A 287720-nucleotide genomic window follows, 5' to 3' on the forward strand; every position below is an offset into this window, starting at 1 on the left:
GCAAGCAGGGGAGGGACAGAGAGAGAGGGAGACACAGAATCCAAAACAGGCTCAGAGGTGTCAGCACAGAGCCCAACAGGGGGCTCAAACCCACGACTGGTCATGATTTCATACCTGAGCCGAAGTCGGATGCTTAACCGACTGAGCAACCCAGGCAGCCCAGAAATAAGGTTGTTTTCAACTGGAAAAACAAAGGCAAACTCATTCTGATTTATGAAATTCAATTTATACACACAAATAGAAAAAGACTACAGAGGCAGAATAAGAGTTGTGATGATCTTTTCTGCACGCTGGGTGGCGGCTGCTGGCTTTCAGCTCCACACTGCCCCCGCAGGCCAACCTCTGTACTGCTGGCGCTGACAGCCTACAGCCGGCTTTCCCAGACACCTGGCCAGATGGGTTCCGGTTTGGTTCTGTCATTCTTGGCACTGGCAGGAGAATTAGAGGGTTGGACAGAGAAAAAGGAGTTGTTTCTTTTCTCTTTCGGTGGTGGCCTGGAAGCGGCAGCAATCGCTGAGGGTGACCGAGGGCCACTGGAGGCCGCGGCGGTGAAGTGGGAGGCGCAGCAGCCACCTCCTTGCGTCAGCTAACAGCCCTTTCCCCTTCCGCCTCTCCAGCGGCCCCTCGCTCTCCCCTTTGCTTTTCAGTCCTTCTAACACCTTTGTAACCAATTCCTGCCGTCCAATCCTTCTCTGCCTGAAATACCTAGAGTGGTTTCTGTTTTTCTGGCTGGCCTGATACGCTCTGCGGCAAAACTTAGATACATGTTTAACTAGAATTCATTAGAAAGAGTGACGTTATTCTTATTCTTATTTGTATATGAAGAAATAGGATATAAGTAGTTGTTTTTCTTGTGGCCGGAGCAAGATACTTGTGCATTTAGTTTCCTTCCTGTGGGGTGCAAAAGACTGATGGTCTCTATAACTTATACAAGTAACTGGTAAAGAAGATTGATTAACTCAAGACATGAGTTCTTTACAAGATAATAATCAAACTACTACGAAGCGCCTCAGTTGTTACTTGTTGGTCAACATTTGACAAGTTATAACACATTGACGGCACAACTTTAAAACCCTAATAAATATGATTAGTTAATAGTAGACTCCAAAGTCCCCTTTGTTCTTCTTAAAAGAGGTTGATCGGCTATGATCCACCAAGAAACATCTAAATGGGAAGAAACACAGAAGCATTTTTATTAATGCCATTTAGTTTTTTCAATAGAAAACAGATAAACTATAAAATTTATGACTTAACTGTATTGCTACATGTGTAAAGGTTACAATTTTACACATAAAGTTATTTGGCATTTAGACAGTTGGACTAGAAAAAAACAGATATATTTTAAGGGCCAAAGATTTGCCTCCTAAATCAATAATCTCCCTTTTAAAAAAAGGTAACCTAGGGGCACCCGGGTGACTGAGTTGGTTAAGCGTCTGACTTTGGCTCGGGTCACGATCTTACAATTTATGAGTTTAAGCCCTGCGTTGGACTCTGGGCTGAGAGCTCACAGTCTGGAGCCTGCTTCAGATTCTGTGTCTCCCTCTCTCTCTCTGCCCCTCCCCCCCCCCAAAATAAATAAACATTAAAAAACTTTTTTTGAAAAAAAGAAAAATTAAAAAGGTAACTTATGCCATTGATCACAACAGACTGGAAGTGACCAAAGGAAGTTATTAATGAAAGTTAACAAAACGCAGGCTTATTTTAACATGCCTGATCTGGACCAAAGGAGGGGAAAAAACCCAGTTACTTAAACATGATTAAAAAATTTTAGGGGCACCTGGCTGGTTCAGTCGGTGGAGCATGTGACTCTTGGTCTCAGGGTTGTGAGTTCAAGCCCTACTCTGGGTATAGAGATTACTCAAAAATAAAATCTTTAGGGGCACCTGGGTGGCTCAGTCAGTTGAGCGTCCAACTCAGGTCATGATTCCAGGGTTGTAGGATCAAGCCCCACATCTGGCTCTGTGCTGAGCATGGAGTCTGCTTGGGATTCTCTCTCTCTCCTTTGCCCCCACTCGTGCTCTCTCTCTCTCTCAAAAAAAAAAAAAAAAAAGTAAAAAATTGTATCATATATATATATAATTATTTTTTTTTAATGTTTATTTATTTTTGAAAGAGAGACAGAGCTCGAGCAGGGGAGGGGCAGAGAGAGAGAAGGAGGGAGACACAGAATCCAAACCAGGCTCCAGGCTCTGAGCTGTCAGCACAGAGCCCAATGCAGGGCTCTAACCCATGAACCGTGAGATCATGACCTGAGCCAAAGTCAGACGCTCAACCGACTGAGCCACCCAGGAGCCCCCCCTTTTTTTTTTTAAAAATTTTTTTTAACTTTTATTTATTTTTGAGACACAGAGAGACAGAGCATGAAGGGGGGAGGGTCAGAGAGAGGGAGACACAGAATCGGAAGCAGGCTCCAGGCTCCGAGCTGTCAGCACAGAGGCCGACACGGGGCTCGAACTCACGGACCGTGAGATCGTGACCTGAGCCAAAGTCGGCCGCTTAACCAACTGAGCCACCCAGGCACCCCAAGGAGCCCCTTATCTTATATTTAAGTTCAGAATAGGAGTAAGAGTGATTTACATGCATATTTTATATATGAAAACATTTGGAAGGACGTATACTAAAATGTTAAACAGTAAACCTATTTCTATGTAGTGAGATTTCAAGAGATTAAGGTTTTTTGTTTTTGTTTTTTGGCTCTTGCAAATTTGTTTTTTCTATGGTGAAAATACATATGTCTTTGGTAATTAAAAAGGAGAATTAAAAGAAATTAATGCCCAAGGATAAAATTAATCAGTACTTTTTGAAATTTAGTTTTTCACTTGCTTTGATATGAAAAATAAGACTTTATGAGGAATCATAATGCTGGAAAGCACCCAGGAGACCACGCAGTCCAGATGTGAAAACTAAAGCCTGCAGAGGGTCAGTGAATGGCTGGAGACCACACTGCTGCAGAGAGTAGAACCAGGGCCTCTTGATTTCTGGGCTAAGAGCCCCTCAAACAAAAAGCAAAATATAAAAATATACATAGTTAACGCATAAAAATACATTTATCTCCAGGACACAAGAACAAGTTGGGTCAATGTCAAGACCCTAGTGATATAAATGGTGTCACGTCAGAACCTGAGTAACGGTGGGCCAGCTTTACCTTCAGAATTTCACAGGGAGCGGCGTCTGGTGGTACAGGCTTCCCACAATGTTTTGAATATTCAGTTATAAACACTGAAGCTTCATCTAAACTATGGAATCAGAAAGAAAAAGAGCATCAGGAGGAAATCCTCGGGCATGATAAATATGTTTGCTATCTTGACTGTGGCGATGGCTTCACGGGTACATGTATGTCCAAATTTATCATATTGCATACTTGAATTACGTGTAGCCTATATATGTGTGTGTAGCTATGGTTGGATCACAAGTGGTAAGCAAACAGAAAGAAATCCAAGGCTTGGTAATGAGAGAGAGATATGTCCCAAGTGGCCAGCACGGTTAGACTAAATGTAGGGACCAGGAAAGACTTCTATCCTGACAGGGTTTCCCTTCCTTAGTGTCAGCCATTTCTCTCTTCTCCTTTTCGCGTTCCAAATCCATTCCCAATCCTATCCCAGAAAGCTTATTTCCAAACTTGTGGCTGCCAGAAAATTAGACAATCAAGCTTAGCAAAAATTAGGTCACATAAAAGCCAGTAATTCTCTGAGCAAATGTCTAAGGAATAAAGTTGTAACTCAAGTTTTAGAGCAGGACTGTGAGATACCTATTTTGGGGGTTTGGAAAGTTTCTTGACTGTCTGATTCCAAGTTCATGTTCTAAGGGACTCAGTTACAAGACAACTAACCTCTGGGCATATGTGGTAATGCTATAGCTTAATATTCAGAGCCTTTCATTACAACCAAATAGTTGTACAATTATTTGATATTTTCCTCCAAAATAAAGATAAATTTTAAGGAAACTCTACAGTAAGTTGTTTTTGTTTGTTTGTTAATTAACTTACCTTAACTCATTTGCCAAATAGTTTACCAGCTCAGTGATGTTGTTGGAATTCATCATATGCAACTTCAACACTTGAAAGTATTTTGTCTTTGCCAAAATCCCAAACTCCTTCTTACTTATGATATTATTCAGAATCAGGTTTCTAATCTATAGAATGATAGGTATCATTAAATTAAAAATGTGTGCAATTGCAAGTTCTTACTCAATACGCCCAAATTCCTTACTATCAGAAGTTAAATTAGCACTGTGTTGTGACTAAGTCTCTTTTTTTAAGGGGGTGGGGAAGGGGATCTGTTTTGGCCCATTTCAGTAACAGATTAAATCAATAAGAAGTAATTGCTCTGGAGCACTTTGGGTGCTTACAACACCCATGAAGTCTGCTTACAACAACAAGCATTTAAGGCTACAGATTTTTCACTGAGCACAGCAGCAAATAAGACAGATGAGGTCTCTACCTTTTAAAAATTTATTAAGGTTTTAATAAAGGTAAAATAATTTTATATATTACCAAATAGGCAGAGATAGTAGTATTCAGCCTACTTTTGATTTAGGGAAAATTATTACCTTCTAATATAAAAGTTTTCATGGCAAAAGGAGATGAAATTGCCTCTTACTTGATGTGAAAATCCTGCCAATTGGCCAGTATTCATATGCTCTTCTAATTGCTGTAAAATGATCTGAGGATTGCACGAGCCCAGAAAATTCTACAGGAAAAAAAATCAAACACAGTGGAAAAGTATTATTACTACTAATTTCTGTCAAATCTAAAAGGTTTTCATTTTTAAATTTGGAATATCTTTAACCATTTCTATTATAGGAAAAAAACAACTCTATCATATAACAAAAAATTAAAGAAATAAGGAAAAAGACATTTTACAAATACCTATTGTGACAACAAGGGCTGTTTAACAAGCATTTTTGTCATTCTAAGTGCTGAAAGGACTCTATTTAAATACTAAAATTTTGAAAAGCATTAATGGATGAGTTTATGAATAGTCAAAAAACCCCCGAAGTCCAAGGCAAGCACAGATGGCTGTGAGAAAATGGAGTGAACAGACCAAATGACAGATAAAAAATATGCATGTTCATTTATATAGATCTTTATCTACTGGCTAAACTAACTTTGGGGAAATACTGCAAAACATTCCCAAGTGCTTTGTTCTATTTGTTCTGTATTGTAAAGGGAATGAGTTCGTTTTAAAAGTTCTGTCCTCACAATGTTCATGGGTCCGTCCCTTTGTCAGACACCCACACACAAACCTGACAATTCCCTCTCTTATCTCCCACATCCAATCACTAAGTGCAGCTGCTCTATTTGGCTCATTCTCACTGCCACCACCCCACTTACAGCACATATCCCCTCGAGCCTTCCCTGCCCATTCACAGGCTGGTCCAGGCAAGTGCAACAGCTTCCCACACTTCCGCTCCTGCCTCCTCTCTCCCCCACCAAGCCCAAGGATTGTTCCCTCCAAAACGGTGCCTGAACATTTACTTTACTTTTCCAGGAAACCTGACAGTTCCTCACTGATAAAGAACAAGGTCCAAACCCCTCTTAAGGCATCCCTTGGATGGACCTTGATCTATCTTTTAGGCTCACCTCCTGCTAAACCTGCATACAAACCTCCCACACCCCTCAGGCTGATGAACTCCTGCTTTGCAAGTCTGGTAAAAAGAAAACACCACCCCTTTTGTGGGGGCACAAGCAGTGGGAGATTTTCTGTCCCTCTGGCAGGCCCAGAGGAATAATTTGCGAGATACCTTAATTTGCTGATGTCTTTTTTCCGAGTGAGGCATGAGCATCAGACAGGCTAGTGCAAAAGCCGGAAGCTCTAACTGGACATACTGCCTGGCAACCGCAATCATGTCGAGATCATCTGAAACTGGGCATCTTCAAGAGAGCACATGAATTTATTAGTAATTTGTCAGATTCACGATATTATGTTGAGTCTTCCAGCTTTCCACAACTGTTACCTGATTGTGCTTTCAATGATTTTAAACATTACAGTGCCGGTGCATCACATACACTTAGTAATGAGTAACTTGAGTCTTCTTCGTGGAACAAAATATCCCACCCACTGGAACACAGAGCACTGACTGCCGCTATGATCATGTCTGGGGCCCACACATGCTTAAAGACACATTCTCAGAAGACTCAAAATCTGTGAGACAACACTTCATGATTTCAGGTAGTGATAAAAATACTCCTGATGTACATTAAAACTAATTTTAGGAAATGCTTATCGAGTATCAGTTTACAAGTTGCACTGCATGTGGAAAGCAGACGTTGTGAAAATAAGAGAGATATTTTATTTTAAAAACAAGTGGTACGTTTAACTTCTCAAGAAAAATGAGTTACTCATTTAAAGAGGTTTATTAAAAAGAAATTTCATAAACAACACATATGATTTTGAGGGGGTAGGAAAACAATTATTTTACTTACTCTAGAACAGCGATGAGACTCTCTCGACAATCTGATAACTGACTGGGGCTCAGAGGACAAGATGCTGAAAAGAAACAATAATGTGTACACACACACACACACACACACACACACACACACACACACAGAGCTATAAAACGCTACTGTCAATGTTTCAGGGGACAGAAAAATACCTGAAAGTAGGGGTATCTGAACCACACGCTGCCAAGCTTTGCTGAAGTAGGGAACCTGGGGAAACAAGCATGTTATAGGATTTGCGCCACAGTCTCTCGGTTTTGCGGTCACAGAATTATATACTTAGAGCATATGTTCTGGATCCTAAGACCAAAAACGTAAATTGGTATCTCCTTATTCAAGATGGTTAGATTTTAGGATAATATTCTTTCCTTCTCTCTCTTTTTTTTTTTAATTTTTTTTTTCAACGTTTATTTATTTTTGGGACAGAGAGAGAGACAGAGCATGAACGGGGGAGGGGCAGATAGAGAGGGAGACACAGAATCAGAAACAGGCTCCAGGCTCTGAGCCATCAGCCCAGAGCCTGACGCGGGGCTCGAACTCATGGACCGCGAGATCGTGACCTGGCTGAAGTCGGACGCTTAACCGACTGCGCCACCCAGGCGCCCCTCTCTCTCTTTTTTAAAGTAAACTCTGTACCCAATGTGGGGCTCAAACTTGATCTCATGATTCTGAGATCAAGAGTCACATGCTCTACTGATTAAGCCAGCCAGGGGTCCTTAGATAATTCTCTTCATAAGTGTATAGTTCAGGATCTTATTACACAATCTTGGCTGATTTGTTATGGTTTTGTGTGGGGAAAAAAGTGTCAGAAAACAAAACTCACACTGTTGTGTGCCACAAGCTGTGGGAGAGTCACAGGAAAGGGGCAACCAGACAAGAGAAAGGATTTCAAAAAGGAATAAGGCAACAACATACGTTTCCACTCATAGGAGAGGGGTTAAATGACTCAGGATATATTTTGCTCCATATTATGGAGAATAATTAAGAGTTCAAAGTCATGGGGCACCTGAGTGGCTCAGCTGGTTAAGCGTCCAACTTTGGCTCAGGTCATGATCTTGAAGTTCATGGGCCCTGTCTCAGGCTCTGTGTTGACAGCTCAGAGCCTGGAGCCTACTTTGGATTCTGTGTCTCCCTCCCTCTCTGCCACTCCTCTGCTCGCACTCTGTCTCTCTCTCTCTCTCTCTCTCAAAAATAAACAAACATACAAAAAAAGAGTTTAAAGTCATGAGATACCAAAAAGACTAAATGTACAGGTTTCATAAGATCCAACAATTCCACTCCTAAGCATATGTTCGAGAGAAAAACACACATCCACATAAAAACTTGTACACAAATGTTCACGGGGCACCATTATTCATAATAACCCAAATACCCTTCAACTGATGAATAGACAAATAAAATGCAGGTGTGTCCACACAGTACACATGAGTCAGCAGTAAAAAGGAATGAGGCCCTGACACCCACTCCCATGCACATGAACCAAAAACATGACACCGAATAAAAGGAGAACAGAAGGCCACGTGGTGCAGGATTCTGTTGATATGACATGTCCAGCAAAGACACTTCCAGGGGCAGGAGAGGGAGGAATAGTGAGTGACTGTTAATGGGTATGGGGCATACTTCCGGGGTGAAGAAAATGTTCTAGAATTAGATAGTGGTGATGGTTGCATAACATTGTGAATATACTAAAAACCACTTAATTATACACTTTATTTACTTTTTTGGGAAAGGTTTTTTTTTTTTTAAGTAATCTCTACCCCCAACGTGGGGCTTGAACTCACAACCCTGAGATCAAGAGTCACATGGTCTTCTGACTGAGCCAGCCAGGGTCCCCTTAGCTGTACACTTTAAAAGGGTACATTTTAGGGGCCCCTGGGTGGCTCAGTTGATTAAGCATTTGACTCTTGATTTCTATTCAGGTCATGACCTCAGTTCGTGGGATCGAGCCCCGTATCAGGCTCTGTGCTGACAGCATGGAGACTCTTGAGATTCTCTCTTTCCCCCTCTCTCTGCCCTTACCCTGCTTATGCTCACACACTTGTTCTCTCTCAAAATAAATAAATATTAAAAAACAAATAAAAGGGTAAGTTTTACATGGGAATTACATCTCAATTGAGAAAATAAAGGTAGGGGGGCACCTGGGTGGCTCAGTTGGTTGAGCTTCTGACTTCAGCTCAGGTCATGATCTCACGGTTCATGAGTTCGATCCCCCATCGGGCTCACTGCTCTCAGCCTGTCAGTGCACAGGCTGCTTCAGATCCTCTCTCCCTTTCTCTCTGCCCCTCCCCACCTTGTGCTCTCCCCAAAATAAATAATAATTTTAAAAAATTAAAAAAAAAAAAAAAAAAAGGTGGGTCTCTGAGCTCTATGGAACTATCTCCAAAACACCAATGTTATGTGGAAAAAACACTTTATCTAGCATGTGATTGCATGTACATGTACAAAAATGTATATATCCCTCCCCCCACACTTATATGCTACTAGGAAAGTTCTAGAAGAAAACATAAGAACTATAAACAGTAGTTACTTCTGGGGAGATAATTTTGAAGGGAAATGGTAAAAGAGAATTTTCAAGTTTTACTCAGCATGTTTCAATGTTGTTCTAATTTATTAAGCTACGAATAGATGATATATTTCTATATTACATATTATAACAATTATGTGGTATACAACTTGTGAAATTTAGAAAAGATGAGTAAGTCATTGTGTCTGATTTAAAGATCTTCTAAGTTCAAGAAGGGCAGGAATATATGCTTAAAACAAATTATACCATGGCAGGTGTTACAGCAGAACCAGTGTTTTGAGAGCATAAATGAAGATGCAGCTCAGGAGGCCTGGAGAACACGGGCAAGTGATGTCCTCAAGTGACCTCTGAACTAAATATTCTGGGTCCCAGCACCATTTTATTTTTTAAATGTCTATGTATTTGTGGGGGGGGGGGGGCAGCAGAGGGGTAGAGAGAGAGAGAGAGAGAGAGAGAGAGAGAGAGAGAGAGAGAGAATCCCAAGCAGGCTCTGTCAGTGCAGAGCCTGATGAGGGGCTCGAACTCACGAACCACATGATCATGACCTGAGCTGAAATCAAGAGTCAGATGTTTAAGTAACTGAGCCACACAGCGCCCCCTGGCACCATTTTAACAGGACATCAGGTCTGTTCTTTTTTTAAATTTTTTTAACGTTTATTTATTTTTGAGAGAGAGAGGGAGAAAGAAAGAGAGAGAGAAAGAGCAAGAGAGAGAGAGAGAGCATGAGAGGCGGAGGGGCAGAGAGAGAAGGAGACACAGAATCTGAAGCAGGCTCCAGGCTCTGAGCTGTCAGCACAGAGCCCGACGTGGGGCTCGAACTCACAGAGTACAGATCATGAGCTGAAGTGAGAGGCTTAACTGATTGAGCCACCCAGGCGCCCCAGGTCCATTCTTTTAAACATTTTTTTTTTAAGTTTATTTATTTTGAGAGAGAGACACATGCAGAGAGAGCATGTGAGCAGGGGAGGGAGGGAAGGAGGGAGGGAGTGAGAATGAGAGAGAGTGAGAGTGAGAGAGAGAGAGAGAGAGAGAGAGAGAGAGAGAGAGAATATCCCAAGCAGGCTCTGCACTGTGACTGCACAGCCCAGACATCAGGTCCATTCTTCACTTGAGCCGGTGACTTCACCCAGTGCACCCAGCAGCCACAGGCCGTCAAGTATAAAGATTAAGTTCTATAAAATTTATTTTAGAAAACTACATACCTGCCATAACGAATGGATACTAGAAATGGCGGTTAAAACTTTCCTTAGATAAGGGATCTGTGAAAACAATAAAATACAGTTCTGAGTATCACTAAAATGGAAAGCTTCAACATGAAATATCAGATTCTTAAATTTTCAAAAGAGGTATCAGTAAAATGTATCCACCATGAGAACCAAAGAAATTCACTTCCTAAATCACAAATATCAAAAAAGGGCAGGGAAGCTTCCATTTCTTTCCAGCGAAATTTATGTCAGTTTTGAGTTAGCACTTCCTCTGGCCTAACACCAAGTTAAGTTTGGCACCAACCCAACAAGTCCATGTTTGCAGCGTATATCTGTTCAATACAAGCATCAGTGCAGAATGCTTAAGAGATGCTATGAGAAAGCTTTAACACACTGCAGTCTAGGGCACTGAGTCTCACCATATTGAAGCCAAGAAGCTTCTGCAAGAGTCCATTCCAAAGCTGCAGGTCATAGATTTTGTACTCCAAACAAAGTTCAGTCACCAACCTTACTGCCTAAAGCAGAAGAGACATTAAAAAAAAAAATACTGCTTCAAAAACAAACAAACAACAAAAACCCATACTGCTTCAAGATACTAAGAAATCAAAGCACCTTTGGAAAAGGTAGGGTGGCCACACACAAAATGTTTATAATCTAGATGTGTCTATTGCCTAATTTCAGGCAAGCCCTCCTATCTCTCTAATGAAAGTAAAAAAGATTAAGATTATTCTCTTTCTTTCTTGCTGTCATGGATTCAAAGAGCATCTTGGGGCTTCCCTGTCTTTTTTCTATCCAAGATCAGTTTGCCTGTTGGCCTCATAACCCTCACGCCCTAGGCTCCAACTGCCTCGGAGACTAAATTCCCACAGGCAATGAGGAAGAAGAGAAGTGACATCCCTCCTGACATAGGGACACTCTCTGTCCCTACCCATCTGGATGAGGACACACAGGCCTTGGGAAGGGATTACAAAAGTATCCCTTTGTGGGTGGAGATTAGGCCCTAGGCTTTAAGGGGCAGAGGTAAGGGGATCCTACAAGTTGCCTGTCACCCGTCAGGATAGGAAAGTAGAAACAGTCTCAGAGCAGCAAATTTGTTCAAGAATGAAGAATTTCTCTGGTTTTAGGCATTTGAGTGAAAACAAGGGTATCTGAGAAGATGGGGACCCCACCCTCAGACAACTCCATGTACATACCATGGATTCATGGCTGTGGTTTTTCCATAGACCCTTAATCATTCCTTCTTTAGGACTGTTGCAAAATAATTCATATGTGATGGGGATATTCAAAGTCTCAAACGATGCCAGAAAAGTTATACATTTCAAATAAGATCTGGAAAACAGAGGCATTTATGGGAATCATTCTTACAGGCCACATTTACATTTAAGATAAAAGCCACCAGAGGGCAATTATTAAGCCTGTTTGTTTTTAAATGTCTATTTTTTAGGCTTCTAAATATATTCACTGAATATAATATTAGAAATAAATCAATATGAGCAAGATCAAGAAAACATTCAGTTCCTAAATGCCTCAAAAAACTAGGGAAACAAGATGTTCTCAGAGGCCTACATCCCCTTTGCCAAAAGGTCAAGGGCACTCAAGGCATAGCATTCTAATGAACTCTCACAAACTAAGGGGTTTAAATGTTACATTTCCAAAGAACCCATTTGTTTCCTATTAATACAATTTAAAAATTTCTACTTACTTCACTTCTTGCATGGGTTTTTTGAAGAGAGATTCTATAGTTTCTTTGTCAGCCAAATATAGGAGACACTGAAGAGCTCGAGCTCTGTGGGCAAAAGTTAACTGGCGCACACCCAGCGTCTGTAAAACCAATGCAAGTTTGCAGAGACACATGCATGTTGCAGCTGCGTACATGAGTTTCAACTTAGGTAGCATAAGCATCGTGAAAAACAAAAATTAAAGTCAATCTGTGCCCTTAGGGAGCCAGTGGTTCTCAAAGCATGGGCCACAGACCCTTGGCGGACATTCCTCAAACTCTTATAGGTGGGAAAGGGTCAAAGTTACTTTCACAGCATCACAAAGATATTATTTGCCTTTAGGCTGTGTTCATATTTGCACTGGTGGGTGAAAATGTTGGCACTAATCACAGGAACACACGGTTGCTGAGGCAGCTGTGGTGTGCATCACAGCCATGCATGCACAGTATTGAAAACCAAAGGTGACTTCCACTTAACAAGGTTCTCGACAGAGCGGTAAAAATTAGTTTTACGAAACCTCACCTCTTGAATACGTTGAGTTCACACTTGAATACATATTAATTAATTAAAATGTATTCATCAATGTGTGACCGAATGGGAAGTACACGTAAAGCACACTGCAGTCTTACGATTTATGAATAGTTGTGAGCTGAAGCAGCCACTTTAAATGGAACGTCATTTTTACTTGAAACAATGACTATCAGATAAACTAATATGAGAAAGGAAGGAAGGAAGGAAGGAAGGAAGGAAGGAAGGAAGGAAGGAAGGAAGGAAGGAAGGAAGGAAGGAAGGGAAAGAAAGAGAGAGAGAGAGAGAGAGAGAGAGAGAGAGAGAAAGAAAGAAAGAAAGAAAGAAAGAAAGAAAGAAAGAAAGAAAGAAAGAAAGAAAGAAAGAAAGAAAGAAACCCTCCCCTTGCTGTTGAGGGCATATAATCAAGCATCTTAGATTTCCCTCTTTTCTTCCTTCTATCCAAGACCTATTTGCCTCCTGGCTCTTTCTCTCCGTTTCTGCCTCAGAACATTTCCACGGGCAAAAGCCTGAAGGCCAAAGAAGTAGTGTTGCCTTTAGGGAAAAGGGAAAGTTTAGTGCAGCTAACATTTAGTGGGGAGGGAGGGAGGGAGGCACAAGCAAAGGGTGAAGTAGGTCCTGCAGGGCGTTGAGACCAGTTGGTTTGGCCCCTGGTATTAGGAATGTTGTCCAACCAAGGAGTTAATAACTTTAAATGCAGATAACTGTGGGAACTGTCAATTGGTTCAGTTTGCCAAACAGGATGTTACGGAAGCTAGCACCTAATAGAGCCTGCAGATACTATAGTCCTGATTACCAAGTAAAATACGCAGTACTTTGAGTACTTAATGTGTAAGTGAGCATTATTGTAACCATCCCCTAATGGTATCAAGCACAGTAAATACGCAGGAAGAAAAGGGTAAGCTGAGACTCTGTGTCCAGGGCTTACAGTTGTCGCTGATGTTGCAAACACGAACAGCATTCTTGAACTGTAATCAATCGGGCGAGACAGAAGGAGATACAGGACTCTGGGGAAAAAATATTTTAAATTACATTTGGATTTTAATTTAGTGATCGGTTACCCAAATAACAGACCTTTTGCTGTCCATGGAAAAAGTTACCAGACATCCCAAACATGGGCCTGAAGGATTATGGGTCAAGAACATTTTTGCTTTTCCCCTGAATGGATGGTGTGCTTTTCTTGAGTTGCAGGCATAGCTAAAGAAAATAAATACGATAAATGCCAGGCCCCAGTCTTCTCATCTATAAAACAGCCAATCTCTGATAATTTAAATTCTATTTAAGAAATTAATACAAACTATAGCTGCAAAGTACATTGGATCCTACACATGGAAAATTCTATTTTAGTTCACAGGACCTTGTTAAGTGGCACAATTCAACCTCTAGACTCAGGCCTGACTGGCCCCCCTCCAGAGAAGGGCAAGATGGATGGGGTGGGCAGGGTACCAGGCAAAGGAGAGGGTGGAGCTTTCAGTGGGAAATGGCAGGAAGCTACAAAATTAGTATGAAGTATCCCTTTGGGATCTCCTAGGGATTTTTTTTCTCTCTTTGAATCGTTTCTCTGTAAGGCTTTCCATCGTGGCTGGTTCAGTTAGACACGGCAGGATGAATCTACCTGTTGCTTAGACAAAGGTACCCCTGTGTTTCAAAGACTAAGCAAGGACAAGGTGGGGTCCACAGGAAAAGAGGACATAGAAGGGGTGGTAAGCCACCTCTGCCCAAACCAGGAGAAATTCTTCTCCTGGGTTTGCCTTTTCACATCCTCTCTATCAGATCCAGGGCGGACGCAGGGTGTAAGGCTTCACAAGTGACTTGACCTACTTTTGGTCTAGACCAGGAATGGCAAAAAGCTGGCACGCATGTCACCACTCCCTCTCCTGTGCCTGTGCCAAGCATCATTAATGGATTACCATATCCTTTTAGATTTGGGCCCAGATATGGTCAGCAAGCCATGACCAATCAGATTTAGCATGTTAGATGAAACCAATGTGCCTTCCTTGGTCTCAGTCTTAGGTTAGAAGGGGAAAGGAATGCTGGTGGCCCATACCTGAACCAGCCCAGCTCACGAGGGGGACAGAATACATAGGGGTCTGGGGCCAGAGTCCTAGCCTAGCAAATAAGAATACTCCTTTGTTTGAGGTGCATTCTCTGCTAAAGAACCCTCAACGTCAGTAGGGACTCACTGAAGGTTCAGAAATTCTGGATCTTGGTTGTTTATTCCACTGGAGATAGTTGTACATATTCATGGCCATATATCAATGAAGTGATTCTTCTCAGAGACTGACCCAAATTATAGGAAGAAAAGTCTTTTCAAAACCAAACCTCTGACAGATTTGTTTTAAGACTCCTACTGGGCAACAAGATACAGACACATCTAAGTAAAGAAAGAGTACCTTCGGAGTGCTTCATCTTCTTGAAGTTCAAATAATTCTGACAGTTTCTTGAAAAAGTGAAAAACAAAGTCAAAAAACTAAAAGTTTGTGGACTATAGAAGCTAACACAACCTATTAGGTGAAAAACCCAATATACAGAATTGTTTACATAGAAGACATTAGAGTGTAACCCATTACTTTATGAAAAAACTTTTCCTTTCAAAATTAGTTTCCTCACATTATTCAGTCAACAAATATTTACTGAGCACTTACTATGTGCCAGGCACAATCCCAGGCTCATGGGTTGCCTGAGTGAATGAAACAGATGTTCCTGTCCTCCTGGCATTTACAGTCACCGGATAATTTTTAAAAGGAAAGGACTCCATGGATTTTAAATGAGTCCTTGAGTAATTCAGTACAGATTTACTGGGACTTACAAAGCAATGTGCAAGGTGCTATGGACAGTCCCAGTTCCTAGCTTCAGGGTGCTTTTGTTCAGTTCCTCGAATTTATGTATAAGTTAAAACACATCGGTTTCTGAGTCAACCACAGATTCTATGAGGCCTAGATATGCTTCCATTTCCATTGAAGCACAGTCCTTGTTCTTTGCAAACATTTAATAAATACTTGCTAAATTGGATGCTAAGGGATATAAAAAATAATTAAAAACCTAATGTCATTTCAGTTATAGTATTTGTTGACACATACATTTTTTTTCAAGCATATCTGCCTACGTGGATAGAGGAAGGCTCCCTAATTGAGTTCTGCCTGAAAACGCAGAAGTACTGCAGAAAATTCTGTGTTGGGATTGCTGAATCCCAGCATAAATGTCAGTGATACTACTTCTAACACTATATGCCTCCTGATATGATACACTGAAAAAAAAAACACATTACCTATATGGTATCCTTGCCCAAAACACATAACCTGAATCTAATCATGAGAAACATCACAAGGAGACATTTTGCAAACCAACTGGCTGGCCCCCTTTAAAAACATCAATATCCCATCACAGTAAAATAGACTAGAGTAAGAATCATCAATAGATGCTAAATTGGATTATGTGTCGTAGGGAAAGGAGTTTGAGGAGGAACAAGTTATTAAACTGTCTCAAAACACCTCCCCTAATAGTTACAAAAGGAAATACAGTAACTATGTAATATGGACACTGACAACATCTTAACCAGGTTATTTAAACTCACATCACCTATTCTGGCAAACGGACATCAGACATCACGTGCCTCCAAATGTCATACCCTGAGAAGCACACGATATCACTTAAGTAGGATTCTGGCCCAAAATGCATCATTAGAATCTTATCATGAGGAAATATCAGACAAACACAAATTGAAGGATAGCTTCTAAAACAAATGGTCTGTATGCTCCAAGAATATCAGGGGTGCCTGGGTGGCTCACTGGGTTAACCATCTGACTTCAGCTCAGGTCATGATCTCAGTTTGTGGGTTTGAGTCCTGCATCGGGCTCTGTGCTGACAGCTCAGAGCCTGGAGCCTGCTTCAGATTCTGTGCCTCCCCTCCTCTCTGCCTCTCCCCAGCTCTCTGTGTCTCTCAAAAGTAAATAAACATTAAAAAAAAATTTTTTTTTTAAAGTCAGGTGTCATGAAAGACAAGGAAAAGCTATGCAACTATTCTAGATTAAAAGAGATTAAAGATGGGGCATCTGAGTGGCTCAGTTGTTTGAGCGTCTGACTTTGGCTCAGGTCATGATCTCATGGTTTGTGAGTTCCAGCCCTGTGTCGGGCTCTGTGCTGACAGCTCAGAGCCTGGAGCCTGCTTCAGATTCTGTGTCTGCCTCTCTCTGCCCCTCCCCCACTCATGCTCTGTCTCACTCTGTCAAAAATACATAAACATCAAAAAAATTTTTTAAATAAATAAATAAAAGAGATTAAAGATATGACAAATACATGCAATGTATAGTCTTAGACTAGACCCTGGTCCAGGGGGAGAAAGTTCCTTAAAAGAGCACTATTGGGCCAATTCATTAAATTATAATGTGGACCACAGATTCAAGCCTATGTTTGTACTGTATCAATAGTGTACCAATTTAAAATTATCTAATTTTGATAATTATACTGTGGTGAAGTAAGAGAAAAGCCTTGTTCTTAGGATATACAGACTTGTTAAGAGGTGAAAGGGGATGCCACATACCATTAATTCTCAGACGGTCCAGAAAAATACCATAAATATATATATTATAGGGCAAAGCAAATATGGCAAAATGTTAAACATCAACAGAGTTGGGTGAAGGGTGTACAGGAATTCATTCACACTACTGCAACTTTTCTGTATGTTTAAAATTAGTTCAAAAGAAAACTATCACATGAATCTAAGAAAAATAAAAAGTTAATCACATGAATCTAAGCACAGACGACTTCTTTTATACAAGAGTTCATCTGAAATCACCAATTAAAAGGTAAAATAGTGGCAAAACAATATTTAAATAGAAAGAAAAAGGAAATAACCTCATGAAGACTCATCTGATAACAGAAGGTATTAAAAGCAGCAAACATTCCTTGTGTTAAGTCTGAGCTCCTAATCCGAAGGTTCTATCAATGCAGAGCCAGCAGAAAGGACAAGAGAACCTTTCAGAGGACGGACTGACCTCACCAGGCTTTGTGGACGGGCACAGCCACTTCTCCAACAACATGTCCCAGACTTTCTCCAAATTAATTTCGTTAACTTCGGCAATTTCTTTGGCAGCTGCGTGAATATCTAAGATATTCAAAATAAAGAGTTTAAAAATCAAAATGACAGTTCTCCCTGAGCAGAAAGATAAATGGTGCTTTGTCCTTACCGGGATATTCTTTGCTGGAGGAATTCTGAATTCTCTGACTTATGCTAGGATGCTCGTACAGACTGACGATGAGATGTGCAGGCTTTCCTATCACTCTTAGATATTCCGCGGTGTTGAGCTTGTGGGCTATGAGCACGGCTTCAGTGCCTGATCGCCGGTACTGAATATGAAGCTTCTTCAACAAAGCCTCTGCTTTTTCACGCGTTTCATCCTTAAAAAAAAAAAAAAAAAAAAAAAAAATCCCAAGCAGGGATTCCAAGGAAAGGTCACATTCTAAAACCTCAGGTGAGGCGAAGAATCATCTTTATCAATCAAGGTCCCTCCCTGCCTTAGTTACATCCTTACATAGCTACACAAATTCTCATCTTCTTTATCCATTTTAGGCATCCAACCCTTAAAGACGCCATCAGCAGGGCAGGATGAGAAGGTGGGCCAGGGAGCACACTATGTAAATGAAAAGAGAGGAGCCTTCCATTGTACAGTTCAGACTCACCTGACATGGGATATTCTGTAGCCACCTCTCAGCTAAATACAGGCAGAATTTCAAGCTGGACATCTTGAAGGAACCTGAACAGATAAAAAAGAGATTTATAAACAAATCATAATCCTTTTAAGATAAATGTATTTTAATCAAATTATCAAGGTTTTTTTTTTAATACAAGAATGCATACTCAGAGAAAAAACATAATTTAAACAGAAGGATACAAAGTAAAAAGTAAAAGTCCAAAGGCTCCTCTTCAGCTTCTATTCCTTCAGAAGTTTCCCCTGTGTGTGTCTGTGTGTACACGCACACATTTTAACCCCAACAGGCTAAGATCATACATGTGGTATTGTCCACTGTTCTGACTTAATATACACCTTGGGTATCTTTCCAAATCAACTATATAGTATTCTATTCTACGCATATGCTCTATTTTTAAAAACAAATTCCTGACAAATGAGCATTTAAAAAAAACAGTTATTTTTTAGGGGTGACTGCGTGGCTCAGTTGGTTAAGCATCCAACCTCAGCTCAGGTCATGATCTCAGGGTTCGTGGTTTCAAGCCCTACGTTGGGTTTTGTGTTGACAGCTCAGAGCCTAGAGCCTGGAGCCTGCTTCAGATTCTGCGTCTCCCTCTCTCTCTCTCTGCCCCTCCCCTGCTTGTGCTCTGTGTCAAAAATAAATAAATATTAAAAAAATAACTAAAAAGTAGTTATTTTCAACTTCTGTTACAACTAAAAACATGGCAGTAAGTGCCTATGTTTGTGTGCTTATTTGGTTATGCAAGAACATGTAAGGATTCATTACTAGAAGCAGGAGTACCTGTTAGGAAGCAATTTCTATTCCTACAGACAAGGTAGAGAACACCCACATCCCTGCACCCTGATAAGCTGCAAGGAGCCTTGCTGACTTCACTGGAGCCTTTCAACATTCAGTGAATTTTAATCATTTCAGCAATGCACCAAGTGAAGAGAAAGGGCACATAACATTTTTAACTACCATCAATAGTTTTAAATGCCTCTTCTCAAAGATAGGTAAGGAGTAAATTTTTTTATTGCAAGTTCAAAATAAGCCGACAATTTCGAGCCCACTTAGAGGAAGAATCCATACCTTCTGGGATATCCTGGGCAAGACTGATGCCAATAGCTACAGCCCACTCTGGGTTAACTATAGACAATAAGTAGGACTCGATGGTTTGAGTGATCTTAGTTATTTCCTTGTTAATCAGTGTTGAGGATTTAGCTTGTGTTAACTTCAGAAGCTTTGGCTTCAGTTTTTTTTCAAAAACATGTTTGGCTGTAGACACATACAGAGTGTCCAAAGAGAACTTCAAAGAGAGGAAAAGAAAAGTTAAGGCTGGGGGCACCTGGGTGGCTCAGTCAGTTAAACATCGGACTGATTTTGGTTCAGATCATGATCTCATGGTCGTGAGATCAAGCCCTGCAAAGGGCTCTTTGCTAGGAGTGCAGAGCCTGCTTGGGATTCTCTCCCTCTCTGCCCCTCCCCTGTCCCCAAATAAATAAACATTAAAAAATATATACTTAAAAGAAAAAACCTGAGGTTGATTTACATGCTCGCCTTTAAGGGTTTTACATGAAAGTAGTACAAAATCCTTCTACAAAGGGTTTGAGTTAACTAGAGGGTATAAAGGTATGTTTGACCAAGTTTCAACCCATTACCTTCATTAATTTACAAATTAGGAGCAGTGTTGGGAAAGATTCTTCACTGAGTTCTGTAGCTAAAAAAGAAACAAGAAGATTATGATTTGCTTAAGAAAACAAATTTGGGCTATTCAGTAAAATTCGTAAGAAGTTAAGGAACATACAGAGAATTTTCCAGAAGTTCTGTGCTGTGCCAAAGAATATTAGGTGAAAAGGCAGTCTAGTTTGGGCAGCTGATGGCAAACTTATCACATGCTCCAACATATACTGATATTCTAGGTCCACCGGAGGAGATATTCTTCTGTATGATTTCAAATGTTTCAGAAGACTCAATGCCTATATTAAAATATAAATGTATTTTCTTGTGAGCTTAAACCAATCCTGTTTCTTAACTCTCTAACTTGATCGTGTCATAGAATTCCATTCCTGAGATGGTCTTGTTTTCATTAAGAGAACCAAAACCTTTTGTAGTTTTACCTCTAAGATTATCCTTCTAAACCACAATTTATATGATGATTAAAGAAATTATACTCAGAGAAACTAATGGAACCTGTTATTGGTGGGATTTTTGTAAGTGAGTCTGAAAGTTCCTCATAACTTCTTCAAACAGTCTGAGGGAGACCTCAAAAATACTGGATTTCATTTTAAAAAGGTAGGAAGTAGGTCTAAAATTAATCCTCTATACCCTTACATCTCTTTAGGCTTATATCTGATATTTTGGGTGCTTGTATAATTTTTTGAATCAACCCATTTTCTTTTAATGTTTAAATCCATTTTAAAAAGATACAAAAGCTACTATGACCAAAATTCATAAAAGACTAAGAAGTTACTGAAAGTAATAGAATTGAGTCAGTCCTACCTACTAATATAGAAAGTGGAATCTAACTCTGGGTCCCACATACTACTTCTTCTTCTTCTTTTTTTTTTTTTTTTTTGTTGTTGAATCACAAAAATTTTGCTTTAATTCTTCTAAATTAGTCCTTTAGTGACTTCATGATCTTAGACAAATTTAAACTGCCTCAGTAAAGCCAAATAGGATTAAGATAAACAATAAAATATGAAGAGCATGAGAAGTATTTATTTACAGAAAGCATGAGTGGCAGAGGGGCAGAGAGAGAGGGAGACAGAGAATCCAAAGCAGGCTCTAGTCAGTGCCAAACCCCATGCTGGGCCTCGAACCCACAAACTGTGAGATCATAACCTGGGCCAAAGTCAAACACTTAACTGGCTGAGCCACCCAGGCACCCTGAGCGTGACAAGTCTTTTTACTTCTGTATCCCTTTTAAAGAACCAGGGGCACCTGAGTGGCTCAGTCAGTTAAGTGTCCGACTCTTGATTCTGGCTTAGGTCATGATCTCACAGTTTGTGAGATGACGCCCCGAGGAGGGCTCTCTGCTGACAGTGCAGAGCCTGCTTGGAATTGTCTCTCCCTCTGCCCCTTCCCCACTCACACGCGCGTGCGCACACATACTCTCTCTCAAAACAAAATATTTTTTAAAATCTTAAAAAAAAAAAAGAATAAAAAAAATAAAGAGGAACCAAACGAAAAATGAAGCTCAAAGGACAGTCCAGAAAGGTCCTATAGGACCACAATTTTGTTAAATGATCCAAAAAGAAGCAAAAATATAATTCTAAAATCTACGATACATTAGTTATACCTGATTGATATTAATGTTGGTTATCTTTTCATCAGCTCTTTCTATAACCTTCAGGACCACTTCAATCATTTCATAGCTGTAGGGATCCAACTGTATAAAAGTAAAAATATGTCAAAACTTAAGAGGGCCAGGTTTTATTATGGTCATCAGTACAGATCAAAAATGTAAAATGTCAGTGTGCCATAGTGTTAGATAATTCTTCTACAAATGAACTGAAATGCTCTTATCTCTAAAATTAGTTGTATCAGGATAAATAAACCTTAAAATGTCTCAGAAGTGATTTTAAAAAGAAAGCTGTTCCTAGGATACTAAAAATCTAGAAAGAATAAATATATCAAGACTTCATAATTTTGTAAGATCTTTAAATGAAAATTCTATGTCTTCCATTTAAGATGGGAAAAGTACAATAGGAGGAAATGGACGTTTTCTTGAAAATTATGTAACTAAAAGTGTGGGCCTCCAAGCAAAAGTTTCTCCAAGTATTCCATTCTGGCTCTAACCACATACTAAAATGCAAAAATTAATTGGGTGGCATCTATATATGTTCATGAAAAGAAAGGAAGTATTCTCTTTGTTCTTTGTTTCTGCCCACACACCATTACTTTTTTTTCATTTCTTAAATGCCAACTCAAGTCACATGAATAACAACACTGAACTAAGTGGGAAGATGATTTCCGTAGTTCCTAGAACTTTTGTGAAAGTCTTTATTAATTTTGGCTGAATTTCAGGAAATACTGAAGTATTTCTTGTAGTCTTACAATCTTCCTTGCCCTTCAATCCACCTTTACTCCCCCAACAAACTACTCCTTGACTTAAAAGTTTCAATTCTCAGGAAGATGTCCTAAGAAAATAATCAGACTAGAGGCCAAATAGGTATATGTATGTACAGAGATATTCATTGTAGCAATATTTAATAGTAAAATATACAAGTAATTTAAGTGTCCATCCCTAAAGGCTTGGTTACAGTATGTTTATCCACATAGTGGAGTAATATGTACCTGTCAAAAATGAGACAGATGTATGTTATTGACACATAATGACAATATGTTCAGTGAAAAAAAGGAGAATAACAGAATAGAATATTTAGTCTAAATCAGTCACCAAACTACTAACTTTTTTATCTATGGGAATGGGGTTATAGAGATTTTACTTTTTGATTAATACTTCTCTCTAGTTTGATCTTTTTCAAAGAATGTGTGCTATTTTCAAAAATCTGAAAAAAATGCTATTTCTATTTTCAGGGAAAAAGGGAGGAAAACTACTACATTAAGCTATATTAAAAAGGTAGAAATCTAAAATTACCAAAATTATAAGTTTATAAAAAATACAGGACTTACTTTTCCAGCTTGTTACTCTATGTACCTAAATTAACTAAGGGTAGGAGGGATGTTTGAAGTGACCCGATACATTCAGTTCCCCATTCATCTACCTTATGCAGTATTCCACTAAGACTGATGACCAGATCTTTTGTGCTCGTCAGTAGAGGAACCATTTCCAGGGCTTTGGCCAGGAGTTTGGGGTGCTGCTGCTTTGCAGACTGTGTGCTCATGTCTCCCTGGCCTTGGCTGGCATTGGTGTTGTGTAGCAGTGTTTCGATGAATAGCTGAAGAGCTGCATCACAGTCCAACTGAAATGTGCTAAAAGAAGTATTCAAATACAGGCTAACTTCTCTCCATGCATGTGTTTCCATACAATTTCTCACTGACACACTCCCATCGAACCCTCTCATTGTCCAGCCTCATTATCAGATCACATACACATCATCAAGAGTTAACTGCTGTCTTTAAAAAATCAGATCTTGGGGGGCACCTGGGTGGCTTAGCCGGTTAAAGCGTAGGACTCCTGGTTTCAGTTCAGGTCATGATCTTGCAGTTCATGGGTTCCAGCCCTGCATCAGGCTCCATGCTGGCAGTGTGGACTGCTTGGGATTCTCACTCTCTCCCTCTCTCAAAAACTAAATACACTTAAAAAAACCCAGATCTTGGGGCCCTTTGGGTAGCTCAGTTGGTTAAGCACCTGACTTTAGCTCAGGTCATGATCTCATTGTTGGTGGGTTCAAGTCCCATGTTGGGTTCTGTGCTGTTAGTGCAGAGCCTGCTTCAGTTCCTCTGTCTCCCTCTCTGTCTGCCCCTCCCCCACTCACACACGCTCTCAAAAATAAACACTAAAAAATTTAAATAAATAAATAAATAAATCATCAGATCTTGGGGTGCTTGGGTGGCTCAGTCAGTTAAGTATCTGACTCTTGATCTCAGCTCAGGTCATGATCTCACAGCTCACCAGATAGAGCCCCACGTTGGACTCTGCACTGACACCATGGGGCCTGCCTGGAATTCTCTCTCCTCTCTCTCTCTGTCCCTCTCTGCTTGCACTCTGTCTCTCAAAATAAAAATAAAATAAAATAAAATAAAAAATCATGGCCATATAATGGCATAATACTGGGGATAAATTTGTAATAAAATTGAAAATATTTAATAGGGCAATTCCACTTTCACACCCTTCACAAAAAATAGCCAAGATACACATACAAGGATGTCTGCTGCAACAACTGTTTGTAATATTTAAAAACTGAGAGCAATTCAATTATCCATTGAAAAGGGGCTAAATAAGTTATTCATACAAAGGAATACCAGAGTTCAAGAGATACAAAGAAAAGCTATATGTACCAATCTTATAAATATACTGTTAAGTGAATGATGCATGCTATAAAATAGTTTGTAAAATATGATTCTGTTTGTGATAAACTTAAAGAATGCATGTTTTTATATGCATAGGGGAAATAAAGGAACAATATAGGCGAAATTCTTTAAACGGTGATTATTCCTGAATGGTAAGATTATATGGAACTTTGATTTTAATGTGTTCTATCTTATTAGAAAAATAATAAAGATTTAAAAAATAAGAATGAAATGGAGCTATTATGTGTATTGTGCTAAGTGAAATAATTCAGAGAAAGACAAATACCATATGATTTAACTCATGTGGAATTTAAGAAACAAAACAGATGAACATATGGGAGGAGGAGAAAAGAGAGAGGGAAACAAACCATGAGAGACTCTTAAAGATAGAGAACAAACGGCTGATGGAGAGATGTGAGTGGGAGATGGGCTAGATGGGTGATGGATATTAAGGAGGGCACTTGCTGGGGTACCTGGGTGGGTCAGTTGGTTAAGCGTCTGACTTTGGCTCAGGTCACGATCTCATAGTTAGAGTTTGAGCCCCGCGTCGGGCTCTGTGCTGACAGCTCAAAGCCTGGAGCCTGCTTCGGATTCTGTCTCCCTCTCTCTGCCCCTCCCCACTTGCACTCTGTCTGTCTCAAATAAATGTTAAAAAATATTAAAACAGAGGCATCTGGGTGGCTCAGTCAGTTAAGCGTCCAACTTCGGCTCAGGACATGATCTCAAGGTTCTTGAGTTCGAGCCCCGCATCGGGCTCTGTGCTGACAGCTCAGAGCCTGGAGTCTGCTTCAGATTCTGTGATTCCCTCTCTCTCTGCCCCTCACCTGTTCATGCTCTGTCTCTGTCTCTCTCTCTCTCAAAAATAAATAAACATTAAAAAAAAAATTAAAATAAATATAAAGGAGGGCACTTGTTATGATGAGCACTGTGCGTTGTATGTAAGTGATGAATCACTGAATTCTACTTCTGAAACCAATATTGCACTGTATGTTAACTAGAATTTAAATAAAAATTTGAAAAAAATGAAGAATGAAATTATAGACAATTGAAATGCCTTAAGCCCTATTAAGATGATAGCTTAATTTGCTACACAGGATAACAAATATCAAGAAAAGCTTTAAGTAGGACCATTAAAAAATTTTTTTTGTTTATTTGTTTTTGAGAGAGAGCATGAGTGGGGTAGAGACAGTATTTTAAAACCAGTCACTTATTATTTGACCTTAAGTGGGTCACTGAATATGGGTTTGTTTTCTCATATATAAATTGGTGCTAATATGCAATAAAAATGTAAAAATTAAATGATGGTGCATGAAAGCACTTTGAAACTAATAAAGTGACAACAAACTGGTCATCCTATTTATTAGATAAACGTCTGAAATATTATTTACTCCTACTTATCACAATAACTTATCTATAAACATTTAGTTTTAGTTTTATTTTATTTACTTGTTATTTTAAAAAATTCTCCCTAAATCATATTAAAAAAAATTTTTTTTTAATGTTTATTTATTTTTGAGAGAGACAGAGCATAAGCAGGGGAGGAGCAGAGAGAGAGAGAGAGAGAGAGAGAGAGAGAGAGACAGACAGACAGACAGACAGACAGAGACACAGAATCCAAAGCAGGCTCCAAGCTCTAGCTGTCAGCCAGAGCCCAATGCAGGGCTGAAACCCATGAACCGTGAGATCATGACCTGAGCAGAAGTCAGATGCTTAACTGACTGAGCCACCCAGGTGCGCCCCCCCACACTTTTCTTTCAATAAGAAACATCATTATCCTTTTTTTTTTTTTTTTTTAATTTAAGAGTTTATTTATAAGGGCGCCTGGGTGGCTCAGTTGGTTAAGCATCTGACTCTTGATTTCGGCTCAGGTCATGATCTCACAGTTTGTGAGTTCAAGCCCCACATTGGGCTCTGCACTGACAGTGTTAAGCCTGCTTGATTCTCTCTCTCCTTCTCTCTCTGCCCCCACCTTACTCACTCTGTCTCAAAATAAATAAACTGTTTTTAAGTTTATTTATTTTCAGAGAAGAAGAGAGAAAAGTGGAGAAGGGACAGAGAGAGAGAGAGAGAGAGAGAGAGAGAGAGAGAGAGAGAGAGACAGAGAATCCCAAGCAGGCTCTGCACCACTAGTGTGAGGCTTGAACTCAAGAATCCCAAGATCATGACCTGAGCTGAACTTGGATGCTTAACTGACTGAGCCACCCAGGTGCCTCTAAATCATACTTTTCATTACATCTTTTTTTTTTCTCTCCATTATATCTTCATTTAAGATTACTTTGCCCCTATGTTGATCTGATTTAGAAGTTCAATTGCTCGTAACAATACTCCCAAACTTTCCTATCATGGGAATCATCTGGAACTCCTATTACGGATCAGAGTTTGGGGCTTGGCCCAGATCTGCTGAGTCAGAACCACCAGGAAGGTGCCCAAGAATCTTTATTTTTAATCAGGAGCCCCAGGTGATGTTCAACATGAGGCAAGTCTGGGAAACACTTAACCATGAATTTAAAAGGTGATAACCTAAGAGAATTTAATCTGGTTTTGGATTCACTTAGTTTGGAGATAAAAAAAAAACATCCACAGTCCATAGACTGCATGGAATAATCATCTTTATTACTGTGTTCTTGCAGTAAGGAGTACCAGTTTGTTAACCTAATAGTAAAAATACCACTAAAGTTTAAAGAGTTACCAGCAATATTCCAGAATGAGGCTTGTGTCCATATCTATATTCTCCACAAGAGCTTTAATGAGGTCTTTCTTGGTGAGAAAATGTTGCCTGAAAACCGGCTGGAAAGAAATCTAGAAATAAAAAGAGCAAAACAAAAACCCCAATAAAGTGAAAGGTATTAGAATAAGGACACCATGGTGATTTGCCTTTTTATTGTCCTTTTTTATAGAGAAACATTTTTCTAGACTCCTCTAACCCTTTTTTATCCCCCTACCCAACTTGACCATCATTCTGAGATTTCAGGTATATTTGGCTATGGGCCCCAAATCTCTTAATCAAGTTACCCTTCGGTTCTTCATCAATTAGTTGTTAGCAATAACCAGTCCCATTTCTACATTTGAACTAGGCTTCAAAACACATTTCCTTTCTGTAGTGATCACATTCCTGATAAGCCTATTTGCGAGTAACATAAAATGTTTTTTTTTTTTTAATTTTTATTTATTATTTTTGAGACAGAGAGAGACAGAGCATGAACGGGGGAGGGTCAGAGCGAGGGAGACACAGAATCTGAAATAGGCTCCAGGCTCTGAGCTGTCAGCACAGAGCCCGACGCTGGGCTCGAACTCACGGACCGCGAGATCACGACCTGAGCCGAAGTCGGCCGCTTAACCGACTGAGCCACCCAGGCGCTCCAAAATGTTTTAAAGACATAGCGTCAAGAACACAGTTCTGTTTGTATTTACAAAGTGAAAAATGACTTTTCCCTAGGAGTTCATAAACTTCAGTATACCTGTGTACACACTGATGTTATCTTTTTAATTTTTAAATTTAAGTTTACTTATTTTGAGAGAGAGTGAGCGAGAGAGAGAGCACACAAGCAGGGAGGGAGCAGAGACGGAGGGAGAGAATCTCAAGCATGCTCTGCACTGTCAGTGCAAAGCCTGATGAAGGGCTCGAACTAACAAACCATGAGATCATGACCTGAGCCAAAGTCAGATGCTTAACCGACTGAGCCACCCAGGCACCTTCACGTTGACTTATCTTCCACCAAACAGCAACAGAAAAGTATGAGGCTAAAGGCTAGGTCTGAAACAGCTTATATGTTAATTAATCCTAGATATAGTTCTATCAGTGGGAAAGCTAAGTAGAAAAAAAATGTCAAGCCTCAGGGGTGCATCTGGGTAGCTCAGTCAGTTAAGTGTCCAACTCTTGATTTCGGCTCCGGTCATGATCTCACGGTTCATGGTTCAAGTCCCACACCTTTCAGTGCAGAACCTGCTTGGCATTCTCTCTCCCTCTCTCTGTTTGGGATTCTCTCTCCTCTCTCTGTCCCTGCTCTGCTCTCTCGAGTGCGTTCTCTCTCAAAAATAAACATTAAAAAAAAGTCAAGGGCACCTGGGTGGCTCAGTCGGTTAAGTGTCCGACTTTGGCTCAGATCATAATTTCACAGTTCGTGAGTCTGAGCCCTGCATCGGGCTCTGTGCTGACAGCTCAGATCCTGGAGCCTGCTTTGGATTCTGTCTCCCTCTCTCTCATCCCCTCCACCACTCACATTCTGTCTCTCTCTCTCAAAAATAAACAGACGTTAAAAAAAAGTCAAGCCTCTTCTAAATTTTCTTAAAAATACAGAAAAGAGGAAATGAAGCAAATGGTCTTTATTTGTTTGAAAACACTAATGTGTATATTTAATATAACTAAAATTTATGAGTCTACAACATATATCCTCTCCCCAAAGAAGAAGACTTTAAGATTTCCTGGGGAAATCATCAGAATGGATCAAATTTGATGGTACTCACACCAAGAATACTCACACCAAGTTTGCCAAGACGAATACCCCACTGAGCATCAGTACTGAGTTCACGGAACTTAAGCTCTGTTTCTATTTCCTGATAGAGGCTGGCCAGCTGAGAGCCCACCAGAGATATTGCCTAAAAAATTAAAATAGAATTAAAATTCAATCACAATAGAATATGTTCTAACACCTTTTGGATGAAACCCAACAATAAAAATCATAACCTTTCTTTGTGATAACAGTGTGGAATATTACATATTGCTTCATACACACAGTCATTATTGATATAATAGGTCATTCAGCTTTTATTATGATGCCATAAATGTAGTCTGGCTTTCCTTCAAAGAAAAGGCCAAATTTTGGTTATCCTGAAAATAAAATCCCCACAAAAGGCAAATTTTAAAACAAACATCAAAGAGAAATTCTGCATCTGCTAACCTTGTCCAACAAAAAAGACCTGGCTCGTGGGTCTAAGGTTTCAAATACACTTCAGATAGAGTAAATGTAAGAAGTGAAGGTCTATGGCGACATACAGATTTAAGAAATAAAAAATACCCTAATTCTTTGGGTTGAGCAGTGCTTATGACCTGCATATACACTCACTGGTGTGTCAGTAGTCAAGGAAAAGCTGTTAGAAAACAAGAGAGTTGGCTCCACATTTCTTCTGCTAAATCATTAAGTGGCAAAGCCAACTTCATTTTTCCCCTTAAGTCTCTTCATACTTTAAGAAATGAAGCTGTGCTTGCTCAGGCCATACCAAAATTTTGTCGTAGTTCTGCCACGCTTTATCTATGAGCTTCCAGAGATTTTCAAACACTTCTTTTTGGGGTAACAGAGTGCAGTAACCCAATGCCAAGTCAAGATCCACCAGGCGACAATTAAATACCTATTGGAAGAAAGCATCAAGAGAACATTCTTTACAATCAAAATAGAATTTGGTCTCTGAATGCTTATTTGTTACCAAATTTAATTATAACCCCTAAGAAAGAATAAGTGTTTCGTGAAAAGTGATGTAGAGTAACTTGGTTCCAACTTGTCTGCTTAGTTTTAACATCCTTTATCATTACCATAAACTTAAGGAAACAACTTGGACAGGTTGTATATAGCACAGAACCCTTACCTTCTTCTCCCTGACAATCTCATCACTTCTCTTTAAGCCCCAATATGCCCTCCCCATCCTCATTCTTATCCTGAGATATCAGAAGCAACTAGAAGAGAGAAAAGGAAAAAAAAGAGAGAGAGAGAGAGAGAGAGAGAGGGAGAGAAAGCAGCTTACCAAGAACGGATACTCACTTTGTGCAACAGTGTTGTAGCGTTTCCCCTGATAAATTTAACAGCTTTCTCTTTCAGTTCCATAACAACATGCCTTGATTTAACTAATGTGGCCTCTCCAAACAACTTTTAGAAAAGAACAAAAGAATTGTTAGGTCTACTTCTATCTATGTGTCATTTTGAAAACTCTTCTTAAATATTAAGGAACTTGGAAAATTCATCATTATACGCAAAATGTGCTGGCATTTAATCTATGATGACAGAATGCTGCAGCTAAGGGGGGAACTGACTGGGAAGGCACAAAAAGGAACCTTTTCAAATATTCTATACCTTGATTGTGCTGTTGGTGACATGGTGAATACACTGTTGACAGACTTAAAATGTGCAATTTTGAAAGCAATACTTTACTTAAAGTTAATTTTGGGGCACCTGGGTGGCTTAGTTGGTTAAGCATCTAACTCTTAAATTCGGCTCAGATCAGGGTCATGGGATTGAGCTCCACATCAGGTTCCGTGCTGAATGCGGAGCCTGCTTAAGATTCTTTCTCTCTCTCTCTCTCTGTCCCTCCGTCCACACTTGCACACTCCCTCTCTTTCAAAAAAAAATGTATATATATATATAAAAAGATAAAGTTAATTTCGTAAAAAATTGTTATTTAACAAATATAAACAGAATAGTAGAAGTGATGCAATTCTCTCTGTGATTAGTTTCATAAGCAAGTTATCAACAGGTACTTTGTCTTCTAGAATCTTTTCAATGATGCTGTCAGGTAATAATTATAATAATTTAGGCTACAGTAATACAAACAACAGATAGAGTTTTGACCTAATGTGTTCACTGGGTTGGGAGTAAAAAGACATATCACTGCAACTTAAAACCTCAACTGAATGATTTCACCTCCCTCAGTCTGCTTCCTCATTTGCAAAATGGAGACTCTCAGGGCTGTTGTCAAGACTGAATATGAAAAGTATGCAAGTACCTTGAACCACACCCGAATCTCAGATGCTCAACACATGTTTCCTAAATCTGACAAATTATCAATTTCCTTGTTCCAGAGCCAAATGAGAAAATGTGGACTCCAAATCCGTTTGTTTGGTGGTGTATTTGTGTCTATATTCCTCCAAAGTGAAAGCATTTGTTCTCAGAACTATACCTTTCCACTCAGACTGGCATCCATGAAGCTTGATACAGAGTGCTGAAGACAGGTACCAAATGAACCAATGACAAATCTTAGGGCCAGTTCCCACTGGCTAGATTCTTGCAGGTTCTGGAGCAATGCCGAGATGGAATTTATAATAGGTAAAATGAGGTTGTCTCCTGTGAAATGATAAAAGTACTTCATTTCAGTAAAAGTATTTTAATATTTAGATTTTTCAAAGAAATAAAGATCATAATTATTGAAAAACTGTTTTCAGGGACAGCCAATGTTTTCAATGTAGATAACTATCATAAAATTGGTTCTTAAAGCTAGTAAATGAGAGAATTAACACGGACTTTATTTAAACCAGAAAATAACTAAGTTTGATGATAACTGATCTATTTTGAGATGCTTAAGTCATTAGCTGGAAAAAAAACAAAAAACAAAAAACCACTTCTCCATGGGGAAAACCAAAATTTATGAACAGATTCGTAAGTTAATGTTACAAGCCAATGACAGTCTCTTGACCTTCTGGAAGAGTAACACTGTAATAGTCATAATTAAGTACATCAAGAACATTAAGTCAGACTTATATTCAAGATTTCAAGGAATTTCCGTTTTTCTGTTATTTATAAAATTGTAATACAATAATGTATATTTCTGATGTCAAGTACCTTCATTAATAGAACGGTATGGTAAACTTGTAGAATCCAAGGGATGTCTCTTGCTTTCTACAAAAAAGAGTGAAATATGTTAACAGTAAATAAAACAACTTGCTTGTAGACCACATATTCCAAGAAATATTTAAATATTATGCTATTAACAAATAATGTTCTAAAATAATCTGCTACTTAAAAAAAAAAAAAAAGCACTTAAGTATATACAGAAAAATACATACGTTAAATGTACAACTTGATGAAGTGAATACATTCACATCCCAGAACCCAAACCAAGAAATAGAACCTTACCAGTACCCAAAACTCTCTCTTCCCCCTTTCCAGTCATTATCCACCCTCAAGAGTAACCATTCCCCTGACTTCGGACAGCACGGCTTCTTTATAGCCTGTCCTTGCACTTTACGTGAATGAAATCATACAGTATGACGTGTTCTTTTGTATTTGGCTTCTTTTGGTCAGCATTGTGCCTGCGAGATTCACCATATTCCCATGTGCAGTCCTAGTTCCAAACCTCCACCCTTTAAAACTTGCATAAAGCAGAAATACATAGAAAATAACAACACAAGTGACATTTACCAGCCAGAGGCAGAAGTGACGCAATCAATTCATAAATAACAGGCAGCACCATCTGTGACTCCAGAACTATCCCATCTTCACTGAAGAAGTCACTGTAAGACCACTCTTCATATGGATCTTTTTGAGTTCCAAAGGAAGTCTAAATACCAAATCACAGAAAAGACCCAAGTAAATACACTCCAAAACACAAATACCATCTTCACTAAGCAGAACCCAGAATCAGATGTACTAGAGCCAAATGCAGTTTGGATGGTCAAATACAACTGTGTAGTCTGCTTCCTCTGGGTAGTCTGTGGCTTATGATAATGCCATTTTAAATTAAACCGTTACTCTAAGATAAGGACAATGTCCAGAGATGCCTTTTTTGAGGCCCAACATTTCAAAAGATAGGGCAACTTAAAGCCAATAAATGTCACTGAAAAAGAGGTTTTATGCCCTTGAGTTTTCCGGTCTAGAATAAGACAACACAAGAGGTAGGGGCACCTGGGTGGCTCAGACAGTTAAGTGTCTAACTTCAGCTCAGGTCACGATCTCATGGTCCATGAGTTTGAGCCTTGCGTCTTGCTCTATGCTGACAGCTCAGAGCCTGGAGCCTGCTTCGGATTCTGTGTCTCCCCCCTCTCTCTGCCCCTACCCTGCTCTCTCTCTCTCAAAAATAAACATTAAAAAAATAAAAAAAATAAATTTAAAAAACCCACAAGAGGTAGATTTGATATTTTTATAAACTATACAAGTGATTTAAAAGTGGTTCATAATGGGCGGGCAGGGATTTGGTTTAAGAAAAAGAAATTTAAAGGCAATTTACTTTCATTAGAATTCCACAGTCATCCATTTGGCACTGTCTGGAAAGCTCTACTGCTGTTAATGTATATTTACATAGTTCTAAAGCATCTAGCAAAAAATCTGAAAGAAAATGGAGAAAAATCATTACACTAATATTCCATGTGTTTGGAATAATGAAAACAATCTTTTAATAATTACCATTCAAATTCTAAAGAAGGCCACAAGATAGAACGGTTTCCACACAGCTTTGACTACCCTAAATAATGCAGTTTAAATTTTTACATAAGCTTGGCTGAGATGTAACCTCGTATGTGCAGAGGCAAGGAACTTCACAATCCCATCAAAGTGATTATTATCAACAGTTGGAAATGACATTGTTAATATCTGTAAATATTTTGAAACAATATTCCCCATGGAGAATCAATTATGACTGGCTCTTTGTAAAATGGAGAGAACGATCTTTTGTCTTTATGGCAATTGTGAAGAGATAGCACACGTGGGAGATCCGTGTGAAATGAGACACAGAACACAAAACTATATTATACACCCTGTCACCTGGGCTGCAGATGGTGGCAGCTTGGCAAGCTAGAGCATGTATTTCAGAAGGAAGATTGAGGCCCACGGGTGTTGCCATTGGAATGTCATTAGCCAACATGTGACAAAGCTTCTGACACGTCAAAAACAGCAACTTCCCAGTGTCGGCATTGCGGTGATACTTAAACAAGTCTCTGGAAAAAAGGAAGTGTCAAAAGTGAGAATACTCGGAGCAAAAGCAAATGCATTTGCCTTTCTTGGATTAATATATGAACACTACCTCTTTAAAAAGGGGCGCCTAGCTGGCTCAGTTACATGTCTGACTGTGGCTCAAGTCATGATCTCGTGGCTCATGAGTTCGAGCCCCGCATTGGGCTGTGTGATAACAGCTCAGAGCCTTGAGCCTGCTTCAGATTGTGTGTGTCTCTCTCTCTGCCCCCGACTCACGCTCTGTGTCTCTTTCTCAAAAATAAACATACATTGGGGTGGCTGGATGGCTCAGTCGGTTAAGGGTCTGACTCTTGGTTTCAGCTTAGGTCATGATCTCACGGTTGGTGGGTTCGAGCCCTGCATCGGACTCTGTGTTGACAGTGTGGAGCCTGCTTAGGATTCTCTCCTTCCCTCTCTTTCTCTGCCCCTCCGCTGTTAGTGCTCTCTCTTGCTCTCAAAGTAAATAAACTTAAAAAATAATGAAAATAAACACTAAAAAATAAAATCTCTTTAAAAATGTTTTTATGCCATCTAATGTGCTTTGTCTTTTAACTTATTTGAGGTATTATTAACTGTCAGAGGGCAAGGCAACCTAAATTCCATGGTTAGGTTACCTAACGACTCACATCATGTGAGTTACCTGCCTGCTATGCTACCATTTTGTGACCTAAACTAGGCTCTGAGGGCGAGAAACCAAGAATGATATCCATGCAAATGAAAAGGTCACTGGCCTAACCCTATTACCAAAGAAGTCAAGGAAGCATGTGTTCCTTTCAGACAAGCTATGTGTGCACGGGGCCGGGGCTCACCTGCATCTTCTCAGCGCTGCTTCCAGGTTCCCATGGTTTAGGGCTCTCAAGGTCAGCTCGGCCTCCCGCTCTTGTGTGGACACGTGCAGGGCCAGCGCCTGTCTGTGCAGCTTGGACTTGGTGCTCGGGCTCTTGTCCTCAGCAGCTGGAGGCTCTGCAGAGCTCTGGGATTTGTGTTTGGTCTCTGTGACTTCGTGAGCTCTGATGTACTGTTCACGGAGCTCTGAGACCAGGGCACTGTTGCTGTAATCTCCAAAGGACAGGAAGACCTCGAAGTTCTCCTAGGAAGGCAAACAGGACAGCGTGCCACATCTGCTCACTTCATCTGTTGTTAAAAACCACTGGCGAGTCTCAAATCTCTCCTTATTCTCCCTCAAAGACAACTCCCGTGTTAATTAAGAATTTAAGACTTCATATTTCAAGTTATGAAAATAATACTATAATAAGTTTGAAAAATAGGAAAAACCATTTTAACCCAAGGATTTTTTCTTTTCCTTTTTTTTTCAATGTTTATTTTTAAGAGAGAGAGAGAGAGAGCGAGAGAGAGTGAGCGAGAGCAAGGGAGGGGCAGAGAGGGAGACAGATAATCCAAAGCGGGCTGCACATTGACAGCAGACAGCCTGATGCGGGGCTTGAACTCATAAACTGCAAGATCACGACCTGAGCCGAAGTCAGACGCTTTAACCAACTGAGTCACCAAGGTGCCCCTTAACCCAGGATTTTCTAAATGTCAGCACTATTGACACCATTTCTTGGTGTCAGATCATTCTTTATTGTGGGGGAATCCTTGAATAGCAAAAGTGACAGAATTAAGTATTAGGTTTGGGTGACTGAAGAAACCAGCTTTGCTCTTTTTTGTAATAATTCCTTTTGCCTGCTAACTCCAGACTTAGAATTTATTTTTCTTACTCGATTAAAAAAAAATCCCACTGAGGCCCAGGGAAGGATACCAAGAGGCAGTGAGATCACCTTCTTCTCCCCCTCTTCTTCTGGCTCTCCTCCCTCCCCTCCTCCTCTTCTCCTTTTCTTTCCCCTTCTTCTATTTTTTTTTAAGTAATCTCTACACTTAACATAGGGCTCAAACTCACGATCCCAAGATCAAGTCACGTGCTCTTCTAACTGAACCAGTCAGGTGCCCCCTAGACCTTCTGTTTTGATGCGGTACTCTACAGCAAGGTTTCTCAATCTTGCCAGATCCTTTGTTGTGAGGGCTGTCCTGTGCACTGTGGCAGCATCCCTGGCCTCTACCTGCTAGATGCCACTAGCACCCTCCTTCTACCACTTGTGACAATCAAAAACTATCAAAATTCCCTTCTCAGTGCCAAGTACTCCCTGGGAGCAAACACACCTGAGCTGAGAACTGGTTATCCTAATAAGCAGTAACCATTTTCTTGGTATTTCTTTTCAGTTTTCTTCACCAGCATTTTGTGGCTACATGGGTAATTTCATATGTTACCTTCTCCAGTTAACACTATGGCATTTCTCCTTTCTCCTGTCATTACACAGACTTCACAAATACTATTTTGGATGCCTGCATAACTTAATCTATGGTACAGTTATTTATAAAATGTAAAATTTTGAAACGGAGGCCTTTCCCCCCAAAATATTAGTTATCTTTCCCAAAGGGGATGCATCATGTAGAAATACTTATTTATAAAAATAAACAGAATGTTTACTACAGATACGTTGTGGAAGACTTTATTCATTATATGTCACAATTCCCTCTTTATTAGGAACCACAGAAATGTTTATGCTTATATAACCACAGACTATCTCTAGAAAAATACGCAAGAAACTGGCAACAGCAGTTGCATCTAATGTGGGAAACTGGATAGCTGGAATATCAGGATAGGAGGAAGACTTGGTTTTCACTATATATTCTTTCAAACTTTTTTTTTTTTGTCAAAGAGTTAATTCCTTATTGTTTACAACATGCAGTACAGAATTTTAGTAAGTTTATTTTTTATTGTGGTAAAATATACATAAAATTCACCATTTTAACCATTTTTAAAGCCTTTTGAATCATGTAGCATCCATGTAGAATCTAGTCAAAGATAAATATACAAGTGATTAAACCACGAAGTTTCTCTTTTCAATGTGCATCTTTTTCCTAAGGAATGTAGCTTCTGTGTGTAGTCAATATAGCTCATGATTTTTCAAGAAGATATATATATGTTTTTAATGTTTTATTTTTGAAAAAACACAAGCTGGGGAGGGGCAGAGAACCCAAGGTGGGGCTTGAACTCACAAACTGTGACATCATGACCTGAGCAAAAATCGAACGTTTAATCGACTGAGTCACCCAGGTGCCCCCAAGGATATATATTTTTTATTTTCAGTAATCTTATTTTAACTATTTATTGCTGCTGAGGCAGTGCTAAGTAGAATAAGCAAGGGTACTGAGGTCAGACAGATAGGGTCCGAGTAGTGGGTTCAGGTGATGAGCTCACCATGTTCACTGCAGCATTACTCACAATAGCCAAAAAGAAAAAACAACTTAAGTGTCTATCAACAGAGGAATAAACAAAATGTGGTCCACTCCTACAATGGAACATGAGTCAGGTGTTAAAGGAATGAAGCACTGACACCTGATACATGGAGGAACTTTGAAAACATGCTGAGAGAAGCCAGACACAATGAGATAAATATTGTAGGATTCCACTTATAAGAAATCTATAGAAAGGCAAATTCAGAGAAAGTAGATCAAAGGTTTCCAGGGGTTGGAGGGAGAGGGGAATGGGGGGTTACTGCTTAATGGGTAAAAATGGGTAAAATGGATAAAAAGTTTCTGCTTGAGGTGACGAAAAGTAGATGGTGGTGAAGGTCACAACATTGTAAGTGTAATTAATGCCAATGAACTATATATTGAAAAATGGGTAAAATGGCAAATTTTACATTGTTACCACAATTATGAAAAATTATTAATATACCAAAAGCACTGAATTATACACTTTAAATACATGAACAGTATGGTATGTGAATTACATCTCCATAAAATTGTTTTTTCCTTTTATTTTTAAATTTTTATTTATTTATTTTTGACAGAGAAAACGCATATGTTTGTGAGGGTAGAGTAGAGAGGGAGGGAGAGAGTCCTAAGCAGGCTCCCTGCTGTCAGTGAAGAGCCTGGGGCTCAATCTCACGAGATCTCAAACTGTGTGACCAATGTCACAAGCTGTGACGGTGAGACCATGACCTGAGCCAAAATCAAGAGTCCGATGCTTAACCGACTGAGCCACCCAGGCACCCCAGGTTGTTTTACAAATGAGAGAAAAAAAGGAAAACCAGTACGCTGTAATTAAAATTCCAGAAGGCTTGGGGCACCTGGGTGGCTCAGTTGGTTGAGCATCCAACTTGGGATCAGGTCATAATCTCATGGTTTGTGGGTTTGAGCCCCACATCGGGCTCCCTGCTATCAGTGCAGAGCCAGCTTCAGATCCCCGTCCCCTTCTCTTTCTGCCTCTCCCTCACTTGCACTTTCTCTCTCAAAAATAAATGAACATTAAAAAAAAATAACAAAATAAAATTATTGAAGACCAGTACAGAAAGTTTGAAGGATGGACTGATCATCCATGTCAAATGCAGCGATAAGTAACATAATCAGTAAAGTAATAATGTTCAACATAACTTAACATCTTTACCTGTAAGCTAGCAACAGCTTTAAATAGTTTCAGGATTTCTTCACATTCATCCTTCTTCTGCAGATTGTCTGTAATTAAATTTTTTTAAGTTACAGTAGACATCCAAATTCCCCTATTATTAGATTTTTTTTTTTTTAAGTAGGCTCCATGCCCAATGTGGGGCTTGAACTCAAGACCCTGAGATCAAAAGTCACATGCTCCACCGACTGAGATAGCCAGGTGCTCCTTATCAGGGTTTTTTTAAAGCTAATATTTTAATTGGCTATGGGTCTTTTATCTCAAGTCTTCAGTAGTTCTTTTCAGAAGCTGAAGTAAGAAAATTTAAGTACAAAAAATCTATTCTTTCTGAAGATAGAAAAGAGAAGCTTATGGGTTACAAGAGAAATGGCAGTTATTCCGAAATAAATTTTAGCTTTTTCCCCCCAAGAGTTACTTTGTTAATGTTTTACTTAAGTTCAAGTTTAAACAGGTTTTTGCCTGACCATGACCAAACGATAAGTGAGAAATCTGAGCAGTAAGTGCAAGGCACCAAAGAAATCCAATCTAGCCTCAAAGAGCTTACTGAAGCATATAAACAAATGGTCAGGTGATTTTAGAGGTTTCTGTCTTTACACTACTAATCAAAAGAATAAAGGAAGGAAGACTTTTCATGAGGAAAAATGGGTGGGGTCAATGAAGACAAAGCAAGAAAAAACAAGGATAAGGACGAGGGCTGTCACTGATGCTCCTTTCTGGAAAGGGCAAGCTTAGGAACAAAACCAAGATGAAGGCACAAAGGTAGAATGTACCTTTCTGGATGTCACATAGTATTTTAAGAATGTCTACGGATGTCTTCGCTACAGACATTCTCCAGGCCTTGTCCTTAAAAGGAAAATAGAAAATAAAACATATTTCTTTTATTTGTACTTTTTATTCACTCTTTTATTCAATACTAGTGAAGTACACATACAAACAAATACTCAAAAGCCATGAAATCAGAAAAAAAAAACCAGTAAAATGGCTGAAAAAAAATGAGAGGTCAGTCATCACAGGGAGTCAAGCCACTGAGAAATGGATAATTGAATCGCATAGAATGTAAACATGAAAAAAACACTGGTATGAACGCTTGGATATATGATTTAGAAATACCATAGAGCAGGCAAATCCCCAAATCACACCTTTCAGCTACACTATTTTTTTTACATATGTAATGTTTTTTTTTTTTATTTTTGAGAGAGAGAGAGAGACAGCCACTCAGGCACCCCTCAGCTACACTGTAATTAATCGTCACTCGGGTTTTATTTTTTTAAATAGTTTTTATTTGACAAAACATTCGGAAAAGCTCTCTGGAAAAGTTAAAAGAACTTAAGTTGTTTAACCCCAGAGAATGGAAGTCTAAGGAATAATCATTATCTTCAAGACTGAAAAAGATTTGAGGTACCTGGGTGGCTCAGTTGGTTGAACGTCTGACTTCGGCTCAGGCTATGATCTCACAGTTTGTGAGTTCAAGCCCCACGTTGGTCGGGCTCTGTGCTGACAGCTCGGAGCCTGGAGCCAGCTTCAGATTGTGTCTCCCTCTCTCTCTGCCCCTCCCCAACTAGCACTCTCTCTCTCAAGAAAATAAACATTAAAAAAAAGGACTGAAAAAGATGAAAACAAACAAAAAGACAAGAAAAATCAAAGGAGGAAAAGCTTTAATTGAAGACATGATGTATGTGAAATGCTTAGCAAGTGCAAGGTCCACACAAAGTACTCAAGTATTTCCACTCTGGGGTGCAGTCCGAGCTGGTGGTTAAGAACACAGACTGTGGTATCAGACGGTTTGAGGTGAGGTTCTGCCACTTTCTAATAACGCCAGGAAAGTCACTCATCTTAAAATGTTAGTTTCTGAACTTAATCTATAAGGAGCTGACAACAGAACCCATCTCAGAATGTTGTTGTGAAGAGGAAAGTGGACAATTCATTTAACCTATTTAACCTAAGCCCCCAGCATTATAACAGTATAACAAATATTAGATACCAAAATAACCAAACTTACTTCCCTAAAGGTAAAAAATTACTAAAGTGGACTGCTGACACAGGATGGGGGATAAACGGTAAAAAAACCCTCAACTGTCCTGAAAATATTAGGTATTTGGTTCCTCATCTCTCTCAAGAAGTGAAGTGGCTCTTTTAAAATTGTTCCTAAGTTCAACATTCTAAGATTATTGAGATTTACATGGGTTCTGTGGCTGACATTATTTGATAGTAATGACTACGTCCTATACAACACAAAATACTTTATATTGCATGGCTTTATGGAAAACCCTTTTGTGTACAACAACTGGTTCAATTAATCCTGGTTTGTAGATCCTTGATTATTCAGTGTGGGCTCAAGCCACTGCTCCAAGGCAGCCATATGTGGTTCTTTTCTATGTAGTGAATTTACACAGGGATTTTTACATTAGAACATTGTAGCAATGAGAAGAGCAGATATTCATATTTTGCTTATCCATCTTTTCTATCCTGTTGATTAATATCCATAAATACTGGATTTATCTATATTTTATTTAGTGAAAATCTCACCTCTTTAGAATCATCTGGTTCTTCTTGTAATGCCAGTCGTGCCCATACGATTACCCGTTCTGCAGTTTTCTCTGCTTGAGCAGGAGGCAAAGACCTCAACAGAAGCACACAGTCTTCACCCTTTAACAGTGTTTGAAAGGAAGAAAAGTGTAAAGGACAGTTTGGAAAGTTTGGACTTACCTCTTCCTTTTCTACTTAAAGGTGAAAAGACGTCATTTAAAAAAATAGAATATAGTCTGATGTTTTAAAAAATTTGCTAATTCTGGTTTTGACAACAGCAAACAAAAAGATAAAATTAAAATACAAACCTTTGTATGTTGTGACTCTTAAGTAGGCTCATGGTTATCGAATTATATCAAAATAAAGACACTTAAAATAAAAAAAAAAAAAAGAACATCCTACTCTGGAATCAAAGGGTCCTACAGCGTATATAAAACATGAGTCTATGTTTCATAACAACCAAATAGTATGAAAGCCCAAGAGCCAGTCACTAAACACTTTTTAAAGAACCTACAGTTATGAAAAATGCGGCCAATCTAACATCCAATATTTTCATCTTGGTGTAACTTTCGTTTGTGCTAATCTAGTCAGATAATTTGATTGATATGAGCTTTTACAGATTGAGTTGACAAAGAAATCTAAGAAAGGATAATATAAAACTCATACCTGTTCTCTATCCATCAGGTCAATAATCTTTAGACTATAAATTTCATCATCAGGTAACATATATGCTTGGGCCACCTTCAAAGCATCTTCTAAAGAAGATGGAACATCTTGTTTGAGAATATATCTGACCACCCTCTGAAACAGAGACAATATACAATATATACTTTCTTCGTCATGAAATCTCAGAGAACCCAGAAATCCTTTGTTCATAAGGGCAAAGTACTCATCAAATTAAAATCAAGCAGCAAAAAACAAAGCTGTGTGAAAAATTAAAACATGATTTATATTCTGAATTTTATGACAGTCCCGTCTACCTTCTTCCCCATCGCCCAGCTTTATTGGGGTATATGTGACAAATAAACGTTGCGTATACTTCAGGTGTACAACTTGATGATCTAATACACTCCTTTTGAAAAGGTCTTCTTTTATTTTTTTTAAGTAATTTCTACACATAACATGAGGTTCAAACTTACAACCCTTAGGTCAAGAGTCACATGCTCCACTGACTCAGCCAGCCAGATACCCCTGAAGATCCTACTCACATTCTGTCTAACGAAAGGAAAGTAGTGAGGAACCTAGCCCTATGAGCTTTTAAGAATATAAAGTCCTCGTTACATTTTCCAAGTTGCTTTCAACATGGAACAGAGGAGTTAAAAGACTCTTCAACTATTGTACTTACCATGATTTCCTTGTTTAAGAGATTCACCTCCCTTATTCCATAACCTCGTAAAAGTTTTTTCATCTCCATTAGTTTATAACTTTCCTGCAATAACTTGACCCTAAAAGGAAATTGTTGATATTAACATGGATTGTATTTTTTTAATGAAATAATAAGGGACACAGTAAAGGAAAGAAAACCATAAATAGATGTCAAGTGAAAACATGAGGTTTATCCAACACCAAAACAACTATTTGGGAGACTGTCATCTTACTTGGGATGGTCCATCTCTAAATGCTGTCTCACCAGCTGCTCCACAGCCACGCTCCAGGGAACCACCGCAGCGTACATGATCTTAAGCACAGCATCAAATATGAGCTACAAAGATACACACACACCAATCATGAAGAGGCCTCAGATTTATGTCTCATGCAAATTAATGACACTGTCTAATCTACAGTAGATGTCTTATATCCACTGTGCGGTACTCTGAGAATATGCCCTCTGATTGCAAAAATACATATTTCTTCCAGTTTTCGCACATAAAGTACAATTTTATTATTTAGAAAAACTCAGAAAAATATTTTCTCTGCTGAAAGTTAAATCATATACCTCTATTCCTACAGACTCTAGTTTCTGTTTAAAAATATTTTTCAGGATTTTATTCATATTTTTATGATGGTGTCCAGTAACAGTGAGAAGTCAAAATAAAAAATGTTTCAAAAAAAAAAGTTTCCATGTTTGTATTATCATAGAAAAGCCTAGAAATATATGCATCCCATCATCCACGATAGTTCTTCTAAGAATGGGATGAGAAAGTTTTTACTTTTTATAATTAAAGAAAATGGAATTTGGGGGGGTTTTTTTCTTTTTTTTTTAAATTCTTTTTCCAAACCTCACAAATTCTCCTTAGCAAATATTGTGTTGCAGGGCACCTGGGTGGCTCAGTTGGTTAAGTGTCCAACTTCGGCTCAGGTCATGATCTCATGGTTTGTGAGTTTGAGCCCTGCATTGGGCTCTATGCTGACAGCTCAGAGCCTGGAACCTGCTTCGGATTCTGTCTTCCTCTCTCTACCCCTCCCCCACTCATGCTCTGTCTTTGTCTCTCAAAAATAAATACACATTAAAGAAAAAAATTTTTTATTTTTATTTATTTATTTATTTTTTAATTTTTTTTTTTTTAACATTGATTTATTTTTGAGACAGAGAGAGACAGAGCATGAACGGGGGAGGGTCAGAGAGAGGGAGACACAGAATCTGAAACAGGCTCCAGGCTCTGAGCTGTCAGCACAGAGCCCGACGCGGGCCTCGAACTCACGGACCGCGAGATCATGACCTGAGCCGAAGTCGGATGCTTAACCGACCGTGCCACCCAGGCGCCCCTAGAGAATAAGTTTTAAGACAAGATGCAACGCTCAAAAGGAAAATCTGCACGGTCATGACGTACTTACATCTGTGTCAGATAAACATCCTATTACTGCCATGGCTTTTGCTTCCCATGCAGTTTCAAAGAGTGAGGTGGACTTTGAGCTACATCTCTTCAATAAATCCTAAAAGGGGATAAACATATATATTTTTTTATTTAAAACTCTCACATACACAAAAAGTAAAACACAGATAGAGATAAATAGCTTTTATGGACATGAAAAAAAAAACAAAAACAAAAACTACTTAGCCATGAATGTTAAATAATACTCGAGAAAGACAAAATTGCCAAAGCCTTGGCCTTTAGTTTTATATGGTACAGAAAACTTAAGAAGGAAACATTCTTGAAGAATTTACAAATAAGATTATTGCAGCTTATTAATGTGTGAAAATAATTGCTAACATTTGTTGAGCTTATGCTCCTATTATTTCACAGTAACAATTTGGAGGAATAATTAATTATATTATCCCATTTTGCCCAAGGTTACCATCAATCAGTGGCAGTTATCCCACATAACCTTGCCAATACAACATGCTGCATAAATCCTAATGGTAAAGTATGACATTTCTTAAAGGTTAAATGTTTAATATGATGACACATTGCACAGAGGCAAGGAAAAAAGACTAGATCTAAAGAAGTTACCTCTATGTAGAGCAGGAGAAGTTCCTCCTCTTGCAAGCCATGTTCCCTCATGTAAACTCTTATAAACTTCTCTAAGATGGAAGGAATCAGCTCTGGGGCTAACACTTTATCAAACATCCGGAACACAATGGTGGTTGCATTCTCCTGAATGCCAAAAGAAAGATGGTATAGATGCAAGCTCTAGCCATAGTGGCTGTGATTAAAAACTAATAATACTTCTGATAAGTCTAGACTTTTACCTTCTCAAAATCAGAGAGGGCCAGTTTGCAGTTGTATTTCCTATGCAATGTGATCAACTCCTGCAAGTTATTTACCAAAGTCCTTAACTGACATACTTCCTCTGTGTTTTGATAATCCTTCTAAAACAGAAGTGTGAGAAGGAAATATACAAAAAGTCAGAATTATTTCAGATAAGGAGTGCCTGGGTACCTCAGTCGGTTAAGTGTCTGACCCTTGGTTTTGGCTCAGGTCATAATCTTATGGCTTCGTGGTTTGAGCCCCACACTGGGCTCTGCACTGGCCATGGGGAGCCTGCTTGGGATTCTCTCTCCCTCTCTCTCTTTCTCTGCCCCTCCCCACTTGTGGTGTCTCTGTCTCTCTCAAAATAAATAAACTTAAAAAAAAAAGAATTATTTCATATAAAATAAGAATTGGCCATGATTATGGTCTTAAGAGGAAATCTGCACCTAATACCTTTAAATTTTGTAGAATTTTAACTCATAAACTAGTACAAATTGACAGATCAGAATCCAACAGAAATCTAAAAGCAATTTTCCCTCTCAAAAAAAATACACAGGGGCGCCTGGGTGGCGCAGTCGGTTAAGCGTCTGACTTCAGCCAGGTCACGATCTCGCGGTCCGGGAGTTCGAGCCCTGCGTCAGGCTCTGGGCTGATGGCTCAGAGCCTGGAGCCTGTTTCCGATTCTGTGTCTCCCTCTCTCTCTGCCCCTCCCCCGTTCATGCTCTGTCTCTCTCCGTCCCAAAAATAAATAAACGTTGAAAGAAAAATTAAAAAAAAAAAAAATACACAGAAAAACTTCAATGTTAGTGTAATTTTTTAAAATGTTTTATTTTTATTTTAAGATTTTAGTTTTTTAGCAATCTCTACACTCAACATGGGGTTGAACCTACAACCCAGAGATCAAGAGCACACGCTCCACCGACTGAGCCACCCCTGAATGTCAGTGTTATATTTTTATACTTAAGTATAAAAACATCATTTAGATGGCCCTCAATATCCCCTCTATACAGATCAAGATCAGATATAAAATTGTAACATTTCCTAAACTTATATACAAGAACACAATTTTCACTATTGATAAAAGACAACAGAGAAAAGACAAAAGTAGTATTTTATAAGCAAGAGAAAAATCTCTTCTATGGAAAAATCTGTTATAATGATCAATATACATCATATATTAAATGTACATATATCAATATACTTGAAATGCATAGAAAAAATTCCCATTTAATTTTTAACAGTATATAATCAGTAAGTACAATTACTGGCAAGAATCTGCTGTGTCAGAAAGGAGGAAGTTCAGTATGTATTTTGATAAATTTAGAAATTTAAGGAATCAATGCAATTTCATAATGCATATTATGACCTTATATAAAGTCATACCTTCTGGTACTTAAGCCCTTAATACTTCCAAGTTGAAATTGTAAGGGGATGTCTCACATATTAGTTTATAAATGAATTTATGGTACCCCAACAAACTTATGAATGCTTTCTCATTTTTAGAAACTTAAGGGGAAAAAGAAATTAAAAATTCAGAAGCCAAATTATTAATTCAGTTCATGAACCTCAAATTAACATCAAACATAACATCAGCATTTCTGAGCTTAGTTCCCTTTCTAGCACTGCTATTTTTTTCAGTCAAAAAAGACCCAGAATTTTTTTCAGTTTCATCTTTAAAAAAATTCACTGGTACTTAAGCCATAATGGCTATTAGAAATCTAAGAAATGCAATCAGAACAGGGAGTGGTTTGTTGGTTTAAGTAAGTCTTTGAAAACTAATCCTAATGCATTAATAAATTTCATTCTTTTAAAGGACTATGAAATGCTGCCAATGCAGAAAATCCCAATTATACTACTTAGGAGTATGTTTATCTACTGTTTCCCATTTGGTTTGATCAATAGAGAAACACAGAGCATTAAAATAGGCTGAAGCTGTGACAGGAGAATCAGAAAGAAAAAAAAGAAAAATTTTCTTTTTTTATTTTAAAACTACATGAAAGAAAAACTCATAAACAGAAAATTTAAGAAATGGATGTATTTCTAAGTACACGTAGACAAACTCTTTAATATAAATTGAGTGCTTTACTACTAAAAATTCATTATCCAGATCATACCAAGGAAATCCATTGCCAACAGGACACCAACACCAACTCATTTGGTTTTTCTGCTGTAAAAAAGACTTCTGCCAGTTGAAGTCCATTTTCTGGCCAGTTTGCCTGTGAAGAGTAACAGAAGCCATGCAACGTGATGTTGTAAGCCACTGGGAGTGTTTGAAATGTCTGTTCAGTGTAAATTATACTGGTATTACCTTATCAGTTAATTCAAGGTTTCTGGCTGCTTGTTCCAACCATTTTGCCAGAATTTTCTGAAACAGACATATTACTTAAAAATAAAATACTTGGCAGACAATCACTGGAATAATTTAAAACTCCCCTTGGTAATCCTTCAACAGAGACAGTAAAGAACTAACTGGTGTTAGTGTAATTTACTATGACATAAGGCAAAGACTGGACTTGGACGATCCAGAATGGAAATACTAAAGGTAACTCACCTGCCCTTCAGGTACAGCCCTTCTCACAAATGGGATCACATCATTTTTAAGCCATGGACAAAGCTTTTGCAAAGAGACTGGTGTAGAAATTGAGTTGAGCAAGTTCTCAAGCATTTTCACATCAAATCTGTTTTCAAAGTTTGCCTAAATTATACAGGGTGAGAAATTAAGACCTCTCAGACAGATTTAAAGTGACAGCCTCCCAAAATGGAAAAGACTTGTTATGAAATAATGTACTGATTTAATTATAACCACTAAGGGTGATTTGCTCTATACCAGTGAGTCACCGGCAGCCACAAACTCCACGAGCTTTCATGGCAACAGGTACCAACTAACAAATTAAGTGGAGAGAAACTGGCAGGGAAAGGAAAATTTAGCAGCAGGTCAAAGTACAAATCCTAACAAGCAACGTGTCCATTATTGACGTCACACCAAGATACCACTTTTGGCACCTAAGTATATCTGTCAACATTGAAGGGATTCAGAGCAGCAGTGTTAATGGGCAATCCTTTCCCACAATCTGAGCTGCAACAGGAACACCCTCTCCACCAACACTACTTAAGAAAGCCCATCAATAAATCATGTAATAAAACGTTACCTTTTTTTTTTTAAAGATCTTGTTAAGTAACCTCTATACTCAACATGGGGCTCGAACTCACAAACCCAAGGATCAAGAGTCACATGCTCTACCCACACAACCAGCCAGATGCCCCAAAATGTTGCCTTTTGAATTAAGTTTAGGAGTTAATTAGATTTGAATGATGAGATAAAATATGTTTCTAAGGTATCTTTACCTCTAATTTAATATCATCCGGATACTTTCATCAAACATTCCATTACCCACTCACACCTGTGACCCTTCTCATCCATGTGAAGACAACGGATTCAATCACCTATCCCACCCAGGAGCCATAAAGCCACTAAGGACAAAACGCAAAACATATTACCCGATGTCGAAGCCAAAGGTACTGTGCACAAACAAGGTTTCCTTCTCTTAGCTGTAAAAAGATATCCTTAAGGTCATCTTCATTATTCAGAAATTCAATCCAAGAACTACCACTGCAAAGTCAGAGAGGAAAAAAATTAGTGGTTTAAAAAAAAAATTAAAGTTATATATTACAAGGAGAAACCATTAGACATTTTAGTTTTTTCCTCAAAGTTAAAAAAAGTTCCAAAGATTATACAGTGAAAAGCATGTTTTCTTCTTATCTCAGACCTGCAGAGCTCCTGTCATCTTCTCCAAAAGCCATATCTCTTCTTCTAGGTCCTTCCTGAGATAATCACTACATAACAAGCAATTATTTTAAGTATTAAAAAAATTTTTTTTAAATGTTTATCTGTTTTTGAGAGAGAAGGACAGAGAGTGAGCAGGGGAGGGGCAGAGAGAGAGGGAAACACAGAATCCTAAGCAGGCTCCAGGCTCCAAGCTGTCAGCACAGAGCCCGATGCAGGGCTCTAATCTACAAGCCATGAGATCATGACCTGAGCCAAAGTTGGATGGTTAACCGACTGAGCCACCCAGGTGCCCCATTTTACGTTTTAAAATAAATCAGAATTTTCCATATATTATCTGTTCTTTGAAAAATTCATTTTACATTAGGTTGGTGCTTATACCAAATTAGCACACATAAATGTTATTCTTTTTAAGGACTACGTATTATTCCATGACATGGATTTACTATTCTTTATTTAACTAGTCCCCCATAGTTGAACATTTAGGTTATTTCTAGTCTTTGGCTGTAACCAGTAATGTATGACCAACTCAGTCCTGATTAAAGCTCAGAAATAGGGTGCCTGGGTGGCTCAGTTGGTTGAGTATCCGACTCTTGATTTCGGCTCAGGTCATGATTTCACGGTTCATGAGTTCAAGCCCCACATCAGGCTCTGTGCTGACAACATGGAGCCTGCTTGGGATTCTGGGTCTCCCTCTGTCTCTGCCCCTCCCTGCTCATGTGCATTCTATCTCTCAAAAGGCTCAGAAATAGATGATGAATGTTTCCTTAAAATTCTTTTTTTTTTTTTTTAACGTTTATTTATTTTTGAGACAGAGAGACACAGAGCATGAATGGGGGAGGGTCAGAGAGAGAGGGAGACACAGAATCCGAAATAGGCTCCAGGCTCTGAGCCACCAGCACAGAGCATGATGCGGGGTTTGAACACACAAACCGCGAGATCATGACCTGAGCCGAAGTCGGACGCTTAACCAACTGAGCCACCCATGCGCCCCTCCTTAAAATTCTTAAAATGATAAAAAGAGAAACACACTAAAAGCCTATATCATGCTTAATTGTAAAGCAAAATAAGGATTCCCATAAATGCCAGTTACAAGAGAAGGATACCTATTACCACTATATTTAATACTGCTCTATATGCACTGATGAGATTAGGTAAAGAGAAAAAGTGAGGCAAAATTATCATTATTTGAATATATAATTATATACTTGGAAAAAATTAGATCAACTGAAACATTATGAATAATAAAGGAATTTGATAAAGTATCTGGTTAAAAAGCAATTTAAAAAAATCAACAGCTTTTCATGTCTTTCAAAAATATGATGAAACATCCCATTTATAACAGTAGAAAACAATTTAAAATAAAATTAACAAAAAGTGTACAAAATCTGTATGAAAGCAACTGAATAGATACTGCTGTGAACATAAAAAAAGAACAGAATGAGTAGGAAGACACATACTGTCCTTAAATAGGAAGATTCAATACTGTAAAGATGCTGGTTCTCCCCAAATTGATCTTAGATTCAGCACATTCCCAATAAAAGATAGAAATAAATAAACACTTAAAATCCCAATAAAAATAAGATTTCTTTAAACTGGGTAAGCTGATTCTCATTCCAAACATCATACAGAAAAACAAACATGAGAAAATGGCCCCCCCAAATTCTGAAAAGGAAAGTACAGTAGGGTTAGTCTACCAGATAATAGGACATTCTAAAGTTACATTAATCAAGACTATTTCATACTGGTGAATAAAGAATATAAAATCAACCAAATACAAAGTCCAGAGACAGACAAATACATGCCAGATTGTTAGCATAATATTGCAATTAGCAGGGAAAGGGAGATTGACTAGCCATAAGGAAAACAATAAAACTTTGTTGTTGTCTTATTTTTTTTTTAAAATTTTTTAAAGTTTATTTATTTTAAGAGAGAGCTCAAGCTTGAGCTGGGGAGGGTTGAGAGAGGGGGAGAGAAAGAATCCCAAGCAGGCTCTGCATTGTTAGAAGGGAGCCCAATGCAGGGCTTGAACTCACGAACTGTGAGATCATGACCTGAGCCGAAACTGAGTTACATTTAACCAACTGAGCCACCCAGGCGCCCCGTAACTTGTTTTATCTTTAAGGTACACCTCATACATGTAAATAATGCTACTCTTGGTGTACGTGTTAGTATATCTAACAGAATCAATTGCCAGAAGTGAAATTGCTAGGGCAAAGGTATATGCATTTAAATTTGCCTTCCAAATTTTAAAAAAATTTTTAACGTTTATTCATTTTTGAGAGACAGAGTGCAAGTAGGAGTGGGGCAGAGAGAGAGGGAGGCACAGAATCTGAAGCAGGCTCCAGGCTCTGAGCTGTCAGCACAGAGCCCAATGCAGGTCTTGAACTCATGAACTGTGAGATCATGACCTGAGCCGAAGTCGGATGCGTAGCCAACTGAGCCACCCAGGTGCCCCACCTTTCAAATTTATCAGTTTTCCAAAGATGGTGCAGAAGAGTATCTAAAACTCATCAGGAAAATAGTACTTTCCATCACTCAATTCCCAGAAACACATTCAGTCAAAGCAATACTGTATCTTTTATGACACTCTAAACTAAAACCTAATTCATAATCTAAAAATGAAAAATGAGGAATTTTTCACCTGAATTTTTCTGGTCCAAATGCTCCATAAAAAGTAGTCAATTTTGCATGAGCCCTTAGTACCTAAATAGAAATAATCTGGTAATCTGAAAGTTGCAAGCAATAACAATTAAAAACACCAAAAATTAGGCATTCTGTTTCAGAAGTCTTACACACATGCCCATTTCATCCCATATTATTGGTCAATTCCCATAAATAGGACTGCATTTATGTAACACAAAACAAAAACAATGTGGACTAATGGAAACACTTCCAATCACATTAAATGCAATAAAACTGCAAAAGAGAAGGCATTTGCACACTGACTATAGGTACCCTTCAAAATTAATTAGTTTTCCCAGTGGTTTATAAATGCCTTATGGTAAAATCCAGCTGGATTATACTTTTGTACGCTGATAATCACCATCACAGTTTACATTTATTTGTGTGCTTAACAGGTGCCAGGCACTACACAAAATGATTTATATAAATTAATTCATCTGATTCCAAAGTAACCCTGTAAGTACTATTATTCCCATTTTTCAGTAAGAAAACAAGAGTTAAAATAACACTCTTGAAAAAATATAGGTCTATCTTGAACTGAAAAACATATTGTAAAGGTACATGTTTGCCCTCAAATTAAGTCCAATGTAATTACCTCTTTTAAGCCATCAGAATAGACAGGAACAGTTTTATCTTCTTTTTTCAAAAGCTAAGATGAACAATAAGAAACACAGTTAGAGTATCTGCTATATTAGTTTTTTCATGAAAGATGGATTTTCTGTGAAAGGAAACAAATTATCAAATTGCACTGAACTCTGAGATGAACCGTGAACAATAAAGAAATGACATACTTTAAAAAATAATGCATTTTATGAAAATAACTCATAACATTTTGCCCATGTGTTACACCTTAATTTTAAGGAATAAAACTAGCAATGGTGATCAAAGTTCAGAGGGGAAACTACAGCGTAAAAATGCACTTTAAAAACAGGTCAATGATGGGGCGCCTGGGTGGCTCAGTTGGTTGAGTGTCTGACTTCGACTCAGGTCATGATCTCAAGGTCTGTGAGTTCGAGCCCCACATAGGGCTCTGTGCTGACAACATGGAGCCTCCTTGGGATTCTGTGTCTCCCTCTCTCTCTGCCCCTGCTCAGGCTCTCTCTCTCAAAAATAAATAAACATTAAATAAACAAACAAACAAAAAAAAACAAAAAAAACAGGTCTATGATAGAGACACAATTCTTTTTTTTTGAGACGGTTTATCTTGCATGAGACAAACTATCAGGTACAAATGTTATAAAAACTTACCCTTGTTTTTGCATAATTTAGCATTTCCTGGGTGGTTTCATAGGTTATCCACTGAGCCTCCAAGCAGTAATTCACCACAAATTCATCGTCCTGGTTCAGAAATACCAGACATAATGAGGCAACCAAATGTTATTCAATCCATCAATCCGAATACTCTCATACATGACAGGGAAAACACACCTGGATTTTATGTAGATTTTCCTTAGCTTCATCTACGAGTTTTTGCCATTTAGTCTGCTCGCTGGTGTCTGCCGAACTCAAGGCTAGTCTCTCTAATATATCATTGGATTTCACCTTGTAAACAAGCTGTAATTTAGAAATGCTACATTAAACAACTTGAAGCAAAATAATGCCTGTGGATGACTTTCTAGACTGCAGGCAATAGACTGTTATTGAAAAGGGTTAAGTCTCATTTGGCCCAGGAGTAAACAGTAAAGAAGCTAACACTTAGATGACCAAAAGGTAATCCAGATTACTAAGAGTTATGGAGACCACTGAGTCCTTAACTAAGGGTACTAGTAGCCTTATGTGAATTATCTCATTTAATTCTCATAAAAACCTGAGCAACCATTTATACCTCACCCTAACTCTATAGGGTGAATATTAATATTCCCATTATACAGTCAAGAAAACTGACACTCCAGGAAGGGTAAGGAATGCACCTGAAGTTACGCAGTTTCAAAGGGATGGAGCTGGTTTTTAAAAGAGGACGATACAGGGGCGTCTGGGTGGCTCAGTCAGTTGAGCAACTGACTCTAGACTTCCATTCAGGTCATGATCCCAGGGCTGTGGGATCAAGCCCTGAGTATCAGCCTCTGCACTGAGCATGGAGCCTGCCTGGGATTCTCTCTCCCTCTATCCCTCTCCTCTCTCTCTCTCCCAAAAACAAAACAAAACAAAACAAAACAAACAAAAAAACAAGAAAAACTAGAAGATGTCTGTTGGATATGTTGATTAGGTAGGTCATTGACATGTCTTGAAAAGTCTCGGGGAGTAATGTAGGAAAAACCTGATTGTAGTAAAGACTTAATATTTCCTAAGAGGGTGGAGGGCACCCCTCTGTTTTAAAAATGTAACATTTTAAAGCATGCAAAACAATTTTGTGAGTTGTTTAGAAAGTTATATGACCAAAGAGATAGAGAAATTAATGGAGTATTAAGCACCAAAATCAGAATAATGGATACTTCTGGTTGGGGTAAGGAGAATGATGTATTTGGGAAGAAAAGAAAGAGGTCTTAAGCTATATTGGTAATATCTTTTTTTTTTTTTTTTTTTTAAGTAGGGTGATGAGTATGTGAGTGTTATATTACCTTTCTGAACATCTGAAAATTTTGCAGTAACTATTTTTTTTAATTTTTTTTTTTTAACGTTTATTTATTTTTGAGACAGAGAGAGACAGAGCATGAACAGGGGAGGAGCAGAGAGAGAGGGAGACACAGAATCTGAAACAGGCTCCAGGCTCTGAGCTGTCAGCACAGAGCCCGACATGGGGCTTGAACTCACGGACCGTGAGATCATGACTGGAGCCGAAGTCAGACGCTTAACCGACCAAGCCACCCAGGCGCCCCGCAATAACTATTTTTTAAAAAAGCGAATGGGGGTGCCTGGCTGGCTCAGTCAGTAGAGCCTGTGACTCAGTCTTGGGGTCGTGAGTTCGAGACCCACATTGGACATAGAGATTACTTTAAAAATAATAAAAAAATGCGGGGCGTCTGGGTGGCTCAGTCAGTTGAGTGTCCAACTTCAGTTCAGGTCATGATCTCGCGGTTCACGAGTTCGAGCCACACATCGGGCTCTGTGCTGACAGCTCAGAGCCTGGAGCCTTCTTCAGATTCTGTGTCTCCCTCTCTCTCTGTCCCACCCCTGCTCATATTCTGCCTCTCTCTCTCTGTCTCTCTCTCTCTCTCTCTCTCAAAAATAAATAAAACATTAAAAAAATAAAATAAATAACAGTAAAATTAAAAAGTGAACAGAATAAAAAATCAGTGAAATTTTTTCAGGGAGTGGAGAAACAGAAGTAGAGAAACTGTGCTTTCTTATCATTTTTAGCTTTTGGAATTAGAGAATCAAAGTTGGTATTTGGTTTATAAAAAAGGAACCTGAAGTTTTGGGTATTTCTAACTCATGCTATTTCTAGCTGCTAAAGAACCTTTAACAAACTTAGAAAACTAGACATGCAACATAATTGTGTGGTCATCTTTTATTTTTATATTTACTTATTTTTTATTTTTTGAGAGAGAGAGAGTGCAAGCAGGGGAGAGGAGTAGAGGGGGAAAGACAGAGACAGAGAGAGAAAGAGAGAATTGTAAGCATGGAGCCCAACACAGGTTTGATCCCACGACCCTAAGATCATGACCTGACCTGAAATCAAGAGTCAGTAGTAGTTCAACAACCTGAGCCGAAGTTGGACACTTAATCGACTGAACCACCCAGGAGCCCGCCCCTTAATACTTGATCTTATCTGCAGTATTTGAAACTGTTGATCACTTTGCACTAGACTCTAAAGTTTCTCTTTCCTTGACTTCTATCTATAATCATACATTCTTGTGGTTTTCCTCCTTTATTTCTTCCCAAATATGTATACAGCCCTTCTTCCTCAACTTCCCACATGCTGGTACCCCTGGATCTCATCCTGACATGAGATCTCTCTACCCTACACATTCTTCCCAAGTGGTCTGACGCATCCCCTGTTGTTACCTACCTCTAAATTCAGCTAAGATCACTCTCCAACCTCCTACCTGAAAGGCTCGTTTCCAGTTTTTATAAAGCAGATCCCTCATCTTTTACCACTACCTGCTCTTCCACACATATTTCTCATTTTAGGGAGTGCCGTCCCCATCCCACAAGTGTGCTGAGCCAGAGTCCCACCAGTCCAATCCCTACATCTGTCCCTCCCTATGTTTGATCACTAGTCCCACTGATTCCACCTTCCCTGTGCCTCTCATGTCAGACCTCCCTCTTGTACATCTCCACCTCACTGCACTAGTTCGGTCTCCCACAGAAAGCTGTTCAGTCTCCCAACTGGTCTTCACACCTCTAGTCTGCCCCTTTCCAAACAATTCTCCAGCTTTACAAAGTGACAATCTAATCAGGACACTTGTATTAGCTCCCTATCACCTGCAGAACACAACCTAAATCCTCTGCAACACACACAAGGCTCCCCATGCTCTGATCACCTAGTTCTCCATTATCAGTTCCTTTTACTGCATGGTGTGTATAACCTACATTCTACTCTTACCTAATTACTGGGAGTTCCTGGAAGCCCTGTACGCCTCCCTCACTTTACTTATGCTGTCCTTACACCTAGAATTCCCTACCTTCCCCTGGACTATCAGGAACATCATCAAGATCTGACATAAAATGATCTCTGTGAAGTCTTTCTGCCCCAGTATATCTCCATCTCTCCTTTGAATTCCTAGTCTACTTCGGTCATATCTTAATCATAGGACTGATCATACTAAATTGCAATTACGCCTTACATGTCTGTCTCTCCAGTCTCTACTACATGAAGAAATGCTCGTTTGAAGAACAAATGAATTCATGATTACCTCAACATCTAGTCCAAACTGAATAGCAAAGCTCTCGGCTTCAGCAAATCTGTGTTTGTGAAGTAACCGACTCAATCTGATGAAGTGAAAAACAAATTTCAGTGAAATCTTTATTAATCAGGGAATTTAAGGTTATCATTAAGGGGTAAGGCTTAAAAGAATATGAGAAGTTACCTGTTTTCTGGTAAAGCTTCTGTAAGACACCTGAGTACTACAACAGAGACTGAATCTTCAGATAGTCTGAAAAAAGTTTTCAGGGTGAATGAATTAATAGTATTAATAAGTAAATTGTAACTTAGCTGCTATTTAACGACTTATTTAATAAAACAAAATACGACGTACTTTGAATCATTTTTGCAAATTCCTTCCAAAAGGTATATGGTATCCTACAACAATAAAAAAAAAAAAGTTTAAAACTGAAACATAGAAATAATTCATTTTAGGGGCACCTGGGTGGCTCAGTCAGTTAAGCGTCTGACTCTTGGTATCAGCTCAGGTTATGATCTCAGGGTTTCATGGGTTCAGGCCCCACAGGGGGCTCTGTGATGACAGCGCAGGTCCTGATTGGGATTCTCTCTCTCTCCCTCTCTCTCTACCCCTCTCCCACTCACGCTGTCCCTGTATCTCTCTAAATAAATAAACTTTGAAAAAAAATTTTTTTAAATAATTCATTTTAGTTACTAAGGTAACAACTGGTTTAGGTGAGAATTATTCATCAATGGATTCTAAACTCACTGTGAAAAACTGTTGGGAAAAAAGGATATTCCATAGTTTCAAAAAAATACCAGAGAATTTACTTAGCAATTACGAAGGAGAAAAAGCACCTCTACAGTGGAGAAATCTGGCAAAACTGCCTTAACCAAGTAATCACATTTATCATCATCAGTAATAGGACAAATGGACATAAGCCCCTTAACATGACACAGCTGAATACAGTATAACCTATGTGGTATCCTTGTCAAGAAAGCTCAGCATGTGTCTAATTATGATGCAATAACCAGACAAATCCAAATAGAGGGACACTGTACAACACAACAGGCTAGGATTTGGAAATGTCAATGTCTTGAAAAAAAAGACTAAGGAACTATTGCACATTATAGTAGACCATGTGACCATGACAACAAAATTCCATATATGATGCTTGATTAGATCCTGGATTAAGGAAAAAACAAAAATAAAACAAAACAAAAAAACAGCTTTAAAGTAATTGGCACAATTGGTAAAATTTGGATCTGGATGGTGTATTTCGGAACAGTATTGTATTAATGTTAAATTTAATACCGGTATTATAGAAAAATGCCCTTATTCTCAGGAGAGACCTGCTGACGCATTTAGGGGTAACAGGCCATGATGTCTGCAAGTAAATTCCAAATAGTTTGGAAAAATATAGTGTGTCTGTGTGTGTGCATATGTGTGCATCTGTGTGTGAAGACACGAAACAAATGTAGTAAAATGTTTTTTGAAAGATTAAAATTAAAAGATAAATCAGTAAAAGCAATGACCCTCCGCCCAAATTGCTTATCATTCATATTTCCTGTGGAGACACAAGAAAACTGAATAAGCAGATGGTTCAGGTTTCATTTGATTAATATGCTTTTCTTTTTCTTACATGAAGACTTGGTTTGGGCAAGTATATTTGAGAACCTCTGGTAACAACAAATATAGTTATAAACCTGAGCTCTATTCAGGTATTACACCAGTTCCACTCATGCTTAGTTTGTTTTAAGTTTTTATTTATTTAAGTATCTCTACATCCAGTGTGGAGTTCAAACTTACGACCCGAAGATCAAGGGTCGAATGCTCTTCTCAGTCAGCCAGGCACCCCTTAGCTTATTCTTAATTTTTTTTATTATAAAGTACAAAATACACATCAACTTACTGTGCTAATTCCTGACTGGACCAGAGATGAAACGCTAGATACTTCCAAAGAATACAGTATTTCCATCATAGGTAATGAATAAACCACGAGATTTTTCATCTAAGAAAAAGAGAAGAGCAATTCATTTAGTAGGTCATATAAACCTACAAGGATAAGATAGCACTTTATATCAAGTGGCTAGATTAAAACACTTAGTACAAAACTAAATGCAAAAACAATTTTATAACGAAGACCACTGCTGTATTATTTAAATGTTACATATAAAATTATGCTCTATTCCACCTTTCAAATCTGTTGAATAAAAAACTGTACATCTGGTGTTCATTCTACAATTTGTATTTAGGATGCATGTAATTCCTCAGTACCAGAACTGTATGAATCACCCTAATGAACATTTTCTTGTGGATATATATTTTTAAAGTTTATTTATTTTTGAGGAAGAGTGAGCAGGGGAGTGGGAGAGAGAGGGAGAGAGAGAATCCCAAGCAGGCTCCACACCATCAGTGCAGAGCCCGACATGGGGCTCAAACTCACGAACTGTGAGATCATGCCCTGAGCCGAAATCAAGAGTTGGACACTTGACTGAGCCACCAAAGCACTCTCTTGTAGATATTTTTAATCCTGCAATGCTCCATTTAAAATAGGGAGCTGAGGCGTGCCTGGATGGCTCAGTCAGTTCAGCACCCAACTTCAGCTCAGGTCATGATCTCAGGGTTCCTGAGTTCGAGCCCCATGTTGGGCTTTGTGCTCACGCTCAGAGCCCAGAGCCTGGAGCCTGCTTCGGATTCTGTGTGTGTGTCTCTCTCTGTTCCTCCCCTGCTCACACTGTCTCTCTCTCTCTCTCTCAAAAATAAATAAAGATTAAAAAATATTTTTTTTTATTGGGGAGCTGAGACATATCCATTTTTTTATGAGGAAAAAGAACTCTGCAGGATTATTTCTGATTTGTCAAGTGGGCACTACTTAACTACTTTCATATTAGTTAATGCTATTTCTAACACATAATATGGACAAATGTGAAATAAAATCTTCCAATACCTTATCAGCAGTAATTGTCAGAGCCACTAATTTGAGATTTGTAATCCCTTGCCTAAAAGAGAAAAGAAGGTTTAAGTGAATAAAATAAGCTTTGCCAATCACTACATAGAAGCTAAGTCAAAGGGGTATTCTTAAAGGTTAAAATTGATTCCCACAAAGACACTGAACCTGGTTTCTTCACGTTTATAGCCCAGATTAACACTCTTTCTAACACAACCACTGGGAGGTTTGAACTACCTATTTGTTCTCAATGAATCTGGCCAGCAATGGAATGATCCTTACCCTGTCAGTCTGTCCAGAGTTAGTTAGAATGTAATACATAATCAACAATCAAGAAGCCTGATTCTAAAAGAAAGGAAACACTACTAGCGTCATAATGTACCACGTGACTGATGAAGGAGACTCTGCTTCTGTGGTAAGAAGAAACTCTTCAATGTGAAGAGAGGGCCAGTTCCATAAGGGAGTCAGAGTGTAAATATCCCACAAGCTCAGCACATTCTGCAAAAGGAGACATTTCACAGATACATCTTCTTAATATTTCAGGATCTTACATTGTAGGATCTTTTTGATTTATGTACTGAAATAAAGCATAGCACACCAGATAGTAATCCACCCCACTTAAAGTCCTCATCTTTGTTAAGTATGACAAATACCACATAATACCAAGTGAAAACATTGAAGGAGAAATATCAGAAACATACATCAGTATCAAGAACAAAAAGTAGATTGTCTATCAACTGGAACTTCTTTGCACCTACAAAAGAGAAAGCAAGGTGTGTAAGAACTACATTTCTGTATTACAGATAGCCACATTTAAATAATAAACTATCATGTTTATGGAAAGGCAGATCTACTACAACTAAAGTTTGCATTCTCACATTCGCTTCTTCATATATATATATATATACCTATGTGTCTACATGTATACGTATATATATTTTAACTTTATTTTGAGAGAGATGGAAATAGCATGAGTCGGGGAGGGGCAGAGAAAGAGGGAGAGTAAGAATCCCAAGCAGGGTCTGGGCTTCCAGCCCAGAACCTGACGCCAGGCTTGAAGTCATGAAACCACGGGATCGTGACCTGAGCTGAAACCAGGAGTGAGATGCTTAACTGACTGAGCCACCCAGGTGCTCCTGCCTCTATGTATTTTTAGATGACCACTAAAATGTAAAATCTCCTAAAATGAAGAGTAAAAACTGCAACATGTCAAGCATACATGGACAATTATCTAACTAACCTGGCGTGTTTCAAAGAGCAGTAAGGTAAAATGGCCTGTTTGCCAGACTCAGGATGATACTGACCTGAAAATTAAAACTTGCTACTGTTGACCCCAAGTACTTTCATGAACTTATTTTACCTTTAATAATCTCTGCATCAAGAACATTCTTAACTGTCATTCCTTTCTTGGAAGAGTCTGGTTCCCATTTTGAGAATGCACAATTACCAGTTCCCTACAGAGGTAAAATAGCACATCAATTGCAAATTTCGTTCTTAGATCTGAATTCTCCTCAAAGCAGAAACACCCAAGTGGTACACATTACATATTTCAGAATATACTTATGTACTCAAGCCCAACTAGCGTTTTATCTTCCAGTTCCCCTCTTAGATTGCCTTCAACAGAACAGGATGGCAAGAACAGCAAAGTTTGCTGTTCACTGTTATCACGTGAATATTTAATAAGGAGTGGGCATATTCAGGCAACTCACTCCAAAGACATGGGGTAAACTTTAAGACCTCCTCCAGTAGTATGAGATATAGTTTCTGATTAAGTATTTTCATTAAAGTAACCACAACTTTTTAAAAAAAATTTATAAATATTAAATCATTTGAAACCCTAATGAAATATTGAACCAGATACACAGAATAGACAAATGTGCCTGCTTCTTAATATGAAATACAAATTTGGTAGGTAAAAACGTTGTAAATGCTATAATTATGTTGAATTTTTGCCTACTTCTTGAATATAATTAGATTTTTGTTGTTGTTTTTATCTAGACTCATAATTGAAAGAAATGCTAAATTTCAGGAAGAAACTAGTAAAAATAAAGATGCAATATTTTCCAACAGAGAAACTTAGGTATACTTACTGAGTTAATTTTATGACCTTAATTTTATAATTTCCCTGCTTCTGTTAATATATTACAAATTAATTTGTAATTTAACCAAAACTATGTTAATGAAGAAACACTTCTGAAGGAAAAAACTAAAATTTTATAGAAAGAATTACCCCAATTATCACAGGAATTTCACCGGCTAAATCTCCAGCCACAAGATTGAGACAACCAAGAGTATGGTAATTTTCAGTAGAAATAAAACTGGACTTGATTTGTCCTTGTAACTGCAAAATTAAAAAAAAATAAGAATGTTATATATATGCTCCACCGTCGAAATTCCTTGGAAAGATAAAAATGAATTAAATCCATCTGTTATAAATGCATTTTTACTTTTTTTGTTTGTTTTATTTTCTAAGTTTATTTATTTTGAAAGATGGAATGAGAGACAGTGCAAGCAGGGAAGGGGCAGAGAGAGACAAAGAGAATCTCAATCAAGCTCTGCACTGTCAGAGCAGAGCATGACACAGGGCTCGAACCCAGCTGAAATCAAGAGCCAGATATCCAACCAACTGAGCCACCCAGGAGCTCCTGTTTTTTTTAAATAGATATCTTTTTTTTTGAAAGGCTTTATTTTTATTTTTTTATTTTGAGAGAGAGAGAGAGAGCACAGAAGTTGGGGGTGCATAGAGAGAGGGAGAGGGAGATTCTTAAGCAGGCTCCATGCTTAGCATGGAGCCCAACACAGGGATCTTATGACCTTGGGAATACCTGAGCCGAAATCAAGAGCTGGATGCTCAACTGACTGAGCTACCCAGTGGGCCCAAGATACTTTTTTTAAGATTTTATTAAAAAAATTTTTTTTAAACGTTTATATTTTTGAGAGGCAGAGAGCAAGTGGAAGAGGAGCAGAAAGAGAAGGACACACAGAATCCAAAGCAGACTCCAGGCTCTGAGCTGTCAGCACAGAGCCTGATATGGGGCTTGAACCCACAAACTGCAAGATCATGACCTGAGCTGAAGTCGGACACTTAACCAACTGAGCCACTCTGGCACCCCTAAGATTTTATTAAGTAATCTCTATACCCAACATGGGGCTTGAACTCACAACCCCGAGACCAAGAGTTGCATATTCCATCAAAGGAGCCAGCCAGGTGCTCCTGTAAATGCATTTTAAAATGGAAATGTTATTAAAATGTTATATCACACTAATTCCTAAAACATTAGCCACTAGACAATATCCAGAAACACTCTCCCCAAACTTATATTAAATATAAGAATCAACAAGACAATGTGGTTTTGTTTTCTTACCTTTTTTGCTGTGTTGAAGTCTACATTCTCAATTGCTGTATGAAAGGAGAAAGAAATTTATAGTATTAACCTATGAAATACACACAAGTCACCCTTGTGTGTTAAGTCAAAATTACATACAATCTAGTGAGAAGAACACAGGTCAGAAACTAATAAAGAAATGTTGACTTTTCAGTTTTGCCCTTGACCACTGATATAAACTGCGACAATATGTCATAGTCAGGACACCAGCCAGGCTGCCTTTTTGTCCCTGGGATGCTTCTCCATACCTTCCCTTATCATGTTTCTCCCTCCTAAGAGGGTCTTCTTCCTGCTCCAACTCTTCTATCCAAGCTCTGAAGTCCTACCTGTAAAGTCTTCATCACTTTGCACACCATTTTGGTAGAGCTCTTTTACTTGTCTGGCTTCTTCATTACACTATGAAGAACCATGTCTTGTAGTATCCCCAGGACCTTGTATGTTCTTGGAACACAGATTATTTAAGGAACTTGCTGAACACATGCTCTGAACTAATTCCTTAACCTTTCCCAGCTCACAGGAATGTATGGTCCATCCATTCACTTAGCACATACTATGAATTATTGTCTGTTATTGTTAACGTGTTTATATAGTCACTTCAGTTTCCAGGTTCATTCTTTCCATCAAAGAGCATTTATTATTATGCTAGTGTGTGTCTTGTCTCCCCAGCTAAGCTATAAACCCCTTAAAGGCTATAAACAAAGTACATTTCCTCAGATTCTGTTGCAGCCCTCATAATGGAGAAACATAATATGAATACTTAAAAAAAAGTATATGCAGTATCATAGAATCTAATGAAACTAAAATAATATTCTCTCTTTTTTTTAATGTTTATTTATTTTTGAGAGAGAAAGCAGGGGAGGGGCAGAGAGAGGGAGACAGAAGATCCAAAGCAGGCTCCACACTGACAGCAGAGAGCCCAATCTGGGGCTCAAACTCACAAACTGTGAGATCAGGACCTGTGCTGAAGTCAGACACTTAACCAACTGAGCCACCCAGGCACCCTCTCTCTTTTTTAAAAAAATATTTATTTATTTTGTGAGAGAGAGACAGGGGAGAGAGGCAGAGAGAGAATCCTTAGCACAGAGCCTGATACAGGCCTTGAATTCATGAACTGTAAGATCATGACCTGAACTGAAATCAAGAGTTGGACGCTTAACCGATGGAGCCATCCAGGTGCCCCCTAAAATAATATTCTTAAAGAAAATATTTAAAATTTTACCCCAAGGGGCGCCTGGGTGGCTCAGTCGGTTGGGCGTCCGACTTCAGCTCAGGTCACGATCTTGCGGTCCGTGAGTTCGAGCCCCGCGTCGGGCTCTGGGCTGATGGCTCAGAGCCTGGAGCCTGCTTCCAATTCTGTGTCTCCCTCTCTCTCTGCCCCTCCCCCGTTCATGCTCTGTCTCTCTCTGTCTCAAAAATAAATAAACGTTAAAAAAAAATTTTTTTTTTTAAATAATAAAAAAAATAAAATAAAAAAATAAAATTTTACTCCAAAACTAATAAGAAATATTGCTGCAAATCAATAATAAGAAAAATCCATTACTTACCTTGTTGAATTTTTGCAAGCTGAAGGTTTGTAATACAAAAAAATCCATTGTTTGTAAGCAGCAGCATATAATAGGTACCTATTGAAGGAAAATCAAACCAGTTTCTCTAAAAGGTGTGTGGATATGAAATTTAAGCCAGTGTTTGGACCTAGCTTAAAAATATGTCAATTTGCTCATTTAAATTCTAATCATCAAATAGTATACTAATGATACAGATAAAGCTTATTTACAAAGAACTGTTATTTGCAAAAACAATGTTAACTTCCTTGAAACTTTATAAATCAAAGTTCATTTGCCAAAAAAAAAGAAAAAAGAATCTTAGATATATTGAAATAAATTAAGTATAGTTAACATTTGTTGAAATAAAAATATGATAAATATGCTAAAACCTACAAAAACATTTTAAAAGAATATAATTCTCCTTGGTAATCTATAGAATTCTCAAAATGGTAAAAATGAGTTTAGAATATTATATTTAGGAGAAGAACATTTAAACCTCTAAAAGGACTAAAATAAAAAACTTATTTCTTACAATAATATTACTTGAATCACTAGAAAATTTAACATTGTATAAAAAGCATAAAAATAGAGTCATGTAATTTATTAACTATAAAGTTGATTTTTTGATTGGATATTAGAGAGCATTAAAAAATATTCAAAAAACTTACCTTCACTTGAACCGTCTTTCTCAATAACAAGATTCCGGTAAGTACGCTGATTTTCATCATTAGCTTTCTGAATAAAAGCCTAATTGCAAATTCATTTCAAATGATAAGATTAAACTCAGAAAACACAATTATAGGGTTATAAGGGTTATATTCTCTAAAGCCCAGGGTTATCAATTATTATTAGCAATAATTCTGCCTATGTTCCAAACATTTTAATTTTGAAGTGGAAAACTATTTTGGACAAGCATACTATCTTCAAATCTTAATTTTTAAATTTTGCATTTACTTCATGTTTCTGAGGTATGATTCTTAAAATTTCATGTAAAGAACATTATTTTTTCCATTTAAAGCACAAATTAAGCAACGGTTTATTAGTTTTCATTGTCTAAGAGATAATTTCAATTTAGGTAACAAAAAAACATTAACAGGGTCTTACATTAGTGAGTAATGTCTGCTTCGATGTTACGTGAATAAGATGTAAGTTGCCGCTTCTCTCCCCAACGAAAAGAAACTTTCCTTCTTGACATAGGCCAACTACATCCACTTCGGTATCTGAAAATTTCAAATCAAAGTTACAAGCTTCCCACAACTCTTTCTGCCCACAGGTCCTGTCCTCTTGCTTTAATAAAACCATCTTTTTGCACTAAAAAACAAAAAGTTATAAGCTTCCTTCAAAAACATTTATTTTCAATCAATGCAAGAAATTTGCAAATTTTGTCATTAAAAGCCAACTATTCAAGTTTCTCTTAAATACTTCCAAAAGGTGGTGATTAAAAAAGAATGTGGAGGGGAGGGGTTGAGGGTGAGGAGGCAGTGAAAATGGGGCATGGGCATTGAGGAGGGCATTTGCTGGGATGAGCACTGGGTATTCCATGTAAGAGATGAATCACAGGAATCTATTACTGAAGACAAGACTACACTGTATACACTGTATCTGTATGTAAGCTAACTTGACAATAAATTATTTAAAAAATAAAATAAAATAAAATAAAATAAAATAAAATAAAATAAAATAAAATAAAATAAATGTGGGGCACCTGGGTGGCTCAGTTGGTTAAGTGTTTGACTTCGGCTCAGGTCATGATCTCACAATTTGTGAGTCTGAGCCCTGCATTGGGCTCCGCACTGGCAGTGCAGAGCTTGCTTGGGATTCTCTCTGTCTCCTCTCTCTTTCTCTGCCCCTCCCCTGCTTGTACATTCTCACTTTCTCAGATAAAGAAACTAAAAAAAATTTTTTTAAAAATGTTACTCTTGTATTCAGTGAACAAAGATTTACTGAGCACTTACTGCATGCTAAGCAACGGCCTAGGTCTTTTGCATATATCTAAGAATAGTAACAAAAGAGTCCCACCTTCATGGAGCTCAGATCCCAAGGCAGAAATACATGGTAAACAATTAGAGCACAATAAATTACATGATATGTAAGAAGGTGGTAAATTTTCTGGCAAAAAGAAAAAGTAGAGCAGGAAAAGACAGTTTGGAAGAGCCATGCATGTTGCAACACTGACTGGAGCCCTCAGGATAGCCCTTGTGGATAAGATGAGACATAAACACTTTCTACAAACACTTTCTACAAGTGTATTACATGTTAACACAGCCCACTACTCCATGATGAAACTGTCAATGTTGTGGATCATTCAGGGTAGATACATTAAGATTCCACAAAATAGGAGTTCCTTGCCTCCATACTGCGATCAGGATTGGCTTCTCACATGCATACCTCCTGACTTTTTCTGTTGTCTAAGTTCTTAAACAAACACTTCAACAACCACCACTCAAAATTTCAGAAAAAGCATTCACAATGTTTTCACCTATATTTCAGCACACTCACTGACTTGTCCCTTATTCTTACGTCCACATTTGCATATACTTTAAGTCCTTCAACTCAAGGAAGAATTTATAAGTAATTTAAAAACTTTTTACACAGCTATATATATTCTAAAACTATTCAAATACCTGTTTTGATATTGAAATTATGTACAAGATTCAGGAATGTGAACACAAATGAGCTCAACTGGTTTCTACAGTAATTCTAATTTTAAAAACCAGGCAAGTAAAGTCAATTTTGTTTCACATGTACCCTTTAGATTTACTGAGGAAGGGGCTAATCTCAGGATCCCTTGCATCTAGTACTCTTTGTACAAAAAGGCATTCAAGATTAATTTCTTGAAATAGTCCAATTTCAAGTCTTAGAAATAATGAAGTAAAGAAAAGGCAATGCAGTAGAAATTGGCAGAAAGCTATATCTGACTTCCAATTTATTTTATTTCATTACATTAGACTTACCAAATATAAGATGCAGTTGAAGCAATCTACAAACACTGTCAAGCAGGATCACTGATTGATCCACTACAATAATAAATCCGTTACTTAGGCTACATGCTTGTATCTTTGGATTTAACGAGGCCTGTGGGAGGGAAAAGCATGACTAAAATAAAATGTTTTTATACAGTTTAACAATGCTTACCAAGAGTATCATCATAGTCCCAAGCACCTACATTTAAAATTTGAAAAGACTTTTTTTCTTTTTTTTAGTCCATATATCTAATTAGTCAAACTTTTCTTTCTATGGTATATCAATCCATTCAGAGTCCAAAATAGGGAAACAGTCCAAGACTGCTAAGAAAGGGCAAGGGATTCTCATGAGCAAGTCTTTGTTTCCTAAGGATGGATCTTATGCCTGAAGGAGTCAGCAGGCATGAAAATAAACAAACAAGCCATGACTGGCGCAAGGTCTCAGTGTCTGGGATATGACGGCTCGAAGGATGCAAACAGGAGGGCTCACACCCCCACAGACAACAATAAAGAGAGCAGAACCAGTCAGATTAAAGCCCCGAGGAAATGCAACTCTGGTATGGCCACACCAGAAAACTGGATCCTTGTGCAAAATGTTCTGAGTTTTAAATATTGACAGCCAAGTCAACATTTTAAAAATTACTATGCAAGCCAAATAGGAGTCTCCGGTCTTCAGCTTCTGGTACTTGGAGCTCTGCACACAAACGTTTCTGGAAGCAGTTGGACAGCTCAGTGGTTGACAGTGCTCAATCACTTGCTGAGTAATCTTGGGCAAATGCCTCAACTGACCCCTCTGTACTCTCCTGTACCTACAACACTGGCCTGTATGAGCATTAAATGACTGAATTTGCGTAAAGGCTCAGAAGATAGCCCTGCATATATAATATCCGCTCAATCAGTGTTAACTGTTCTTAATCTTCCTTGGCTGGGTTTTAATCTAATCAGTTCATTTTGGGCCTGTTTCAACAGTCACCTTTTCCAGGTGAAATTCTTGAAAATGCCACCACATTCTGATGCTTAATACTTTTAATTTGCTTCTTCTGATAGCAAGAAGTTACCCCAAAGCACTGCAAAGAAGGAACTGTGCAATACCTTCCTGGGACGTACCCATACAATTCTCTCTGCTTGGATAGCTCTTCTTCCTCCTCCTCTTTTTTTTTAGGACTTTATTTTTTAAGAGTAGTTTTAGGTTCACAGGACAATTGAGGAAAGGTACAGAGAATTCCCAAAAATCCCCAGCCTCCACATATGCACAGCTTCCTCCATTATCAGCATCTCCCACCATTTGGTACATTAGTTACAACTGAAAAACCTATATTGACACATCATCACCCAGAGTCCATAGTTTATATTATAATCCACTCTTCCTATTGTACATTCTGTGGGTCAAAACAAACGTGTAATGACATATATCCACCATTATTATACTATACATTTTCAGTGCCCTAAATATCCTGTGCTGTGCCTGTTCATCCCTCCTCCCCTCAACCTCTAACCCCTGATAACTACTGATCTTATCACTGTGTCCATACTTTTACCTTTTCCAAAATGTCGTATCACTGGAATCACACAGTATGTCACTTTGGTTGACTTCTTTCACTTAGTAATAGATACTTAAGTTTCCTCCTTTCTGTGGCTTTATAGCTCATTTCTTTTAGTGCTGAATAAGAATTCATTGTCTGGATGTACCAGTTTATCTATTCACCTACTGAAGGGTATCTTGGTTGACTCCAAGTTTTGCCAATTTTAAATAATGCTGCTATAAACATCCATGTGCAGGTTTTGTATAGATACTAGTTTCAACTCCTTTGGGTAAATACCATGGGGTCCAACTGCTGGATTGTATGGTATGAGAATAATTTCGTTTTGTAAGAAACTGCCCCAAAGTTTTCCAAAGTGGGCTGTACCATTTTGCATTTCCACCAGCATGGAATGAGAGTTCCTGGTGTTCCACATCCTTGTCAGCATTGGGTGTTGTCAGTGTTGTTGATACTGGCCATTCTGGTAGGTGTGCAGTGATATCCCGTGATTGCTTTGTTTTTTTAAGGTTTATGTATTTTTTGAGAGAGTGAAAGAGAGAGAGCCTGTGCCATGAGTGGGGAAGGGGCACAGTGAGAGGGAAACACAGAATCTGAAGCAGGCTCCAGGCTCTGAGCTGTTAGCGCAGAGCCTGACATGGGGCCGGAACTCACAAACTGTGAAATCATGACCTGAGCTGAAGTCGGATGTTCAACCAACTGAGCCACCCAGGCACCCTATGACATCATATCTAACAAAGCTTTGCCTGATCCAAGGTCACAAAGATTATTTTGGATTGTTTTTAATTTCAAATTCTTCTTGTTTATTGCTGGTATATAGGAAAGCAGCTGACTTTTGCATATTAACCTTATATCCTGCGAGCTTGCTATAACTGATTTTTATTTTGTTCATTTATTTTTTAATGTTTATTTTTGAGAGAGAGAGAGAGAGAGAGAGAGAGAGTGTGCATGCACAGGGAAGGGGCAGAGAGAGAGGGAGACACAGAATCTGAAGCAGGCTCCAGGCTCTGAGCTGCCAGCACAGAGCCTGACACAGGGCTGGAACCCACAAACCGACAAACCGTGATATCATCACCTGAGCTGAAGTTGGATGCTTAACTAACCGACTGAGCCACCCAGGCACCCCTATAATTGCTTTTTAGTTTCAGGAGTTTTTTCAGATTTTCTACATAGACAATCAAGTCATGTGTAAACCAAGAGAGCTTGCTTTCTTTCTTCCTGTATGCCTCTTCTTTCTCTTTCTTGTCTTATTGAATTAGCTGACATTTCTAGTATGATGTTGGAAAGTAGTGAGAGGAATACCTTGCCTTGGTCTGATCTTACTGGGTAAGTTTCTAGTTTCTTACCACTAAGTATGATGTTAGCTGTAAGTTTTTTATAGATATTCTTTATCAAAGAATAGTTTGTTGATGTGAAGCATTACACCGATTTTTCCAGCTTTACTGAGATACAATTTATATCTAACATTGTGTCAGGTTAAGGTGTACAACGTGATGATTTAATATAGATACGTATTACGAAATGATTACCAAAATAAGGTGGTAATTACTACAACCATCACCTAAACATTAATTGATTTTTGAATGTCTAAGCAACCTTGCATACCTGGGATAAATCCTATTTGGTCACAGTATGTAACTTTTTTTATATATTGTTGAATTCAATTTGGTAATATTTTGTTGAGGATTTTTGCATTTCTATTCAAGAGAAATATTGCAGTTTTCTTTTCTTATAATATCTTTGCCTAGTTTGGATATTAGGGTAATACTGGACTTACAGAATGAGTTAGGAAGTATTTCCTCTGTTTATGAGTAAGGTCCCCAGAAAGAGGTCCTGCCTTTCAAGCCCTAAAAAATGCAACTCTTCTTTCTAATAATTTGTCTCTTCTTCATTTCATTTAAACCTTCTTTCTTAGAGAACGAAATATTACATTGACTAAGAAAAGTGGAGGGAACTTGGGCTATAATACTCTGAGAAAAAAATCAGATGTACTTTCTCTACAAAAAAAGAACCTTTGTTTATAAAAAAATACTTTATCAGAAGCAAATTACTGAAAAGGAGAATCTAAGTTTTTCTATAGGATTCAAACAATAAGGTTTCAAGCCTGGGCTGAGAATGGTAGCATTATTATTAAAAGAGGAAAGGGGTGCCTGGTTGGTTCAGTGGGTTATGTGTCTGACTTCGGCTAAGGTCATGATCTCGTGGTTCATGGGTTTGAACCCTGCCATCAAGTTATACAGTGTCAGTGCGCAGCCTGGTTGTGATTCTCTCCCTCTCTCTTTCCCCCTCCCTCACTTGCATGCGCACACTCGTTCTCTCTGTCTCAAAAATAAAAATAAACTTAAAAAATTTTAAATAAATGAAGAAAATGAAATGTAGAAAGAAATGCATGAAAAGGATAAATGTAACCTCAGCAGTGTGCTTAACTCATGGGTGGAGTATGGGAGAGCATGGGAAAAGGAAGAGACCTCAGGGGCTTCAACTCTACTGGTAATGTTTTATTTCCTGAGCTGGTGGTGGGTACTTTTTATATCACTTTATATACATTCTGTATGTCCAAACGTCAAGAAGAGCTATGAAATGTTCAGTTTTGGAAATAGTGAACTTAAGACAATAGTGGGAGAATTCAGATGGAAATTTCCAGTAACGTGAGACTGAAACTTGATTCCTCGAGAAAGTGCTGTCAGCATTTACAGAACATTTACCATGTGGCTACTAGGCTAAGTATTTAGCAAAAACGTTTTGAGTGAAAATAGCATCATAATCATTACCTTTTCAGAGGAGATCTTCGCTAGCAAATCAACCTGATATAAAGCGGTTCCATGTTCTTTTCTTGAGCCAACACTTAGGTACCCGCTTCCTGTATCATCACTTGTCAGCAACTCAATATCATTCCACATGTTTCTGAGATTGTCTTCCTGAGTCAGGAACCACTACTTTCCCTGTGACAATATGCAAAATAAGAGAACAAATTATATTGTTGCATAGAACACAGTTCCTTGGGAAACAAAAAGTTTTAACAAAAAGGACATATAGATATATATGTCCCTATACATATAGATGCATACGTATATATACATATATATATAAATCCAATGAAATCTCCTCTTTGTGTTATTTCTGCAGTCACTAGCTACTTTGGACCAATAAGATAAATGGAACTACACCTATGATTATCATTAGAGAACAATGTATTGGTTTAGGAACATAAATCTGATCTCAGCAATGTATCCTAGAGCTTCTAGTATTTTGTGTGCCTAGCTCGAAATTATAACAAGTTTTCATTTGAAATAAACCTTTAAGCAGGATAGCAATGAATAGTGGAAGCTCTGAAGTCAGACTATCTGGGATATCCAAGGATGGTTAAGGTTCCAGCTGAACTTTAAAAAAAAGTCTGTTATAATGTTTCCAGTAACGTACAGTAAATGAAAATAAGAAGGGAAAAATTGGATTGGGTTTCTGACTGCACCAAAGAGTATACATATAACCCCAGGACAGTCGCTTGAACATCTCATCAGCAAAGACTATATAACTCGTTGTATGTATGGCGTGTGGGATCAAATACAAAGATGGAAAAGAATCCCTGGATCGATCGCTGGTGGGGAACAACCTCCAAATAATTACAACTGTTTGGATAAGTGCTAGCAGAAATATGTTTTAAAATTTACAGAATGTACAGCACAGGGAAGGAATGATTTTTGACTTGGTGCTCCTTCATGTTTACGACACTCGTCCTGGATTTTGTTCCTCAATTCTCTGTAACAGAGACATAGTTGTACCTACCCACAAAGGTTGTTAGAGGAGTTTTAAATATTCACAGAATAAGGCTTGGTTCGCGGCAAGCACTCAGTCTTATGTGTTAGGTGACTTATTATTTTCATTGGTGGAAACAGGGAAGATTTAGGCTACGGTCACAGGACGTTTCTAAACACGGGAAAGAGTTCTTACCGAGAGTGTAAGGCCAAGAGCAAGAAGCCAATTATGCAAAGCTCGGAGGGAAAAGTGACGCAGGCCGAATGCACAGGCTCAGAGCCTGGAACGAGTCTGGGGCAGGTGCCAGGCCACAGCAAAAACGAAACAGTGCAGGAGCTAACGAATCCTCGACTTCAAGATTGGATTTTTATGCTCGGTGCCGCAGGGTAAAAGATACTAAGCAGACGAGTGACTTGATTCGAGTAACGATTTGAGGTCACTCCGGGTGGAGAACCGATTAGCAAATTAAACGAAATGAAAGTGTCATTTAGGCCCCCATGCATAAGTGCTCCCAGCTGGGCAACAGACCAGCAAGAACCGGCTTCAAATTCTCTCCCGCCAGCGTCTTGAGGGAAAAACGCCCCGAGGTGAGATGAGGCCGCTATTCCTTTGACGTGAACCCACCCCCAGGTCTTTACAGCAGCGCGTTTCCCCCTCCTCACCTGCAACTGCAGAAACTAAAGAAGAACACTCAAATTTACCGCCCCGCTTCCTTCCCCCGACAACTGTCCCTAATCTCTTCAGGTTCTAGCCCACAGGTTTAAATTGGCGGGAGAACACAAACCCAACCCCTTTTACGGCGGCCGGAGGAGGCCAAGACTGCTTTAGAATCGAAATAGGAAGTCGCCCCACCCTAAATTCCACCCGTTTCGATTTCCAGGCTGCGCATGCTAAGGGTACCTTCTTGGAGCCGCCCTCCTCCTGGCCTTACACGCCCCCTTCAAAAGAACAACCAATCACCTCTTCCAAACACGTTGCTATAGAGACTCTTATCACCACCCATTTTTTTTTTTTTTTTTCCCAGCAAGCTGTGCGACGCACCGGGCCTCATCCCCCTTTGTGCCATCCGGGTCTCTCGCGCGAGCGATTTAGTCTGTGGCGAAGCGTCGGGTCGGCCGCTACTGTTGAGAGCGGCAAGTGGAGGCGCCGCACTAGCGGCAAGGACTCTGGACTATGGCGGTAGGTGCCAACTCTGGGTTTAAAGCCGGGGATGTTTTTCTGCTACTCTCCAAAGAGTGGGTGAACGGCTCCCAGAGCTGTTGTCCGCGCGTGTGTGTGGACAAAATGGCGCCGCGGCCTTTTTCTGCGCCCGCCATCATGGCTGCCTGCTGTAGGGAGGGGGAAATGAGGCGGTGTCGATGGGGGTGGGGAGCCTCAGGGAGTGTCTTTTTTTTTTCCAGAACTTTCCTCATCTTTTTTCCAGCCCTGTATTCTTTCTGACCCACGGACCGGCGTCCAGTTTAGCTTACTCATTGTTAGTGGTTTATATTGAGTTCCATTAGGGCTTGGGAATTTATGTCCGTGTTGGGGAAGGGCTGGGGAAGAGAGAAAAAGCATATGGGGGGGGGGGCGAGGGTCTTGGAAAAGTATTGGGTCAAAAAGGCGTTGTCTGTAGTGGATAGAATGGGAAAAGAGTCATAGCAGGTTTTTTTGGTTTTGGGGTTTTATTTTGGTTTGGTTTGGGTTTTTTTGATTACGCTCAGTAAGATTCTAGTTGCATAATTTCAATTAGTGTTTCTTCTGTTAAAACCTTAATTTGTTTTTAGTAAGGACCTGAGGAAGATGCTGCTCAAAAGGAGTAAAAAAAATTCGGCTTAATTACGGGAAGGCTTTGGAGCTACGATTTCTGATTGTTCTGTTTCCGAAGAGGCTCGTGATGTAATCATTTTGAAGTCTTTGAAAAGCATTATAATAAAGCCTTATCATTGCTGTTGTTTCTTTAAATTTAGGAACCCTGCGTTGACCCGTTTAATTTTAAATAAGAACAATGGTGCTTAAAAAAAAAAAGTCTGCTTTTGAGTATAAGATGCCCAATTCTGGTGTATCACGTATTGTGATTACCTCATTTTTACTGAAACTTTAAAAAAAATGCAAGCATTTTGTATTCCTTTCCACTGGAAAGAAAAGTTCTGTGTACTCCTTTTCGAAAACAAGTAGGGCTATAATCATAACGAAAAATTTATTATTTGCTCTTTTATAAAAATTACGGTTTCTGGAATTAGGATGGTTTCTGCACTCCCCTCCTCCAATATTAACCGATTTTTGATAAGGTTTCAAACAATTGGAAGCCTTTTTTTATATTTGTGCAACTAATCGATGTAATGTTTTCCTTTGTTTAGTGTTTTGGGCCTGTTAAGGTACTTTAAATAAAGAATAGCATTGTTTTACTTGGGCTCAAATTTAAAAACGAAGCCATTTCAAACATTTGGACCTGCAGTGCCTCGTTCAATAAAAAGACACAGTCCCCTGGAGAAGTGGCCTAGTATTAGATTCACTGTACCTTCTTTGCACTGGAAAAAGATTTGTGTACTTGGTCTTGAGCGTTATTAGGGTTTAAAAAAAGATAAAAATGTTAGGATAACTGGTGGCCTTCTGAAAAAGCAAATGCTAGAGTAGAAGACGGCTTTGCAATTAGCATTTAAGATTCTTACGTACCTCTCTGCTAAATCGAAATAAAGTTAAGAACTTATCAGAGAAATTTTATTCAGTTGGGTTTTGTTTTTGTTTTTTGGGGTTTTTTTGGATACTTTTTATTAGGCTATTACTATAAAATAGCTTCATGGAAATAAGGGCCAACTGGCTACCTATCATTCATACCTGTTTAGTGTTAGGACGGTTTTTGTTCTATATATTTTACAGATGAAAATGGCTTTTTGGTATAAGTTATTAGCTTCTATTACTGGATGTCTTCCCTTATGCCATGGGCATTTGACTTCCCTATTGCCAGGCTTCTGTGATGCACGTAAATAAACTTGACTGAAAACTTGTACTACCTGGGCTAGATGCTGATTTTTCCGTGGAAAGGTCGTTTATAGTTCTAGCCATGATCTCTGAAAAAGTGAATGACATGTGCCAGTGGTTCTGCAGCATGCCCCCAAGAGGAGTGATAGCAGTGCTTAAGTTTTTGCAGTTTTACCAAGTGTAAGCTTTACTAGCACTTAACATCACAGACATCTCTGAAGTAGCCCATAAGGATAATGATGAGAAGGAGAATTAAAAGAAAATGGGAAATGTGAAAATCATGATTAACTGATACAGCTTGATTTATTAGAAAGTAGAGCACAAAGAGCATCTTAGGGGAGCTTTGCTGTAAGATAAAGTTGAACTCGAATCTATGCAATGAAAGCTTTCACCACAAAAATTTTATGATTCCAGAAATCACCCATACATAGAAAACTGATGAGACCCTTGAATGATTCTAAGAACCTCTCCAGTAGTTAGTTGTTTCCTTTGTTTGCTTTTTTTTTTTTTAAACCATTGTCAGAGGCTTAACACATTTATGTCTTTCATCCCAACTAAGCTTGTAAATCTTTCAGCATTTTATTCTTTGAGTCTAGCATTGAGTTTGGCACATTTGTGACTCTTCAGTAAATAGTTGTTGAAATAGTGCAATTTCTCCCCCTTCATTTGTTAAATTACTCCCCTTTTAGTTTACTTGGCATTTGTTTTCTGGACTAATCTTCCTAAAGGAAGGAGAAATTCATTGTCATGTGATTTTTTTTTCTTCCTGCTGAAAATTTATAGTGATTCCCTTTTTATCCAATTCAGATTTTTCTGTAAAGACCATGGTAGTAAGTATTCTAGACATTGTGGACAACATACATTTTCTGTCTGATTTCTTAATCTTTTTAAAAATGTAAAAACCATTCTTAGGTCAAGAGCCAAATGGTCCACCTTCTGAATACTACTGAAACGGTTTCCCCTGCCTTTTATCAAAATCTGATTTGGGAACAGTTCAGGTTTTAGCTTCTTGAAGCTTTTTTCTAGGACTCATTTAAATCAGTGTCTTTTTTGTATGATGCTGCTGTTTGTAATTTGGACTGCACAGTTAAACAGCCACAGAAATACTTTTTTTTTTTTTAACTGGAAATTAGTAACAAGAATTCATTTGTTTGATTGCTGTACTGAGTAGTTTGTTATGATGAGCAAGGCAGGTGAAATTGCCTTCTATAAACTGGAAAACAAAACTGATATTTAGATGAAAAAATCTAAGGACTCTTTGGAAAGTATACGTACAATTTAATTTTTTTTTTTAATTGCATTGTGAAAATTTATAAAATGCTTTAAAGCAGAAACAACTTAATGTTTCCATAGCCCAGAGCATATGTGAGGAGAGGCAGACCATATTTTGCAGTAGCACTGTGCCAGGGGGCTGTTTTCATTAAAGAGGGTTAATGAAATTAAGATTGGGTTCTCAGATAGGTAAGTTAATTTTCTGTTTATTCTTTTATAATCTAGAAGCATTCTCTCTGCTGTTTTCTTAGATTTTACAGACTTGAGTCTCTAAATTTTACCAACCTATTTTAAATGCTTTTTTAGTGTATGCTGTTTTAAAATAAGCATATTGGTAAAGTCAGGTAAATGACTTCACAAATCTGAAATGGTCTGTATTTTTTCTGTTTGAATGTATGTTCTTTGAAAATACTTGGAGCCCTCTTCTTCCCCCGTTTTTAAAGTTATGAAAATAAGGATTTTTTAAAGTTAAAGACATCAGTCTAATATATATTTTTGTTACTGGGTTATTCATTTCAATTTATTTAGGTTTATCAGGTACAACGAATAGGTACTTAGAAATTAGCCTTCTGATTTATTGATTTTTTTTTTTAACTCAAGGATCATTCTCTTCCCTCCCTTTCTTTTAAGAAATTGGAACATTTTAAATGTAATTAAGAACTTATAATCATTTTTCTTTAAACTTCTAGGCTAGTGACACAGAGCGAGATGGACTAGCCCCAGAAAAGACATCCCCAGATAGAGATAAGAAAAAAGAGCAGTCAGATGTATCTATTTCTCCTAGAGCCTCAAAACATCATTACTCAAGATCACGATCAAGGTCAAGAGAAAGAAAACGAAAGTCAGGTATGAGTTGTTGGAACTGTAACTACCACTATCAGCATTTGTTATAATCCATTTAGATGTGTGTGTAAAACATACATTTAGTTTTTGATACAATTAATGTTTTTTTCCCCCAGTTGAGAAATGAATAAAAGTACATTGGTGATTTTCTGGAGAATTTTTTAATTATGAAAAACATAAATGTCTTCATGGAGAAATTTATAACTTCTTCAAAGGCAAATATATGTGTATGTATATGTATATATACATATTTTTCAAAAATGTGTTTTTATGTCACAAAAATTATTTGTGTCACAATAATTATTTGTCAACCCTGAGATGTTTAAATTTCATTTTTTCAACATTGGGAAAATGTTTTTGAAAGCTGTGGTCTGGGCAGTGGTATGTTTTTCTGGAGTTCTTTAACATGCTTTGATATACAATACAAGAACGTGTTTAACCTTGTGTTTTGATTAATTTAATGTTAGAATATTTCTGAAGCAAGAGATTTTGGCGTTTTGAGACGTTCCTTACTCGTTAACCTGAAAAAGAATAGATTGATACGATATAGGAAGCGTGACGTTTTGCTGTATTTTTTTTTCCAACTTTTTTTTTTTTTTTTTTTTTAATTTATTTTTGGGACAGAGAGACAGAGCATGAACGGGGGAGGGGCAGAGAGAGAGGGAGACACAGAATCGGAAACAGGTTCCAGGCTCTGAGCCATCAGCCCAGAGCCTGACGCGGGGCTCGAACTCCCGGACCGCGAGATCGTGACCTGGCTGAAGTCGGACGCTTAACCGACTGCGCCACCCAGGCGCCCCTGTATTTTTTTTAACTAGTATTGCTATATAATGAAGAGGTTAAGTGAAAAGTAGAATGGTAATGAGTTAAGAGAATTTTAAGACCTGAGCTCTAGTTATTTATCCTTTGTGCCCACAGATAATTACCTATAAGATAGTTCAGATATATATTTTTACATATATATTTGAAACTGTACAGTATTAAAATCAGTTTTGAATGGAAATTATTCTAAACTATAGCATCCTTCTCACCACTTAAGCCAAATATAGTTCAACCTGTTTCTTTTTTTGCATTCTTGTTTTGTTTTTCTTGTGTACCTCTGTTAAGCCCTTTTATAAATTTTCTGTGGACTGGAAAACAAGATGGGGTAGTCAGAATGTTTTGTAAATTAAGAGTCTGTGACAAACTGAAAGACAATATCTGTTTTTGACTTGTCATGGAGGGTTTTTTTTATGTGGGTTTTTTTTTGTTTTTTTGGGGTTTTTTTGCTGCTTACTCTCAGTTATATCTGGTTTGTACAGATGGCTTGATTTGTTTCAAATACATACAGTTTTAACTAGAATAATCCCACCTTGCCATAAAAAAATAGTCTTTGAAAGTTAGTAAGTAGAATTTTAATTAAGCAAAATGGGCTAGAGTCTGTTAAGGGTCTGACTCTTGGTCTCAGGTTGGTGAGTTTAAGCCCCACGTTGGGCTCCACGCAAGGCATGAAGCCTGCTTTAAAAAGGCTGGGGAAGTGAAGCCTACTTTAAAAAGGCTGGGGAAGAAGGACTGGAAATTGTCTTTTACCTAACTATTAGAATTTGCTTTTGAGATATTTCTGGATCTTTATTTATGGTGAACTTTTGTATGTGTTTACAGATAACGAAGGAAGAAAACACAGGAGCCGGAGCAGAAGCAAAGAGGTAATTAATACTTTGTAGTGAATAGGCACTTTAAAATTCTTGTAAAATATCTGGTAGAAATGTTTGTGTGAATATATGATTTCATCAAGGTAAGTACCAAAACTTGAAATTTAAAAGGTTAATTGGGTTATAAAATAAGCATGATATGGATTCATCATTGTTCAAGAAGATAGTTGTTTATATGAAAAGTTCATTCAAAAATTATTAATTTTATTATGTTGTGAAAATATTCACAATAAAAATTTCATATGAAGATTATAATTGGTTTTTTTAGGCCTGTCACACAGAGCTTCCATTAATCTGAGGTCCCGAGTCTCCTTATGCCTGACAACTGCTCAGGATTTTTAAATAGCAATCATCTTTAAGTAGCAATATCCTAGAGATCCGTGGGCTACTTTTTCTTTATGGAAGGTAACGAGAGTCCTCTTTTCATTAGCAAACCAGTTCAATTTCCCTAAAAGTAGTATTGAATTTTGAAGTAAAAGGGTCTGTGAGGGACAGCTGGAAAGGTGGCGGTGACAGCAAAACTTGAGGAAAAAAGACAGCAGCTGTATTGCAGAGGAGTTAACTTGCTCGCCCACCTGAGAAGACAAGGGATGAGCCAACAAGGAAGAACAGAAGTAGGAGCCAAAAAGGGAGGAGAAGAATCTTATGGGGGCTGGGCAAGGGACTCCTAAAAAAAAAGAAAGAAAAAAACGTGGGCAGGGACTTCACCTCTTCCCCTAATGGAAGCTCTGTTAAATTTTTAATTTAGGAGAGTTTTTGTGAAAATGACTATTTTGTTTAGCTCACATGATAACATTTCTATAATAAATCATACTCAGCGTGCTAATGCGCGAAGAGACTGAACTGAAGACGCTGCAGACTCAGATAGCAAAATAATAAGCCTACTTCATGATAAGGTAACTATTAGTCATTCAAACTCCTATTTCCCTTAAGTATATCTTAAATCAGTTAAGGGTTTTAATGTTTTTTTTTTTAATAGTAATGTTATGTTTGGAAACCTGGATTGAAATAAACTCTAAAACCTTTGGAAGTTGAACCATTTAAAGCTTTTCCAGTTTGCCACTATATGGCAAAATCAAGGAAATAACTTTTATAAGTTCATATTATAGAGAACTGGCAATGAAAGTAAAATTTAGGTGTGTCTCCAGGTCTCTTGTTTTTCTGCAAAATATTAACTTACTATGATTCTTTTCAGATATATCATGCATGTTCCAAAATGTTTGGCCAAGTTTTTTGTTTTTAAGAAAAGTTAATCTTGAGTGGAAAGAAACATGCTATGGCCTGTTTGGGAAACATGAGATAAGTGTCCTGTTGTGGTAGAAAAGCAGTGTCCTGGGCATCAGAAGAACATGGGGTCTGGGTTCAGCTGCTACCATGTAGCTTTGTGACATTAGATCTTAGTATAGTCATACTTACAGTAAGGGGAATTTAGACCATCTGAATTTCCTTCCAGCTTTAAAATTGTGATTCTGAGATGTCTGGGATTTTAAGCCTTACCTAAAAGATGGGTTTCACAACTTAATGTGAGGAGATCTAATGTTTATCACTTGCTAATTTGGTGTGTGAGTGTAGGATGGAGACTTGATCATGCAATTAATTTTAGCTCAGTCTCTGAATGCATATTTTGTGAAAGCAAAAGTCTTGGTTTTAAATCTTTCAGAGTATGGGGAAAGTAGGTATTGTATAATGGTGTAGGGATTAATTATATTATGCCTAGTTTGATTTTGTAAAAATTAAAACAGATACGGTTGCCATTTTCTACCCTAGGTACATGAAATGTAATAGAACTCCAAGCCCGTTGGGATATTGCAAGATGAAAAGTGATTGCATCACAGTTTAGACATTGGGAGAAAAATCAAGAGCCGTCTTTTAGAGAGAATGTGGCAGTATAGCTTTAAAAAGGACACTTCAACTCTGCGTAAAGTAACTTAAATTGCAGAAAATACTAATAATTAGTAAGATTAATCTTATTTAGCTACCTAATTGAAATGCGTTTTCTGGTGCATTTCTTTGTGTCCTGATCATCTTTGTTACTGTTTTTAAACGTAAATGATATGTACTCTGGTTTTAGAAGTTGATGTATATATGTGTATGTGGTTTGTTTCTCTAAAAGGTTTATTGGAAAATTTTGAAAGCTTTGATGTGTATCTCCCTTACTCTTTTAGATTAAAAAAAAAGAAACATCAGGGAATCCTTTTTTCTGATAATGATGGTTTTTCAATATTATTTCAACATTGAAAATCATTGTTTTAATTGTGTTAATTTGGGGAGGAAACTGCATTTGGGGCATTTATAAAGACAAAGATTAGTAGTATTCATCTGCAACATTGGGTGATGTGAAACTAGATCATTTTTTTTATGTGCCACACACTCCTAAGGTTACTAATGTTGCATCTCAACATTTTTGTCTACTGATACCCATACTAACTCTCTTTGTTGCACTATTTTCCTGAAAGAACCAACTTCTTCTTAAAACAGGCAAGAAGACATGAATCCAAAGATAAATCATCTAAGAAACACAAGTCTGAGGAACATAATGACAAAGAACATTCTTCTGATAAAGGAAGAGAACGACTAAATTCATCTGAAAATGGCGAGGACAGACACAAACGCAAAGAAAGAAAGTCATCAAGAGGCAGAAGTCACTCAAGATCTAGGTCTCGTGAAAGGTAAGTACTTTGGGCATTTATAAGTGACTGCCATCCGTAGAGCTATGTTATGGAAAGCTTCTCATTAATCCAGCAATACCCAAACAGTCTTATTTAGAAAATACATATATTTGGTGGGGCATCTGGGTGACTTGGTCAGTTGAGCAACTCTTGATTTTAGCTCACATCATGATCTCGTGGTTAGTGAGTTTGAACCCCACGTCAGGCTCTGCACTGACAGGGAGGAGCCTGCTTGGGGATTCTCACACGTATGTGTGCTCTCTCTCAAAATATGAAAGGAGAAGAAAATACATGTGTTTGCTAACTTGACCTATTCTCTTGCCTACTGATGTCCATTAGTTGCCGAAATCTTTGGGACATTGTTACCAGATAAAGGCAAAAATGGTGTCCAAGACTGGGGGGTAAAGGATGATGATTCACACATTCAGTTAGTGAAGTGCTTTTTTGTTTGTTTGTTTTTAACTTTGTAATTTATCTGTTTCTTGTAGTTAAAAAGTTACATAGCTGAACTGTGTTTAAGCCAATAAAATCCTTTTACATTGTTGGTGTAGAATTTGCTGACTATACTGTGTGGTATAGGTGAAAAGGTTTTTTTTAGAGACTGGGTCATGGCTGAAATTTTGTGGGAATTTTGCTTTAAGAAGCAGTGTTTAACATCATGTTTGGAGTTTGTGGAAATAGGTGGTATCAAACTGGGTCACAATTTTTCAGTAATAGATTAACTTGTCATCTTTAAGTTGCATAAATACTCCGATGAGGCAATAGTAGACTTTAAACTATTAAACAGAATCTTAAGTTGGGGTAGGATGCATTGCATTTTTGGCATGTTACAGCTTTACTGTGTTTCCTCTGAGGCATCATCAAATAAGAATAAAGGCCCATTTGTTATAACTTCCTTCATTAAAAGCTTCAATTATCCTTTCTATATACAATACAGAGTAGTTTATAGCCTGATTTGACAGCACACACGGTAGATAATTCATAATGTCTGTAGTTTGAAAAGATACATCTCTAAGTAACTACAAATTTGTGGGCTTTATTTTTAGGCGTCATCGTAGTAGAAGCAGAGAGCGGAAGAAGTCTCGATCCAGGAGTAGGGAGCGGAAGAAGTCAAGATCCAGAAGCAGAGAGAGGAAGAAATCAAGATCCAGAAGCCGGGAAAGAAAACGTCGGATCCGATCTCGATCCCGTTCAAGATCAAGACACAGGCATAGAAGCAGAAGCAGGAGTAGGACAAGGAGTAGAAGTCGGTAAGTAGTCATGATCATGAATAAAATTAGATAGGTCCCTCACAGGGTCTGTTTATCTTCTCTCACTATGAAAACATCAAAATTGTGGATCAGAATTTTATTTAGAGTTATAAAATATATTGATCATGGGGCGCCTGCATGGCTCACTTGGTTAAGCATCTGAGTCTTGGTTTCAGCTCAGGTCATGATCTCGTGGTTCATGGGTTCAAGCCCCATGTTGGGCTCCCCACCATTACTGCGGGAGATTGTCTCCATCTCTCTTTATGAAAATAAATAAACTTAAAAAAAAATTTTTTTTATCACATTTTGACCAATAAAGAACAAACCTGAACATTTGCATAGCATTCTTACATATACTTATTTAATCAGATACTCTGTGAAGTGTAGGTAGGAATAGTCCCATTAAAATCATAGTAGCAAAACAATTGTTTTGTGAATTCAGACCATTGGACTTAACCTTAAGTAACTTGTCTAGGAAGCCTCAAATGATACAGTTATTAAATAGTACTGTCAGGACCAAGTCCCAAGTGTGTCTGAATACGAGTGCTTAACCACCCACCACACTCTATATGCTATCTCAGACATTCAGAAAGATGAGCTTATTCAAACCTGACTTGTTTGAGGGGAGGCTTTAATTTGTTGAGACAGGAAGTGAAATAAGAGAAGGGCCACCTGGGTGGCTCAGTCACGTGAGCATCCTGACTCTTGATATTGGCTCAGGTCATGATCCCAGCATCAGCTCCATGCTGAGCATGGAACCTGCTTGGGATTCTCTCCCTCTGCCCCTCCCCCCATTTTCTCTAAAATAAAATAGAAAAAAATTTTTTAAAGCACAAGAGAAAAAATGTAAATATTCAGAGGATGTATTTATAATTGTATTTACATAAGGCGGTTATTAATAGCGTATGTATATGCAGAGGTCCTGATGTTAAAGTAATAGAAAAGCTTTTTTGTTAGCCTACTGCTCAAGTTAGTCTGTAAAGACTGAAATACAGGTAAAAGTAGACTGTGCTTATTACAGTAACTTGGTTTATCACTTTTGATCACTATATCAGTTTTTTTTTTTTTTTTTAATGTTTATTTATTTTTGAGAGAGAGAGAAAGAGAACACAAGCAAGGGAGGGGCGGAGAGAGAGGGAGACGCAGAACCCTAAGCAGGATCCAGGCTCCTAGCTGTCAGCACAGAGCCAGATACGGGGCTGAAATTCCCAAGCTGTGAAACCTGAGCTGAAGTTGGATGCTTAACCAACTGAGCTACCCAGGCATTCCAGTATATCAGTAGTTTTAGTTTGTAATAGGTTACTAATTTGAACTTTACCAGTTATGAGGTTTAGTGAATTTAGGGTAAATGGATTTCACCATTAACTACCATAATTTTTATTCTCCATTTGGACAATACAGGCCATTATTTATGGCATTTCTAGCTTTTTTTTTTTTTTTTTTAAATGGCAATTCTAGTTTTGGCCACTGTTAATCCACTCTGATTGCTGCCTGTTTTTTGTTTTATTTTTAATCTTTAATTTTCCTAATTCTTTTGTTCTGATAACGTGCTTTGGATTTTTAACATTTATGAACTAATTCATTGTAGATTAAAATACTAGGAACATTTAAACTATGGATCTTGCTACTAGGGATTTATTCTATATATTCACCTATGTAAGCATAAAATAACAGTATAAAGTCTATCTTTGTAACACTGTAAGAGCAAAAGACTGGAAACATTCTAAATGTCTGTAACTGGGATGGTTAGATGAACTTGCAGAAAACTAGCAGCACGTTCAAGGAACCTTGATACCTTGTGGAAGCTGTAGGGCAGAGGTGGAGAGGAAAGGGTTTGAAGTATATTACCTACTGTTTGGTACCCATGTAAATATAATTGGTTTTGATTAAGTGAGGTAATTATTATTACTTGGCTGTATTGCAACATGTGAAATATGATTTATCACAGAGATAGAAAGAAGAGAATTGAAAAACCAAGAAGATTTAGCAGAAGTTTAAGCCGAACTCCCAGTCCACCTCCCTTCAGAGGCAGAAACACAGCAATGGATGCACAAGAAGCTTTAGCTAGGAGGTTCGTATGTTTTCTATTGATGTGTTTTTCATTTTTTTCAACTGGAAGTAGATACTCAATTGTGTGGACAAAGTGAATGGTTTCAGAGTATAAGTTAAATGATTAAATCTAGCTATGCTATTGTGCCAGCTGTGATGTAGAACTAATAAGTAAGTAATTTGTTAATTCTCATTTTAAACATTTACCAGTTTGTCCAACTGGAGAGATTACAATGTCTGCAACAGTTTGTTTTTTTCCCTTCGTGATTAACTTTCATTTTTCTCAAATTTAGGCTTATAAATACTTTTGGTTTGCAATTGAAACTCTTAAAAACTCTTAAATTTCGCCTCTGAAATTGCTTAACATTGCAAGGTGGTTTATTTGATCTTGTAAATTTTACTGCTGATAGCATGAGATTGTTGTATGGTTTAATTCTGAAATAATGTCAAAGATGTTCTGATAATTGTGGGATGACACACAGTAGGGCTGTCTGGCCAAAGCGTGCAAAATCATTGAAAGAACTGCCTTATAGAGAGAGGGAAGAAGTAAAGTAAAATCCAAGTGCTTGTTTGCAGGTTTTCCCATATTCTGAAAACTATACTTTTGATTTGGGTTTTTTTTCCTTATGAAATTGAGTTTGTATTTTTTTTTTCATTACAAAAATACAGTTATCACAATGTAACCTGATGGGCTGCTGCCCTGTGAACCCAGCCTGGCAGAAACTCCAGCTGAACAGCAGCAGCAGCAAAGGTGTGAGCTCGCCCCTTCTTCATTCCATTCACCTTAGTGAATGGTGTTAATTCCAACCTGCAATGGCCATTTTAAATATGCAACCAATAATAGTCAATTATATTTTCTTCCTGAAACTAAAATCAACAAAATTAAGAAGTAATTTAGAATAGTATTGAACTAATCTATAAAGAATAGCTGATTAAGCCTGGCCAGTATTTTTTTAAGCCCTGTATTCTTATTAAGTTGGGTGTGTTCTAATTTGGGGCTTTTATTACTTTTGAAGCTGTTTCTAGCATCTAAAACTATTTTGACTTAAATAATCTGCTTAGTGATTTTCAGATAAATTTATATGAAATAACTTTTTTCAGAATACCAGATTGCTCTTTGGCTAATTTGAAGTTTGAAGGGAAATCTTTGGTTAATAAGAAACTGTAGTATGTAGACCGTTGTTGTTCCTTTTTTAAAAAAATAAGGACGAAATTTTTAGACTCATTTGAAAATATTTTTCACATATGTGGACCAACATTTTAATGTTATCCCTAATCAGAAACTTTTATCCCCAAGGACAAAATCAAGTCTGTACTGTTTCTTTGTTGCATATGTGATCAATAAATGGGAATAAAATTATAGATTGTTATATTCATGTAATGTAAATTTTAGCAATTGTTAAAGTGAATGCCCATTTGCTATCACTGTATTTTACTACTTGTAGTACCCCAAAACAAAATCTTTTCCCTAATTTTTGTCCTTTTATACCAAATTGAAGGAGGAGGGGGTGGCTTTTAACTTATGATTGGGAAATCAGTAATCCTTTGAAGAAAAGAGGCTTCTCTTTCAGGAACTCATGAAGATGGTATTACTTACAACTTGCTATATAAGAAATAGATATTGGCTTGACAGTATGTTTAGTATATGTATGTATTAGTGAATTTAGAGTGAACCAGAACCTGTTTTTCTTTCATTTGGAGATGAATTTATTTATGTTTCATGTTTCCAGTTCAAGACTGAATAATTTTTATTTTTTCAAAATACTCTCCGTGAGAACTGTGTGTAAAAACTATTCCAGTTTTTGGTTATTCCGTGAATTTAAAAATGTTTAAAACAAGTACTGAAATAGTTCTTTTAACTGGCTGATATGTTAAGAACGAATGCTTTTTTTTTTCCCATATTCAGATACCACTGTGTTAAATTTAATTTAAAATTCTATATTGTCTCGTGTCTGTACATGTGGAGAAGTACAAAGATAAATAATGGTTTTATATTGAGCGTTATTTTAAATTCAATGCAATTGTTATTGACAGGTTGGAAAGGGCAAAGAAATTACAAGAACAGCGAGAAAAAGAAATGGTTGAAAAACAAAAGCAACAAGAAATAGCTGCAGGTAATTTATTTTCTTTATTATGGAAGTGTATGGCATTTCCTTATAGAAAATTTGAAAAATTCAGAAAAATAATGGAAGCAAATCACCCGTGATCTTTGCTAGCCAGCAGTGCACAGTAAACCTTTCTTTGTTTTGGTTAATGTTACTGAAATGTGGACAACTTACTTTTTGATGTTAACTTTCATACCTCATAATTTCTTCGTGCGTATATGTTTCTTAATTAGTTGATGGACGTAATTTTGGCAAGTGAATAGTCACTGTTCTTGTTTAAACTTTAGCCGTACTGCACGTCTTTTAGTCATGATTTTTGAGAAAATGCAGTTTAATAAAATGGCTAAACCTGGATAAGAAATCAAGACTTTCGACATAACACAAACATTGCCTGATTGAAGATGATCAGAGAGTGCTTGTTGAATTGTATGGAATGTAATCTGGAAGGTGTTTTTTTGTTGACATTTCTAGTTAATTGGTGGTGCTTGAAATTATCTAAAATTGTACAAATTGTTATTTTCCTCAAAACTTTCATAACTGGATTGCCACAATATTAGTAATGGAGAGAACTTTTTAAGCTTATATCCTGGACTGACAGAAAAATACTTAGAACAGTCTGTTCACAGAAAATTGATGCAGTTCCTGACTCAACCATTTAAAATGGAAACACCAGGCATGGCATTTAACCTTTATAGGACTTGGGCTTAGTATTTGTTTTACGTGTGTCTACCTTAATATCTTAAATACTCGTTTAAGAACAAATAAATGTCTTAAATCCTTTTGTAAGCTTAAAGACTGTAAAAATGAAGGTTTTTAGGGGTGCCTGGGTGGCTTAGTTCAGCATCTGACTTCAGCTCAGGTCATCTCACGGTTCCTGAGTTCGAGCCCCATGTTGGGCTGTTTTTATTGTGTTACAAGTTAGCTACAAGCACCATAGTTCATTTTCATTGAAATCATGAATCTTTTTACTGTTTGTAGAATCCTTACTATTTTCAGATACGTAAAGTATGTATAAAGGATCACATCCAGGAAGTCTTATAAGTACGTCCAATAAATTTTTACTAAACTGTTAACTGCTTTATAAACTAACATGCATTTCCTTATTTTGGTGAAAATATTCTGCCTTTTTGTAGATTAGTTCTTACATGTAAACGCACTGCTGTAAATTAGGAGGTTTGCTTTGCTTAGTCTAGAAATCTGTACTTCCCTTCTCTTCAGCAGCTGCAGCCACCGGAGGTTCTGTTCTCAATGTTGCTGCCTTGTTGGCATCAGGAACGCAAGTTACCCCTCAGATAGCTATGGCAGCTCAGATGGCTGCCCTGCAGGCTAAAGCTTTGGCAGAGACCGGAATAGCTGTACCTAGCTATTACAACCCAGCAGCTGTGAATCCAATGAAATTTGCTGAACAAGAGAAAAAAAGGAAAATGCTTTGGCAGGGCAAGAAAGAAGGGGTAAGTTCTTTAATTCCTCTTTATTGTCATTTATACCTATTAAGTAGTTGTTCAGAGCAACAGTGGATTGGAAAGGATTGGTTTGGGTTTATTATTCTGCAAACCTGATTGGAATAGTTTAATTTACCACAGTTACTTAATTTTGGAAAAAGCATGATCTAAGTCCAGTTTTAGGAAAAAACAAAAACAAAAAAACAGTATTCCTGTAAATTTATAACGGGTGAAGAAGCTGCTTCTTAGCTTAAGTTTTTTCCATGAAGGATATAATGTGAAGTACTTCTATTTCTTTGTTTCATTACATTGTAATAGGAATCTTAAAATAATGATAATGATAAATTCCATTGGTGGAATGCCATAAATGCTGTTGTTTCTTTTACAGAGAGATTTAGTAACCTGATAAAAGAGAACCTAAATTTTATGTATTCTAAAAGTTGAGTGTTTCTTAACAGGACAAATCCCAGTCTGCTGAAATATGGGAAAAATTGAATTTTGGAAACAAGGACCAAAATGTCAAGTTCAGGAAACTAATGGGTATTAAGGTGAGTTACATGGTTGGAATTAAAATTCGTATTAACATTTTCAGGTTAACATTGTTCCTCCATCTAAAAGTTATTTCAGTAATGTGTCAACTTTGGGTTCTTTCTGATGCTTTCTTGTTAATGTTCTTCAGATTAATTTCACAGAATTATGTTATCACTAGTTAGTTGACAATACAAATTATTCAATTTAAATTAACATGTTGATTATAACTTGCTTATACCTTAGATGAACCATTTTTAAGATTGTAAGTTTTACTTAGTAAATAAAGTTTCCAGGGAGTTTTTTTAAATTAAGACATAGATTTTTTTGTTTCAAGTTTTTATTTAGATTTTTTTTTCCCTGAGTAAAGTGTAAATGTACAGGTCCAGTATTAGATTTAATATAACAATTGGGAAAAATTCACAAATGCTCAGGTATTATTACTTAAGGGAATGTGTTTTTTCATCGAAAGGGTATTTGGCTTAAAGCAAGCTGCACTGAACTGGCTGTTTTGGAACAATGCCAGAGGACCTTTGCATCTGCTGCTAGCTTCCCTGTCCTTTTCTTCCCTCAGGTCCCTGCATCATTCTTGGTTTCTGCTCACATGTCAACTTCTTTATAGTCCTGTCTCACCTGCTTTTTTTTTCTTTTTTTTTTTTTTAATTTTTCAATGTTTATTTTGAGACAGAGCATGAGCGGGGGAGGGGCAGAGAGCAAGAGGGAGACACAGAATCCGAAGCAGTTTGCAGACTGAGCTGTCAGCACAGAGCCCAGCGTAGGGTTCCTATTGACAAGCCATGAGATCATGACCTGAACCGAAGTCGGATGCTTAACTGACTGAGCCACCCAGGCACTCTTCACCTGCCTTTTTAAAATAGCGTATCTCCTGGTCCTTCCCAATACTTAGAACATTGCCTTGTACTTCATACGTGCTAAATGGATGAATGGGAGCTAAATAAGGTCAAATCCATATCCTAAAAAATGTGATTTATCATAAGTACTGTCAAGTGAGAAAAATCTTTTTTCTCATCTGTGTTAATTTTAACAATATATTTTTTATCTGATGTTTAGAGCGAAGATGAAGCTGGATGTAGCTCAGTTGATGAAGAAAGTTACAAGACTTTGAAGCAACAGGAAGAAGTATTTAGAAATCTAGATGCTCAGTATGAAATGGCAAGATCACAGACCCACACACAAAGAGGAATGGGATTGGGTTTCACATCATCAATGCGAGGAATGGATGCAGTTTGAAAAAGATCAGACCTACTGTTTGGGACTTTATAGACTTCTGGTTCTGATGTCAGGTCCTTGTTCACCAAACAGCTAGCATTCTAGCTTGCATGGGTGTTGCATTGACTTTAATTTATTGAAAAATACGATTTTTTGTAAATATCAGATCAGTGATACTGGTGTTAGTGTTGTAATCAGGTTAAACACACTTCCATTAAACTTGACAGGACTATAGAAGGACAATATTTTTTAGTTCATGAATTCTACTTTTCAAATATATAAAAGCTGCAGGTGGGATAAAATCTCATACATGGATATTTCGTGTCCGCTGTCTTGTGTACTTTTGTACTTAACCTTGTACAGTTATTTTCATCTCTTGAAACATGAAAGAAATGTTATGTAGATGTTCTTTAGAAGATCTGGCCATTTGGTACATAATCCAGCACAAATAAGCTGGGTGGTGATGATAATAAAAATGGTTTTCTCAAAACTGGTGTTACTTTAAGTTACCTGGAATTCTTATTTGAATTTGTTTGATGGGTTTTGTAGCATTTTGCAATTGCTATTAGAGAACACTAGGTAGAAATTCCTTTTTTTTTTTTTTAACAGTTAAATATGCTCTAGGCAATACCACGGTGAGCAAAAATGTAAAAAGTTGGGAGGAGTAACAAACATTAAATTAATACTGTTTTCCTACTTCTCTAAGGAACAGAATCGGTGTTCAATATTTGTTCAATATTCCATGTTATTCAGGAAATAGATTAATACACTAAAGGGATGTAAGCACTTTTATTTTAATAAAGTGCCTTGTAACAAGTTCTTGGTATGCCCTTTGCTCATTATCCCTTTGAAGTCTTCACTAGTACTAAAATGTTAGAAAACTACTTTGTCACTAAATTAAATAGGGCATAAACAGGGTGGAGGGGGAGAACGGCAGAACTTGTAATTCATTTGCTTTTATTACTACAAAGTCATAATTTTCACCTTTCCCTAGAAAAATTCGTTGGAAAACAACTTTCTAATGTAGTAGCACAATACAACAAGGGAAGCATGCTTAATGGTAAAAACTTAACACCTTTTTTTTTTTTTTAATTTTTTTTGAATGTTTATTTTTGAGACAGAGACAAGAGGATGAGCGGGGGAGGGGCATAGAGGGAGACACAGAATCCAAAGCAGGCTCCAGACCGAGCTGTCAGCACAGAGCCTGATGCGGAGCTCGAACTCACCAGCCTCACCAGCCGTGAGATCATGACCTGAGCCGAAGTCAGACGCTCAACCGGCTGAGCCGCCCAGGCGCCCTTTAACGCTTTTATTTTTAAAATGAGTTCATAACTCTGGTCGACTTGCTTATTGGGCATGTTTTTGTGATGAATGTGTAGTTGTACTGTAAAACTTTTAATATACCTTGGTCAAGGGCTTAGCTTTTCCAGAGCACAATTATTTTATGAAGAAATGGCTCTTCATGCTTGAGTGACAGGTTTATGGGGGAATGGTACCATGGTTTTTGTTTTTTCATTCTGGAGTCCCCACAAATTCAGATTTTTCAAGTTAGCTATATCTTCTCAAATCAATGTCATTAGAAATTTTCATGGGCTTACAGAAGGCAGTGTGGTTACTAAAGCATACACTGTGTCCTGTGTTTTTCTATATTATTTTAGGAGCTGGCCATACATTATGAGTGATAGGATCCATCCTGCCCTCATCTAGAGCAGTAATTTAAAAATTGTAACCAAATTTAAACAAATAGAACTAGTCTATCCCAACAGGTAATATGTAACTTTAGTTGAGATTTTACATATTTTTCAAAACCAGTGTATATTTTAACGCATCACAATTTTGACTTAGACACACTTAGTTATCAATAGCCAGTCCCATGTAGCCAGAGACAACCATATTGGACAATGCAGATCTAGAGGGAGGCATGTAGATAATTTTTAAGTCGCATAATTAAACTTGAATAATTGATGGGAGTCCTGGAAGGGGAGTGGGAACATCCAACTTCATTCATTGTGAATGAAGTTCTAGGGGAGACTTAATGGTTTTGTTATGTGTTAATCTTCTGTCCCCCCCCCCCCCCCTTTCAGTGGCTGTTCCTCTGCTTAGAGTTTCATATCCTCAAAGATGGATATGTTGGGGTTTATCCTTGTAAGCAACAGGAACATAGGTTTCTGTCCAGGAGATACTTTAAAGAAGTGGTAGCTAGGCAGGGCGGTAAGAGTAAAAGACTACACTAATGTTTGGGGCTAGATACGATGAACAGTGTGAGAGCAATTGGCTTTGAGGGTAACTTGGAAGTTAGAATAGGACTTTGTAATTGTGTGTGGGTGTTGAAAAGGCAAATTCAGAGATGAGGTTTCCAACTTGGGTAGTGCTGGATTTTTATTACGTTAAGCTTAGAAGGCTTAAGTACTGGGGTTCCTGGGTGGCTCAGTCGGTGAAGCATCTGATTTGATTTCCACTCAGATCATGATTTCACAGTTGGGGGGATGTAACCCCTTATCGCTGAGGGCTCCATGCTGGGCCTGGAGCCTGCTGAAGATTCTCTCTCGCCCTCTGCCCTTCCCCTGTGCATGTGTGGTCCTTCACACTCTCAAAATAACATACCTTTAAAAAAGCATGGGGAGGGGTACCTGCCTGGGTGGCTCAGTCAGTTGTGTCCAACTTAAGCTCAGGTCGTGATCTCACAGTTTGCGTTGAAGCCGGGCATCAAGCTCTGTGCTGGCAGTGCAAAGCCTGCTAGGGATTCTCTCTTCCTCTCTCTCTGCCCCTTTCCTGTGTACACTATCTCTCCCTCTCAAAATAAGCTTTTTAAAAAAAAAAAAAAAGTACCATTGAAGAAGTAAATCGGTTCAAGGAGATGGAAACAAGTTTTATAGATCATTCCAAGCTAAAGTTTCAAAAGTCAAATGATGATTGAAGTGTATACTTAAATATAATTTCTAGGGATACCTGTCTGGCTCAGTCCGTAGAGCATGCAACTTGATTCCATGCTGGGTGTTGAGATTACTTTAAATCTTTAAGGGGCACCTGGGTGGTTCAGTTAAGCGTCTGACTTCAGCTCAGGTCATGATCCCGCAGTTCGTGGGTTCAAGTCGCATGTTGGGCGCTCTGTGCTGACAGCTCAGAGCCTGGAGCCTGCTTTGGATTCTGTGTGTGTCTCTCTCTGCCCCTCCCCTGCTCGAGCTGTCTCTAAATAAACATTTAAAAAACATATTTCTTAAAAATCTTTAGGATCTATATAATTTCCATTGGACCCACTCCTAGATCTCTCACTCTAGCCATTCAGCAATTTCTGTAGTCTCATCCTCAGTCCCAGTCCTTCGAGTCTCCCAAGACTCGTAGACTCTTCTCACTGTATTCTTCCTTAAGCAATCTCATCCTTTACCACAGTTATATTTACTGTCCTTGAAAATGTGGGCCAGCCAAGTGGTAACCTCTAGTTCGGACTTTTTTCTTGGAGCTTTACTCAAAAATTCAGCTGCTCTTCCACTGGGGCTCAAATTTTACCTTCAATATAAGAATGTGTAACCAAAATGCTTGAAAAATTTCCTTCACCAATCCAGTTGCTTCTCTATGGCCTCTGAGAATAAAATTGCCTCAAGGTACCACATACCTTCCTTTATTGCTATTAAACCTGGTCCGCATCCATTGCTATCTCAAATGATCACTTACTTACTCAACCAGTTTCTTGAGTCAATCCTGAGAACTATTCATGACCCCTTTTCTCTCATGTCCTGTATCCAACCTTTCAATTACTTCTGATGCTTTAATTTTATCTTCTAAATATTTTCTACTTCTGGGGCACCTGGGTAGCTCAATTGGTTAAGCATCTGACTTGATTTCTTGGTTCAGGTCATGATCTCACAATTTGTGAGTTCAAGCCCCACATCCTGCTCTGTGCTGACTGTGTGAAGCCTGCTTGGGATTCTCTCTTCCTCTCTCTGCCCCTCCCCCACTGACACACACACACACACACACACACACACACACACACACACTCTCTCTCTCTCTCTCTCTCTCCCCTCCACTCCCTCCCTCCCCCCCCAAATAAATTTTAACATTTTCTACTTCTAAACATTAATTTTCCACCACTATCGACACTACCCCACCACAAAAATCTATCAATCTATCTGCTAGACTCAGTATTTTACTTTTGCTGGATCTTTGATCCTTTTTCTACCATGCAGTCAAGACCATCTTATCAAAATGAGAATTTTCAGTGTGACTGGGTGGCTCAGTAAGTTAAGCCTCCAACTTTGGCTCAGGTCATGATCTTATGCTTCATGCGTTTGACTTCCGCATCAGGCTCTCTGCTATTAGCGCGGAGCCCGCTTTGGATCCTGTCTCTCTGCCCCTTCTCCGTTCACTCTCTGTCAAGAATAAACATTAAAAAAACCCAATTTTTAATGAAAATTTGCAGGTCACAAACACACTACCTGTTTAAAATGTTGAAATGACTTCCCAATTTTGGGAGTGGAAAGAGAGGAACCTTAAATTGGTGGAACCTTAAATTGGTCTGTGAATCCGGACCTAGTGTACTTGTCTCCTCTTGCTCCATTCTTTGCATTTCACATGTGATTTCTTCCAAGGAGGATGATCTTAAATCCATCCGCCATAATCTCGCCATCAATTCTGCCTTTCTAACAATGGTTCAGTTCAAACGTAAATTGCTCCATTCACTGATTGTCACAGATTCTGTCAAAGTAAATCGTTACATATCTATAACTTTTTTATTTCACATATTTTTAAAAAACGAGGAATACTCATCAACATCTACCTCCAAGGGCGGGGCCATTTAGGGTTATTTTTTTGTTTCTTTTGTTAGCCCATAGGGGCTCCACTAGAGCAGGAACTTCTCTATTTTACTCACTCTTCATCCTCAAGTTCTGGACCTGTACCAGGCACATTGAACATGGTAAATGTTATTGAATGAATGAGTCATTGAACTAGAGAAACCACCGAAAGCCGCAACAGTGTAATCTAAATCAGTCTAATGATTAGCTCGTTTTTCATGAAAAAGTGCAACAAGCCCAATAAACTGAAGCAGTTTGTCCAAGATCACAAAGGTAATCTGTGGCACAACTAGAGAGTCCCTTCTTCTTTTGTTGCAATTTAGCACGCACACCAGAACCCGTGCTAAGACATGCGTCGCGCTCTGATTTTTCAGCCTCAGATGCATCACACGGACAACATACATTGTTTTAACACATTCTGATCTAGCCAGGCTTTCGGCACGCTTAAAAAGGACCAATCCCAGTATGCAATGCAAACAATGAGTTAACAGTCGCTTAGAAACCACATGTCCCAGCATGCCACGCTCCCGAGCAACCTCGGAAGTGACTCTGAGAGACGCCACTGTACTCTGGGAGTTGTAGTCTCTCGGGACTGGCCCGCCCTTTGTGCAGCTTCGCGGCCTGTGTTTGGAGAAAACCCTACCGGGTGGCTAAGCGAGGCCCGGAGCCCTAGCGAGCGGTGCCGCCCTACAACCTTCGCCCCCGGCCCGGCGGCCGGCTCCGCCTCTTCTCGAATCTTTCCCACAGCCCAAGATGGCGGCGGAGGTGGATTTTGGCGACCTAGAGCTGTTCGAGGCGTTTGACCACCCAGAGGAATCCATTCCGAAGCCCGTTCACACCCGCTTCAAAGATGACGACGGCGACGAGGAGGACGAGAATGGGGTCGGCGACGCGGAGCTGCGGGAGCGGCTTCGGCAGTGCGAGGAAACCATCGAGCAGCTCCGCGCCGAGAATATCCTTCCCGCTCGCTGGGCCCGGTCACCGGCGTGCGGTGGGCGGCGAGCCCTGGAAGGCGCGGGCGGAAATTCCAGGGGGGCCAGAATTCCGAATAATCTCGCTGAGGGCTGAGAGTCGAGGGTTCGCTTGCGTAAGCAGCACCGGGGGCCTCGGCGCCAGCCTCTCCTCTTCTGGGTTCGGCGTCCTGGACTACACTCGCTCTTCCCGTCCCCCAAGCTGGAGCTGGTTTTTAGGGCGTTTTTTTCAGACTGCTACATTACAGACTGGTTACCGCTTCTCTCCTCTTCTCTAAAGTCGTTATCCGATTTTATTTTTTGCGGCCAAGCTTAAGTTCATGCAGTCATGCTGTAGTTGTGTATTAGGAGGTAACCGGATACTCAGCCCCTTAGCGTAGGTCTGTTTTTTAGGGCGGGGCAGAAGCTAGTGGCCCTAGGAGGTAGAGTTGGGGGTTCAAGGATTTGAGGCATGCACAGAGACATGGTTAATTGCCTGATTAAGTTTGGGGATTCATTTTAAAGTTCTTCGACTTTTCCGTGGTAAAGGTGCCGTCGCAAAGGTTTGGGAAAAACGCGCCAAGTTTCCGTTTGGCTTCGTTACATGATTACAGCTTTTCTGGCAAGATTTGCCAGTATGTTTGTTTATATTCTTACAGGTGGGTTTTTTTTTTTTAATTATATGCCGATGATTTCAGTTCAAATGAAACCCTGAAAGCGGTTGGTAAATCATTTTTGAAGTTTTTTTTTTTTTTTAATGTTTGTTTATTTTTGACAGAGTGTGAGCGGATGAGGGGCAGAGAGGGAGGGAGACACAAAATCCAAAACAGGCTCCAGGCTCGGAGCTGTCAGCACAGAGCCCCCTGCGGGGCTGGAACTCAGGAACTGTGAGATCACGACCTGAGCTAAGTCGGTCACTTAAACAACTGAGCCACCCAGGCGCCCCCTTCTTTTGAAGGGTTTTGAAGTCTGATTTTTTTGTTTCGTGATGCTTTTCCCCTCTACGTTTTTATATGTAAAACTTCGAAATACAGAGAAGTTGAAAGGACTGTACTGTGAACATCCATAGTTTCCATCCTAGAGTTTTCCTTCCTTAGCAGTTTGTTTTACTGTACTTACTTTGTCGCTTATCATGCTGCTCTTTCTTAAGTGAATTGCTGTTTAACTTCTGATGGGGTACGGTTGTTTGAATAACATTTTTGGTTCGGTCTGTTAGGTCTGTCAGTCGCTTTTGAACTATATGACCTTGTCTTAAATATCCATGTTGGAAGAGATGAAAAAACTATTTTAATGTTTAGGTTTAAATGCCTATCCCTGCAACTGAACAGGAGCTGGGTTAAGTGTGTCATTCTCGAGATATTTGCAGGTCTTTTGATATTAACATTCTGACGCCAAAAGTGAGAGGGAGTAGTTAAATTTTATGTTATTTATGATGTTGTTTGATGAGGGCTTGTATTCCTTAACGAGTAATAACATCAAGAACTTAAAAGAAAATTGAACATTCTGACTCGACCGAGGTATGAGATATTGCAATTACACTATTGTTGTCTTTTATTTTTTAACCTGTTGTTAATATTTAGCTATAATTTTTTTGTAAAAGGAGTATTTAGGATTTTTGTATTATTTTTCAGTATACTCCGAAGAAATCAGTAATGATGCTTTATTTTTAATTTCTGGGGATAAAATTTGAAATCTCAACAACTGCATTGAATTTTTAACTAATTTGTTATTTTGGGGGGATGTTAACTGGATTTATTGCGGTGGTCATTTCACAACATATACAAATACTGAGTCATGTTATGTACCTGAATAACTTTTTTTTTTTTTTTTAAGATTTGGATTTTTCTTTTTTTTTGGAGAGAGAGAGAGAGAGAGAGAAAGAAAGACAGTAGGCGCAAGTGATCGAGGGGCAGAGAGAGAGAAGTGGGACTCATGTTTTACCCACAGTGGGGCTCGAGCTCACCCCAAGCTGGTGCTCACGTTCAACCGAAGCGGGCCTCGAGCTCACCCAGTATGGAACTCAAACTCATGAACTGTGAGATCATGCTCTGAGCCAAAGTCAGATGCTTAACGACTGAGCCACCCAGGCGCTCACCTGAATAACTTTTAGGCTGATTTAATGGGTAAAAATATTTGTGAAGCACATCCAAAAAATTTTGACTTAATGTTTCGAACAAGCCGGTTTGCCGAGCTAGCCGTTCTTACTCCACAAACGTTTCTGGGACGTCAGTTAAGATTACAGTATTGCTCCAGCTGAAGATTTACTTATGCAGTTAAAGTATGTTCATAAATAGGAATGATGCACGATTTCATTTTAGAAAGAGAAATAAATGTGCTGTTGAAGAAAGTACAGTGAGTAGGTTTGCATTCAGACCTCTGACTTTAACAGAAGATTAAATGCTGGTGTCTCTTTAAAAAATTTAACAGGTCAGTAAATCTAAAATATTTGTCTAAGTACATATTTATCATGGGGAATCGTGTTGTCAAGCTTCACAATTTGGGGTGCCTTGATGCAATGGTACATGCACTTTTTTGTTTCTGGTACCAGCTGAAGTAACTGGCTACATTGGTGACTAAAAGGTTTAAAATTTCAGAATTCAGGGGTGCCTGGGTGGCTCAGTCGGTTGAGCATCCGACTTCAGCCTGGTCACGATCTCGCGGTCCGTGAGTTCGAGCCCCGCGTCAGGCTCTGGGCTGATGGCTCAGAGCCTGGAGCCTGCTTCCAATTCTGTGTCTCCCTCTCTCTCTGCCCCTCCCCCGTTCATGCTCTGTCTCTCTCTGTCTCAAAAATAAATAAATGTTAAAAAAAAATTTTTTTTTAATAAAAAAATTAAAAAATAAAATTTCAGAATTCAGACGTATTTTGGAAAGCTCCCCATGTCCTACCTTCCTTCCTCTATGTGAGCACACTTTGTGGATCTAAACTCGCTGTTGTTTTGATATTAAATGTGTTGAATATCACTGGGATTCCTCGAAAATCATAATTTAAAAAAAAATTTTTAAGTTTTTTTTGAGAGAGAGCACATGTGGGGTAGGGACAGAGAGAGGAGAGAGAGAATTCCAAGCAGGCTCCATGCTGTCAGCGCAGAGCCCGATGAAGGGCTCGAACTCACAAACTGTGAGATCATGACAGTTGGCATCAAGAGTCAGATGTTTGAGCCACCCAGGTGCCTGAAAATCATAATTTTTTAAATATTTTTTAATGTTTATTTAAAATATTTTTTTTTAATATTCATTTTTGATTGTGAGAGACAGAGTGTGAGCAGGGGAGGGGCAGAGAACGAGGGAGACACAGAATCTGAAGCAGGCTCCAGGCTTTGAGCTGTCAGCACAGAGCCCCATGTGGGGCTCGAACTCACGGACCAGGAGATCATGACCTGAGCTGAAGTTGGGCATTTGATAGACTAAACCACTCAGGCGCCCCTAATGTTTATTCATTTTTGAGAGAGGGTGTGAGTGAGCGAGGGAGGGGCAGAGAGAGAAAGAGACAGAGGATCTGAAGCGGGCTGGCTCTCTGCTGGCTGCAGAAAACCCAGCCCCAGTGTGGGGCTTGAACTCAGGAACTGTGAGATCATGACCTGAGCTGAAGTCAGACACAACCAACTGAACCACCCAGGTGCCCCATTTGTTTTTAATATTCAAAGGTAGGTAAGCACACTTTAGAGTTGATAATTTAAACAAATATTTATTTACAAAAGGGTTATAATCACCTGAGTTTAAGTGATTATAGCATCATAGGCTTTGCCAATACACGAGGCAAGCATTAGTATCCTAAAAAAGGAATAAATTAAAATTTTTCTTTTAGAATTTGTGGTCTTCGTGATGTCATACTGATAAAGCATGCTACAGAAAACTTAGAAACCAAAAGAAATAAAATTATTTAGATAAATTTTATACCCCAAGTCTCTTGGTTTAATCCTTATTTTTGGAACTGTCATGATCAGAAGTTTCCTTTTTGTCCGGTAAATATTTTTTGCTTTATATTATGAAAAATTTCAAATGTATGGAAAAGGAACAGTGCAATTAACACTCATGTTTTCATCACTTAAACAGTTAATATTTTGCCATATTTCCTTCTCATCACATATATACATTGTTCTCTAAATATTTCAACATGTAACTTTTTAGAAACAAGACTTTTTCATGCATAATCACAACACAACTATCACAGCAACTGGTATGATTTTCTTAATAACATTCCCAGCTCAGTCCATATTCATATTTCCCCAACTGAATGTCTTTATAGCTGATTGTGCTTGGACTCCAGTCAAGGAGTTATGCAATTGTGTGTGGTTTTTAAAAACCATCATGTATTCTTAAAAAGAGAAATTCATGCAAATTCAAGCAAACTTCTGAACTTCTTCATATTTTACTTTTGTTTCTTGATCTGAGCAATTCCAAATATAGACTGATTTATTTCACATGCTGCGCAGGTAAAGGAATACGAGGCAGGTGGGCAGAGGAGGAATCTGAGAGTCAGCTGGTGCAGATTACCACCGGGACATTGGATATTGTGCATTGTGCAGATTTTACAGCCAGAGCCACATCCTCCCTCCCTCCCTCTCTCTCTCTCTCTCTCTCTCTCTCTCTCTCTTTTTTTTTTTTGCAGTAATTGAAAATCAAATCCAGGAACAAGAACAATATACTTTTTACATTTCTGCTTTAGAATCTGGGATTTGGAATAATGGAATGTGCTCTGCCCTTGAAGAAGCTGCAGTGTTTCCTTGTATATTACTAAGCTAAATTCACTCTGATTTTTTAGAAATATATTCTTGTAACCTGCTGGTTTATTCCGACCCTCCCTTCCCCCGGCTTGTAAAGAAATGATCCATTAGATAAAGAAATGTTTTGGTTGAAAACTGGAAGATTAAGCGTAGTTTTAAATTTTTTGTGAAATATTTAAAAAACTTTTTTTAAAGATTTATTTATTTTTTTTTTTTGGAGAGAGAGAGAGAGCAGGAGCAAGGGAGGGGCAAAGAGAAAATCTCAAGCAGGCTCCACGCTCGGCACAGAGCCCCATGTGGGGCTCAATCCCACTATCCTGGGATCATGACCTGAGCTGAAATCAAGAGTCGGATGCTCAACTGACTGAGCCACCCATGCACTCCATTTTTGTGAAATATTTTTAAAAATATGTAAGGGATATCTCTGTAAAACCATTAAACTAGGTAAAATTTGATGAACACTTGGATTTTTCTTGAGAAAACAAGAGTTCTTGGTGGTTCTTGATCTTATTTGTAAAATATTCTATAATCTTTGGTACTTAAGAATTACAAAAGTTATGTGTTCATATATACATGTACGCGTTTTACTCTAATACCTTCTAAGACTGTTTTAATTTCTGTTTTAGTGGAATATTGGTGAACGATACTAAGTTAGATGGACCTTTATTACAGATTCTCTTTATGAACAATGTTATTTCAAAGTAAGTAATTTTCCCCTTTCTACATATAATAAGTTAATGTGTTAATGAAACAACATCTTCTGTTACTATGCTGTATTTATTTGCACTTATTCCATTTTTATTCTTTTACTTAAAATTTAGGGAATCGTGGGGCTTTTTTGTTTTCTGGTTTTGTTTTTTTGAGAGAGAGAGAGAGAGGGCACAAATGAATGAGGGGCAGAGAGAAAGAATCCCACTCAGGTTCTTCACCATCAGCGTGGAGCCTGAAGCAGGGCTCGAGCTCACCCCATGTGAGGTTCCAGGAGACCATGACCTCAACCAACTGAACCACCCAGGCACTCTAAGAGCAAGGACATTAGAGTCTATAAACATGAATTTGAATCTGGGCCCTAACTTTGTACATATGTGAACTTGGGCAGGTCACAACCTGTCTGCATATCAGTTTCCTCACTGGAAAACAGATGCTAATAGTAACCACTTCTTAGGTAGTTAAGTGAGTACCTATAAGAGCCCAATAGCCTCTAATAAAAATAACAACTGGTACCACAGCAATAAGTAATGTTAGTCGTTTCTCCCCCAGAATCAGATAACTGGGTTTACCCTGTTGGTTGTCTTCAAAGCTTACCCACATAATTTTGTGTTTGTGTGAATGTGTGAAAGAGAATTAGACCTTTGCAAACCTTCCAGCATGCTTGGGTCTAGGGTGACTCTGTATTCCTCCAGTGCTTGCTAGAACGTTCTGAACTGTTTTGAGACTTTGCCCTGTCCCTTCCGCAGAGCGTGGTCATAGACATTTCAGACAGTTGCTTGCCCCTCTCCTGAGTCACTGAAGCATAATCGTTATCGTGCATACTAGGCAAGGTAAAGAAGGTAACAGCATATGTTAGTTAGAGTGTTAGCTGTGTGGCAGGCCCATCACCTACCTATCTCTGCCTAGGTGGAACCTGCTGCTCTCAGGGGTGGGGACGCTGGATGGTGAGGGTGGCAGTAGCAAGGTGCTGGGCACAGCTGGGCGTGAGCACCGTCATCATCATTGGATTTGAATCCGCGTCCACTCTAGCTCATGGCAATCTCATTTCTGCACCATGTATCTGCCATTTTGCCTGCAGAGATCTTGGGAGTGTCAGAGCTAAAGAGACCTGAAAGATCAAGTCTGGTGAAGAGCAAGATGGCTGCCCCACTGCGGCCAAGCTGGGTTCCGCGGGCCCCTCCTGAACCGAGCGTTAACAAATAGTTGATGAAAGCGGTTCTTGACCTGGGAAGCTGGAGAAAGTAGACCTCAGTAGTTTCTCTGCTTCATTTTGTGTTTCCATTGCATTTTGGTGTTTTGGTTTTTTTTGTTTTTTTCCCAGTTTAACATTTATATAGTATTTCCTTCTGTGTGGATAGGGAGTCTCTGGGAGGAAGATAGGAAGAATGTACTGGCTGTCTTTTCATTGCAGAGAAGGTGGCTGGGGCACAGACCAGGAAGGAAGCTTTTCATTATGTAACCCCTTTACTTCTTTTGGATTTTGAACCATGCTTTATATAGATTATGTATTCAAATTTTAAATATGTAACATTTATAAATCCATTTATTCTCAGCACCAATATTTGCCACTGTTACATGCCTAACACTACCTTAGGTTCCCATAATCATTATGTTAACTCGGCAACAATGTATATTTCTTTTTCTGAGGAATAGGTTCGTGACTGTTACAGAATCAGTGATTTGATAAACCTGTGAAAATCACGTTAACGGCATTTACTCCTGACATCTTCTAATAATGCATAAGATTTCAGTCTATTCAGTGTTTTACTCTGCATTCTGACTGTTGTGTCCTCTCATGCAGGCAATACCATCAAGAAATAGAGGAATTTGTGTCAAATTTAGTAAAAAGATTTGAGGAACAGCAGAAAAATGATGTGGAAAAGACTTCCTTTAATCTTTTGCCCCAGGTATTTCAAACTTAAGAGACTTTAAGATTAACAGGTTATGCTTTTCACTGCCGTCTATTAGGCCACAGGGATCCTCTTGTATCCTCATGAAAATGACTAAGTGCAACTACTGTGTCCTACACCTGAAACTAATGTAACATTGTATGTCAAGTACAACTAAAAAAAGAAAAAACAGGATTGTTAAAACTGTTCACCTCCCATCCTTCAACTGGGCTTCCTTCATTGGTCTGACCAGTACAGCCACAGGCGATTCCTTTGTATTGTGGCTCCTTTTCTCGGGGGAGTCCTAGACCTGGCTACACTCAAAATTAGTCTTTTACCCCCCCCCCCCCATTTCCTCACTTGGACATGTGGTTTGAGGCAGAAAATTAATTTTAAGGCAGGAAAAAAAAATCTGTATTTCTGGAGTTTATAAAAGATGAATTATTTTTCTTTAAAACCAACAGGTTTACCTGCTATTCTATTTTCCCCTCTGCTTATTGGAAAAAATCAATAGCATGCCCAAAGAAATCTGAGAAATTTCACTACGTGAATATCAGAGCGTGAATTTATATTTTAAAAAATCAGAATTATGATTTCTGGGCTTTTTTTTTTTAATTAAAAGTTATGGTAAGTAGACTCTGTCAAATAAGGGTTGTTAGCTGTGTATCCTGAGAATTGGGAGAACAGAGAATTCTGAGTAATTAAATTTTTATCACCTTGAGTTTTTACATCTCTTATACAATTTTTAAAGATTTAAGAAACAAAATACATTTAACAATAAAAACCATACAAGGAGTTTTGATTCAAGGAGCACTTCGGAATTTTGTAGTGGAGGGAGGTCTATGAGAGTTCTATCAGTATTGACCACTAATGTAAAATCATAAATGTTTTAGTCTTTCTGGTTATCTGGTTTTAAGATCGTCTACTTTGCCATTTTCAGCGTTGAGAGTTTATTTCTTTATTTTTTTTTTTATATATGAAATTTTTTTTTTATATATGAAATTTATTGTCAAATTGGTTTCCCTACAACACCCAGTGCTCATCCCAAAAGGTGCCCTCCTCAATACCCATCACCCACCCTCTCCTCCCTCCCACCCCCCATCAACCCTCAGTTTGTTCTCAGTTTTTAACAGTCTCTTATGCTTTGGCTCTCTCCCACTCTAACCTCTTTTTTTTTTTTTTTTTTTCCTTCCCCTCCCCCATGGGTTCCTGTTAAGTTTCTCAGGATCCACATAAGAGTGAAACCATATGGTATCTGTCTTTCTCTGTATGGCTTATTTCACTTAACATCACACTCTCCAGTTCCATCCACGTTGCTACAAAAGGCCATATTTCATTTTTTCTCATTGCCACGTAGTATTCCATAGCGTTGAGAGTTTAAATATTTAATTCATTCAATTTAATACATGAATTAATATTCAGTAACACAAAAGTCATAGTCTACACTAATGCTTCAGAAGGCGCTGTCTTTTGTATCTTTTGTAATTTTTAAATTCTCCCTCTTGTGAAATTTATTTCACAAACCTCCCTAGCTTTCAAACTTACCGTAATTGTGACAATGTTGAATTCAGAACTTTATATACCTTAGTGGTATGTATTAGAAAATAAAGGGGTGTGTTTAAATTTCTAATATTTGAAATTTGAACTAGTTAAAAATTGGTTACTTTCTATAACAGTTTTTCTTTGTGTTAGCCATCTAGTGTTATGCTAGAAGAGGACCATAAAGTGGAAGAATCGTGTGCCATTAAAAACAACAAGGAAGCTTTTAGTGTAAGTTTGGACATTTTAGTTTTGAATCCTGCAAAAACATGTTTTCTATCCTGTGTCATTTGGGTGGCATTGAAATGATAAGGTGGCATAGCCATGTGTCATCAGATGATCACCACCCTTTCATGAAATTTGTTACAAGCAACAGTTTAGGCTTCAGCCTCTAGATAATATGGTTCACTTTCTAATAATTACTGGATACATGATAGACAGACGTTGGAGGACTTTGTTTTTGTCCTGACGAACTTTTTTTGCACATGCGTTTCATGAACGCGGATGATGATCTGGAGCGCGTGCTTGTTGCACGTACAGATGGGGAAGGATAAGTAAGCAATGTAACAGATGGCAGATAGGAGATTAAAAATGTTGACAAACTCAAATGGCGGTGAAAAATCGAAGAGGCATAACAGGGATAAGCCTACCCTTAGGCCTTTTGGTACCTGTGCGGAATTCCACTGTGTCAGTGCAATGTAGCGGTGTGATTTTGCAACTTCGGTTTTTTTAAGATGATGATGAAATCCTGGATTCTGTTCGAGGCAGACTAGTTTTCATGTGTAGGGAGTGACGTGCCCCATTGACCTACCACAATCTTAAGGACATGGGGCCGCTGGGACTGTGAAAGGCCCACAGCCTTACTGCAGAGATTGACAGGGGATAGCGTGTCTCTGCAGATGTGATCGAGGCGTCATGTTAGATCACTCTGTGTGGTGCCGGGTGGGAGGACCGGGACCAGCGACTGCGTGGACCACAAGCAGGCACAGTGCAACTCAGCCTTCAGTGCAAACTTCTGTCAGAGATGTGAATATGAAGTGGTCGGACTCGTTTAAGAAAAGCAAATTCCACATTACCCGAAGAAGTCAAAGACTGAGATGCTATCAAGGCGCTTTAAAGAAAGAATTTGAACTATGTAACTCTTCCTGTCCCTTCTAACTCGGGTTCTGGGCTAGAGAGTGGTACCTGCCTGGAAAGTGGGACTATTGTGTATTATTAATTTACTTCTTTAATAAATACTAATAAATATAGAATGTTCCCTTGTCAGGGACCCTTCTGGGTTCCAGAGACAGCAACGAGAAAAAAGGGCAAAGTCTCTGCTCTCATTGAATTACATTCTAGTGGGGCAAGAAAATAGGTGAGGCTAAGGATTTAGAGGGTAACTGTGGGGCATTTGGTTTGTATGGTGAGTAGATAGCGACAGCCTCTCTGAGCTAATAACAGAATAAATTGAGGGAGTGAGCCATCATGCAGTGAAGAGTATTCCAGACTCCAGGCAGTAGGAACAGTGAGTGGAAAGCCCTGGGTCAGAAGGGCACACTGACATGTTGCTCACTATTTACCAGGTACTGTTCGAAGCTCATTACAGATATGCTCGTGAAGGTACTACTAGTATTCTCTTTTTACAGATGAGGAAACAGATTTGGAGAGCTAAGTAACTTGCCCTGAGTCCCTTAGCTAGTAAGTGACAAAGCCAGGGCGTGAATCCAGGCCTTCTGATTCTGGAGCAGATCGAAATCTTTATATTGCCTCATAAGCAATAGTAAGGGCTTTGGGTGTTACTCTGAGATGAGAAGTCCCTGGAGGATTTTAAGTAGAAATGTGACATGATACGACTTGAATTTTTGAAAGAGCTGGCTTCTCTGTGGAGAACAGTGTGTAGCTGGTTACATGTGGAAGCTGGAAACTGGCTAAGTGACTCTGTTGATCTCATGTGAGAGAAGATGGCAGGTCAGTCTAGAAGACCAGGGCTGGACGTGAGCAGGGGTTAGAAGCTGGATCTACCTTGAAGGTAGAACTGACCAAATGTGTTGACGAATTGGATGCATAGAACACAAAAGCGAGGGAGTCGTCAAAACGATGCAGGTTTTTGGTCTGAGCAGCTAGAATGAGGTCCTTCCCTTTCCTGTGATGGGAAAAACTGGTGGGAGGCGCAGCTTTGGAGTGGAGTGGGAATCTGGTTCAGTTTTAAATAGGTGAGTTTGCATGTCCTGGAAACCTGTCAGTTGGCACTTGAATCTACAAGATTGGAGTTGAGGCAGAACCGGATATTTGGGGTGTCCCATATACTCGTACTTCATACCATGGGCCTGGACGAATCACCTCAAGAGTGCAGGTAGAGAGGGGGACCGGACTGAGTCTCACAGAAGATGGAGAGATGAGAAGGATTGGTCAGCAAGGTAGGAAGAACACTGAGAGAATGGTGTCCCGGAAGCCAGAAGAAGTGACTGACCTGTGTCCGTCGTTGCTGACAGGTTAAGGTGAAGACTGAGCCGTCCACTGAATTTGGCTGCATGGGGCCCATGGGGGAGCTTAGCACCATGAAGGAGGCAGAAGCCTTTCTGGAGATGTTCAAGAGAGAATGGCAAGGCCATCTGAGGAAAAAAGTGGGGGGCTGGTTTAGAGGAAAAGAGATTAAATCAACACCATCTAAATGCAACATGTGAACCTTAAGTTCTTGCTTGGAAAAAAAATAAAGCCTTGAAAAGGCATTTTGGGACCAGTTGGGAAAACTGAGTACAGAATGGATATAGATGATACTAAGAGTTTATTAACTTTCTTCGGTGTGACAGTGGTATTGTGGCTTGTAGGAGAATGTTCTTGTGCTCAGAAGACCCATCCTGAAGTGTTTAGGGATGAAGTGTCACGAAAGTAGTCTGTCGCTGGTTATGTGTAGAAGCTGGAAGCCCGTTAGGAAGTTACCATATTAATCTCAGGCAAGAGACAATAATGGCTTAGACAAAGATGATGGTGGTGGCTTGCTTTCTCCCGGTGGCTCAGTAAAAAGTAAGTGTGTGCGTGTACCTGTGTGTGTGTGTACGTGTGTGTGCACGTCAGGTATCCACAATTGTTGGATCTAAGAGAGTAAGTACGTACCTGGGTGTTTACTGTAGCGTTTTCTCGAGTTTTCTGTATGAATTCCTCCCTGCCCCCCGAATTGGAGAGGAAGGAAAAGAGTGAGCGGGAGGGGAAGGAAATAGTAAATACTTTTCTGCATTGTCTTGCTACCAAGGGAAGCGAGGAGACGGGTGATTGAAGTCTGAGGAGAGTGCAGCTGATGGTCACCATCTCCTGGAGAGGGAAACTGTGACCTCGGCGACACAGGGGCATTTAAAGATGGAGCTTTTTACCTGCACCTCCAAATCTGGCTCCTTTAGGGAGTTGAGTATGACTTCTAATCATTTCCTCCAAAATTAAAGCGTTAAAACAATTAATCATAGTCTTACATTATTTAATGTCTTTTTTTCCTGCTTAAATAGCAATATTTTTTGACTTGTTTTCTGCAGGTTGTAGGAAGTGTCCTGTATTTTACTAATTTTTGCCTTGATAAATTGGGGCAACCGCTTCTAAATGAAAACCCTCAGCTTACCGAAGGATGGGAAATACCTAAGTATCCTACATAGTGAATGAAGATCTTTTATGCATCTTGCCATTAAGTTCACCTTTTAAAAAAATTGACCAAATTTTGCAGACTATGATAACTGTTCCTTAATAAAATTCACTAAAGGTACCAGCAAGTCTTCAGCCACATTGTTTCTCTAGAAGGGCAAGAAATACAAGTAAAGGCAAAAAGGTTTGTGTGGGGAGTTGTTTTTGTTTCCTTCTTCTTTTTAAAACTTTTTTAACCAAAACCATAAACTCTTTTAGCTTGAAAAATTAATATTCTTTATTGCTGGCTTACTATAAAGAAGTTATAGATTGAGCTAGAATTTTAATATGTAGACATATTAAATGTTTAAATTAGTCATCTGTTTATTGGAATTCATTGGTTCACGCCTGATATGCTTGGGTGGGTGGAAAGTGTCATTGTTGCTGTCAGTTTGGTTGCTGTCTTATAACCATCTGCCCCTTCCTGAGTCACCTAAAGGAAATACAATCTGTTTGCCTCGGTTCTTCTGTTATTAACCACTGACAAAACCCAGAGGTGACAGATTAGTTGGGAACATAAGGGTTCTTGGTTAAAAGACTCGGATAAAAGTCCTGTTTGTTTAAACCACTGAGTACAGGAGGTGAAAGCGTCCTCACTATTGCAGATGTTTGTAATCTGTGATCTGCGTGCTTTCTTTCTCTCTGATACACTTTGCTGTCATAATTGTATTGATTTGCTTTTATGTCTAATTTACATTATGCAAATCTTTGTTTTTTGACCAAATAGGCCAAAGCCTCACTGTTTCAATTGTGGTTCTGAAGAACATCAAATGAAAGATTGCCCAATGGTAAATTTTTCTCCTATAAAAAAAAAAAAATCTTTGAATTAGAGCTTTCTAATGTTTTCAGCACATTTCTGGCATTGTGTGAGATGAAGAAGCTAGCTGCGATAACTTTCTTTCGGTCCTTGAATTTGAAAGCTTTTCAAGTTTGTACTTAAATTTTAAGACATTGGATTTTTAAAACTAATAACTTGTTACAGTATTCTGTATTTGAGATGAATGAAATATGAGAGTTAATTTTTAGAGTTGATTCTAAAAACTTGATTTTAGGTTAAGATAATTGTGAGGTGATAAATTAAAATGACTGCTTCTCTTCCTTGCTGTATTTTTCTAATATTTACACTGTCTTTTATACTTGTTACACATTAAAACTGGAATAGTTTGTTTGCTTGACCTGAAACAGTGTTTAGTTTTATTTAATTTCTGAAGTACTTCTAAACTGCCCGTTACCATTTTTCTCAACTGCGTTATGCTCCAGCCTCGGAATGCTGCTCGGATAAGTGAAAAAAGAAAAGCGTATCTGGACGCCTGCAGTGAGACAAACAGTCAGAATTTTCAGCAGCGATACCACGCAGAGGAGGTGGAGGAGAGATTTGGAAGATTCAAGCCGGGAGTCATTAGGTACCTCTGTCATTTTAGTGGAGAATGTCATTTCGACTTCATCAGTATTTGGAATGTTCTGTGTATCCAAAGGGTGATGGTGTGATCTGGAGGGCGGTGGTCGTGTAGGTCTGCTCTAGCAGCGCCTAGATAATGTGCATCTGTTCGTTCAGAAACTTTCACTGCAATCTCAACCGTGTATCTGTTAAGCACCGGGTCACTGTGTGGAACCTATGACACGGAGTTGTTTTAACACATCGGGGACGGTATGTGTTTTAATCCAAACAAGAATACGGTATTTTTTTATACCTCTTTTGTTTTTACATAGCGAGGAACTTCAGGATGCATTGGGCGTGACAGACAAGAGCCTTCCGCCTTTTATATATCGAATGCGCCAGCTGGGGTACCCGCCGGGGTGGCTCAAGGAGGCCGAGCTGGAGGGCTCCGGGCTTGCGCTCTATGATGGGAAAGGTATAGTATGTGAAATTAGATAAGTCGGCCCAAATGTTATTGTGAGAGAGAGAGAGAGAGAGTGTGTGTGTGTGTGTGTGTGTGCGCGTGTGCACACGTGCACGTGTGTGTAACGAGAGAGCTACAGTAATATCTGATAGGAATGGCTGGCTTGATCAGTGTGTGCTGAGGGAACTAAAAACTATCACAATGGTGTTTCCTTCGTTTTACAAGGAAGGAACTAAAACCTCAAGAATTACCAGATGGTTGGTTATCTGGACCTGCTCCCGATATTTGACTATGCAGGCCAAAGAATCAGCTCTCCAGCTGGTCCTCATAAGCTCTTGCCTTGCTCAGAAGTGGTAACAGAAATCTATTCATCAGTGAATGCCAGGAGACCTAAAATACAGGATACATAAATCCTCTCGTAATCCAGAACCCCTCCCTTAGGTATCTGCTATAGAGGAATAATCACACATGTGCACAGGGGAAATATGTGTATGTGTTTTTGTAGCATTGAATATGATAGTGAGAAATTGAAAGCAACATTAAGGCTCTAAAGAAGAATGGCTGACTAAACCGTGGTAGATCTGGGCTGTGGGATCCCTGTGGTAATTAAGGAGGAGAGTGCATCTGTGAGCTGACATGGCAAACTCTCTGTGCAATGCTGAGTTTCTGCCCGACATACCTATCGAGTCATTCAGAGAATCCCACGTGGATGAAACAGTGCTCTGTGTTTTTTCTGAGGACTGATTTATAAGTATTTTGGTTTTTTTTAATGTTTCTTTATTTTTGAGAGAGAGAGAAAGAGGGAGTCAGAGTGTGAGTGGGGAGGGGCAGAGAGAGAGGGAAACACGGAATCCGAAGCGGGCTCCAGGCTCTGAGCTGTCAGCACAGACCTTGATGCAGGGCTCAAACCCACGAACCGTGAGATCATGACCTGAGCCGAAGTCAGACGCTTAACCGAGTCATCCAGGCACCCCAAAAGTATTTTTTTAAACGTTTATTTTGAGAGAGAGAGAGAGAGAGAGAGCATTAGCAGGTAGCAGAGAGAGGGGGGACAGAGGATCCATAGCAGGCTCCTGGCTGACAGCAGAGAACCTGATGTGAGGCTTGAACTCACAAACTGGAAGATCATGACCTGAGCCGAAGTTGGACATTTAACTGACTGAGACACCCTCCAGTTAGATTTTAGATTCAGACTCATTGAAGCCTTTCCTGACCACCTTATTTAAGTATATCTCTCATTGGCCTGCTAGTCTTTTATCACTGGACCCTGTCTGTTTCTTTCATGCCCTATATATTTATTTCTCTGTTCTATTTCTCTACTTCTATTTTCCTAGCTAGACAGTCAGGTTTGTAATTGCTAAAACCATTCATATTTTATTCACCAGTATATCCCCTGGCATATAGCACGGTACCCGCAATGTGGTAGATGTTAAATAAATACTTTTTAAAAAAGTCTTCACCCATACAGCAGACTCAACAGTGGTTCCCCCCGGGGAAAGAAAGAGGATTGGCCTTGAGATTATAGTTTATCTCTAATCCCCTAAATCTTTTAAAAATGAAAATGTTTCTCTATATTACCTAGATATTTAAAAATATTTTTATTTTTTAGTTTATTTTTTTAACATTTTTTTAACTTTTTTTTTTTTAATGTTTATTTATTTTTGAGAGAGAGAGAGTCAGAGCACGAGCAGGGGAGGGGCAAAGAGAGAGGGAGACACAGAATCCAAAGTAGGTCCAGGCTCTGAGCTGTCAGCACAGAGCCTGATGCGGGGCTCAAACTCACGAATGGTGAGATCGACCTGAGCCGAAATCGGGTGCTCAACCGACTGAGCCACCCAGGCGCCCCTAAAAATATTTTTAAAAATTCACCAAGCTGCTCCTTTTCAGTTAGTGCCAAAGAGGTATTTAGGACAGCCCTTTTAATATATCCCCAAGTCATGCAGGCATTCAAGTTTTCTGTAGGTGCTTGAATTCCTGTTGTTTTCTCAAGTTCTCTCTCTTTTTTAGTTTGTTTGATTAGAGATTCTTTGGATAAATGTTGTGGATGGTTGAAGTCTTTTGGATGTATTTCAATTGGCTGAGCCATCCTAAGCCTAAGGGTATCTATAGATACCCTTCCTTGTTTTTAACAAAGCCACATTTTGTCCTTTCGGGTTTCCGAGATTTTGCTGATGCATCTCCATGGTGTGTTATTTTAGCACGTTCCTCTGTTCCTGTCTTTATTGTGATGGAGTCAGTCACTGGTGGTCGTTGCCTGTCTATACTTGCTAATGATGGGTTGCAAAATGGTTATATACTCATTCTTTTAATACTTCTTAGCTTATTAGCTAGAATACTTCTATAAAGAGAAACTTCTCATAAACCATTTAATTACCTTACGTATATAGACACCATAGGACTGGCAAAATAAACGTATGATTTACTTAGTAGTTTTCAAGGTAATAAAGTGTTTCCCGAGTATACTTTTCTCATCTGTAAAGTGGTTTTGTAAAGTAGTACATACCTCTTAAGGTTGTGGTGAAGATTACCAGAGTTAATACTTACAGGCCATTTAAAACATAATCTGGTACATGATAAGACTTAGATAAATGTTTGTTAAATGAAGACATCGGAATAGAGCATCAGGCAGGTCATTGGGTCAGCTCAAACTAGACTTCTAAGAAACCCATGGAAGAACCCAGGTTTCCAAGATTTTCAGTATTCATTTACTATCAAAGTATTCTGTCCACATTGTTTAAAAGTTTCTAATCTAATGATCCAGAACATTGTGATTGAAGCCATTCTCAGAATAATTATTCTCAATAATTCTGTTGCCTTGAATATAAGTACTTTCCTAGTGTACTTTTGGTCCGGGGAGGGATTTATATTGGCATCTAGCAATGTTATCCTTCTGATGGTCTCTGACAGATGGTGCTGATGGGGAAACAGAAGCTGGAGAAGCACAACAGAATAAAAGTGTCACTTACGATCTCTCGAAATTGGTAAACTATCCAGGTTTTAATATATCTACTCCCAGAGGAATTCCAGATGTAAGTATACCGTGTTTTTATTCTTATGGGACATGACATTATTGTAAGGATTGTTAAGAATTGTTAGCTTATAAAAAAAAAAAAAAGAATCGTTAGCTTATGTAGCAGTTACTGTGACATGAAGAAGTAAATGTGTTACTTGTTCAGCTTTGTAACTTCCTATATGTTGTCTAGAATCTTAAGTGATACCTTGTGTTCATTCAAAAAAATTTTTTTCTGATTTATGCCCTATGAAAAGGAGTTAAAATGATTAAATTCTGTAAATCTAAAACTGTTCTAAAATTATGCTTTAAAAACATGGGTAAGTTCTTTGGAATTACTTGGTAAAAACATGGTAAAAACATAGGTAAGTTCTTTGGAATTACTTGGAAAGTAAATTTATGCCTTTAATAAATCTAAGTTAATATAACTCCTTTTCCTATCCAATAATTCCTTTTCTGCTTTTTTCATTCCAAAGTAAAATTTCTCATTCCATATGAGAATGGTTTCTGCATTTATTTAATCTTTTCCAACTTTCATCTTCTATTTCAAGACTCAACAATGACCTGTTGTGGTGATGGTGTGGTTGTATTTTAAGTTTATTTATTTATATCGTGAGAGAGAGAGCGAGAGCGCGCCTGTGTGTGTGCCCAAGCCTGGGAGGGACAGAGGAAGGAGAGCAAGAATCCCAAGCAGGCTTTGCACTGTCAGCGAAGAGCCTGACACAGGGCTCGAACTCATGAACCATGAGGTCATGACCTGAGCCAAAGTCAGATGCATAAACGGACTGAGCCACCTAGGCACGTGATGTGGTGGTTGCATAAAAAAATGCATTTTTAGGTGTTCGTAGGAACTGGGAAGCAAAGAAACCAAAGGTCCGACCTTAGAGTCTAGTGAACAGATATGAAGACAAGTGTGTAATTAATTAAGAGCTAAACTGCATGGCACAAACCATCAGTGCCTCTGGAAATGGTCCTAGTACCAGCCGACCTCAGAGTCCTCTGGGGAGTGCTCGGTAGAAGTATGCCTTTTTTTTTTTTAATTTTTCTATTATTGTTATTATTATTATTATTATATTTTTAAAGTTTATTTTGAGAGAGAGAGCAAGAGAGAGAGAAAATCCCAAGCAGCACTGTACCAGCATCACTGAGCCTGACATGGGGCTCAAACTCACAAGCTGCAAGATCATGACCTGAACCAAGATCAAGAGTCAGACATTTAACCAACTGAGCTACCAAGGCATCCCTTTTTAAGTTTGTTTATTTTTGAGGGGGGAAGAGGGGCAGAGAGAGAGAGGGAATCTGACGTGGACTTGAACCCGTGAACTATGAGATGACCTCAGCCAAAGTTGGACGCTCAACTGACTGAGCCACCCAGGCTTGCCCTTTTTTTTTTTTTTTTTTAATTTTAGAGAGAGTGGGTGTGACTAGGGAAAGGGATAGAGAGAGGGCGAGGGAATCTTAAGCAGGCTCCACACCCAGTGCAGAGCCCAACATGGGGCTCGATCCTACAACCCTGGGATCATGGCCTGAGCTGAAATCAAGAGCCGATCGTTCAACCAACTGAGCCACCCAGGCACCCCAGAAATGCACATTCTTGAGTCCCACCCTTAGACTTAACTGACTTGACCCTGGAATCTGGAGGTTTGACCGGAGCCCCAAGTGATTCTTCTTGAGAACCCTTGTTGCACGTGCTCATAGAGATGAGAGAGAAGGAAGGGATGTTGAACCTTGAAGATGAGTGCCGGGTTCGGAAAGGGAAAGAACAGAAGCTGGAAAGTGGTAGGAGAGGTGAGCCTTGAGGGACCCTGTAAGCCGGGCCAGCGCGTGCAAGGACGGGGAGAGGGAGGCCGGAAGAGAGTCCGCTCGTCACTGAGTACAGCTTCTGCTTGTAGTAGGGGGAACCTTTTGGGGCCAAGTGATTTTGTCAAGTAAGCTTTTAGTGTTCACTTCCGATCATGTTGCTGGCAGGGTTGGGTGGCTGGGTGTTTTGTTTTGTTTTGTTCTTCCTTCAATGCACCATCCTTTTCATTAATTCCCCGGAAAACGAAATGTAATTTGAGACCTCCATTTTACAGAATGTCAAAGTATGATGTTTTCCAAATACAGGCTTGTTTTTTTTCCTTGTCTTCTCACCATTAGGAATGGAGGATGTTTGGCTCCATACCGATGCAGGCGTGTCAGCAGAAGGACGTGTTTGCCAATTTCCTGACTTCTAACTTCCAAGCGGTAAATAGCTTCTCAGGGTGAGGTTGATAAAAATTGATTGCCTTTTGTTGGTGGACTTTTGTAACTCATCAGCGTCTTCTTGCTCTTTGGCTTTGCTTCGAAAGCACTCTGTGCCTTCTGATGCATCCAAAGGAAAAGGGCGGCTACATTCACCATTTACCTACGCTTTGCTCCACCTTGGTTTTCTGCGGGGTGGAAGGGAAGGACTGGAGTCTCCTTCCTCTGCCCCATTAACTTGTGCTTGGCTTGGCCCCTCCATCAGCCGAGCATGAGGTCTGGCAGCAAGAGGTCTTCATCCCAGTCCAGCCCAAGCAGTCCAAAGAAGCAGAGGAAGGAGAGCAGCTCAGCAGCCTCCCCCGCGGACATGGAGCTCGACTCAGGTGGGTCTCCTCCTGTGGTCTCAATCTCACTGAGAAGGTAGAGGGATTGTGCACGCTCCTGAGTTCCAGGAGGAAGGCTGGGCCGGTTTGAGCACTAATGAAATGCTTTGATTCTGTCCTTGGAGATGAGAGTGACACCCCCTTGTACTGATAAAAGGTAAGGTGGGAGACAGCTTGGTGTGAGGGCCATGCCGGCCGGTTAACGGAGTTCCTGAGTCAGGCGATCCTTGCCGCCCAGTCCCAGTGGTCCTGATCCGGACCAGGCCCTCGGATGGGGGCAGGGCCCTGGGACAGGCAGTGGAGAGTGTCCCGCTTCGGCAGCTCTATCCCAAGAGGAGGAAGGGCAGAGCTGAGCCAGGCTTTCCCAGGGAAGAAGGACCATGAGGAAAATCTGCCCTCCTGGAAATGCACAGTGGAACAAAGGACTTGCCCTCTGATACTCCTCTGGCTTTTTATTCTCTTAATCCTCTGGGCTTAACCATGGAAGTGGTGGCCATGCAGGACTGTGACAGCCCTTCTCAGCATGTCAGCCAGCAGTGGGTCAGGACAGTCATGCACGCACCTTTCCGAGTCCCCCCCCCCGCTCTAGAACTGTCCACGCTTCCTTTGGGCTTCCCCTTGGGACTGCTGGGGTGTAGTTTAGATGTTGCCCCCAGAAAGCTCTGGAATGAATCAGAACTTTATGTTAACTTGATAAATTCCAAAGCTGCTCTGAGTCCCAGACTGAAAACTCATTCCTTGTTCTACCTCCCATCCTAAAATATGCCCAGCCACTTTGGTCCTTATAGCTGGCACATGTTTTGAAGTGAGATTAAATGGCAACATTAAGATACAATGAATGTTGGGGCACCTGGGTAGCTCAGTCTGTTAAGTGTCCGACTCCTGGTTTTGGCTCAGGGCATGACCTCACAGTTCATGTGCAGGAGACCCGCATTGGGCTCTGCGCTGAATTTTCTCTCTCTCTCTCTCTCTCTCTGCCCCTCCTGCACACGTGCTCGCTCGCTCTCTCCCTCTCTCAGAATAAATAAATAAACCTTAAAAAAAAGGAAAAAGAAGATAAAATGAATGTAGATACCTTAATAATAAGATGCTATCTATTAATGTAAATTGCCCTGATTTGATTGTGAGGGATTCACCTGTCTTATTTTCAAATTCCCAGAGAAAATTTAAAGGTCACAGATTAAATCCCCTTAAAATCCAAAATCAAAGCCCCCCAAACCATTTTCCCCAATTTTTTACTTTGCTTAGTCTCAGCCATAGGAGTTCTTTTTTTTTTTAATTTTTTTTTTTTTTAACGTTTTATTTATTTTTGAGACAGGGAGAGACAGAGCATGAACAGGGAGGGTCAGAGAGAGGGAGACACAGAACCGAAACAGGCTCCAGGCTCTGAGCTGTCAGCACAGAGCCTGACGCGGGGCTTGAACTCACGGACCACGAGATCATGACCTGAGCCGAAGTTGGCCGCTTAACCGACTGAGCCACCCAGGCGCCCCTCAGCCATAGGAGTTCTTGATGCCAGAGTTCACACGCCAGGCTTTTAGTACCTACAGCCTGACATCAGTGTCCATTCTCACTTTTTTATTTTGCCCGAAGCAGTGCTCAAATACGAATCACACGATCATGACCTGAGCTGAAATCTAAGAGTCGGATGCTTAACTGATTGAGCCACCCAGGCTCCCCCCACCCTTTTTTTAAGTATATTTTTTGAATTTGCCTAATTTTTAAAACCTGTGCTGTTTTGGATACCTCTACTAGACCCTGAGGATAGGAAGATTCATGAGACACAGCTGCCGCCCTTAGTTTCCACTCTGCGTGGAAACTGCGCCACCTAGGGCGTGCAGAGGTATAAACCCCATTTTGATATAAATGTGGTGACCTGTGGTGATCCATACAGAGCCCCAGAGCTGGTTACACGTATTTTAGTGTCAGAGGGGACAAACCAGGCAGCTGTGCTGGATGAGGTCGTAGACCCCGATCAAGAAGGACTTTGAGCTGCATCCGGAGGGATAAATTCAGGGATTTACCATGGAGATGAGCAGGGTTAGGACATTTGAGTCCGTGGGACATCACGGCGCACTGGTCCAAAAGCAGAGTGACACCTGGGGTTTCAGCCTGGCAGAAGAAATAACGTGGTGCAAGGAGGCAAATTCGTGGTCATAGAGGGCCTTGTGAGGCACAAGAGGAGATCAGATCAGCCTTTGTCCTGATGGAAAGCACTGAAGGTTTCTAATGAGGTGGGAAGGTTAATGGGCCCAGACTCATGCTTCACAAAGATAGTAGTTTGGAGAATGGATATAAGGAAGAGGAGTCCAAAGCACAGACGATGCCAGGCTTCCTGAAATAATGTCTTGGCTGCGACGGTCTGCCAGAGAGAGTAGGCCCCAGGGAGCCGAGGACTGGGGGCGGGGTGCAGAGGGAGACGAGGGCCTCTCTGGCGATTAGCAGGTTCCGTGTGGGAGAGTTCAGCCAGATACCACTGGTGGCACCATAGTGGGAACAGCATGAAGGAGCGGAGTCCGGATTCGAGGAAAAGGTCGGATCTGTTACGTCTGGGACATATAGGTGGTGATGACCATTGACCCGTGAGCTACACGAACCCGCAGTTGAGGCAGGCAGGCAGGACCAGAGGTGCAGAACTGGGGAATAAGCCAGAGTGTACCCCACCCCGTCTCCTCAGTTTTGTCTCCTTCAGCAGCCCCGCCAGCAGCGTTTCCAGCCGTTGTCCCACCACACTTTCCCAGGAACCCCGTTCTGCAGCTCCCGCAGACAGCCTGGGGACCCTAACCCTCCGGCCGGCCTCCGGCCTCGTGCCCACTCTCTGTTCCCTCACTCTGAAACGCTGCATGGGGCCAACGGGTGGATTTCCCGTTTCCTTCAAGCTCCTGGTGCCGGAAGAGCCTGTGGCGCTCCCTGCGGGCGTTCTTTCCAGGTGCTGGTGGTTATGGAGCCTCCAGGGCGTCCCCTCTCCAGCCGGTGATCGGTGATCTCTGGCCATTGACTCTCCGGGCACACCTGAGTTCAGACACCAACTGCTGTGACAGCTGGAAGTATCACAACTTTTTTCTTTCAGATGCGGAGGTCCCTCACGGCCCTCCCAGCGGGGAAGCTTTCCAGTTTCAGCCACCGCTGCCCCCTGGCACTCCCCCTCCTCTGCCCCAGGGGACTCCGCCGCCCATCTTCACCCCTCCGCTCCCCAAGGGCACCCCGCCGCTGACTCCCAGCGACTCACCCCAGACCAGGACAGCGTCGGCAGCTATGGATGAGGACTCACTGACTCTGGAAGAACTTGAAGAGCAGCAGAGGCGGATATGGGCGGCCCTCGAGCAGGCCGAGAGTGTGAACAGTGATTCCGATATTCCCGTGGACACACCTTTAACTGGGAATTCGGTTGCCTCTTCGCCTTGTCCAAATGAGCTAGACCTCCCTGTCCCAGAGGGAAAACCCTCTGAAAAGCAGATGCCTGATGAGCCCGAGGTACCAGACACTTGTACAAAAAAGTTGGAAGTTGAACATTCTCTGAGCCCAGACTCTGAGCCGACATTGCTTTGCCAGAAGGAAAAGGAAGAGTCTACTCAGATGGACTCTAAAGATGATGCCCTTCTTGATAATGGCAACGTTGTGTCGAACTGTGACATTAGTAATGGAGGCAGTCAGAAGCTCCTTCCTGTGGACTCCAGTCCTTCAGCAGCCACTAAAGTTCATAGTCCTGTACCTGACATGAGCAAGTTTGCAACTGGAATAACGCCATTTGAATTTGAGAACATGGCAGAATCCACTGGAATGTACCTCAGGATAAGAAACTTGTTAAAGAACTCGCCCCGAAACCAGCAGAAAAACAAAAAGGCTTCTGAATAACTCCTTGACATAGCGCCGCGAGCTATTTAATTATCTATAACTTTGTGTTCTGTTCATTAGTACCAAATGGAGATGAGATTGTTGTCCTATTTGTCCCTCCCATGTTTAAAAATCTATCCAAGGCTTAATTGTGGCCTTAAGTCAGGCCTATTTTAAAGAACAGAAAGACCGGGCTTGCTGGTTTACTATATTTTATTCTTAATGCTAAAAACTTGCGGGGACGGGATGTAAGTCCGAGCTGGTTTAGAGATAGTTCGTTAAGGTTTATACTACTTTTGGGTCGTGAGTGTGTGTCAGGAGTGATGGTTTTTATCTGTCTTTTGTACATTGATTTCCCTTTCTACATTTTGCTAATTATCCTGTATATAAGTTTAATATATCACTTTTTAAAAAGAAAAAAATTCTAACCATTTTAAATGCATATTTCAACTCTGACAACCAAATGAGAAAAATCAGGGATGAGCAGCTTTATCCCATTTGGGGTATTTTTGTAAGTGATTTACACACATCAATTTTAATAACACTTTTACTTTTTTTGTAACTTCATTCTTCATATAAGTTTGCTATACAGGTGCGTTCATCTTTGTGTACAAAGGTTTAATAAATTAGCTTTCATATACATAATCTAAGACTTTGAATACAAAAAAAGTGATTCACAGTTAGTGTACCCAACGTTGTAAGTTTGGAAGTAAATTATGTGGTTGCAAAAATTAGTGGTAGCAAAGAAAATCTAGGAAAATGCAAGTTTGAGTGTTTTCAGTGTTATTTCAGCCTTAACTATAGAGACAGCAAAATCTTTTAAAGTACTTATTTTGAAAAAAAAAAAAAAATGAGGGCAGCTAGCCTTTGTACAAAAATAACTTTCTAAATTTGAACCTTAAGATAATTAATGCTTAAAAATAAAAAATAGACATAAACAAATTGCTTTTAATTGTCAGATATATAACATGGAGATGAATTATGGTTTTTTTTGTATTTAAATGGAATGCCATCACATTGTTACAGTCGCATCCCTGAAAATAAACATACAGCTGATCTTGAACTTTTAGTCTCAGGTAGTGTGATCTTGCTCTGAGGCCAGCAGAGGGAGCCAACTACAGCCATTCTGGACCATTCCAGATTTCCTTTTCATTTTGAGGACCTGAATAACCAAATTTACTCTTCTATAAAGAATAAAGGGAAAGACAATCGTATGAAAAGGACAGTTTATTTTCAAGACCCTCACAGAACATGCTAGAAATTAAAACGTTAAGTCCTTTTTGGCTTCTTTCTCTGTGTTGAAATACGTAAGAAAGTTTACATAGTGCTTTTATATACGTTATCTTACTCTCTTTCTGTCAAGTAAATGTATTATCACCACTTAAGTATGTAAGAGGAAACCGGTGGCCTTGAGGGTTACAGGGACTTGTCAGCATAGAAGTGGTCTTCAGCCAAGGACCCGAGTCTTCCCTGAATCCTAGAAGTAGCTAAGTGCCCCCGTAAGTACCACACCGGAACACCAGAGATACCTAGCCGTTCTCTCCTTAGCAGGAGCCACAGATCTCATGTTACGGTGTTTTGGTGGTGGTACCCCATTTTCCCAATCCCCATGTTAGGTAGGTGTGATTAACTTGACATTTTAGAGGAAATGCCTATGACCCACAGCTGTAGGTCACCTAGGTGCTCTGACCCTCGAGTCCACGCTTTAAGCATGTGCTGCCTCCTTATCAAAAGCTCTGTAAAAGCCCTGGTTTCTCCACAATTGGCTTCTACCTTTTCTACTCGTTCAGTTACTTATTGAGGACACAACTTACGTTGCTCTATGTACTTTGGGGCATTCAAATGAGAAAATGATAGAATCTGCCTCAGGTAGCCTGCACACGCAGAAGGTGGAGGCTCTTAGACCCGAGACTCACTACGTGGCCGCCTGAAGAGGACAAGGCACTAGGACCATTTGGGGAAGCAGGAGAAGCACCGAGGGAGGACTGGCTTCCATACACGGGGCTGCGGGTTTAAGTGTCCATTTGAAAGGTACTGACAGCCTTCTGGAAAGAGAAGAAACTTTGAGCTAAGCCTTAAAGGGGAGGTAGAAGGATTTCCATAGACCAAATGAGCATTGAATGTACAGGAAACAGCACGAGTAACGTAAGTAGGAACACTCAAGAAATGTAGGATGGTAGAAAAGACTTTCGAAAGGGTTGTTGACTCACTGATGCAGAGAACTGATTGCTTTGCCATGGACTCTGAGTTTTACAAGGGAGAAGGATCTGCGTGAAGATCTTTTGGTGAGGAGTGACCTCATCCAAGTGTATTTTAGGAAGATGAATCCTAAGGCAGAATTGAGAATGAATCGGAGAGAAGAGACATTTGACGGGAGGAAGCCTCCCCAGAACGAGAAGTAGTCGCCTTAGGAAGGTGCCCTATTTTTCAAGTGTGTGTTTGAGTATTATGGAGAGCGATGGGTGGAACAGTAAGTTGTGCGGACTTGTCTGCACAGTGACAGATCACCAGGTGTGGGGAGGTGAGGTCATAAGCAAACACTTGTACTTCAGGATGGACTTGGAACAGGGCTGGGGACCGGTTTCTAATCTTTGCCTTGGGTTAAAAGGAATGTGGATTGTAACACAGGTTGCTAAGACAAGACCAGCTGTCATCTCCTTGGGCAGGTAAGTGGGAAAAGGGCACTGCCCTTAGTAAAACACCAAATAACCAATTTCTTCTTTTGAAAGGTTGCATTTCCTTAAGTGGTCAAAAATAGCCTGCTTTCCACTAACAGCGGGATCCTCCTAATTGGTTCTATTCTTCAAGTTCTCTGCTGGAACCATTTGGCCTTTCTGTCTCATACTTTGTAGGTTGTCATTATCAGGCAAAGCCAACAAGGGTGTTGTGACAATTTTGAATACCCAAATGGCTTCTTGTAAGGCATGACTCAGTTTCCCAGAAGCCAATGTGTCTACATAACTTGTGTCTTTCTTCAGTAGTTAGGAAAGTCCTTTTTTTCTTCAGCCTAATGTATCCATTGATTTAATGGTCTAAATTCACTTTAGAATGCTCCGGATGAAATTGTTTTGTTGATGTGTTTATAAGTGTTCCCACTGACAGAGCCATTTCTATAGTCTTAATAAATGGGAAGTCTCTGAACAGACATGTTTTGTAAATTACCAGCAATCTGGGTACAATGTTTATATTGGAGTATTAGAGTGGAAAGAAAATGTGACAGCTGTTTAAAAAAGGGGGGAGCTATTTATATTTATTTAGGCTCCTAAAGAAATAACTACATTTTGGGGAGAGGGTAGAAGTGGAGGCAGAGTGTAAACTTAAGACTAAGCCGAAAGACCTGTTTATATAGTTGCAGAGTGTTTGTCATTCATATTTAGGTTTTGAATTCGTGAATTTTATAATTTAGAAAACAGTCCCTCTGTAAAATTCACATCCCATAGCCGCCTACTAGCCGATGTTAAATGTCTATGCATTAGATTTGCCTTCTAGCACATTTTTAAAAGGTTTTTTTTTGATGTTTATTTATTTTTGAGAGAGACAGAGGGTGAGCAGGGGAGGGGCAGAGACAGACGGAGACACAGAATCCAAAACAGGCTCCAGGCTCCGAGCTGTCAGCACAGAGCCCGACGCGGGGCTCGAACTCACGGACCGTGAGATCATGACCTGAGCTGAAGTCAGACGCTTAACCGACCGAGCCACCCAGGTGCCCCATAACTTGTAGTACATTTTCATTTGCAACTATACCCCTTCATAATTACTTAAAGAGTAAAATGAGAGACTTTTCTTTAAAATCTTTACTTTTTGAATTGTAAGCAGAAGTAACAAAGCCATCAATTTGAAGGGGAACCTCCCGTAAAGAATGCCCACACCATTTTTCCTCATACAGTATAGAATTTTTTTAACCCAATTTTCTAAACCCCAAACTGTTTTTCTTTACCAAAATGGAAATTCTTGATTTTTTCTGATTATAATACATATTTGTTTTAGAAATCCAAACAAAACAATATAAAGTCCTTCATGATCACAACACTGAGAGAAAAAAATCATTGTTCAGGATTTGGTATACCTTTTCCTGAGCAAATATATGTTAACTAAGAATTTTTAAAAATGTGTTATAGGTGTGTCTTGAGTGGCTCAGTTGGTTGAGCGTCTGCTCTTGGTTTTGGCTCAGGTCATGATCCTAGAGTCGTGGGATGGAGGCTGGTGTCGGGCTCTGTGCTGTGCGTGGAGCCTGCTTGGGATTCCTTCTCTCTCACCCTCTGCCCCTCTACCCTGCTCACACTTTCTCTGTCTCTCTCTGAAAAAAAAAAAAAAAAAATTAATTAAAAAAATAATAAAATGTTTTATAAGTGTGTTTCAGTAAAAGTGAGATTATACTATACCTGTCAGTGTTTGAAATCTAGTTATCGGGAGTTTTAAGTTTTTGTGTGTGTGTGTGTGTTTTTTAAATAATCTCCACACCCAATGTGGGGCTCAGACTTTAAGATCAAGAGGTCCATACTCCACTGACTGAGCCAGCCAATCTCCCCTCTAATTCTTCTTCTTCTTCTTTTTTTTTTAATGTATTTATTTATGGGGCGCCTGAGTTGCTCAGTCAGTTAAGCATCTGACTCTTGGTTTGGCTCAGGTCATGATCTCATGGTTTGTGAGTTCAAGCCCTGCACAGGGCTGTGCACTGCTGGTGCAGAGCCGGCTCGGGATTCTCCCTCTCTCTTTCCCTCTCTGCCTCTCCCCCACTCTCTCAAAATAAATAATAAAATGTTTTTAAAAATGTATTTATTTTTTAAATGTTTATTTTTGAGAGAGAGAGAGAGAGACGCATGCGCACCATGAGCAGGGGAGGGGCAGAGAGAGAGAGAGAGAGAGAGAGAGAATCCCAAGCAGGCTCCGTGTTGGCACGGAGCCCGATGTGGGGCTCGACCTCACAAACTGTGAGATCATGACCTGAGCCCAAATGAAGATTTGGACACTTAACCAACTGAGCCACCCAGGCGCCCCCACCCCCCTCTAGTTTATTCTTAATGGCTACAAGGTAGCATACCACATTTATTCAATATTGTTTATGATATTTTGTTGTTAACAGTGCTGCAGTGAACATTTTGAAAGGTAAATCCTTCACTTGATCTTAGCCAAAAGGCCGAGAAGCGATGAAAGGTAAATCCTTCAATATTTGTGGAAGTATGTTTCTAGGACGCATTCCTATATTATCAGATTGGATATCTTATGGGGTTTCTTGTAATTTTCATTTCTTCTATAAATTGTCTTCATATCCCTTGTTTTTCTATTTGTTTACTTAATGATACATAGTAACATCATTAAAACATATATATCTTTTGGGGCACCTGCGTGGCTCAGCTGGTTAAGTGTCCAACTCCTGGGTTTCGACTCAGGTCATGATCTCACAGTTCACAAGTTCGAGCCCTGTATCAGACTTTGAGCTGGGCGTGCAAAGCCTGCTTAGGATTCTATCTTTCCCTCTCTCTGCCCCTCCCCTGCTCACGCTTTCTATCTGTGTCTTTCAAAATAAATAAATAAACATTAAAAGAAAGATAAAAAATATCTTTTGTTAGGCACGCTGCAAAGTTGTGTTTTTAATCTGTCGTGTATATTTTTACCTGTTTATGGCACTTTTTGTAGAAGTTTCAAATTGTTATGAGTCAGATCTTGACATCTTTTCATTTGTGAATGAATAATTTTGGTGTGATCTGTTTTCCAAAAGACTTTTTGTTTTGCAAGTTTGCCATCCAATATCCAATAATGTGGTTATTGATTGAAACTGATACTGGAACATTATTTCTGCCCCAGTATTTCAATTGTGTGACCAGTAAGACTGTCTCCCCTTGTAATTCTGCCAAGTTGATTTTCACATAGATGAGTTTATTAATTATTATCTATATTTGGTTCATACTATGCCCTAATAAGTCACTATCTTTTGGATTTTCTTTCTGAATAAACTGAAAAGACAATTGTCTTTCCTTTTATTGGATTGTTTTTTCACATATGGATTAAATGGAAAAAAAAAAAAACCTAGAATGACTAGCAGAATGCCAAAAATATTTTACAACCAAACCTAACCTAAAGAAAGATCATTCAAAAAAAAAAAGCTTAGGATCCTAATCCTTTTCTTATATCTGTGGTAATGGGAAATTCTATATAATCACAAATTCTAGATATCAGAAATGCATTTTTCAGCAATTAACTATGGCTGATCTGGCTCTATTTGGAATTTTTATAATACAAGGAATTACAGCAAATGACTCGACTTTCTATCATGCTAGACAGCTGAGATCGCTCGTCTGTAGGGCTGACATCATACCAGAGTGAGTACTTATTGTTTTCAGTGGCAGAGACTAGTCCATTAGCCAGAAGCGAGAATGACAAATGAAACTGGATTGGGACAGGTTGTGGGATTAGACCCAGGGCAAATTTCTCACGGGCTCCTAACAAGTTTCTTTCTGTCCCTACCACGTGCCTTCAGTGCCTGTCCAGACCTGTGGTTCTGTAAACCAGGTACAGTTCTGCTTGCTGCATTGTTTCAGTTTCAATTTTTCATATGTGGGGACGCCTGGGTGGCTCAGTTGGTTAAGCATCCAACTCTCGATTTTGGCTCAGGTCACGATCCCAGGGTTGTGGGATCGAGCCCTGCATTGGACTCTGTGCTGAGCATGAAGCCTGCTTGAGAGTCTCTCTTTCCCTCTGCCCCTCTCCCCTGCTTATGCTCTCTCTCTCTCTCTCAATTTTGAACAATTAAAGTTTTCGCATAGGAACATACAGAGAACTACTGTATGAGAGAGGTGGAAACCTAATACAGGGTCATGACTTTGAGAATCAAAGATGAGGACAGGGCACAGGCATGTGGGAGGAACAGAATGTGTTGCCTACATTCCTAACAAAGAAATGAGAAGTTCTCCCAAGTTCTCTCCAAAAGGTCTAAGGACTCACCACGAAGAACCCGCATTAGAGCGTCCAGAGGAAAGGCTTCTCAGGCCTGCGTAAGGCATTTGTTCTGGCTGTTTCCTCTGCCTGACTGTTTTCCTCCTGAAATGCAAATGGCTGAGTCCCTCAGTGCTTTTTTTTTTTTTTTTTTAAGTTTATTTATTTATTTTGAGAGAGGGAGAGAGAGAGCAGGGGAGGAGCAGAGAGAGACAGAATCCCAAGCGGGATCCACGCTGTCAATGCAGAGCCCCACTTGGGGCTCAGGCTCACGAACTGTGAGATCATGACCTGAGCTGAAATCAAAAGTCAGACGCTTAACCCACTGAGCACCCCAGGTGCGCCAATCCCTCACCGCCTTCAAGTGGGTGCTGACATCTCACCTTCTCAGTGAGACTACCCTGACCGCCTGGTGGAAAACTCCACACACGCAGGCACGCCACCAAATCGCTCCCAACGTCCCTTGACCTACTCTCTCTTTTCCATAGCACTTTTCACTCTCTAACATATGACACGATTACTTGTGGTTTATCATCTGCCTTCCCCAGCTAGAACTTCAGTTCCACGAGGTAGGGATCTTTGTCCACGGATATGTTCCAAGCGCCTAGAGACGTGTTTGGCACATTAGTAAATGCTCAATGACGTTTTGTTGATTAAGTGACTAGATTTGGAAGTTGAAATATCCCACCTGCTTACGGTAATGGAGACGGGCTAACACCCTGGCGGAGAAGTGGCTTCACGCGCAGGTAAGATTCTGACCTCTAAGTTCCCTGCCAACACAGAAGTTGCTCTGTTTCGTCCTCATTTAACCTTCCTTCACCATGAACTGCATTTCATTTTTGGCAAACCAAAGCAATTTCCTAACCTCATTCTTTATTCCGAGTGAAATTATCATCATGTTTAATGTGCTTTGTGTGAATGATTCACTCCTGGGTATATTTAGGATGTACAGGCAGACATAAACCTTTACTGCACTCTTAAGAAGAAGTTGTAACCAAGTGTATTTTACAAAGGATACATAAGTAACTGCAGGCACAGAACATAAATGATCTACTGAATATTCATCAGTTGTGAGGGGAATGAATTATGTTGATTTCCTAGTTGGTTTCTCATGAAGCAGTGTTGAATTGTGTCAAATACCTCTTCTGTATTGACATGGTCAGTAGTTTTTCTCATTTATTCTCTTGATACAGTGTATTCCATTAATTGAATTTTCATTCGCTAAACTGACTTTGCATTCTTGGGATAAATCCCATTTGATCATAATGTATAATCCTTTTTCTATATTGGTGGATTCAATTTGCTAGTATTTTGTGGAAGATTTTACATCTATATCCATAAAGGTATTGGTGGGTAGTTTTGTTGTTGTTGTATTGATTTTTTTTTTCTTTTTTAGTTTATTTAAGTAAACTACACCAAATGTGGGGCTCGAATTCACAACTTGAGATCAAGAGTCCTGTGCTCCGCCGACTGAGCCAGCCAGGCACCTCTGTTGTATTGTTGTTGTTTTTTTTTCATTTTTTTTTTCCATTTATTTATTTTTGAGAAACAGAGCACAAGTGGGGAGGGGCAGAGAGAGAAGGAGACAGAATCCGAAGCAGGCTCCAGGCTCTGAGCTGTCAGCACAGAGCCGGATGCGGGGCTCGAATCCACGAACTGTGAGATCATGACCTGAACCGAAGTTGGACCCTTAACCAACTGAGCCACCCAGGCCCCAAGATTTTATTTTTAAGTAAACTCTACACCCAACATGGAGCTCGAAGTCACAACCCCGAGATCAAGAGTCACATGCTCTTCCAAATGAGCCAAGCAGGCACCTCAGGGCATTTTATTTCTAATAATGTATTTTCTTGATATGAATCATTGATATTTGGCTAATAATTTAGTAATGTTTGATGATCTGTTAAAGACTGTGTCCGTGTGAGTTGTCTGTTGCTGTGTGACAGATGATCCCAAGATTTACCGTCTTGGAACATCAATGATTCATTATATCTTGCGATTCTGTAGGTTGGCTGGGCAGTTCTGTTCATCCTACTTAGATTCACTCGTGAGGCTACATTCATTTGGTGGCTTGACTGGGGACAGAGGGGCCAAGATACTGCCCTCCCATGTCTGGGGCCTTGGTACTAGTTGCCAACTGGGCCCCTCTCTCCAGGTGATCTTACATCATTGAATAGTCTACGCTGAACTTACTTAGAAGTAGCAAAAACATTTGGGGAAGGCAAGAGCAGACACCACAAGGCCTCTTGAGGCCTAGACTGTGACATTCACACAGTGTTACTTCTACCGCATTCCCTTGCAAGTCGGCAAGACCAGCTCAGACAGATCCTACCTCTTGAAGACACGAGCTGCAAAAGATTGGGGCTATTTTTCCAAAATCTACTACCATGCATATTTCAAGCAAAGTATTGTAAGTCTCTTCAGTTCTTTAACTGAGAATTCTCATGCATTGTGTAATCATTGAGTGCAATCTGTAGTCTTGGCAAATATCAATAACTTTTTTTTTTTTTTAAGTAGGCTTCAGGCCCAGTGTGGAGCCCAATGCAAGGCTTGAACTCACGACCCTGAGATCAAAACCTGAGCTGAGAGTCAAAGGCTTGGGGTGCCTGGGTGGCTAAGTCGGTTAAGCCTCTGACTCTTGATCAAGCCCCACGTTGGGTTCTATGCTGGCAGCATGGAGCTTGCTTAGGATCCTCTATCTTCCTCTCTCTGTCCCTCCCCTGCTTGTGCTTTCTCTCTCAAAATAAATAAATAAACATTAAAAAAAAATAGAGTCAGAGGCTTAACCAACTGAGCCACTCAAGTGTCCCAAATGAGTGTAACTTAAAAATAATTTTTTTAAATGTTTATATATTTTTGAGAGAGACAGACAGAGCATGAGCCGGGAAAGGGCAGAGACAGAGGGAGACAGAATCTGAAGCAGGCTCCAGGCTCCAAGCTGTCAGCTCAGAGCCCGACGCTGGGCTCGAAATCATGAACTGCGAGATCATGACCCGTGATGAAGTCAGATGCTTAACCAACTGAGCCACCCAGCCGTCCCAAATGAATGTAACTTTTAAACTTGTTTTGAAACTCATCTATTTTGAAAATATCTGAGATTAAAAATAGGTACTTTCCAGAACAGGAAAAAAAATTAGCGGGATAAGGTAGTGTTTAAAATCAGAAATCACTGAGATAACGTCAAGTAGTAACATTACTGAATCAGCCCAATTTTAGTGTACTACAGTTTAAAAAAATTTTTTTTTTAAACATTTATTCATTTTTGAGAGTGAGAAAGACAGAGCATGAGCAGAGGAGGGGCAGAAAGAGAGGGAAACATAGAATTTGAAGCAGGATCCAGGCTCCGAGCTGTCAGCACAGGGCCCTACACGGGGCTCAAACTTACGGAGTGTGAGGTCATGACTTACGGAGCATGAGATCGTGATCTGAGCTGAAGTCTGACGCTTAACCAGCTGAGCCACCCAGGCGCCCTTAGTGCACTACAGTTTTAAAGCACTCTACTCTTACCCATTTGGTCTGCAAGAACAGATCTCACTTCCAAGGAATTGTTTGTTTTATGATTGGCCCAAAGTACCCCATTCAACCAATAGGCATCAGTCCGATAAAATTCAAAGTTGAAGGGCGCTTGGGTGGCTCAATCGGTTGAGTGTCTGACTTCAGCTCAGGTCACGATCTCATGGGTCATGAGTTCAAGCCCCACATCGGGCTCACTGCTGTCAGTGCAGAGCCTGCTTCAGACCCTCAGTCCCCCTCTGTCTCTGCCCCTCCCTCCCTCCCTCCCTCTCCCCCACTCTCAAACATGAATAAACATTTAAAAAATAATTCAAAGGGTGTCTGAGTGGCACAATTGGTTAAGCGTCTGACTAAGGCTCAGGTCATGATCTCACAGTCTGTGGGTTCGAGCCCCTCATGGGGCTTTGTGCTGACAACTCAGAGCCTGGAGCCTGCTTCGGATTCCTGTGTCTTCCTCTCTCTCTCTCTCTCTCTCTCTCTCTCTCTGCATTCCTCCATTTGTGCTCTCTCTCTTTCTCTCTCAAAAATAAAATAAATATTAAAAAAAATAGAAAATTAAATTAAAAAAATTCAAAGTTGACACAAATTGAATCCTACCCGTATGAATAAGGTAGGAGATTGTGTGAATATTTGTGCAGCACCTACCAGGTGCAACACACTTCCCTGAGACCCCATTATGCAAGAGAGAGAAGACTTCTAGTCCCTGGAGGAAGGAGAAAGCATATAATTAACTATTAGATGAGGCAGGACATGGCAAACGTCCTATGGTCACTGCAGAGTACCACTGAAAATTCAGAATAGGCTGAGAACACTACCACTTAGTTGGGATGCACTTGGTGTACGCAAAATAGAGATAGGAAGCCCCTTAAGAGTAACCTCAGAAGAAGATCAGATTTCTTGAAGTCATTGGACAGTGGAAGATATGCTTGTTGACATGAACACCTTTTTTAAAAAATAATTTTTTAAGTTTATTTATTATTGAGAGAGAGAGAGAGAGAGAGAGAGAGAGAGAGAGAGAAAGCACAAGCTCGTCAGGGGCAGAGAGAGAGAGAGGGAGACACGAAATCCGAAGCAGGCTCCAGACTCTGAGCTGTTAGCACAGAGCCTGACACCGGGGCTTGACCTCACGAATCGCGAGATCGTGACCTGAGCCGAAGTCAGATGCTTAGTTGACTGAGCCACCCGGGCGCCCCAAAACAGACACCTTTAACAGTTAGAATTGGTCCTCAGATACTGGGTGTTGGACTGTGTTCCTGAATATCCTGAGAGGGGAACACACAGTTGGTACCAGAATCAGAGTCAGCTTATATTTGAAGATGTTACCACTGACACTACCCACTGAACTGGGTTGAATAGTGTCCTCCCAAACCCCCGCTCATGTGAGGTTCTCATCCAGAACCTCAGAAGGTGACGTTATTTGGAAATAGAGTTGTTGCAGCCATATTTAGTTGTGATTGAATCACACTGGAGCAGAGTAGGGCTTGAATCCAATATGACCGATGTCCTTACAGGAGGGAAATTTGGACACAAAGACAGAGACACACAGAGAGGAGGCCACGTAAAGATGGAGGGATAGATCGGCATGATGTCTACAAACCAAGGAATGCCAGCAGATACCAGAAGCAAGAGAGAAGCATGGAACACATTATCCCTCCAAGTCTACATAAGGAATTCACCTTGCCAGCTTCCTGCTTCTAGTCTATCAGAGAGTAAGTGTCTGTTGTTTAAGCTACCCAGTGTTTTGTACTTTATTACAGCAGCCCCAGGAAACTAACATGGTTAGTCGATTGGTATGCTTACAGACCTCCATTATCAGGGACCCACTGCCCTTCATTGTTGGTGCTCTGTCAGTCATGAGTGGTTTTCCATTCGGGGTCAACTTAGTGATTGCAGCTCCAGCCATCATGTGTGTATTCAGGTCAGCATGAAGTAGAAAGGAAAGGTAAGAGTTTGCTGTCTCCCTTTAAGAAGACTTCCAGATGTTTCCACAGGCTACTTCGGCTTGGCTAGAACTTAGTCTCATGGCCACACCTCACAACACAGGCAGCTTGGAAATATAAGTCTTCATTGTGGATGACCATATGCCAGGAAAAATCAGGTACAGAAACAGGGGAGAATGGCTTTTTGGTGGGAGGTGGGGAGGGACATCTAATAGTCTCTGTGATAGTCTTTGAAAATCAAACCAATGTATGATGAATGGATCAAGAAGATGTGTGTGTGTGTATATATATGTACGCGCACACAATGGAATACTATCAGCGATGAAAAAGAATGAAATCTTGCCATTTGCAACAACATGGATGGAACTGGAGGGAATTATGCTAAGTGAAATAAGTCAGTCAGAGAAAGACAGATACCATATGTTTTCCTTCATATGGGGAATTTGAGAAACTTAACAGAAGACCATAGGGGAAGGGAAGGAAAAATAAGTTACAAACAGGGTAGAAAACCATAAGAGACTCTTAAATACAGAGAACAAACTGAGGGCTGATTGCGGGGGGGGGGGGGGGGGGGGCGGGGAAAACGGGTGATGGACATTGAGGAGGGCACCTGTTGCGATGTGCACTGGGTGCTATATGTAAGTGACGAGGAACAGGAGATATACTTCAGAAGCCAAGACTCTACTGTATATAACGTATATTAGCCAATTTGACAATAAATCATTAATAAATAAATAAATAAAGGTGTAAAAAAAAGAAAGAAAAAGAAAATCCAACCAGTGTAGTGAATATAGGGAATGCAATACTCACTTTACCCTGATTATGGTATGTTCAGAATGGGCAGACCTGGGCCAATTTGGGCCAATCAGAGGCTAAGAGAGGCATGCTGGAGGGTGGGGTGTGTGTGTGTGTGTGTGTGTGTGTTTAGAAGGCCACCTGAGAACATGAATGAGGAAACGTATAATATCCATCGCTCTGGCAACATCTTACAACCAGTCTTAGGATGAAACAGACTGCAGGTAGCAGTGAAAGTGAAGAAAGTGTTTTGGGTGCTTGAGAAAATTGTTGAGTCACTGCATCAACCCACCCCTGAAGCCCAACCCCGCTCCAAACTTCTTGTCTTGTGACCAAAAAATTTCCGATTCTTTAAGCGAGGCTCATTTGGAGGAGGTGCTGAAATCATGCTTACTGATGTAGACGCTATTCAAATGTAGGAGAATTTTTGAACAGAGTATGAACCTTAACATAAGAGCAGCCTCAGCAGATTTAAGGACTCTTCTTTTCACTTTAGAAATTTCATTTGGGACTCCAATAGCTGTATCTGGCAGGAACAGATGCATTGTTATTTCCAGGTAGCCTCTGATGGCCTGGTCTGTGATGGAGGAATATTGGTTCTGCATTTAGGAAAGATTCAAGGGGGCTGGGGGAGGGTGGGCAGAGGGAGACAGACGTTCTCACACATTGTTGGGAGGGATGTGAATTGGTACAATCTCTTTTGGAGGGCAACTAAAAAAAGAAATTTCTATGTGCATACTTTCGATTTAGCATCTATAATCTAAGAATTAATCCTACAGATATGTTTGTATCATGCAATTGTTAAAAAAGAAACAACAGGCCCCAAAAAGGAGTCACTTGTGCCAAATCCATGTCAGCAAACCAAAACTTAATACCTGATCTAATTGCAGTTTCAGCCCCGCCCAGGGATGTAACCGTTGACCGCCTCAGGCTGGAATTACCTGGTGAATACTAATGAGGTAATATGGGCAGACCCCTGCAGTCCGCCATAGGAAGGTGACCTTGCCAGAAACGATGCACTCTATGCTAAAAGTTTCTTCCTGCCCCTTCTGCTTGTAAAAGCTTTCCATTTTGTACAGCTCCTCGGAGCTCATTCCTTCTAGATTGGATGCTGCCTAATTCATGAATTGTCGAATAAAGCCAACAGGAGTTTTACTGAATTTCGTTGTTTAGCACAATATGTGTGCATACACTTTGTATTGATTGGAACAGTACATGTAATAGCGAACACCAAAAGTAACCTAAATGTCCATCAGTAGGAGCCTGGGTAAATTGTACTGCACTCATGACCCTGCAATGCAATAACTGAAAAAGAAATGAAACATTCTGTATCTTCTGATTTGGAAACAGATATAGCTAACTCCCTAACGTATGTGTTGACTGAAGAGTATGCATATGAATATATGTATGTTAGCATATATTACAGTCCCCAACTTATTATGGTTTGAATTACAGTTTTTTTTTTTTACTTTACGGTCGTGGGAAAGGAACACACGTTCAGTAGACACCATACTTCGAATCTGGAATCTGGGTTTCGTCCCGGGTTAGCGCGGGACATCTCCTGCGATGCTGGGCAGAGGCTGCAGCTCCCAGTCAGCCCCGCGGTCGGGAGGGTCAACGGTGGTACACGGACAGCCACCTGCAACACACGCCCCGTTTGTCACTTTCAGTACAGGATTCATTCAGTCAATTACAGGAGACAGTCAAAATTTCCTTATAAAATAGGCTTTGTGGCAGATGATTGTGTCCAACTGGAGGCTCGTGTCAGTGTTCTGAGCATGTTTAGTGTGGGCCAGGCTGAGCTACAGTGTTCGGTAGGTTAGGCATATTAAATGCAACTTTGATTTACGATATTTTCAACTTATAATGGGTTTATCCGGATGTCACCTCATCTAAGTCGAGGAAGGTCTGTATGTATAAATTAATATATATATATAACATGTATACATAATATATGTTAACTATCATATTGTAACAATATACATGTTAAATTATATGCATATATGTTAAATTTTATATCATCGAGGAAATATATATATTGTTAGTTGCAATACACACGCAAGTTTAAACACTTTTGGTTCTCTGCCTCACTTCATGCATGAAAACCTACCCGAGGAGAATAAAAGATTTAATGTAAAAAGCAAAACCTAAAAACTTTTATAAGAAACTATAGGGGAAGGGCACCTGGGTGGCTCAGTCGGTTAAACATCAGATTCTTGGTTTCGGCTCAGGTCATGATCTCATGACCCGTGAGTTCCAGCCCTCTGCTGGGCTTTGCTCTGACAGTGCGAAGCCTGCTTGGGATCTCTCTCTCTCTCTCTCTCTCTCTCCCTCTCTGCTCCACCTGAGCTCTCTCTTTCTCTCTGTGTCTCAAAATAAATAAATAAACTTAAAAGAAAATATAAGGGAATACTTTGTGACCTAGAGTTTTAAAAACATCTGTTCATTGAGGGGCCCTTGGGTGGCTCAGTCAGTTAAGCGTCCGACTTTGGCTCCGGTCATAACCTCACAGTTTGTGAGTTCGAGCCCTGTGTGGGGCTCTGTGCTGACAGCTCAGAGCCTGGCCTGCTTTGGATTCTGTCTCCTTCTCTCTTTGCCCCTCCCCACTTGTGCTTTCTCTGTCTCTCAAAAACAAATAAATGAAAAAAAATTTAAAAAAATCTGTCCATTGAACAGCACTATTTCTTAAAGAGTGGAAACAATAGGCCATAGACTGGGAAAAAAATTTATACGTATATCCAGAATATATCAAGAACTTCTGCAATCACTTTAAAAAAATGAAAGACAATCCAACAGAATAATGTACAAAAGATATAAAGAGGCAATCCACATAAGCAGATACATCAAGTAGCCATATGGAAAGTTTCTCAAGCTCATTAGCAATAAGGAAAATGCAAATTAAAACCACAAGAGATGATTTCAAATCTTTCAGATGGTCAAATACTTGAATGTCTGATCATACCAAATGTTGACAAGTATGCAGAGAATATGAGGGCTGGGGTGGGGGATGCCCCCTCAAGGTAAAATGTCTGGGGCGCCTGTGTGGCTCAGTTGGTTGAGCCCCGACTCTTGATTTCGGCTTAGGTCATGATCTCGAAGTTCATGAGATTGAGCCCCGAGTTGGGCTCTGTGCTGACAGCAAAGAGCCTGCTTGGGATTCTCTCTCTCTCTCTCTCTCTCTCTCTCTCTTTCTCTCTCAAAATAAATAAATAAAACATTGAAAAAAAAAAAGGTAGAATGCCTGAGCCCTATAAAGATCTGAAAATGTCTTGTGTTAGGGTATGTTGCAGTTTTAAAGCAGTCTATATGTGTTTTGACCCCCTGTCTTCAGAAGAGGGAGCTTACTTCCTCTTTCCTTGAGTGTGAACTGGGTTGAGTGACTTACTACTCATGAATAGGTTTTGTAAAGGTGAGGGGATGAACTCCAGACCAGATTATAGAAAACATTGCAGCTCCCTCCTTGCTCACTGTCCTAGATCACTCATCCTGGGGAAAGTCAGCTGCCAGGTTGTGAGGACAGAAGAAGCTGGAAGAGAGGCCTGCATGGCAAGTGTCTGGGCTCCCTACCAGCAGCCATGGGAGCAAGCCATATCAGGAAAGGATCCTCTAGCCTTGTGTAACTTACCAGGTTTGGGTTTCGGTTTTTTTTTGTTTTTTGTTTTTGTTTTTTTCTTTTTTTAGAAAGAGAGAGAGTGTACTCAAGAAAGGGAGACGGAGAGAGAAAGAGAGAGAGAGAGAGAGAGAGAGGGAGAGAATCTTAAGCGGTTTCCACACTCATGCAGAGCCCGACTCAGGGCTTGATCCTATACCCCTGGGATTATGACCTGAACCAAAACCAAGAGTCAGATTCTCAACCAACTGAGCTACCCAGGCACCCCCTGTTTTTTTATTATCACCCCCTGCTATAGATGGAATGTTTGTGTTCCCCCAGAATTCATATGTTGAAGTCCCAAGATGTTGATATCAGGAGGTAAGGCCTTTGGTAATTAGGCCATGAGGGTAGAGTCCTTATGAATGGGATGAGGGTCTTTAAAAAAGAGACCCCCAAAGAGCTCCCACACTCCTGCCACGTGAGGACACAAGAGAGGGAATGGCAGCCACGATCCAGGAGACAGGCCGTCACTGGATTCTGAATCTACAGGTGATTGGATCTTGGACTTCGAGCCTCCATAACTGTAAGAAATACATTTCTGTGTTTTATAAGCCACTCAGCCTGTGGTCTTTTATTATAGCAGCCCAAACAGATTAAGACGCTCCCTTAAAGAGAAATGTTAAATTATATTAAACTTTCAATACACTCATATTAATTATTTAATTTCCCTCTAATAAGAGAAAGTAATTACTAAAGAATAAGATTTTGTCAGACAAGGTTGAGCTTTAGAGGACCACAAATCACTGTAATATCTGAGATTGTTTTGTTTTGCCCCCACCCTTAAGAACAAATTCTCACTCCCTTGGGGGAAGTAAACCCCCCCCCCACCCCACTGAGAATGTATGTTCTAGCCCCAGTCAAGCCCACCGATGACTACAGCCCCAGCTGATGTCTTGATTGCAATGTCATGAGAGCCTTTGACCCGAAAGATCTGGCTAAGCCTTTCCTGGATCCTTGACCCTCAGAAACTGTGTGAGATCGTCTTTATGGTTTTAAGCCACTGCAGTTTTAGATCAATTTGTTACACAGCAATAGATAGTTCAGACAAGGGGCAGTGGTTCAACATATAACGTGTACCATCTCAACGTATCTAAGAGTCAAGCAAAGGACTGTGAAGGACCTTACGTTTTGGATAATGCTACAAAGAAAGGAGATACACTGCTTTGGGTTTCACACAGATACCATGCCACAGTAAGCGTGAGCAAATTATTATTAGGTTAAACCATATGAAGTTGTGCTTTTTTTTTTCTAAGATTTTATTTTTTAAGTTATCCCTACACCCAACATGGGGCTCAAACCTACAACCCCAAGATCGAGAGTCGCGTGCTCTACTGAGCCAGCCAGGTGCCCCTGAGGTTGCCATCTTTGTACCCCAAAATAATCAAATGCTAGCCATTTCATGTGGTTCAACCGAACAGTTGTCAAGAATCTGATTACAGAAAAGCACACTCATCAGTTTTGTAGGAAGGCCTATGAATTCTTTAAGTTTTGACTGTGGCTGACTCCAGTAGCATTGAGCTTTTAATTTACCTGGTCTCAGTTCCCTGATCTGTGAAGTGGGGATAATAACACTTTACTTCCTGTTCTCAGAAGGATACAGTATTACAAGTAATTAGCCGTTGCTGTTCAGATGCAAAGATCTGGAGCAGTGCCTTATTGCTTGTTAACACTCTGGGTGTATTTTTAGCTTGAAGACATGGAAAATGTAAGTGGCTGGCTTCCCTGGCAGGTGGTTTTCTTTTCTCTTTTCTTTTTTGTTTTCTCTTCTCTCCAATCCTCTCCTTTTCTTTTCTTTTCTCTTTTTCATGTTTATTTATTTTTGAGAGAGAGCGCTGAGAGAGAGGGAGACACAGAATCTGGAAGCAGGCTCCAGGCTCTGAGATGTCAGCAAGGAGCCCAGTGCAGGGCTCTAACTCACTAACCGCAAGACCATGACCTGAGCCTAAGCAGACACTCAACCCTCTACTGACTGAGCCCCTCAGGTGCCGCCTGGCAGGTAGTTTTTCTAAGGCAAATTTTTACAGGTATGAGTAGCTGGAAAGTCAAGTTTTCTGCACAGAAGAGGTTGTATTTTTCTTCCCCTTGAGCAATACTATTTGACCATCTTCATTTGCTCTGTTTTCTGAAGGAGATGTCATATGTAAATCAATCACTTAGATAAAATTTGTCTTACGACTTTATGCATTTAGCATTAAAGCCTGTGTGTGTGTGTGTGTGTGTGTGTGGTCGTTGATCATTTGTTTGTATTTGTACTGCCAAACCAGAAGCACTATATAAAGATTATAGAATGGAAAAAAAATACAAACTAATTTTCTTTTGCACTTAAGCTCCTTGAAATAAACACAGAAATGAGAATTAACTTTAGCAGCCTGAAGCCTTGCTCTATAATGACAAAAGGAACATTCTGAACTAAAATTAACTTCCCCACCAAAGGTGCTAATTTTTGCTTTCATGGTGTCCACATAGTTACAAAGGAAAAAGCACCGTGGTACCACATTTAGAAAATTGACTGAGGATGCCGAGAAGACTTGTGGGTCCTAGGGCCCTGTGGACAAACAGTAAAATGGAAGATTTGATGTGATGGGTTCTAATCCCTGTTTATGATTTTTGATAGAATAACGATAATTTAAGAAATTTAAAAAAATCTCATTAAACTCATCAAGTGATGGCATGTCTTCCCGAGGGGAACAACATGAAAATCCCTGGCAAGCAACTGTCATCCTTAACATTTGGGGAAGGTTGACATTGTACTCTGACCATTTTGACTGATGAGATATTGATTCAAATACAGTAGTTGTCCTTATGACTGCTTTGAACTGAAATGTTTTGCTCTTAGAAAGGGACGTAGACGTTTATCCTTTCTGGCTGCCTAGAATCCAAACGCCATTCCAACTTGGGGAATCTTGAGCTGGGTCCTAAGCCCCTTTTCCCGATAGGGAACCAAAGAGGCAGCGCTGTGCCCTCTTCTGGATCCCCGGCATCTGCAACACAGCCTGGCGACCCAGGCTGAGCCAATCGGATCATCCTGTTGGGATTTAGAAACTTCAGGAAGGAGTACAAAGGCCCAAACCTGGCTAAAAAAGATGCCCTGTGGAAGAAAGAAGAGAGTCCTAAAGTGGCCACAAGTGTCCAGTGACACGAGGCCCTGCCGTAATTCATTCCCATCGTTTGCAGTACCCGGTGTCTCCAGTGATCAGCTTTCCCAGGGTCCTGCACCTTATCAGTATCCCCTCTGAAGTTACTTTAAGGTTTATTTTCTCTAATAAAGGCAGGTGTTCTATCTGCCTTCCAACCTCCAAATATACACCATGGGGAAAGGGAAAAAAAAAGTACCCTGTTGGCACCACTCCTGTTGTCTTTGTCCTTATTTTCATCTCTTTTCTATGATTCTCCTAAGATTTAAGAAGGCAGTGGCGAGAGGGGCACCCGGGTGGCTCAGTCGGTTGAGCGGCCGACTTCACCTCAGGTCATGATCTCTCAGTTCGTGAGTTTGAGCCCCTCGTCGGCTCCATAAGAATTTTAGGATCAACTTTTCCATTTCTGAAAAAGTCTGGTTGGGATTTTGATAGGAATTGTGTTAAAGCTGGGAAGCTTCAAGGGGATTCACCATCTTAACACTAAGTGTCCCAATGCATGAATATGGGACTTTTCACTTATTTAATCTTTAATTTACTTAATCAATATTTTGTAGTTATTTAGTACAGAACAGTCTCCTTTATTTATTTTTTCACCTTTTTAATGTTTATTTTTGAGAGAGAGAGAGAGAGAGAGAGAGAGAGGAGTGCAAGTGGGGGAGGGGCAGAGAGAGAGGGAGACACAGAATCTGGAGCAGGCTCCAAGCTCCGAGCTGTCAGCACAGAGCCCAACACAGGGCTTGAACTTGTGAATTGCAAGATCATGACCTGAGCCGAAGTGGGACGCTTAACTGACTGAGCCACCCGGATGCCCCTGTCCCCTCTGCCTTATAAAAGGGTCTCTCTGATAACAAGGCAGATAAGGGACTGAAAGTCAATAACATGAGTCAGGAAGACCAACAATCAAATGTTGCTGTTAGCCAGAAGGAAGGACATTACTTCCTGCATTGCAACTGTCCCATAATAGTAGTGGTCTAGACTCCAGTGGCAGGAAGGGGAGAGAGGTATAGATGGATTTACAACAAATATGATAGAATTGACAGAACTTGGTGATCAACTGCAAGAATTTGACCTGCTTGCACATGGATAGGAATTCAGGAATTAAGTAGGTACGGGAGGAGTTAGGAGTTCTGTCCTGAATATGTGTAATTTGTGTCTATGACATAATAAATATTTACTGAATAAATTGAAGTGGAGATATCCAACATCCATTTGGTTGTTTTTAAAATATTTCATATTTTAATATTTTGTTAATATTTTAATATTTAATAATCTCAAGGTCAGGAGGAGCTGTGAGATCATGGCCTGAGCTGAAATCAAGAGTCAGAGAGGCCTAACCGATTGAGCCACCCAGGCGTCCCTCCAACATCCATTTGTACATACCAATTTGAAATTCAAGAATTAAGGGCTGGAGATGTGGATCTGGCAATTGTTTGTACAGAGATAGTAATTGAAAATACGTAAATTGGTGGGATTATACAGAGAAAAAAATGGGTGGCAAGAGAAGAGGGAACTGAACAGATCCCTGAGGCACATCAATATTAAGGAGTAGGTAGAGAGAGTCTTGAAAAAGAGATTGAGGAGGAATAGCCAGTGAAGAAGGAAGAAAACAAGAAGGGTGTGATACTGTAGAAGACACAGGATGAGAAGCAGATATGAAAGGAGGATGTATCAGTTAGCTATTGCTAAGTAACAATCCATCTCAAGACAGGGGATTAAAACTGCAACTATTTATTAAGCTCATAATTCCGTAGGTTGGAAGTTTAGACGGTGCTTCTGGTCTCAGTGGGGGTCCCTGAGAGTCCCTAACTGCAGCCAGTTACAGGTTATCTAGGTAGCTCTTCCAATGGATTTTGGCATGAATAATTGTCGCTGCTTTTTGCAATATACCACAGAGGGAATAGCCAACAGTGAAGATGCTGCTAATAGATCAAGTAGGTGAAATTCTTGCCTCCACTGCTCAGCTGACACTCCTGTTGCCGGAGTGATCAGTAATAGCCACGTCACGTGGTTCACTAAATGACCCAGTGGTCATCGATGACATTGGCAGTAACAACTTCTAAGCAATGTGGGCAAAAGCCAGATTGCAATGGGGAAACAGGGACATCAGACATAGAAAGCTTGTTCAAGAAACTTGGCTGGGAAAGTGCAGATGTGTTGAAGGAGAGTCTTGTTCTGTTTCAGTTGTTTTTTTGTTTTTTTGTTTTTTTAATGTTTATTTTTGAGAGAGAGAGAGAAAGAGACATCATGCGTGGAGGAGGGGCAGAGAGAGAGAGAGAGAGAGGGAGACACAGAATGTGAAGCAGGTTCCGGGCTCTGAGCTGTCAGCATGGAGCCCATCTTGGGGCTTGAACTCACAAACTGTGAGATCATGACCTGAGCTGAAATCAGACGCTTAACCGACTGAGCCACCCAGGCACCCCTCACTTTGTTTTTAAGATAAAGGAGCTTGAATATATTTATATGTTAACAAGGAGTCGGTAGAGACAAATAGGTTGAAGATACTGGAGAAAAAGTATATAATTCATATGGTTGGCATTAATGTTCAATCTGAGACCTACCCAGGTATGCCAAAAGTTAAACAAGAATATGGTAGGGGTGCCTGGGTGGCTTAGTCGGTTAAGCGCCTGACTTCAGCTCAGGTCATGATCTCGTGGTCCATGGGTTCGAGCCCCTCATCGGGCTCTGTGCTGACAGCTCAGAGCCTGGAGCCTGCTTTGGATTTTTTGCCTTCATTTCTCTCTGCCCCTCCCCCACTCACGCTCTCTCTCCATCTCTCAAAAATGAATAAATGTTAAAAACAATTAAAAATATCAACAAGAATATGATAACCTACCTTCTCTAGCAAAGTTCAGAACAATGAGATGATTTGTATGTGAAAATACTACACGTGCTTGTAGATGGATTATGTGCATTACAAAACTTCAAGGGTCACTCGAGGACCCTCCACTGAGGAAAAACTCCTAGAAGCAGCTTTTTGTCTCTCCCGAACCATGTTTACCTTGGAGCAGGACTCAGAACTATGTGGCATCTCCCAAAAGCAAATTTTTTTTTTTTAATGTTTATTCATTTTTGAGACAGAAAGACAAACAGAATGCGAGTAGGGGAGAGGCAGAGAGAGAGGGAGACATAGAATCCGAAGCAGGCTCCAGGTTCTGAGCTGTCAGCACAGAGCCTGACGTGGGGCTCGAACTCACTAACCACGAGGTCCTGACCTGAGCCAAAATCGGGCACTTAACTGACTGAGCCACCGAGGTGCCCCCCAAAAGCAAATTTCAAATTCACAAAGCATTAACAAGTGGTGTACGTTTTATGAAGAATTTAGAGTAAGATACAGTTACACACAACATACAGAAAAGCAATGAAAATCCTCAGTAACCATTTCTAGTTTCTTCATAAAGTTCCTTTTCAACCAGTCTGTTAGCCCTTGAATATTTATTTTATTGTTCTAAATAGCTGTTTTGGTTCTTATCAGATATTTGCCCCTGATGAATAGGTGTCTTCCCAGGAGAGGAATTTTTCAGTCTTTCTGTTTGGCCACCTTGGCCTGTTGGGTTTTGTCTTCATGCTCATTAATTACCTCGGGGTAACAACATAGCTGCTTTGGCTCCAGATAGCACATCTGTGTTTGTCTCCATTTAACAGGGAAGGAAAAGCTTTCCCAGAAGTGCCTCTAGCTGACTTTCTTAGGGAAAGTCTGAGTAAGTGAGCATAAATTCTTGGGCACATTGCCATGTCAAATATAATCAGGGTTTATTAGGTAAAAAAAAAAAAAAAAGGGCTAAGGGATGTTGGGGAGGCAATCGGCAATGTCAGCCACAGCTGAGTTCTTGGGCGGGTGGCTGTGCTGGTTCTGTGTCCAAGTGTGTGCTTGGAGTCTGCAACTCACATATGCTCTTTCTTGGCTCAGTTAGGACTCCGTGCCTCCTCCCGCTGACTCAGCCTCCCCTCCTCCCACCCACACAGCAGGCACCTCTGAGCCTCTGCCACGCTGCGATGCTGCCACAGTGGCTCCCAGAGCAGGCACACACACACTCAACCGGCCATTCATGCCACCGAGCGTCCAAGGGAGGCCCAGAAGCGCAAACCGGATCTTCCTCGTGCCTGACCTTGGCGGCCATCTTCCTAACAATGTCGGCGTGGAGCTACCACGCTGCCTAAGGGGTTTCTTCCAGACTCTTAAATGTAGACTGGGGACAAAGGCTTCTCTTCTTTGCCCTAGACGTCAACCTGTGGATCTGCCGTCCTCCCCTGACTCTCTTCTTCATTTCTTCCTCATCAACTCCCAGGCCTGGAAGTACAGCCTTCTCTCTTTGTTCTTCTCTGCCACAACCCCTCTCTTCCCATCTCCAGCCTCCTGGCTAAGCCTTAATGCTAGACCAGGGTTTTTTCTGTGCAACACAGCAGAAAGTCGAAAGTCTTCCAGGCCCTTGGTATGACACATGGGAGGTAAAGGAGTTTTTGATAATCCTTTCTCACTTGACAATGCTGGTATATCAAGCCATTCTTTGCAAAATTCTGTTTTGGGTTGCACAACATGGTGACTGCAACTAATGTCCCCGAGTCATACACTTAAAAATGGTTAAAATGGCAAATTCTTGTTCTATGTTTTTTTTACCACAATTAAAAAATTAATAATGTAATATACTAAAAACCATTGAATTGTATGCTTTAAATGGGTGAATTGTAGGGTAAACGAATTACCTCTCAATAAAGGTCAAAACCTGAATAGTAATTCCTTCTTTTTCTTTGCTCTTCTCAGGTAACAACCCAACTTAGACTCACTCCCATCTCAGTCATTGCAAGTGGATGCCTTAGGCTGTCTAGGCTCAAGCTCAGGTATGACAAAAGACAAGAAAAGCATATTAATATTTTGCTTTACGTAAATACTTCCATTAAACATTTGTGTAGACACCTCTCCCTTCCTTATTTAAAAAAAGGGTGCGCCTGGGCGGCTTAGCCAGTTAAGCGTCCATCTAAGTCACGATCTTGCCAGTCCCGAGTTCAAGCCCTGCCTCGGGCTCTGCACTGACAGCTCAGAGCCTGCAGCCCACTTTGGATTCTGTCTTCCTCTCTCTCTGCCCTTTTCCCATTAACGGTCTGTCTCTCTCTCTCAAAAAAAAAAAAAAAAAAATTAAAAATGGCATATTATACACAGTTATGCCTCTTCTTTTTTGTTGTTGAAACTATTTCCTCCAGGAAAGCCTGAGAACTGTCCCATTGACAACCATTAAGAGTATCCCAAGTGTATCCAACTGACCTGTTCACAAGAAACAAACACACCCAGAAAACACACACACTTATCCTCATGTAGCCCGTGAGGTATGAAGTCAGGGAGGTTAATATAGTACTACAGAGTTAAATAAACTAGTTTTAATCTGGTATTAACATTGTAGTTGAAATCACTTAAGGACTATCTGGTGTCTCCAGGTCATAGGATTGAGGATAGTACTAGATAGTGCCTATTTTGTTTTGAGCCTTTCATTTTAGAAGCTGTCTCAGTGAGAGTGAGCCGTTTTATTTGAATGCAAGTCTGGGTGGGGGCTGGCAATGCCCTATGCACCCTCCATTAGATTTACAGTCCAAATCAATTTTGGTCTTTTGTGTTAAGACTTCAGACCCAATATGGCTGTGGTCAGGACTGAACACATAAGGAAGAGCTGGGTCTGTAAAATAATAGAATATTAGAGTTGAGAAGGACTGCCTCTCAAAAATAAAGAAAACTAATAAAAAATTTTTTTAATAAATAAACTTTAAAAAGGACAATATTTATTAATTTATTATTTATTTTGTTGAAATAATATTCACATAGCATAAAATTAACCATCTTGTTTTTATTAAATATTCTTTTAAATGTTTATTCTTGAGGGAGAGAGAGACAGAGTGTGAGTGGGGGAGGGGCAGAGAGAGGTAGACACAGAATCCCAAGCAGGCGCCAGGCTCCAAGCTGTCAGCATAGAGCCCGACATGGGGCTCGAACCCATGAGCCGTGAGATCAGGACCTGAGCTGAAGTCGGACGCTTAACCAACGATGCTTTTACCGACCATGTGCCCCGTAAAATTAGCCATTTTAGAGCACACAACTCAGTAGCATCTAGTACATTCACAATGTCGTGCGACCACCAAAGCTGTCTAGTTTCAAACCACTAAAAGGAGATCGGCACCCATTAAGCTGGTGCCTCGGCCTCTGGCAACCACCACCTACTTTCTATTTCTATGTGTTGACCTATTCCCGATATTTCATATAAACAGAGGCACAATATGTGCCTTTTTGTCTGGCTTCTTTCCCTTAGCATCATACTTTCAAGGTTCATCCAGATTGTAGCGTGGGTCAGTAGTTTATTATTTTTTCTTTTGGCTGGACAATATTTCATTGTATTTATGTACCATACTTTACCTATTCATCTGCTGATGGACATTTGGCTTGTTTCTACCTTTTGGCTGCTGTGAATAGTGCTGCTGTGAACATGGGTATACATGTATTTGTTTGAGTGTGCTTGATTTTTGCTGGAGATAGGAGCAGCTTTTCATGCACTCAACAAATATTTATTGAATTAGGTTTGAACGGCTGCATCAACCACCGATTTCACAAATGTTTTGCTTTACTGGAGAAAAGTCACAGAATCTTAAAAATGTTTGTGGTAGGAACTTTATACGTCATCTTATTCAACCCCCTCATCATGAAACTACATGCACTCAAAGCACCAGTCTATTTAGAAGGCCTTAAATACAGTTTACATCATGATGTGTGGCGCCCTACTGATATTGTTCTTTGTTAACTCGACGTGTACAATACAGCTTTTGTTGTCACAAGATGGCTCCCTTTGAGAAGTGATGACAGGAATTTAAATTTAGCTTGTCATTCTTGCATTTCGCTTTTTGAAAAATTCCATGGAACCACTATCATCAGCTTTCTTTCTTTCTTTCTTTTTTCATCAGCTTTCTTCTTCCTTTCTTCCTTTTCTTTCTTTCTTTCTTTCGATCTTTTTGAGTAATCTCTACACCCAAAGTGGGGTTTGAACTTACAACCCTGAGATCCAAAAATTGTATGCTCTACGAGCTGAGCCAGCTAGGTGCCCCCTGTCAGTGTTTTTTGTATAAAGTAGATATAGCACTTTTTTTTTTTTTTTTTTTAATTTATCTCCACACCCAATGTGAGGCTAGAAGCTCATGACCCTGAGATCAAGAGTCATATGCTCTATGGACTGAGCCAGCCAGATGCCCCCATACAGTCTTCATTGATTCAGTGATAAAATTACTTTTTGGCCCCAAATAGTGTGTGTCTGCTTCATCATACATTGTGGGATTTATTTTCTGTGTCCTTTCTTTGATGTTGAAGACTGTTTTGCTCCGGATTAGTATCCCCCCCCCCCGCCTTTGAGCTGTTGTTGACATATAACATTATATTCTTTTCAGGTGCACAGCATAATGATTCAGTATATATATGGGATAGTCACTTTCTCATTAAACAAACTAGCCATAGGTCCTTACCTTTGCAAGGGAATGTAAATATTTCCTTGAACATTAAAGTTAACTTAAATGTTTTTTTTGTATCTCATTTTGTAATTTTCTCTCTAAATTTTTGGCAGAGCTGAATGAAATTGACAAAAGGCATGGACTGGTGCATTATACCCACTGTGGGCATAAAGCCAGCGAATTCATGGAACAGCGATTACTACACCTTGACTTATTAGCAAACCAGATAGCAGTAAAAGTCAAGGCTGGAGGACAGGACTTCTCTGCTGTCCCTTCCCAAACCTGGAACGGTGCTTGGGACACAGTAGGGGTTCAGTAAATATTTTTTGGATGAATGAAACTAATTTGACTCTGGTTTCTGAAATAACACTAATAAAACTAGATGTAATTTAAAAAATAACATAGTGAAAATGATTATTTTCATTTAAATAAAGATTATTTAGGTCATTAAAATAAAGATTATTTTCATCATGGACTATCTCTTGAGTTACATTTTAAAATATTATATAAGTATATAATTTAATTGTTATTATTTAATTATCTATCATGGTTCAGGAACTTAAAGAAAAGAAAAAAGAGAAAGAGAAAGAAAATTTACTTTTAATTTAAGGGATGTTTTTGTTTTGACGGACTTTGTTTCATTTTCTATTTCAGAAGCTCTATAAATCCTCACATCTTTATAGCAATTTACAAAGGACTCTCCAACCACTATTTTATAGTATGTGTTGTTTTTGAATGGCGGGAAAAACTATTTCTTAAAAAAAATTTTTTTTGAGATTTAAAATATTTCTAAATAGCAATGAATTATTAAATTTCTTTAAATGTTTATTTTTGAGAGAGAGAGAGAAAGAGAGAGCACGAGTCAGGGAGGGGCAGAGAGAGAGGGAGACACAGAATCTGAAGCAGGCTCCAGGCTCTGGGCTGTCAGCACAGAGCCTGATACAGGGCTCGAACCCACGAACCATGAGATCATGACCTGAGCCGAAGTCAGATGCTTAACCGACTGAGCCACTCAGTCTACCCTTTAAAAAAAAAGGAGAAAATACAGCAGAAAATTCCCCAGTTATTTAGAACCTGAAGTCGTAACACTCCATCTTTTTTAATAAGCAAGTGTTATTCTGGGGATGCAGCTAGAGCAATACATAAGAGTCAACAAATCCTTGCTCTCTTGGAACTTACATTCCAGTAGAGGCTGAGTAAGACAGGTAATAAAATAATAAACCTGCAGTACTGTGGAAAACTAGCACAAAAAGAATTAATGCTAAAGAGCTGTGTAGAAACAAACCACAAACATCTATCACTTTATAGAGAATATTCCTTACTCATTTTAGTTGAGGATCTTAAATTTTTGTGTGTGTGGGGGGGAATCAAAGAAATGCATGCACACGGTTTTAAAAAATAAAGCATATGAGAGTTTATAATGAAAAGCAACATTGTTCTGCCCACCTTCCCACCCCATCTTCCCCAGAAAACATTATTATTTTTTTTTTTAAGATTTTATTTTTAAGGGGGCGCCTGGGTGGTTCAGTGGGTTAAGCATCCAACTTCCGCTCAGGTCATGATCTCGTGGTTCATGAATTCGAGCCCTGCATTGGGCTCTGTGCTGACCACTCATTGCCTGGAGCCTGCTTCAGATTCTGTCTCCCTCTCTCTCTGCCCTTCCCCTGCTCTACTCTGTCTCTTTCAAAAATAAATATTACAAAAAAAATTTTTAAGTAATCTTTACACCCAACATGAGGCCTGAACCCATAACCCTGAGATCAAGAGTCACATCCTCCACCAGGTGAGCCTACCAGGTGCCCCAACTCCCCCACTTTGTAAAAGGAAGATCTGGGAGACCCTACCAGGCTTTCTACTTCTGCTACTTCCCTCCATCTTCCAAAGTCTTGTCTATTGAGCTGTTCTAAAACTTTTACAAAAGCTATGCATTTAAAAAGGGTCAGTGGCTAAATCTAAAAATGGAATAACGTAAATGTTTATTTTGAGGTAGGCCTGAGCATGTTCTTTAGTCTTAACACCGTCACTCTGTGGGACAGAGCAGTCAGTGTTCAGGTGGCAGGGCTGGGGGTAGGCCTTGGTCACAAAATTTAAGGGGCACTGAACTCACTAGTTTAGAGAAATAACATTTTAATGCAGTATTAAAAAATAGAGATTAATGCAAAAATATCTATAAGGAACAAAATATCAGCGTTTTAAAATAAAGACAGGCTCAGTAGAATGAGTAAAGAGACAAACAGAAGTGATTATAGTTGCACCTCACCATTAACAATGACCTCATTCTATGGCATCTATGATTATATAGGTTGCTTATTACAGCAGAAAAGCCTTCAGATGAGGGGGTGAGGTAAGCCTTTCAGATTAGGAATATGGATACTGGATTTCAGGGGTGCCCCCACCACTTTGACCTCGAAGCTTGCAAACGAGGGCAGTGTTGAATTAAGAAATATAAATTTTGTTATTCAAAACGTGAATCGAGGGGAAGGGGCAGCAGGTAAATTCACTTTGTTCAGAACTTCCACCAATGCCAGTGTGGTTCCCTCCCTTTGCTCTGGGCGAGCCTGTTGGTCCAGCTGAACAGTGCTTTGAATAAAGGTCAGCCAAGAGGTCGCCCTCCTGATTATTCTTTTCTACCGCGGGGAGGAGGGGGCCCTGGGCCCCTTATCCACCCCTGAGTCGCTGCAAAACCCTGGGCTTCCCTGACAGCTGCAAATTCCTCCCAAGAGCCACAAAGCTTCTGGGGTTGCCATGGTCCATGAGAGTGAAATGCTGGCCGCCCTCTGCTGCAGCAGCCCTGAGCAGGCTGTTGCTGCCTCCTCTCCAGTCCCTTTCAAAAGCTTTTAAAGGAGATCCCTGCGGGGAGGAGGGAGGACGGGACAGTAACCAGGGCTTTCGTCCAAGCGGCTGGGGCGAATAAAAGAGGCTTTTCTCAAACGAATGGAGCAAGTGCTGGGCTTGTTTCAAGGGATTTTTAACACTCGGTCTTTCCCTGGAGGAAAGGGGAGTGCAGAGATGGTCCTTCTCAAGCTTCAGTTGTTGTAGGCAGCTCCTTTCAGTTTTTTCCAGGGATTCCGCACCCTGGGGCCTTCCCCGGAGGGAGCGGAGGGCAGAGAAGACACTCCCTAAACTTAACCTGCTGTGGGCAACTCCTCCTAGCTTATTTCCAAGGATTTCTCACCCTGGGTCTGGTGAGATAGATAAAAGAAAAGAAAAAGAAAAAGAATCAATCAGCCCCACGCTAGCAGGCTGCGGTCAGCACTGAAAAGAGCTCTCGGGTGTGACTTGCCAATTCTGGGCACACTTTTCAGAAAACGCGCAACTAACCGAAATGACCAGAAGCCCCAGGCCTCTGGGTCTTCCTTCACACCTTCCTCCCATTCCGGTCCTCAATAGAGTCTGAGGTCCGGACGGCGGGCGGCTGGAGATCGGCTCCCCGGCAGCGGCGGGTGCAGACAAAGGGGCGGCGGTGCGGGGCTCAGGCCGGGGTCGGGGTCGGGGGCGGGCGCGGGGCTCGCGGCGCGGGGCCGGGCCGGGGGCGGGCGCGGCGGCGGAGCGCGCGGGGAGGAGCCGCGGCCGCGTCTTCTCCTGGCGGCGCGCGCCTGCCCGGCCCCGCGGCGGCGGCGGCGGCGCGTCACGCTCTCCCCCGCCCCGAGCCGAGGAGCCGGGAGGCGGCGGCCGCGCGGCTGCTGCTGCTGCTGCAGTGGGGCAGGTGGCGACGACTGGCGGCGACCGAGACGGCGGTGAGCGGGGCGAGGCGCGGGCCCTCTCCCCTTCCCCGGTGCCCTCCTCCCCTTCCCCTCGCGCCGGGCCGGGCCCGCTCCCGTCCTCCGGGCCGGGCAGTGAGGGGCCGGGCCCGGCGTCCGGGAGGGCCCCGAGTGCCCCTCGCGGGGCCGCTCCCGAGGGGAGATCCGAGGAGTCCCGAGCGGGTGGCCCTGGAGGCCAGCGGGGGGCCCCGGGGTGCTCCCCACCGGAGCCGGAAAAGTGGCCGGCCCTGTCAGCGCCGAGCCCGGCCTTCCCTTCCTCCGTCCGCCTCAAGATGGAGCTTGGAGTCCTTGCCCCTGCGCCGCCCCAGGCGCCGCTCCCTCCCGGGCACCCCGCTCCGCTCCCCTCGGCCCTGGGGGTGGGGGTGGGCGTTGGGGCGGCCCGGACCCCCCCGGGAGGCCGAGCCCCGGGGGGACCTGTTGCCCCCGGGCGCTGCCGCCGGTCTCCCGAGCGTTCCTCGGGCCCTGCCACCGGCTGCCCGCGAGCCGGAATGGAGGGCACCCTGGCCGTGGCCTCCGTGCGTGCGCCGGCCGGCGGGCTGGCCCGGCTGGCCTTGGGCCTGGCTGGCTTATGGCTTTTGTCCCCCCACCCCACCTCCCCTAGGTGGGACTGATTGTCGGAGAAGGTGGGTGACAAGAGGTGACCGGGATTTCTGAAATAACACCACTGCCCCGTAACCGGAGCCTTCTCCCTCCGCGGGGGATTCGCTCGGAAGACAGATGACACTTGTTTAGAGGTTATTTTAAAAGCACAGCCTTCTGATGCCTCCTACTTCGGAGGTCCTGTGCTTCAAAAATGTGATTTTGAATTGGGGATAAACCCTGAACTCGGCTGTTTCTCCACTTCGTGTGGCTTTTCCATCTGGCAGGAGCCGAGCACCACCCCCTCCTCCCTTCACAGCCCCACCTCTTTGGTATGAAGAAATTACACGTCAAGTCTGTAATCTTCTACTTGCCTGTTTTTAGCAAAAACGTGGCGGCCAATTACCGTATTTAAAAAGGAGGGTGGAGAAAATTGAATTTTTTTTTTTTTTTTTTTTTTTTTTTAAGCAACCTTGCCTTCTTCCTGTTTTAGGTTAGGACAGTGCCTGGCCAGTAGGAGCTCAGTATTAGTGTTGCTGCTGTTGTGGTTATGATTCTGGTTCGTGTTACTATTTCATTATTGCTATAACCTGTGGTATCCACAAGTCAGGCGAACAAATGTGTTTGACTTTTGGGTTTAATGATGACCTTTTGCAAGTTGTGTTTCTTCTCAGCCTTGGGGCATTTTTTTTTCCCTCTGGAAATAATAACAATTAACATTTATTGAGGGCTTCGTTCCCTCAGGCTCTGGGCAAGTCTTTTATGTTTTATCTTCTTAATCATCCTAACTCAATGAAGGTGCTATCATTATCCCCATTTTACAGAAGAGGCATGGAAAGGTCAAGTCCCTTGTCCAGGGTCATACAGCTAATCAGTGGTGGTGTCAGGATTTGAGCTCAGGTATTGACTCCAGGTGCTTACTTATTAGATTCGTATAGTGAATCTCTGGCAAGGAAAAAGGCTGGCTTTTATTAAAGCAAAGGAAGTAGGTGATTGCTAGGACAAGGCTGGTGCTGGGTTTTTGAGGTTCAGAGAATGTGTAAAGTATATCTTAGGCCCCCTTATTCAAAGGAGTGAAAACCGAAACTGGGTGGGACCCTCAAGTAGGTATTGTCTGCAGATAAAGATCATGCCCTTCCCTACCTTTCCAAGAATTGCTTAAGCTTCTGCTTGTGCTTAAGCTTCTGCTTGTGCTTAAGCACAACATAAGCCGATCTGGCTTCTGTTCTTTAGGAGTTTAGAATTTGGTGTTCTTCTTATATTTAAAACATTTTTTTTTTACCCAGTGTCTAACATTTAGTCTCTTGCATCCCATGTGACCCCTGCATAAATTCACATGAACGTAACTCAGTAATGTTTGACCCCCCCTTTTTTTTTTTTAATATGTTTCCCCACTTAGTGCGAGTGAAATAGAGGCAGAGAGAGGGAGGGAGAGAGAGAATCCTAAACAGGCTCCCCGCTGTTAGCTTGGAGCCAACTTGGGGCTCAATCCCATGAATCGTGAGATCATGACCTGAGCCAAAATCAAGAGTTGAATGCTTAACCGACAGAGCCACCCAGGCGCCCCTTGACCCTTGCTTTTTAAGTACTGTCTCTGTTGGGATTCTAAGCCCAATAAGTGGTTCATTAGAGATGAACTGGTCCTCTTGTGCTCCATACAGAGGCAGGCATCTTTGAATTTGTCACTTATTGGCTGCCTGGTGTTATTATTTGTAGATTTATTTCTGGCTATATATATATATATATTTTTTTTTTTTTTTTTCATTCTGGAAATGTATGTGGTAAGGACCTTCCACTTTATTTTTCACTTTATATTTTATTTATTTAAAATTTTTTTTAACGTTTATTTTTGAGAGAGACACACACACACACAAAGAGAGCGAGCAGAGGAGAGGCAGAGAGAGAGGGATACACAGAAACCAAAGCAGGCTCCAGGCTCTGAGCTGTCAGATCATGACCTGAGCCGAAATCAGACGCTTGACTGACTGAGCCATCCAGGGATCCTTATTCTTATTTTTTTTTAAGTTTATTTGTTTTGATATAGAGAGAGTGAATGGGGGAGTGACAGAGAGGGGGGGAGAGAGAATCCAAGCAGGCTCCCCGTTGTCAGTGCAGAGCCCCATGTGGGGCTATTTTATTTTTTAAGATTTTTTTTTTTTTTTTAAGTAATCTATACACTCAGTGTGGGGCTCAAACCCACAACCCAGAGATTGACGGTTGCATGCTCTACTGGGGCACCTGGGTAGCTCGGTCCAACTTCATCATCTGACTTTGGCTCAGGTCATGATCTCACTGTTCTTGGGTTCGGGCCCCACGTCAGGCACTGTGCTAACAGCTCAGAGCCTGGAGCCTGCTTCAGATTCTGTCTCCCTCTCTCTCACTCTCTTTCAAAAATAAACATTTAAAAAAACTTGCTTAAATTATTAAATAAATAAAAGAGTTGCATACTCTACTGACTGAGCCAGTTGGGCCCCCCTTGTATTTCAGTTCATAGGATCCTCTGCAGGATTCTGTAGAATCCTGTGTTCGGTAAATATTACTTAGTTGATAGCAAATATGAGGTTCATAGGTTGTTAAGATTGGTTTTATAGGAGTCAAAGCTCAAGAAAAAAGCAGGTAGTGTGGTAAAGTTACTTGGAGATGGCTTAATATTTCTTAACATTGAAAGGAAATTTCATACTTTAACCATACTACTTTCCATTTTTCTATTTTATTCCAGTTTTCAGTTTCTTACTTTCCTTGTACAAATGAGGTGTGGGGTTGAGTGTGTTTTTCAGATAGAAAGAATGGACAGTGGTGTTGATTAGTTGTGACGGGCCTATAGTTCTTTACAGTATTTTTGAAGTGTTGTGATATTCTCCCCAAAGGCAGCAGGTGGGGCTCTGGAGTACTTATCTGTGGGCTGTATTAAGTCTTACTTGGTATTCACTCAACAGATATTTATTGAGCACTGCTGTGTGCCGTCCTGGGTGCTGATGATATAGCAGTGAATAAAACTGAAATCTTTGCTCTCTTGGAATCCCCCCTTCAAGTAAGGGAGGCATACGATAACCATATTAATAAAATGTATGCTTGACAGTGACACATGGTAAGAAAAAAAAAAGTCAGGGAAGGGGAAATATGCAGTTTGGGGACAAGAGTTAGGGTAATGGAAATTTTAGATAGGATGGCAAGAGGAGACCTGGCTGACTGTGTAACTTTAGAGATCTAGAGGAAGTGAGGGAATGTAGATCCTTGAGGGAAGGGCACAGTAGGAAGAGGAGTAGTAAGTGCAAAGGTCCTGAGGTGGGAGTTCGGGAGGGGGCAGGTAATTTAAGACTATATAGGTTATAGTCCTTAAAATATGTGTTTATTAAAATACTTTACAATAGTGAAAGATACAGAATAATAACATGTTATTGGTTTTGTTGAAGCAAAAGTTAAATATGAGGGAACTGAGGCTCAAAGAATTTTACTAATTTGTCTAAAATGCCACACAGCCAGTGAGTACAGAGCTAGAAATTGAACCCTACTTGATGGTATTTTAAGCAATGTGCAGAGTTTGTTGGCTGTGGCACCTTAAATGGCTGGCAGGCCAGACCAGGACTTGATGTTCAGCCTTGCTAGTGAGTGTGTATACTTTGCTATTTGTATGCAGGATCTTTGCTCAACCCTGGGAGGCCTTGTAACTGGCATTGCATATATAGCTTTTTCCTGGAATTGTGCTCCTGGCAGCAAAGCCTTCCTTTTTAGTCTTAAAAGTTTCATGTTCAAAATCTCTGTTTAATACAAACCTTCATGTAAGTCTCTTCAATCTTAATTGGAAAGTATTGTCAGTATATCTCTGGATATGAATTTTTTAGATAACTACTTAGGGGGGCTTTAAACTATTACAGTATCTTACATATTTTTAATATACATAGTGTATGTTTCCCATGTAGATGTAACTCAGAGAATCCATATGCTTTAAATCAGCATTTGAGTTACAATGCTCTTTTAAGGGAAAACATATTGACTGATGGTACTGCACAAGAATTTCAAGTAAGAGTGACCTCTTCAGATTTCAATCAGGGGAACAGAGGATTTTTTTTTTTTTTTTTTAAGTTTGGCAGATAGTAATTAACCAACCTTGAATTTGGCTAGGACATCTGGGTTAATATCCTGGTCCTGGCACCAAGTACCAAGGAATCTTGGCCACAATTAGTAAAGAGCTTTTTTTTTTTTTTTTAAAATCTCCATCTGGCACTTCCAGAAGGACACATTCCACTAGCACTAACTCAATGGGTGGGTCTGGTTTTTAATTGTCTATCTTAAGTGGTTCAGCAACAAAATCTTAAAAGTATTCTTTGTAAAATCTTTGAAAAGAGGAAGTAGCCCCATTACAGATCCATAGTTGGAACTCTCTTGGGTATCTCTTTCCCTGGGGAAATGTATTCTCTACCTCTTCTCCAGAATCATAATGAAAGTATAGACATTTTGCTGCCCTAATGTTTTATGTAAGCCTAAGGTCTAATATACTTGTGATTTGAATTAAGTGGTTTGATATTTGTATTCTCTTTTGCTTACTTATATCTGAGTATAGCTTGGATAAGAGCCCAGTTTTAACTGCCCATTTTTTACAATTAAAATTGCCGAGTCCTTGATTTAGTCTCTGAAGTTAAAGACCTGAAGATCCAGATGTTCGGTGTGCAAATCATTTAAAGTTTGGGTTCGATACATAAAGGGATGGCAACTTTAATGAGTTTTTTTTTCCCCCCGGATTCTACAAATCCCTTGTCATGTAGTACGCTGAAATATTTGGCATATTTTTCCCCCTCTCCTCTCAGGAAAGGTAAGAGATATTGGAATATTTCCCTAAAAATCTTTTAACCAAATCTTTTGATCTCCCACCTTCTCTGCCATAACTGATTTACTCTAAGAATGATTTCTTATTGGAGATGTTATGTTCTAATACCTTAAGGCAGGAAGGATCCAATTGAGACTTTTCCAGACTGTAGAATAAATAAACTTTATAGGCTTGGTAATTTTTTTATGGCCTGAGTGAAAGAAAACTATTATCACTAAGTATCTTTCACACATGGGTGACTAGAAAAAACGTGTGTGTATCATGAAACCATATTGCTGATTTCTGTTGTTGGGCATATATGGCTTACCTAGGCTGTTACATTGAGAAGCTATTATCAGAGTCAACTTTAGATATTATTTTATTTTTTTAAAATTATTATTTTTTAATATATGAAATTTATCGTCAAATTGGTTTCCATACTCAACTTTAGATTTTAGAAAAAAGTTTTCTAAACATTTATAATTAAGTGAAGTGATTATTTTTCGGATATTCTCAGGTGTTATTTTCCGTATATACCGGTTTTAAAATAGTCCTTAACATTTTAATAATATATATTAGTTGTCTTCTAATATGTGGATTCAATGCATAACGTATAAAACAAACACATAATACAAAAACACAGAAAAAAGCAAATTACCTATAATCCTACTGCCCAGAGAAAATCATTTCAGTATTTTAGAGTCTGTCCTTCCATCTTTTATCTTAAAATTTTTTTTATTTAAAAATTTTATTTTTGAGTAATTGCTGCACTCAAGATGGAGCTCAAACTCAAAACCCCGAGATCGAGAGCCACATACACACCCTCCCCCTGCTTTTTTTTTAATACTTAAAAAAGTATGTCTGGATTTATATTACTATTTTTAAGTAATTAGAAGTGTAATATTTTCACTGGAAGCACTCTCAACAAACCAGCATGGGAAATCAGAACTACAGTGAAAAAGTTTGAGTTCCTGGATTTGTTTTAGCCCCAGCTTGGGCAAGTTGCTTAGCCTTTCTCTATATGCTTGCTGCTCTGTAAAATGGGGGTGACACTTGTTCTGGCCACCCTAGGGGTTTGCTGTATTGATGCAAGGGATTTGGCTTTGTTGAACTGAAGAACTCTAGATAACCTTGTCAGGGGGTAACAGTAGTGCAGAGGGAGTTCGTGCTTTCAAATACCAAACTGGCCAGGGAACATCAAAAAGGCCAGTCCTGTATTGCTGCTTGTCTGTTTTGTTTTGTTTTGTTTTGTTTTGTTTTGTTTTGTTTTGTTTTGTGCATGGTTAGGTTTATAAAAAAGCTTTTCAGGTAGATGTGATTAATCGAAAGTGTCCTGTGGGGTGGCAGAGAGCCCCAGAAATGCCCGTTCATCAAACATGTGTTGAGTGCTCTGAAGGCCCTGCTGGGTACAAGCAGCTCTGTGTCTTGCAAGGTGAGACCGCTACTATGGGTGAGGTGGGACGGGACCCTGGAAGATGATCAGTTCATTTGGCTTGAGGGTGTGTGTATGGGAGGGAATCCAGGAAGGCTTCCCAAGTAGGAATTAGCACTTGTGTTTGGCATTGATGGAAATCTGGGGTTTCGAGGCAGAGGTAGTTTAGGTAAGACATTCTAGGCCAGATTGGCATAAAGGTAGCATGTTGAGATAGGAACAGATAGCCTATTGCTCTCTATTTTGAGGGCATGTAACAGGAAATAAAACTAAGGAGTTTGAGTTTATATCAAGGAAAGGCCTCCCTGCCCTGATGAGTTCATCCTATTGGTCTTTAGCATTTTCTATTCACTGAGTTGTCTGTGAGTCTTTTTTCTGTTGTTTGGTCAAAAATACCCGGTTGTAGGTGATAAACAGGAAAATCTGCTGGGTAAACGATCTTCGTGCAGATCGTGCAACCATCACCACGATCAATTTTAGTATATTTTCTTTCTACCAAGAAGGAACCCTGTACCACCAGCCCTACTCTCTATAGACTTGCCTATTCTGGACATTTCACGTAAATGGAATCCTACAATGTGACTGACTCATTGCACTTAGCAGAATGTTTTCAGAGTTCATCTGTGTTGTACCTGTATCAATACTTTATCCTTTTTCGGGTTAAATTATATTCCGTTGCATGGATATACCACATTTTGTTGTTCGTCAGCTCATGAACATGTCAGTTTCCACTTTTTGCCTATTACGAATAATGCTGTTCTGAACATCAGTGTATAAGTTTGTGAGTGGACATATGTTTTCATTTATCTTGGGTATATACCTAGGAGTGGAATTGCTGGTTCATATGGGAGCTCTACCTTTTGAGGAACCACGAACTGTTCTCTAAAGTAGCATCATCAATGAATGAGGTTCCATTTTTTCCACATCTTTGCCAGCTCATGGTTTTTTGTTTTGTTTTGATTACAGTCATTCTCGTGAGGGTGAAATGTGGTATCTCATTGTTATTTTGATTTGCATTTGCCTCATGGCTAGTGATGTTGAACACCTTTGCATGTGCTTATTGGGCATTTGGGCAATTGTTTGGAGAATATGCCAATTATCTTTTATTTTGGCTTTCAGAATTTAAGTGTAAAAGTGCAGAACAATAGTATGTTACTGTTTAGCATAAAAGTATACAGAAGAATGCCAAGTATCTTTTTTTGCTCCAATTGTTTTTATTGTGGTAAAATACCTGTAATGTAAACTTTACCATCTTAGCCATTTTTAAGTTTACAGTTTGTGTACATGAAGTACATTAGTGTTGTTGTGCAGCCATTAGCCACCATCCTTTTCCAGAACTCTGTTCATCTTGCAAAAGTGAAACTCCATTAAACACTAAATCTCCATTCCCCTTCTCCCTGGCAACCGTCATTCTACCTTCTGTCTATATGACTTTTTTTTTTAATAAAAAATTTTTTTAAAGTTTATTGTGTGTGTGTGTGTGTGTGTGTGTGAGAGAGAGAGAGAGAGAGAGAGAGAGAGAGAGAGAGAGAGAGAGTGTCCAAAGTAGGCTCCACGCGCTGTCAGGGCAGAGCCTGACGTGGGGCTGGAACCCACGAACTGTGAGATCATAACCTGAGCTGATGTCAAGAGTTGGACACTTAACTGATTGAGCCACCCAGTCACCCCTCTATGACTTTAAGTACCTTATATAAGTGGAATCACAAAGTATTTGTCTTTTTGTGAGTGACTTGTTTCACTTAGCCTAATGTCCTCAAGGTTCATCCATGTTATAGCAGATGTCAGAATCTCTTTCCTTTTTAAGGCTGAATAATATCCGTTATATGTATAGACCATATTTTGCTAATCCATTCATGTGTCAATAGGTGCTTGGATTGCTTCTGTGTTTCAGCTGTTATGCTTATTGCCATGAATGGGGGTGTACAAACACTGCTTTGAGGCCTTGCTTTCAGTTCTTTTGGATAAATACCCAGAAGTAGAATTGCTGGATCGTATGGTAATTGTTTTCAATTTTTTGAGGAACCACCGTACTGTTTTCCACAGAGGCTGCACAATTTTGTATTCCCACCAGCAGTGCGCAGGGTTCCAATTTTTCCACATCATTACCAACACTTGCTATTTTCTAATTTTTTGGTGGTAGTCATCGTAATGGATATGAGGTGGGTCTCCCTGTAATTCTGATTGGCATTTCCCTAAAGATTCGTGATGTTGAGCATCTCTTCATATGCCTATAGGCCATCTGTGTGTCTTTGAAGAAATGTGTATTCAAGTCCTTTGCCCGGTTTGGAATTGGGTTTTTATTGTTGTGGAGTTTGCCAATTATCTTTAAATTTACGTACCCGTCAGTCACTTACTGAGTACCTGCTGTGGTGAGGCACTACCCAGATGTTGGAGATACAAAGTTGAGTGAAACAGGCACACCGTCTGCTCTGGGGGAACCCAGAAGTGGTAATGGAAGTCGGGTCATGAACAAGAATTCAGTCCTTTTGCCTGACAAGAGATCCTGGCTCTGTTACTTTATGGAAGACCTTCTACAAAGTGCTTAACCTTCTGGAGCTCAGTGTTCTCATCTGTAAATGGGGGATAATAGCCACTTCGTGTAGTAGTTGCCGTGCAGATTCAATGAATTAATGTGTGTAAAACTCACTGAATGTTAGAAGTCTTCTTCCCCTTCCCTTTGGTCCGTTGTGTCTTCCTGGCTGCTCATTGTACAGAAGGGGGGAAAGACCCACACCTACCAGTATGGAAAATTAAAACCTTTGTTCCTGGCCGTGTTTTCAGAAGTTAATTTGAGTAGGAGTGTCTTGCCATTATTAAAGGGCACATTTTTAACGAACAGTTGTCACTGAAGAACTTGTAATTTATGAGGAGTTAAATATCCAGCATGGAAAAGCATCTCTTCCTCATGTCAGAACTTGTGCCTTTTGCCAAGTTTCAGGCAAATTTGTATATTTGTGATGTTTGTCAGTTTTATATTTGTATGTTTGTATATTTGTCAGTTTTATTTCCCAGAGTTTAATTAAAGGTGTGTGTGTTTTTTTTAAGATTTATTTAAGTAATCTCTACCCAACATGGGGCTCGAACCCACAACCCTGAGATCAAGAGTCTCATGCTCTGCTGACTGAGCCAGCCAGGCACCCCAAAGGTGGGATTTTTCCTTCTCAGGTCTGATAGAACCTGCTGTGTGTCTCTGTGGAAGACTACCTAAGCATGGAAAAATAACCAACAATGAAGCTGGTGTTCAGATCCAAATGAAACCATGTCTTAGTCTCTGTTTACAGCATCTAGGATGGTTGTACAGAAAAGCATCTTAGGGATTCAGGAGGAAAATTAGTAGAGTTGTATCTTCTCTTGAAATAGCCAGGTATCCCTCAGTACTCTGAAAATAGGAATGTGATTTTTTTTTTTCCATTGAATCCAAAGACCTATAGCAAATGTTAAACTTGCTTATTTGCAGAGTAAAAACAAGAGAGATTTTTATAAAGAGAGAAAAAAACCCAAGTAAGCAAGTCATTGTTTTGTGAGTTAACCTTTGTGCCGTTTTCTTGTTCAGAACAAACAGCTGGTATGTGTTTGCTTTTAGTATGGGCAATGTTAGACTATTTAAGGGCAAGCAACAGTATTTATTCCTTTGTGAAAATTGGAAAGGGACAGCAGTTTTAACTTGGCTGGGGATTGACTCATCTCATTACTGTATATAACAGATCAGAGATTTTATTCATCAGTACACTTGAGGGGCAGGAGTCTTTAATATGGAGATTGAGGTTTTATGTTCCAAACTGTTAAGTGACCTTAACAAGTGATTTCACAGGGCACCTGGGTGATTCTGTCCGTTGAGCGTCCGACTTCAGCTCAGGTCATGATCTCACGGTTCATGGGTTTGAGCCCCGCATCAGGCTCTGTGCTACCAGCTCGGAGCCTGGAGCCTGCTTCCGCTTCTGTGTCTCCCTCTCTTTCTGCCCCTCCCCCACTCGCACTCTGTCTCTGTTTTTCTCAAAAATAAGTAAATGTTCAAAAAAAAAAAAGTGATTTTACTTTTTAGAATCCATTTCCTCAGTGGTAAAATGAGGAAGTTGAACTAGATTGCTAAGGTCTCTTCTGATGCTAAAATTTTATGGTGCTATATTAAGCACATTTGCTCCTTTTGACACATTAGTATAATTGACTGCTCTCGACCTATTAAGTAAGTTCTTCTGGGAGATACCAACCAGGCCTAGTAATTTTTGTCCCTTTGAAGATCTGCCTCTAAGCTGGTGGTATTAGAGTTACAGAGTCATAGGAATTTTGTAGAAACTTGTGTAAATGAGAATAGCTTAATTTATTCAGCTTTCCATGTTCCCTTTTTAAAAAAATTCTTTTGCAGATGGAAGAACTTTGGGAGGCTGCTTATTTTCTGTTTAAGTAGCAAGAACGTAAATCTTCACTCAAACTGAGCTGTGTAAAGGCATTCGTAATTACAGGCGGTTGCATCATGGCACAGAGTTTCATCTTCTAGAAAAATCACCTAATGCTCCAGATCTCTTTGCCTTGGTTGGATTTCATACCCCTCCTTCTCCTTTTTAAAACTGCTATAGACTGTGAAGTTCTGGGCGCAACTGTATTGTGCCCTATTTCATACATTGAGTCTTAAAAATACACACTTTTTAAGCACAGAATAATTTTTGAAATGGTCATGTCTGTCTATCGATACCCTGTTCTGACTTCATTCAGCAGACATCCTGAACTGAGTCTTGAATCACTTATGTTCTACTTCTGACTTTGATAGATGTGATAAAAGTTTCTGCATTAGTATCTTATTGTATGATACTCTCAAACCAACACTTGAGATTGGTAGACTGATTTCATAAATTGCTTTGTAAGGCCTCTACCAGTTAGAAATTGGAAGTACAACTTCCTTATGGCACCTTTTGAATTAAGGCATCAATGAATCTTCTGACCCTTCCTAAAGGACCCTGTGTCCTTTAGTGTCTAAATGTGCTTTTCACATTGATCAACAAACAGTGACTATGCTATTTACTTATCTTTTATCTCTTGTACTCTATCCTTGCTAGAGATAGGCACTTTGTGTTTTGAGTCTTTATGCTTATTTTAAAGCTGTTTGACTCTGGCTTATTTAAAAAGTTATGTGTTGTGTATTTTGTTTTCTCTAAGTCTTAGGCTCATGCTACTATATATTAAGCATTTTTTTATACTGTGTCTCAGTATTTCATGATATTCTGTGAAGAACACCACTGTTTTCAGAGGCTCTGGCTTCCTGAACAAATTTGAGACCTTGCTCCACCCTTTTAGGCATATGCCTTGGAAAGACAGAGTCAGCTCTCAGGAAGATGGATTCTCTTTCTTTTCTTTCCACTTTGGAAAATTGTTCTCGCGTGTATTAATTTCTGACAGGGCTGCATGGCCTTTTCTCCTGGCTGGTGTTTTCATTATTCCCGAGTATTTTAATCCTCTGCTGGAGATGGCGGGCTCAACAGAGGGGTGGTTTGGAGCGTCCCTGTCATCGCAGGCACCAGCCTCCATAGACTCACGTGTCATGTTTAAGATCCTGTTGGCCGTTAGGCCAACCACCTGGTTGCTGCTGAAACCAAGTGGCTCCAGAACCCTGCTTGCTCTTCTCTCTAGTTTACCTCACTTGTTACTGCACTGATTTGAAGCAGTGGGTCTTCTGTGGCCTGTGCCCTCCACTGTGTTTGGTGGCACCTTGCACATTTTCCCTGCTCAAGGGGCAGGCTTCTGGGAGGCTGGAACCAACGAGGACCTTCAGCAGCTTCATGTCACTCATCATCAGTTCATACTGACTGACTCTCACGCGCTTGCTCGTGACATTCTGCTCTGGAGGAGATGCTCTCCATCCCCTGACCAGCGTTCCGTGTCTTCATTCAGAAGATTAACAGAGTTTCTCAAAAGTGAAAATGTGAGAGATTTTTTAAATCTTAAAAAAAAATTTTTTTAAATGTTTTTATTTATTTTTGAGACCGAGAGAGACAGAGCATGAGCAGGGGAGGGGCAGAGAGAGAGGGAGACACAGAATCCGAAGCAGGCTCCAGGCTCCGAGCTGTCAGCACAGAGCCCGACGCGGGGCTCGAACTCATGGACTGTTAAATCTTGACCTGAGCCGAAGTCAGATGCCCAACCGACTGAGCCACCCAGGCACCTCTGGATCTTAAATCTTAAACTATAGCCGCTAGACTGTTTTAAAGTCAGACAGTTTACTAAAGTTGAGGGGGAGAAAATACCAGATTAGTAAGAAATGAGTAGCTGACGCTGCAGGTGCACCCTTCCCCTCTCTTACTGCCCTGCAGTTTTGCCCTCCAGGCCCCAAGCCTCCCTTTCCGTGTGTTCCTACCGGCCGTTCCTCGCCTCTGCCTTGGTTTCCTGCCGTCCAGAGGGCAGCAAGCGCGGTGCTGTGCTGCTTCAGTAGAAAAATGCTCTCACTCCCTTCTTTGTACTTGAAATGCTGCTCCGGCCACGTTGGCCTTGAACCTGCCAGTCAGTGATTCTCCGGTTCCTCTCGTGTATCTCGAGACACGCTTATTAAATTTTCATATGTAACTCAGTACTGTCTGTAGTGTCTGTGCTTTGCTTTGAGTTTTGTGTGGGTTATTTTCAAACTCGTAGTATTGAGCTATCAGGTTTGCTGGCCAATGCCCCGTGCTATAAGCAAGACCTCTTTCTACATTACGTATCCCCGGTCAAACATATTTTAAAGATCCTGTTACTGCAGGTGCTTACCCCTCCTCTTATCTTAACGATAAAATTACTCAGTTTTATATTCAAGATTTTACATTTTTCCTTTTCCTCACATATGTTAGGAGTTAGGAAGATGAATATTGCACACAGGGGGAGATTTGGGGCACCTGGCAACTTTATTATCAGTGCCAAGAGGAAGGCTACTTACTTTGTATTTTGCCTTAAGCACGTATTCAAGACTTGTCCAGTCCAGTAGCCACAAGCCACATATGGCGGTTGGGCACTTGAAATGTGCTAAGTCCAAGCTGAGATGTGCTCTAAATATGAAAATACACAAAGGGTTTCAGAGACCTAGTAGGAAAAAAAGTAATGTGATACAGCCTATTAATAATGCTAATACTGATGACATTTTGAAAAATTACTTTGGATATATTTGGTTAAATAAAATATTATTTCAGCTGTTTTTAGTGTTCCAAATTCTGTTACTAGAAAATTGAAAATTATACATTTGTCTCACATTATACTTTTATCACACAGTGCTGGTCTAGAAAGTATGGTACTGTCAACATAGGTAATGATCTAACTTGATACTTACAACTGTGATGTCCCACTCACTGGAGGTAGTAATCGAATAGTTTGCCCGTAGCGTTGTTGGGCTACTTTTATTTTATTTTTATTTAAAAAAATTTTTTTTTCAACGTTTATTTATTTTTGGGACAGAGAGAGAGCATGAACGGGCGAGGGGCAGAGAGAGAGGGAGACACAGAATCGGAAACAGGCTCCAGGCTCTGAGCCATCAGCCCAGAGCCCGACGCGGGGCTCGAACTCACGGACCACGAGATGGTGACCTGGCTGAAGTCGGACGCCTAACCGACTGCGCCACCCAGGCGCCCCATGGGCTACTTTTAAAAGAAGCCCCTGGGCTGGGAAATTCTCTATTCCTGTCATCTTTGTCAAAGGCTTAGAGAAAGTGAGACAATTACTTGATGCTTTAGTTTGAAAACTGCAGTATCGCGTCATTTTACGGGTTCTTGTTTGGATGTTGAGTCAGTTCAGAACTTTTTTGTACTCTTACTACGTACCGGGTACTTTCTTAGGTCCTTTGGATGCAAAGACAGATCTTACCCCTGACCATGAGGAACTTAGTCATCGCATACTATGAGGACGAGACAGGAGTGTGATGCATCGTTCAGTAATAGAAGAGCTCCCAGTGGCTGGTGTAGTGCAGAGGAGGAGGAGGTAGGGCAGGGACAGTTGTCAGGAAGGACCCCACGAGGAGGTGATGCATCTGCTTAAATTCTTTTAGAGAACGTCCCAGAAGCCCTGCCCCAGGGGAATGCTCAGGGTGGTGCAAACACAGACCATCCTCGGGGTGCGAGGCGTGACTGTGTAGTTCCCACCCCAAGAGTGTAAGCTCAGGTCAGCCAGGAAAGGAGATGTGTTGAATTGGCCCCACACAGGCCCATCAGCTTATTGATGGGGTTTTGATGATCGTCTTCGCAGTTGAAATACTTGACCTTTCCTGTTTTACTCAAGAATTGAAGAAAATATGTAAATGTTCTTCAGTTTCATCTTCTCCAGTTTTTTTCTGTACATAGATGTGAGGGTGAATGAAACTGAAATGGGGGGAAATTGAATGACTTGCCTTTCTTTGGTGGAAATACGAACAGTTTGGAAAGCTACCAGAGTGTTGTGTAAGTGTGTTCAGTGGCTGAAGCAGACCAGCTCAGGTTACACTGCATCTCCCGTGTTGGGGGTGGGGACAGTGAGTGACACAGCATACAACGGACACTTACATAACCATGACTCCAGGGGATAGGATTAAGCTGTGAATGGACCTCCCAAACTCCGGAATATGATATTAGAACACAGCCTTTGAATTTTTCTCTCAAGCTTGACTTGAAAGTGAGCTTCAGAAACCTATCAAACTAGACTTTCCATTACTCTTGGACCTTCTTTCCCCTTCCCTTCTGTTATTAAGTTTGTGAACTTTGATCATTTTAGAATTAAAAGGCAGCGCGGAAATCTCCGAGTGCAGCTGTCTCTAGGTAAGTCATGTAACTTGTCTGGTGCTGGGTTTCCTCCCCGTCCCCAGCAGAGCAGAGTTGAAACCTGGGTCTCCAGATGCCTCTGTCCTTAGCACGCAGCCGGTTTCCAGAGGCCCAGTGTCCGACTCCCTCTCCTGGCAGATTAACCTCATTGCAGGTTCTTCAGCTCTCCTTTGCCTCCTGACGGAATTTCCAGAGTTAGTAGATAAAGGAGGATTTTTGTTTGGCTCCTGGGGCGAAGTGCACCTCGAGGGGACCAGGTGCAGCATGGGATGTGATTTGCCGGGGAAGACACGATGCCCTCCTGGGGGGTGCCAGGCGTGCCGAGCTTGCGGGAGCCGATCTTATCAGAGGAGGCTTCTCTTCACAGGTGGCATGGTACTCTTACTTTGGCAAAGTTACAGCCACTGTGGCTTTCCTTTCACTTTGGATCCTTGCCCTTTCACTTAGGGAGTTCGGATTTGAAATCCAAAATAGTCAAACCACAAAAGGGTGGGGTTGGAAATGGGTTTTACTTAGTAACCTCCAGTTCTAACTGAGGATACTGAGGTCTGGAAAGGGGTTAAACGCTAGTGCAAGGTCATCCAGCTGGGACGGAATCCACATGTTAATTTCCCAGTCTCTCTGTTGATACTTTTATTTTTTTAAGTCATAACATTTTTTTATAGCAGTAAATAACAACAATAAAACAAAAATGAGTAAACTAAGCCTTAAAAGAATCAGAGAATTATGAAGAACATTATTGCTTTCATTTGAACATGGTTTATACCATGCTTATTTTTGGGAATTGCTTATTTTAAGGAGTCTCTTGTTTCTGTAAATTGCTTAAGCTTTTTTTAGGTTATAAGGGAGAAGGCGGAGTTTAGACATTACTAAAATACCTCCTATAATAAAAACTTTATATCATGGAGAATTTCAAATGTGCACAGAAGTAGAATACTGCTGTCTTCTAACCGAACAAGTTGTCAACTCATCAGTCGTAGCTCACATAACTTTAAGCGTGCTGTAGTCAGACTTGTGTATTTTTTACACCTATTTTGCCCTTGCCAGTAAAATGTCTTTTTGCTTTTAAGAAAATATGGTACTTTTATTTATTATTCATAGAATTATGCTCTTGTGGTGTGAAGTATTTCTATCTCAAGTGCTTATCCTAAAAATGTTTAGAGAGAGCATGCTTGCCAATGGGGAGGGGGCAGAGAGAGGGGGAGACAGAGAATCCAAAGCAGGCTCCATGCTGTCCCCAACATGGGGACAGACCCCAACATGGGGCTCAAGCCCACAAACTGTGAGATCATGACCTGAGCTGAAGTCATTTGCTCAATAGACTGAGCCACCCAGGCACCGTATCCTAAAAATTTCTGAGTTGACTTGGTCGAGATGATTCTAAAGCAGAGTTTTTATCTTTGTTACCACATTAAGAAGAGCTAACTTCTGTGACAGACCCCATTAATTTTAGTAATTAGGTAGAAGGTTTTTTTAAAAAAATTTATTTTTAAAGACTAGTTAAGTTTATCCATTTATTTTGAGAGAGAGAGAGAGAGTGTGAGCAGGGGAGTGCAGAAAGAGAGAGAATCCCAAGCAGGCTCCACGCCATCAGCCCAGTGTGGGGCTTGAACTCATGAACTGTGAGATCATGACCCGAGTCAAAACCAAGCGTCAGATGCCCAACTGACCGAGCCACCTGGGCGCCCCAATGTTTATTTTTGAGAAAGAGAGAGAGGGGAGGGGGGAGTAAGGGGGAGAGGGAGAAAGAGAAAATATGAGTGGGGGAAGGGCAGAGAGAGAGAGGGACAGAGGATCTGAAGCGGGCTCTGCTGGCGGCCAGAGGGCCTGAGGTGGGGCTTGAAGTCAGAAACCACAAGATCATGACCTGAAGTTGCACACTCAACCAACTGAGCCACACAGGTGCTCCGAAACAGGTAGAAGTTCATTTTCAGTTATGGGAAAGTCCAGGGTGGGTTTTTACTGATGGGCGAACGGGAGAAGTGATTCAGAGATCCAGGCTTCTGTGTTGTGACCCCACGATCCTCGGGCCATGCTTTTGTGGTTGCCCAGTTCGCCTCCATCAGGCCATCAGAGGGCCAGGATGGGGGACTGCATAGGGGAAGATAGTAGGGGCTAGGCCTAGGAGTGACCGATGGGCCACGTGTCTTCACAGCCCATTGGCTAGAACTCAGTCATGTGACCATGCTAGCTGCAAAGGGAGCTGGGAAATGTGGTCTGTGACTCCAGGAAGACAAATCAGCTTGGTGAACACCTAGCCACCGTGTGGGTGTGCATATGCACCTCTCATGCTGGCCCTGTGTGCTGCATTTATGTTCCTGTGTGGAAGCAGCACAGCAGAGTGTTTTCTTTGTGGTTCAAGCCATTTTACTGTGGCCTTAAAAATCATTAGTGTTTTTTCTTTCTCAAGAAATTACATCTATTCATTAAATAAAATTTGAGAAACCCAAGGAAACACAGAAAAGATACAAAAACTACCAATAATCCCATCACCTGGAGATGATTATTAATTCTTTGTTACATTTCCTTCCAATTCAAGAGTTTTTTTTTTTTTTTAAGTCTATTTATTTATTTTGAGAGAGGGAGGGAGGGAGGGAGGGAGAGAATTCCAAGCAGGCTTCATGCTCTCAGTACAGAGCCCAGTGTGGGGCTTTATCTCATGAACTGTGAGATCATGACCTGAGCTGAAATCAAGAGTCTAATGCTTTACTGACTCAGGCACCCAGGTGCCCCGAATTCAAGAGTTTTTAGCTGCTTAGAAATAACAGTTTATTTTTTTAACATTTTTGAGAGAGACAGAGCATGAGTGGGGAGGGGCAGAGAGTGAGGGAGACACAGAATCTGAAGCAAACTCTAGGCTCTGAGCTGTCAGCACTCAGGCTCAAACTCCTGAAATGTGAGATCATGACTGAAGCCGAAGTCAGATGCTCTACCAACTGAGCCACCCAGGCACCCCTAAATTTTTATTCTTTTTTTTTTTTAATTTTTTTTTCAACGTTTTTTATTTGTTTTGGGACAGAGAGAGACGGAGCATGAATGGGGGAGGGGCAGAGAGAGAGGGAGACACAGAATCTGAAACAGGCTCCAGGCTCCGAGCCATCAGCCCAGAGCCTGACGCGGGGCTCGAACTCACGGACCGCGAGATCGTGACCTGGCTGAAGTCGGACGCTTAACTGACTGCGCCACCCAGGCGCCCTATTCTTTTTTTTTTTAATGTTTTATTTATTTTTGAGAAAGACAAAGTGCAAGCTGGGGTGGGGGAGAGAGAGACAGAGACACAGAATCTGAAGCAGGCTCCAGGCTCTGAGCTGTTAGCACAGAGCCCGATGCAGGGCTGGAACACACAAGTGGTGAGATCATGACCTGAGCTGAAGTCGGACGCTTAACCGACTGGGTCACCCAGGCTTTTTTTTTTTTTTTTTTTTTTTAAATACTAATTCTTACTTTGTGCTGACTTGTGAACTCCAAAATTCATCAGAGGGCGAAGCTACAACAGTTACCAACGGCCTGGCAATTTTGCCTTTTCTTAGCAAAAAATACACCATTGCAGAGCTGTGGTGAGGCTTTATTTACACTTTTGGCATTTTCAAAATGAACTTCTAGGGGCGCCTGGGTGGCTCAGTCAGTTGAGTGTCCAACTTCGGCTCAGGTCATGATCTCATGGATAGTTAGTTCGAGCCCCGCATTGGGTTCTGTGCTGACAGCTCAGAGCCTGGAGCCTGCTTTGGATTCTGACTCCCTCTCTCTCTGCCCCTCCCCCTCTCATGCTCTGTCTGTGTCTCTCAAAAATAAATAAACGTTAAAAAAAACCAAAAAACCCAAAATGAACTTCTAGTTTGCACATCATAATATCCTCTTAGTGAATAGAGTAAAAATTGGGGCTGGTGAAGTTAGATTGTCAAGGCAGAAATAACATTTTAAGTTTATGATTTGCTTCCTACTCAGTTTTTAGAATTCTTAAGAACTGCTTAATTTTGCAGGAGAGAATACTAAGAAAAGGTGTTTGAAAATGAGCCAAGATTAAAACTTACCAGCATGAAGTATATATGAATGTGTTTCTGGTGCTGAGCTGAGAACTTAGGTGGATGTGCTTTTCTCTGCATACCTGCACTGTTTATCCTGGTCAGCAGTGCAGAAAGGTGTTACTCATCTGAGGTGGGAGAGCCCTCTGCATTTCTTGTCATCAGCTCCAGATTCAGGGATCTAGAACCTTCAGGGTTTTCTTTAAGGTGGTGAGGTTGCATCCTAGAGGTAGACCTACATCAGAATTCCTCTTTGTGATATCATCCTCATGACCTCACAGGCAGGGTTGCTCAAAATGTTTGTGCAACTTTTGGCAGGATATGAGCTGAGACCTGGCCCGATTCTACAGACACCATGAGGTACCAGATTGTCTCATATTGGTAGATGGTACTGACTTTCCTGCGACTTCTGTAGATTAAAAAAATAAAGACATTAGTGGTAGGCCCTCTATATTTTACTGAAGCTATATAATGGTAAGAAAATCATTGTTTTAAAATATCCTCTGGCAGGACATTTAAAAACAGAAAACTCAGTAGTAGAGCAGAAGGATTTTACTGTGAATGGGTATGTGGTTAATCAGTGGCTCTATTTGCTATGTAATTTATCAGTTTTTCTGTTTCCTGCAAATAGTCCTGACATTTTTGTTGTTTGAAAACTTGCCCTGATGCTGAAGATAGAAACAATTTGAAATGATTAGACTTGGTGATCAGACTTTGTATACATTATGACCCAGAGGCTTGCTTGAATTCAGACGCATCACAACAGAGAAGTTGTCATCATTTGTTTTTGAATATATTGTTTTGCTCTTTGTACTGGTTTTAGTTGGAGTTGGAAGAGAAAGCGTTGCTTCACACAAATGCCCAGAAGTATAGTCTCTGATGGTTAACACATAGAATTTTCTTTTTTTTTTTTTAATTTTTAAACATTTACATTCAAATTAGTTAGCATATAGTGCAATAATGCTTTCAGGAGTAGGTTCCTTAATGCCACTTACCCATTTAGCCCATCCCCTGTCCCATACTCCCTCCAGTAACCCTCTGTTCTCCATATTTATGAGTCTCTTATGTTTTGTCCCCCTCCGTTTTTATATTAGTTTTGCTTCCCTTCCCTTATGTTCATTTGTTTTTTATCTTAAAGTCCTGATATGAGTGAAGTCATATGATATTTGTCTTTCTCTGACTAATTTCACTTAGCATATTACCCTCCAGTTCCATCCACATAGTTGCAAATGGCAAGATTTCATTCTTTTTGATTGCCGAATAGTATTCCGTTGTATATATACACCACATCTTCTTTATCCATTCATCCATCGATGGACATTTGGGCTCTTTCCATACTTTGGCTATTGTCGATAGTGCTGCTATAAACATTGGGGTGCATGTGTCCCTTCGAAACAGCACACCTGTACCCCTTGGATAAATACCTAGTAGTGCAATTGCTGGGTCATAGGGCAGTTCTATTTTTGTTTTTTTTGAGGAATCTCCATACTGTTTTCTAGAGTGGCTGCACCAGCTTGCATTCCCAACACACACATAGAATTTTCTTAAGGATTGTCCTCCTTTAAACAAAAACTTCAAAAACCCGTTCTTCCTATATAGTAGTTGATAAATTAACCCTCCCATCTTTTTTAAAGTAGGTATTGGGACTCTTCTAACTTTGATTCTGTAAGCCATGTTGAGAGATTATTAGGCGATCAAAAAAATTTTTGTTACTGCTTTGTCCTCTTGCAAAGCATGTCAGTATTAGACTCAACATCGCATTTTTTGAAGTAGATTTCTCTTTAAAGTGTTGTCCTATGTATTTCTCTCTGTAACAGCCATATGTCCCAATTTTCTTAAACATGTAGGACTTACAGTCTTAAAACATTGACTTTCTTTGAGACTAGGAGCCCTTTATGGGTCCTCTAGGTATGTTCCCTTTCAAATGTCTCTCTTTAACTGGGACATCTTTGAGACAGCTTCTTAGAAATGAGCCATCCGGTAAACATAGGTTATAGAAACTTGAAACTGCAAATTTGAAGTGAATTTTAGCTACAGCGACATTTAACTGCTTTAGATTAGTTTTCGTTATTACAAATATTTCTGTGTTTTCAAGATATATTCTTATGGAGGGAGAATGGAACTGAATATTTGATTAAAAAACTTTTTTAAAATTTATTTTTGAGAGAGAGAGAACGAATGGGGGAGGGGCAGAGAGAGAGGGAGACATAGGATCCAAAGCAGGTTCTGCAACTGAGAGCAGAGACCCTGACATGGCGCTCAAACCCAAGAACCATGAGATCATGACCTGAGCTGAAGTCAGATGCTTAACTGACCGAGCCACCCGGCACCCTGAATCTTTTTCGAATTCCTATTCCCTCTGCAAGATCTCTTTCATGGAAGGGTTATCCAGGTGGGGTCTGAATGGTAGTGGGTCAGTCATAGCAGAGGGGGAGTGATCCTGGAGGTATCTTACAATGACAGTTTGGTAGTTTCCTGGGGCACTTGAAACAGTACTTGCTCATTGTGCTTTGCGTAGTGTTAGATGGCTCTGGCTTCACTTCCAACCTTGGAATTGATTAGTCATGTTTTTATTTTGATTTTTCTTCTTTCCAAGGTCTTGGTAATTAACCCATTGGTTTTTTTCCTAAAAGCAATTTTTATCTTTATCTGGATGTTTTTATGAGGCAGAGATAGCTTATTAAAAGGAGTAACTGCAGGGGCACCTGGGTGGCTCAGTCAGCTGAGCGTCTGATTTCATCAGGTCATGATCTCATGGTTTGTGAATTCTAGCCCCGAATCCAGCTCATTGCTGTCAGCGCAGAGCCTACTTGGAATCTTCTGTCCCCCTTTCTCTCTGGCCCTCCCCCAGTAGCATGTGTATTGTCTCTCTCAAAAATAAATAAACATTAAAAAACTCTCTGTTTAAAAAAAGTACAGTAAGCTTATTGTTCTATATTTTGAGAAGGGTGTTGTCTTGAACTGTAACCACCATTTCTGGAAATCTGTTCAGAATGAAAGACTGACATTTATGTAATTTCCTGTTAAAATACTGTGTTGTAGCAAGAGAAATTCTATCTGATAGGAAAGTGGGGTGCTTGGATTCTTAGAAATAATAGCTGTTTCAGTGCTTACTATGTACTGGCATTATCCTAATCACTTGGAACTTCCCTAGGTGCTGATCTTTTCCAGTATCTAACATCTAACACACTAAACAAATGTGTACCAAATCTTGATTTCCCAGAGGGTAGACCACATTTTTTTGTTGGGTGGAGGAGAGTATTTCTACTTTCTGGAATACTAACTTGGAGTAAAGCTGACATTCTCAAAACATGCAAAACACACTTTTTGGGAAATACGAAAGAGGATAAGTCTTCTAAGGTTATTTGTTTCCCTGAAATAAATATCTTGTCCTTTTAAAATTTGTTATTTAGGTCAGATCTCAGAGTTAAATCACGAACTAGGATATTAATCTACTTCAAAATTGTTGCTTGAGGCCTGACTTTTTTTTGTGTGTGTGTGTGTCTCTCTCAAAATAAACCTGTAGGTTACACAGGGAAAAGAACAAAGCCCTGTTCCTCTCGTGTTGATGTTTAGCAACAAAGCTTCCAGTTAAGTGAAATGTAAACCTTTTAATGAGAAGAGAACCAGAAGAGTTGGTGCCCCCGAACCATCTATGTGTCCTGGATCCCTCCCTGCATTTCCCATTTGAGAATGTACTAGCAAAATAGTAGCTATCTTTGTTCAGAAGTGAGTTTTAGCGATAAGTATTTTACAAATGGTTCTTCGCTTGAAAAAATACTGGAACTATGGCATTAGTCAATGATGTAAATATAGGATTCTGGGGGTTAGTGTATAGTCTGTTGCAGTATTATGGTTTGGAAATTGAGATTATAAGTAATGTGACTGGCTTTAAAAATGGGGCACCTGGGTGCCTCAGTTGAACATCCAACTCTTTTTTTTATTTATAAATTCAGGTGATTTATAAATTCAGTTTTAGGTCTCCCATCCCTACTTTAAAAAAAAAAAAACAACTAATTTAGTTTTAAATTTATATCCAAGTTAGTTAGCATATAGTGCAACAATGTTTTTAGGAGTAGATTCCTTAATGCCCCTTACCCATTTAACCCACCCCTCCATAACCCCCCCAGTAACCCTCTGTTTGTTCTCTATATTTAAGAGTGTCTTATGTTTTGTCCCCCTCCCTGTTTTTATATTATTTTTGCTTCTCTTCCCTTATGTTCATTTGTTTTTTTACCTTAAAGTCCTCATATGAGTGAAGTCATTTGATACTTGTCTTTCTCTGACTAATTTCACTTAGCATAATACCCTCCAGTTCCATCCACATAGTTGCAAATGGCAAGATTTCATTCTTTTTGATTGCCTACTAATACTCCATTATTTATATTATGTGTTGTGTATATATCTTTATCCATTCATCCATCGATGGACATTTGGGCTCTTTCCATACTTGGACTATTGTTGATAGCGCTGCTATAAACATTGAGGTGCATGCTCCCCTTCGAAACAGCATACTTGTATCCCTTGGGTAAATACCTAGTAGTGCACTTGCTGGGTCATAGGGCAGTTCTATTTTTAGTTTTTTGAGGAACCTCCACACTGTTTTCCAGAGTGGTTGCACCAGTTTGCCTTCCTACCAGCAGTGCAAAAGAGTTCCTCTTTCTCTGCATCCTCACCAACATCTGTTGTTGCCTGAGTTGTTAATGTTAGCCATTCTGACAGGTGTGAGGTGGTATCTCATTGTGGTTTTGGTGCGTGTTTCTCTGATGATGGATGTTGAGCATTTTTTCATGTGTCAGTTGGCCATCTGGATGTCTTCCTTGGAGGAATGTCTATTCATGACTTTTGCCCATTTCTTCACTGGATTGATTATTTGTTTTTTGGGTGTTGAGTTTGAGAAGTTCTGTATAGAGTTTGGTTACTAATCCTTTATTAGTCATTTGCAAATATCTTCTCCCATTCTGCCGGTTGCCTTTTAGTTTTGCTGATTGTTTCCTTCCTGTGAAGAAGCTTTTTATTTTGATGAGGTCCCATAGTTCAGTTTTGCTTTTGTTTCCCTTGCCTCTGGAGACACGTTGAGTAAGAAGTTGCTGTGGCTGAGGTTAAACAGCTTTTTGCCTGCTTTCTCCTTGAGGATTTTGATGGCTTCCTGTCTTATGTTTAGGTCTTTCATCCATTTTGAGTTTATTTTTGTGTAAGGTGTAAGAAAGTGGTCCAGGTTCATTTTTCGGCATGTCGCTGTCCAGTTTTCCCAACACCATTTGCTGAAGAGACTGTCTTTATTCCATTGCATATTCTTTCCTGCTTTGTCAAAGATTAGTTGGCCATATGTTTGTGGGTCCATTTCTGGGTGAGCATCCAACTCTTGTTTTTGGCTCAGGTCATGATCTCACGGTTTGTGGGATTGAGCCCTGTTTTGGGCCCTATACCAACAGTGTGGAGCCTGCCTGGCGTTCTCCCTCTCCCTGTCTTTCTGTAAGTAAATAAATATTTTAAAAAATGAAAAAAGGGGCTCCTGTCTGGTTCAGTCGGTGGAGAATGTGGCTCTTGATCTCAGGGTCATGAGTTTGAGCCCCATGTTGAGTGTAGAGATTACTTAAATAAATAAATAAATGAAAAAAGTACACCAGAACTTAGGTTTTGTCATCTAGGGAAGTGTTGTTCATTTATTACAGTGATAGAGCCATTAATAATTCTGGGAACTCTTGGAATTGTCTGTGTGCCTTGGATACATTTTTGCTATGTTAAGTAGTTGCACATCTTATTTTATTATTTTTTTGCACATCATATTTTAAAGTTTTTTTTTTTTTAATTCAAATTTTGGAAACAGCCAGTAGTGTTTTAGAGTCAAGTCCAATGAAGAGCTTTGAGAGATTGAGTGGTCATTACCACTTTGGGTCACCAATAAAGTACAACTTAACAAACTGTCTCTGAAGTTAATTCTAAAAGAGGAGTCAAGGATACTTTTGACCAAAGCAGTATTATTGAGATAACCTTAAAATTTACTCAAGTGATTACATTTGACATGGAGATCCTTCCCGGATGGAGGAGGTTCTAGAACAGTGCTGTTCAATAGAACTTTCTGGCATGGTAGAAATTGTTGTATATGTTGCGCTGTGGTTATTGAGCACTTGAAATGTGGCTGATGCGACTGAGGAGCTGAATTTTTATTTCATTTTGTAAGAATTTAAAGTTTAAACAGCACATGTGGCTAGTGACTACCATCCTGGGTAGTGCAGATTTAGAACATTTAGCTTTCAGTGTGCCTTACAGACCAACATGAACAGTTGATGGTAAGACACTCTAAAAATCTTAAAACAGTTATTTTACCAGCAAAAATGAGTTGATTCTGGAATAGCAGAGAATTGCAATTCAAGATAAGCAGGCGGTAGCAAAAACCATAGGCCAGTCCAACAAAGTAAGCACATTATTCTATGGAGAAGGTGGAAGTTGGAAAGGGTAAGTTTTTGAGAAGAGTCCATCGGAGAAAGACAAGAGTTCAGGGTCATGACTGTTCCTCATTGGCTGAGTGAGGTAGTCAATTTCTTGGAGGAGATGCTGTATAGATCTTATGCTGTTGGGGCCTGTAATTGAGGATTCTTTCCTGTTGACAATTGTGTTGGGATTGGTCATTGACAATTCGTGACTGATACTGCTTGAGAACTCCCCCTCCTGGCCTCCTGACTCCATGTTAGTGAGGTTTCCCTTTATTCATGTTCACATTATCAAGGCAAAGTAGTTCGTGGGATTTCTGGTCTGCCCTACCATACGTGCAGAGTAGTAGAGAGGCCAGAGTTGTCATGTATGTTCAGTGGTATCTAATTTTTATAGCCCCTGCAAATTTATCCTTGCTAAGGTGTTATGTATGTGAAGGATTTGAGATGAGAACCTTCCTGTGTATTTCCATTTTGATCACTGACTTCAGATGCTCATGGTTCCTCTTCCTGAAATTTAAGACCTGCCCCCGGCAGCCCCCATCTGTTACTTGTACCCACGGTTTGAGTGAGTGAAGACTTGGCATGCCACGAGAAAAAGCCTGCCAACCCTTGGTTTAAATCTTTGCTTGACAATGATAGCCAGGTTAAGATCACTGAAATGAACAACTGAAATAAATTTAGGGTTTAAGAGGAAACTCCAGACATCTTTCATTTCCTACCACTAGAATCTTGAAGTAAAAGCTGATCATAGTAAATTTTTTTGATTGAATTCTAAAGCTCTTGTCTAACTTGATTTATTGCAAGAATCTTCTGATGTTAGCCAAACCAAGCTGCTCAGTGTTTTACCCACATGCTTTATACCTTTCCTCCTCCTTCCTCTCCTCCTCTGAAGTCTTTTCTCTGGGACTTCTTAATATCCTGACTGCTGACACCTGTACAAGGCTGTTACTTTCCTTTCAGCCCTTGCTGAAATCCTTCCTTGCCATGAAGCGTTTTCTTTCTGCCTTAATCCACTCCATCCTTCCATCTTCTAAAAACACTTCCAGGATCATTGCATGGTTTGGTATTTCTTGTAAGTTACATTGTAATCTTAGTTATTTTTCGTATATGTGGGTCTTTTCTTCCCAACTACATTATAAACTCCTTGAGTTTAGGTCTATGCCATGTATTTTTCTGTCACCTGTAGCAAGCACCAAGTATAATCTTTTAAAATACTGATACACTCTGACTGGTGTGCGTGTAGAATTATTGAAACAATTAAGACGATTTTCCTCATTCATTTTCTTTTTTTCTTTTTTTTAAAAATTTTTTAATGTTTATTTTTGAGAGAGAGACAGAATGCAAGTGGGTCAGGGGCAGAGAGAGAGGGAGACACAGAATCACACAGAATCCCAAGCAGGCTTCAGGCTCTGAGCCGTCAGCACAGAGCCCGATGTGGGGCTCGAATCCACAGAGCTGTGAGATCACAAGCTGAGCCAAAGTCAGGCACTCAACCGACTGAGCCACCCAGGCGCCCCTCATTCATTTTCTTTTTTTTTTTTTAATTTTTTTTACATTTATTTATTTTTGAGAGACAGAGGGAGACAGAGCACAAGTGGGGGAGGGGCAGAGAGAGGAGACACCGAATCTGAAGCAGGCTGCAGGCTCTGAGCTGTCAGCACAGAGCCTGATGCGGGGCTCGAACTCACGGACTGCGAGATCATAACCTGAGCCAAAGTTGGATGCTCAACCGACTGAGCCACCCAGGCACCCCCCTCATTCATTTTCTTTAGTGAGCATTGTTTATAAAGTACTGTGGGGAATATAACAATGACTAAAAGACAGTCTGGTGGAGCGCATAGACGACACACACAACTTAGTGTGCCAGGTGCTAGGAAGAGGTACAGATTCAGTACTACAGGAAGTTACACATTTTCATTGGTGAGCATTGGAGAAGGGTTTGTGGGGCAGATGAGTGCCTGAATCTGCCCTTGTGTAAGGTTTCAGCAGATGGAGGTAACTAGACTTGGAAAGGGCATTCAAGGCTGAGTGAACCACCTGAAACGAAAGCACAGAGGAGTGAAACGCTGAGGCGTCTGTAGTGGTATTTGGGGAATCGGACACGTGGATGGTTCATGTGCATGTAATTGAGAAAATGAACCTCAGGTGACTTTTATCGATTGTTCGGCAGTGAGTGGTTCTTGAATGTAAGCATCAGAATCACCAGAAGGGCTAAAAATACAAGTAGCTGATCCCCCATCCAGAGTTTGTTTCAGTAAGTCTCGGGTGGGGGAGGGCCCTGATAAGTTTCTAGGTGATGCTGATGATGCTGCACATTTTGAGAACTAATTTGGAGTACCATTCCATCTGATAACCAACTTAGAGAAATGCCTGGTTTACATATATAAATACCCCAATATTAATGGATAATTGTGTTCTTTTTGCATTATGTACGTAAAGTCTTCCCACAAATTTTAAGTTCAGTTATATCACTCACCTGCCAGCACAGCGCTGTGCCAGTGGTAATACAGTAGTAAATACTGTACTTGCTAACTTGGCGTCCGCATCTGTGACTATCTGAGCCAGAAGCACATGCTTCTGGAAGCCCTTAGGGAATGGGGGTTTTCAACCTTTGCAACTCTAAATACAAAGCACAAATGGATAGAACAGCAGTTCTCAACACTTTTTTCCTTAGGACCCTTTTACATTCTTAAAAATTATTGAGGTGTCCAGAGAGCTTTTCTTTATTTAGGTTTTATCTATTGATGTTTATACCATTTAGAAATTAAAGCTGGAAATATTACTTCATCAGAAATTAGAAATCCATTACACGTTACATAAATTTTTAATGAGTAACTTTCTCTAAAATAAAAACTTGAACGAAGATGGCATTGTTTTTGCATTTTTGCAAATCTGTCTTTAATAGAAGACGGCTTAATAGGAGACAGCTGCTTCCTCATTCGATCTGTAGTCAGTCGTTTTGGTTGATGCACATGAAGGAAATTGGCCTCAACGGATGAAGAGGAAGGGAAAGGAGTATTTTTTTTTTTTTAATTTTTTTAACGTTTATTTACTTCTGAGACAGAGAGAGACAGAGCATGAATGGGGGAGGGTCAGAGAGAGAGGGAAACACAGAATCTGAGGCAGGCTCCAGGCTCTGAGCTGTCAGCACAGAGCCCGACGCGGGGCTCGAACTCACGGACCGCGAGATCATGACCTGAGCCAAAGTCAGAAGCTTAACCGACTGAGCCACCCAGGTGCCCCAAGGAAAGGAGTATTTTTAAGAACATTTTCAGATAGTTATGGATTTTCTTCTACCAAAATTTGATAGGTTGTAGTTTATTAAAAGTGGAATCTGAAACCATATGAATGAACTTCTACTGTTACATAACAGTCCATTGGTTTAATTTGTGCTTTGAATGAATATTTTACCCATGAGTGATTTTGTAACATTATGCATTGTCCGTTGAAAAAGATTGATTCACTGAGTTACGGCACATTTCCATATTCTGGCACATTTCATTATAATATCAAAAAATTACATTTGTTAATCCTGTTGATTTCATCAGAGAATTCTTCAGTATTGGGAAACTGTCAAGCTCACAGTGGAGGATGTTTTCCAAAATTTGAAGTTTCTCTTGAATACCTAGAATTTATCTTTGTTTTTTTAAAATTTGTGCTTATATTTTATTTAATTTATTTTTGTAATTTTACATCCAAGTTAGTTAGCATATAGTCCAACAATGATTTTAGAAGTAGATTCCTTAATGCCCCTACCCATTTAGCTGATCCCCCCCCACAACCCCTCCAGTAATCCTGTTTGTTCTCCATATTTAAGAGTCTCTTATGTTTTGTCCCCCTCCCTGTTTTTATATTATTTTTGCTTCCCTTCCCTTATGTTCATTTGTTTTTTATCTCAAAGTACTCATATGAGTGAAGTCATGATATTTGTCTAATTTCGTTTAGTGCAATACCCTCTAGTTCCATCCATGTAGTTGCAAATGGCAAGATTTCCTGCTTTGTCAAAGATTAGTTGGCCATACACTTGTAGGTCCATTTTTGGGTTCTCTGTTCTGTTCCATTGATCTGTTCCATTGATTGTCTGTTTTTGTGCCAGTACCATACTGTCTTGAAGTATGACTTCAAGCTTCTCATACAGCTTGAAGTCTGTAAAATTTATCTTTGTTAACAAAGATAACCCTTCCTTGAAGGGACAGGGTCACATAGTTCATTTTCAAGAGAATGTCTGCCAGATTACCCAAGCCTCAGTAGCCATAGTTTACCAGTCATTTTTTTCAGGTACAATAGGTGTTCCCTTAAGAAGTGGCTAATTGAGCGCGTTTCTTTGTTGTACAAGTTCTTCTTTGAGACGCAGTGGGGCACAGCTGAGGTGCTTCCGGTCTACTTGCCATGTTGCTGCAGAGTATTAAAAAGGCATGTATTTAAGGGTTGGATTTCTTTAAATTTTTAAAAATTTTAGTTTGTTTATTTTGAGAGAGAGAGTGCACAAGAGCATACTACCTCTTCATTACAGTGGAGGACGGATAATTTCATACTATCCCTTCCTGTGCTTCTGGGTTCACCTCATTTAGACCAATTCTTCACTCCTTCTTTTCTTCCCAAACTCGAACTCACCTTCTGTAATTCAGGATGTAATGATCAGTCTCCTATGTCCCCATCCTCTTCTGTGAACAGCCTCCTTCCCTCCTTGCCTTATCTGACACTTGCCTCTGAAGACTGCCTCCCACCTCCCCTGTAGCCCTCAGGGAGGTAACTCAGGGCCTGGCTGGTGTGATTGTTGGCCTAAACTGCTTCTCATGCCTTCAGAAGCCCCAGCTCTTCTACCACCTGGTGTACCCCTGCAGCTGACTTGCCCTGACCTCAGTCTCTCTCTCTGATTCCTTTTAACTTCTGCACTCCCTTTATCTGTGGACTCCCTGGTCCTTTGTAAAATCGCTTCCACACTCAGGCCACTGTGTTCCATCTCCCTGGTCAAAACCTTGAAGCTTCTCACTCTCACCATCACCTCTTATCTCTCGACTCAAAGGGGAGGGAGCATTAGTATCCCTTGGGAGTGTTAGCAGAACCCGAGGCCCCATCCCAGACCTGCTGAGTCAGAATCTGTAGTTTAACAGGATGTCGTTAAAGCACCTGGTACCCTCGTGATTACCACCCTCCATCCTGTTGAGGTGTCTCATCCCTCACTACTTTTCACTGTCAGAACTACCCTATCTTCACTTTCCTTCACCCATCTCAGATTCCCTGTCTCATTTTTTTTTTAAGATTTATTTATTTTAAATTAAAAAATATTTTCGTTTTTTTTAAACGTTTATTCGTTTTTGACAGAGACAGAGTACGAGCGGGGAACGGGCATAGAGAGAGGGGAGACACAGAATGTGAAGCAGGCTCCAGGCTCTGAGCTGTCAGCACAGAGCCCAACACGGGGCTCGAACCCATGAACCATGAGATCATGACCTGAGCTGAAGTCAGAAGCTTAACTGACTGAGCCACCCCCGTGCCCCTAAAGATTTTATTTTTTAAAAGTCATCTCTACACCCAACATATGGCTTGAACTCACAACGCTGAGATCAAGAGTTGCATCCTCTGCTGACTGAACCAGCCAGGCATCCCTCCCTGTCCCTTTTTAATCTCTCCTTGTTTTTCCCTTCCATTTTAATTTAATTTAATTTAATTTAAATTAAATTTAATTTAATTTAATTTTGATTATGAGTGAACTTAGCTCCCCACCTTTCTGGTACCTGTGCCTGAGCAGAAGCTTGTTAGTGGAAGAAAAGGTTAGTAGAGGAAAAGGGAGGCTGGTTTCGCTTTAAGTTTGTGACCGCAAATCTCATGTTCACTCTGCTGCTTGGCGTTCCTGCTATATTTCCCCAGTAAGCTCCCATTTCTTGCTCAAAGACAAATATTTTTTTGTGTTCAGCTTTCATTCTGAGCCTCCCAGAGGTCTCCCTGCTTTTTGCATGGGCCCATGAGAAAAATGGAAGAGTGCCTTTTTCATAGTAGTTTCTCAGGAAATGTTTGTTGAATGAATGGATTACTATCTTGGAGGAAGATTGCCTTCAGAGAGCTGATCTATTAGTCAAAGCACAGGGTCTCAAAAGTGCCACCACCACTTCTTTGAGTGACCTTGAGAAAGCCACTTAACTGCTCAGACCTTCATTCTCTTTGTCCATGAATGGACAGCCATTGAAAACCGGTCACCTACCTTCCAGGTTATTTTGAGATGCAAGTAACTCAGTGTTATCTTTGTGCTTTTGGCACTCTTGCTCCTCTACACGTGTCCGTCATCTTAGTAAGACTGAGTCCTAATGTTTTTAATTGTGGTGTGCGGTCCTTCCTAACTTTGAATGTTAGGTTCAGTGGAAAGAACTTGGGATTCTGGAATCAGGCCTACTTACTGTTCATATCTCTGCTGCTCAGCCAAATGACCTCAGGTGGCCAGTCATTAACAAGTGAGGAAGTACATCTGTTAATCTGAGGTGTTGATTCATTTGTTACGAAAGGACAGTAATTGTTGATCCATAGAATTGTAAGCCTCAAGTGGGATAATAATATGCATACAAACTATTTCTAGATTATAATACTGTGTGTATTATGGTTTGTACATTTTGGGAGGGTTTGTACAGAGGAGAAGGGTGGTTTGTCTTATTTTAGGTCCAAAACTCTTGAGATTCGGTAAGCACGAACATCAGAAATTCAACTACCATCAGCATATTACAGAGTCAAGAATGTCTTTTTTTTTTTCCTCTCTTTTGCATGTATTTTGGAAGTGATTAGTTTTAAGGTGACATTCACTGACCTTGAAACATTATATGGAGATATTGCTTCTTGGTCATTACGATTTGTAGGTACCATGACCAAGACTTTGATCTTTTGTTTCTCAGTGAATTGATTTTTTTGAAGTAAGCCTGACCTGCCATTCATTAATAATACATGAAGAAGAAACTTGAATTGGGAGATTAAAAAACCCAGCATTGGTGGTGGTGTTACTAATTCTTTTATCGAGACAGACTAGACTTTTCTCCTTTGTTATATCTTGGTCACAGTTCCCTGCTTCGGGATTCAAATGACTCGTATGGACCAAAAGGCAGAGGCATTCAGTTAGGCCACAAAGTCTAGACTTCGGGTTTATAGCTAGCTAAATGTAGGTTCCTAATAACCACATGCTCTGTTCTTTTGACTGTGGCTTGTAGATGCTCGATTTTTGTGAGCTCAGGGTGTTGAGCTGCAAAGTTTGAAATTGGCCGAGGCTTCCTAGTTGCTGATTATGGTGTTTTTCACAATCTCTCTTGAGGGAGGAGTGCTTGACCAGAGCCCAAGAACTCACTGTTCTGCCTGAGTGGAGTATTTTAAGGAGCACGTCATGCTCTCTTCTTACCATCGTAATAACTTCCCCAGGACCATTGTGCTCTGTCTGTTCTGTTCTCACCTACCTGACCCTTTCACCTTATAATGTTGGACCAGGCAGTTTCTGACCTTAGCCTGTCCCCACCCTCTTCAGGTTCTCTGCACATGTCAGTAGTCTTTTTCAGCTTAGAGGGGACTCAGCCATTCCCTTCCACCTAAGGCAGTAACAAGAAAAAGTAAATCTGCTTGAAACTTACAGGCTGTGTGTATGGTGAGGGTCTGACAGTAAAGCAGGTGGCTTCACACCTGACTCTGAATCAGCTCCCCACCCTGGCACATGGACTCCCACACCCATTGCCACCATGATGGCAGGGATGATGATGATGGTTGTTATAGAAAGGAGTCCTGGAATTTTGTATTAATAGTCAAGATTGGCAATCATTGTCTTCCAGTGTAAACAGTGGTTCTTACTGTGTTAATCAGAATCTTCAAGCCACACAATTTACCTTTCACATTATTAAAAACACCTTGTACCATTTTGGACCCTTTCAAGATTCATGGGGAATCTGCAGATGGAGCCTAATGAGGCAACTGTCTTGGTTTGATTTCTGTCCAGTCTGATTGTCTTTGAACAGAAAAGCTGACATGGCTGTATTCGTTTCCTAGGGCTGCCGTAACAAATTACCACAAACTGGGTGGCTTAAAACAACAGAAATGTGTTCTCTCACAGTTCTGGAGGCCAGAAGTCAGAAATGGATGTGCCAGTAGTGTTGGGTTTTTCTGGAGGCTCTGAGGGAGCATTCCTTTCAGTGCCCGTCCCTGAGAGTTTGGTGGCTGTCGGCTCTCCTTGGCTTTGGACACATCACTGCAATCTCTGCCTCCATCTTCTTGTAGCCTTCTTGGTGTGCTCTCTTGCTCTAATAAGGACACTCGTCATTGGGTTTAGGGCCCAGCCAGGTAATCCCCAGGATGATCTCAAGATCCTTAACTGAATTACATCTGCAAAGACTCTTATTCCAAATAAGGTCACATTCACAGGTTCTAGATGGATATATCTGGGTGGGGGAGGGGTGGGCACTATGCTAGGGGGCATAGCAGGCTCTTCTGACATCCCCGGCCAGATTTTTTGCTGCTGCTCGTCATTGCTTGTAAGAGAGACAGACTGGCAGGGGCGCCTGGGTAGCTTAGTCAGTTGAGTGGCCTACTTCTTCTCAGGTTATGATCTCAGAGTTCACGAGTTTGAGCCCCATATCAGGCACTGTGCTGACAGCTCAGAGCCCGGAGCCTGCTTCAGATTCTGTGTCTCCCTCTCTCTCCGCCCCTCCCCCACTTGCTCACTGTCTCTCAAATAAATAAACATTAAAACAAAACAAAAAGAATGGCAGAGTGACATCCATCTGTGCTTCCTCATCCCAGCTCTACTAGCAGAGAAAAGTGCAAAACAATCATTTGACAAGAGAGTCAGTAACATTTTTCTCATATTCTGTTTTTAGGTGTTATGTCTAGAAATCTTTTCTCATATTCCTAAATTCCTAAGTTTTTCTCCTCTCTTAGAATAAGACAAGATCCTATTTTGCCTGGGCCCAAAATTGCAGTTTCATACCTGGTCTTGAGTAAATCAAAAGTGTATTGTGTTTCTCTGTAGATAGGACAAAAACAATTTTCTTTCACTTCCCAGATACAGCTTTTTCTTCCAGAGTTGGAACCTCTCTCTAGTTTGACATGTATATGGTTTTGTATTGAGCTTTGCATAATTCTGTGAACTTAAAAAGGTACATTAATACCAGCTTGTGGTCATAAAACTTGAGCAATATACAAATGAATGCAATAAAAATTTGAAAGCCCCCTTCTTTTCCTTTTTCACATTTTTCTGAATCCTGTTATGTGGATGTGTGGATTTTAGGCACTGTACTGAGCTGGTAATATTAGGTAAAGAAAAATGAATGTATTGCTAGGCTCGACTACTTGTTTGTAGGTGGTAAACTGCTTCTAAATCCATTTCAGCTGCATCTTCGTGTCTTTAGAGTTTTCTAGGCTACATGTGGAGATAGTGTATCATCATGTATAAAGAAAAGTTTAGCTTGTGAAACTGCTTTAATAATGTTATTTCGGGGCGCCTGGGTGGCTCAGTCGGTTGAGCGTCTGACTTCGGCTCAGGTCATGATCTCACAGTTAGTTTGAGCCCCGTATCTGGTTCTGTGCTGACAGCTCAGAGCCTGGAGCCTGCTTCGGATTCTGTGTCTCCCTCTCTCTGCCCCTAACCCGCTTGCATTCTGTCTCTCTCTCTCTCTCAAAAATAAATAAACATTAAAAAAAAATGATACATGTTATTTCTACTTTCTTCCTCCTATAGATTCTAAATTCTGTTTATATTTTTCTTTTTGCAGGTTTAACCCAGAGACTGACTTCACCATAGAAACACCCATAGTTATATCAATGGTTGGGGCAAGATAGTGACAACAGGCAAAGGAAAAATAGCTTTGACATCCTAAGGACAATGAGTATGCTAAAACCAAGTGGGCTTAAGGCCCCTACCAAGATCCTTAAACCTGGAAGCACAGCTTTGAAGACACCTGCTGCTGGTAAGGCTTTCTGTTTTCCCTTAGTAGAAATCAATTAGAATCCTATTTGAAAACTTTAAAAAGACAGCCTTATAAAACTTCATATTCTTGAAAATATTTGAAAAAGGTTTAATTAAAAGACCTGGAATTTTATATCCAAAAATCTTAAAAAAAATTTTTTTTAATGTTTATTTTTGAAAGAGAGACAGAGTGCGAGTGGGGGAGGAGCAGAGAAAGAGGGAGACACAGAATCTGAAACAGGCTCCAGGCAGAACCCAGTGAGGGGCTCAAACTCATAAACCGTGAGATCATGACCTGAGCCAAAGTCGGATGCTTAACTGAACCACCCAAGTGCCTGTATGTCTAAAAATCTTAATAAAGAGTTTACTTTTCTTGTAGGTTGTCTTTTTTTTTTTTTTTTTTTTGTAACTTAGTTTATTTAGGGGTACTTGGGTGGCTCAGTTGGTTAAGTGACTGTTGGTTTCGGCTCAGGTCATGATCTTGTGGTTCGTGAGTTCAAGCCCCACATCAGGCTCTGTGCTGGCAGCACGGAGTCTGCTTGGGATTCTCTCTCTCCCTCTCTCTCTGCCCCTCTCCTGTTTGCTCTCTCTCTTGCTCAAAATGAATAAATTAAAAAGAAAATAAACTTAATTTGTTACGTGTTAAGATACACTACTTTGTTTTTCTCCCTGTGTCATTTTGAACTCATCTGGGCCTTTCTCCTTGGGGTTTAGGGTTGTGTGGAGAAAACAAAGACAAGTCTGGTTTAAGAGATTTAATGACACCAACTGATCTGAAGTTGGCCATTGGTTTCAAGGGAGCAGGCAGTACAGTGGCCCAAATCTGGCTTATGCGGGAAATCATCCCCATTTCATAGATGAACCCATGCCCTTGACCATCTTCAGCCTCTTCCTCCTCTGTTCTCCATCTCCTCCTCCACCATTTCAATTTATATCCCATAATGGCCACCTAAGGTCTTTAATAAGAGAGACAGGAGAGGGTATCTGATGCTTGCTTTTATGGTCTTTTAATGTGATTTATACACTATTAGATAGGTTATCAGCCATCCCAGACAGATGTCCACCGTAAAATATTAGTCCAATCTTGTTTCTTTAAGTTTTTCCATAAAACCTCATTGATCTTTCATGAGGGCAGGGATCTTTGTGGTGGTTTTTTTTTTTCCCCACTACCCAAATCCACCCACATACGTGGAACATTGCCTAGCTCATAACAGGAGCTCTTTAAATATTTGTTGACTGAATAAAGGTCCCAAATTATCTACATTTTGTGTAATGAGGATAAACTCATGTTTTCCTGTGTTTTTATCAGAGAAGCCATAAAACATCTTAGATGAGAGGCAAGCTTTGCTTTGGCATCTCTTATTCTCCTTCCCCTCAAAATCCTTTCTCTCTTTAGGACCCCTTCAAATGCTGCCCCTTCCTTGAGCCCTTCCACAGTTATACTCACCCTTGTTTTAGACAAATTAAAAAAAAAAAATTCTTTTAATGTTTGTTTATTTTTGAGACCGAGACAGAGCATGAGTGGGGGAGGGGCAGATTGAGAGGGAGACACAGAATCCGAAGCAGCCTCCAGGCCCTGAGCTGTCAGCACAGAGCCCGACTTGGGGCTCAAACTCATGAACGATGAGATCATGGCCTGAGCTGAAGTCAAATGTTTAATTGACTGAGCCACCCAGGTGCCCTCTCACCCCTGTTTTAGAATTGTCTTTTTCACTTTTAGCATTTTGTTTTTAATTTATTTATTTTTGGGACAGAGAGAGACAGATCATGAACAGGGGAGGGTCAGAGAGAGGGAGACACAGAATCTGAAACAGGCTCCAGGCTCTGAGCTGTCAGCACAGAGCCCGACGTGGGGCTCGAACTCACGGACCGTGAGATCACGACCTGAGGTGAAGTCGGCCGCTTAACTGACTGAGCCACCCAGGCGCCCCATTTTTAGCATTTTTTATGCACACCCTTTAGCATATAAAGTCCTTGGGTGCAGGAGATCAGGAGAAATTCACTTGGTTTCATCAACAGTATTCGGCACACACTAGTTGGTTTGTTGTTTTTTTTTTTTTTTTAAGAGTCAAGCAGCCTATAAACATTAAAATTTAATATGCTTAAAAGGAAATAATTACCAGTTTGAGCACTTTTATGAGGATTGTTTTTCAGAAACTCATGGTTTCAGCACTCTGTCAGGAAGAATTGTTCATGTACAAAGCTGGAATAGATTCTAAAAAACTGGGCTGGCCTGTCTTTGGCAGATGATTATCTGTTTGATCTGAGAGCGTCTACCGTCTGCTAAAAACAACAACAACAACACAAACCCTTCATAAATCAAAACTCCACAGTCTCCTGTGTAGGGTAAAGGGATGTTCCTCCTCCTTAGGCCGTCCAGACAGTTCTGTTCTTTGATCTGTGCATGGTTCACTCTTTCTGTTGATCAGGCCTCAGGCCAGATGTTACTTCCTCCAGGAGGCCTTTCCTGACTGCTCTGCCTAAAGCCACTGTCTCCTCCACTGCACTTCCATCACCTGAAATCACCTGGTGTGTCTTTTGACTGACCCCACGTCTCTACTCTGGGCTCTGTAATGGCATGGGCTGTGCTGTCGTGCTTTGTCCCCTCGTGAAGAACAGTGCCTGTGACTAGGTGCTGGAGTGGTAGAAACTCAAAGAAAAGAGGAGCATGAATAAATACATTATTTCATTTAATCTTTATTTTTATTTTTTTGAAGTTTATTTATTTTGGGTGGGGGGAAGGGCAGAGAAAAAGAATCCCAAGTAGGCTCCGCAAGGTCAGTGCAGAGCCCAATGTGGGGCTTGGACTCACGAACTGCAAGACCATGACCTGAGCCAAAAGTGGACGCCTAACCGACTGAGCCACCCGGGTATCCCTTATTTTATTACTTTTTTAAAACTTATTTATTTTGAGAGAGAGCCAGCGTGTGCATGTGAGCGGGAGAGGGGGTAGAGAGAGACAGAATCCCAAGCCGTTTCCACACTGTCACAGAATCTGAGACGAGGTTGGATCCCATGAACCATGAGATCATGACCTGAGCTGAAATCAAGAGTTGGACACTTAATTGAGCCACGCAGGCACCTGTAAGACTCTTTACATTTATTTATTTTTGAGAGACAGAGAGACGGAGCACAAGTGGGGAGGGGCAGAGAGAGAAGGAGGCAGAATCTGAAGCAGGCTCCAGGCTCTGTGCCCTTAGCACAGAGCCCGACGCAGGGCCTGAACTCATAAATCGTGAGATCATGACCTGAGCCGAAGTCGGATGCCTAACCGACTGAGCCACTCGGGCGCCCCGAAAACTCTTTAGATACTACTTTCCTCTTACAGATGAAGAAATTGAACTCAGAGATCATGTAACATCCTAAGACTGCAATATGCCTAGTAAATGGTAGTGTGCTTAAGGGGCACCTGGTGGCTCATTCAGTTAAGCGTCTGACTCTTGGTTTCTGCTCAGGTCATGATCTCGTGGCTTTATGAGTTCCAGCCCCATGTTGGGCTCTGTGCTGACAGTGTGGAGCCCTCTTGGGATTCTCTGTCTTCCTCTCTCTCTCTGCCCCTTCCCTGCGCCTGCTGTCTCTGTCTCTCTCAAAATAACCAAAAAAAAAAAAAAAAAAAAAATGATAGAGTGGTTAAGATTGTGGACTTGGCCAGTTCATACCAAATATTTAATGAGCACTTGCTGGATGAATGCTGGAATTTCCAGTGTAAATATCACATTTCAGGCAAAATTTAACTTCTGTTTTTGCCACAGGGTAGAGATTACATAAAGTCATCTTGCCTTAGCAGCAAGTTTGGCCAAGTGCTATCTTTTTTTTCCCTTGTGATTTCCACATCTCTGCCAGCAAAGGAATGGGGTTTATCTGGTGTCTTGGAGTGAGGTGGCAGGGCTGCAGCTCCGAGTCCCCTCCTTCTTCAGGCATGACTGCGAATCTCTGCTTCCGAGGTCCTGGACTTGTCCGCCTTCCCTGACTGCGCCCTCGTGGGAATAGCGCCCGTCTCCGGGGATCTGAATGGGTGTTTGCTCCTGATGTGCAGGGAGGAGGGGAAAGGAAAAGATGGAATCAAACCTGTATTATGATCTATGGGAAAGGGACTCCCCCCCCCCCCCCCCTTGGACTTTTTCCAGTTATAATTGCCGGTAAGGATTAATCCCACCAGCTCACTGAGTCTCGACAGCATTGAAAATGGTAGTGGTGGGTCAAGTACTTTTATCTTTTTTTGTTGTTGTTTAATTGATTTAAGTAATCTCTATACCCAATGTGGAGCGCGACCTCACAACCCCGAGATCAAGAGTCGTACGCTTCACTCAGCCAGCCACGTGCTCTAATGGGTTAAGTACTCTTTGCCTCCTTGTTAAAAAAAAAAAAACACAAAAAAACAAAAAAAAAACCGCACACCTTAGAAATGCTGTGACTCCTGTTGCTTTGGGCTTTCTCCAGTTTATTTTCCTTTAAGGTAGAAAGGAGTGGTCTGCTCAAATATGAAAGTGAATCTTCTCTGATCCTTTCTTCTGTTTGCAGTTGTAGCTCCAGTGGAAAGAACAACATCCAGTGAAAAAGCATCAAGTGCGCCATCCTCTGAGGCACAAGAGGAATTTGTGGATGACTTTCGAGTCGGGGAGAGAGTTTGGGTGAATGGGAATAAACCTGGATTCATCCAGTTTCTGGGAGAAACCCAGTTTGCACCGGGCCAGTGGGCCGGGATTGTTTTAGATGAACCCATAGGCAAAAATGACGGTTCAGTGGCAGGAGTTCGGTACTTCCAGTGTGAGCCTCTAAAGGGCATATTCACCCGCCCTTCGAAGTTGACAAGGAAGGTGCAGGCAGAAGATGAAGCTAACGGCCTGCAGACGACTCCTGCTTCCAGAGCGACTTCGCCTCTGTCCACCTCAACGGCCGGCATGATGACCTCGTCCCCAGCAGTCCCTTCAAATATCCCCCATAAATCGTCCCAGCCAACAGCAAAGGAACCTTCAGCTACGTCTCAGATCAGCAACCTTACAAAAACTGCCAGTGAATCTATCTCCAACCTCTCAGAGGCCGGTTCAATCAAGAAAGGAGAAAGAGAGCTCAAAATTGGAGACAGAGTATTGGTGAGTCCATAGACCTTTCCGAGGTCATTGTGTTGAACTGAGACTAGTTACTGATGAATGGTTGAAATGCACACAGACAGGCTTGGCATCTGTTCTAGAGGGACCGCTCATTTATAGAGAAATTTGTCAACTTTTCTAATGGTTGGGTTTATGTGTGAAAATGCAGCAAATTAGTAATTGGCTATATAGTATGAACATAAGTTTGCAATGGTTAGTTGAAGTTTTATCTACCACTTTAGCCAAAAGAATGTTGAATTTATTATTTGTAACTATTACTTGACAAAGCAAGCTCAGAAGTGGACTTGGAAAGTTTTTTCCCCCTGGTTCTTAATTTTTGCTTTAAGGATGGTGTGTAGGTGTATATAAGATCCTGCTTTTTTAGGTGTCTTGAAAAACTCAGACAAAACAGGATGTCATTTCAGAATTTCTGTGCCTCTGAAATTACCAGGTTCAGATCTAGGAAAAGGAAGGAAATGTGCAATAGTTTCTGTTTACTAATAGGCAAGAAACACAACATGTAAGGTGTATGCTGTATGTAATTCTAGAACCCCTGAATTTATGACAGTGATTGATGTGTTCCTTGTTTTAAACAAGAAGCTAAAAACACCAGCTTTGCCTTTGTGACCTCAGCAAGTTAAACAAGAAGCTAAAAACACCAGCTTTGCCTTTGTGACCTCAGCAAGTTATTTAACTTCCCAGTTTCCTCATCCATAAGAACATAATAATAGTACTAACTAACCTCGTAGCATCATTGGAAGGATTAAATTAGATAACACATTTAAACTTTTTTTTTAATTTTTTAAAATTTTTACTTATTTTTGAGAGAGAGAGAGAGAGAGCATGAAAAGTGGAAGGGCAGAAAGAGAGGGAGACACAGAATCCGAAGCAGGCTCCAGGCTCTGAGCTGTCAGCACAGAGCCTGATGCGGGGCTCAAACCCACAAACTGCGAGATCATGACCTGAGCCGAAGTCGGACACTTAACCGGCTGAGCCACCCAGGCACCCCAACGCATTTAAATTTCTTAGCAGCGCCTGGTAGACAGCAAACACTCGAGATGGTAACTCTTTTTTTCACTGATGAAAATTTAAAGCTTTCCTATTTCACTCTGTGAACACTTCAGTTAGTTCGGTTAAGGCATGAAGTTGGTCAGCAGTCTCTAACCCTTTGCTCTTCCTTTTCTCGTGTCTGTTGAGCAGCTGTAGAAGTCGCTGGACGTGGCAGCTTCCAGTGATGCAATGGGAAGACGGGGAGAGCTGTTAGCCCTCAGTGTGCCTCAGGTGGTGTTTCCACAGTGCTCTGGAGGAGCCCCGTGGAACTGAGAAGGAGGCTCGGAGAAGGGTGGTCACTAGTTCAAGGGCTTCCAACGCGAAGAGGGGTAGACGTGCAATTTAAATTTTGGTCTTTTTACTCAGGTGCCTGTTGTGGAGAGGTGATGATTGACAGTATACTTTTTTTTTATGTTTATTTTTGAGAGAGAGAGAGCACACATGCACACAGGAAAGGGGCAGAGAGAGAGGGAATGTTTCAAGAATCCCATGCACGCAGAGCCCAATGCAGGGCTCGAACTCACAAACTGTGAGATCTTGACCTGAGCTGAAATCAAGAGTTGGGCACTTAACCGATTGAGCCACCCAGGTGCCCAACAGTATAATTGTAAAATTGGAAGTGTTCTTTGTGGTTTTGTTGTGTTACAGATAGGAAACTTACACCCAGGGAAATGAAGTGACTACCTACAGGTCACACAGTGGGTTCCCAGCAGATTTTAGAGTTAGAACCCAGGACTTCTGCCCCCCAGGCCTGTAGCACCATGAATCCAGGAGACCTCACATACCTGTGGGGGCCTTCTAATACCTCTTACCTTCAAGGGGTTCCTTCTGGATCCCTTTGTTTCAAGGTCAGTGTGTTCTCTCTTCGGTTAGTCATGAATTTCAAAGGCAGATGTGTCAGAACTTAGAGCATGTTAAGACAGCTTTTCCATGCGATGCAACTCAACCTATATCTCATTTGTTTAGCTGCTGTTCCCTTGCTGTACCAGTTTTGGGTTTGGTACAACTGCTCTTTTGTGGCAATAAAGGTTTTTTGATAGTTACTTTTTTTCTTTTTCTTTTTCTTTTTTTTTTTTTACTCTGTAGATAACTGCTGCCATGAATACCTTTAAAATTTTTTGCTGTGTGTATATATCTTACTTTCACAGGGTAAATTCATAGAGGTGGAATTACTAGTTTAAAGGGTATAAACATTTTTAAGGCTTATGGTACATACTCACATAGTCAGCTTTGGTTAAATCAGAAATCTGTTACCTTAGCACAGGACTGCTCTGTAGATTAGATTGCAGGTTATATGCAATGCCAGACTAAGTGCTTTTTGTCAACAACTTCTTTCTTTCCCATTGGAGAAAGCACATGGCACACTTTCAAAACAAGAAATGCTCCCTTTCCACCAAGCAAAGTGAGTTGATTGAAATCCTGGTCCAGTGGTAAACCGCTTGACTGCTAAAACAGCCGAAATACATGGTCAGCATGGTTTAACTCACAACAAAAGGCTCTCACGAGGATGCTGTGATTAAAGTGGACCTGAAGGATAGGAATTGGGCTGCCCAAAGGAAGTGGTGGTGGGCAGAAGGAGCCTTCTGGCTGAGGAAGGGGCAGACTCCCTGAGATGGGAAGGCGTTGGCATGTTTGGGGAAGAGACCAGTGTCCTTCCCCAGGTGCAGTGTGTGGTAGGAGGTGAGGCTAGTTAACTATGTGGGGTCTGCAGGGACAAATGACATGGAGCCTATGAGGACAGGCTGTGTTCTCGTTAGGAACAATGAGAGTGGTATTGGATTTGTAGCTTGGGAAGATCACTCCGACTGCTTTGTACAGAATGGACTCGAGGTGGGTAAGAACGGGCTGGAGGTGACCTTTCTTTGAAGAGGTTGGACGTTGAAGGAGAGTACAGAGGTCCGGCTGATGGTCAGGCTGATGCTGGAGGAGTGCTGGGTCTCCGGAAGATTTTGTTTATTTTCTTTTTTTAAAGATGTCAACATCTGGAGTATTTATATTCTGACTAAAATGATCTGGACCCAAGGAACAGGTTACAGACACAGTAGAGAGGGGATCAGTGGTGGACAGAAGTTCCTGGAAGGAGATGTCACCCCAAACTCATACACAGGAAGAATTAACTGGCTTGTGATTAAGAGAGGGAGACCTCCTCCATTTTTATAGGAAGGAGGAAGGTGAATCTGCAGACACAGGTTGGAGTGTAGAGGTTTGAATGGTGTACTGCTAGGAAAATTTTAATGACATGGTCAGAACTGGCATACTTGGAACAAAATTTAACTTGAATCTATGAGAATTTTAAGTCTTATGAGTATATTATTGGAAGCAATAAAATTATTTACTGCCTTTGGTTAGTATTTCTAGGAGAAATTACAAGAGTGCCTTAGAGCCACAGCATTTTAGAGCCTGGATGGGATCTTTTGAAATCACCAAATGCCTCACTTTGCTTATAATACTGAAGCCCAGAGAAGAAGCAGGACTTGCCTCAGGTTGTATAGGTTTGTGATAAATGTGTGTGCGAATGTCCCAGTTTCGGTGTAACACGCCGCTTTGTTTAATAGAAATCTTTGATTTAGAAATATGAAACATTTTTGCTTCAAGATGAATTTATTAAGGAAACTAGATATGAAAATCTGAAATATTTGATACAGAATTTTCCTAATTAAAGTTGGTTACCAAAATCCCACAAAACTAAGATCATCAGATCACTGTTATGTGAGGCTTGTTCTAGAATGTTCCCAGTCCCACCCACAGGGCCCTCGTGACTTCTGCCATGTTGAGCTGGTACAGAGAAGCCGGCAATTGAGCTTGCCTTCATACCCCCACCCTCTGTAACTTCACTTCTTCAGCCCATTGCAGGAAGAGCAAGAAAGTGGATTTCTGCATTGGGTGTGGTGTTTAGCCAAACGACCTGTGTAAGATCCCAGTAGGAGCTCCGGAGCTATGACTGTATCAGGCACGTGTTTCTTAGGAAGGCAGTTAGGGCTTGCTGAAGCTCCCCTTGTCACCTCTCCCCTGCACCGTACGCTCATAGTCGCCAGCAGGATCAGTTAGCCATGGAGTAAGTTGTGCTGATTTTGGTACTGTCTGGAAGCCCGAGGAGGGTCTGTCAGAGCTGCTTGTAACAAACCCATGTGTGTCCTTCCCGTCTCTCTCTGGTCTCTGTGCTCCCATGTGTCCTCGTGAATATTGCATGGATCTCCCCGAAGATTGCTTTAGCCCATCCGGTGTGATGAGCTGCTTTGGCTTCATACTGGGGCTCACTGGACTCTCAGAGACCTGCTTCATTGCAGACTGGGAATCTCTAGGCAATAGGGATTCTCTAGGGAATCTCAGGGCAATAACTAATTGCCCTGAATGTTTTTGAGATGGCCTTGCTGCGTTTTTGGGTATATTTGATATTTCAAGGAGGTGATGTCAGATTCTTGAGAAACATGACTGACTTCCAGCTGTTGTGTTTCAACATGGTTGTCTCCATATCTGGGACTGTATGTTCTGTGCCAAATTCTTAGCCTATGACCATATATGAGAAGGAGACTTCTAAGCACTTTATTTTTTAAAATGACAAGTTTAATGTTCTTATAAGCTGCTCCCAGAGCTCTTACACTAACAGTCCTACGGTATAGATCTGTAGGTCTTTTGGATACTGTGAAAGAAGAAAAAAGTCTTCCTGAGAATTAAAAAATACCTTTATTCATAAGATTTATTTTGTGTGTGCTTGAACCTTAAATAACTATAGTTCATCTAGTATATACTTTGTGTGTCTCTCTTGATTAGTTCAATGTTATGTTTGTGAGATCTATCTGTAACTTATTAATTTAAAACACACATATAGCAGGGTCATATTGTGTAAACACCACTTCACAATATACTTGTGTTGACTGGAGGCATTTCTATACTAGTAAATACAATTCTTATTTAAAATAAGAAGGGGTACCTGGGTGGCTCAGTAGGTTAAGTACCTGACTCTTGATTTCGGCTCAGGTCATGATGTCGTGGTTCATGAGTTCAAGCGCCACATCTGGCTCCATGCTGATGGTTGCGGAGCCTGCTTGAGATTCATTTTCTCTCTGTGCCCTTCCCTTGCTTGTGTGCGCTCTCTCTCTCTCTCAAAACAAATAAACTTAAAAAAAAAAATAAGTTCTCTTTGGTATCACACTCTTTGGAAGCTATTGCACCTAATTTAATCATAGGCATTAGATTGCTTCCATTGTTTTCCCTAGAAATGAAGTTTCTGTGTAAAGGAATATATAAACATTTAAAATTATAATATATTGCCAAATTATAGTCCAGAGCACCATTACCATTTTATGTTTACATAAATATGACCCCACTAAATGCCCTTTCTAATAATTTGATTTCTTCTGGTTTCCTCAGTTCTCTTACCAGTGACTTAGAACCCCCAAATCTTTGAGTCTGGTTGTCACATTGCGCTTATATTGGGCATTTGTTCATCACCTACCTGGGCAGGTTCTTGTGGAAGTTGTTCTTTACTGTGGCCTCTCTGTACCTTGATTGCTGGATAGTTTGTTATTTTGAAATACAGAAAGATCTGTTATTTTGTATGCTGCAAAGTTGAGCAGACTCTAGATGTTCACATTATGTTAAAAACGTTTTGGAGAGGCATCTGCGTAGCTCAGTTGGTTAAGCATCTAATTCTTGGTTTCGGCTCAGGTTTGTGAGTTCGTGCCCCCCATGGGACTCTGCTTTGATAGCGCAGAGCCTGCTTGGGATTCTCTCTCTGTCCCTCCCTCCCTGCCTCCCTCCCTCCTTCCCTCCCTCCCTCCGTCTCTCTCCCCCTCCTTCTCCCTCTCCCTCACTCTCTGCCCCTCTCCTGCTCACTCTCTCCCTCAAAATTAATAAGTAAATGCTTAAGAAAAAACGACAAACCTCTTTTTGGAGACCCTGGCTGACTATGGGGATCTTTTCCAGCATAATAGATTTTACTCGGGGACCTGCAGAGAGCCTCACAGTATTGGTGAGAAGCTGGCTCCAGCAGCTGCCTCCTCTTTGTCAGAGCCAGGGCCAGTGGAATCACATCCTAGCAGTTCATGGTGGGTGCAGGTGCCCTTCCTCCTCCTCCCTGCTTTTACTTGTGAGAGGGTAGAATAAGTGTGCGTTTCCCACTTTTACTTGCAGGGCTTGAGGGTGCATAAAGCCATCCACCTGTTAGATTTCATGTCTTGGGTTTCATCCTCCCCCTCCCCCTCTCTAGCCCTGTTGTCCTGCACTGTCTGAAGTGGGCTGGCATCACTTTCACCCGGACTTCCAGACCACCGTCCAGCCACTACCTGTCTCTCCCCAGTTCTGTTCTCCACACAGTTACAGAGTGGGGCATCTAAAATGTAGACCTGATCATGCTATTCCTGCATAAAACCCTTTGTGGTGCCCTGTCTGTCTACACCGGTGGTTTTGGTTTTGGTTTTGGTTTTGCAGCGTTGGGAGAGTTTTCTCCAGGGCTTAGTCCCTGAGCCTGGCTAATTAATGTGAGATTAGGTTCTTTTTGCAAACATAAGATATCTTACAGAGATCAAAGCTGGTATCTCTCTAGCCTTGAGAACTTTGTGTAGGCCCTTGGGGCTCCAGAAGTTCTGGTTGAGAACACAGATCCCTCTGTCCTACTGTGGGACTGGGAGAGAGGAAAGGTCAACTACTGCCCAGGCCTGAGTCTAATGTTGGAAAGCCTGTTACTAGAGCACATCTTCTAACTCTTAGTATTGCTTTCATGAAATCGTTAAGCAGAATTAATCAAAATATCTTGAACCTGAGAGTAGAGAGTTTGGGCAAAGAATATTTTGAATAGGGGTTTTTAGAGAAGGAAAAATGTAGAAGTCTTCCTTGCAGCTTCTCAGGGATTGGTAATGGGTTTGTTTGACTTCTTCCTAGTTCCCAGGTAATCCTTTCCAGGGAACACTTGTTTAATATACATACACGGTATGGTTAGCTGTTACATGTTGGCTCATTTCTTGTGGTAGTATTCTAGAAATACTATGAATGATGGAGTGAAATAGTTACAAGTTAATCTGGTTGGTGAGCATACTAGCATCTTTATACATTTTTATGTGTCTTTTATTTTTAAAAGTAAGTAAATAAAGAGATGCTGTCTGATACCCAGGTGGCATTTCAGTTTTCTGCCTTGCCAGCCCCTTAAGGGAATCCTATTCTTGCTGCTATGACATACATCCATTACCCCATTTATCATCTTTTTTTAAAGCTAAACCTATCTTTTATGTGGGTATAAAAAATAGCTGGTATATATATTTTTAATCTTGTTCTTTTTTTTAAATTTATTTTGAGAGAGAGTGCAAGCGTCAGTGGGGAGGGGCAGAGAGAGACATAGAGAATCTCAGGTGCTTTCAGGGCAGAGCCTGACACGGGGCTCAATCTCATGAACTGTGAGACCATGACCTGAGTCAAAACCAAAAAGTCTGATGATCAACCGACTGAATCACCCAGGCTCCCCTCTCTATTGTTTTCAAACCACTCTGTGGAGGTATAGTATATGCATCCATTGTGAGTGTATAATTCAGTGGTATTTAATAAATCTATAGAGTTATAAAATCTCTGCAGTCCAGTTTTAGAATATTTCTAGCACCCTAAAAAGTTCTCTTTTACCAGTTGGCAAGTCATTTTCCACTCCCAACTCCAGCCCCAGGCAATCACTGATCTGCTTTCTGTCTTATTCCTTTCCTGGTCACTTTCTATAAATGCCATTATATAACATACAGTTTTGTGTGTGTCTGGCCTCTTCCATAACATAATGTTTGAAGGTTCATCGTGTTGTAGCTCTTTGTTTTTCATGGCTAAATATGTTCCGTTTTATGGATATATCACATTTCATTATCCATTTGCCTATATATTTTCTTAAATTTTTGTTAAAGGAATTCCTGCTCCTACTTCAAAATGTCCTGATTTTGGTACTTACTTATAAGCCTCTGTGAAAAAGTCAATAGTTCTGTGCCCATGCTCTGATGTAACAGGCTAACCTCTCCCCACCCCACCCCCTTTTTCTTTCTGTTTCTTGGTATTCTCGTAGGCTTTACAGAAGGGAAGATGAATTTTAAGGGTTAACATGCAAGTCAAACAGCTTTTTCTTCTTTTAACCATCGTCTTTATAATTATGCCGTCTTTTTATTTTACCTGTTTGTTCTCAGGAGAGTTATAGAGTTTATGAGAGGATACCTGTTCCACATCATCTGCGCTTGTCGTATTATTTTTCTAAGGGGGTTTACTCACTATCATACATTACAGATGGAGAGACTGAAATGATGACATGGAGTGAAGAAACGATGACGTTTACTTAGCCCAGGGAACCGGTAATAGCTGTATTTAACACCTTCTGTCATTCAGTAAATATGCTGAGTGTCTACTCTGTGCCACACCTTCTTCTTGGTGCTGTAGATTTGGCACTGACCGACACACTGCTGTCTAACAGGGCTTCCCATTACATTAAAATAAAATCTGAATTCCGTCCCTGCAGGGCCCACGTGCTCTGGATCCTGCCCACCCTTCTGACCTCCTTTCCCTCAACATGTCTCCCTTCTCCACTCCATTCAGCCACGCTGGCCTCCTTGCTGTTTCCAACCCCCAGACTCATTCGCACCTTGGGATTTGCTCTTTCTTCTGCCCCTGGATCTTCACATGGTTAGTGCCTAGTAGTCATTTGAGCCTTGGCTCAAAGGTCACCTCCTTGAGGATCCTTTTCCTGCTGCCCCGGCTAAAGATCCTTCACAGGCACTATGACATCACCCTATTTTGTTTTGTTTCCTAGCCCTCTACACTACTCAAAACGTTCATTTTGTTTATTTACTTGTTGATTGTCCATTTTCCTCTGACCAAAATTTAGGCTCCGTGAAAGTCTAGAGACTTTGTATGTCGTTCACGATCATATCCCCAGCACTTACGATAGTGCCCGACACATAGTAGGTGTTCATAAATATTGTTAAAGAACCAGAGGGTTTTTAGTATAGCTGTCACGTACCCTCGAAGAGGGGGAGTAGAATTGTAAAGGATGACCACAAGAGGTGCAGTTAGGAGCCGGGGTAAAAATGAGGTAGGAAGGTTTAACCCTTCTCTGTGGGAGGCTTGCTCCAAAAAACCATCCCAAGTGGGGTTGGCTCTCTAGTTGAGGTAATACAGAATACCCGTGCTGGCACCTTCATTTCACAGCTGATTAAGTTTTAAGTCAGGGCTAAATTTGTACTTGGTAAATACCAATTAGCCATATTTACTTATAAACTTTTTATAAATAAACTGCTTAACTCAGAATATGGCAAACAAGAGGCCACCTTGTGAAGTTTCGTTGATCATAATATTCCTGTGAAACAGTCCCTCGTTACCACTCATTGGACATTTGCTAGGTTTGGAAACCAGGACACAGATTACGGGGCACGTTTGGGATTGGTGATAAATAGATGGGAGAGTTCAGAGAGCAGTAAGTGTTTCCTCTTTCCTGTTTGTGGACTCGCTCATTAGCTGGCCGAATTCGTCAGTGTTCTTCTTTGTCACAGGAACACCGGAGTTTGCAAGAAGAGTATTTGTATGTTCGCACAGCATTTTGTAGAAGCCTCTTAAAACTACGTACTACTTTTCACTGGAATTGGTGGTCTCAGTTTCTCTCTCCATCAGTGACCAACACTGTGTTCTGTTTATATTTGTATCCCAAGGACCTAAGCACTCAAATATATATTGTATGAGTGAATAAGAATTTACATATCTGAGATTTTCTGAAGCGTGAAAACAGTGGCTTTGTTTTTCTTTGAGGTCCTAGTTTAAGTTAATTTTGTCTCTAGTAGTGAGTTCTTTTTTTTTTTTCCCCAATGTTTATCTTTCAGAGAGAGAGAGAGTAAGAGAGCAAGAGCGTGTGAGCAGGGGAGGGGCAGAGAGAGAGGGAGACATAGAATCTTAAGCAGGCTCCAGGCTCTGAGCTGTCAGCACAGAGCCTGACATGGGGCTCGAACTCAGGAACCACGAGATCACAAACTAAGCTGAAGTGAGACACCTAACCGACTGAGCCACCCAGGTGCCCCTCTAGCAGTGACTTCTGATTTTCACTTAGATTGACCACAGTTTAGGAGTTAATATGCTCGTTGTCTGAAAGTAAAGGGAGTGAATGGTAGTTATTTGTGTCTGTCATGGAAGTCTAGTTTTTTGTATTTATATTAAAAATTTGTTTTCTCTAAAAATCTTGATATCTGTCTCTAAAACATAGATTTGAAAATTGTGTCTTATATCTAATGAACCGCATATACTAAAATACTGTGGATTCTCTGGGACACTTGAGAAGTAAAACTACATAAAGTCATGTGTTTGTTTTGTTTTGCTTTGCTTTTTTATTTTCAAGAGAGAAGGCATGAGCAGGGGGAAGGGGCAGAAGGAGAGAGAGAGAGAATCCCAAGTAGGCTCTGTGCTGTTAGCTCAGAGCCTGACATGGGGCTTGATCCCATGACCTTGGCATCATGACCTGAGCTGAAATCAAGAGGCAGATGTTCAACTGACTGAGCCACCCAGGCACCCCTATAAAATCATATTTAAATACTTAAAAAAAAAATCTGACTATAGAATGATTAAGTAGAAAAGGATTTGAATGAATGAATGACTTCCTGTCTCTGTTGAAGATATTTTGAGCAACTACTGATGATCTTTTACAAGAAGAGGGAAAGTATATGGTCTGTCATAGGAGTCAAGAGTTTGAGGTTTGGTGGGAGAAAAAAATAAAAAAACCGCTCATCGTAGGAACCAGTAGTCATCCATTTCAAACAAAGTTTGTGGTATGGTATTTTTTTCTTCAGGGTAAATGTATATTTTACTACCTGCCTTTAGAGAAATAGTTGCTTATGTGCTATTTGTGGTGTTTAAAATTTTTTTAATTTAATTTTCTTTTTTTATAATAAGACATTTATTTTTCATACTCATTTGGGGGAAAGGAAAAAAGCCAATTTGCCTTATCCAATGATGATCTTTCTGAAAGAGTGTCCATTCATTCCATAGAATTGGATAGGTTGCTTGATCTGAGGATTTTGGACTTTTCACTCATAAAGAGAACTTCCTCTTTGAAGAGAGTGGTCAGAGGGTGAGTCTTCATGAGCAGCTTTGCTGGTGCACAGCCAGAGTGCCTCTCTGAGTGAAGTTTTTCCCACACTGGCCACACAGTAGGGTGTCTGTCCTGTGTGGATTTTGCCATGTGGGATACAATTCTTCCTGGTGTGGAAACTTCTGCACTGTGTACAGGCATAGGGTTTCAGGCTTGTGCAGACTTTGAGGTGGTCAGTTAAGCTTAATTCAGCTTCCTTACTTTTTTATTTTTTAAAGAACAGAGGCTTTAATTTCTTAAAAATGTTTATTTGTTTTTAAGAAAGAGGGAGGGAGAGAGAGAGAGAGAGAACGAGCGAGCATGCCAGCAGGGGCGGGGCAGAGAGAGAGGAGGGACAGAGGATTTGAAGCAGGCTCTGTGCTGACAGCAGGGAGCCTGATGCGGGACTTGAACTCAAGAACCGTGAGATCATGACTTCAACTGAAGTCAGACGCTTAACTGACTGAGCCACCCAGGTGCCCATAAGCTTCCTTTCTGATTGAAGGCTTTTCACCACTGTGAACTTTTTTCTATGAACAGCAAGGTGATTTTGATTCCTGAAGCTTCTCTGACAAATAGCACACTCATAGGGTTTCTGTCCGGGGTAGAGTCTTTCATGAATGGCCAGACTACCTCGTTGACTAAAGCTTTTCTCACACTCCTTGCACTGATAGGGCTTCTCTCCTGTGATTACTGTTGGCCATGAAACTTTTTCCACAGTGGGTACACTCAAAGGGGCTTTGACCAGTGTGGATTCTCTCGTGCAAGGTTAGACTAACTCCTTTGTGCCTGAAGGATTCTCCACATTCCTGACCTTCATAGACCATCTGTCTTACTCCTGGCGAATCTTTCCTGTAGTGTCTTAGAATCTGGGCATTTTGTTCTAGCTTCTCTCTTCTTAAAAAATTCTGGAAATCGTAGCTTGAGGATCCTGTGGCATCAGAGTGATCATATTTGTGGTTGGGGCTTCTATCATCACGTTAAAAAGTGCTACATTCTGGATACATCTTCCATGACAGTCCAGCAGGGTAGCTGTTGGAAATGCAAACATGTCCGTGCCTGCTCAGTGTCCTTAATCACCACCTGTTCATGTGATTCTTCCATGGGCTGTCCTTAAACACTACGGTGGCCTACACCAGCAGACAGACAAAGCCTGGTGCCGAGCCCACAGCAGCGCCTGCCTATTTGTGGTATATATATTTTATAATGTTTATTTATTCTTGAGAGACAGAGCACGAGTGGGGGGAAGGAGCAGAGAGAGAGGGAGACCCAGAATCCGAAGCAGGCTCCAGGCTCTGAGCTGTCAGCACAGAGCCCGACGTGAGGCTCAAACTCATGAATGGCGAGATCATGACCTGAGCTGAAGTTAGACACTTAACGGATTGAGTCACCTAGGCACCCCTGTGGCTTTTTTTTTTTTTTTTTAAATCTTCCCAATGAAGCCTGTGGTTTGCTTGGGTTATTTACTGACCACAGCCTGCTTGACGCCTCTTAGAAAAATGATTGTCATGACAGTAAACTTAGACTCACCCCCAAAGAATTCAACAGATTATCTGATGAGATTGTATCATCTTTCATGACCTGTGTACTGTTCATGTGATGCTGGGTAGATGGCAGCTCGGGGTGATGTGATCTAGGAGGGTGGAGAACACTGAGGTCAGCTTTATGTAGGTGACTATTTGTAGGTTCCACGAATACCAGTAAGAGTATCATAAAGTCAAAGTGCCAGATGGAGAACTAGTATTCCGGTTCGCACGGGCAGAGACTCGCTGTTAGCATCTCTTGGAGCCTTACACGGTCAGACACCGCTCTGAGCAATTTTATGTGAGTTGGTTTACTTGACCCTCACAACAGCCCTAAAGTCATCACCATTTTACTTATGAGGAAACTGAGATATTTAGAAATTAAGCAACCTGACCAGTTAATAGAGCTGGCATTTGAATCTGTCCAACTTCAGAGCCCTTGCCGTGTGTCAGCATATTTCTTTCTTTACTCACTTCTGAGATGTCACATTCAACCTCAGCCACAGGAGATCTTTTTCCTTTGGTCAGTTTATGTGGAAAAGTGGCCTTTTCTGTGTAGGCTCCAGTGGAGACGGTCACCTTCCATTTATTCTGCAAATGTTTTTCTGAGGGTCCTCTGTGCTGTGCTGGGCATTGTGGGTTGCAGGGCCAGATACAACAAGGCTCCTGCGTGGAGTTTTCTCCATCTCTGTCTTGCCTCGTTGATACCTGTCATGACACCAGGATGCTTCCGTAATGTCCTGGCGCTGCCTGCCCTCTGTCACCCTTCACATGCCCTTCCTGCCTGAAGTGCCTTAAACCGTCTCCCTTAGTTCCTTAAATCAGTTTCAGTGTCTCTGAAAGTTTTTCCTTCAGAGGAAAAGTACATAGTCTCGAGGGGCACCTGGGTGGCTTAGTCAGTTGAGCGTCTGACTCTTGATTTTGGCTCAGGTCATGATCTCACAGTTGTGGGATCAAGCCCCACATTGGGCTCTGGGCTGACAGCACAAAGCCTGCTTGGAAGTCTCTGTCTCTCTCTGCCCTTTCCCCCGTTGCACGTGCTCGCTCGCTCTCTCTCAGTAAATAAACTTTAAAAACTACATAGGCTTGAGGCTTTAATGTTGTTTCCATCTTCAACAAAGGGTTAAAGCTGAAAACAAATCTGCCATCCCAAACTCCTAGAAAGCTATATGCAGAGAAAATTAGAAACAAATGCCTTTAGTATTAAAAAGCAAGACAAAAAATAAATGTAGTATTGGTCTTAAGAAACTAGGAAGGCGGGGCGCCTGACTGGCTCAGTCCATAGAGCATGTGACTTTTGATCTCTGGGTTGTGAGTTCAAGCCCCATGTTGGGCCTAGAGCTTACTTAAAAAAAATAACAGGGGCACCTGGGTGGCTCAGTCGGTTAAACATCTGACTTTAGCTCGGGTCATGGTCTCACAGTTGGTGGGTTCGAGCTCCTTGTCAGGCTCTGTACTGACAGCTCAGAGCCTGGAGCCTGCTTCAGATTCTGTGTCCCCCTCTCTCTCTGCCCCTCACCTGTTCACACTCTGTCTCTCTCTCTTTCAAAAATATACATTAGAAAAGTAATAAAAGTAAATAAAAATAACACTAAAAAAAAGAAACTAGGAAGGAAAGAACAATAAACAAAAAGGAAGTAGGAAAAAGGAAATAGTAAAGATAAAATGTGAATTCAAGAAAACAGAGAACATCAAGAAAGAAAAGAAAAAACCCTAAAAGCTGGTTCCTTTTTAAATTTTATTTATTTATTTTTTTTACATTTATTTATTGAGAGACATAGAGAGACAGAGCACATGTTGGGGAGGGGCAGAGAGAGAAGGAGACACAGAATCCAAAGCAGGCTCCAGGCTCTGAACTGTCAGCACAGAGCCCGAAGCGGGGCTCTAACCCACAAACCATGAGATCATGACCTGAGCCGAAGTCTGACGCTTAACTGACTGAGCCATCCAGGCGCCCCAAAGCTGGTTCCTTTTTAAGATCGGTAATAAATTACTGTCCCAAGTTAATATAACTTGTTTTAGAATTAGTCAAAATTATTTATTTTTAAATGTATTAAATTAACTAAACCTACTTAACTATCAGTAGGGGCTGATTGAATAAACTGGAACACATCCACACAGTAGAATGACTGCAACTGCAGACAGAAGGAAGTTCTCTGTATTCTGCATGGTGCAGCACAGTGCATGTAGAATGCTAGCTTTTGTGTAAAAATAAAAGGGAGGAAAAAGAACATACGTTAACATTTGCTTTCATCTGCAAGTATAAATGCCAGGAGGAAGGAGGCATTGCTAATCAATAACCATGCTTCCCATGTAGTAGGAGTGGGGCAGGTGTGGACAAGAGTTCAGTAAGGGAGACTCTTCCCTCCATGCGTATTTTTAATGTTTATTTTTGAGAGAGAGAGAGAGTGAGCGGGGGAGGGGTAGAGAGTGAGGGTGATGGAGAATCCAAAGTAGGCTCTTCACTTATAAAACTGCTCTAAAAAAGAAAAAAAAAAAAGTTCGATGCAGGGCTCAAGCTCACGAGCTGTGAGATCATGACCCAAGCTGAAGTCGGACATTGAACCCACTGAGCCACCAAGACGTTCCCATGCATATTTCTTTTAGAATTTTTGGAACCATGAGAATGCATTGGTTATTCGAGAATTAATTTAAGTTTGTTATGTATAAAGTTTTTTTTTTTTTTTCCCGATCAATAGGAAAAAGGTGAACAGCTCAAACAAAAAGGGAGGAACGTGCCTATCGCGGTACCTCCGTGTTGTGGGATCCTAGCCCGCTGCAGCGTGGTGGGGGGAGTGAACCAGAACAGCAGGGTCTGTCTCGGGGTGTTGAGAATACAGGCAAAACATTTATTTTCTTTCTTGTAATGTTCTTAAGTTCCTGCAGTGACTCCTCTTTGTAACAGAGGCAATTGCTAAAAAAGCAATTAAGATAAAGGAAGCCTAGAACAAAGTAAGAAAATTAAAAAAAGGAAAGTCAATCGGAAGAGTAGCAAGGGAAAACAGCGCTAGCAGATGTGACACAGATCATAAAGCAGCAGTAATTGTAATGCTGTGGCAGCAGCGCACATCCTGAACTTCCAAAGCTGTGGAAAGACTCACGTGCATCAGTGCGTTCTTGTGTGCCCATGAGAGATTGTGGCAAAATGAGTATTTGAAGTAGAAAAGTAATGGAAAAGGAAGGGATAATTCATAAATGGTGGTTGGTAATTTTGGAAATAATGTTCGCATAGTACATCAAACGGCTGGGACAGAGTTACACATTAAAGAAGACTGACAGCTCTGAGCAGTTCATGTCAAATAAAATGTGAAGAATAGTAATCTTAATAGTCATGAGGAAACAGCCTCACAGTGGAAAATATCTGTAGAGTTAAATTATTTTAAAGAATTCACCTTTTCATGCAGCATATACTTAGGCCAAAAGCAAATGTGTGTAGATGTGTATCTGTCCTTAATATGGATGTGTCTTGTTTTCCGTGGATAAAGAGGTAAAGGAAGTATGAGAATACAGACACAGCAACTGTCACAGTGTAGGAGTATAGATGAATTTTGTTTTCCCTTCATGATGTGCCAATTTTATTTTTGTAGCAAATGCTTATTTTTTTAATGTTTATTTTTGAGACCGTGCGAGTGGGGGAGGGGCAGAGAGAGGGGGACAGATCCAAAACGGGCTCTGTGCTGACAGCAGAGATCCTGTTGTGGGGCTCAAACCCACGAACCGCGATATCATGACCTGAGTCGAAGTCAGTTGCTCAATGAACTCAGCCACCCAGGTTCCTCCCAAATACTTATTTTGAAGCTGGAAAATCCCTCTGGAATAATAAAGTATTTTTAATGAAGGGACAAATTAATTTGGTGGAGAGCCCAATGACTATATATTATTTAGGCTATTTCATTACTGGGACATATCAGATCACTCTCGTAATATAAATCATTCAGGTAAACTTTACCAGTGTTTGGAGAAAGCTCTTTAAAAGCTGAAGAGAAGGCAAAGAGAAGAAGCCGTCAAGGGTAATGGTGGAGAGTTCTGTACTTAATTGTCAGTTGCAGCTGCAAAGGATTAAGCTATAGAATTCTGTTCACCTCTTTATTTTCACATTCTCTTTTTCCAGGTTGGTGGCACCAAGGCTGGCGTAGTCCGGTTTCTTGGGGAGACAGACTTTGCCAAGGGGGAATGGTGCGGTGTGGAGTTGGATGAGCCTCTTGGGAAGAACGATGGGGCTGTTGCTGGAACCAGGTTTGTTTGGAGTTGGAATCTTGCCTCCCTCTTGCGCATATAAACGCTCAAGCAGATCTCACCAAGAGCTGCACTTTTATTTCTTAAGGCTCACTTACTGATTTTTTTCCCCCCACCAGAATTGGAGACATTCTTTTAACTGTTTCTTTGAGTAATATGTAATGCATCTGAGTAAATTCTGAACAAGCATTCAATTTATTTGTTTTTTTAGAGTAGTTTTAGTTTCATAGCAAAATTGAGAGGAAGGTACAGAGTTCCCATATGTCCCCTGCTCCCAACGTGCACAGCCTCCCCAGCCATCAACATCCTGCCACCCCATGGTACGTTTGTTACAACTAATGAACCTAGATTGACACATCATAGTTTGAACCCCTCTGTTACAGGTTTATCAGATAGTAGATCTATTTATTCCCTTGTACTTTAGTAGATCTTTAGTAACAGATCAGTAATTCTGTCTCTGTGTATCATATTGTTATTTTTTAGTGTGTTTTCTAAAACATCCTGGAGGTTATCAGCCTACATACATGTGAATGCTACATGCTGGTTGATCACCCCAGCTTTCTGGTAGAATTCACAGCAAACCAGTCATGAGTTATAACCAGAAAACTATGCTTTTGCTTATAGTTGTTATTTCTTGTAATTAGGTCTTTTTGGTCACTGCTTTTATTATTATTCTCTAAAGGTATTTTCAGTGCCAACCCAAATATGGCCTGTTTGCTCCTGTCCACAAAGTAACCAAGATTGGTTTCCCTTCCACGACACCGGCCAAAGCCAAGGCTGCCGCCGTGAGGCGAGTGATGGCGACCACGCCTGCCAGCCTGAAGCGCAGCCCTTCTGCCTCGTCTCTCAGCTCCATGAGCTCAGTGGCCTCCTCCGTGAGCAGCAAACCCAGCCGTACTGGATTAGTAAGCCTCCCCGTCCTCACTGCATGCCTCTCCCTTCCAGGCACGATAAATGCCTGCTGCTGGTAGACCTGCTTTGCTTTAGGAGCTATTAACTTGCCTTGTACTGAGTGTTAGTTGTAGCTTGTTGGAGGTCCGTTCCAGATGTCATAAAACAAAGCTTTAGCAGGAAGACAGATTTTGAAATAGGGTTTTGAACTCTGCTTCCAGGTTCTTGAGGCTCTAAGATGTATCAAGTTCTTGGTGAGTCTGTAGTAACTACTGTTGAGTCTAACATATGGGGTGATTTTCTCTGAAATTATTTTGGGCACAAGAATGACAGGAAAAAGGGAGGGATCGTATCCCTCAACAACTTAGGTCTGACTTGAAACAATTTGAAGGAACTAAAGTATTCTGAGAAAAGACGTGTTCTTAGAATTTAGGTAGCATGTTAATACAGTCTAACCCACCGAGAGCGGTTAGTGTGTGGGATGTTCCTGTCTTGCGCCAGAGGACACACGGCAGAACAAGCAGAACTTGCAAGGATGCTAGGAAGTGCCACGCTGTGTCTCCTCTCTCCATCTCTTCCTCTCCCTTCCGCTTCCTCTCTCCACCTTTTTCCCATTAGGTCAGTAAAAATAGAATGATGAGAATTAAAATAGGCAGTGGTGGCTCATTCTGTTTGTTAATACAGTGTTTTATTAGGGTCAGAACAATGACTTCTTGTCTTGTCTCCTGCCAGTAAATTTATTTACTTGAAGTGAGGCAAACACTGTTTAGATTTGTAATGGCAGCATAAGACTGCACTGCAGACTGAATTCTGGATCTCTGTGTTAATGACCGTAAACTATAGACAGAAGGGAGGATGTTAAATGGTGTGATCGGAAGTAAGGCTGCTGGCCTGCGGTCTCGTTTTGCCTTCTCTTCCACGGTCCACAGTCCTTGGGAAGAGAACGGGGGAGGATTCTTTCCTTCTAGTGCGGGGTGGGGGAGGAGTGCTCCTCTGCCAGCCAGCTGGACTTTCTCTTAAATTCAGGTAAAATAAATACCTGCTTGGACTATTTCATTTCACATATGAAAAGAAAGTCTACATCTTCAGGAGAAAAATTACAAATGGACTTTTACAAGAAAAGCTTGATAAGAACAATGACATAGAGGTGAAGCCACCCCTCTTTGAACAGAGCATCGTTCAGCAAACTCACATGGACATCTAGTCTACTTTGTTAATCCAGGAACAAGTCCATGCAAGTGTCTTCTCTGGATTAGGAATTCTTTCTTGAGTCACTTTTATTATGTTGTAATTGTAAGTGTCCATTTCTTTGGAAGACAACCGAGCTCTCCCTGCTCCCTCCCAACCTCTCCTCTTTTCAGACCAGTCCTGATCGTTCTTAGTTCACCTCACTCAGTGCAGAAAAGTGACAAGAGAGAAAGGAGTCTTCTTGTCTTGTAAAACAGCTTGTTTTTGTATATCTTTATTGAGGGTGGCTGTAGTTTCTGAACCAAAAATCACCATGAAAGAATATGCCAAAAATACAGAAAAAGTGACTTCCTAGAAATCTATCTCCCCAGAATAATCCCATGCATATGTATGGAAAGGTCTAATGATTCTTGAATGTAGAATCCTCCGAAGTACTGAGCACAGAGGTGCCCAAATGCTCTGATTTCCCAGCCCCTTAAGAGTTATTTTTTCATAGGGCCCCCGGACGGAAAGAAATAGCAATTCTGTTTATGAAGCAGCTAAGGACAAACAAGTTAATATTTATGTTCTAGCAAGTTAGTAGGTGTTCAAAAAGAATGATACACATTAATTGAGAGAAAAAAGAATTTAAAAAAAAAATTTTTTTTTTAACGTTTATTTATTTTTGAGACAGAGAGAGACAGAGCATGAACAGGGGAGGGACAGAGAGAGAGGGAGACACAGAATCTGAAACAGGCTCCAGGCTCTGAGCTGTCAGCACAGAGCCCGACGCGGGGCTTGAACTCACGGACTGTGAGATCATGACCTGAGCCGAAGTCCGATGCTTAACCGACCAAGCCACCCAGGCGCCCCGAGAAAAAAGGATTTTTAGTTAATTCGTAAATAATCAAGCTTAGTGTTAGGTTGTATGGTCCTGTTGGGCACTGTACATGCTTGTCAAACCTTGGAGTCTTACTGAAAACTGCCACCTTCGTTTCCTCTGACACATTGATTGTGTCACTGATTTGCACAGTATTGGCTTTTTGTCATGGCAGCAACCAAGGCCTAGCTTTGGGAAGGCACAACGTTATTGAAAGGAATATAGTCCAGTTGCCTCAAACTCCACTGCCCCAAGCTGGTAGTTTGCACGGTGTCCAACCGGTGGTGCCGTGTTTCCCTTGAAATTTGAAAATCTTCCACAGTGCCCAGTGACTTGGCTGCAGCACCCTGAGTTATCTCTTGGCAGGGAACCTCAGATCTACTTTATCCAGGAAGAAAAGTTAGTACCGAGAAAGTATAATTTTAACCATATAATGAAATTGGAAAGTCAAGGTCAGATGGTTAAAAGAACACTCCCCCCTGCCCCAGTATGTTTATGTAATTCAAGACATTTCACAAAATAGAATAAGCAGAAATGGAAACTCTTAAGAGTAAAGGAATCCAGTCAAGTCCCAAACTGTCTAACTATTAATGACAGATCCTCACTCTGTCTGCCTCCTGGACGAGGGCTCAGATAGACGCATGAAGAGCATTCGAGTGGCAAACAAGGCTTTGATTGCAGGAGATGAAGTCAGGGCTGACTTGATCCAGATCCAGCGATCTGATCTCTAAGTCCACGGCCTTGGACAAATGCTTGCCAAGGGATGAGGCCTTTCCTGAACTCCCTCCCAGCCTCTGGAGCCTCACTTGGAAGAATGCTGTTCAACTTGCACACATTATCCCTTGTCATAATGGGAGGTTGTTTTCTCAGTGTTTTTATCTGAATGATTAGCCTCAGTGTGGAGGAACAGCACAGAGTAACAGAGGCCCCGGGCGGCTTTCTTTCTCCACCCCTCCCCCCACTGCGTTTCTGCTCTGCCTTATTTTCTGTCTCCTCCCCTTCCCTCTCCAGTCCCCTTACCGCTCCTCCCATCCCCTCCTCTTTCTCCACAGATTCTCTTTCCCTCTTTTTCCTCCCTCTGCATGTCCTCTGTCTCCCTTTCTCTTACGCGTGGACTTGCCCACACACATGCACACTCACCCCATACACATGCACTTTTTAAGGCAGATAGAGTTTTCCTCTTCGTCTGATATTCATAAATCCCTCTGGTGATTGGGATTCAGGTCTTCAAGTTCTGGATTCCTGGGTGAGATCTACTGTGCCTTTCATTTGTTTAAAAAAGTTTTTATTTAAATTAATAAATTTAATTAAAAATTAAATTAATTTCAAGTATACAATTTAGTGATTCAACACTTCCATCCAACACCTGGTGCTCATCACAAGTGCCCTCCTTAATCCCCATCACATCACCTATTTCCCCCATTCCGCCCTCCCCCCTGGTAACCATCAGTTTGTTCTCTTAAGAGTCTGTTTCTTGGTTTGTCTCTCTCTTTTTCTTCCCTTTGCTCGTTTGTTTTGTTTCTTAAATTCCACATATGAGTGAAATCATATGGTATTTGTCTTTCTCTGACTTATTTCTCTTAGCATTATACTCTCTAGATCCATCCACATTGTTGCAAATGGCAAGATTTCATTCTTTTTTATCTGTGCCTTTCATTTTGAAAGAAAGATGAAGAAAATCCTGACAAAATCCAACTGTTTAATCAATAAGAGGACGGTTTTTGGCTCCAAGGGTGACCTCTTGGTTACTTAATGGTAGTTAGAGAAAGTTGGAAAGTCTCGACCTCAAGTCTGAGGAACAAAAGACTGACCAAAACGTCACAAGAAGAAGAAAACTACTAATGAAGCTCAGGTGGTAACAGAAGCTTGTTAAATGGGTTTGTGGAATTTTTCTAGATTCCTACAAGGCCCTGTCAGCTGAGCTCAGGGTACCTTTGATGTGAGCCACTTATTCTCCTTCTAAACATCTTTCTGATTGTTCCATGACTTCTCACATTGATGTGTTGTTTGTGAAATTTACAGTCAGGAGGCGCCCGCTGTCTTGCTTCCTTGATGAAAAGCTTTTCCTAATAATTGGCAAGCTTGGGAGCAGGGGCAGCACCTTTGCTTTGCTGAGGAGACGCCTGCCATGCATGCCTCGTGCCCTCCTTGCATCCCCGATAGCATCATCGCCCTTCACTTCTTTAACTTTCCTTTGCAGTTGACTGAAACCTCCTCCCGTTACGCCAGGAAGATCTCCGGCACCACTGCCCTCCAGGAGGCCCTGAAGGAGAAGCAGCAGCACATTGAGCAGCTGCTGGCTGAACGGGATCTAGAGAGGGCGGAGGTGGCCAAGGCCACGAGCCACGTGGGGGAAATAGAGCAGGAGCTAGCTCTGGCCCGGGACGGACACGACCAGGTGAAGTCTGGTGCTGACCTTGTTTTGGAGATGGTGATGGGTTCTAAGCTGATCTTGTGGAGATGGTGGAGCTTTCTAAGTTGAGGGAGGAGGCTGAGCAGCGTACCTCGTGCTTGGAGCCAGGGAGCTGGTCTTGGGAGCACTGGAAATGAGTAGAAATGTCTTTGCTGGGCTTGTTTGAAGCTGTGACCTGGGGTACCACTTTGTATCGTCATAAAGATGCAGTTTTGTTCTTCTTGAGTCTACCGTAGTCCTTCGGTCTTTACATCCAGGCCTCTTGGCCTGTGTCAGGGGAACTTGTTTACTGGGACCTTACCAACAATTGCAACTCCTGTTTTGTAGATGACCTTCTGTATGCGTTTCAGCCGTAAAAAAGATGAGCGTTGTTGTACCATTGCCCTCTTTTGCTTTAATGGTGTGGTTTTTCATCATCTAGTTTCCAGGAACGCGGCCGAGAAGTAACCTATTAAAGATTATAGAAAGCATTTCACTGTGAAAAGGTTTTAGAGTCATACCCGCCCACAATGGGACCACTTAGCTGTAGCTCTTTGGAGGCATCCCTGGGCCTGTGTCTGGGTCTGAGGGAGGCCACTCACTGACACCCTTGTCTTTCTCAGCATGTCCTGGAATTGGAGGCCAAGATGGACCAGCTGCGAACGATGGTGGAGGCTGCTGACAGGGAGAAGGTGGAGCTTCTCAACCAACTTGAAGAGGAGAAAAGGTGACCTCAAACTGTTCCTTAGTGCAAGTGTGGCCTTTTCCTTCTAAATGACCTTAGGAAAACATTCTTATTAAGGTGTCAAGCCCTAGAACCAAAGGAGTGACTGTGTGTTTGGTAGAAATTCAACTCTTCATCTTGTGCCGGGAGGGTTTGCTTTGATTTGACTTTTTTTTGAGAAGTTTGGAATTATCTAGACATGGCCTGCTAAATTTAACAGCTGCTTATGGAGCACCTGCTGTGTGCCAAACATCCTCTTGAGGTTGGCCTTAGTGTCGTGAAGTCGATTCAAACCCTGCTTCCACCTGGAACCGTTTTTGGTGAGAAGACATTTTGGGTCCATGTTACCTAGTATGTATGTATTTTAAATGTTTGTTTATTTTTGAGAGAGAGAGAGAGAGCATGTGAGTGAGCATGAGTGGGGGAGGCGTAGAGAGAGGTGGGGATAGAGGATCTGAAGTGGGCTCCACGCTGACAACGGTGAGCGCAATGCGAGTGTTGAACCCACGAACAAGATCATAACCTGAGCTGAAGTCAGACTGTCAACCGACTGAGCCACCCAGGCGTCCCCGAAGTGACCAAGTATTTATGAAACACCTGTGTATCTAAATAAAACTCTTCCGTCTGGTAAGTGATACGAGGGCCCTGTCCTTGAGAAACTCAGTACCTTGTTAGGAAAACATAACTTTCATGTGAAGCAATTAGAGGATTATCCAGGTCAGGATGGAACCAGGTGCTAAATGGTGTGAGACAGAGCAAGTTTGGTTCTCAGAGGCTTCTTGAGGCTGTGAACTAACACAGTCTCTGAACAAGGTGTCTGCATGGAAACCATTGGAACATTTCTGGACAACAGGACGTTTGTCCTGTCTTGCATTTGATGCCGCCATCTTGTCATTTCTGATGGTAGCAACTTAATTCAGTAGCCATCTGGTCTGTATGTTTAGGACCGTGAGAGGTACCACTGAGGTACGGGATACAGTGGAGGTATAATAGAGTCTTTTATCAAGGAAATTATCTTCTTATTAGAAGGAGAAGTGCTATATGTAGGAAATTTTCTTCACATCCTAAAAATGGCTACAAATAAATGAGAGATAGTAATAGGCCTTTCTAGGCCCTTCTGAATACCAAGGCGATAGTACCATTTGCTTTGGTTCTTAAAGCAGCTCCTGTTCTGCTGACTGCTGGGCAGGACAAATGTCCTCCCACACTTCCAGTGAGATTGAGGGGTATAAATTATTTACAATTATATTTCTGATTTAAGAGTAGAATTTTTATTTAAAAAAATTTTTTTTTAATGTTTATTTGAGAAGGAGAGTGCATATGTGAGCAGGGGCAGAGCAGAGAGAGAGAGAGAGAGAGAGAGAGGGCATCCTAAGCAGGCTCTGTACTGTTAGCGCAGAACCCGACATGGGGCTTGAACTCACAAACCATGAAATCGTGACCTGAGCCAAAATGAAGGGTCGGATGCTTAACTGACTGAGCCACCTAGGCGCCCTGATGTTTTTATTCTTAATTTTGCCAGAAAGGCTAGTGAGTTTGACAGTTTTGGTTTTTGCACATAGGTTATGAACTTTGTCCCCTTTTCTTCCTTACACTCACTTTTGTGAAGATTTGTAATATGGATGTTACCTGTCAATCTTCAGGGTATCCTATTGACTTGGTGATAGCATTGGTTGAGACCCACACCCAAATTAGAGATTTTAAAATGGGTGGGGGGAGGGGGGATGTGACTCAAATTGTTGATAATCTCATTCTCCCAGTCTTAGAACAGGTACTGGTATTTTCCTGGGGCTTTCTGTGTGGGTAGCCTGCTAACCTCACCATAAAATATCAGATGTAGGGTGGTATAAAGAGAGATTTGTTTTCTTTTTTTTTTCTGAAAGAGAGAGAGGGTGCAAGTGAACGAGGGGCAGATAGAATCCCACAGGGTTAGGGAGAGAGAGAGAAGTGGGGTTCGCTTGGTACTCGTGTTTTATCCAAAGTGGGGCTCGCGTTCACCCAAAGTGGGGCTGGTGCTCGCCCAAAGTGAGGGCTGGGGCTCATGCTCACCCAAAGCAGGGCTCACGGACTGTGAGATCATGACCTAAGCCAAAGTCAGGTGCTTAACGACCCAGGAGCCCCAAGACAGATTTGTTTTCTATGCCACTTTTCCCTGTGTTCTGTTACTGTAAAGTAGAAATTACAGACTTGGAATCTCAAACCTATTCCTGTGGTAATCCGACCTTTTCCCTTTAGGCTGATCTTGTCTTGATTAGGTTCATTCTGGTGGTTGTGACAGAAGAAAACCAGTGGATTTTTCTCAACTCTTAACTCATGTCTCCTGGAATCAGTATCTAGCTAAAACTTTGAAGTTTCCTAAATAGCAAAGAGCTGTTAGATTTATAAACTAGGTGCCTAAAAATGTATTTTTTCTTCCACTATCATCTGTTACATTCACTAGGGTATTGATTATAGATTCTTGTTTTGGTAAGGCAAATATATTCCTTGGTTACCTGAAGTGCTTTGTTTTGATTTTGTTCCACAGGAAGGTTGAGGACCTTCAGTTCCGTGTTGAGGAAGAATCCATCACAAAAGGCGATCTTGAGGTAAAACCCCTCCAGCTCTCTACAGCTCTTCTGGGTACCAGTATTGACGAGTACGGATGGGATGATCCTGCCAGAACAGGCGGCAGAGGGAAGGGAAGGAGCCCGGGTCTCTGGCCAGCTGGGCTATGGGCCTAGCTTACGGCTCAGGTGCCAGCACCCGTCCTTGTCCTGTGACGGTGCTGTCCCAACTCCAGTGGCCCAGTCAGATTTTTACTACTCTTTCCTCGTGCTTCAAAATCCAAAATCTTGAATTGGAGTTTATCAAGTCATAAATCTGGCAGTGTGTCCAAGTGAGATTCTAGATATTCCTCTCATGGTCAGAAATGGCATTTTAAAAAGCATGTTTAACCTCATCATAATAGAGCAAAACAAAGTTTTTTGCTTTATCTCAGCTTTGCTTTTCAACTGGGCAGAATAACTTTTTCATAACCCTGTAAAAGGAATAAATGCATGTTTTAGTTGTTTTTGTGAAGTAATTACAAGAGGATAAAACAAGATCAAATTGTATTTCAGCCTCTTTGACTTCCATGGCATATTTTAATTCGCAGAGATTTCCTTTAGCATCAAGTTTCTCGTCTTTTAACAATTATTCATATCAGTTTTTTTTAATTAGATGCCAGAACTAAATGATTTTGATGCTCTTTAAAAACCACTGCTAGATATATGACAGATACAAATTATTAAATTGTTCAAATTCTGCAGATTTCTGGTATTGAATTAATATTTTAGTAAAAATTGCACTTGCCTGTGCAGTTCTCAGAATATACATTTTTATTAAGGGTATACATTACATTTTGTTAAGAATATACATTACAAGTTAAGAGTCTGTTGATGGCCACACCATGCTTACGTTTCAGGGGCCCTTCCAAATAAGAACTGATTTCTTTGGCAGTTGTCTTTACAGTTGACAACAGAGAGCAAGGAAAACATTTTCTGAGTTGTAGGCCCAGAATTTAATGGATTATTAATAATTCAATAGTCACCTTCTTTACTCATTTCATATATAGTCACATTCCTTTAGTTGACTTTCGTGTTGTTTCCATCCATTTAAAAACACCCCAAAGTCTCATATCATCATCTTATTCATGGGGAATACAGCCCAGGGTTTGTTGGGGAGGTGCAAGTTAAAACCTTTCCATCAGCACTGAGTTAGTATAGTCTGTCTGATAAACTCACTTGAAATTAATCAGAGTTATATTGAAACCCTAACACGTATGGAAACTTGAGTGGAGTCTCTCCTTTTGTTGTTGCTTAATTTTTTTATTTTTTTACTGATAGCAAAAGAGCCAGATTTCTGAAGATCCTGAGAATGTAAGAGGGCACTTAACTGTGTGGAGATTTCCCTTGTTAACACAGATTGATGACAGATTAAAATGCTTATTGATATACTCAAATACTAACTGCGTAATCTGACCTGAAACATTGACCTTAATATTTCTGTGCATGTGGCTTTCACAGCAATTACGTTTGTATCCAGAAGAAATTGTATGTAATGACTAAGCTCTATAAATCTACGTATTTAATGTATAAGCAAGTGTTTGTTGATAAATTTTGCCAAAAAAAAAAGGATTTTATCTGGGTGCTTGGCCTTCTCTTAATTCATAACGTCTTCTAATTTTAATAGAATTATTCCAAAAGATGATAGCTAACAGAAACATAAAACATATTAGCTGGAGGGATTACAGAAATTTCTTTGGAAAGTTTGCCCCAGTGGTCTGATTTTATTCCAATGAGAGCAGAAGGGCATTCTGAGCGCCAGAATGGATTGCCTTTTTGTGAGCTCCCACTGTCGGCCAATGCCTGTCAGTGCAGGTGACAAGAAATTCAAGTGTCTGCTTGTTGCTGCAGTATTTTCCCTAATTGGTGACACTAGAGAGGAGCATTCTTCAGTGAAGATGCTATGTGCTTTAAATTTATTATTATTGAAATGAGATTTTTCTAGTAGCTGTGCTACCGGGCTTGAAGGTGTTTTTTTCTTCCTCCCTCTGATTAAAATCAAACACCCAACACAGATCTCACCTAAATGGCCTCGAAAGTACCCTGTGAGCTGTGCATCTGCCAGCTGGGAGGCCAGTTGAAAGAACCTAAACGCTTTTGGCTTTGTTTTACCACCATAAGGGAATAAAATCAAACCGAAGCTTTTTCTTCCTACCACCACCTGGCAGCTGAAATAGACAATTCAAGACCGAGCTTGTAAAAAAGCCTGCGTTCTGAAGGTTTCCTTTTTGTGAAGCTACTTCAGTGATCTGGGTCTCTTCTGTCCTCCCAAAACAGGCTCCCGCTGCATCCGGTGTCAGTCTGCATGGGACCTCCCTCCTGCCTTTCTTGTGTGCTTCTCGCAGAGCCTTTGCTTTCCCTCTCAGTCCCCGTCCCAGGACTTTCCTCTTGGGATGCTCTGTCTTCCTGGGAGAAAGGAATACTTTTAAAAGGAGGGCTGTCCTGTCCAGTGTAACGTTTTTACCGCACACCGTGGCACGGACGTGGATCTCTCGTTCCCCTGCTGCTGATTGCTCACACACAGCTGTAGAGAGTCCAGCTGGTTTGTGTGCATACTGGCCAGCAAGGAGGTACAGCAGTCATCTGGAAGATCTCAGAGTGGGAAGGAGGTCACGCTGCAGTAGATGCTTGCTTTTTTATCTGGAAGTAGTGACCTTTCACCCAGAGGACACTGAACTTGGAGTCAAGAGGTGAAGAAAGGTTCTGTTGCCTTTTGCTTTTTACTGTTAGTTTTACTGTTCAGTTCTTGAGGCTGTGACCCCAATTACATAGATCTGGATTAGATTTGTTTTTTCTTGTAAAAGCAGGTAAATTGAACAACTTCTGTCTGAGGCACATGTGGACCAAGGGGACTATCCAGACAGTTAGGTTTTGAATTTTTTTTTTCCATTATTTTTGTTGAGTGTAAAGAGCTGAAGCAGATGGAGAAATTAAAAAAGGTTTTTTTTGTTCACCTTTTGAATATTCCATGATGGTTTATACATGGTTCACAAGCAACGTGACCTTTGGAATGTGTTGAAATCCCTAGAGAACCACTGGAGTTAGTAAGGATGTTTTCAACGTAAAATATCCTACCTTCTACTTAAGCTCTGCGTTACTTTCTGTTACTTTATTTAGAGTGTGTTGTCATTTTCTCATTGCCTGTAATTGTCCAGACATAGATCTGACCAGTTAGAACCACAAAATACTACAATTAATATAAGTAGTTAGAAGCTGCTGGGAGCAGCTCTATCAGTAGGTTTTATCAATCAGTTGACTATGCTGGTAACCTGTTGAGTGGACAGGTGAGTGGGGAAAGAGGTACATTCAGACTGATACTTAGATTATTTCAAATTGATTAAGTCTCTGCTGTTAGAAAGAGATTGCTTTCTGGGTTCTCCATCAGGTAATGTCTAAGTAAGTGATGATGGGGAGTCTCTGGAGTTTCGAAACACATTAGGATCTGACCAGCTCCTTTTGCATGGAGCTCAAATGAATACCTTTGTGCTGAACCACCGTTTCTCACTTCTGAGCTGGTAACTACTTCATCCTAGGATCAAGAAAATGAGCCCTTTATCAGCTCTAAACTTCTCTCCTGATCTGAGTCTCAGGGATGTAGCATAATTATTACTGAACTTTCCCCTCGTAAATATGATCTCCTCGTTTTTTCCCTGGTGACAAAATAGTTTTTGATTTTTTTTTTTTTTTTAACGTTTATTCATTTTTGAGACAGAGACAGAGCATGAACGGGGGAGGGGCAGAGAGAGAGAGGGAGACACAGAATCGGAAGCAGGCTCCAGACTCTGAGCCATCAGCCCAGAGCCCGACGCGGGGCTCGAACTCACGGACCGTGAGATCGTGACCTGAGCTGAAGTCGGATGTGCAACCGACTGAGCCACCCAGGCGCCCCAGTTTTTGGAAAACCCACTGTTGGAAGGAAACTAGGGAATTAGGAAATGTTGCTAAAAACGTCAGTCCCGTTTCGGTCAACTCCACAAAGGCCACTGGTGTGATTTTCTCAGCTCTGGTTTCTAGATTCCCTTCATTAGGTTTAACTCTCCACACTTGTTCACATCAAATTCCATGCCAGAGTGCTAGGATCTGCTCTAGGGACTTACTGAACTCTTATAAGATTTATGACATGTTTTGCATATTTAGGGGATTAACAAGTGATCATTTTGAGGGTCAATTCACTTTTCAAAGTCACCGAGTCAGTTACATACACATTGATGTCAAATAGCTGTTGTGGGGAGGAGGGAAAACGATAGTTTAGAGGAATATTAACTATTCTAATTTGTGCTGATAAACTTCACTTATCAATATAACTTATATTTGGCTGCATGCATCTGACACTTTTCATCTTGCCTCATATGTTTTCATTTGTTTTCTTTCTCAGTAGACTAGCTTGTGTCCCCTGCCCACCTCATCCTTTTGTCCGTAGCGTTCATCCTCACCCCCAGCCTCCCCATCTCAGTCCATCCTCTGCCCTTCTCCATTCCCCTTTTTGTTCATCCTTCGGCGGAAGGTACTGGTGGCTCAGCCTGCATGCCGCTGTCTCTCCTCTTGTGCTGGCATGTCATGGTGGCACTGTTGTGTTCTCTTCCTCTTCCTTTTTACTAACAGACGCAGACCAAACTGGAGCATGCCCGCATTAAGGAGCTTGAACAGAGCCTGCTCTTTGAAAAGACCAAAGCTGACAAACTGCAGAGGGAGTTAGAAGACACTAGGGTAATGGTTTTCACTGTTTAATGAAGCAGATCCATATATGTGAATGGTGATGCCTCGGGGGACGTGCCTTGCAGTTGGCCTAAGCCTTGACCCAGTGGTTCCACCTGAGTTTGGTCTTGGTGCCGTTCAGGTGTTTGTGAGCTTAGGCTGATGGTTAGACACAGGTGTTTCGTGTCGAATCCTACGTCAAAGGTAAAGACTCATACCTTTGGTTAACTCAGCCAAAATCAAGATCAGAAACAATACAACTGTATAGACTGCATGGACGTCCACAACCACATTTGAGGCTTTTTGTATTACTACCTTGAAATACGTTTCTCCAGTTTGCCACGAGCAGTCAATTGTCCTCTTGTTCTCATATTCCCAGTGACAGGGTTTTCTGAATAATTTTTTGCTATTGTTGTTTTACTTTCCCTCTCTTTTCCTGCCTTCTTCCCTGGCCTTTTGGGGGAATTGAAACGCTGGCTCTTTTGAATGAGAGTTAAGGACTTTGATCCCATTGGCCTTTTTTTCTTGATAGCTGGTATGTCTTGTATTTCCCTCCTTTCTGTCACCAGTAGGTGAAAATCTCAGCAAGCAGGAGGGAAAAGTGTGCTGGGACCAGCATGGCTTCCTACAACCCAGCTCACTGTCTTTGGCCCTCCGAGCCAATGCGTTAGTCATGTTTTCATTTATTTACGTATTAAAGCACTTATATAGTGCTTACTCGGTGCTGGGCACTATTCTGAACACTGCACCAGTATTCACTTACTTGGTCTCACCTCAATCCCAGGGGAAGTGGTAGTATTGTCACCATTTTACAGATGAGGATACCGAGAGATGGAGAGATTAAATAATTTGCCCAAGGTTACACAGCTAACAGTAATAGTGGAGCCAGGATTTGTATCTAGAGCAATGGTCCCCAAAGTCTGTGCTCTTGACCACCATAGGATGGAGGCAGTTTTGTGCTGAAATATTTAAGAAATAATCCAATACCTTTACATATAAGAGGACATGTGTACACACACACACACACACACCCCTTTTAAATCACAAATTTGACTGTCAATGGCTAAATTGTCCAGATTGTTAACTTTAAAATTTCAAAAATCACTGTCTCTGATCAAATTTGGCATGATTTTTTCTTTTGAATTATTAGCACTTGAGGAAATTTCCTTTGCTGAGAAATCATTGATCTGAAAATCTAGATAATTGAATGATTTTTCTTGTCTAAATCATAAGTTTTTGTTTCTTAAGAAAGAAAATGTTCTCAGTTGGCCTCAAGAGTAAAGGTACTGCCTGTGTATTTGGTAAGAAGAAAGTCCTGGTAGTTTGGTGCTGTTTCTTTGTTACCTGAGAGCCAAAGATTTGATCTGGGAAATACAAGGGACTGATGATAACATTGGGCTCCTTTAGTGAGAATGGCTGTTGAAGGAAGGATATATATGTATATGCACATGTATATACATATGTATGTATGTGTATGTGTGTGTGTATATATATATCTATATATATCATATATAGACATATATATATATATATTTTTTTTTAGCCCATGAATTCTTCCCATGTAGATAAGTTAGTAAACAACTTGGGTGGATTTTTGTTTTGTTTTTGTTTTTGCTGTCGATAAGAAGGTATCCATTACGGCATGGTTTATCCAATTATCTCAGGTTTAACCTATTTTCTTTCTGTAACAAGTCATGTCTTCTATTGATCCTCACTCTTGCTTGGCCAAGTGTGAAGCCAACCAGTGAGCCTCTTGAATTTCTTATCACCTACCTTCCTTTTAGGAAGTGCTTTAGAATTCCTAAAAGCCAGTAAGGCCAGTTTATAAGCAAGCTTCTGGAGACAGAAGCAAGACTAGGAAACGATACCTGACTTTTATGGCCTGACCCTGGTGGAAGAGGCAGACACGTGGTTTCGCCCGAGGGCAGACTTGGGGAAATAAAATGAAAAACAGAAGTGCTGTGAAAATGCTACAAGATAATCACACTATTATTTTGACTTATTTTTTTACTTGATATTTCCTCAGTTTGCTTTATAGTGACTAATTACAGATTCTTATCCTATTGGATTTAATTTATGTTCCTGACCTTGAAGCACTGGGGTTTATCAATGTTTTGTACCTTATTTTGTGGCAACAAACTCTCGGGCACCCTGCCCCAGAAAAAAGTATATAAATAAATTAACCTCTTGAAGCTGGAGCATCTATAACCCTGAAGCATAACACTTACAATCAGCTTTGGAATAGTTACGAACTTCCTTATGCAGTTTTTTTGGAGACCCAGTTGTCTTCTTTTCCTAGTCTTGGTGGACGTCTTAGTGTCTCTCCATATCACAGCCTGTAGGTGTGCGGAGAAAGTGAAGGAAACAACGGTGACTTTCTGTCCCACTAGAAGGCAGTGAGGGAGAAGAGCCTTCAACCTGGAGGAGTTTTAATCCTTAAAATTGGTTTTTAAATCATTCATGTTCCCTTCTTTTTCCCAGGTTAGTCCAATAATTCATTTTTCTGCCCAAAGGTATCATTTCCCACATATTTTGTGTGTTACTCTGACTGGCTAACAGGTATCAGAGAGAATTAATTTCCTAAGAGTAAAAGGACACAGTTTAAGAAAGTGTTTTTCATAGTCCTGGGGAGTTTGTTTAAAAACAGATTCTTGGGTGCTATCCCAGAGCTCAAATAGAATCAAAACATGGGAAAGTACTGGGACGTACATATATATGCCTTTTAGACATATATCCCAGGAGATTGATTTGCATACTAAAATCTAAGAACCACTGGGTTAGGGGAACAAGATATGTACATTAAAATGCCAATAGAATTATAAAATCTAAAAAGTGTAATCTCTAAAGATTCTTGTGTATAATTGCAGGTAAGTAGTAGTTCTCATTTTGTCTTCCTAAAAAACAGGTTAATGAATTATTTCTTCATTATCCAGGTGAAGCTTTTATTCTAAAGTTGATGTGGTATTAATTGAAACATTTGATAGGTAATTTCACACATTTTTATACCAATCATAGCCGACAGAAGTATAATACTAACCATATATATGTAATTGAAAATTCTGTGCTTCCCACACGAACATACTTTTTTAGTAGATAAAAAGAAAAAGAAAATGAGTAATATATTTTATTTAAACTGGTATATCCAAAGTAATATCATCTCATTATGTAATCAGTCTAAAAATTATTAACAAGGTGTTTTCTGTTCTTTTTTTCCCCCTGAGTCTTCAAAATCTGTGTATTTCACACTGCCAGCACCTGTCACATTTCAAGTACTCAGTAGCCCCGTGTGCTACTATACCGGACAGCACAGAGCTTTAAAATCAGCTGCATCAGGTAGATGAGCATTTACACATCCTGGGTGAAGCAGAGTAGGGAAAAAACAGGTAAAATGAGGAGGATTCTTTCTTCCAGCAGGCAGATAAAACGAGAAATTGGAAAGCTACTGTTTCCCTCAACTTACCTGTCAGATGATGGGCACTTCTCTAAAGTTTCTTTAGAGGAAAAAGAAATCGCTTGGAGCAAGTTAAATTCCATATCAGTTTTCAGTTGCTTGAGCATCTCAAGATGGTGGAAGTTTGCCCAAGATGATGACTTACTTTGGAGCTCTCAGAACTGGGCTTCCTCTGTGATGGCAGCTAGAGGTGGGTGAGCACGAGGGCTTGCTGTAGCTCACCGCTGCCTGAGGTGGGGAGTTATTAAAGATCTTCAAGGTTAAAGGAAATTACCAGTGATGGGTTATTGACATGCTTTGTTTCTCTTTGGGCTGCGGTTACTAGGTGGCTACAGTGTCAGAAAAGTCCCGTATAATGGAGCTAGAAAAAGAGCTAGCACTGAAAGTGCAGGAGGTGGCTGAGCTGCGGAGAAGACTGGAGTCCCAGAAGCCCACTGGGGACGTTGACATGTCGCTCTCCCTTTTGCAAGAGATAAGCTCTTTGCAAGAAAAATCAGAAGCTGCCCATGCTGACCACCAGAGAGAAATCACTTCCCTGAAGGAGCATTTTGGAGCCCGTGAAGAGACACATCAGAAGGAGATGAAGGCTCTTCAGGCTGCCACAGAGAAGCTTTCCAAGGAGAACGAGTCCCTGAAAAGTAAGCTCGATCATGCCAACAAGGAGAATTCCGACGTGATAGTCCTGTGGAAGTCCAAGCTGGAGACGGCCATCGCGTCGCACCAGCAGGCGATGGAGGAGCTAAAGGTGTCCTTCAGCAAAGGGGTCGGAACGGAGACAGCAGAGTTTGCGGAGTTAAAAACACAGGTGGAGAAGATGCGACTAGATTACCAGCACGAAATAGAAAATCTGCAGAATAAACAAGACTCTGAAAGGTCTGCTCACGCCAAAGAGATAGAAGCCCTAAGGGCTAAGCTGATGGCGGTCATTAAAGAGAAGGAGAGCAGCCTAGAAGCCATCAAGGCGAAACTGGACGAAGCAGAAGACCAGCATCTAGTAGAAATGGAGGACACCTTCAACAAATTGCAGGAAGCTGAAATAAAGGTAAAGGAGCTAGAGGTCCTACAAGCCAAATGCAGTGAACAAACCAAGGTTATTGGTAATTTTACATCACAGCTCAAGGCTGCCGAAGAAAAGCTCTCGGATCTTGATGCGCTTCGGAAAGCCAGTTCCGAAGGTAAATCGGAAATCGAGAAACTTAGACAGCAGCTTGAGGCAGCTGAGAAACAGATTACAAATTTAGAGATTGAAAAGAATACTGAAAGTGGCAAGGTTCGTATTGGCATCCTCCATCCTTTAAGTTTCCATCTGTCCGTCCCGCTTTGCATTGTGTGTTACTTTTGAGTGGAGCTCGTTCACCTTCCAAATTCCCGATTCTATTATATAGCACATTGCTTTGTGCCGGCAAATTTCCCAGCTGCGTGTAGCATCCTCTGAGTATCTTGAGTGTGGTTTCTTCTGAGGAGATTAGAGAAAACACTGGCTCAACTATGTGAGTTTATTTTGGTTTCCTGTTATCTGGAAACTTTAGACTTTGTCTCTGGGCCAGGCTGTACGCTTTCCTGTTGAAGCTTGGTTCTGGTCTGTCATCTTTTTAAAACAGAGAATTCCCTAAGGTGATGGTGTTAAGATAAATAAATGGAGAGGAAAGAAATTTAAAAGATTACCTCCTCCCTTGCCATTTACGTAATTGTCTTGTCCATAAGGTAATATATAAAAACAGACTGTGGACCTTCAGGCTTGAGTTTGACTAATGGAAATTAACACTCTATGATAAGTAATACTCACAGCAAAATAAGGTTAAGAGCCTGGATCCCTGGGTATCGCTACTTCTTTCTCCTTGGAGCTTTTCCTATACCACAGTGAGATCATGTTCTATTCCCCACCTTTTTTTTTTTTTTTTTAATTTTTAGAAGTTTATTTATTTTGAGAGGGAGACAGAATGAGTGGGGGAGGGGCAGAGAGAGGAGACAGAAAATTCCAAGTAGGCTCCCACTGTCAGTGCAAAGCCCAATGTGGGGCTCAAACCTACGAACCATGAGATCATGACCTGAGCCGCCAAAACCAATAGTTGCAGGCCTAACCGAGCCGCCCAGGTGCCCCTGTTCCCTACCGTTTTGAGGAAAGATCTGACAAGTATGCTTTTGGTCAAGGTGCAGGAAATTATATGGAACGTTTGTCAGCTACATTCCTTTCTAATTAGCCTTTTCAAATATTCCCTTCATTTTTAAGAACCGTTTGAGGGATGGATGCTTTCCCAGCCCTCTTGCCACTAGCGGGAGTACTGGTACTGATGAGGAATGTTAAGAGCTTTTTGCAGGAGAAACTGCTTTGTTAGCAAAGGGTTGTAAAGTTAAACGGGGAGATGTGAAGACAGAAGGAAAAGTCACTAAGTAACTAACGTTAGTTGAAGATAACAAGCTAATTACAGGAAGTTTTTCTCAAATCTCCTCACTTGGATCCAAAATACCAATCAAAACACAAAAATGAATTAGTAGAGCAGTATGAAGCTAACTAAGGGTTGGTCAACTTTTTTTACATCCAAATTTAATGAAAACCAATTTCTGATGACTGTTGTCCAGTGGATTTTAAAATTCTTTATTTTTTTAAGTGTTGAAATACTTTAAGCATATACAAAGATAGAAAATAACATAGGTCACATGTATCCGTTATTCCTACTTTATGGATTTTAAAGTCCAGAAAATGAAATTGCTTAACTTACCCACTTAGAAAGTAAGTGTCTGCGCTTTCTGCTTTAGATCATGCTGATACTCCAAATTTTGGTATAGAAAAATACTTTGTTTTGACTGTTTTAAATAGCCATTAGATTGTGCTACCTAGAAACGGATTGTGTGAAAAGTCATTGGCTTCTTAGAGTTAACAACCACAAAAAAAGAAAAGCAGTAATTTTTTTACCCATGCCTTTATTCCTTTCGGTTTTGTTTGGTTGTGTTTGTTTCTCGTATGTTTTTTTAGGTTTCTTTTATTTTTTCTTTCTCATTCATTCTTTTTTGTTTCCTTCTGTTCGTTTACTCCTGTGCCACGTCACTGTGTACGGTAGGCTAGTAACATTTCCAGGGAGCTTCAGGGGAAAGAGCTAACACTAAATAACCTTCAGAAAAACTTGAGTGAAGTCAGTCAAGTGAAAGAGGCTTTGGAGAAAGAACTTCAGATTTTGGTAAGTACCTGTTGGGAATCTGACTTTCAGGGTTTCTGGCCATTTGAATGGTTCCTGTTTTAAAAACAAAAATCTCTGTAAGGAAGTATTGTACCTGTTTCCTTCCTCTTTCAAAGTATTAATTGAAATTGAGTGTATTAGTTATTGGCTGATGACGTTGAAGGGAATGGGATCGAATCGACACTCGCAATAAAGGTAGGTATTACTTTTTCCTTTTTAAAATCTAGCCTTTGCTTCTGATAAATGGGTCGCTTTGGCATATTATTGACTGCTTAGTTTTGCTAAACACAGGGACCTTTCAAGTTACACACCCAACACGTTAACTTTCATTTATAATGAGGTCTTGACTGCTTTCTCGTACTTTGCAGAGAGCTGTCCCAGACCATTGGCATCCTCTGTTAGCAAGGCAGGGTGCTGTCTAAGTCTATGAATTCAAAGAATCATCTCTTACAACTCTGTTCATTCCACCCCAGGAAATTACATTTCTTTTCACATATATCCTCTTGCCTTAATCCCAAGTTGTGAGACATTTTTTTTCTTAACTTTTTCTTACCTTTCTCAACTGTTCTCCTTACTTCCTGCATCAGAAACTGAACTTACAAGGCACCTGGGTGGCTCAGTTGCTTGGGCATCAGACTTTTGATTTTGGCTCGGGTCATGATCTTGCAGTTCGTGATTTCGGGCCCTGCATCGGGCCCTGCACTGACAGTGTGGATTCTGCTTGGATTCTCTGTCTCCCTCTCTCTCTGCCCCTCCCCTGCTCTCACTCTGTCTCTCTCTCTCTAAATAAATAAATAAACAAACATAAAAAAAAAACCAACAACCCTGAATTTAGTCAGGGCCAGCGACCATAAGCACACATCATGGAGAGTTGAAGGTTATGGAGAAACTGGGTAAGAGACACATGAGTCAGGAGGGGACAGTTGTCTTAGATCTTCCATATACCATCCTCTTCCCCACTTCCTACACTTCTTTGCTAATCAGGGGTGAATGAGTATTTGCTTTTTTTTTTTTTTTTCAATGCCAATATTACAAACTACTTCTTCAAATGTTAAATATATAGCTGCACTGTTCATTTTGGTAGCTACTGTTCACATACGGCTATTTAAATGAATTAAAATTAAGTTCTTCGCTTGTACCAGCCACATAGGAAGTGCTTAATACCCACATGTGGCTAGTGGCTACCATATTGAACAGTGCAGTATAGAATATTTCCATCATGGAGGATAGTTCTGTTGGACAGTTTTGATGTACAGTATTTTAGCTACCTTTTTGAGAATAAGTTGGCCTGGGAATGACAGTTTTCTAATATGGTATCCTTTAAGAAAATGTGTTTTGAGTTTCATACCATTTCTCTGCCCTCTTCCCCAAGCTTTACTTTTTTTTGTAAGTTAGCATATCCCTCTAGGTACCCTGTAGAGAAAACTTGCCATCTAAATCTGGCTTTGGGAATAACACAGGTGGACAATGTGTGGGCTTTGGTGGACTTGTGTGGTTCATGTACCCGTTTTTAAAATAATTCTAAATAGTTAGAAACACTCATTTAGAAATGTTGTTGGTGTATCTAGCTCAAAACTCATCTCAGGGAAACCAGGAGAGTGTTTTTATCTATTGTCATGTTTAGAAAAGAGTGGGTGAGCAATGGCCCTTTTTGGTTTTAGAAATAGTTTTTTTTTTAAGTACATTTTATTTTGTTAAAAAATGTTGTTTAATGTTTTATTTATTTTTGAGACAGAGAGAGAGGCTGATCGTAAGTAGGGGAGAGGCAGAGAGAGAGGGAGACAGAACCCAAAGCAGGCTCCAGGTTCTGAGCTTTCAGCACAGAGCCCAACGCGGGGCTCAAACTCACGAACTGCAAGATTTGACCAGAGCTGAAGTCAGATGCTTAACCGACTGAGCCACCCAGGTGCCCCCAGAATTAGTTGATATGGTTTCAACATGTTAGGTTCTCATTACTCTCAGATATAAAACATTTCAGAATTCTGATCACTGTCTTAGCCAGATATCTGAAGAGAAGTTCTGCTCATTGAGGATGGCAACATGAAAAAAGCATTCACATGTACCACATGTACTTACGTGTGCACATTCACACATCTGTACAGATGTATGTGCACACCTAGGTATGCACACACATAGAAACCTCATTCACTTGTGTATGTACATGCACAGTATACATATGGTAGCACTTGGTGTCTACACGTTTTGAGTGTAAGCTCGTTTTGATGAAACAAAATCAGTCACAAAAAGTAGATAGTGTTGTAGTTATCACTGACTGAAGCTTTCTATTTCTATAATTTGAAATCTTTCTCATCTGAATATCCAATTTTTTTTTTTTTTTTTAGAAAGAAAAGTTTGCTGATGCTTCAGAGGAGGCGGTCTCTGTTCAGAGAAGCATGCAAGGTATGTCTTATTAAAGTATGAATAGATGGCTTTAGAGAATGTCACATTCTCACCCTGAAGATGGCGTCTGGAATACACAGAATAGATGCTCCTGTAGTCTGATGTCCCTCTTCTGGAAGCTCCTGCAGCCAGATTGCATTAGCTTCCTGAAGCCTCAAACTCCCATTAATTCTTTCTTCTTTTGACTTGAAGCTTATTGTATATTAAAATTAAACATACTTGGGAAAAGTATTATCTTAATCTTCAGGCATTGATAACTATTGAGTTTTAGCTGGAAGTAGGAAAGAGAAGCCTAGAAAGGGATGCGTGGTGTCTGCTTTTTTTTTTTATTTATTTATCTTTTTATTTTTTTATTTTTTGAGAGAGCACGAGTTGGGTAGGGACAGAGAGGGAGACACAGAATCCGAAGCAGGCTCCAGGCTCTGAGCTCTCAGCACAGAGCCAGACACGGGGCTTGAACTCATGAACCACGAGATCATGACCTGAGCTGAAGTCAGACACTTAACCGACTGAGCCACCCAGGTGCCCCGCCTGGTGTCTGTTTAATCCACAGATGTGGGGAGGCAGAAAGAGACGCGTGCTTACTCCTGTAGGTCCATTATGCAGCGGTTTGATGTGTGGTGGGACTTTCTAGCATTTCTGTCCTCTCAAATCCCAAGCATATTATTTGATTTGGTTTAAGACAGCCAGCCTCTAGATGGCTTCTTAAGTATGAAATATATTAAACTTTTAACTTTATCCTCCATAGAAACAGTAAATCAGTTACGTCAAAAAGAGGAACAGTTTAATGCGCTGTCTACCGAATTGGAGAAGTTGAGAGAAAATTTAACAGGTAAGATAGCTCTGGTTACTAAGCACTGGATATAGTAGGTTTCCTAGGATTTGTGGTAACCATAGTACATTACAATAACATTTACTCAGGGGTAACTTCTTCACTCAATAGTGTGATATAATGAGATCAAATACTTGAATACTTGTTTGAGGTCTATAAATTCCGCACATGCTCTCTGCCCTGTTTTCAAATAAGTCAGAATCCACCACGTGTCACCGTTCCTACCGCTGTCCTTGACTCAAGCCACCCATCATTTTTCACTTTAGCTGCTCTAACAGCTCACTGCCTGCTCAGCCTGCTTCTGCCCTGCCCACTTTGGTCCATTTGTAGCACCCCAACCAGAGCGGTCCTTCCACCATCAAGTCAGGTCGTGTCACTTTTCTGCTTGAGATCACTCGGTAGCTCCCCTCACATGCAGAGTAAAAACTGCAGTCCTTACCAATGCCAGGCCCTGTTACCTCTCTGATTACATCCCGTAATCTGTAATCTCTCTGATTACATCCCGTAATCTGTAGTCTCTCCGATTACATCAAAAGGCCCGTAGTACCCTTCCCCTTGTTGATTCTACTTCAGCCATATTGTCCTCTGCATGGCAAGCATTTTTGTGCCTCAGGGCCTTTGCACTTGGTGTCCCTCAGCTCCTTCAGGTCTTTACTTAAATGTTACCATTCAGAGAGGCCCTGCCTGAGATTTTAACCTTCCCGACTCCTTCGTGGTTCCTTTCTCTACTTACATTTTTTTCCCTCTTGGCAATTAACCCTATTTTTATACTATTTATTTTCTTTCTTGATCTTGTTTATTGTCCGTTTTCTTGGCTAGAATATAATTTTCATGAGGGCAGGGATTGCTGTATGCAAATATTCCCAGAACAAGCCTCGGAATACAGGATGTAGTCAGTAAATTTTTGTTGCCTGTAACGCTGTGGTGCAATTTGTTTTTCCTATGTATATTCAGATATGGAGGCAAAATTCAGAGAGAGAGATGACAGAGAAGAGCAGTTGATAAAGGCAAAGGAAAAGTTGGAAAACGACATTGCAGAAATTATGAAAATGTCTGGAGATAATTCTTCTCAGCTGACAAAAATGAACGATGAGCTACGTTTGAAAGAAAGGTATGTACGAATGGTTATAGGGGCGCCCAATTTAGGTTGGCCTCTGAAGTAAGGTCTCGGAGGGAGCGGAGCCAGAATTCAGGGTGGTTCTGTTTTAAAGTTTCTTGTCTCTCTTCCTTCCTGTCATTACCCTGGTGTACCCTTCAGTCAACTACTGGACCTTCTAAGGAATACAGTATTGTGGACTTTTTAATGACTTGCAAAGAATTTTACCAAGGGCAGTGACATCTTTTACAGGCGCTTAACAATTTTTTAACCTGTTTCAGTGTCACGAAGGGTAGCCCTTATTACAGGCTTAGTAGGTATGTGCCCTGCACTGTGCTGGGTGTATTTTCTAATTCTTGTAACAATCCTGTGAGGTGAGTGTCTTACTCCCATTTTGAGGAGAAAGGAATTGAGGCTCAAGAAGGTGAAGTCACTCGCTTGTGTTCTGGCCCCAGAGAGCTCGCGGCTCTCGTCGCTGCGCTGTTCGTCCTCAGCGCTAGCTTCTTTTATCTTCACCTCTGCTGTTGTCTTTATTCTGAGGTTCTTGTTGCTTTGATTTTTTTTTTTTCTTTTAATAGCTTCCATTCAAAAAGCAAATGTCTTATAAGGCAAAAAGCCTTCAGAGGACATTTTAGGGCCAATGAGTCTGAAAGCGTGACTAGTTGGCAGTTAGGTTTGCATCCACAGGCCGGCGTGGGGTGGCGGGGCAGGTGGCGACTGGGCCTTGGTTGGCCGCCTCGGGTCAGACCCGCTGTGAGGTGGGTGCAGTTGCACAGGCGGTTGTGGCACGGTGCCCTCGAGGAGCTCCATCTCTGCAGGTGTCGGACAGGTGTAAAACCCAGAGGGACCGCCCGAGTTTCCCTCCTCCGTTCTCGGAGTCGTCTGATAGCCTGTTCTCCAGGTTTGTGTCTCACGTCTTTGTGTACATCTTTGTTGGACCACATTAGGATCTCGAAGCTAGTTCTTCAAGTTCTGAAGTGTCATTTTGTATCTTCTGTACTCAAGCGGCACTAGAATGAGTTTTTGATAATCTAGTCTGCTAAAATTTTGAAACTTAACTAAAATAACTCATTTCCTCACATATGTGTACTTTTCACTCATTTTTCCTTACTGATCTATTGACATAAAATGATAAGCCTTCACAATTACAGTAGTTGTCGCTCCAGATAATGTATTTATAACTGTCACAATTGTTAAAATTATTCTTCAGGGCAAGTCAGGTTAGTTTTTTGTTGTTTCAGACGTCATTAAGTTATTCACAACTTATAATCATTAATAAAATTATTAATACTGTCTTTCTAAGCATATCTTTGGAATTCAAAGCATTCTTTTGAAAGCTCTGACCCCTTGTATTGAAACTTGTTCTAGAACCGTAGAAGAATTACAGCTAAAGCTCACAAAGGCTAATGAAAATGCAAGCTTTCTGCAGAAGAATATTGGGGAAGTAACTCTCAAAGCGGAACAGTGCCAGCAGGAAGCAGCTAAAAAGCATGAGGAAGAAAAGCAAGAACTGCTGAGGAAATTGTCGGACCTGGTAAGGAGGCAATAAATGGGACCGTGTGTTGGCAGGAAGGTGAGGGGCAATGCAGATGCGGCTAGATGACTCTCTCCCTCATTCGGGCTCTCTGCAGGAGAAGAAGGTGGAAACGAGCCACAACCAGTGCCAGGATCTGAAAGCTAGGTACGAAGCAGCCAGTTCAGAGACGAAGGCGAAGCACGAAGAAACCCTGAAGAGCCTACAGAAGATGCTGCTGGACACAGAGGACAGGCTGAAGGCCGCACAGGAGGAGAACAGTGGCTTGTTGCAGGAGATGGTGGAACTGAAAAAGCAAGCCGACAAGGCCAAAGTATGTTCTGGGAGACAGTTCAGTCGCTGTGTTGCGTCGAGGCTGCAGTGGGGCTTAGAGAGCATCAGCGGATGGGACGGGGTACGCTGGCCTTTACAAATGCTGACCTCTGAGGGCTTGGCGGGATGGCGAATTACGTTTTCCTGGCTTCACGTGTTTTCTGCCAGCTGCTGGTCCTCCTCGGGGTGGCGGCCACAGTACAGGGCTTTCCCCTGAGTGTCCTGTGTAGCCATCAGCCCCCCACCCCATGCTGCTTGCTCCCTAGCTGTCACAGAGAGTCTCCTGTTGCCTGAGCTGTGTTTGCCTGCTTGCAATAGACTTTGTGTCGTGGCCTCTAATCTTGGCCATCTTGCTGCTGCCTTGCACTGGGGTTAGGAGGGACATCTTGCAGCAAAGCGAGAAGCCGCGTGAAACAAGTGAGCGTTGGAGAAACAGAGCTCCTAAACGGCAGATTAGAAGTGAGGAGTCTAGAAAGGGCTTTTATATGTCCCTGGAAGGCACTCTGAGCTTAATTGATAAGGAAGGTGGATGCAGGGGCTGGGAGGAAACGTTCTGTTATTAAATAAAGTAGAATGTGATACATTGAATTTCATTTTATGGTGTCAGGATGGTATCTGCAACCCAGTATATTTTTGGACTCTGGTAGCTTAATGAAGTTCAACCATCCTTCTACTGTTTAACTTTTCCCTCCTACTATTTAACTTGCTCAAAGAAAAGTAAATACTTGTCTTCAATTACTTTTAGTGTTTATACAGGAGTTTAGTGAAAAGGAAATGTAAGAGAGCATACATAGGACTTCAAACAATTCCCACCTAAAACTTGTTAATTAAATTGGACCATGACATAATTTATGTTATATATAAGATGCCTCCATTTTCTCTTTCCTTCATGCTGGCCGTCAAGGATTTGTGTTCTCCCTGTTAAACAGCTCCAGTTTTACGAGTCATTTAACACCGGATATAATTTCCAGATTTTTTATCTTTATGGATCCCTTTATCTGGACAGACTCCAGGTTTTTTTTTTTTTAATGTTTGTTTATTTATTTATTTAGAGAGCTCCTGTGGGTGACAGTGGGGGAGAGGCAGAGAGAGAACCCCAAGCAAACTCTGCATTGTGAGTGCAGAGCCTGATGCTGGGCTTGAACTCAGGAACCGTGAGATCATGACCTGAGCCAAAATCCAGAATTGGATGTTTAACTGCCTGAGCCCCCCAGGCACCCCCAGACTCCACTTTTTTAGTGTTTCCCTTAAAAAAATGTTGCAGTTTGACGAAACCATGACATTCTAGAAGTTTCTGTTAAGCCTCATTAATTTTGCTTACTGGTGTTTTGTTTTTTATTTTTTACAAGGGTCATTTGGTTAAGATTGTTCCCCCTCCAAAGTTGTCTTGATATCCAGTTTCTGTGGATTTCAGTATTGGTCAGCAACAGTGGCTCACAGACTATTTTATGAATCTGATGAGCCCTTAAAGTATTCCCTTCCTCGAAAATTTATATGCTCAACACACTTTATATAAGATTTCAGGAGGTTCATGGAGCCCACAGAACTTCTGTGTTTCCTAGTTTAAGACTCAGTGATTTGTAGTCATGCTGTCCAATACACTAGCTACCAGCCACATTAATTTGAATTTTAGTTGTTCAATTTTAATAAATTACAAGTTTAGCTCCTTATTTGCACTCCCCACACTTCACGTGATCACCAACTATGCACATGACCAGTAGGCTACTATATTTGTGCAGATAACATTTAGACCATTGCAGAAAGTTCTGGACAGTGCTGGTATAGATAATGTGGTCAAGTCATTTTATAAACCAGTATATTAAAAAAAATTTTCTTTACGTTTGTTTATTTTTGAGAGAGACAGAGCATGAGCAGGGGAGGGACAGAGACAGAGACACAGAATCCGAAGCAGGCTCCAGGCTCTGAGCTGTCAGCACAGAGCCCGACACAGGGCCCGAACCCACGAGCTGCGAGATCATGACCTGAGCCGAAGTCGGATGCCTAGCTGACTGGGCCACCCAGGCACCCCTAAACCAGTATATTTTTTTAAACTCATTTTATTGGGCCGCATGGGTGGCTAAGTCGGTTAAGTGTCTGACTTTGGCTCAGGTCGTGATCTTGCGGTTTGTGAGTTCAAGCCCCACGTTGGGCTCTTTGCTGACAGATCAGAGCCTGGATCCTGCCTTGGATTCTGTGTCTCCCTCTCTCTCTGCCCCTGCCCTGCTCATGTTCTGTCTCTCTCTTTTAAAAATACATAAAACATGAAAAAAATTTTTTTAATCATTTATTTCAGTCACCCAAACCTAGCAAATTGGTCTGTACTTTTAATAAGTTGTAATATTGGGATTAAATCAGCCAGGCCAGTGACTGTCCTTTGGTAAGCTGATGTCTTATAGTTAGTTTGAAAAGCAACAATTTACTTTCCCCCACCCTTCCCCTCCCCCGCTTTTGGTTAAAATATATTCACTTTTTGTAATTCTCTAGATTGTATTTTTAAAAATTCTTCTCTGAATTCTTCCTACAAGAGAAATAATTGGGAAGTTAGAAGGGCAGGAAAGAATTTCATGCCCTGATGTCAAAGTCAAACTAACCATTTTTATCTTGTAGGTACCACTCAGGGATGATTTCAAAAGTGTTTCAGAGATAAAATAAACCAGTAGATAGATCAGCACTTCGCAAAGCTAAACCTGCCTTGTGTTATCCTTTAATGGGCTCTTTTCATCTAGTTCCCCACTTCCCCCCATCCCCTTGTTATCCAGGTAGTTTCTAGGACATTTATTGCAAAACATTTTAAGCTTGGGCGATTTAGGTTGCATTAAGCTATTTGGGCTCGCATTTGTCTGCTTGATTTCATTTTGTTTCCATTCTTTCCACCTTTTATTTCTGTAGTCGCTAACTTATTTGTTAACATCAGCCAAAAAAGAAATTGAACTAATGTCAGAAGAGCTGAGGGGTCTGAAATCAGAGAAGCAGCTTCTTGCACAGGAGGGAAATACTTTAAAGTTAGAAAAAGGTTCACTTTTATCAAAATTGGTAGAGGTGGAGGCCAAAATAACTTTACTTCAGGAAGATCAACAGAAACTGTGGTCGGTAAACAAAACTCTTAATTTAGAAAAGGAGAAAGTCTTAGAAGAAAAACAAGATGCTGAAAAGCTTTATCAACAGGAGCAGCTCCATAAAGAATCTTTAGCTGTTGAGAGAGAGAAATTACTACAAGAAATCAATATTGCGCAGGAAGAGCTTTTGAAGATCAGTATGGAAAATGACGCTTTGCAGGCTTCCAGAGCAAGCCTGCGGGCACTCACAGAAGAGCTCCAGCTCAGCAAAGATACTTTGATTGCTGAGTCTAAGAAGGATCAAGAAGAAAAAGGTCACCTAGAGGATCATATCAAGAAGCTCACTACTGAAAACCTTGCCTTGGCTAAAGATAAAGATGAAGTTATTCAAAAGCTGCAGAGCTCTTACGAAGAGCTAGTAAAAGATCAGAAAACCTTGGTGCAGGAGATTGAAGATCTCATGGCTGAGAAAAAGTCAGCTTTGGAGAAGCAGTCAGATCTTGATAGCGCGTGCATAGCCTTAAAGATGGAAAGAGAAAATCTTCTCCAGAACAACAAAGAGCTGCAGTTTGAGAAGGACGTGCTTCTTCAAGATCGGGAAAAGCTGAGTGCCAGCCTGGAGGCCGCCCTCCAGATCAAGCAGCTGCTCAGCACGGAAACCAGTGGGCTCCACACACAGCTAGACGATGCCAAGAGGGCTCTGAGGAAGGCTGAGCTGGACGTGAGGCAACTGCAGGCTACAAATAGCAGCCTCACAAAGCTCCTGGAAGAAATCAAGACCAGTCGGAAGATCACAGACTCCGAGTGCATCCAGCTTCTGCAAGAAAAAGGAGCCTTGGCCGCCTCTGAGAGAAAACTCTTGGCTGAAAAAGAAGAACTTCTAAGTGAGAACAGGCTCATTGCTGAAAAACTGAAGAAGTGCTCGGAAGAGGCCACCCATATGGAGATGAGCCTGAACGAGAAGATCACTTACCTAACTTCTGAGAAGGAGGTGGTATGTCAGAAAATTGCTAAGCTCAAAAAGCAGCATGTCAGTCTCTTGAAGGAAAAGTCTGTCCTGGAAATGCAAAATGGAGATTTGCTTGCAGAGAGAGAGAACTCCATGAAAACCATAGGAGACCTCAAAAAGAAATACGATCAAGAGTCTGAAAACAGAAGAATCGTAGTGCACGAGAAGATGAAACTCCTTGGTAATCTCGACACTCTGAAGAAGGAGCTTCAGGAGAGGAAAAGGGAAAACCAATTGCTAGCAGCCACCAAGTGCGATCTCTCTCTGATGCTGAAAGAGGCTCAGGATGCCAGACAGAGTTTAGAGAAAGAGCACACGAGCGCCCTGCAAGCAAAGGAGAGTCTGAATGCTGAACTTCAGACTTGCTGTTCTGAAAAGAGCATCTTGCTGCGGGATGGGTTGAATCTGCAAGAAGAGTGTCAGAGATTAAACAAGGAGATCCAAACAATTCAGCAGGAAACTGAGTCATCCCTGTATGAAAACAATAAACTTCATGGCAGGTTGGTCCTCCTGGAGCAGGAGCTGGAAGAGTTAAGAGCACGCACTAAGCAGCTTCAGTCTGAAAATTTTGTGCTCGTCCAAGAGAAGACCAAGTCAGAGCAGAGAGTGGTGGAGATAATTAAGGAAAAGGAACTCTTGAGCGCAGAAACGGCTCGACTCGCTGCCAACATAGAGACTCTGAAGAAAGATTTCGCCACCTTGTCTAAATCCAAGTTAGAGCTGCAGGAACTGCACAGCTACCTCACCAAGATCCTGGATGACCTCCAGCTGAAGCACGAGACGACCCTGGCCGATCGCGCCAAGGTGGTGCAGGACAACAAGAACCTCCTGGCCGAGAAGAGAGACATGATACTGACCAAGGAGGAGCTCCTAAAGGAGAAGGAAAAGCTGGCGGAAAGCTACTTCATCCTTCAGAAAGAGATTAGCCAGTTGGCCAAAACCAACAGCCATATCTCAGCCAACCTCCTAGAATCTCAAAATGAAAACCGTATTTTAAGGAAAGACAAGAGCAAGCTCACCCTTAAAGTTAGAGAGCTCGAGACTCTTCAGTCATTTACGGTAAAGTGGGAGGGTCAGGGACCAGCACCTGGACTACTAACACTGTGCACTAACTTCGAGCGGCCTCCTGGAGAGGATAGGCACCCCACTGAATCCACTGCTCCTATGTCTCAAGCTGTTTGTTACCACCTGAAGGGGCCACTCATTACTAAATCTCTAATCGCAGTTGTTTCCGTTAGAAAGAGGTGTGAACTGTGAATAAAAAGGATATCTTTTTTAATTTAAGGAGAAATTTACCAGAAAAAGTCAACTGTGGTTCTGAAAGGATTAAGAACAGTAGAAAAATTGGCACATATTGAAACATAGTATCTTCTGTTTGGCTTTTAACTGTTTTGTTGTGTCTGTCCTTCTGGACTTGGAACCCGCCAGTGAAATCTCCATGGCTGGCGGTCGGGAAGATACACTGCAGAATTCCTGGAAGCTTTATTAGACCACGTGAAATTGTAAGCAAGTGCCTTAAACATCTTTTAATTTATTTTTTATGAAAAACAAAAAATAAACAAAAACATTGTTTTTAATGATTGTTTTCGTATCTTAGCTAAGGATTTGTCTCCATATGCCTATTATCTTTTTTATTCACAGCCATGTTTATATTCATTACCCACAGCTTCTCTCAGAGACCTTTCCATTTAATCCTTCTCATTAAACACTTGAGCCTTATGTTAATAACTGCCCAAATAATTTTTATTTTTCATTGAGAAATTCCCCACCTAAATTACAAGTGATTTCAAAAGCCCCACATCTGAAATAGCAAGAATAGTGTTTCAAACACACAGCAGTAAATATGACTAAGAGAAAATTCAGCTACGTGAGGATGTTGGTCTTTACTCTCCCTGAATGTTTCTCTCCGACATTGGTCAGAATGATGAGTGTGACTGTCAGCGTAACTTGGGAGCTTGGAAGATGTAGGTTGGAATGGTCTGAAAATCTGCCAGTTGCGTATCGCAATTGGCTTGTTTGAAGAATGGCATGAAAAGGGTCTGTGGCTTTGTTCCCCTTTGAAGTAAAGACCTTTCGTGTCTCGGTCTGTTTGTTTCGGCATTGGATTGGTGACGGGGCCTTAACCACACGAGACAGCGAGGGCTGCCTGAGCATCCCTGACGGGGTGGGGGGTGACCTCATTTCTCACAGTATTTTCTTGTATTTAGGCTGCTCAAACAGCAGAAGATGCCATGCAGATGATGGAACAGATGACCAAAGAGAAGAGTGAAACTCTGGCCTCCTTGGAGGATACCAAGCAAACAAACGAAAAACTACAGAATGAAGTAATCAGATTTAAATGGCTTTTTGTACAAAGGACAGCTTACCGACTTCATGGAATATTTGATCACTAACTCAGGATTGTTTATTTTTTGAAGTGTGGCCTCACACAGGTTTGATCTGTTAGCAGAGTCGAATGTACACCAGAGCCATGATAATATTAAATAAAGTGTAACCCTTCATTACTTATTTAGTAGGATCAGCCTTTGAAATAATGAGGGGAAAACCTGAATAGTGTGGCTTTTTTATGATAACTTCAATGACGGAACTGAAGAGAGAGGTACTCATAATATTCTCTAGTTTTGTGTCTTTTATCTTAAATCACATACATTTTTTTTTTATTTTCACTCTCTCCCAACTTGAGCCACCAAATTCCATTCCTCAGCCCCAAGTTTGGCGTAGGCCTTTTCTTGGTGTCATTCAGTCCTGATTCCCTTTTGTGTCATCTCCAGGCAGCCACTTCTGCGTCTCAGATTTGTGGTTTCAAGATCACTTTTATTCTGTTGAAAGTAGCATTTCTCATTCTTGGACCTATTTTTGATTCCCTTCCTCCCCATTCCCAGTTCATATCAGCCCCTTCTTTCTTTGGGAAGCAGTTACCTCTTGGTCCTAAACAGATTGATTCTCCAAAATAGTTAGGTGAAGTTCTGCCTGGCTTCAGATGTTTTTAAAAGGGATAGTCAGGTGAGACGTGAAGGAATTAAGCAGGGGAAGGGCTGGCCACATTGAATAGCTGCTCTGTAAAGCATAGGCCTTCTCACTATGCAGGTTCAAAGATGGAAATCTGTCAAGGCATGCACGTTTTAAGATACTTACAGGGTAAATAAAACTACACACCCGGGGATACATTTACAGAACTGATGGTCCTAATAGAAGAAGAAAAAGCATTAAAAAATCAGATGGTAATCACAGAAGTTAAAATGAATAAGAAGATTTTAGGGAATATATCTCATTTTTGAGGGTAGAATCAGGGAGAATTGTGCACTTTCATGATATAGCCCTTGGTGTCCTTGTTATAACCAGAATGTAAGACTGGCTAAATCATTTTTTTGGACCCTTTGTGATACTTGGTTTTTCTTGTTCTGTGAATCTGGAATTCCAGACTCCTCTATTAATTGTAGAGACATTAAAAGGAACATTGTGGCGTTAAAACCATCGAGACACTTGTCTAGGCCTCCTGACTGTGACATGTGACGTGGCAGAGGTAACTCTGTACAAGATGACCACACAAGTCCCAGGAAGCCACTCTGGGGCCAGGAGCACGCCTTGGGTCATGGACAGCCCGAGCGAGCTCCCTGTGCTTGGGGAGCCCCTGTGCTAGGGGCTCTGCACCTAGAGCCCCAGTCACCTGCCAGAGCCCGTAGTTGGTCACGTCTCTGTCGTTCTAGTGATGTGTTTGGCTCTCCTATCAGGGCCAGGCCCTAAGCTGGTTGCATCCCCCAAGGGCAGGTGATGGGGCTGAATGTATGAGTGCTTTTCAGCCTCCCTGCCGGGCTTTTTCCTCTTCAGATCAGAGTTCAGATGGATAACTAAATCTTTTCCCACCCACAAAATACTTTAATTCAAATGTTTTTTGTAATGGGGACTCAGTACATTTAGTTCTAAACTAAATGTACTGATATATCCGAAACTACTAATCTATGGGGAAGGACAGGGGTTTTAGTTTTTATTGCAAAGAATAATTCTTGCTGATGTCATGCCTTTGCAATTTATTTCTCGTGTTTGTTAAGAGGGGTCATACTTGAATAGCAAGTTCAATGATGAATACTGAGAATTATATACAAAGTGGAAGTAAACCTTTGTTGTAATTCATGTAGCAATTTAGTTTGACACTTTGGCCAGGTGTACGGAAAATGTCTGACTAAATGTAAGAGGGAGGTTTGCCATTTATAATAGACGTGGTCATTTGCCGTCTCCTCACCTGGTAATCCCCCCCCCCCCCCCCCGCTTTTTTGTACCTGACTAATTTCACCTATCTATTCAGTGCACGTTTGCATGAATATGTCTATCCAGTCCTGCCACTGGAAAATGAAGTAATTTCATCAAGTTTTTTTTTCTTGGTCTTTAAGTTGGATACACTTAAAGAAAACAACCTGAAAAATGTGGAAGAGCTGAACAAATCGAAAGAGCTTCTGACGGTAGAGAATCAAAAAATGGAAGAATTCAGGAAAGAAATGTAAGTTCATGTCTTTTGAGAGAAACTGTGGGACTTTAATGTCACAAAAGTGAAAACGATACTAATGATTTAAAAAATAACTTGACAAACACTTGCTTAAAGTAAAAAGTAATCACCACCCTCTCTGTCCCCCGAATGCTTTAGCATACCTGGGAGCCCCTATAACCGCTTAGCTGTGAGGAAGCGAAGTCAAGATAGTAGCTGAGTTAAAGAAGCAAAACGAAAAGTGTGCTTGCTGCCTGAGAAGTTAGGACCCTTTATAAATAAATCTCTCAAGATCCTTTCTATAGGGAGATAAAAAGCATGTCACTTTCGAGATTGTTAATCTTGATTTTAAGAGTAATTGAACCTCTGGCATGGAAGTCAGGTGAAAGGATTCTGGAAGAATCTTTTCTTTTTCATATTGTATTCATTTTTGAGAGAGAGAGAGAGAATGAGAATGAATATGAGCAGGGGAGGGGCAGAAGCAGGTTCCAGGTTCTGAGCTGTCAGCACAGAGCCCGATGCGGGCTCCCAACTCACGAACAGTGAGATTGACCTGAGTCAAAGTCCGACACTTAACTGACTGAGCCACCCAGGCGCCCCTAGAAGAATCTTTCTAATCCAGGTTTATCCATCAGTCTGCCACCTAGACTGCCACCTGTCTGCCACCTGGCCAGACAGGCTGGCCATGTTTCCTTTGTCAACAACACCTCCAAATCCTTGCCTTTCAGGTCTGTTTTCAGGTCTGTGAATTGTTGGTGTTGATCTGGCTTTTTCAATGATCGTTTCGGTGTAGATTCCATGTTGCTCTTCGGTTCTGAGAGCTACACTCTATATCAACTGTGTGAACCTGGAAATGTAGAGGCAGTTAATCCAGTGAATATTGGAGTGTGTCTTCTGTGCTAGGAAGGATAAGGAGATGGATTTATATGGTCCCTGCCCTTTAAAGGTTTGTATTATTTATCCCCCCCTTCTGATCGAACAAAGAGATTAGCTTCAAACAGAAACAAAAGCATCAGTTCCAAGTCTCCATCCTCAGTACGATTTGTTGATCAAGCTTGGGACTAAACTGGTACATGGTCGGGTTCTTCTGAGAGTTGGTAAAATCCTCCAGAAGGAATCTCATCTGAGCAACTTAGGCAGTGCATGATTAATCCCTTCCTCAGTCTTAGTTTTTTGTGTGTTTTTTTAAAGTTTTTGTTTATATTCCAGTTAGTAAACATACAGTGTAAGATTAGTTTCAGGTGTACAATATAGTGATTCAGAACTTCCATACTCAGTCTTAGTTTTAATGATACTTCTCTAGACAGTGATTCAGCAGTTCCCCAAAATTCTGTTCACCTGCACAGATTGATCAGTCGACAGTTGTGATTGTGGCCATCAGGATGGGCTTGAGCTTCTTGGCCTTTGCAAGCCAAATCACACAGATAAAGGTCCCTGTGATGGGAAACAAAGTCATCGTCAGTTCCAAGAGGGTGGCTGCAGATCTGGTTTGGGACATTCCCCTGTGACACACGTCATTGTGCTGCCCTGGCGCTTTGGGAGCATTGTTGACTTTAGTTCATTTGTGTCACACGGGCAGCTGGTGAGGGAGGATCTGAGCAGCAGGCGAAGATTCCCTAACCAACCTCCCACTGCCATAATCCCACCTCTGAGCTCTCTGGGCTGTGCTAGGTAAGGGAGGGGCAGGACCGGTGTGGACTGAGCCAAGACAGCTCTTGGGATTTAGATAAAACTTCTCTTTCCCGCAGCCTACTTGGAGTCTCTCGTGATGGTCATTGCATTGGTCTAGTATTGAAGTGTTCACCATCCTCACTGAGTCTGTGTCATGTCACCCACCTCCAGTTAGTATGGGGTGGTTTTATCTCCGTTAAGAGATCATTTTTTGCCCTTCTTCAAATGATTCCATGGAATAATAAGATCTTAGCCTCCTAACTCTGGACACGAAGGATCATGAGCAAAAGACTGAGGGTTCTGCTGCTGCTCCTCTAACCATGGCCTGTCCTCTTCCCTAGAACCATTTTTCCCAGATCTCTGATCCCTGAGGGTGTAGTTGGGGTGGGGTGAGGAGGAACCAGGACCACCCAGCAGACAGCCTGGGCTGCTTTTGATTCTCCGCCTTTTTATCTGGCCTACCAGGACTGAGGGGATTGCATCTTTTGTCAGTAACCTGGCACACGGTGGCTGGGGTTCTTAGCAGGAGGAAGGACCAGTAGGACACAGCAGTGACAGGCATCAGAAGCTGGTAGAGGGAGTAGGAGGAGTAGGTTGAAAGAGCCCCTGCCCCCGGTGACTCATTGTTCCCTGCTGTAGACGTGGCCACATTTCAAGGACCACTAAAATAAATGTACTATGTAATGGGAATGGTGCTTCTCAAAAAAAAAAAAGCAGTCATTTTACTGTTCCTCAGCGCTCAAAGCTAGAGAATGAGCAGCTGATTATTTCCCAGCATGTATCTGGGGTGCTTTGTGTTCTTTAGAACTTTCCTGGTATTTCCCCGCACCTTAGATAGGACTTTGATTCCTGGAGGAAAATGGACACCAATGTAGGCACTGGAGTTCTCCTTAGAACTACCTCCTGTGGAATATCGCCCCTGGCTCTGGAAACCCAGCGCTTGTAGCTAAATACTCCTTTTCCTCTGTGCCATTTACTAGACTGGTTTTAGGAAAACTCTTGGTTAGCCAGCTCCTATTTTCAGGTGGACAGAGAGAATAAAATGGTTTCTCAGAGTGTAATTTTGGATGTTAGGGAAAATGATATAAGCGGCTTAATTTTTGTCTTTACTCACCTGGCACAGTAATAAATCTAGAATATAGAATATACTTAGCATGGCAGTTAATTGATTGATAACAGACTTGTAAGTAGAATGTTTGCAATGCAGTCAATGTTAACAATATGTATCTTGCCTCTCAGATTAAAACTGGGATAGTCTTCTGTCGTGTAGAAAAAAAAAGCAGCTTAAAAAAATTGTTAGAAATACTTGGAGGTATTTTTGGACTTATTCCCTGGAGTACTTCCGGAAGTTGGGCTATTAGAGCCTCCTTTCTGTACCCACTATGCTTTAAAGAAAAACGGGAAGGTATTTCTATGTTGGAATTAGAGCGGAGGTCTGTCTGCCAGTTTTAACTCCGGTTCTCTTGCTTCTACAACTTCCTGGCTTTATGATTTGGAGAAAAATCTCTCACTTCCCTGAGCTTCAGTTTTCTCATCTTTAAAATATAAATAATAACATTAGCTTCCTTGGCTTTTGAGGATTAAATGAGAAAATAAATATTTGTGAAAACATTTTTATAGATCTTAACACATTGAATGTTGCTTTTACAGATCACTGCTTTAAGACATTTTGAAATTTCTTTGATTCCTTATTTTACTTTTCTTTACTGTGGGCTCTTAATAGCAACCAAGGATTCCAAAAGCCATTACAAGATGCACATCTTTAAGACACAGAGTAGGATTACATGCTTCTCATTGACAGGCCATCAAGATGCTGAGACCAAACAGCCCCTGAGGAAGGCAGTGACCTCCTAGGAATAAAAGATTTGACCTCAGATGATTTCATCCTAAGTAAAAACTTCAGATTTGTCAGGAATTGATGGACTTTTGCCAGAAGATGAACTTGAGCTGTAGTGTGTGTGTGTGTGTGTGTGTGTGTGTGTGTGTGTGTGTGTTGATCCATAATTAGAATCAACCCTCTTAGCTTTTGTATGACCTGAGGCTAAAATTCCTTCTCCGTTTTTTCCTCACTTGCTAAATAGACATCTCAGTGAAATACCTCATTTAATTCAATGTGCTAGGAAAATTTTTGTGGAGGTTTATTCCCCTAAATCTTACCCCAATATGCATATTATAGGTGGATGGAGAACTAAAACTCAAAAAACTGGAGATGCCAGGCATTGCCACACATTAGACAATTGAAGTTAAAAATAGATGTGTTCCTCTATCAGCAGATGGATTCATACCCAGATGACTTGGTTCAGGATTCAGCCACGTATGACAGCTCCCTAAATGGAGTTTAGCCAGCACAGACTTAAAATTCACAGTGGCATCAAAACCCTCTATGACAGAAAACTAAAATCCAGTGATCAAATAAAAGATTTTTAATACCCACATATAAAGGATAATAATTTGATTTGTGTATTTTGGATAATTTTAATATTGGGAAGATGTTTAATATACTTACCTTGTTCACATTTCATATGCTGATATTCATGATAGAGGTTAACAGGCTATATTTTTATTTGATTCTTTTAATTACAAATTAGCATTGTGGAAAGAATACAATCAAAGTGAACCACCTGTTATGTAATTGGAAAACCCCATTTCCTTTAGGCATTTCACCTCGAGTTGTCCTAAAAATACTCAGATTCACGACAGTACTTGACTCTGACAGATACCAGCATACCGGCAAATGGGACCATTAGATTTTTATTTCTGCCAGAAAAAAACACATTACCGATTTGTGCAGTCAGTACAGAGTGCCTTGGCAGTAAAGTAAATCACTTTATCAACATACTGGGTTTGAGCATAATTTTCTAATGGAAATAGCCCTAAAGACCAGAGGACTGACCATTTCATTTGTCATTTATTTTATGGTAGCATGGATTTTTGGATGGGGAGTGTTCAGAAGTGGGTAAGTGTGGGTGGAGAAAGGGTGGATATCGTGTTTATTAGGTTTTAAAAAATAATGTAATAATTGTGGGTGGCAGTCCGCCTCCTGAGAGGTTAAAGCCATTTAGCCTCTCCTGCACGTAGATACCACTGCCTCCTGTTATTATAGATCCTATCAGGCACGTGACCCAGATATATTTTCCTCAGTGCTGTGAAGCCGGTCGTCTCCCACAGTTTCCTTGCCTGTCTTGTTTCTATGGTAACCCTGCACTCACTGTCCTTGCAGAGAAACCCTCAAGCAGGCAGCAGCTCAGAAGTCCCAGCAGCTTTCAGCATTGCAAGAAGAGAACGTGAAACTTGCTGAGGAGCTGGGGAGAAGCAGGGACGAAGTCACGGGTCATCAGAAGGTCAGTGGGCCTGGAGGGGGGTGCGGGGGGGGCGTACCTTGCTCTCCGTGCTCCTGTCTGCTGCTGTTGGCAGGGCGCTTGGAGGCCCCTCAGAGAGGTGCTTGATGTGGTCGGGTCCTTCCAAATGGGATTTCAACTTGTCTGTGTGGTAGGTCTCCTTGCTTTTCAAGTGTGCTGCTGTAGGACTTAGGGGAGGAGTTGACAGATGCTTATGGAAAAAAAAAAAAGTAGCAACCCTGGGAACTTGAGCAACTAGAAAATAAGACCTTTATTAGACCACCTCATGGCAATGCGTTTCAATGGAAAGGAACAATATCTTCTCCCTACTATTGCCTGGATTTCAAAATTACTTTCCTCTTAAGGTTCTTTTTTTTTTTTTTCATCAGAATTTGTTTGAAGGAAGCAAATTCTCAGAATATGGATTTGGTGTGGGGGTTGGCAGCTGTTTTTAAATAGAACTCTGCTTTTCTTTAAAAAAATTTTTTTAAAGCATTTCCTAATGGAACTGTGTATGTGTGTGCACTTGTGTGCATTGAATGTGATTTGCGTTACACCCGGAATGAGCCGTAAGCCAACCATAACCCATTTGCTTCCGTACTTAAATCAGAGAGATTTCTGATAAGTTTATTAAGCACTGAAACAAAACTGATTTTAAAGAATGACATATCCTGCTTTTTATTCTTTAGTAGTTGACTCAAAGTGCTAAATGGTAGTCCTATCTGGCCTCAGCAGAAGCTTCAAATGATATTTTTAAGAGAATTTTACCATGTGGTCATCAATTCATGGTTTACACTTCAAGAGAATTTTTCCCCCCAGGAATACTTGGCAAAGATTCCTTCTCACTTGGGATGGAGTAATCTGGGGTAATTGTATTGAGTACCCATTGACATGGCAGTTTGTGGCGAAAGCACTTTTTGGAGAGTTGATTTCAGACTTTAAAGTCTTTGTTACAGCTTTCCACAGTTTTCTTACTTCACAAAAGGAATGCCACATCTCTCCAAACTCCAGGATGATGATGATGATGATGCTTTTGGTGATACTAGTTCATGTTTATTGGCTCTTACTATGCGACAAGCACAAATGAATGATAACTGTCATCTCAGTCTTTACAATAACTCTAGGTGATGGCACTGCCATTATTTCCGCTTGTCAAAGAGGAAACAGGGATATGAAGATAGTAATTTGCTCATCCTCATTCAGCTTATAGTCAAGAAATGTTTTCCATCTTCTGATTTGGGTCAGGAAAAGGATCAAAGTGGATTGACTTAAATAGGGTCAGTGCCCTCTCCTTTAGTCAGTATGTGAGAAACTGGAGTTCATGAAAAATAGAAGCCCTTTGACCAGATGAGGTCCTCTTTTTCCTGGCACAAACTAGAGCGTCTAAAACATTGGGCAGCTGCTCTGTCATCACTGTGTCTGTAAGTTCTTGCAAGAGCAGGGTCTCTGAGAGGTGCATCTCGTTTGACCTCATGGAACATCTCCGGTAGAGAGAGTGGATTCCATACATGGGAGGAGCACAGAGAGATCCTCCTCGCGTCTCATGTTGTGCCCTTGACTGGACTGTTGACTGCGTTTCTTGCTTGTGTGTCTCTGTAGGGAAAACAGTGGGAGGAGGCATCTTGCTACCTTGGCCAGGGCTCTGCCGGGCTCCCTCACCCGTGTTCTTCTCTTCTGCATGTTGGCATTTGAATTGCCTTCCTTTTGAAAAGGTTTTGCCACTAGAAATTTGAAAGTCAGTGACTTTGAAGGGTGTTACAGAAAAGCACGTGCAAGAAACAACTAAGAAAAGTGACTTCCCTTTAAAGGACAGATTGTTAGGCCCTTCATAGTTCTGTGCTTTACTCAGAAGAGAGAGATAAGTGGGTATGAACTAAATAATAGGCTTCAATGGTAGAGCTCGTTGACCATGATAATGATTATCAAGGAAGATTATGGGTAATTCTTCCCTTGAAATAAATAAAAGTATATATGTAGTGTCTGTGTGTGTTTATTTCAAAAGACTGGAGAGAACCACCCATTTTTTTTTAAATTTTTTTTTTCAACGTTTATTTATTTTTGGGACAGAGAGAGACAGAGCATGAACGGGGAAGGGGCAGAGAGAGAGGGAGACACAGAATCGGAAACAGGCTCCAGGCTCTGAGCCATTAGCCCAGAGCCTGACGCGGGGCTCAAACTCACAGACCGTGAGATCGTGACCTGGCTGAAGTCGGACACTTAACCGACTGCGCCACCCAGGCGCCCCGAGAACCACCCATTTAAAATGATTTAGAAACAACCTTAGTCTACAGAAGACTGATTAATTCATCAGCTCTATTCTTACTGTATAATCTCCACAAATCTGGAGTACTGCTTACTTCTGTAAAATCACACATTTCACATTATTACTTACTGTAGTCAAGCCAAACTATTGATCAGCTATGTTTAGAAATATACTCCAGAGCCACCTTGTTTGGCAGAAACTTTGGTTTTAGAAAAAAAAAGGAATTCTTAGAAAGAATTTTCATTGTCATACTACAGAAACATTGAGTGTTTCATTCTAGGATTAAGACAGTGGAGGTGAAGTTGACAGGGGATGGGTAAACACTGACCTAGGACCTGGGTTCTTCCTGAGTCCTTTATTAAGTAGCATTGTCATTCACCAAACATGTACCAAGCTGATGGTCTTGCATGTTTCACAGAATCGTCACAACATGCCTCTGAGACAGGAAGGCTATTATTTTGTAGACCAGCTGACACTCAAAAGTGGACCAACTTGCTAAGGACACACAGCTAGGCGGTGGAGCTGAGACCTGTACTCCTGTCAGACTAATTTGGAGGCGTATTTCCGTACTTCTGTACTGAGCATAAAGCATATTTCTACTTGATAATTAAGATTAAAAAAAAAGAAAGAAAAACTTGTGAGCTAGGATTGGTGTGGGTGGATGGGGTCAAACAATGCTATAGAAATGCCCTCTCGATGTGTTGGTATTTTTTTTTCCTGCCTCAAGTATTTATTTTGCTTAAAAGCCCAAGACACCCCAGAATCTGTTCTCCATCTTAGGCATCTCACTGGGATTATTTGCTAAGGATTTTTACTTCCTTGAGAAGCCCCCTTCACTATGGGGACTATTTGATTTCCTGTTTGTCAATTGGATGTGAGGTGATTTATCAAAATAAAAGAATCCCTGCCTCCCGTGGCAGTGGTATTGTAGAATATTCTTTTTATCAATTAAAAAGATGTAGAAAATTTGTGAAATTAAGAGGGTTAGTCATGAGCAGCACTGGTTGGTCAAAGTTGGGCAGTGATGTCAGTTTCCACTCTTAGGTAGAAATTCTCATTGGACTTGATTGACGAGTGGGTATCGTGTGCCCCCGTGAAGAAGTATTTCAGTAATTGGAAGGACTCATCTATTTGTTGATAGTCCTCTGGAAGAGAGCTGGCAAATCCAGAAACAGACCCACACATGTGCATTCTTTTTTGTCTGCTCTCCCTACCAGACATTCTCCTTTCCAAAGGAAAATTGTGTAAGCTGCCTTTCCCAAGTGGGAGACTACTTTTGTGGGGGGAGGGGAGCAAAAACCAGGGTCAGCTGGGATTGTAAGAGGCATGATGTATCTGGCATCAACAGTGACAGAAATCTTTAGAGACTGTCACAGAGTGCCTTGTCTTTGAAAAGAGAGTATATTAGATTGAAACATATGCAATTGCTTTCATTTTGCAATTTCCTAGTGTTCACTCTAGTAGTTAACATAACCTACTTCTTCTTGATAACTGACGAGTATGAAGATTATTGTAATTATATAACTGCCGTTGACTCCTTCCACCTTCGCTTTGACACCTGAGGGCTGACTAGTTTCATGCTGCTTCAGGGGTGTGTGTGTGTGTGTGTGTGTGTGTGAGTGAAAATACACGTAACATAAAATCTGTTGGAACCATCTTACAGTGTACAATTCAGTGGTATTTGGGACATTCACAGTGCAGTGTGGTCATTACCTCTGTCCAGTTCCAGAACATTTTCATCACCCTGAAAGGAAACCCCATACTTGTTTAAGCGCTCGCTTCCCATTTCTTCCTGCCTCCCAGCCCCTGGCGACCACTCATCTATTTTCTGTCTCTATGGATTAGCTTGTTCTGGATGTTTCATACAAGAGGAATGATAAAACACATGACTTCTCTCACTTCTCTCACTCAGTGTCGTGCCGTCGGGGTCCATCCGTGTTGTAGCAGGCGTGAGCGCTTGCTTGCCTCTTGGCTGAATGGAATTTTATTGAATGCGTACCCCTCATGTTGTTTCTGCCTCTGCTTCAGGTGTTTCGGGTCTCCTTTCTCCATCCAAATGGTCGCCTGTCCCTGCTGATGCCTGTCTGCCTCCCTGCCTATGGCCACTATGTCTTATTGCCACTTGGTATCTTTAGTGGGTGGGGAAATCCTTCTCACTTCCTTAAAAGCTCTTCTAAATCTTGCCACACTGGTCATACTTACAGTCCTGTCTTCTTTTCTTTACTTCCAGACTTTTAAAAAGAGTAATATTTTCTGCCTTCAATTTCACCCCCCATTTTCTTCGCAATCCCCTGCTGTCTGCTTTTCGCCACCGCCAGTGCACCACTGAAGTGACTCTCACCTGAGTCATCACTTACCTAGTGACAACACAAGTGCGTGGCTTCCTTTCCATCCTTTCTGAACATTTGGCGTCTCCACCTACATTCTTGACTTTCCTCCTTTGACATCTTCCACCCTCTTGGCTCATGTTTGTCCTGCCACCCCTGGTCAGTTGCCATATGCAGGTCCGCATTTACATTTTTTTCTGTCCCCATGTGGTAAACGTCTCCTCATTGTTAGGCCCATCCTCTAGCCTCGGGGGCGGCTGCTGTCCAGGACTCTGTCATGCTGAGAATGCCATGTTGTGTCTCCACACAGGCTGTGAGATGGTGGGAATCACAGGGCATGCTGTATAGGTTCGAATGAACAAATGAGTGATTAAATGCATACCTCGCTTTTAGCGGGGCCTCAGGATGCAGAAACCTTGACTGCCTTTTTTTTTTTTTTTTTTTTTTTTTTTAACATTATTTCACTTACTTCGAGTTTCATAGCTTTGTTATAGAGAGTTGTGGTTGCCGGAAATGTGACGAGTGGGGCATTTGCCCCGTGTGGATAGAGGAAAATCAGCGCAAAATCAGGCAGGGTCTGGGAGATTCAAGATTAATGGAAACTATACAGAGCATTATTTCCTTTCATAGAGAATACTAAAAATAATTACAGTGATGTGAGCTCTTCTATAGAAATAGTCACTTAAGTAGTAACTTTTGAAATGTCTGATTTATCATTTCCAAACCTCACACGTATTCCCCCTTGTAAGGACTGCAGATACACTGAGCTGTCACTATGGGAACAGTGCTGATTTCTCTCCCCACTTCCCTTCCCAGTTATTTGCAAAATGAGATTACAGTTTATTGATACAGGACAGGGATTAGATGCCTCAATAACTGTATTTTATCAACACTTCTGACAAAGGTTACAACAAATGCAGTCTCCAAAATTTGAGGTTACCGTTGAGATTGATTTATGACTAATAGCCTGCAAATGTTAAATAGGCCTGAACTTGCAGACATGAATGTATAGAAAAGGAATGCATTCTTTTTCTTTTCTTTTCTTTTCTTTTCTTTTCTTTTCTTTTCTTTTCTTTTCTTTTCTTTTCTTTTCTTTTCTTTTCTCTTCTTCTTTCTTTTCTTTTCTTTCTTTCTTTCTTTCTTTCTTTCTTTCTTTCTTTCCCCTTCCCCTTCCCCTTCCCCTTCCCCTTCCCCTTCCCCTTCCCCTTCCCCTTCCCCTTCCCCTTCCCCTTCCCCTTCCCCTTCCCCTTCCCCTTCCCCTTCCCCTTCCCCTCCTTTTCTTCCCTTCCCTTCCCCTTCCCCTTCCTTTCCTTTCCTTTCCTCTCTCCTGCCCAATGTGGGGCTCTAACTCACAACCCAAGACCAAGAGTCACATGTTCTACCGACTGAGCCAGCCAGGTGCCCCAAGGCAACACCATTTTTAGCTTGTCCTGTTTTATTTTGGAAAACAGTGGTTATTAGCCATTGTAATTTTAATCTGGTCTCCGGATACTTCTGGGCAAGTAGGGCTGAGTGAAGCTGATCACAGAATCTTTCTCCTTCGATACCTAATGAAGTGAACACACTCTTCTATTAAAAAATGTCTCCAGGAAAATCTCTCCAGCAAAGCCAATCGGCTTCATGCTTTCAGTAAACATTAAAATTTGGCAACCAAGAAAAGAAACAAGATGGTGGTTTGACTCTGTTGACACTGTTCCCAGTGGTAAGAGAAAAGAAAATGTGTAGCAAAATCCTGAGAATTTTTATTCTGCTTCTCTCCATCCTTGTGCCCAGTCCAGTTTAGGGAAAATTGGATGGAAGAGGTGAATAGTCCGAACAGTCACAGAACAATCTTTGAGGCTAGAAGTTCTCTTTGACCATCTCAGAATTTTACCAGAGGCAGGAAGAATTGCTGGGCGTCATTTTCCATAGTGAGTCTAGTCAACAGAGTGGCTTAAGTAAAAGGATATGGAGGAGGGGGTTCCTCTCAAATGATAATAAATCCACAGGAGGGGAGTCCAGGTGAGTCCTCTACTCAGGAATGTCCTCAGGGAACCCTGTTCTTCCTTTCTGCTCTTCTTTCTGCTACCCTTACTGCACATAGATGGTCACAGGGCATTGGTGAAACTTTGCTGGAGGAAGTAGGGGAAATCCAAAGTGGGGAAGGGCAGAAAGGCCTTCTCTTTACGTGATTTTGTCTTTCAGCTTGGAGAGGAAAACTCCTATCCCTGTAATAGTGTCACATAATCACCTCCAGCCATAAATGAGGCTGCCTTCCCATCTTTGGGAAGGGAAGGCAACAGAGATGAGACTAGATGTTAAAAAGACAATTTTGTGTCTGCCTGAGACTGAAGCCTGAGGACACACTGCTGTGGGAATAGGATTACCTTTGTTCAGAGGGGGCACTAAAAGAAAAGTCCATGGAAGAGACCTCTAGCCCAGATGCTGTATATCCCCTTCACTGTGCTCCCTCCCTCCTTGCCCTCCAGCTATAGACATGTATAGACTGCAGTGCCCAAATTTTTCCGTGGTAGCTTGGAGATGAAGATTAAAGGTCTCAGATAAAATAGGAAGGGTGTCAGGGAAAATTAATTTGCATCACATATGAGCAAACAGACGGTCTCAGTAGAGCTGCCCACAGTAAGATGAACACTTGAATGCCTATCGTACTGAAAGAAGAAAAAAGAAAAGAAAGGAACACAGGAATCCAAAGAAATGAGGAATTCAGGCCGCGAGAAAGCATTACCCAGAGTGGAATATTGCTTTGTGTTCTATAAAAACGCCAGTGACTTAAATAAAGCGGGTGTTCAAAGAAGAGATGACACAAGTGGAACAGAGAACGTGACAAGTCAAGGAAACAAGTGAGGACCAAAACAGCACCGTGTCGGGACTGAAGTCAGAAACAGAGAAGAGCCTAATGAACATTTCTAAACATCTGGAGGGAAGGCTTGAGGTGGTTATAACAAAGAGGGAAACAGAGATACTAAAGAATAAGAGGAAAGGTGATAGCTTTGGAGGACAGAGATCATCTGAATGAATATAATTAACAACTTTGAAAACTCTGAAAGAGGGAATTCAACAGAATTCAGAAAGAAAGTGTTAGGAGGTAAAATAGGGAAATTTCCCCCGCGTGAAGAACTGAGTCTACATATAGGAAGGACAGTAGGGGGGCGCCTGGGTGGCTCAGTTGGTTAAATGACCGACTCTTGGTTTCAGCTCAGGTCATGATCTCACAGTTCGTGGGTTTGAGCCCTGTGTCGGGCTCTGTGCTGACAATGCACAGGCTGCTTGGGTTTCTATCTCCCTTTCTCTCTATAAACTTTAAAAAAAAAAAAAAAAAAAAAGACCTAGTAGGATGTAGGGAAACTCAATTAGAGAATCTTGGGTGAGGGAGGTGGTAGTGGTGGAGGAGGATATTGGTCCAAAGCAATTGACATAAAAAAAAATAACACTGGTTATTAATGAAATCTGAGAATATAGAGATAATTCTTGAGATGCCCAGGCAGGAAAGGCATATTCCTTATAAAAAGGTAAGAAAAAAAAAAAAAAGAGGGTGGTGGCACCCAGGTGGCTCAGTTGCTTAAGCATTCGACTTCAGCTTAGGTCATGATCTCACGGTTTGTGGGTTTGAGCCCCTCATCTGGCTCTGTGCTGACAGCTCAGAGCCCGGAGCCTGCTTTGGATTCTGTGTGTTTCTCTCCCTCCCCTGCTTGTGCTGTCTCTTTCTCAAAAATAAATAAACATTTAAAAAAATGAAATGGTCTCCTTTCCTGAAAACGGAGGTATTTTTAAAAAATATACTAACAATAAAATGAAAAGGTAAAAAAAAAACAAAAAACAAACAAAACCCAACCCACAACCCAGTGCAGCCACATTGAATGCGAGAAAACTGTGCCACAGTGTTCCCAGAGTTCTGAGGGATAGAAAATAGGATCAGGAGTGTCCTATCCTGGCAATTATTCACAGATGAAAGGACAGGTAGGTGTTTTCAAAAAACATCTGAAAAAATATCATGAAAGAACTCAGAAGCTATGGCATCTATGAATCCTTCTGAAAAGTATCTGCTTGCTGATAAAATCTGGCCACGAATCAAAATACAGGACTTATCTAAAGAGAAATTGTGGCAAAAGGACTAGTACTGGTGTGAGCACTAAATGCAAGTAAGTAGACAACTAAGCTAACAGCTCAGGGAGCTACAGGTATGGAATAGAATTGTGTTTTAACTTTATTTGGAAATTATTTCAAACTTTGCAAAAAAAATTATAAAAATAGAACACAGAATACTCAAATTCTCTAAGGACTTGTTTTTACCTTAACCAAAGTGCAGTTACCAAATTCAGGAAGTTTTAACACTAGTATTCAATGTACAGGCCATTTTCCTGTTCAGGCAGTTGTCCCAGTAAATGACTTTTATAGTTTTTCCCCATCTCTGGTTCAGTATCCAGTCCAGGATCATGCATTTCTTTCTCCCTTCCCTTCCCCTCCCTTCCCCTTCTTTTCTTTTTTAAAACTATATTTATTTTTAAAGCAAGAGAGAGCACAGGTCGGGGAGGGGCAGAGAGCAGGAGAGAGAAAGAATCCCAAGCAGGCTCCACACCCAGCGTGGAGCCCGACATGGGGCTTGAACTCACGAACAGAAGAACTGTGAGATCATGCATGACCTGAGCCGAAATCAAGAGTCAGACGCTTAACCGACTGAGCCACCCAGGTGCCTCCAGGATCATGTATTTCATTCACTGACTTCAGTCTCTTCTCATTTTCTTTATCTGGAATGCTGCTTCTGCCTTTTTTCAGTCAAAATTTTATGACTTGACTCTTTTTTCTTTTAAAGAACAGGCCAATGATGAGGTATAAAATCCTTCATTTTGGGTTTGTGATGTTTCATCACGATGGTTATACATTTTTAGCAGGAAGATAATTGATGTTGTATCCTTCCAAGAGTCATGTGATGTTGCTTTATCCCATTTATTGGTGGTGTTAATTTTGATCATTGAGTGTAAGTTTAAAACATTTGCAAGGTAAAAAGAAAAAAGGAAAGAAAAAGAAAAAACATAGACAAATATATAGAGAGGAGATGTCCAACAAAATTTGAGGTGGTAGAGTGGAAAGAAAATGGAAGAAAGCAACCACGAATAAAAATTAGAGACTAATTGACATGTGTGGGCACTGTGTAAAAAGAATTACTTCATACGTATTGGCCTCGCTCAGTCACAGTCCCCTGCCCTATGGCCACACAATCAACAGCATTCTTGACAAAGAACCATCCTATCCATGTGTGTGTGTATTAGAAGATACAAATATATTCATATACATATATATTTATATATACATACATATATATATATGTGGTTACAACAGGTTTTCAGGATACAAGGTTTAATAGACAAAAGTCAGTCATTATGTATCAGCAATGAGCAAGTGGAGTTTGAAATTGAAAACTTAATACCATTTACATAAGCGCTCCCCAAAATGAAATACTTAGGTAAGTTTAATAATGTATGGACAGCATCTAAGGAAAAACTACGAAACTGTGATGAGCAAAATCAAAAAAGAATGAAATAAATGGAGATATCCTTTGTTCATGGATAGATACTCAATACTGTCAAGATATTGACTCTTCCCAACATGATCTATAGATTTAACACAATTCCAGTCAAAATCCCAACAAGTTCTTTTGTGGATATTGACAAACTGATTCTGTAGTTTATATGAAGAGGTTAAAGACCCCAAATAACCAACTCAGTATTGAAGAACAACAAAGTTGAAGGATTGACACTACCTGATTTCAAGACTTAGTATAGACAAATAGGTCAGTGGAATACAGAGCTCAGGAATAGACTCACATAAATATAGGCAACTGATCTTTGACAAAGGAGGAAAGGCAATACAATGGAACAAAGATTGTTCAACAGATAGTGCTGGAACAAGTGGATGTCCACATGCAAAAAGGTCAATCTAGACACAGGTACTACCTCTTTTGTGAAAATTAAGTTGAAATGGATCATAGACCTAAATGTAAAATGCACAGCTATAAAACTCCTAGAAAATAAAATCAGGGAAAACCTAAATGACCTTGGGTACACTGGTGACTTTTTAGGTACAAGACCACCAAAAGCATGATCCACAAAAAAGGATTGATAAGCTGGACTTTAATGAAATTAAAAACTTTGCTTTGTTAAAGACAATGTGAAAAGAGAATGAGAAGGTAAGTCACAGATTTGGGAAAAATATTTACAAAAGACACTCCTGATGAAGGACCGTTACTCAAAATATACAAAGAACTCTTAAAACTCAACAATAAGAAAATGAATAACTCAATTACAAAATGGACAAAAGTCCTGAATAGACACACCACCAAAGAAGATACATAGATGGCAAATAGCATTTGATAAGTTGCTCAACATCATACGCCATTAAGGAATTGTGAATTAACAATGAGATGATATGATACAACTATCAGGATGGCCCAAATCGAAAACATTTGGCAACACCAAATGCTGGTGAAACTGTAGAGTAACAGGAGCTCTGATTCATTGCTGGTAGCAGTGCAAAATGGTAAAGCTGCTTTGGGAAGACAGTTCAGCAGTTTCTTACGAAACTAGACATACTGTTACCTTAAGATCCAGAAATGGTGCTCTTTGGTATTTACCCAAATGAACTAAAAATATAATCCACACAATATCCTGTGCATAGGGGTTTATAACAGATTTATTCACAGTTATCAAAACTTGGAAGCAACCAAGATATCCCTCAGTAGGTGAGTGGATAAATAAAAACTATGGTCATCCAGATGATGGAATATTACTCAGCACCCAAAAGAAATGGCCTGTTAAGCCATGGAACCACATGGAGGAATGTTAAATGCATATTACTAAGTGAAAGAAGCCGATTGGAAAAGGCTACATATTGTATGGTTCCAAAGATATGACATTCTATCAAAAGCAAAACTATGGAGACATTAAAAAGATAGTGGTTGTTAGGGAATAAGGGAGGGGGAGGGAGTTATGAATAGGAAGAATACTAAAGATTGTTGGGGCAGTGGCACTACTTTGGTCATACTACAAGGGTGGATACATGTCTTCATATATTCATCAGAACTCAGAGAATGTACAGCACCAAGAGTGAATCTAATGAAAATAATGAACTTTGGGTATTAATGATGTGTCAATGTATGTTCAGTGCCTATAACAAATGTACCACTGTGGTGTGGGATGTTGATAATGTGGGAAGGTTGTGCGTGTGTGGGGGCAGGGAATGTATGGGAAATGTTGATACTTTCTGTTCAATTTTGCTGTGAACCTAAAACTCTCTAAAATATAAAATTTATTAATTGTAAAGTATGTAATTTACCCGTAATAACATTAAATGTAAATGGATTAAACACTGATTAAAAGAGGGTTGACAGAGATTGTCAGGATGAATTTTTTAAAAACATGATCTAACTATTTAAGATTATATAAACTAATGTTTATAAGAGACACAGCATAGATTCAAAGACAGAAATGGGTTCAGAATAAAAGGATGGAGCAAGATATTACATGCCAACAGTAACCAAAAACAAGTTGGAGTGGCTATACTAATATCAGACAAAATAGGCTTTTGAGACAAAACTTTTTACCGAAGACAGTGAAAGATATAATAAAAAAAATCAAAATGTAACAATTATAAATATATATGCACCTAATAATAAAGCCCCAAAATATGCAAAGCAAAACTTGATAGAATTAAAGGAGGAAAGACAATTCAGCAATAAAAGTTAGAGACTCCAATACCTTATTTTGGTAATAGATGGAACAATAGCAACTTGTTGAGAGAAGATCAACAAGGAAATAAAAGCTTGAACAACACTATGAGTCAGCTAAACCTAATAGTCATCTATAGACTACTCCACCCGAGAGGAACAGAATACACATTCTTCTCAGGCACACATGGAACATTCTCCAGGAGAGACCATAAAATAAGTCTCAGTGAATTTAAAAGGATTGAAATCATGTGAAGTAGGTTTTGGCTTGTGCGATTCAAAAATGTCAAGGCCGGGGCACCTGGGTGGCTCAGCCGGTTAAGCACCCAACTTCTGCTCAGGTCATGATCTCATGGTTTGTGAGTTTGAGCACTGCATCAGTCTCTGGAGCCTGGAGCCTACTTCACATTCAGTGTCTATCCCTCTCTCTGCCCCTTTCCAGCTTACACACTCTCTCTCTTTCAAAAATAAACGTTAAAAAAAATTCAAAAGGAGCCCCTGGGTGGCTCAGTCCGTTAAGCGTGTGACTTTGGCTCAGGTCATGATCTCACGGTCTGTGGGTTCAAGCCCTGTGTCGGGCTCTGTGCTGACAGCTCAGAGCCTGGAGCCTGCTTCGGATTCTGTGTCTCCCTCTCTCTCTCTCGACCCCTCCCCTGTTTGCACTCTGTCTCTCTCAAAAATATTAAAAAAAAATTTTTTTTTTAATTCAAAAATGTCAAAGCCACAAAAGGGAAGAATGAGGAATGAGTTAGGTTAAATCTGACCTACTAAATGAACTTATTATCCTAGATTGGATACTGGATCAGAAGAAGAAAAAAACATTTCCTTTAAAAAAATCACTACCATAAGCATTCCAAACTTCTGTGGAAATTCAGGCACAATTACTCCCTCCAAGAAAGAGGGGGACTCTCTCCATAACTTGTTCTTGAAAGTGTTGAATGATTTTTCAGATGTTTATTAATCATTTGTATTTTCTCTCTTGTGAATTACCTGTTTTTATCCATTTATCCTCACTGTAGGTATTTCTCAGTCTGAAGTCTCATTGATTTTTTTTCTTCTGTTTTAATTTTTAAATTATAAAACAGCTTGTTTAAAAAATAAATTGTATAGGGGCACCTGGGTGGCTCAGTCAGTTGAGCATCCGACTTTGGTCAGGTCATGATCTCTTGGTTCGTGAGTTCGAGCCCCACGTCAGGCTCTGTGCTGACAGCTCAGAGCCTGGAGCCTGCTTCAGATTCTGTGTCCCCCTCTCTCTTCGCCCCACCCCTGCTTGTGCCCTCTCTCTGTCTTTCAAAAATGAATAAACAAAAAAATTTTTTTAATAAAATAAAAAATAAACTGTATAAATGGGCATAAAGGAAAAAAGGCCCTTTCATCTCCGCTTCCCACTCTCCAGATGTTCTCCCTCTTATTTTAGTTTTTAAAGCTTGTCTCCCACCCTTATTCTCCTTCGTTGCACTCTTTAAAAATTTCTAAATATTTTTTGTGAATTACTCGTGGAACAAAAGCATACATCTTTAATAGACTAGGAAAACAGAGTTTGCAGTGGAAAAACTGTATGTTAACCTCAATAGATTTTGTGATAAGTGTAATTTGAGGTTCAACACACACGTTTATGTCTATTTAAGAACTTTAAAATTCTGAAGCTCTCATAGGAAAGCATAGATATAATTAATACATAATCAGAAATAAGACCATAAACTACATGCAGTGAGCTAATAGCTTAAATTCTGGGCTGTTGGAAACCGTTCCATAGTCTTTGGTGTTATCCTTTGATTTGGAAAAGAAAGCACGCAGGAATGTGTTCACCTGTGTGGAACACAGCTTTCACAAGTGTGAGCTGAAATTGATATGTCACATAATAAACTCTGCATGGTACAGATTGGGGGGAGGGAGGGGTGAGTCATCTCTCACAGGATTAACTAACTGAACCTTTTGCATTTATCTGTCATAGAATAATAGAATTATAGAAGTAAACACCCCTTAGAACATCTCTTCTAACTTCCTTACTTTATGGGTGAAAAACTAATGCCTGGAATGTGGAAGACATGAGATGAGGCCCATACGGCATACACAGCCTGTTCCCAGCCATCCAGGAGTTAGTGACACTTGATCTGTGTGATTTCAGTGAAGGAGCCAGCATGTTAACAGCGAAGCTTTCACTCGTTCATTTAACAAATGAGCGAAACATTTATTGAATGTTGAAGATAGGGCATGTACCGAAGAAGGGGAGTCATTCAGGTCCTAAATGACTTGTAAATTAACGACTGTACATGATGTAGTAACCATTTGTTCTTTTTTCATTGCCAGTGAGGAAGGCCAATTGCTTTAGCTGCCCTGGAGCCTGGGAATGTGACATGTGGAATGAGAAATAGGCCTCTCTGTGGACTTTTGTGACAAACTGAACTTTTTTGTGTGTGTTTTTTTCCAGCTAGAAGAAGAGAGATCTGTGCTCAATAATCAGTTGTTAGAAATGAAAAAGAGGTAGGCTTTCTTTTTGTGTTTATTGTTGTGTGTGTGTGTTTAATGAGGAAAATGTCAGAACATGACATGTATGGTGACTGTAGAAAACACATCACCTCCTTATTGTTCAGAAGATTGGATTGTGATGGTTTGGTGCTCATAACCGGTAAATGATGAAAATTTATTTGCAAAAGTTACAGTCTTAATTACAAAGACAAAGGACAGGTTAATTTTTAAGCCATGGTCTGTTGAATTTATTTAGAAATGTTCTAAAATCAGATTGTCTCATTATACCGCTGTTACCTCTTCTTTTCAGTAACTGAAAATGCTGTAATCTTATGTAGAGTAATTGATCTGCATATAAATACTGATTGCATTATATAAAAATTTGAACTTTTCAATAATAATGTGTTAGCATCAATTTGAATGTTTCTGTTTTCTAAGAAAGAGCTTTCTTCTCTGTTACTCTTTGATGATAATCAAATGATATTTAAATGGAAACCTTCCAGCACTTTGGAGTAAGGATAAATGGGGCCACAGAAATAACTGTTTAGAAGCCTGATGCTTACGTATCTTGACAGTCTCTGTCTGCTCTTGTAAAATGTGCAGTTTGTGTCTAGAGAAATTCTGTGCTTTACGCTGCGTGCCGGGCAGATGGGTGGGTACTGTTGCCGAGAACCACAGCCCTGATGGTGGTTTGCTGAGTAGATGTGCGTCACGACAGTGACGTCCTTTTCTCTTATTGAAAACAGAACTAAACATAATTCTTTAAGAAGAGCTTAATCAAGAATTCATCCATGCTCCTGCAAAGTATTTTATTATTCTTTCTGGTCGGGAAGAGGAAGTTTCTCTCCCTGACCACTGACACACGTGTTTTCCTCTGGCAGTCTGCTCCTGCCAGCATGGCGGTGGCTTAGGAATTGAGGGCTTTCTTTAGCCCACAGAGATATTGGGATCCACAAGAAGCATTCCAAAGGACATTAGGCTTCAAGTCCAGGAGTGCCTTTCCTCCTTTCTTTAATTAAGAAATACTTAGATTCATTCTTACTTAAAGTTTCCTACCGGAATGCACACAGAATGCATCACTGCCCCCACCCCGTCCTTGTGTAGGCAGCCAGCTCTGCGAGGGTGGGCCTCAGGATATTTCCATTTTACATAAATAAGGCTCCATTTCTTTAAAGAGAACCTCCTTACGCAGTTATCAAGGATATGTGAAAAAAAATTGATAGGGCTCGTTCCTGTCACATTCTGCCAGGAGAGCATGGGAAAAATGGGCTGGTGTAAGGAAGCAAGTACTGACATTATCCCTTTGTGTTCACAATTCACAAACTTAATCTCAGGACAACCCCGCAAAATATATGGTGGGGCCTGCATTTATAAAGGGTGAAAGTAGAGCCCAGAATGTCAGGCAACTTAGCCAAGAACCCAGATGCAAGCGTAAGACAGAGGGTGTCAGATGTTTATGCTGGCTCTTTTCTCACTGTACATTTATTTATTGTTAATTTTAAATCTTTTTTTTTTTTCCTTTAAAGAATAAAGCTGCTATGCTTCGTTAGTCTTTTCCGTGTGACTTTAAATTACATGACTTTCAAAATGTGAGCAGGCCTGTGACTTTTTTCTTGGCTTAAAAAGGTAGAACAAGTTTGGGGGCTTGTTAAGGCCACTTCTTAATTCACCATCTTTGCTCCCATTTTAATTCCTGGATAAGTTTAGGAGAATGTCTCCTGAAAATCACTCTTTATATCAATAAATGCTGATAAACATGGTAATTGTTTCTGAAAGTGAAAATTTTGAAAACCTAACTTACCCTATTTAGCGCTGTTTTTGGTCAAATTAATCCTCATGGAAAGTTGTGTCTATTTCTGAAATCTGAATGCAGATCTATTTTAGCTAATAATTTGGGCCCTTAAGTGTCCTCTACTTCTCATTAAGTAGTAGGGTTCTTGTTATGTTGCATTTTTAAAGCTTGCCCAGTAACACTGTAAGGTATTTGCTTCATTGCTAGAATTTATTTCTTAGGTAAGTAGTAAGGAAAGAATCTGGGTAATATGTTCCCTGGAAGGGAAAGGCCCTTAGAGCCGTTCTTTCACACCGTGTTTATCTTCCCTTGATACCTTAAGTGTCCTCTAAAAGCCAGTGTGATAATGGATTCCTATGTAGATCTGTGTGTGTAATAGTTAAGTAAATTTAGCATGGAGTACTGAAAAGAATTTGATAACGCTCTTAATTTAAGTCTGGAAAGTACTTAAATCATAAAGATATTTGCAATGTAGTTGTTGACGCAAGAACTGAGATCTTAGTCAAGGGCTTAATTCAGAAGTGATCATTGAACATACATAGTCAAGATAGTCTGTAAGTGTGGCATTGAAATGGTCATTGTATTGAAGTGCAGAATTTAACTTCTGACCCTGAGGCACAGACTGCTTCTCGTTCAGTAGTAGGGTCTTCCTGTATTTGCTATGGTTTTTTGGTACCTAAACATTAAATTGCAAGCAATCTGTAGTTCAGGTTTTTCTCTTCACTTAAAAATACAATCGTTATTTTGGAAGCTGGTTTCCAAGTCGGGTGGACCTCTTTCAAACCAGGCTCCAAGATACCTGACCCAGCAGAGCCAACCTCGAATTGCTCTAACTGACCGAAGTGGACAAGTGTGCTCCCCTGTCCACTAAAGCCGACAGCAGATTTGGGAACATGTTTGGCCTTCCTCCCTTCTCTAGGCTTTTTGATGTCAAAGCAGGGACTCTGGAGCTCAAATGTTAGATGTGGACTTCTTGGAGTCAGAATTAATTCTGTTAGAGTAAATGTGGGATAGATGTCAGGAATGGAAACTGGTTGGCGACCCCGTCTGAGAGACCGGGTCTGAAGCCGTCCCGTGCTACTCCAGCTCGTTAAGCTCAGTGTGGGTTGCTGACTGTCTGACTGTCTCGAGCTTGCGCTACTTATCAATGCTCATTTCACCCTCTCTTTTCCCTTCCCTACTCCTGCTTCCTTTGCTCTATCTGTGTGTCTTTAATGGTAAGACTAAAGAAAGTCTATCCACGTTATAATAAATAAATTTCATATATTTTTAGTAAAACAACTTGTTGTATATATTTTTTGGCTGCCTTTGTCCCTCTGTGTCTTGCTTTTGTTTTGTAAAATATTCCTAGCAGCATACACACACACACACACACACACACACACACACACACACACACACACACCGGTTTTAGATCTATATACAGCAAAGAGCTTCAGTGAAAATTTAGTTCTCCTTACATTACCTGCATTTCTTTTCATGTTTCTAATGTTTGGTTCTTGCTATCTTGCATTTTTTAAGCTTGCCCAGTTACACTTTAAGGTATTTGCTTCATTACTAGAATTTATTTCTTAAATAAGTAGTAAGGAAAGAATCTGGGTAATATGTTCCCTGGAAGGGAAAGGTATCTGGCCCTTAGAGCCGTTCTTTCACACCGTGTTTATCTTCCCTTCTCGATACCTTCAGCAGCACCAAGTCCTTCTAGCCAGCATGGCTTCAGAGTGTAGCACAGGCGCTCCTGTCAGTGTGGTTTGTGACTCACACGTCAGTAACGTTGGCATATATGGTTTAATTTCGTCCCTCTTGGTTTGCACATTGGGATTAGGGCTTGGAAATAGCCCGAGAAGCCAGCAGTGAAGACCGGCCATGAAGACAAGCTGCCAAAGGCTATTTGTCCTGTCATTTGATGTATAAATCACAAGGCAGATCCCTCTCCTAACCATGTGTCTCTTGACAACTTGTCCAAGACACGTTCAGCCTGCCATCTTCTTCGAAGGCGGCCTCACTTAGGGGTCATGTGTACGTGAGAAGCAAAGATTCCCGTACCTTTTACCTTCTATCATCTGCTGGTGTCTTTGTCCCTCCCTGCCACAAAGACTCTGTGAGATTCTGGTTGCCTAGAGTTCTGATTATAGAAGAACTTAAATCTGTTCACCAACCCCCATATCCTGGTGTTTTTCAGTAAAAACAGTAAAACTACATTTTTCAAATTGGAGTTGTATTTCTCACCAAGTGAAGCTCTTGAAATAGTTTCTACAATGGAAGAAACTACCAAATAAGTTTAATTAAAACTTCAGGAGCCCAGGATTTTGTGGATAACTGTGGATAACATCAGATATTTACTTTCCAGGTGGAAGAATACCTATCTATTCCTCCCATTGAAATCTTTGCTTTGTTTTAACCTAAGCAAGACCCTATTTCCTAGCGAGGTATTCCTCACTTAGTAATTTAACAGCACCAATACCCACCCCCTCTCCAGTGTTCATATCATGCTTGGGTGTTGAATTCAAGAAATTTCTGTAAGTCTCAGATTCTTTTCTTACTACTTATTCTGGACTATAAGTGTAAGCCACACAATGAGATAAATGCAACACTTATATTTTCATCTTTATGTAGAATTTCAATTTACCATGAATCATGAGAATTCTGTAATTCGTGTGCCGGATATCTTGGGTCTCACTAACCAGACATACATTCTGCCATTTCTAACCTGGGCCTCAGTTTCCGACTTTTCCAGTCAGTTCTCAAACAGACTGAACCATGTGACATGCTCGTGTTTACCCCGTCCCTCCTTCTAGAACCGGGAGGGATTTGACTTCTTGTTCTTGAAGTTTTGGACTCACAGGTGATCATCTACATTAATGCAGTGTTGTAGGTTGGAGGGTCTGAGGACTAGCTGGGAATTTCTTCCAGTCATGTTTTTTCTAAAAATTTTTGTGAAACAAGGACTTTTTTTTTCCCTCTTGTTTCACACTGCATGTAATTTTTTAAAACTTTTTTTATTTAAAAATTTTAGATTTACAGAAGAGTTGCAGAGGCAGTACAGAGAGTTCCCACATACCCATCACCCCACATCCCCTGACACACACATATTGCACACTCCCTGGACATTGGTCCAGACTGAGAAAGTAATGTTAGTTCAGTATGCTTAGCTAGACTCCAGACTCTGTTCAGATTTCCCCAGTTTTTCCACGAATGTCTTGTTCCTCTTCTGGGATTCAGTCTAGGAAACCACACTGCATTCAGTGGTCATGCCTCCTCAGCTTCCTGCAGTCTGTGACAGTTCCTCAGTCTTTGCTGGTCTTTCGTGGCACTTTTTGAATGCATATAATTTTTACAACAAAAATTTAGATACACACACGTAAACACAGAGTAGCCTGCCCTTCTGGGTTATATCTATTGTGTCTTGCCCTCCTTCCCTGTCTTTCCTTCATCTTCCCCTTCTTTTTCCCCATCCCTTGACTCCAGGATAAATGTTTCTCTCTCCTTAAGACCTGGTCCCCCTCCCTCTGCTGACAGACAAATTCGGAGTCAGGCTGAGAACTTGAACCAAGTGCTCTACCCGTCTCCCTCCAGACTCTCCCTGTGCTTTCATTCTACACCCGGAAATCCATTTTAACATTTCTGTTCCAGCCTTTATGTAATTACCTGTCATTTCTATGAGCAACTTAATGTCCTTTTCAGATTCTGTGGATGAAAAGTAATAATCCTTCAGTATGAATAGCAGTAATAATCTTTGCTACTGTTTTGGCCCATGAGATCTCAAAAATACATTCTTGGAAGTTGCTAAAAGTAACAAATTAGTGAGAACCAATTGATACCTCCAGCATAAAACTGCTCTGCATGACATCCGTGTATAGTCGCTTTGCATGTGTGTATTTTAATTGTTGTTATTGCTTGGTAATAATTTATTCAAAAAGTAATAGAATTCAGCTGGGGTGGGGGTTAGATTTTTAAAAGAATTCTTTGGGGGTACAACAGTCTTGTTCTGTTGTTGTTTTTTTTTTTTTTTAATTCTACCTCTTCCAAAGTTATTAACATGTTTCTTTAAATTCAAATGGATACAATGATATGCAGATTCTGGCATGTCTATGCATAGGTAAACTTGTTCTCCCTCACAGTGAGTAAAATTTCAAGTAAAATTTTGCAAGCATAATAGCCTTAACCCCCTTTTAAACTTCCCCATGATACTTTTTTCTTTACGTTAACTCAAGTTAATTTCGTGTTTGTCATAGGGCAGTTGGACGCTGACTGCTCTCTCGGTTGATTTGTGGAATTTTTAACTCTTTGGTCTTTTAGAGAATCCAAGTTAATAAAAGAAACCGATGAAGAAAAAGCTTCCTTGCAGAAATCCATCAGCATTACTAGTGCCTTACTCACCGAAAAGGATGCAGAGCTGGAAAAACTGAGAAATGAGGTAGAGTACCGCCTGCGGCCTCTTTCTGTTCCCGCCGCCTCTTTCTGTTCCCGCGCGAGCCTCAGCTCACCTGTGTTTCAGGTCACGGTGCTCAGGGGAGAGAGCGCCTCCGCCAAGTCCTTGCACTCAGTCGTCCAGTCTCTGGAGTCCGACAAGGCAAAGCTTGAACTCCAGGTAAAGAACCTGGAGCTTCAACTCAAAGAAAACAGGAGGCAGCTCGGCAGCTCCTCAGGTAAAGTGCCGGCCGCCTCCTGCAGCTGAGCCGTTCCTAGTGAGGTGCCCTGGGATGGCAGCTGTTGCGCCGCCCCCTGCCTCGGCCCGTCTGCCTTTGGCTCTCCTCCCATTGACGCAGATAAGGGTCATGACACAGGTCCTCCGCTCAGGGACGTGCCTGCCATCCCCACCTCTGAAATGTTGGCAGCAATAGAGGACGTGAGTGACGGCTGCCCTCGCGGTCGCAGCCATGGGCTCTGAAATGCGCTGCGGTAAAGGGGAACAGAGGTGGCCCCTTCGTGAGCACGTGCCACTTGCTTGCTACTTTAACTTCCGGGTGGGTGTGATGGGCGCCCTCACCAGCCGTGGGCCAGCACGGTGGAGAACACCGAGGGGGTAGGGCCAGCATCTGGCTAGATCCCTTAGGGCTCCGGATGTGGGACAGGAACCCATGAACTGTTCTCAGAGAGGCACATTTGGGAATTTCACTTGAAAATACGTGTCTATCACTGGCCCGTTTGTTATAGTAACTCAGGAAAACAAGATTGCAATTTTTGTAAAATCCCCCCCTCCCCCCCCTTTCTTTGATATAAGGTAATACTGATACTCAGGCAGAAGAGGATGAAAGAGCCCAGGAGAGTCAGGTAATATTCCTTTCCTTTGCGTGGCTTGCTTGACATTTTTTTTAGTTTTTATTTTTTAAAGTTCATTTTGAGAGAGAAAGCACAAGTTGGGGAGGAGCAGAGAGAGAGGGGGAGAGAGAGAATCCCAAGCAGGCTTCGCACTGTCTGTCCAGAGCCCAACACGGGGGGGGGGGGGGGGGGGGGGGAGGGCACGGCTCAAACTCACGAACTATGAGACCATGACCCGAGCCGAAATCACTCAACCGACTGAGCCATCCAGGTGCCCCTTACTGTTTTGTTTGGTTTTGTTTTTTAATTTTTTTTAAGTTTGTTTATTTTTGAGAGAGAGCACGAGTGGTGGAAGCTCAGAGAGAGAGAGGAAGACAGAGGAGCCAAAGCAGGCTCCACACTGTCAGCATGGATTCTGATGCGGGGCTTGAACTCATGAAACCATGAGGTCATGACCTGAGCCAAAGTCAGATGCTTAACTGAGCCACCCAGGGGTCCCTACGCACTGTTGTTAAAAACCACTTAGCCTTTTGCATACATAATACATTCATATGGTGTAAACAATAAATAATAGTAAAAGTATATATGGTAGAAAGTCTCACTCCAAACACCATCTCTCTTCTCAGTTCCCAGACCTCCAAACAGGGAATCACTCTTATTAGTATCTTCAACAAATCTTTTCAGAGATTTAAGAACATGTCCTATCCTTTTTTTTTTTTTTTTTTTAACACAAATGGTGGCATATTACATAATCTGGTCTTTTTTTATTGTTGTATAGTATGCATTATGTGGATGTACTATAATCAGTTCCTTGTCAGCTGACAGGACATTTGGGATTTTTTTAAATCTTTTTAGGTGTATTATGAACAATGCTATAATGAATTATCTTGAATATCTGTCATTTTGCAGATATACTAGTATTTTTCTAGGATAGATTCGTAAAAGTAGAATTACTCGGTCAAAAGATTCCTTGCTCCTCTTGACCTTAAAAAGACAGAGTTCTTTTTTGTTAATTTTTTTAATGTTTGTTAATTTTTGAGAGAGAGGAACACAGAGCGTGTGCAGGGGCAGAGAGAGGGAGACAGAATCAGAAGCAAGCTTCCGGCTCTGAGCTGTCAGCACAGAGCCCGATGTGGGGCTCAAACTCAAGAATCGCAAGATCATGACCTGAGCCAAAGTCAGGTGCCTAACCAACTGAGCCACCCAGGTGCCCCAAAAAGACAGATCTTGAAAGCTGTTTCCCTAAAGCCAAAATTACCAAAACAGACTTAGCCTTAAAAAGGGATTATAAGGAGGCAAACTGTTTTGTATTTGGAAATATAATTGCACATAGCAACTAACTTCCACCTTCAATTTTAGCACTATATGTTGGATATATTTATCCTGTTCAAAATTCAAAAGTACAAAAGCCAGCATGTTCATATTTATTTTACCATTCTTTTTTTTTTTTTTTTTTGAGAGAGCGTGAGTAGGGAAGGGGCAGAGAGAAAGAGACACACACACAGAATCTGAAGCAAGCTCCAGGCTCTGAGCTGTTAGTAAAGAGCCCGACACGGGGCTCGAACTCAAGAACCATGAGGTTATGACCTGAGCCGAAGTCGGACACTTAACCGACTGAACCACCCAGGTGCCCCCATCATCTTTAAATAAAAGCAAAGTTCAGTGAGTTTGTGATTTGCTTTAGTCATCTGCTATCTATCTCTTTTGAAAGATATGAAAGGATTCAACAGATGCACTGACTCCCCCTGGATAGTGTTGTCTGCTTAGTCTGTGTGTCCAAGAAGCATAGACTCCATTAACAGTGTTTTCTTTTCCCCTCTCCTTTCTGCTTCCATTTGTTTCATCTGCCGCTGCCAACACTTTTCTTCCAATCAGCAAATGGTTTGTTTTATGTTTCCTAATTTGTGAGCGTGTGTGTGTGTGTGTGTGTGTGTGTGTGTGTGTGTGTGGTTCCCCACTATACCTACATCCATTTTGTGGCTTTTTCTTCCTCCTGAATTGTAGCTCCTAACAGGGTAAAGTCTTAGAAAATGTAAGCCTCCCGTCAGTATTGGAAGGGGTATTCTGCAGAGAATCACAAAGCCAGTGATTGCTAGCTTTGTTTCGTAACTTGCCCCGGCAGGGGAATAAGGCCAAATCTTTCTTTCTTTTTTTTTTTTAATGTTTTTTTAATGTTTTTTTATTTTTGAGAGAGACAAAGACAGAGTGTGAGCAGGGGCGGGGCAGAGAGAAAGGGAGACAGAATCCGGAACAGGCTCCAGGCTCCAAGCTGTCAGCACAGAGCCTGACGCGGGGCTTGAACTCACAAACCGTGAGATCATGACCTGAGCTGAAGTCAGACGCTTAACCGACTGAGCCACCTAGGCGCCCCAAAGCCAAATATGTCTTTAAAACATGAAATACATAATTTTTAATATTGTAAAGTAGGACTTAGGTATTTAGAGTGATTGGACCTTTTTATTATAAGTAGAAGAGGGGAAAAAACATTTTGTTTTTAGAGCGCCCTTGATTTCAAAGGAGATGTTAGGACAAGAGTGTCTCCTCCTGATGGTCACCTTGTTACCCCACTGCTCAGTGAATCTTGGTACAGGTGCTGGCCACACGTGTGCTACCTGGGCTCTGCCCTGTCACTGTGTGCCAGAGTGTCTCCTCAGCTGAAGGGAGCCGGAGCCCTCTCTTGAAAACACCTTCGTTTTGCTCTGAAGATGACGTTTGTTTACTGTGCCACCATGACCAATGAGTAAATGTTAAACGGTGGTCTGAGGAGAATTTCTGTGAACTTTTTCCAATCTACAGAACATCAAAGTTCTGCATCTGTTCTACAGTTCAATGGGACAGCTAATTGGTTCCGCTTTTTGTAGGGTCTTGCTGATGTCCATGTGTATATATAAAGCGTTTAAACGTGGGTTCAGGAATGGCCACTATCTCCCCCTCCTGTGAGTCCAGCACACCCTGTAGCCATAGCGTGAGAGTATACTTTCATACCACATCCATCCTCCAGCATACACACTCTAGACATTTGACACATCTGTTTCTCTCCCCACCCCCCCCCCCGGGACAAATCAGATTGATTTCCTAAATTCAGTAATAGTGGACCTTCAGAGGAAGAATCAAGACCTCAAGATGAAGGTGGAGATGATGTCAGAGGCAGCCCTGAATGGGAACGGCGATGACCTAAACAATTATGACAGGTATTTTATATTAAGCAATACTAACCAGAACCTTAGCTCCATCTAAATAAAGGTTTTTAAAAGTAGGTTCCAGGGGATTGGAGAAATCATTGCCTTGTGGTTACTTGTCCACAAATGGAGTTACACAAATCTGGCAAGAGAATGATACACTGCGAATGGTTCGATGTGAAAATTCTAAATGTGGACTGTAGAACTTAACACTCAAGGCTCCCAGACATGGCCATAATTCGTTCTTATTTTTTGTTGTGAGTGATACTGTCTCCTGAGTTTCTTCTTACAGAGAGGAGTTTCTGATTATGCACGTTAACATTTGTAGCGATGACCAGGAGAAACAGTCCAAGAAGAAACCTCGCCTCTTCTGTGACATATGTGACTGCTTTGACCTCCACGACACAGAGGATTGTCCCACGCAGGCGCAGGTGTCAGAGGACCCCCCCCATTCCACACACCACGGCAGTCGGAGCGAGGAACGCCCGTACTGTGAAATCTGCGAGGTGTTTGGGCACTGGGCCACCAACTGCAACGACGACGAGACTTTCTGATGAAGCCCCGGCCCCTCCCCCGCGCCCGGCGCCTCCCCCGCACCGGCTCCTCCGGGCACCGGCTCCACCCGCACCACCGGCTCCACCCGCACCGGCGCGGAGGCAGCTGGACACCAGCATTGTGCGGCGGCATTCAGCGGAACTCACGTTATTTTTGACCCCCGTCAACAAATCGAAGAGAATATTTTGATCTTCAGTACATCACCCTTTTAGTCCCCCCCCCCCCAGAAGTTAATAAATACTTAGTAGGTGAGATTTCACCTCTAATTTTGTCTTCTTGATTTTTAAAAGTTCTAACAAGACGTTGCACCAGATGCCATTACATTCACTGTCCCTAGGGAAGCCTCATAGAACAATTCCTACCCTTACAATACCTTATTTAAGTAACTTTAAATTATGCTGTTACTTTTCATATTTGCACTAAAATTTTTCCAGGCTGCATTTGTATATTTAGATGTTTTGGTTAAGCTTTGACACTGGAATGAGTTGGAAAAATGTGCCATTTTGCATTTTCATCTACTCATTTAAAGTATTTTATTCTTAAAGAAGTATCTGAGCTCTTTGCACTACCTGATGTCAGTAGTGCCTTTATTTCAGGCTTGATAATACTTAGGTGTGATTATAAAATCATGAAACAGGTAACAGGAGGGGGAAGCCCCCAAACTGCTGTGGGGACATTTTATAATCTATATGCTGCACCTACTTACTCTACTGTGGTGTTTTGTTTATTGGTTTTTGCATAATTTCAGCTTCTATATATTATATGTATATATTTTTTAAAAATCTATATTTTGGGACAAAATACAATGTCTTTCTTTTCAGATTTTTACCTTTATGAAAAAGAAAACACACCAGGACATAATGGACTAGGCCCGAAGTGATATCACGTGGCTTTGCAACTAGTTTTTTTTTCCATTTTCATTTTGTTTCTTTATCAGATATAAATACCTGGGAGAATTTTCTCTAAATCTTTTTCCTTCTTCAGCAGATATCCCCAGCAGTCAATTAGATAATAAGCCACTATTAAAACACCTAAATTAACCAATCTACAACCTTTACAAGTTTTTTTTAAAACTGTTTTTAGATGAATGTACGATGAGAAATTCAACATTGATAATTTTGGATTTTCTTATCACAAAAAAATAAAATGAAGGACCTCAACCATCAGAAGTTTATCAACCAGTTTGAATCTATTTATCTCACTTGAATGTCTTCTACAATATGTAAAAAGTAATGTATCTTCCGTGCTACATGTATAGTAAGAACTTCTATAATTGTATATATGCCTTTGATGTATTTTTTCCCTCAAGATTATCAAATGTGTGTCTGACAAGTGAAAAATCTGTAATTAGTTAAAATTTTTGGTTATAAACATTATAATAGGAAGTGTTTCACAAACAAAATGTAAAGCAGTATTAAAATTTGAGCAAACGAGTGTTCTGTATCTACTTTAATAAATGGTTATTCTTTTTTGCCAGTGGTAGTAAACATATTCTTCCCAGGTTTATTTGTCATAATGTTTTCTTTTTCTTTAAATGAGTGAGCACTATAGATCTAAATAGTAATTTCTACTGCAGTCTTGTTGATAAACAGCTTTTAAGAAATTGTTATATCCTCATCTCAAAGCATCCTATGACCCACTTAAAATAAATACCTAACGGGGGCGCCTGGGTGGCGCAGTCGGTTAAGCGTCCGACTTCAGCCAGGTCACAATCTCGCGGTCCGTGAGTTCGAGCCCCGCGTCAGGCTCTGGGCTGATGGCTCAGAGCCTGGAGCCTGTTTCCGATTCTGTGTCTCCCTCCCTCTCTGCCCCTTCCCCGTTCATGCTGTGTCTCTCTCTGTCCCAAAAATAAATAAACATTGAAAAAAAATTAAAAAAAAATACCTAAGGTTGTTATCCATTGCTATATCACACTGTATTACCTGACAAAAATATAAACGGCACCACGTAGCACCAACTACCTAATAATCCGTGATGTTTTGGAAAGAAACCCTGAAAATTGCTGTGATATTTAGCGAAATGATTACTGAACCAAACATTTGTTTTATGAGCACAGACTCCCCAACAGGTCGATATTTCCAAAGCAGAGTTATTAGTTGAACAAGAACAATACTTTTACCTCCTTAAATGATACCTTGACACTAGTCCTTGACTTCACTACTAACCATAGGGAATTAAAAGACTCAAACTGTTTTAACTTCTTGTGGTAATCGTTTCGCAGTATATACTTACAGTCAAATCCTGTTGTATACACCTGAAACTAATATGATGTTATATGTCAATGATATCAATAAAAACTACAGAAGAAAACACTAAGGTCTGCAATATTTATAGGGCAACTACCGCAGTATAGCAACGTTTCCAAACATCGGATCCCTATACAAGTTAAACACCCATGTTGATCATTACCTAGCATTGTGATCCTTTGGGAGAAGGATAGTTTATCATCCTGCTCTTGCTCATTTACATGCATGCATGCTTGGGATTTCACTAGCCTTGGGCATCTCACCTCTTCACCGTAAGTTTTGCCCTAATATAAGAGTTTGTGACAAGGCCTGCTGAGAACATTTATTTTCACGGTGCTAAAATAATACACCTTTTCAGTTGGGCAAAAAAGTCTGTACCTGTGGTAAGAATTTGTGATATAGATTGAGAATCACTGTGAAAACCGGGTTGAGAATGAGGGCATGAAACAGCATTGAGTAGAAACACGTTATTTTAAAATTTAAAGGGTTTTGCTAAAATCATGGAATTGAGAGTGCCAGTGTGTATGTATGATTGATTGGTTGCTTTTCAGCATCATCCCCAAATTCTGCTGTTTGTTTACTCAGACTCATGGGTGAGTCCTTTCTTCATAACAAAGTGTGTGTAAAGGATTGAATAGAGCTATCCACTCGAAGAGCAAATGTTTTCAAGCCTCTTTCACATCCCAGACAATTTCCACCCTCGAAGTATTAAAACGAATGAATCATTCTAAAACAATAGTTATTAAGCAATTAAATTCCAGGCACCCTGCTAAGTTTTTAAAATGAAACACGACGTAAATTCCACCCTCTTGATTCTCACAACTCAAAAGGTAACTCTCACAACTCAAAAGGTAACATACGAATTTTACTAACGGAGTGGGAACTGGATTCCACATGGGATATTATCTTTGTGAAATACAATGCAGTGAATCTACTGGCAAGAGCTAAACAGACAAGTTTGTCGCAGCCGTTGTCTTGGGTAAAATTTAGCCTACAAACTAAAAGAGCAAAGCGAAGGGCTTTCTGACTCCTATAATTTAAAAGATTTCCATGATAGCGGGTACGCTTGCTGCTACGAAGCAAGTCGCGATTTTTAAGCGGAAGAAGTAGGACCCAGTCCCCGTCTCTCAACTCAATTCTCAGCGTCCAACGACTCCTGGACTGAGGCAGGGTCTCGGTGGGGCCGGGGGTCTTGGGGAACTTCGGAACCGATGCAGCAGAGGGAAAGCAGCGGGCGCCTGATTCAGCAAAGACGGTAGGCTCAGGCCCACCTCAGCTTCCGGGTTGGCTGGGGAAGTGGGGGGAGGGGGCGGTCAGCCGTCCTGGTCACGTGAACGCGCCGTCACGTGACTGCGTTCGTGGGCTGCGCCTAGGGGGAAGCAAGATGGCGGCGCACCTGTCCTACGGACGAGTGAACCTGAACGTGCTGCGCGAGGCGGTGCGTCGCGAGCTGCGAGAGTTCCTGGACAAGTGCGCGGGAAGCAAGGTGAGCGATGGGAGGCGGCGACACTGCTTTCCAGCCCCCCGTCCCTCCTGGCCCAATCCGGTGCCCGATTGCCTGAGCTCCTGGTGCACGAGGTCCCTGGGGCTTCCGAGGAGGGGAGCGGGCAGGACCAATGCGCGGGGGAGAGGGGTCTGCCGGTGGGGCTGGGGCACACGGCAGGAGTCGGCGTGGCATCGCGATTGCTTTGTTGCAGCAGAGTAAGCCACTGTGGTGTCCCAGGCCATCGTGAACCTTATTTATGTCAGGTGGCCCTCAGATCCAGAGGGGAAGTTCTGGTGCCCCCTGGGAACAGGACGAATGGGGCGGGCCCGGCCCAAGGATGTCTATGGGCCAGTGAACATGCCTTAGAGCGATCATGCATGTCGTACCTTTAAAAGCCTGTGTAGCACTAGCATCTTAGAACCTGCTGCTCACACGTATTATGAAAGAGGTTGTAGTTATTTGCGGTTTTAACGTGACTTTTCTAGGGTTTGTTTCTCCTGTTAGACGTTTACTACCACCCAGCTCACGACTGAGAAATTGTAGATCAAGGACTTAATAGGATTTCGTCTAAGTGGTGTCATCTTTCTCCTCTCTCCTTAGGGTTTATTTGTCACCCTAAGTAACTGGCAATACAACTCCGGAAAGGAAAGGAAAACTGGGGAATCTCAGGAATCGGTTTTAGGAAGAACAGAACTTCAAGAGATGGAGTGGGTGCTAGCAGCCATTGAGAGAAAAAGGCAGGCTAAGCCCTAGGTGCCCAGTTCAGGCTCAAGAAATGATACTGAAATCTGAATACAATCACGGATTGGATCAATGGCACTATTGTGGGTGTAATATTGTGCTGTGGTTTTGCAAACTGTTACCATTGGGGGAAACTGGGCAGAGCATGCAAGGGCTCTCTCTGTAATATTTCTTACAAATAAAAGTTAATCTACACTTATCTCAGTAAAAATTTCAGTTAAAAAAGGGAAGAAGAGGGGTGCCTGGGTGGCTCAGTCGGTTAAGCCTCCCACTTCAGCTCAGGTCATGATCTCATGGTTTGTGGGTTCGAGCCCTGCTAATAGGGGTCTGTGCTGACAGCTTGGAGCCTGCTTTGGATTCTGTGTCTCCCTCTCTGTCTGCCCCTCCCCCACTTATGCTCTGTCTCTGTCCCTCAAAATAAATACATAAGGGAAGAAGAAGAAATGACACTGGAGATTAGCAGTAATAATGTTCATGGGAGCCCAGAACAATGACCCATGAGTTGTCAGCTGAGTTCTAGACTGGGGTTCTAGTCCCCTTATACTATATGTAAGGTCCAAAGTCCTTACGTGGCCCTGGACATGTTACTTAAACTTCCCAAACCCTTTAAAACTTTCCTCTTCTGTCAAAATAAGATTCGTAATACCTACATCCAAGGTTTTAATTTTATATAATTGGATTATGTGACATTTCCGTGTAAAATGCTAGACTGAACTATTGCCATTGGCAGTTTCCATCTGGTTCAATCTACTCGTTAATACCATGACACAAATACACGACAAACTACAGTTCCTTCTTCCTGTTTGAGGATGGTGGTTATGTCTTAACTTTCCCGTGGCAACAGTAACATCCTTGTCCAGATCCTGTTTTTCTTTAGACCTGTAAGATACGAATATGATTAGAGCCAGTTAAAATTTTTGCTAATTCAGTTCGAAGCAAATATTTCTACTACGTCTTCTGACTGCTGTTTTCTGTTGATATTGTTGAAATTCCTGATATTAGCCCTAACAAGAGAAAGTTTCTCCCCTCCTACAGGCAATAGTTTGGGATGAGTACCTCACAGGACCATTTGGCCTGATTGCACAGTATTCACTACTGAAGGTAAATGAGCTATTTGGGTTTTGTTTGGGGATTAATAATTCTGTACTTTAGTAGTAATAGGATTTTACATTTTTCCTGAGTAATTGACTTGCAGAGTTCTTTGGTCTTTATAGACACTGGTGCTGATGCATGTCTAACATTTTTTATACAGTGGCCATTGGCCAGTGATTTTATACTGATCCTAATTCTAGAGGAATTACTAGCATTGTGCTATGTGACCATCACCTGGTGTCATTGACAGGTCATCATGTGAGTCATTTGAATTCAGATGCAATAGCAGTGACTTAATCCTGAAACTTTGTCCTTTATACATCTGGCTTTGGGGAATCTCAATTTTGCTGATGAAGCATTATGCACTTTTGGCTGGGAGTGTTTATGATGACTGAATCTGGATATGATAGGTTAAGTACAGGGTTTTTGTTAACCTTTTGTGTATGTGTTTTCTTAGGAACATGAAGTGGAGAAAATGTTCACACTTAAAGGAAGTCGTTTGCCAGCAGCTGATGTCAAGAATATTATTTTTTTTGTCAGACCCAGGCTAGAGTTGATGGATATAATTGCTGAAAATGTGCTCAGGTATCTCCCAGAGCTTCTGTTTGGACCAAAAGAGGTTGATCCTTCTCAGGGTTTTAACATACCGAACTCTTCCTTGCAACCTCCTTGTCTTGGCAGTGAATCGGAAGGTGGTCTTTTAGAAAACTGGGCAGGCGTGAAAGAACGTTAGAGGGGAATGGGAAGCTCCCATGAACTTGTTCAGACAGTTGGAGAAGGGGGTCATCATATAACCCCGTTTACAGGACAACTAAAAATTTGGACCTATTATCGGTGGGAAGGACCCTGATTAAAACTACAAAATCTCTAATGGTCATCTTTCAATACACTGTATATAGTGTGCTCGAATTTCATAAGCAAAATAAGTATGAGCCGATTAAAATTTAACGTAGCATCCAATCTATAAAGGAAGTTCTTAGCCCAGTTTGCACTCTGTGGTACAGTTGATTGAAAAGGCCCTTAAAATCTTAAAAGCATATGGGCTATTTTGGGAGGCCCACTGTCAAGGAGACTAGAGGTGGAAGTCAAGAGTGATCTTTCATTTTTCCGTAAGACTGTGTCACCGCGTTGGTTTGGTTAAAGAACCATCGGTTTTCAGTAAGGCACGGACATCCTGTTTCAGTAAACGTGAGAGCTTAATGCCCCATAAATGGTTTAAGAGAAAGCTAGAAAATGCTTCACAAAACACTGGCTGTGAATCAACGCCTCTTTCCTCTCAGGGAAAAAAAAGAGAGAGAGAGAGCCAACTGTGCAGCAGTTTGAGTGCGTTTATCCGATGCCCATTTATTTAGCGCCTGCTGTGTGCCAAGCAACAGGCCAGGCTCCAGGAATAAAATAGATGAAATAGCCTACGACTCGAAGGCACATGCAAGCTAACAAGTGTTACTTCTCTTGCAGTGAAGACAAACGTGGCCCAGCAAGGGATTTCCACATCTTGTTTGTTCCACGACGAAGTTTACTGTGTGAACAGAGGTTGAAAGACCTGGGTGTTTTGGGATCCTTTATTCATAGGGAGGAGTACAGCCTAGACCTCATTCCATTTGATGGGGATCTCTTATCCATGGAATCAGAGGGTGCATTCAAAGTAAGTTTGACATTTAATTTCAGACTTTATTATTTTTTTTATTTTTATTTTTTTTTTAAGTTTACTTTGAAAGAGAGGCACGCACATGCCTGCATGTACAGGGGAGGGGCAGAGAGAGAGGGAGAGGGAGAATCCCAAGCAGACTCCGAGCTGTCAGTGCAGAGCCCGATGTGGGGCTCGATCCCATGAACCGTGAGATCGTGACCTGAGCCGATGTCAAGAGTCAGACGCTTAACCAGTTGAGACACTCAGGTGCCCCTGTGCTTAATTTTTTTATCACAGCTCTATTGAGACAAAATTCACGTACCATAAAATTTACCCTTTTAAAGGTACAGTTCAGGGGCGTCGGGGTGGCTCCATCGGTTGAGTGTCCGACTCTTGGTTTCAGCTCAGGTCATGATCTCATGGTTGGTGAGACTGAGCCACAAGTCGGGCTCTGTGCTGACAGTGAGGAGCCTGCTTGGGATTCTCTCTCTCTCTCTCTCTCTCTCTCTCTCTCTCTCTCTCTCTCGACCCCTCTTCCCTGCTCATGCACTCTCTTTCTCTCTCTCTCAAAAATAAAGTGTGCAGTTCATCAGTTTTCAGTATGTTCACAGAGTTGTGCAACCATCACCACTGTCTAATGTTGGAACATTTTTATCATCCCATAAAGAAACCCTCTGCCCATTAGCAGTCACTCTCTCTCCCCCAAGCTACTGGTAGTCCCTAGTCTTGTGCCATCTGTATGGATTTGCCTGTTCTGGAGATTTCTTATTAATGAAGTCATATATGTGTGGTCCTTTGTGTCTGGCCTCTTTCTTAGCCTCATGTTCTCCAGGCTCATCCACGTTGTAACAGGTGTCAGCTCCCTTCCTTTTGATTGCCAAATAGTGTTCCTTTGTAATGATCTCCCACACTGTGTTTACCGTTCATCTAGAGTGGACAGATCATGATTTTTCACTTGTCGGCCATCACGATGCTGCAAACGTTAATACAGGGTATTGTATGTGCACGTGTTTTCATTTCTGTTAGACATACCTAGAAGTAGAATTGCCGGGTCATATGATAAAACTCTGTGTTTAACGTTTGGGGGATCCACAGTGACTGCACCATTTTCTGCTCCAGCCAGAGGTAGATGAGGGTTCCAGTTTTATATCCTCACCAACCTACCATCGTCTGTGTTTTTGGCTTGCCATCCTGGTGAGTGTGAAACATTATCTCATTGTGGTTTTGATGTACATTTCCATAGCAACCAGTGATGCTGATCATCTTTTCGTGTGCTGATTGGCCATCGGTATGTCTTCCTTTAAAGAAATGTCTATTCGCTCCCTGACACATTTTTAAAATTGGGATATTGTATCTTTTCATTAGAAGAGTTGTAAGAATTCTTAGTATGTTCTGGATGCAAGTCCTTTTTTATCAGATACCAGATTTGCAAACATTTTCTCCCATTCTGTGAGGTTTTTTTTCACTTGGTAAAAGTGGGGTCCTTCAAAACACACACACAATTTTTTTTTTCCCACCACAAAAAATGTTTCTAAGTAAGCTTCACGCCCAGCATGGAGCCCATTATGGGGCTTGAACTCACAACCCTGAGGTCAAGACCTGAGCCGCGATCAAGAGTCGAGTGAGCCACCCAGGCGCCCTTCCTGACAATTTTTAATTTTGAAGTTCAGTTTATCTGTTTTTTCCTTCTTGTTGCTTATGCCTTTGATGTCCCATCTAAGAAGTCATTGCCTAACCCGGGGTAACGGGTTTTCTTCAAAGAATTTTATGGTTTTAGTCTTACATTTAGGGCTTTGACCTATTTTGAGTTCATTTTTTTTCTGATGTGAAGTAGGGATCCAACGTCATTCATTTGCGTGTGGCTGTGCATGTGTTCCCGCACCGTTTGCTGGAAGGTGATGGTATTTTCCTCATTGAATTGTCTTGGTACCCTTGTTGAAAATCGGTTGTCCATAAGTGTAAGTGTTTATTTCTGGTGTCTCGGTTCTTTGCCTTAATCAATATGTCTGTCTTTATGTCAGTACCATACTGTCTTGATTACTGTGGCTTTGTAGTAAGCTTTGAAAGTGAGAGATGTGAGTCTTCCAAGTTAAAGTAGTTAAATATATCACTTTTCTTTTAGCTTGTGCTTTTTTTTTAATGTTTGTTTATTATTTTTGAGAGAGAAGGAGAGATAGAATGTGAGTGGGGGAGGGGTCGAGAGAGAGGGAGACACAGAATCCAAAGCAGGCTCCAGGCTCTGAGCTGTCAGCACAGAGCCCGACATGGAGCTCCAACTCACAGAGTGATGAGATTGTGACCTGAGCCGAAATCGGACGCTCAACTGACTGAGCCACCCAGGCGCCCCATTAGCTTGTGCTCTTGAGTGTTAATAAATCCTTTTCCACCCTGAAGATATAGAAAATCGTATATTTTCCTTGGAAAGTCTTGAAGTTTTGCTTTTTATATTCAGGTTTTTAAGCTAGTTTGAATTGTGTGTTTTATGGAGTGTGTGGTGTGAGGTAGGGGCTTGTTTAACTTTTTCCGAACGGGCAGCCCGTTGTTCCAGCAATGGTTTTCTCCACTGAGTATTTTCAGCATGTGTTTATAGTGAATGTGCACGCCTTCTCCAGTTCTGAGAGTTTTCTTGCAAATGTAATTTTATGTATTTGTTTTATTTACCATCTTTATTTCAAAGAACATTTTCTCTCATAAGAATGTTACCTTATCTGGGGCGCCTGGGTGGCTCAGTGGGTAAGGCCCGACTCTTGGTTTTGCCTCAGGTTATGATCTCACAGTTTGTGGGTTCAAACCCTGCATCGAGCTCCATGCTGATGGTGTGGGCGCTGCTTGGGATTCTCTCTCTCTGTCCCTCCCGTGTGCGTTCTCTCTCTCTCTCTCTTTTTCTCTCTCTCTCTCAAAACAAACTTTAAAAAAAAGGAGTATTACTTTACATTTAATAAAATGATTTGAAAGAGTTTGAAAACATTATCCTTGCACAGTGATACATTTCTTTGAGTAAGAAACAGTACAGAGTGAAAAATAAGCCTCCCTGTTCTCAAGCTGCCAAATCCCTCCCAGAAGCAATCACGATTACTAATTCTTTTCTTTTTTCAGAGATGCTTTACATAACTGCAGCTTATAGTATATGTAAAATACCCTCCTCACTTTTATACAAATGGTGTCATATCCTATGTAAGTTTGGTATCTTGCTTTATTCTCTTAGTAATGTATCTCAAGGTTAATTTATACCATACATGAAAATGCTTCTGTATTTTTAATTTTTTTTTAATGTTTATTTTTTTGAGAGAGAGAGACAAAGTGTGAGCAGGGGAGGGGCAGAGAGAGAGGGAGACACAAAATCCAAAGCAGGATCCAGGTTCTGAGCTGTCAGCACAGAGCCTGATGCAGGGCTCGAACTCAAACCGCGAGATCATGACCTGAGCCAAAGTCGGCCACTTAACTGACTGACCCACCCAGACGCCCCGTTTGCTTCTGTATTTTTATTTGAAGTTGCATAGTGTTCCATTGTTTGGAGGTATCATGATTTATCAAACCAGTCTCCTTCTGAAGGACATTTCGGTGTTTCTGACCTTGTGCTTTTGGAGGTGGTGCTATAGTGAATAGTCCTGTACACGTCTGCCCCGAAGCTGTAGGCTTTAACTGTGCTTTACTCTCCTTTGACATTTGTCTTTTAATTTTGCTTGTGGTAGTTTTTGCCATGTGTGTTTTTCAGCGGAGTCACATTTGCCCATATTTCCTTCCTAGATTCATGGGCTTGTGATGCTGCTGGTCTGGACACTAGAACTTTTTAGAACCGCTGGTGTTGTACAAAAAATTGTTTGGAACTTTTTCTCCCCCAGTGCGTTGTTACAGTGATCATCGCCTAAAAAGAGTTTACTTGGGGCAGTAGATTTCATTTGGCCGCACTGATTAATTTGAATAACGAAGAGACCTTCTTGGCTCCTTTTTTGCCACATTCCCTGATGTTTTGCTTATATACTGAATCTCATCCAAGGACCGTACAGATTCCCCCTCCCCCCAACATTTTGTGTGAAGAACCTCAGACATACAGAAAAGTTGAAAGCGTTCTACAGGAAACACCCACATACCCATCACTTGGATTCCAGCACTGCCATTCTGCTGTATCTGCACCCTCATGTATCTGTAATGCTGTGCCCACATGTAATTAATTCACATCTGTGTAATTAATGGGAGTTGGTAGCAGCTGAGGAAGACTCGTCCTGGCATGAGGAAACTTGCCCAGAGGAGAGATTTCCTCTTTGTGTTTCTGGTGATTTGCAAAAAAAAGGACAATTATTTTCTGCTGCACATTTCAAGCTCTTGGTTTTGTACGTTCACCTCAGATTCTGTTTAGAAATCAACGATTTTGCCTGGATGGTAAAGCCTCAAGTTCCACCTAATGCTAAATGCAACCCCGATTTCTTTTTTTTTTTTTTTTTAACGTTTATTTATTTTTGAGAGAGAGAAAGAGAGACAGAGCATGAGCGGGGGAGGATCAGAGAGAGAGAGAGAGAGGGAGACACAGAATCCGAAGCAGGCTCCAGGCTCTGAACCGTCAGTACAGAGACTGATGCAGGGCTCGAACTCACAGACTGTGAGATCATGACCTGAGCCGAAGTCTGATACTTAACTGAGCCACTCAGGTGCCCCTCAACCCTGATTTCGGATGGAGTTGATGTAATTTTTACGTATTTATGTGATTTTAAGTAGTGAGCATAATTTACTGGTTTTTGGCATCAAAAGGCACATGGAGATCTTTCTGTGCTTTGGGGATGTGATTGTAACCTTCTCCATCATTGTACTGTGTGAAATGTGGGAATCAGAGGTCAGCCGGTTGACTGGGTCTGGCCCGTTCACAGCACTCAAGAACAGTGCTTAACGTATTGTGGCCTTTGTATGTACACATACAAATCAGTGTCTATAAATCTGTCTCCTTTGTAAACACTGTAGGTATGTGGGATTTGGAGGTCAAAGAATATGTGTATTGAAATGTTAATGATACTAACATTTGTCCCTCTCCAGATGTCCTCCTGGCTTGAAATTCCACAAACTCACAGTAGAGTTAGGACATTTAACACAAATAATCACCCCATCACCAATTATTTTAGAGCAAAAAATTCAAGATTAATATCTGTTAACTTTTATTTATTTATTTATGTATGTATGTATGTATGTATGTACGTATGTATGTGTGTACTTATTTTTGAGAGAGAGTGAGTGTGCGCATGCACGCCCCAGGAGACAGAGAGAGGTGGAGAGAGAGAATCTTAAGCAGGCTCCGTGCCCAGCTCAGAGCCCGATGTGGAGCTCAGTCTCACAACCCTGAGATCGTGACGTGACCTGAAATCAAGAGTCAGACGCTTAACCGGCTGAGCCACTCAGGCACTCCGTTGTTAACGTTTAAATCTTTTTTTAAAGATACACTTGTGGGGGCACCTGGGCGACTCAGCTGGTTAAGCATCCAACTCTTGATTTCAGCTCAGGTTTTGATCTTGTGGTTTGTGGGTTTGAGCCCTGCATCAGTCTCCATGCTAGCAGTGTGGAGCCTATTTAGGATTCTTCTCCCTCCCTCTTCACCTCCCTCTGCCGATGCACTCGTGTGCACGTGCACGCATGCGCGCTCTCTCTCTCTCTCAAAATAAATGAATATTAAAAAGAAAAGAGACTCATAAAAGAAATACCTGTAGTGGTAAAACTTTTTAAATTAAAAATACGAATGCTATTTGGGAGATGTTCCCTAATTTTTTCTTCCTTGAATTTTGATCTCACTTCCGCTCCAATCAGGAGTTCTAAGCAATTTTGCCAGAAAGTGTCTCCAGACATTCTTGATCTTGGCCTGGCCCGTTCACTGCAGTGTTAAAATACCCCAGACCTGGAAGAGCCATCATCCTTCACTGCTTCCAGTAGTGACCACACACTCATCAGTGTCTTTGGGGGACAGCCCTCCTCCCTCCCCGGGGGGGAGTGCACTAGTGCTCTACTCTGTCTTCCCTGATTCCTCTGGTGTCCTTTCCCTCCTGGCTTTGGAGGCTAGAGACACATTGGGTGGGTGGGTGGAGGGCAGGTGTCTGGTGCTGTGTACCATTTTGACTTATGAATGGGTGATATTTGTGGGGGGGGGAAAGTCCAAACAATTCCAAATGATAAAAACTAACATTTATTTATTTTTTTTTTTAATTTTTTTTTTTTTTAACGTTTATTTATTTTTGAGACAGGGAGAGACAGCATGAATGGGGGAGGGTCAGAGAGAGAGGGAGACACAGAATGTGAAGCAGGCTCCAGGCTCCGAGCTGTCAGCACAGAGCCCGATGCGGGGCTCGAACTCACGGACCGCGAGATCATGACCTGAGCCGAAGTCGGATGCCTAACCGACTGAGCCACCCAGGCGCCCCCAAAACTAACATTTATTAAGCACTTACTGTAGACTTTAAGTGCTGGGGTTAAATGTTTTACATGCATTTTCTTCTCACTCCTTATGCTTTGTGGACGATATTCCCTTCTACTGATGGGTAAGCTGAGGCACGCAGAGGTTGTCTCACCGGCCCAGGGAGCAGCTGGGAAGTGGCCCGGCTGGGGCCCAGATCAAGGCTGCCTGAGTCTAGAACCGTGCCCCACCCCCCGATGAGGATCAGATCTGAGTGTTTTCCCTCTTACTTCCCAGCTGGTCTTGTGTGCATTTTATTGGCCTTTACAAAATAGACCTTGTATATTTTATGTCATAAAATGTATTTTCTAAAAATGAGATCATAATCTAAAGATTCTTCAGCCACCCGTTTTCACTTCTCAAGATGTTAGGACCTTTGTTTGTTGGCAGCATATGTGAAAACCTCGTGTTTGTCAAAACGGCTAAGT

At 40.8% G+C, this 287720-nt stretch overlaps 5 protein-coding genes, 2 long non-coding RNA genes and 2 other non-coding genes across 28 annotated transcripts in view; 6 read left to right on the forward strand and 3 right to left on the reverse strand.

Annotated features, from left to right (window-relative positions):
- Positions 1-204: 204 nt before the first annotated feature.
- On the reverse strand, positions 205-72998 carry KNTC1 (kinetochore associated 1). Of its 4 annotated transcripts, none has more exons than XM_027044315.2 (64): positions 72765-72998; positions 70742-70912; positions 66424-66544; positions 64574-64689; positions 64138-64216; positions 63470-63547; positions 61905-61939; positions 60770-60880; positions 59900-59993; positions 59241-59293; positions 58922-59037; positions 58540-58591; positions 57502-57600; positions 55965-56008; positions 55797-55862; positions 55623-55698; positions 52255-52380; positions 52075-52164; positions 51422-51475; positions 50786-50847; positions 47856-47967; positions 46909-47052; positions 46666-46722; positions 46472-46573; positions 44357-44476; positions 44118-44261; positions 43501-43599; positions 42324-42427; positions 42071-42170; positions 41392-41526; positions 40726-40845; positions 38970-39042; positions 38182-38249; positions 34541-34821; positions 33543-33715; positions 33010-33107; positions 32205-32343; positions 31626-31682; positions 30967-31130; positions 29835-29939; positions 29299-29427; positions 28561-28677; positions 26771-26880; positions 22833-23040; positions 21404-21493; positions 19910-20081; positions 19764-19822; positions 19195-19411; positions 18097-18170; positions 17604-17814; positions 17412-17521; positions 14811-14857; positions 13346-13424; positions 11874-11992; positions 11365-11500; positions 10591-10686; positions 10169-10225; positions 6598-6652; positions 6425-6488; positions 5743-5872; positions 4599-4688; positions 3986-4131; positions 3146-3236; positions 205-1164 (listed from the first exon to the last, which is right to left on the reverse strand). In XM_027044315.2, the coding sequence occupies exons 2-64, from the start codon at positions 70868-70870 to the stop codon at positions 1144-1146; spliced, it is 6624 nt and encodes a 2207-aa protein (XP_026900116.1). In that variant the 5' UTR covers positions 70871-70912; positions 72765-72998; the 3' UTR covers positions 205-1143. The 4 variants fall into 4 exon arrangements, with proteins under 4 accessions (XP_026900116.1, XP_053062749.1, XP_014919284.1 ...); XM_053206774.1 differs by lacking the exon at positions 72765-72998 and adding an exon at positions 72386-72563 and having other exon boundaries at positions 44357-44473; XM_015063798.3 differs by lacking the exon at positions 72765-72998 and adding an exon at positions 72386-72562.
- RSRC2 (arginine and serine rich coiled-coil 2) lies at positions 72745-90580 on the forward strand. 5 transcript variants are annotated; one of them, XM_027044316.2, is made up of 10 exons: positions 72745-72902; positions 76646-76802; positions 78441-78484; positions 80947-81159; positions 82206-82409; positions 84358-84480; positions 86493-86572; positions 87782-88014; positions 88464-88553; positions 89605-90580. In XM_027044316.2, exons 2-10 carry the CDS (start codon positions 76722-76724, stop codon positions 89782-89784), a joined length of 1248 nt encoding a protein of 415 aa, XP_026900117.1. In that variant the 5' UTR covers positions 72745-72902; positions 76646-76721; the 3' UTR covers positions 89785-90580. The 5 variants fall into 5 exon arrangements, with proteins under 5 accessions (XP_026900117.1, XP_026900118.1, XP_014919279.1 ...); XM_027044317.2 differs by having other exon boundaries at positions 87785-88014; XM_015063793.3 differs by having other exon boundaries at positions 80969-81159.
- Positions 72909-75814, forward strand: LOC113595170 (uncharacterized). The gene is made up of 2 exons (XR_003415644.2): positions 72909-73197; positions 73490-75814. It is a non-coding gene; the product is annotated as an uncharacterized LOC113595170 (long non-coding RNA).
- Positions 90581-95147: 4567 nt separating the features above from the next.
- Positions 95148-120371, forward strand: ZCCHC8 (zinc finger CCHC-type containing 8). 2 transcript variants are annotated; one of them, XM_015063792.3, is made up of 14 exons: positions 95148-95508; positions 96981-97023; positions 100857-100931; positions 102743-102848; positions 104523-104600; positions 107876-107979; positions 108097-108162; positions 108745-108805; positions 109278-109420; positions 109728-109870; positions 112766-112887; positions 115008-115094; positions 115357-115474; positions 118545-120371. In XM_015063792.3, the coding sequence occupies exons 1-14, from the start codon at positions 95310-95312 to the stop codon at positions 119327-119329; spliced, it is 2130 nt and encodes a 709-aa protein (XP_014919278.1). In that variant the 5' UTR covers positions 95148-95309; the 3' UTR covers positions 119330-120371. The 2 variants fall into 2 exon arrangements, with proteins under 2 accessions (XP_014919278.1, XP_053061454.1); XM_053205479.1 differs by lacking the exons at positions 95148-95508; positions 96981-97023; positions 100857-100931; positions 107876-107979; positions 108097-108162 and having other exon boundaries at positions 102787-102848.
- On the forward strand, positions 101583-101715 carry LOC113595196 (small nucleolar RNA SNORA9). Its single transcript, XR_003415685.1, has one exon. It is a non-coding gene; the product is annotated as a small nucleolar RNA SNORA9 (small nucleolar RNA).
- Positions 120372-150359: 29988 nt separating the features above from the next.
- On the forward strand, positions 150360-275172 carry CLIP1 (CAP-Gly domain containing linker protein 1). 10 transcript variants are annotated; one of them, XR_008291902.1, is made up of 27 exons: positions 150366-150488; positions 151585-151650; positions 186259-186453; positions 190974-191545; positions 208293-208417; positions 209100-209322; positions 213556-213753; positions 214371-214474; positions 216996-217056; positions 225525-226469; positions 228259-228375; positions 230718-230775; positions 231524-231607; positions 232562-232718; positions 234072-234237; positions 234335-234550; positions 237439-239673; positions 240822-240938; positions 243003-243109; positions 247986-248106; positions 262845-262897; positions 268974-269091; positions 269173-269323; positions 269899-269948; positions 273003-273127; positions 273444-273720; positions 273755-275172. XR_008291902.1 is itself a non-coding variant. In XM_053206653.1 (27 exons), exons 3-27 carry the CDS (start codon positions 186369-186371, stop codon positions 273667-273669), a joined length of 4317 nt encoding a protein of 1438 aa, XP_053062628.1. In that variant the 5' UTR covers positions 150366-150488; positions 151585-151650; positions 186259-186368; the 3' UTR covers positions 273670-275172. The 10 variants fall into 10 exon arrangements, 9 of the variants coding, with proteins under 9 accessions (XP_053062624.1, XP_053062628.1, XP_053062629.1 ...); XM_053206653.1 differs by lacking the exon at positions 237439-239673 and adding exons at positions 218335-218367; positions 221656-221760 and having other exon boundaries at positions 273444-275172; XM_053206654.1 differs by lacking the exon at positions 237439-239673 and adding an exon at positions 221656-221760 and having other exon boundaries at positions 273444-275172.
- Positions 160391-160463, reverse strand: TRNAK-CUU (transfer RNA lysine (anticodon CUU)). Its single transcript has one exon. It is a non-coding gene; the product is annotated as a tRNA-Lys (tRNA).
- On the reverse strand, positions 274227-276743 carry LOC128312508 (uncharacterized). The gene is made up of 2 exons (XR_008291905.1): positions 275555-276743; positions 274227-275323 (listed from the first exon to the last, which is right to left on the reverse strand). It is a non-coding gene; the product is annotated as an uncharacterized LOC128312508 (long non-coding RNA).
- Positions 276744-277247: 504 nt separating this feature from the next.
- Positions 277248-287720, forward strand: part of VPS33A (VPS33A core subunit of CORVET and HOPS complexes) — a 23436-nt gene continuing 12963 nt past the window's right edge. For 2 of the 3 annotated variants that reach the window (XM_027044328.2, XM_053206657.1), the window contains exons 1-4: positions 277248-277402; positions 279179-279244; positions 279693-279820; positions 280694-280880. In XM_027044328.2, the coding sequence (XP_026900129.1) occupies positions 277301-277402; positions 279179-279244; positions 279693-279820; positions 280694-280880 (483 nt within the window). In that variant the 5' untranslated portion in view covers positions 277248-277300. The remainder of the gene's footprint in view (positions 277403-279178; positions 279245-279692; positions 279821-280693; positions 280881-287720) is intronic. The other variant, XM_027044327.2, reaches the window with a different exon arrangement.

Source organism: Acinonyx jubatus, chromosome D3, assembly GCF_027475565.1.
Source record: "Acinonyx jubatus isolate Ajub_Pintada_27869175 chromosome D3, VMU_Ajub_asm_v1.0, whole genome shotgun sequence".
Classification (NCBI taxonomy): Eukaryota; Metazoa; Chordata; class Mammalia; order Carnivora; family Felidae; genus Acinonyx; species Acinonyx jubatus.

Bases quoted from the DNA above. Each gene is read 5' to 3' on its own strand.
- KNTC1 (XM_027044315.2), bottom strand. From the start codon at position 70,870: ATGTGGAATGATATTGAGTTGCTGACAAGTGATGATACAGGAAGCGGG. The intron at 28,678-29,298 runs GTATGGCCTGAG...TTAATTTTTTAG, and splicing joins AGAACTACGACAAAATTTTG to GCAATATCTCTGGTGGGCTC. The intron at 10,226-10,590 runs GTGAGACTCAGT...TTGTTTTCACAG, and splicing joins AGCTTCTTGGCTTCAATATG to ATCCCTTATCTAAGGAAAGT.
- RSRC2 (XM_015063793.3), top strand. The intron at 76,803-78,440 runs GTATGAGTTGTT...ATGTGTTTACAG, and splicing joins AGAAAGAAAACGAAAGTCAG to ATAACGAAGGAAGAAAACAC. The intron at 81,160-82,205 runs GTAAGTACTTTG...CTTTATTTTTAG, and splicing joins AGATCTAGGTCTCGTGAAAG to GCGTCATCGTAGTAGAAGCA.
- ZCCHC8 (XM_015063792.3), top strand. From the start codon at position 95,310: ATGGCGGCGGAGGTGGATTTTGGCGACCTAGAGCTGTTCGAGGCGTTT. The intron at 104,601-107,875 runs GTAAGTTTGGAC...TGTTTTCTGCAG, and splicing joins ACAACAAGGAAGCTTTTAGT to GTTGTAGGAAGTGTCCTGTA. The intron at 112,888-115,007 runs GTAAGTATACCG...TCTCACCATTAG, and splicing joins CTCCCAGAGGAATTCCAGAT to GAATGGAGGATGTTTGGCTC.
- CLIP1 (XM_053206649.1), top strand. From the start codon at position 186,369: ATGAGTATGCTAAAACCAAGTGGGCTTAAGGCCCCTACCAAGATCCTT. The intron at 217,057-225,524 runs GTAAAACCCCTC...TGCGGTTACTAG, and splicing joins TCACAAAAGGCGATCTTGAG to GTGGCTACAGTGTCAGAAAA. The intron at 269,324-269,898 runs GTAAAGTGCCGG...CTTTGATATAAG, and splicing joins GCAGCTCGGCAGCTCCTCAG to GTAATACTGATACTCAGGCA.